Consider the following 243,425-nt stretch of genomic DNA (forward strand, 5'->3'; position numbering starts at 1 on the left):
TTGATTCTTCACACAATAAATACAGTTTTATATCTTTATGTTTGCAGCCTGAAATTTGGCAAAAGGTTGCAAAGTTCAAGGGGGCCGAATACTTTCGCAAGGCACTGTATGTGAGAATGCTGTTCATCGATAACAGCTCAGCATTTAACACCATAGTACCCTCCAAACAGATCTCTAAGACACAGTCAAGATCTCCAGCGTACAATCTTAATCTCTAGGATAAAATCTTGATCACTAGGATACAATCTTGATATCTAGGATATAGCTGAGATCTCTGGGATTCAGATTAGATCTCTAGGATACAGTATAGATCTCTAGGACACAATCTAGATCTCCAGGATGCAGTCTAGATCTCTAGGATACAGCCTTGATCTCTATGATAAATCCTTGATCTCTCATACACAGTCTTGATCTCTATGATACAGCCTATATTTCTTGGATACCGTCTTGATCTCAAGGACACAGTCTTGATCTCTAGGGTAGAATAAATTGTCAAGATATCTAGGTTACAGCCTAGATTTCTTAGATACAGTCTACACTGCTCAAAAAAATTAAGGGAACACTAAAATAACACATCCTAGATCTGAATGAATGTAATATTCTTATTAAATACTTTTTTCTTTACATAGTTGAATGTGCTGACAACAAAATCACACAAAAATGATCAATGGAAATCAAATGTATCAACCCATGGAGTTCTAGATTTGGAATCACACTCAAAATGAAAGTGGAAAACCACACTACAGGCTGATCCAACTTTGATGTAATGTCCTTAAAACAAGTCAAAATGAGGCTCAGTAGTGTGTGTGGCCTCCATGTGCCTGTATGACCTCCCTACAACACCTGGGCATGCTCCTGATGAGGTGGCGGATGGTCTCCTGAGGGATCTCCTCCCAGACCTGGACTAAAGCATCCTCCAACTCCTGGGCAGTCTGTGGTGCAACGTGGCATTGGTGGATGGAGCGAGACATGATGTCCCAGATGTGCTCAATTGGATTCAGGTCTGGGGAACGGGCCATAGGATCAATGCCTTCCTCTTGCAGGAACTGCTGACACACTCTAACCACATGAGGTCTAGCATTGTCTTGCATTAGGAGAAACCCAGGGCCAACCGCACCAGCATATGGTCTCACAAGGGGTCTGAGGATCTCATCTCGGTACCTAATGGCAGTCAGGCTACCTCTGGCGAGCACATGGAGGGCTTTGCGGCCCCCCAAAGAAATGCCACCCCACACCATGACTGACCCACCGCCAAACCGGTCATGCTGGAGGATGTTGCAGGCAGCAAAACATTCTCCGCGGCATCTCCAGACTCTGTCACGTCTGTCACATGTGCTCAGTGTGAACCTGCTTTCATCTGTGAAAAGCACAGGGCGCAAGTGGCGAATTTGCCAATCTTGGTGTTCTCTGGCAAATGCCAAACGTCCTGCACGGTGTTGGGCTGTAAGCACAACCCCCACCTGTGGACGTCGGGCCCTCATACCACCCTCATGGAATCTGTTTCTGACCGTTTGAGCAGACACATGCACATTTGTGGCCTGCTGGAGGTCATTTTGCAGGGCTCTGGCAGTGCTCCTCCTGCTCCTCCTTGCACAAAGGCGGAGGTGACGGTCCTGCTGCTGGGTTGTTGCCCTCCTACGGCCTCCTCCACGTCTCCTAATGTACTGGCCTGTCTCCTGGTAGCGCCTCCATGCTCTGGACACTACGCTGACAGACATAGCAAACCTTCTTGCCACAGCTCGCATTGATGTGCCATCCTGGATGAGCTGCACTACCTGAGCCACTTGTGTGGGTTGTAGACTCCGTCTCATGCTACCACTAGAGTGAAAGCACCACCAGCATTCGGCGGTGCTGTATCTCTTGGATACAGTTTAGTTCTCTTGGATACAGTTTTTATCTCTTGGATATAGTCTAGATCTCTAGGCTCCAGCCTAGATCTCTTGGATACAGCCTAAATCTATTGGATACAGCCTAAATCTCTAGGATACGGTCTACATCTCTACGATACAGCCTTGATATCTAGGATACAGTCTAGATCTCTAGGGTACAGGCTGGATCTCTATGATACAGAATATGTATTGTTGATACTGTCTTAATCTCTAGGAATACAGCCTTGATCTCTAGGATACAGTCTAGGGTTCTTGGATTCAGTCTTTATCTCTAGGATACAGTGTAGATCTCTGCGATACAGTCTATATCTCTAGAATACAGACTAGATTTCGTTGATGCAGTCTAGATCTCTTGGCTAAAGTATTTCTCTCTAGGATACAGCCTAGATCTCTAGGGTTAAGCCTAGATCTCTAGCATACAGCCACCGTCTCTAGAATACAGTCTAGATCGCTACGAAACAGTCTAGATCTCTAGAATACAGCCTATATTTTGTTAATGCAGTCTAGATCTCTTGGCTACCATATTTATCTCTAGGATACAGTCTAGATCTTTAGGATACAGTCTAGATCTCTACAATACAGACTACATCTCTGCGATGCAGCCTTGATCTCTAGGATACAATCTAGATCACTAGGATACAGTCTCAATCTATACGATAGAGTCTAGATCTCTAGAATACAGACTAGCTTTGTTGATGCATTCTAGATCTCTTGGATACAGTATTTATCTGTAGGATACATTCTAGATATCTGGAATCTACAGGCCAGATCTCTGAGATACAGCCTAGATATCCAGGATTCAGTTTAGATCTCTAGGATACAATATAGATCTCTATGATGCAGCCTAGATCTCTAGGATACAGTCTACATCTCAAGGACACAGCCTTGATCTCTATGATGGAGACTAGATCTATTGGATACAGTCTAGATCTCTAATAAACAGTCTAGATATCTAGGTTACAATCTAGATCTCTAAGATACAGGCTAAATGTCTTGGATTCAGCCTAAATATTGTTGAGAGATTTATAGGCTACAGCCTAGAGCTCTAGGATACAGTCTAGGTCTCTTGGATACAACTTTTATGTCTAGGATACAGTCTAGATCTCTAGGATACAGCCTAGATCTCTCTGATACAGCCTAGATCTCTAGGATAGAGACTAGATCTCTAGGATACAGTCTAGGTCTCTAGGCTGAAGAACCGATATCTTGGATTCAGCCTACATCTCTATGATACAATCTAGATCTCCGGGAGACAGGCTAGATCTCTAGGATACAGCCTATATATTGTTGATACTGTCTTGATCTCTTGGCTACCGCCTTGATTTATTGGATAGAGTCTAGGTCTCTTGGATACAGTCTTTATTTCTGTGATACAGTCTAGATCTCTAGACGTCTAGCATACAACTTTTAGGTCTAGGATACAGTGGAGATATCTACGATACAGCCAAGATCTCTAGGATATGGCCTAGATCTCTAGGTACAGTCTAGAACTCTACAATACAGACTAGATCTCTTGGCTACAGTTTTTATCTCTTGGATACAGCCTATATCTCTTGGATACAGTCTTTATCACTAGGTTACAGCCTAGATATCTAGGACACAGTAAAGGTCTCTAAGATACAACCTATATACCTACTATACATGCTAGATCTGTAGGATAAATCCTAGACCTCTAGGATTCAGTATAGATCTCCAGGGTACAGTAAAGATCTCTAGGATACAATCTAGATCTCTAGGATGCAGTATAGATCTCTTGGATACAGCCTCTATGATAATTCCTTGATCTCTCAAACACAGTCTTGATCTCTATGATAGAGCCTATATCTCTTGGATACAGTCTACATCTCAAGGACACAGCCTTGATCTCAAGCATAGAGACTAGATCTCTAGGATAAAGTCTAGATCTCTAATAAACAGTCTAGATACCTAGGTTAAAGCCTAAATTTCCTTGATGTCTATGCTTCTTCCTAGAAGATCTCTAGGATACAGTCTAGATCTCTAGGATACAGTCTAGATATCTTTGATACAGTCTAGATTCCTAGGATACAATTTGCATTTCTAGGATCAAGTTTATATTTCTAGTATACAGCCTAGATCTTTAGTATACAGCCTGGATCTCTAGAATACAGTCTAGATCTCTGGGCTACAGCCTACATCTTTAGTGTACAGTCTTGGTTTCTAGGATACAGCCTAGATCTGTAGGATACAGTCTAGAATGTATGTTTCTAATTGTTTCTGAAGCACGTTCCCTGCTGGGGGAGAATGGATTTCCCCCATTGGCTGATCTAGCTATAAGCAGTCACATGGTCATTTGATAAACCAAAAGCCTTGCAAAGGGCAGTCTGAGTTGGCTGCATGTTTCTTTCTGCCTTCACACCATAAGCCTTCTCTGCAATAGTGGCAGTGATCGACCTCCAGCTACTAGACCCTTTGGAAAATAGTTCCAACTTCAGAGCTCACCACAATGTCAGCTTTGGTTTCTGTACGAAGGTTCTGGAAAACCAAACCAATCAGAGGGAAGAACAAAGAAAGTGTCCATCACCTGCAGAAAGGGTTTTCGTGACAGAGGTGATCAATACAACACAAACTGCGGCTGGGCAGGGTTTCAGATCATGTCTCTTGTTGACAAATGGGCCTGGCTTTGTGAAACTGATGGTGCTAAAAACAAATACTCTATCTTCCTGCCTCCAGCCAGCAATTGTAGAAGAAAGAGACATTGTTGAAAACGAGACAAAACAAAAGAAGAAAAGATAAATGTGTTATTTTATTGTTGGAGAAAGCTAATGTGTTGTATGTGCGCTCGCATGTGACCTCAGAGCTAAAAATAGCACACACAAAAGATGTGCTGAAAAGCATTGCAAACACTTCCAAGCTTAAAATGTACACCATGGTCATTACAGATTATAATAGTTTGTGAGGGCTACTGTATGCTGTTGAAACTGAAGCTCACGGTGCATTCCCTAGAGACATAAAGGTCCATTTATAAAATTGATACACAAAAATAAAGAACATAATTTTGCTATCTGAGGGATTATAGCTCTGCTTCATGTTGATGCATGTTTTGTTTGAAGATTGAAATCCAGTGTGTGTGTGTATACACACTGATGGAAGTGCTCCAGCTTGTTCATCCCCCTGAAAGCAGTGAGATGATCCCAAAAGACCTGTCAGTGTGACTACATCCCTATGGGCCGCCTAATTTCCTTTCCCCACTCCAATTTGCCTGGGTGCCTTGTGGCGGTGACACGCGGATCCGTCACATGAAGAAAAGCATTATCCCTGCTGTCACTCAGGTGACTTGACACACACAGGGACACCAGAGCCGAGTGATTGAATCAAGGCAAAATATGTTACCTGAGACTAACCCACATGTTGACAGAGAAACATATGGTCTCAGGTAGCAGAAACATGGGAAAACAAACTAATCAGTCCCGCTGGTCTTCTCTATGATACAATTAGCACTGTGAAATCTAATGTGTGTGATGCCCTGTTTATTCATCACCGTCATCAGACTGAATCTATCTACCATGAATGATCTACCCTGAACAATCTACCCTGAACTCTCCTTTTGACTCTCACGACCCCTGTTTACATATTATCCACTTCAAATTAAATTGTTAACTAGTGTGATAAGTGTCAACCTATTATTAAAGTGTTGTATAACCATTCATGTAAATGATCACAATAGCAAGGATACATTGCACCAATATAACACCAATATAGCATCATTCAACCTGCAAAGCGTTTCAATGACAGCTCTGAAGTTATCAGTGACCAACTTTTTTATCATCATAAATGCATCAACAGATAAGCTAGAGGGACATAACATAACAACCCCATAACAACCCCTCTCTTTCAATCCCTGTAATTATTGAACTAGCCAGGGGTGGCAGAAAACAGTCATACACCTGACTATGGTATGCTGACCACAGTCACATTTTCACATTGAATCACTATGGGAATTGTAAACCTTTCCTTGAAAGTTACTGTATAGATAGAGCCAATTAGATCCAGATATAACAGTACATTGACTGTTAATATCAGTCATACTATAAAAACCTATTGTTAAATTAATTAAGGGAAATAGGGAAAATTCGACCCAACACAAGTGTAAAGGTGTGTGTGTGTGTGTGTGTGTGTGTGTGTGTGTGTGTGTGTGTGTGTGTGTGTGTGTGTGTAATCTGTGGTGAGAAGGTGATCCTGTGAAAACGGATTATCTTGACCACAATGACTGTCAGCCTTTCAGAATCGAAATGGTCTTACACTCGTGTTTGAATAGCAGGATTTAGCAACAGGCATTTCAACAGAGATTAAAGACATATTTGGATTAGCCTTGTATAATGGACTGATACAGTATTTTTATCAATTGTTTTTTTATCTGGTGTTATCTGGTTTTATTTGTTCTAAGGAATGTCAATATGTTTTACAACAAATTAAAATAAAGTGTGTATTAAAAAAGGAATATTTTATGCTGTAACCCTCATATTAAACACCAATGGTATTTGCTAAGGCACATTGTTCGATGTTTTTGTATATATACACACTACCGTTCAAAAGTTTTTGTTAATTTAGCAATGTCCTTGTTTTTGAAAGAAAATAAAACATTTTGTGCATTAAAATAACATCAAATTGATCAGAAATTCAGTGTAGACATTGCTAATGTTGTAAATGACTATTGTAGCTGGAAACGGCAGATTTTATTATGGAATATCTACATAGGCGTACAGAGGCCCATTATCAGCAACCGTCACTCCTGTGTTCCAATGGCACGTTGTGTTAGCTAATCCATGTTTATCTTTTTTAAAAGCTAATTGATCATTAGAAAACTGTTTTGCAATTATGTTAGCAAAGCTGAAAACTGTTGTTCTGATTAAAGAAGCAATAAAACTGGCCTTTAGTGCAGTAGTATCTAACAATTCACAACAATACACACAAATCTAAAAGTAAAAAAATGGAATTAATAAATATATAAATATTAGATTGAGCAATAGAGTGGCATTGACTAAAATACAGTAGAATAGAATGGAGTATATACATATGAGATGAGTAATCCACTATGTAAAAATTATTAAAGTAGCCAGCGATTCAAAGTCTATGTACAGTATGTACGTAGGGCAGCAGCCTCTAAGGTACAGGGTTGCGTAACCGGGTGGAAGCCGGCTAATGATGGCTATTTAACAGTCTGATGGTGTTGAGATAGAAGCTGGTTGATGTCCTTGATGATATTTTTGGCCTTCCTGTGACATCGGGTGCTATAGGTGTCCTGGAGGGCAGGTAGTTTGCCACGGGTGACGCGTTGGACAGACCACACCTGGAGAGTCCTGTGATTGCAGGCGATGCAGTTGCTGTACCAGGTGGTGATACAGCCCAACACGATGCTCTCAATTGTGCATCTGTAAAGATTTGTGAGGGTTTTAGGGGCCAAGTCAAATTTCTTCAACCTCCTGCCTCTTGAAGAGGCGCTGTTGTGCCTTCTTCACAAAAACTGTTTGTGTGGGTGGACCGTTTCAGATTGTCAGTGATGTGTACGCCGAGGAACTTTAAGCTTTCAACGTTCTCCACTGTGGTCCCGTTGATGTGGATAGGGCTGTGCTCTCTCTGCTGTTTCCTGAAGTCCATGATCAGCTCCTTTGTTTTGTTGACGTTGAGTGAAAGATTATTTTCCTGGCACCACTCTCCCAGGGCCCTCTCACCACCTTCCTGTAGGCTGTCTCATCATTGTTGGTAATCAGGCATCCTACTGTTGTGTCGTCTGCAAACTTGATGATTGAGTTGGAGGCGTGTGTGGCTACGCAGCCATGGGTAAACAGGGAGTACAGGAGGGGGCTGAGCATGCACCCTTGTGAGACCCCTGTTTTGAGGATCAGCAAATGGGAGGTGTTGTTTCCTACCTTCACCACCTGGGGGGCGGCCCGTCAGGAATTCCAGGACACAGTTGCACAGGGCGGGGTTCAGACCCAAGGCTCGAGCTTAATGACAAGCTTGGAGGGTACTATGGTGTTGAATACTGAGCTATAGTCAATGAGCAGCATTCTTACATAAGTATTCCTCTTGTCCAAATGGGATAGGGCAGTGTGCAGTGCGATGGCGATTGCATAGTCTGTGGATCTATTGGGGCGGTAAGCAAATTGAAGTGGGTCTTAGGTGTCAGAAAGGTAGAGTTGATATGATCCTTAACTAGCCTCTCAAAGCACTTCATGATGACAGAAGTGAGTAGTACGAGGCTATAGTCATTTAGCTCAGTTAAATTTGCTTTTTTAGGTACAGTAACAATGGTGGACATCTTGAAACAAGTTGGGACAGCAGACTGAAATAGGGAGAGATTGAATATGTCAGTAAAACACTGCAGCCAGCAGGTCTGTGCATGCTCTGAGGACGCGGCTAGAGATGCCATCTGGGACGGCAGCCTAGCGAGGGTTAACACGCTAAAATGTCTTACTCACGTCGGCCATGGAGCAGAGCCCACAGTCCTGGGTAGCAGGCTGCGTCGGTGGCACTGTGTTATTCTCAAAGCAGGCAAAGAAGTTGTTTAGCTTGTCCGGAATCAAGACGTCGATGTCCACGACGTGGCTAGCTTTCCCTTTGTAGTCTGTGATTGTTTGTAGACCCTGCCACATATATCTCTTTGTCTGAGCTGTTTAATTGCGACTCCACTTTGTCTCTGTACTGACGTTTTGCCTGTTTGATTGCCATACAGAGGGAATAACTACACTGTTTGTATTCGGCCAGAGTCCCAGTCATCTTGCCATGGTTAAAGGCCGTCGTTTGCACTTTCAGTTTTGCATGAATGCTGCCATCTATTCACGGTTTTCTGGTTTGAGTAGGTTTTAATAGTCACAGTGGGTACAACATCTGGACGGGGACAGTATATCCTGAGAGAGCCATGTTTCCGTGAAACAGAGAATGTTACAATCCCTGATGTCTCTCTGGAAGGATATCCTCGCCCTGAGCTCATCTACTTTAATATCCTGTGAAAGAATATTAATATACTAGGAAGCGGTGGATGGTGTGTAGGCCTCCTGGGTCAGACTAGAAGTCCAGTCCGATTACCTCTTCTCTTCTCTTCTCTGTTTTGGAGCGGCCTCTGGAATAAGTTCAATTTCCCTGGGGGTTACGAACAAAGGATCCAATTCCTAGTAGTATTTGTTTTGTCTACACCCGCTCCCCCTCTCTGGCGCTTGACGTCGATGGGTTACTAATCACTGTCTCTGCCAACCTTTATTACGCACACCTGCGCATCATCATGAGACACACCTGGACTCCATCACTTCACTGATTACCTCCCCTATATCTGTCACTCCCTTAGTTCCATTCCCTAGGCAGTTTTGGATTGTGTGTTTCATGTCCAGACGCTACGCTTGTTTTGTATCATTCCAAGTTTCTTGTATTATTAAACTCACCCCCTGTACCTGCTTCTCGACTCCCTGCACCTCTGTTACACTAATGCTGGTGAGTTACCGCCACTCTGATATCCAAAAGTTATTTCCGACTGTATGTAATAACACAAAAAAATGTCTGGGCTAAAATGTAGGAAATAATACACAAAAAATAAATACTGCAAAGTTGCTTAGGAGCTAGAAGCAGATTTGCCATATATATCGGTGCAAACATCTGCAATCAAGCCATCCTATTATTAGAACATTATCTTGCTGTTGCACAAAACATGGCTCCAGACCACAGGAGGTTGGTGGCGTTATTTGTAGCTTATTTTGTACATAATGTTTCTGCAACCGTATCTTAAAGCAAAAAAAGAGCTTCTGGATATAAGGACAGTGATCACTCACCTCGGATTAGACAAAGATTTTTCTTCAACATGCAAGATGCACAGGACGTTCTCCAAACACCCGACAGGGCCAACATCCCCGTTATTTGCAAGAGGAAGCGACGCAGGTACAGAGGACAAAGAGCCAGATTCCTGGTTAGGAGAGTGGGAAAGCTGTCGTTACCGCCAATACTAATCACCAACGTGCAATCATTGGACAATAAACTAGACGAGGTATGATCCAAGATGGCGTAGCAGTAGTTGTCCTGTCATATCGTCTCTCTGTAAATATCGTCTCTTTTTCGTTTTAGATATTTTTTAGATATTTTTTTCTTCGCATATCCTTAAAAACATTTTGCTAAACCTAAGCTTCCAAATACTCTTCTGCAACCCGCCAATGTAGCTACTTTCCTAAAGTAGTTATATTTACTTCGGAACCGGACCCTCTCAACTGAAGCTAGCCAGCTAACTACCAGCTATGCTAGCAGTCATCAACTAACCAGAGCATAACGGACCTAATTATTATTTTTTTACCCCCGGATTCCCACCACAAACAGAACATTCTTCAGCTGGATCCTCGCAACTAGCTATCGAGCGAAACAGCAACCCTGGTTGATTACTCCTGGCTAGCGTTTCCACCCACGTAGCTTGAAGCTAGCCCGGTCAGAGCTCCTAGCATACTCCTGGGCTACAATACCTTGACTACGACCGGTCTATCGATATCACTGCATGAAGAGGAATAAACAGACTCACCCCATCGCGACGTACTCCAAAGGCTAACTCTCTAGCCCTCGCTATCTCCTTGCTTGCTAGTTCGGCACGCTAACTGCTAGCTTGTTTAGCCCAGGTCCGCTAACTACTACCTTGTTTACCCCGGCCTGCTAATCTGTTAGCTTGTTAGCACAGGCCTGCTAACCGTCCCGCCGCGTCCCAAAAACGCAGTGGCCCATATGTACTCTATCTCTTCCCGATTTAAAAAAAAAAAATTGTTTATACCTTCCGGAAACTTGCCTCACCCAATGTGATACGGAATCGCTATTATCTTTATTTTTAGAACACACTCAAGAACCTCCAGAAGCTAACCAGCTAGCTAGCTACAAGCTATTTAGTCATTGTTAGTTTTCTTAACCTGGATAACACTCGCCAGCCCAGCCCCCTGCCCCATCCACCGCTGCCCCTGGACTCTGATCACTTGGCTACATAGCTGATGCACGCTGGACTGTCCATTAATCACGGTACTCCATTCTGCTTGTTTGTTTTATCTGTCGGCCGAGTTGCCTAGTCAATGCCATCTCACCTGCTGTTGTTATGCTAGCTGATTAGCTGTTGTCTCACCCACTGTTTTAGCTAGCTTTCCCAATTCAACACCTGTGTTCACTGTATGCATCGCTGTATGTCTCTCTCAAATGTCAATATGCCTTGTATACTATTGCTCAGGTTAGTTATCATTGTTTTAGTTCACAATGGAGCCCCTAGTCCTATTCCTCACACCCCTGATACCTCCTTTGTCCCACCTCCCACATATCCGGTGACCTCACCCATTACAACCAGCATGTCCAGAGATAAAACCTCTCTCATCATCACCCAGTGCCTGGGCTTACCTCCGCAGTACCCGCACCCCACCATACCCCTGTCTGTGCATTATGCCCTGAATATATTCTACCATGCCCAGAAACCTGCTCCTCTTATTCTCTGTCCCCAACACTCTAGGCGACCAGTTTTGATAGCCCTTAGCCGCACCCTCATACTACTCCTTCTCTGTTCCGCGGGTGATGTGGAGGCAAACCCGGGCCCTGCATGTCCCCAGGCACCCTCATTTGTTGAATTCTGTGATCGAAAAAGCCTTGGTTTCATGCATGTCAACATTAGAAGCCTCCTCCCTAAGTTTGTTTTACTCACTGCCTTAGCACACTCTGCTAACCCTGATGTCCTTGCCGTGTCTGAATCCTGGCTCAGGAAGGCCACCAAAAATTCTGAGATTTCCATACCCAACTATAACATCTTCCGTCAAGATAGAACTGCCAAAGGGGGAGGAGTCACAGTCTACTGCAGAGATAGCCTGCAAAGTAATGTCATACTTTCCAGGTCCATACCCAAACAGTTCGAACTACTAATTCTGAAAATTACTCTCTCCAGAAATAAGTCTCTCACTGTTGCCGCCTGCTACCGACCCCCCTCAGCTCCCAGCTGTGCCCTGGACAGCTGTGCCCCCCATCTAGCTTCTGAGTTTGTTCTGTTAGGTGACCTAAACTGGGATATGCTTAACACCCCGGCAGTCCTACAATCTAAGCTAGATGCCCTCAATCTCACACAAATCATCAAGGAACCCACCAGGTACAACCCTAACTCTGTAAGCAAGGGCACCCTCATAGACGTCATCCTGACCAACTGGCCCTCCAAATACACCTCCGCTGTCTTCAACCAGGATCTCAGCGACCACTGCCTCATTGCCTGTATCCGCTACGGTGCCGCAGTCAAACGACCACCGCTCATCACTGTCAAACGCTCCCTAAAACACTTCTGTGAGCAGGCCTTTCTAATCGACCTGGCCCGGGTATCCTGGAAGGACATTGACCTCATCCCGTCAGTTGAGGATGCCTGGTCATTCTTTAAGAGTAACTTCCTCACCATATTAGATAAGCATGCTCCGTTCAAAAAATGCAGAACTAAGAACAGATACAGCCCTTGGTTCACTCCAGACCTGACTGCCCTCGACCAGCACAAAAACATCCTGTGGCGGACTGCAATAGCATCGAACAGTCCCCGCGATATGCAACTGTTCAGGGAAGTCAGGAACCAATACACGCAGTCAGTCAGGAAAGCTAAGGCCAGCTTCTTCAGGCAGAAGTTTGCATCTTGTAGCTACAACTCCAAAAAGTTCTGGGACACTGTGAAGTCCATGGAGAACAAGAGCACCTCCTCCCAGCTGCCCACTGCACTGAGGCTAGGGAACACGGTCACCACCGACAAATCCATGATTATCGAAAACTTCAACAAGCATTTCTCAACGGCTGGCCATGCCTTCCGCCTGGCTAATCCTACCTCGGCCAACAGCTCCGGCCCCCCCGCAGCTCCTCGCCCAAGCCTCTCCAGGTTCTCCTTTACCCAAATCCAGATAGCAGATGTTCTGAAAGAGCTGCAAAACCTGGACCCGAATAAATCAGCTGGGCTTGACAATCTGGACCCTCTATTTCTGAAACTATCCGCCGCCATTGTCGCAACCCCTATTACCAGCCTGTTCAACCTTCTTTCATATCGTCTGAGATCCCCAAGGATTGGAAAGCTGCCGCAGTCATCCCCCTCTTCAAAGGGGGAGACACCCTGGACCCAAACTGTTACAGACCTATATCCATTCTGCCCTGCCTATCTAAGGTCTTCGAAAGCCAAGTCAACAAACAGGTCACTGACCATCTCGAATCCCACCGTACCTTCTCCGCTATGCAATCTGGTTTCCGAGCCGGTCACGGGTGCACCTCAGCCACACTCAAGGTACTAAACGACATCATAACCGCCATCGATAAAAGACAGTACTGTGCAGCCGTCTTCATCGACCTTGCCAAGGCTTTCGACTCTGTCAATCACCATATTCTTATCGGCAGACTCAGTAGCCTCGGCTTTTCGGATGACTGCCTTGCCTGGTTCACCAATTACTTTGCAGACAGAGTTCAGTGTGTCAAATCGGAGGGCATGCTGTCCGGTCCTCTGGCAGTCTCTGTGGGGGTGCTACAGGGTTCAATTCTCGGGCCGACTCTTTTCTCTGTATATCTCAAATGTTGCTCTTGCTGCGGGCAATTCCCTGATCCACCTCTACGCAGACGACACCATTCTATATACTTTCGGCCCGTCATTGGACACTGTGCTATCTAACCTCCAAACGAGCTTCAATGCCATACAGCACTCCTTCCGTGGCCTCCAACTGCTCTTAAACGCTAGTAAAACCAAATGCATGCTTTTCAACCGATCGCTGCCTGCACCCGCATGCCCGACTAGCATCACCACCCTGGATGGTTCCGACCTTGAATATGTGGACATCTATAAGTACCTAGGTGTCTGGCTAGACTGCAAACTCTCCTTCCAGACTCATATCAAACATCTCCAATCGAAAATCAAATCAAGAGTCGGCTTTCTATTCCGCAACAAAGCCTCCTTCACTCACGCCGCCAAGCTTACCCTAGTAAAACTGACTATCCTACCGATCCTCGACTTCGGCGATGTCATCTACAAAATGGCTTCCAACACTCTACTCAGCAAACTGGATGCAGTCTATCACAGTGCCATCCGTTTTGTCACTAAAGCACCTTATACCACCCACCACTGCGACTTGTATGCTCTAGTCGGCTGGCCCTCGCTACATATTCGTCGCCAGACCCACTGGCTCCAGGTCATCTACAAGTCCATGCTAGGTAAAGCTCCGCCTTATCTCAGTTCACTGGTCACGATGGCAACACCCATCCGTAGCATGCGCTCCAGCAGGTGTATCTCACTGATCATCCCTAAAGCCAACACCTCATTTGGCCGCCTTTCGTTCCAGTACTCTGCTGCCTGTGACTGGAACGAACTGCAAAAATCGCTGAAGTTGGAGACTTTTATCTCCCTCACCAACTTCAAACATCAGCTATCTGAGCAGCTAACCGATCGCTGCAGCTGTACATAGTCTATTGGTAAATAGCCCACCCATTTTCACCTACCTCATTCCCATACTGTTTTTATACTGTTTTTATTTATTTACTTTTCTGCTCTTTTGCACACCAATATCTCTACCTGTACATGACCATCTGATCATTTATCACTCCAGTGTTAATCTGCAAAATTGTAATTATTCGCCTACCTCCTCATGCCTTTTGCACACATTGTATATAGACTGCCCCTTTTTTTCTACTGTGTTATTGACTTGTTAATTGTTTACTCCATGTGTAACTCTGTGTTGTCTGTTCACACTGCTATGCTTTATCTTGGCCAGGTCGCAGTTGCAAATGATAACTTGTTCTCAACTAGCCTACCTGGTTAAATAAAGGTGAAATAAAAAAAAAAAAATAAAAAATCTGCTTGCTTGCTAACCCGGTCTGCTAACTGCTAGCTTGCCGGGCCCGGTCTGCTAACTGCTAGCTTGCCTGCCCGGTCTGCTAACTACTAGCCCTTGCTAACTGCTTGCTTGCTAACCCGGTCTGCTAACTGCTAGCTCCTGCTAACTGTTTGCTTGCTAACCCGGTCTGCTAACTGCTAGCTCCTGCTAACTGTTTGCTAAACCGGCCTGCTAACTGCTAGCTTTCCCCAGTCTACTAGCTGCTAGCTTGTTTAGCCCCAGCCTGCTAACTGTTAGCTTGTTAGTCTGCTAACTGTCTGAATCTCATTGTCCCCAGCCAGCCCAACCACTCACTGGACCCATATGTTCACATGGCTATGCATGCCCTGGCTCTAATATCAATATGCCTTGTCCATTACTGTCCTGGTAGTGATTACGGTCAAATCAAATTTTATTCGTCACATACACATGGTTAGCAGATGTTAATGCGAGTGTAGCGAAATGTTTGTGCTTCTAGTTCTGACAATGCAGTAATAACCAACGAGTAATCTAACCTAACAATTCCAAAACTACTACCTTATACACACAAGTGTAAAGGGATAAAGAATATGTACATAAAGATATATGAATGAGTAATGGTACAGAATGGCATAGGCAAGATGCAGTAGATGGTATCGAGGACAGTATATACATATGTGATGAGTAATGTAGGGTATGTAAACAAAGTGGCATAGTTTAAAGTGGCTAGTGATACATGTATACATAAAGATGCAGTAGATGATATAGAGTATAGTATATTCATATACATATGAGATGAGTAATGTAGGGTATGTAAACATTATATAAGTAGCATTGTTTAATGTGGCTAGTGATATATTTGACATCAATTTCCATCAATTCCCATTATTAAAGTGGCTGGAGTTGAGTCAGTGTGTTGGCAGCAGCCACTCAATGTTAGTGTCTGATGCCCTTGAGATTGAAGCTGTTTTTCAGTCTCTCGGTCCCTGCTTTGATGCACCTGTACTGACCTCGCCTTCTGGATGATAGCGGGGTGAACAGGCAGTGGCTCGGGTGGTTGTTGTCCTTGATGATCTTTATGGCCTTCCTGTGACATCGGGTGGTGTAGGTGTCCTGGAGGGCAGGTAGTTTGCCCCCGGTGATGCGTTGTGCAGACCTCACTACCCTCTGGAGAGCCTTATGGTTGTGGGCGGAGCAGTTGCCGTACCAGGCGGTGATACAGCCCGACAGGATGCTATCGATTGTGCATCTGTAGAAGTTTGTGAGTGCTTTTGGTGACAAGCTGAATTTCTTCAGCCTCCTGGGGTTGAAGAGGTGCTGCTGCGCCTTCTTCACGATGCTGTCTGTGTGGGTGGACCAATTCAGTTTGTCTGTGATGTGTACGCTGAGGAACTTAAAACTTACTACCCTCTCCACTACTGTCCCATCGATGTGGATAGGGGGGGTGCTCCCTCTGCTGTTTCCTGAAGTCCACAATCATCTCCTTAGTTTTAGTGACGTTGAGTGTGAGGTTATTTTCCTGACACCACACTCCGAGGGCCCTCACCTCCTCCCTGTAGGCCATCTCGTCGTTGTTGGTAATCAACCCTACCACTGTAGTGTCGTCCGCAAACTTGATGATTGAGTTGGAGGCGTGTATGGCCATGCAGTCGTGGGTGAAGAGGGAGTACAGGAGAAGGCTCAGAACGCACCCTTGTGGGGCCCCAGTGTTGAGGATCAGCGGGGTGGAGATGTTGTTACCTACCCTCACCACCTAGGAGCGGCCCATCAGGAAGTCCAGTACCCAGTTGCACAGGGCGGGGTCGAGACCCAGGGTCTCGAGCTTGATGACGAGCTTGGAGGGCACTATGGTGTTAAATGCTGAGCTGTAGTCGATGAACAGCATTCTCACAGAGGTATTCCTCTTGTCCAGATGGGTTAGGGCAGTGTGCAGTGTGGTTGAGATTGCATCGTCTGTGGATCTATTTGGGCTGTAAGCAAATTGGAGTGGGTCTAGGGTGTCAGATAGGGTGGAGGTGATATGGTCCTTGACTAATCTCTCAAAGCACTTCATGATGACGGAAGTGAGTGCTACGGGGGGCGGTAGTCGTTTAGTTCAGTTACCTTAGCTTTCTTGGGAACAGGAACAATGGTTGCCCTCTTGAAGCATGTGGGAACAGCAGACTGGGATAAGGATTGATTGAATATGTCCGTAAACACACCAGCCAGCAGGTCTGCGCATGCCCTGAGGACACGGCTGGGGATGCCGTCTGGGCCTGCAGCCTTGCGAGGGTTAACACGTTACTCACGTCGGCTGCAGTGAAGGATAGTCGGCATGTTTTGTTTGCGGGCTGTGTCAGTGGCACTGTATTGTCCTCAAAGCGGGCAAAAAAGTTATTTAGTCTGCCTGGGAGCAAGACATCCTGGTCCATGACGGGGCTGGTTTTCTTTTTGTAATCCGTGATTGACTGTAGACCCTGCCATATACCTCTTGTGTCTGAGCCGTTGAAATGCGACTCTACTTTGTCTCTATACTGACGCTTAGCTTGTTTGATTGCCTTGCGGAGGGAATAGCTACACTGTTTGTATTCGGTCATGTTTCCGGTCACCTTACCCTGGTTAAAATCAGTGGTTCACGCTTTCAGTTTCACGCGAATGATGCCATCAATCCACGGTTTCTGGTTTGGGAATGTTTTAATCGTTGCTATGGGAACAACATCTTCAATGCACTTTCTAATGAACTTGCTCACCGAATCAGCGTATTCGTCAATGTTGTTGTTGGACGCAGTGCGGAACATATCCCAGTCCACGTGACCGAAGCAGTCTTGAAGCGTGGAATCATATTGGTCAGACCAGCTTTGAACAGACCTGCCTTAACCAACCATGTTGTTCCACCTCCTACATAAGCGATGACATCACCTGGTTTAAACATCTCTAGAGACTATGTATCTCTCTTCATTACTCAATTCCTAGGTTTACCTCCAATGTACTCACATACCTACCTTTGTCTGTACACTATGCCTTGAATCTATGCTATTGTGCCCAGAAACCTGCTCCTTTTACTCTCTGTTCTGAACGTGCTAGACGGCCAGTTCGTATAGTCTTTAGCTGTACCCTCATCCTACTTCTCCTCTGTTCCTCTGGTGATGTGGAGGTTAATCCACATTGCTAACTATAACATTTTCCGCTAAGATAGAACTGCCAAAGGGGGCGGTGTTGCAATATACTGCAAAGATAGCCTGCAGAGCACTGTATTACTATCAAAGTCTATACCCAAACAATTTGAGCTTCTACTTCTAAAAAGTCACCTTTCCAGAAACAAGTCTCTCACTGTTGCCACTTGCTATAGACCTCCCTCTGCCCCCAGCTGTGCCATCGATACCATATGTGAATTAATTGCCCCCCATCTATCTTCTGAGCTCATGCTACTAGGTGACCTAAACTGGGACATGCTTTACACCCCGGCCATCCTACAAACTAAGCTCGATGCCCTCAATCTCACACAAATTATCAAGGAACCTACCAGGTACAACCCCAAATCTGTAAACACGGGCACCCTCATAGATGTCATCCTAACTAATTCGCCCTCCAAATACACCTCTGGTGTTTTCAATCAAGATCTCAGCGATCACTACCTCATTGCCTGCATCCGTAATGGGTCTGCGACCAAACGACCACCCCTCATCACTGTCATATGCTCCCTGAAACACTTCTGCGAGCAGGCCTTTCTAATCGACCCTGCCGGGGTATCCTGGAATGACATTGACCTCATCCCGTCAGTAGATGGCTATTCTTTAAAAGTGCCTTCCTTACCATCTTAAACAAGCATGCCCCTCTCAAAAAATGTAGAACTAGGAATAGATATAGTCCTTGGTTCACTCAAGACCTGTCTGCCCTTGACCAGCACAAAAATATCCTGTGGCGTTCTGCATTAGCATCGAATAGCCCCCGTGATATGCAACTTTTCAGGTAAGTCAGGAACAAATATACACAGGCAGTTAGAAAAGCTAAGGCAAGCTTTTTCAAACAGAAATGTGCGTCCTGTTGTACGAACTCAAAAAAGTTCTGGGACACTGTAAAGTCCATGGAGAATAAGAGCACCTCCTCCCAGCTGCCCACTGCTCTCATGCTAGGAAACACTAAATGATCTGCCGAAATTGTTGCAACCCCTATTAGTAGCCTGTTCAACCTCTCTTTCGTATCGTCTGAGATTCCCAAAGATTGGAAAGCTGCCGCGGTAATCCCCCTCTTCAAAGGCAGAAGACACTCTAGACCCAAACTGCTACAGTCCTATATCTATCCTACCCTGTCTTTCTAAGGTCTGCGAAAGCCAAGTTAACAAACAGATTACTGACCATTTCGAATCCCACCATACCTTCTCCCGCTATGCAATCTGGTTTCAGAGCTGGTCATGGGTGCACCTCAGCCACGCTCAAGGTTCTAAACGACATCCTAACCGCCATCGATAAGAGACATTACTGTGCAGCCCTATTCATCGACCTGGCCAAGGCTTTCGACTCTGTTAATCACAACATTCTCATATTCAAATAATGTTTGACAGAATTATTAAAAAACGTTATTTTGATGAATTTATTCATACTATTTTATCCTTCCACAAAATATAGTCTCAACACAAATCTCGGGTTGCTTACCCAAGCCGACTGATTGCTCTGTCTATCAGATGGTTGCCAGAGACGTGACCCAGTCGTTAATTATTTTTGTTCTGTATCTATGGATGTGACCCAGTCGTTCATTTTAAATGTTCTATTGCCATACTGACTGGCAACGTTCTTATCCCTTGCTTTCTAGCTAGCCAACTATGGCTAACTTAACGTCACGTCAAACAGTGCAGCCAGAATAACAACAAAGTAGCTGCATTTGTTTAAGCTGTTTTCTCGTAACATTTATTTGGATACATCCATAACAATGAGCGAAAGAGGCGTGATTTCAACTGGCATAGAAAACGTGCTCTCTAGTCAGGACACTTGTTCAGAAGAGCTAGCCAACACAATCACTGAAGCTGAAAAGACAGCAAACTAGCTGCACTTCGTTAAGTTTGACCTGTTTTCTATTGATACGTCTTTGTATATATCCATACAAGTGATGCTGATTCATGATTTTGACTGGCTGACAAAAGCTGCCTGCCTGTCTCATCCCAACAAGTTCATTACTATGCTACAGCTGGAGATCGCAAATATTGAAACAATGTTGCAAATATCGGAGAGACAGACAGCAAGGTTAATACACATCTCTGCTGTTGAAACGAAATGTTAGCCTAAAAGAAATGGGAGATAATGTCTAGATGCTTTTTTATAGTGGAGATCAAGTTTATAAATTGCCTGGCTGAGTTGATGAGATGGTGCCTTGCGCAGTCTATTAGAGTAAATAGACATTTTAACGTCGTAGATTTAGCCGGTGGTAACTTGTGGAATAGACCATCTGGAATGTGTTTTTAACCAATCAGCATCCAGGATTAGATCCACCGGTTGTATAAACTATGCATAATAGAAGGCTATGTTAATATATGTAAATGTATTTCAATAGAACAAGACCTAAGTGATATGAGGATTAGTATCACATTGATGTATAATGTGACCAGTCGAATGCATTGATGACATTTCAGTCTTTGCAAATAACGCAATAATACAATAACACTTAATTAATCTGGTTTGTTTTACTGCAAATTACTTTACTTTTCATGCATTCATAGCTGCAACAATGGAACTAAATTAATCCAAATTGTTTCACAGATTTCACTGTCTATTCAAAACAATGTCTGCAGGCTTGAATAATATCAGTGCTCCAATATCTGTTCTCTGAGATATGGCAATTTCACAGCTCCATCTGAAAGCACTCTGGAAGGCCTATAAATTAGTCACTTTCTCTTGCTTATAGCTTCCTTTTAAAAACATTTCATGATGTGGAATTGAAAAAAGGATAAAGACAATGCACTTTCTGCCTATCAGTGCTGATTAAATGGGTTCTGTTAATCCATCCAGTGTTTGTTTTCTCTCTGAAATTATTCCAAACAAGGAATATTGCCAAAAGTCTCATAATACAAAACAAACATTTATTTGATTGAAAACGTTCATAGCCAAACCAAAATTGTAACGCATTAGGGCGAAAACTGTTACACAGTTTATGTCTGAAAGCATCCTCTTAATCCTTAAGCAATGTCTTAATCTTTAAGCAATGCGTTTACCCTCATATATATTGACGAAGATTGGCAAGACCAGCCAGAGAGCATTTAGGAATTGCGGCTTTGGAAAAGGGTGTTGATATTGATGAGATTGGAAATATTGATCTGGCCATTCATTTCCCACGGCCCCTCATATAACAGTTGATTTCTACCCTGGCGATCGAAAGGGTTGGCATCAGGGCCGGATAGCCAGAACTCTCTCTGCTCAGGCGATCGATCCCCTGGCCTCCTCCATTTCCCTAGACCTGCAATGAGCAATGTATTAAGTGCTTGTTTGGATCAATTTAATGTGCCGTGATAGCACATTCCCAACATGCTGACTGGCCAACTAAACTCATTACTTTACAAACACTGTTTTCCAATGCCTGTCGAGCAAGCGAGCGCTGCATTGTGTACGGCGTCGAAAGGCCTGACGTCAGCAAAGGCAACAGGTACACAGGAAGTCAGACACTACAGAGAAGACAGTTCATTGTTTCACAGACACTAGTAAAGTGGTAAGGAGATGATGGGTTTTATACATAATTCATGCTATATTTTTGTTGTTTACATTCTCCATTGACTCTGAGTTATTGGACTTGCATTTTACCCTGCATCACACAGAGAATACTTTTTAAATCAATCCTCTTAAGATATAGAAGTGATTATATTCAACGACATCAATTATAAACAAGTGTAGGTGTAACGGTTTTCTTCTGGTGAAAGAGAGGCGGACCAAAATGCAGCGTGGTGGTTATTCATGTTTAATTTGTAAAGACACTATACATGAATAAACTAACAAAAACAATAAACGTGCGAAAACCTAAACAGCCCTATCTGGTGCAAACACAGAGACAGGAACAATCACCACACAAAACGCAACACAAAACAGGCTACCTAAATATGGTTCCCAATCAGAGACAATGACTAACACCTGCCTCTGATTGAGAACCATATCAGGCCAAACATAGAAATAGACAAACCAGACACACAACATAGAATGCCCACCCAGCTCACGTCCTGACCAACACTAAAAAAAGGAAAACACATACGAACGATGGTCAGAACGTGACAGAACCGGGACTGAGAGGAAGCTCGGGACTGAGAGGAAGCTCAGGCAGGTTGATGGATCTAGCAGATCCTGGCTGGCTGGTGGTTCCGGGCAGATCCTGGGAGGACCTGGCTGATCTGGCGGATCCTGGCTGACTGGCGGATCCTGGCTGAATGGCGGATCCTGGCCGACTGGCGGATCCTGGCCGACTGGCGGACCCTGGCCGACTGGCAGTTCTGGCGGATCCTGGCAGACTGGCGGATCCTGGCAGACTGGCGGATCCTGGCTGATCTAACTGATCCTGGCAGACTGGCGGCTCTGGCGGATCCTGGCTGACTGGCGGCACTGGCGGCTCCTGGCTGACTGGCGGCACTGGGCAGACTGGCGGCACTGGCGGCGCTAGGCAGACTGGCGGCACTTGCGGCGCTGGGCAGACTGGCGGCACTGGCGGCGCTGGGCAGACTGGCGGCACTGGCGGCGCTGGGCAGACGGGTAGCTCAGACGGCGCTGGGCAGACTGGCGGCACTGGCGGCGCTGGGCAGACTGGCGGCACTGGCGGCGCTGGGAAGACTGGCGGCACTGGCGGCGCTGGGCAGACTGGCGGCACTGGCGGCGCTGGGCAGACGGGTGGCTCAAACGGCGCTGGGCAGACGGGTGGCTCAAACGGCGCTGGGCAGACTGGCGGCACTGGCGGCGCTGGGCAGACTGGCGGCACTGGCGGCGCTGGGCAGACTGGCGGCACTGGCGGCGCTGGGCAGACTGGCGGCACTGGCGGCGCTGGGCAGACTGGTAGCTCAGACGGCGCTGGGCAGACGGGTAGCTCAGATGGCGCTGGGCAGACTGGCGGCACTGGCGACGCTGGGCAGACGGGTAGCTCAGACGGCGCTGGGCAGACGGGTAGCTCAGACGGCGCTGGGCAGACGGGAAGCTCAGACGGCGCTGGAGAAGAAGGCTCTGACAGCGCTGGACTGAGGAGCACTGGCGCCTCTGGAATGAGGGGCTCTGGTGCCTCTGGCATGAGGGGCGGGAGCTCTGACAGCACCGGACAGGCGGGAGACTCTGGCTGGGCTGGAGAGGAGGAAGGCTCCGGCACTGGTGGTACTGGACCGAGGACACGCACAGGAAGCCTGGTGCGGGGAGCTGCCACCGGAGAAGTGGTGTGTGGATGTGGCACTGGATGGACCGGACCGTGAAGGCGTACTGAAGATCTTGAGAGCAGGGCTGGCACTAACCGCCCTGGCTGGATCTTGACCCTATGTGGGAAGCTGGGATGTAGCGCACCGGGCTAAGCACGCGTACTGGGGACACCGTGCGAACCACCGCATAACACGGTGCCTGACCAGCACCACGCTTGCCACGGTTAGCACTGCTAAGAGCACTGTAGTGCTGAGATGGCACAGGACGTGCAAGGCTAGGGAGATGCACAGGAGGCCTGGTGCATGAGGCTGGCACAGTCTTCACCAGACAACTAGCACGCACCTCAGGACGAGTATGGAGAGCTGACCCAGGTGTCATCAAATCCTCGACACGCTCCGTCGGGCAAATTCTGTGTCTCATGCACCAACACAACACCTCCCTCATATCTCTCTACTCTAATCTCCCCATTAACTCCTTCACCGTCTCTGCTTCGCTCACCTCCAACACTGGCTCTGGTTCTGGTTTCCTCCTTGGCTCCTTACGATAAACAGGGGGAGTTGGCTCAGGTCTGACTCCTGACTCTGCCACACTCCCTGTGCCCCCCAAGACATTTTTGGGGCTGACTCTCGGGCTTCCGTCCGCGCCGCCGTGCTTGCTTCACCAACCTCATTGTCCTGTAACCTTAGGCTTACTCAATTAACTCTGTTGTTTCATTGAGGAGGTGGTATCATAATGTTCATGCTTCAGCTTTGGTAGTGGGTGGGTGCTGATATTTGTCCTGTTTGACCCAATGCCTCCAACCTGTTTAAATGTATTGAAAGAAAGAATGAGTGAGTGAGTGAGTGAGTGAGTGAGTGAGTGAGTGAGTGAGTGAGTGAGTGAGTGAGTGAGTGAGTGAGTGAGTGAGTGAGTGAGTGAGTGAGAGCTATTTCCATACAAATGTGGAGAAATACTACAGTGCTACTGCCTATTATCTGAAACTTCTGAAATGCATGGAACTCACCAGCAAGCAACTGCTTGAATTAGTTGTCTTTCAAAATCCAGATGTAATTAATTTGATCACAGGAATGAAAATTTTGTAGTGTATTCACAATTTAAAAAGGCTTCTAAAGTTTGTAATTTCCACTTTAAAATGTCAGACTTGTACTAACGTAAAATGTAGCAACCCCTGCAATAAATGTCCAATAATTATATTATAATCCAAATAACAATTTAGATTTTCTGTTGCTGCATGATTATATTCATGCTGTGGCAAACTGGTTCAAATTCATTTCCTACATCTGTAGCCCCCTAAACAAGATGCATTTTGTAACAGCAACAGGGTCATCCCCTTAAGTCTCATACAGACAACACAGGACTGTCACTTCAGCACATACGGTTACCCGTTTCTAAATTCTAAATCAACAGGTCATTGTTGTGTTCCTCATTGCTCCAGGGTGGAAGTGTTGATGGTTTGATAGGAGAAATATGTTTTGCGTCATGTTGCACTTTTCAGTTCCTGCCAGCTGTGCTAACATCTGTCTTGATCAGACATGATGAGTAAAAATATAAGCCTTGTAATAGCCTCTTCCCTTCTTCCAGCTAAGAGTGATGCTTCAGATTATACAGGAGTGAATACAGTGTAGACAGACCCTTTATAACCACTCAGCCAGTGGAATGAAGAAAGGGCTTAGTTAGACCCATCCACTTCTTTATTGACTGGAGGGGAGGTTCAAGGAAATCATTCATTATCTTCGACATGTAAACCAAAGCAACACATATTGTACTGGAAGCCTCCTATTAGAGGCCCAATATGGAGAAGGACTACTTTAAAGACGGAAATTACATGTCACATATAATTTCCCTATTTTCCTTTGTATAATTTCTCCTGAAGGAGAGAGACTCATAAATCTCACTTTGTCTTCACGGTAAGAAGCCCTATATGTGTTGACTGGTTAAGGTAATCAAACTCCAGTCAACCATCACACAATGCTCTAGTCTGATGCACTGCAAGAGTAGAGCAGTTCTTTGTAGTGTACGCACACATTAAATCACTGTTTAAATTCCACCATGTGTCTAAATCCCCTCTGCAATATGAAAAATACTTGAAATATGAATGAAATATGGACAAATTCTCTCTGACACCCAGTCCAACCCTCTATTTCTTGGTCAATATTGTACCATCTGTATCACCACTCCTAGAATCCCTTGCATACTTTGACACAATTACAGTCAGACTGAGTAAGTCCACAGTTTTCAACTTGATGAGCGGAACATAGATTTATTTATAGAAAGAAGCTTTTATCCCCTTCACAGACTTTTACTGTATTAGCCTGCTCCTCCATTGACGATCAGAAATAGCCACACCATATAAAAATACATATTGATTAATTGCATCACAGTCTAGACAGGAAGATACAGAAGTAGACTGTGTTTCTGAGTATTGTATTGATATGCCACAGAAAATAAAACAACTGAAAACAGAGAGCTTTGGAGTGTATTTCTGCCTTACATCGTAAATCCAGGAAGTAAGGCACTGCGTTGTCTCATCGTGGTATAGTGACTGTGATACTAGTTTTCATTTTGAACAGCACCATTTTACAGCACCATACTAATCTTCCTTAGCCTCTGTCCAAATCACCCACTCCTCCATTATTCAGTGACTTTCATAGGTCACTCAGCAGTCCTTGTACTGTATCTCTGGCTAATCATTTGGTTATGCTGATGCTGACCCAATGCTCCTACTACTTTTTGAGTGTTTGTATTGACATGTATGTATAACTGATAGATACGTGCACACACACACACACAACATGTTTAATGTTTTTACATTTATGTAAATTATAAAGTATTTTGTCTGTAATGTATTTTTTGTTATGTGTCAGACTGTCACGACTTCCGCCGAAGTCGGTCCCTCTCCTTGTTCGGGCAACGTTCGGCGGATGATGTCACCGGTCTTCTAGCCATTGCTGCTCCACCTTTCATTTTCCATTTGTTTTGTCTTGTTTTCCCGCACACCTTGTTCACATTCCCTCATCAGACTAAATGTATATTACCCTCTGTTTCCCCCATGTCTGTGTGTGGAATTGTACTTTGTGTAGGGTTTTTGGTACAGGATGGCTTGCGCTAGGTTTGTTTCAGACCTAGGTTTGTTTGTTTTGTTTAATCCAGTTCATGTTACCGTGGTTGTGCTTTGTGCTGCCTCGCCTGTGCCTTTGGGCCAAGGTGTATGTATATTAAAGTACTCCTGTTATCACCCATCTCTGCTCTCCTGCGCCTTACTTCCCGGCAACCAGTCACTCACCCCGTTACACAAACACCACTAATACTAGCTGTCACCATTGAAGTCGGCTAATGGGGATCCTATGAAATAAATAAAAAAATAGCATGGTGCCAGCTCTCTTATGAAGGGAATATAGTCGGCTCCCTCAGCTTTAACCTACTGCTGCCAATCAAGGTAAATTGCCAGCGAGGCTCCCCTGCAAGTGTGGAAATTGAACAGGACTTTGTTGACTGAATATGCCCGTCCCAATTATGCACTACCTCTCAGTCAACTGAGCTCTCATTACTTTCTCTTTGCCTCAGAAAGTGTTTCTTTATCAGGGAAAGCGAGCTATTCATGGTGCCTGGATTAAACCCTTGAATTTCATTTTAGAACTTGTTTGGAACTTGTTTTTCCAACTCAAAACCAAGGCTTTAGGGTTTTAGTTTTCTACTTCCAATTGTGTTGTTTTGTTTTTACAGTATATTGCCATAATGACTGCAGCTAGCTACTGAAAATATTTAGACCGGTAATCTCCATGCAGTGTGACTGTCAGTTGACAGAGTGTTTACGTAACTCTGATTTGTTTTTCTCACGTTGCAGTTGTGAAATAATGTCTTAAATCCATGATGTTTGATTTGGATTGTTAAACCACACGGGGATCATATGCACTGGAGTTAGACCAGTGTTAGATCCTCCGTTCTCAGACAGTTGCTTTCTCTGGTTGACTGCACACAGCTCACATGGTCTCTCTCTACAGATGTCACACAAAGCAAGTCAATAAGGTTGTAGGGACTTTAATTTCTGGAGTAGGTCCTGTTGTCTCTGATTTGACTGAAAACATACACTTCATGGAATACAGTGGCGTCAAGGGGAAAGGAAAACTGAATTTGTTATCAATCCCTCTACAGATGTAGGATCTTAATATGATTACCCTGTTGCAGGATAGCTTTTCTGCAATGCAGGAAATGTAAAACCTGTAGTATATTTGAGGTTTAAAAGGCTTCTCCAGAGCGATAATACAAATAATAATTCAAACCTAATCTGTATCATCTGTACCTGGAACACCCCCCTATCCACATCGATGGAACAGTAGTGGAGAGGGTAGTAAGTTTTAAGTTCCTCCCTTACAAAAATGTATCAACCCCTACAAAAATGTCCATGAATTACACATCACGGACAAACTGAATTGGTCCACCCACACAGACAGCATCACGGACAAACTGAAGGTCCACCCACACAGACAGCGCAGCAGCGCCTCTTCAACCTTAGGAGGCTGAAGAAATTCGGCTTGTCACCAAAAGCACTCACAGACTTCTACAGATGCACAATCGAGAGCATCCTGTCGGGCTGTATCACCGCCTGGTACGGCAACTGCTCCGCCCACAACCGTAAGGCTCTCCAGAGGGTAGTGAGGTCTGCACAACGCATCACCAGAGGCAAACTACCTGCCCTCCAGGACACCTACACCACCCGATGTCACAGGAAGGCCATAAAGATCATCAAGGACAACAACCACCCGAGCCACTGCCTGTTCACCCTGCTATCATCCAGAAGGCGAGGTCAGTACAGGTGCATCAAAGCTGGGACCGAGAGACTGAAAAACAGCTTCTATCTCAAGGCCATCAGACTGTTAAACAGCCACCACTAACATTGAGTGGCTGCTGCCAACACACTGACTCAACTCCAGCCACTTTAATAATGGGAATTGATGGGAAATGATGTAAAATATATCACTAGCCACTTTAAACAATGCTACCTAATATAATGTTTACATACCCTACATTATTCATCTCATATGTATACGTATATACTGTACTCTTTATCATCTACTGCATCTTACCATCTTTATGTAATACATGTAATACACTAGCCACTTTAAACTATGCTACCTAATATAATGTTACATACCCTACATTATTCATCTCATATGTATATGTATATACTGTACTCTATATCATCTACTGCATCTTTATGTAACACATGTATCACTAGCCACTTTAACTATGCCATTTTGTTTACATACTCATCTCATATGTATATACTGCACTCAATACCATCTACTGTATCTTGCCTCTGCCGCTCTGTACCATCACTCATTCATATATCTTTATGTACATATTCTTTATCCCCTTATAAGGTAGTAGTTTTGGAATTGTTAGCTAGATTACTTGTTGGTTATTACTGCATTGTCGGAACTAGAAGCACAAGCATTTCGCTACACTCGCATTAACATCTGCTAACCATGTGTATGTGACAAATAACATTTGATTTGATTTGATTATCAGTATTATCAGTGGAAGCCCCTCAGACCATCCTCCATCCTCCTCAGTGATTTAAAAAATAATAATTATTATTGTGAAACATAAAAAAAGTTATCCTTTTTAGATAAAACTATACTAAATATATTCATTTGTCACCAAATAATTGACTAAAATACACTGTTTAGCAAGGAAGGTGTTACGGTTTTCTTCTGGTGAAAGAGAGGAGGACCAAAATGCAGCGTGGTTATTCATAAACATCTTTAATGAAAGATGAAAATACGAACAGTTTACAAAAACAATAAACGTGAAAAACCGAAACAGCCCTATCTGGTGCAACAAACACAGAGACAGGAACAATCACCCACGAAATACTCAAAGAATATGGCTGCCTAATTCTGGTTCCCAATCAGAGACAACGATAAACACCTGCCTCTGATTGAGAACCACTCTAGGCAACCATAGACTTTCCTAGACTACTTAACTAAACACAATCCTATAAACTACAAAACCCCTAGACAAAACAAACCACATAACTTACCCATGTCACACCCTGGCCTAACCAAAATAATAAAGAGAACACAAAATACTAAGGCCAGGGCGTGACAGAAGGTCTACAGTAACTTCAACAGCACTGTCTGGGGTAGTACCATGGTGTAGCCGGAGGACAGCTATCTTCCATCTGTCACACCCTGATCTGTTTCACCTGTCTTTGTGCTTGTCTCCACCCCCTCCAGGTGTCACCCATCTTCCCCATTATCCCCAGTGTATTTATACCTCTGTTCTCTGTTTGTTTGTTGCCAGTTCGTTTTGTTCGTTTCGTCAAGCCTACCAGCGGTTTTCCCCTTGCGCCTGTTTCTAGTTCCTGTTTTCCAGGAACCATTCTGCCTGCCCTGACTCTGCCTGCCTTTCTGTACTTTGTCACACCACCCTGGATTATTGACCTCTGCCTACCCTGACCCTGCATGTTGTTCTGTACCTTTTGGACTCTGACCTGGATTACTGACCTGTGCCTGCCATTGACCTGTCGTTTTGCCTGCCCCCAATTCTAGTAATAAGCATTTGTTACTTCGACACTGTCTGCATCTGGGTCTTCCCTTAAACGTGATACCGTCCTTCTCTGCCTACATTGACTTCAATACAGAACCTAGGAGTCTTGTAGGCCTCACCACCTTCCATAGACGTACAGTACATCGTAATTATGACCACTTCCAGAGGACATCCCCCAACCAATCAAAGCTTTTGCAGTATGAACTGACATGTCCATCCAATCAGAGAATTAGGACCAGAGAATGAACCCAGTGAGTTATATTGTGATTGTGCCACAGAGCATTATGGGGGTTCTATGTGTTGAGAGGCTTGGTGACATTGTCGGATAGAGGTGAAGTAAAGAGTGATAGTTGAGCATTTTCTGGATATTATTAAATTCAAATTAGTTTTTTTAAATTACAGAAGTCGGAGGAGGTATATTATACATTTTTCTTGTTTTTAGAACTTAATTTTTGTGTCCAGTTAGTGCAATTTATTTAAATTTGCCTTGCTAACCTCAGTAGCTAGCTAGCAACCAACATGAGTGTGCAGTTTTCTCTGCAAGAATGGTAGAATGGCAAATGCTGCTGAAAATGTTTTGGACTTTGTGTTGAAGAACCCATTTCATTCTCTGGGGTACACAGAAAAGGTGCAAATTAAAAGCGACGGTCGACCTCTGCCTGAGATCAGTTTCATGAAGAAGGATGAAAATGTGAGGGCGTTCAATACCAACTGGTATCAAAAGTATAGCTAGTTAACAGGGAGCCTTTCATCAGGCCATCTGTATTGCTTGTCTGATTTTTGGAAAGTCTGAGCCTTTGGTGGAAAGGTGGGTACAGTGACTTGAATAACATCGATCATTCAGCTAAACGGAAAAAAACCAAAGCAGAGCATGCAAGAATTTGCTTTTAGAGGACACGATGAGAGGGAAAGTTTCATTAACAAGGGCAACTACAAGGAGCTTGCAGAGGTAATTACACATTACGATGGTTTATTTGCTGAACATATCAAACTTTCGACTTTCTTTTCTGGGATGTCAAACAATTCCAAATGATTTGATAGCTTTCATCGCATCATCCATTAAAAGTTATATTTAAGAGACAGGTTGACGCAGTGCATTCTTTCACGTGAGCTTAGGTAGGCTTTCCTGTATTGTTTTAGCAAAGATGATAACGTATAATCACACCAGACAAACACAAGCAAAAACTCATGACATAAATGTTGCAGCAGCCTAGACTACACCTAAACATATGAAATCTGACATGCTGTATCGGATGAAAACGAGACGATTTTTCAGTGATCACCTGTTAAAAATTGCCTCACCATTCTTGGACATTCAGTCTGCTTGCAGTTGTCAGTTATCATCAGGTATGTGGATAATCAGGGCTTTAATCGGGAATGGGCAAGATAAGCAGTCTGTGTTCGACTTTTGCATTTTGAGATGTTTAAGTTCATAGAGAAACTCGTTGTCCAAACCTACAATGGCGCAGCAGTAATGGAATGTATCTGCTATTTGTATTTACAGCTAAGTCCCCTCCTTTTCCCTGATTTAAAAGGTGATGACTACTCCACTCCACTACCATTGTCAACTTTCTCCTGACATGAACTGAAGACATGTCTCATGTGCCCCGTCATCCACTGGCACATTCAATGTTTTCCCTCCAAGCACAATTTTCTCTCATTACTGTATGTAGAGTCAATCACATACACAAACACATTATTACACATCAATGTTTATACTCTTTGCTTGGACTAACTCATTCTTAGCTCTTTTGTCGAACTGTGTAGTGTGATTTCTTACAGTTTTGTCTTCCCAGACAAATCCTGTTCTGCACTGGTCAAGACTCTGAACACCTCAACTCATGCCTCATACCCTCATTAGGTCACTGCTGTGATCCCTTTCCAACATGGTGTAATTAACCCTCTCATTCCCAAACCCCATAATACAATGCCTTGAAAAAGAACTTACCTCCTTGGCATTTTTCCTATTTTGTTGCGCTACAACCTGTAATTTAAATGGATTTGGATTTCATGTAATGGAAATACACAAAATAGTGCAAATTGGTGAAGTGAAAAAAAAATAAAAAATAGTTTCAAAAAATTCACCCCCCCCAAAAAACGGAAAAGTGTGCGTGCGTATGTATTCACCCCCTTTGCTATGAAACCCCTAAATAAGATCTGGTGCAACCAATTACCTTCATAAGTCACATAATTAGTTAAATAAAGTCCACCCATGTCCAATCTAAGTGTCATGTGATCTCAGTATATATACACCTGTTCTGAAATGCCCCAGAGTTTGCAACACCTCTAAGCAAGGGGCACCACCAAGCAAGTGGCACCATGAATACCAAGGAGCTCTCCAAACAGGTCAGGGACAAAGTTATGGAGAAGTACAGATCAGGGTGGATTATAAAACAATATCTGAAACTTTGAACATCCCACGGAGCACCATTAAATCCATTATTAAAAAATTGTAGGAATATGGCACCACAACAAACCTGCCAAGAGTGGGCCGCTCACCAAAACTCACAGACCAGGCAAGGAGGAAATTCATCAGAGAGGCAACAAAGAGACCAAAGATAACCCTGAAGGAGCTGCAAAGCTCCACAGCAGAGATTGGAGTATCTGTCCATAGGACCACTTCAAGCCGTACACTCCACAGAGATGGGCTTTACGGAAGAGTGGCCAGAAAAAAGACATTGCTTGAAGAAAAAAATAAGCAAACACATTTGGTGTTCACCAAAAGGCATGTGGGAGACTCCACAAACAGATGGAAGAGGTACTCTGGTCAGACGAGACTAAAATTTAGCTTTTGTCCATCAAGGAAAATGCTATGTCTGGCAGAAACCCAACACCTCTCATCACCCCGAGAACCACATGATTATTTTCATTGGCAAGGTCTGGGAAACTGGTCAGAATTGAAGGAATGATGGATGGTGCTAAATACAGGGAAATACAGGGAACCTGTTTCAGTCTGAAGAATGGGCAAAAATCCCAGTGGCTCCTCAATTTTTCAAGTCACCAGCCTCCACTGATCTGTACATTCCTTTAGGGTGGTGAGTACACAGCATACAGTATATGGACTTAACTCTGCATTAATGCAAATCTGACTGATTGCCTAACGGATATTTCCCATTAACGCACACAAACGGGTGAAAGGACAGCATCACCAGTTTAATTATGCATTGTGTGTAGACGGGAGAGGCCTTCAATATGGATGATAGGCTTAATGGAATGGAACGGTTAAATGGAGAACTCATCTCCATTCCACCGACCAGGGGACCAAATTGCTTCTGTGGAACTTAACTTTTACACATGTACCACAATTAGAGATGACATGGCCAGTCTATAAATTAAACACTCTAACACTATCTATATTGAATGGATCCTCAAACTCTTGGTGTAGGTAACAGGCAATCGTGCCAAAGCCGGAACTGAATCAAATCTACTTTGACAACTGCTGCACACGTTGTTGTTACAATATAAATCCACCAATAGTACATTTTACCATTTATATTCATATTCTACAAATCTAGGTTAATAATGGACGTTTCTAAGAAGGACTATCAAAGCGTTAGACCATGTGAATAAGCCCAGATTCTACCTGTCCGGTGAGAAGACCAAACTAAGCCCAGATGCTACCTGTCCGGTGAGAAGACCAAACTAAGCCCAGATGCTTTCTGTCTGGTGAGAAGACCAAACTAAGCCCAGATGCTTTCTGTCTGGTGAGAAGACCAAACTAAGCCCAGATGCTTTCTGTCTGGTGAGAAGACCAAACTAAGCCCAGATGCTACCTGTCCGGTGAGAAGACCAAACTACGCCCAGATGCTTTCTGTCTGGTGAGAAGTCCCATCTGAGCGTTGCTTCTAGCATCCTTCATGCTAACGATACATAGCTGGTGGCATATCTCCATTTGCCTGTAACCCAGGTGGTAGAGCATGGGGCTTGCAATGACAGGATTTTTGGTTCGAGTCCCAGGGCCACCCATACTTAAAATATATGCACAAATGACTTTAAGTCACTTTAGATAAAAGTGTCAGCTAAATGGCACATGTTATGCTTCCATGTTATCATAAGAGTAATACAGTGCCTTGCAAAAGTATTAATCCCCCTTGGCGTTTTTCCTATTTTGTTATGTTACAACCTGTAATTTAAATGGATTTGTATGTGTATTTCATGTAACGGACATATACAAAATTGTCCAAATTGGTGAGGTGAAATGAAAGAAATAACTTGTTTCAAAATATTCTAAAAAATAAAAAACACAAGTGGTGCATGTATATGTATTCACACCCTTTGCTATGAAGACCCTAAATAAGATCTGGTGCAACTAATTACCTTCAAAAGTCACAAAATTAGTTAAAGTCCACCTGTGTGCAATCTAATAGTCACATGATCTGTCACATGATCTCAGTATATTTACACCTGTTCTGAAAGGCCCCAGAGTCTGCAACACCACTAAGGGGCACCACCAAGCAAGCGGCACCATGAAGACCAAGGAGCTCTCCAAACAGGTCATGGACAAAGTTGTGGAGAAGTACAGATCGGGGTGGGTTCTAAAGAAATATCAAACTTTGAACATCCCACGGAGCACCCTTAAATCCATTAATAAAAAATATGAAGAATATGGGACCACAACAAACCTGCCAAGAGAAGTCTGCCCACCAAAACTCACAGACCAGGCAAGGAGGGAATTCATCAGAGGCAACAATGACCACCCTGAAGGAGCTGCAAAGCCCCACAGCGGAGATTGGAGTATCTGTCCATAGGACCATTTCAAGCCGTACATTCCACAGAGCTGGGCTTTACGGAAGAGTGGCCAGAAAAAATACATTATTTAAAGAAAAAAATAAGCGACACATTTGGTGTTCGTCAAAAGGAATGTGGGAGACTCATATATGTGGAAAAAGGTACTCTGGTCAGATGAGACTAAAATTTAGATTTTTGTCCATCAAGGAAAACGCTATGTCTGGCGTAAACCCAACACCTCTCACCACCCCGAGAATACCATCCCCATAGTGAAGCATGATTGTCACGATCGTTGTAAGAAGTGGACCAAAGCTCAGCGTCCTCCCATGTCCATGAGTCTTGTGTTGCTGGCCACTGCTGCTGCTGCTGCCCGTTACCACGCCGCTTGGTCCGGTTGTGGTGGGTGATTCTGTCACGTTCGTCGTAAGAAGCGGACCAAAGCGCAGCGTGGTGTGAATGCATAATTTTAATGGATGACGAAAACACAAAGTAAACTGAACAAAACAATAAATGAACAATGACCGTGAAGCTGTATACGAAATGTGCTGACACAAGCAACTAACATAGACAATCACCCACAATGACAAAACAGGCTACCTAAATATGGTTCCCAATCGGAGACAATGACTAACACCTGCCTCTGATTGAGAACCATATCAGGCCAATCACAGAAACAGACAAACTAGACATACAACATAGAATGCCCACTCAGATCACACCCTGACCAAACAAAACCTATAAACATACAAAGCAAACTATGGTCAGGGCGTGACAGTACTGGCAACCCTACTCAAGGGCCCCACTGGACTGAGGGGTCTTCCGACTAGCTTGGAAAGACAGTACCGTGCAGTACCGAAGAGCCCTTACTGCTGCTCGATCATCCTATTTTTCTAACTTAATTGAGGAAAATAAGAACAGTCAGAACAGAACTGTCACAAAGCTAACTAAAAAGCAGCATTCCCAAAGAGAGGATGGCTTTCACTTTAGCAGTGATAAATTCATGAACTTCTTTGAGGAAAATATCATGATTATTAGAAAGCAAATTACGTACTCCTCTTTAAATCTGCGTATTCCTTCAAAGCTCAGTTGTCCTGAGTCTGCACAACTCTGCCAGGACCTAGGATCAAGAGAGACGCTCAAGTGTTTTAGTACTATATCTCTTGACAAAATGATGAAAATAATCATGGCCTGCATACTGGACCCTATTCCAACTAAACTACTGAAAGAGCTGCTTCCTGTGCATGGCCCTCCTATGTTGAACATAATAAATGGCTCTCTATCCACCGGATGTGTACCAAACTCACTAAAAGTGGCAGTAATGAAGCCGCTCTTGAAAAAGCCAAACCTTGACCCAGAAAATATAAAAAACTATCGGCCTATATCGAATCTTCCATTCCTCTCAAAAATTTTAGAAAAGGCTGTTGTGCAGCAACTCACTGCCTTCCTGAAGACAAACAATGTATACAAAATGCTTCAGTCTGGTTTTAGACCCCATCATAGCACTGAGACTGCACTTGTGAAGGTGGTAAATGACCTTTTAATGGCATCAGACCAGGCTCTGCATCTGTCCTCGTGCTCCTAGACCTTGTTGCTGCTTTTGATACCATCGATCACCACATTCTTTTGGAGAGATTGGAAACCCAAATTGGTCTACACGGACAAGTTCTGGCCTGGTTTAGATCTTATCTGTCGGAAAGATATCAGTTTGTCTCTGTGAATGGTTTGTCCTCTGACAAATCAACTGTAAATGTCGGTGTTCCTCAAGGTTCCGTTTTAGGACCACTATTGTTTTCACTATATATTTTACCTCTTGGGGATGTCATTCGAAAACATAATGTTAACTTTCACTGCTATGCGGATGACATACAGCTGTACATTTCAATGAAACATGGTGAAGCCCCAAAATTTCCCTCGCTAGAAGCATGTGTTTCAGACATAAGGAAGTGGATGGCTGCAAAGGTTCTACTTTTAAACTCGGACAAAACAGAGATGCTTGTTCTAGGTTCCAAGAAACAAAGAGATCTTCTGTTGAATCTGACAATCTTAATGGTTGTACAGTCGTCTCAAATAAAACTGTGAAGGACCTCGGCGTTACTCTGGACCCTGATCTCTCTTTTGAAGAACATATCAAGACTGTTTCAAGGACTGCTTTTTTCCATCTACGTAACATTGCAAAAATCAGAAACTTTCTGTCCAAAAATGACGCAGAAAAATGTATCCATGCTTTTGTTACTTCTAGGTTAGACTACTGCAATGCTCTACTTTCCGGCTACCCGGCTAAAGCACTAAATAAACTTCAGTTAGTGCTAAATACAGCTGCTAGAATCCTGACTAGAATAAAAAGAATGGATCATATTACTCCAGTGCTAGCCTCCCTACACTGGCTTCCTGTCAAAGCAAGGGCTGATTTCAAGGTTTTACTGCTAACCTACAAAGCATTACATGGGCTTGCTCCTACCTATCCCTCTGATTTGGTCCTGCCGTACATACCTACACGTACGCTACGGTCACAAAACGCAGGCCTCCTAATTGTCCCTAGAATGTCTAAGCAAACAGCTGGAGGCAGGGCTTTCTCCTATAGAGCTCCATTTTTATGGAACGGTCTGCCTACCCATGTCAGAGACGCAAACTCGGTCTCAACCTTTAAGTCCTTACTGAAGACTCATCTCTTCAGTGGGTCATATGATTGAGTGTAGTCTGGCCCAGGAGTGGGAAGGTGAACGGAAAGGCTCTGGAGCAACAAACCGCCCTTGCTGTCTCTGCCTGGCCGGTTCCCCTCTTTCCACTGGGATTCTCTGCCTCTAACCCTATTACAGGGGCTGAGTTACTGGCTTGCTGTGGCTCTCTCATACCGTCCCTGGAGGGGATGCGTCACCTCAGTGGGTTGATTCACTGATGTGGTCATCCTGTCTGGGTTGGCGCCCCCCCCCCTTGGGTTGTGCCGTGGCGGAGATCTTTGTGGGCTATACTCAGCCTTGTCTCAGGATGGTAAGTTGGTGGTTGAAGATATCCCTCTAGTGGTGTGGGGGCTGTGCTTTGGCAAATAAATGAACAATGACTGTGAAGCTATATACGAAATGTGCTGACACAAGCAACTAACATAGACAATCACCCACCACCCACAATGACAAAACAGGCTACCTAAATATGGTTCCCAATCAGAGACAACGACTAACACCTGCCTCTGATTGAGAACCATATCAGGCCAAACACAGAAACAGACAAACTAGACATACAACATAGAATGCCCACTCAGATCACACCCTGACCAAACAAAACCTATAAACATACAAAGCAAACTATGGTCAGGGCGTGACAATGGTGGTGGCATCATCATGCTGTGGGGATGTTTTTCATCAGCCGGGACTGGGACACTGTTCAGAATTGAAGAAATGATGGCGCTAAATACAGGGCATTTCTTGAGGGAAACCTGTTTCAGTCTTCCAGAGATTTGAGACTGGGATAGAGTTTCACCTTCCAGCACGACAAGCATACTGCTAAAGCAATACTTGAGTGGTTTAAGAGGAAACATTTAAATGTCTTGGAATGGCCTAGTCAAAGCCCAGACTTTAATCCAATTGAGAGTCTGTGGAATTACTTAAATATTGCTGTACACCAGCGGAACCCATCCAACTTGAAGGAGCTGGAGCAGTTTTGCCTTGAAGAATGGACAAAAATCCCAGTGGCTAGATGTGCCAAGCTTAGAGAGACGTGCAGCTGTAATTGCTGCCAAATGTGGGTGAATATTTATGCACGCTCAAGTTTTCTGTTTTCTTTGCTCTTATTTCTTGTTTGTTTCACAATAAAAATATTTTGCATCTTCAAAGTGGTAGGCATGTTGTGTAAATCAAACGATACAAACCCTCAAATCAATTTGAGTTCCAGGTTGTAAGGCAACAAAAATAGGAAGGGGGGCCAAGGGGGTGAATACTTTCGCCTGCCACTCTACATGACATTATTGTAATACAACATTTAAAAAACCCTTCTGGGTCAGAACAGCAGGCAGATGACCACTGTCTCTGTGAGATGTATGGATACCTCACCGAGACCCAACAATAAGATACATTTTGAGGTGTCTCCCCTTAAGTGTTCATTAAATGCTGCCTGGAGGCATACATTAGCAATCATGAGTGAGATGATAATAATATACCTTAATTAAGAAGGGTGATTGTTTTGCAGATTTAATGTAGTTCATTAGCAACCTGGGGATATGTATTTCTGCTCTCATGGTAAATAGCTACAGTACACATACAGAGAGGATCACTGTGGGGCTGACTCTTCGTTGGAAGCTTGTTGACCCTGGAAGCAATTGGTTCTGAAAGGACTTCGAAAGGGCACTTTTTAGGGCACTTTTTTGTGTTTTTTGCACCCTGGTGTGGTAGGCGAAAATTCAAAACTTTTTTTCATAACTGCACATTTGTGTTTCAGAGTGCATTTTACATTACACAAATAATGTCACTTTGGATGATGTTCTACATGACAACACATATTGAGTAGAGACAAAAAGTTTAATGACAAAACATCATCAAAACAAAAATGCTGCTAAATGTATGGATTGTTACCTTTGTGTTATTACAGTGTGTCTGCCTGTGCTGTAACACATGAGCTTTAGATAATGTAGATATCAGAGAATGTGTCAATGTGGTAATTAGCTAGCTTCTCTGGGGTTGCCATGTTCATTTCTTTTATCTCACAATTCATTCAAGGGAGTGATTAAACATTACACAGGAACAAAATATGAGAGTTATCTACCTTATCAAAGCTTGTCAGATGACGTCAGTGAACAAAAATACATCTAATTAATAACTTACTAATTAAACACAAGGATTTCAATGCTTTGAAATGAGAAATGCACTTATGTCAGGAAGCTACATTTTAAAAATCAAAAATTTTGAAATGTAGTTAACTGGAACAAAAACTAGAGACAAATGTAGCACCTAAATCACCAACATAGCTAGCAGCTGCTAATTTAAAATTCCTATTGGATGGCGCAATTGTACATTCTATACTGTAGATCTACAGCCTGTATTATTCATAGATAGCTGAACGACCAAGGAAACAGCAGTGGGTCCCATTATTGCAGGAGTATCTACTGTATCTACTCTGCCAGCTGAGGACACTGACAGAGCCTAATCTCAAATAGCTTATTGATTGAAGCAGGGTGCCATGGATTTGATCTATGAAGCATTTCAAGCCACAGTGCCAGAATGTCCGTTGTAGAGGGGGAGTCTGTGATGGCTATGTAAGGTTGAATAACTTCATTCAGGGACAGACTGGCCATCTGGTATTTCGGGAAAATGCCAGATGGGCTGGTCCATTTTTTTTTCACTTCTGGGCCTGTATAACTTTTTTTTGCGCAAAATAATAATTGTCTGGCTAATAATGGGGGCCTCATGGAAAAAATTGTCCGGTTTGTCAGAAATGCCAGAGCTGATTTTTAGTCCCAGTCCGCCCCGGACTTCATTTGAATCAACACAAACATACCTCTCTCCCATAAGTTACATGGTGTAGCCAGGTCATTTCATTAGTATGGGTCAGAAACTCCCTGGGCGATAGAACAAACATCTTTGAGGTAAAGGTCTGATTATATTACTTGTGGTTTGTTACGAACTGGCAGTTTCATGATATCAAATTAATGGACTGAGTAGTCAGCCTGGACTCCCATTGATTTCAATAAGACAAAGCAGTCAAGTGAAAAAGGTAACAGTCGGCTCGATAAACATGCTGCTGTGGGAGGAATTTAAGCCATCTGAGGTGTTGACCTCAAGAAAAAGGAAAGTAAAAAAACTGCTTTGTCAGTTCAGCACTTTTCTTCTAGTGGTTGTAATCACCAGGTGAGGATCAATACCTTAATACCCCCTAAGTTCAATGTCTGCGCTCGCATGGAAATCTAATTAGCATAATACCAACAGCTCCATAAAAATCTTCAGTTTATGTTAGAGCTTTCTGTTTTTTGTTTTTTTTCTCAATTCATTGCATCCGCCTATGTAACACTTCCACATCTGTGGTGAAAGGAGACAGAGCTAGAGTTGTGTTAGTCAGACCATGAGACATCCCGAAAGTCCAAACAGTTTGGCCTACAAACTGTTATGACCCTTCTATGGAAAGATGAGAGTTGGGACTCGTCGGAACCACATACTTGACCGTACGGTACTCTAATTTTATCAGACCAATATCTTCCTACGTACATCTATATATAAACACAGAGTTAGTACACCAGCTACATTCATGATCAAATCTGAGGTCATTAAGTAGATGGAAACAATCAGTAAGAATGTGGGAGTAAATCTTCTATACAAATCACCGGAAGTGACACTGCAATTAAGGAGATTGATGGTTTTAGTCAATGAAGGAGACATTACTTAAATAACGGATGCCATTTGGCATGGGAAGGACAAACATCTTCAATTTGAAAGATAATGCTGAGTGGTACTGCCAGCTTTTATGGACATGGTCCTGACGGAGAGGATGCCAAAAGCTAAAAATGTTTAATTGCAGGTGTTCTGCACTTGAGATACTTGAATTGACAGGTAATCTTTTACACAGTGAAATCTTATGAAGAGACTGTCATAACCACCGGGGATGTGGTCATCATTAGTCTCATTGTCAATTATGATAAATTAGATGAGGCAATTAATGCCGAAATTAAAACGTGCGATGGCCTAGGGAAAAATAACTGAACTTTTCTCCCATTCATGGACCACCTTATCAGCTCTGAAATACTCCACAGCCGACTACACTCTTACATTTAACACATCAATCACTTATTTTAAGTATGTGTTTGTGGTGCACAGTGGGCGGAATGTGAATTTAGCAATCTGCTTTCAAGGCAGCCACAGGTTGGTAAATGCATGTGTAATACAAATACATACACTGCTCAAAAAAATAAAGGGAACACTAAAATAACACATCATAGATCTGAATGAATGAAATATTCTTATTAAATACTTTTTTCTTTACATAGTTGAATGTGCTGACAACAAAATCACACAAAAATTATCAATGGAAATCAAATTTATCAACCCATGGAGTTCTGGATTTGGAGTCACACTAAAAATTAAAGTGGAAAAGCGCACTACAGGCTGATCCAACTTTGATGTAATGTCCTTAAAACAAATCAAAATGATGCTCAGTAGTGTGTGTGGCCTCCACGTGCCTGTATGACCTCCCTACAACGCCTGGGCTCCTGATGAGGTGGCGATGGTCTCCTAAGGGATCTCCTCCCAGACCTGGACTAAAGCATCCGCCAACTCCTGGACAGTCTGTGGTGCAACGTGGCGTTGGTGGATGGAGCGAGACATGATGTCCCAGATGTGCTCAATTGGATTCAGATCTGGGGAACGGGCGGGCCAGTCCATAACATCAATGCCTTCCTCTTGCAGGAACTGCTGACACACTCCAGCCACATGAGGTCTAGCATTGTCTTGCATTAGGAGGAATCCAGGGCCAACCGCACCAGCATATGGTCTCACAAGGGGTCTGAGGATCTCATCTCGGTACCTAATGGCAGTCAGGCTACCTCTGGCGAGCACATGGAGGGCTGTGCGGCCCCCCAAAGAAATGCCACCCCACACCATGACTGACCCACCGCCAAACCGGTCATGCTGGAGGATGTTGCAGGCAAAGGTATTACTCACATCGGCTGCGGAGAGCGTGATCACACAGTAGTCCAGAGCAGCTGATGCTATCATGCATGTTTCAGTGTTACTTAAGTAATTTAGCTTTTCTTGTAGGCTTGTGTTACTGGGCAGCTCTCAGCTGTGCTTCCCTTTGTAGTCTGTAATAGTTTGCAAGTCCTGCCACATCTGACGAGCATCGGAGCCGGTATAGTACGATTCGATCTTAGTCCTGTGTTGACGCTTTTCCTGTTTGATGGTTCATCTGAAGGCATAACGGGATTTCTTATAAGCAGCTGCTCCTTGAAAGCAGCAGCTATACCCTTTAGCTGAGTGAGGATGTTTCCTATAATCCATGGCTTCTGGTTGAGGTATGTACATACGGTCACCGTGGGGACGATGTCATTGATACACTTATTGATGAAGCCAGTGACTGATGTGGTGTACTCAATGCCATCGGAAGAAACCTGGAACATATTCCAGTCTGTGCTAGCAAAACAGTCCTGTAGCTTAGCACCTGCTTCATCTGACCACTTTTGTATTGACCGAGTCACTGGTGCTTCCAGCTTAAATTGTTCTTGTAAGCAGGAATCAGGAGGATAGAATTATGGTCAGATTTGCCAAATGTAGGGTGAGGAAGAGCTTTGTATGCATCTCTGTGTGTGGAGTAAAGGTGGTCTAGAGTTTTTTCCCTCTGGTTGCATATTTAAGATGCTGATAGAAATGATGTAAAAAGGAATTTTAATTTCCCTGCATTAAAGTTCCCGGCCACTAGGAGCGCCACATCTGGATGAGCGTTTTTCTGTTTGATTATGGCGGTTTACAGCTCAGACGAGTGCTGTCTTAGTGCCAGCATCGGTCTGTGGTGGTATGTAGACAGCTACGAAAAGTACAGATGAAAACTCACTAGGTAGATAGTGTGGTCTGAAGCTTATCATGAGATATTCAACCTCGGGCGAGCAAGATCTTGAGACTTCCATAGATATGGTGCACCAGCTGTTGTTTACAAATATACATAGACCATCACCACTTGTCTTATCAGAGGCTGCTGTTCTATCCTCCTATACAGTGTATAACCCGCCAGCTGTATGTTATTCATGTCGTCGTTTACTATTGTAAAGTGGCTGTTCCACTGGATGTCATAAGGTGAACGCACCAATTTGTAAGTCGCTCTGGATAAGAGCGTCTGCTAAATGACTTAAATGTAATGTTAAATGTCGTTCAGCCACGACTCGATGAAACATAACTATTACAGTTTTTAATGTCCTGCTGGTAGGATATACAGTGAGGGAAGAAAGTATTTGATCCCCTGCTGATTTTGTACGTTTGCCCACTGACAAAGAAAGGATCAGTCTATAATTTTAATGGTAGGTTTATTTGTACAGTGAGAGACAGAATAACAACAAAACAATCCATAAAAACGCATGTCAAAAATGTTATAAATTGATTTGCATTTGAAGACAGAAGTTTACACACACCTTAGCCAAATACATTTAAACTCAGTGTTTCACAATTCCTGACATTTAATCCTAGTAAGAATTCCCTGTCTTAGGTCAGATAGGATCACAACTTCATTTTAAGATTGTGACATGTCAGAAATAATAGCAGAGAGAAGGATTTATTTCAGCTTTTATTTATTTCATCACATTCCCAGCAGGTCAGAAGTTTACATACACTCTATTAGTATTTGGTAGCACTGACTTTAAATTGTTTAACTTGGGTCAAATGTTTCGGGTAGCCTTCCACAAGCTTCCCACAATAATTTGGCTGAATTTTGTCCCATTCCTCCCGACAGAGCTGGTGTAACTGAGCCAGGTTTGTAGGCCTCCTTGCTCGCATACACTTTTTCAGTTCTGCCCACAAATTTTCTATAGGATTGAGTTCAGGGCTTGGTGATGGCCACTCCAATACCTTGACTTTGTTGTCCTTAAGCCATTTTGCCACAACTTTAGAAGTATGCTTGTCCGTTTGGATGACCCATTTGCAACCACGCATTAACTTCCTGACTGATGCGTACACATCACAGACAAACTGAATTGGTCCACCCACACAGACAGCATCGTGAAGAAGGCGCAGCAGCTGAAGAAATTCGGCTTGTCACCAAAAGCACTCACACACTTCTACAGATGCACAATCGAGAGCATCCTGTCGGGCTGTATCACCGCCTGGTACGGCAACTGCTCCGCCCACAACCGTAAGGCTCTCCAGAGGGTAGTGAGGTCTGCACAACGCATCACCGGGGGCAAACTACCTGCCCTCCAGGACACCTACACCACCCGATGTCACAGGAAGGCCATAAAGATCATCAAGGACAACAACCACCGGAGCCACTGCCTGTTCACCCCGCTATCATCCAGAAGGCGAGGTCAGTACAGGTGCATCAAAGCTGGGATCGAGAGACTGAAAAACAGCTTCTATCTCAAGGCCATCAGACTGTTAAACAGCCACCACTAACATTGAGTGGTTGCTGCCAACACTCTGACTCAACTCCAGCCACTTTAATAATGGGAATTGATGGGAAATGATGTAAAATATATAAAATCCTCATGATGCCATCTATTTTGTGAAGAGCACCAGTCCCTCCTGCAGCAAAGCACCCCCACAACATCATGCTGCCACTCCCGTGCATCACAGTTGGGATGGTGTTCTTTGGCTTGCAGCAGGCCTCTCCTTTTTCCTCCAAACATAACAATGGTCATTATGGCCAAACAGTTCTATTTCTGTTTCGTCAGACCAGAGGACATTTCTCCAAAAAGTACGATCTTTGTCCCTGCAGTGGCAAACATAGTCTGGCTTTTTCTGGTGGTTTTGGAGCAGTGGCTTCTTCCTTGCTGAGCGGCCTTTCAGGTTATGTCGATATAGGACTCGTTTTACTGTGAATATAGACACTTTTGTACCTGTTTCCTCCAGCATCTTCACAAGGTTATTTGCTGTTGTTCTGTGATTGATTTGCACTTTTTGCACCAACCAAAGTACGTTCATCTCTAGGAGACAGAACGTGTCTCTTTCCTGAGCGGTGTAACGGTCTTCATCCTCCTCTGACGAGGAGTAGTAGTAAGAAGGATCGGAGGACCAAAATGCAGCGTGGCATGTTTCCATAATATAATTTAATGAGACTGAATACAAAATACAAAAGAACAAGAGAATCAAACTGAAAACCGAAACAGTCCCGAATGGTGCAAACACTGAAACGGAAAATAATCACCCACAACTCAAAGGTCAAACCAGGCTACCTAAGTATGGTTCTCAATCAGGGACAACGATTGACAGCTGCCTCTGATTGAGAACCATACCAGGCCATACACAGAAATCCCAAATCATAGAAAAAAGAACATAGACTGCCCACCCCAACTCGCGCCCTGACTATACTAAAACAAAGACAAAACAAAGGAACTAAGGTCAGAACGTGACAAACGGTATGACAGCTGCGTGGTCCCATGTTGTTTATGCTTGTGTACTATTGTTTGTACAGATGAACATGGTACCTTCAGGCGTTTGGAAATTGCTCCCATGGATAAACCAGAGTTGTGGACGTCTACAATTTCTTTTTTGAGGTCAGCTGATATCTTTTTATTTTCCCATGATGTCAAGCAATGAAGAACTGAGTTTGAAGGTAGGCCTTGAAATAAATCCACAAGTATACCTCCAATTGACTCAAATGATGTAAATTAGAATCTTCTAAAGCCATGACATCATTTTCTGTAATTTTCCAAGTTGTTGAAAGGCAGAGACAACTTAGTGTATGTAAACTTCTGACCCACTGGAATTGTGATACAGTGAATTATAAGTGAAACAATCTGTCTATAAACAATTGTTGGAAAAATGACTTGTGTCGTGCACAAAGTAGATGTCCTAACCGACTTGCCAAAACTATAGTTGGTTAACAAGACATTTGTGGAGTGGTTGAAAAACAAGTTTTAATGACTCCGACATAAGTGTATGTAAACTTCTGACTTCAACTGTACATGCGTTTAGTTCGTCCAATTTATTTTCCAGCGATTGTACATTGGACAATAGTACGGATGGCAAAAGCAGATTAGCCACTGGTCGCCTGAACCTCACAAGGCACCCCGATCTCCTTCCGCAAAATCTCAGTCTCTTTCTTCTGTGCATGACGTGGATGAGTGCCTGTTCGGGTGTCTGGAGTAATTCCCTCTCGTCCGACTATTTAAAGAAAAATTATTTGCCAATTCAAGGTGAGTAGTCATGGGTCAGTATTGGCATCTAACTCCATGATTCTCTGAAATTCCAGTAAATACTGTAATTGATGTATAGTAAAGTTCACTGGCAACATCAGTGAGTCTTTAATGTTTCAAGAGTGTAGTACTAGTACATTACTTACTTGAGCATATTCGCACCATTTATCGTTCACTCTTTGGAAATTCCTTTCAAATGGGACTCTGTAGATTTGCTTGATCTGGAGATGTTTGAGGTGTTTCTTAAGGCTGTGGTTGATAAGCTCACTTTGAATCAAACCCTCCAAAAACACATTTAAATTATAGGTTGTAATTCAACAAAATAGGAAAAACACCAAGGGGGATGAATACTTTTGCAAGACACTGTAGCTCCTAATTTCGTACATACAGTAATACTTGAAATATTTACTTTATTTCCCCTTACAGTCTGTATTGGAATCTGCAGTCTTTACTGTGCTTTATGTTGTACTACTGTCAAGTAATAAAAGTAGCAGATAATGTAGGTCCAATGTCTGCAGTACATACCTATGCCCATTTTGGAACGTCCAGATGATGGAAGTGACTCAGATTGGGCTGCACACTCTGCCCAGCCTCTCTCAAGGTCAAACCGTGGTTGACCACATGGTCCACCACAGTCGATCGAGTTTCATCAGAGATTACTCTTCTTGTTCTTGTTTTTGGTCTTCCTCCACCTCTACCTCCCTCTGACAAGTTTGCTTTCATTTTTCTCCAAACACATGAGTACTCACTGGTGGCCTTTTTTAAAATCTATACCAAGGTCTGATTGCAAAGTGAACATTTACCAAATAGTGTTTGCATGTGAAGAATGAAAGTGATACATTTGTAATTGTGCTTTGCTTCTTGAACAGTGTTGCTTATCATTTGCACAAAATACATGTGAAGTTTGTGCCAAAGGTAGAGCATTGTATGTTGCGTTATGCCAAATGTTTATTATAGAATTGCAATCTGAGTGTAAAGCAAAACATGTGCCATTAGTATTGCAGATTTGGTACATGGTTCTGCTGAATGAGTTTGGATCATTGTTCCTCATGGGTCAGTTTTAGTGTGTAAACAATTGGGAAAAACTCTAATGTAGATTTCTGCATAATAGCAGAGATACTCTATATCATGATAAGATGTTCTTGCCTCTGCCCTAATAGGAGTCACAATGTCGGAAAGGCAGGTGGGTGGCGGAGGGATCAGGTGGGAAAATTCCAACCAATGAGTGGGCGGATATGCGTGTGAACAACAGACACAACTCCAATATAAAATACATATATTTTTTGCCTAGATGCCACGTGTGTCCACTTATATCAGTACATTTGTAACAACCTAAACGTTACGAAACTTCTATTCGATCAAATAAGCATCACTTAGCAAATTAGCAATCACTTTTTGTTTACCAAATCCGACACTTTCTCATACACTTCCATACAAAAAAACCCAGCTTGGTCTGCTTATCGCTGTATTCTCGAATGGACAAATTAACAGGAGTGGAGCCTCTCGATTCGCCACTTCCTCTCTGATATCAGTGCCATAATGAACATATAATAATTCCTTCATCCATGCTATGGCATACAAGCTGTTACTGTAAGCTGTTATGTATCTTTTATGATATGATACTGTGTAACATGCAGTTTCTCAAAATCATTGTAAGACTGCATTAACATCTTTTGCCATAAAGAAGAAGTAATTACGGGTGTCAAAGTCTATACAAACATATTTTTTTTCTCTCATTAAATGGTACATGCTCATTAAAGCTACAGCTGAAAGGACACTTTTACCATAAACATGTTCAGATAAGTACACATTACTCACCATGAATAATTGCTTTGGGCTGTTAGGGAGCTAATGAGAAGGACTAGACCAATTAATTCCTGCTTTATGAAAGCTAAATGCTTCAAATCATTACAATTTTTGCCATAACATTTTTTTTACACTCCACATACAAACTTATACATACAAACAACAACTTACAGACACACACAAACAATGTCTACATCTCATCTGCCCAGTCCCACATGATCACACCCCCATCCCTAGCCAGCATTATTGTTTGCTACTTTTTCTCGGTCACACTTGCTATTTCAATAATAAATCACTAGATTTTTCCATTGTGTTAATAATTGAGGATTGATTGACTTCCAAGATTTTAGTCTACGTTTTTTCAAGATGAGTGATGAGAAGAGAATCACCCAGCCCATTGGTATCTCACTACACCCCCCCAAACATCCTGTGGGGCACTGCATTAGCATCAAATAGCCCCCGTGATATGCAACTTTTCAGGGAAGTTAGGAACCAATATACACAAGCAGTTAGGAAAGCTAAGGCTAGCTTTTTCAAACAGAAATGTTCATCCTGTAGCACAAACTCCAAAACGTTCTGGGACACTGTAAAGTCCATGGAGAATAAGAGCACCTCCTCCCAGCTGCCTACTGCACTGAGGCTAGGAAACACTGTCACCACCGATAAATCCACGATAATTGAGAATTTCAATAAGCATTTTTCTACGGCTGGCCATGCTTTCCACCTGGCTACTCTACCCCGGTCAACTGCCCTGCAACCCCACAGCAACTCGCCCAACCCTCCCCCATTTTTCCTTCACCCAAATCCAGATAGCTGATGTTCTGAAAGAACTGCAAAATCTGGACCCCTACAAATCAGCCGGGCTAGACAATCTGGACCCTGTCTTTTTTAAATGATCTGACGAAATTGTTGCAACCCCTATCACTAGCCCGTTCAACCTCTCTTTCGTATCGTCTGAGATCCCCAAAGATTGGAAAGCTGCTGCTGTCATCCCCCTCTTCAAAGGCAGAAGACACTCTGGACCCAAACTGTTACAGACCTATATCTATCCTACCCTGCCTTTCTAAGGTCTTCGAAAGCCAAGATAACAAACAGATCACCAACCATTTCGAATCCCACTGCACCTTCTCAGCTATGCAATCTGGCTTTCGGGCTGGTCATAGGTGCACCTCAGCCACGCTCAAGGTCCTAAACGATGTCCTATATGCCATCGATAAAAGACGATACTGTGCAGCCGTATTCATCGACCTGGCCAAGGCTTTCGAGTTTACAGTCTAACCAGCATCACTACTCTGGACGGTTCTGACCTAGAATATGTGGACAGCTACAAATACCTAGGTGACTATAAACTCTCCTTCCAGACTCACATTAAGCACCTCCAATCCAAAATTAAGTCTAGAAACAGCTTCCCATTTCGCAACAAAGCGTCCTTCACTCATGATGCCAAACATACCCTCGTACAACTATCCTACCGATCCTCGACTTCGGCGATGTCATTTACAAAATAGCCTCCAACACTCTACTCGACAAATTGGGTGCAGTCTATCACAGGGCCATCCATTTTGTCACCAAAGCCCCATATACTACCCACCACTGCGACCTGTACGCTCTTGTTGGCTGGCCCTCGCTTCATATTCGTCGCCAAACCCACTAGCTCCATGTCATCTACAAGTCTTTGCCAGGTAAAGCCCCACCTTACCTTAGTTCACTGGTCACCATAGCCGCACCCACCCGCAGCACGCACTCCAGCAGGTATCTTTCACTGGTCACCCCCAAAGTCAATTTCTCCCTTGGCCGCCTTTCCTTCCAGTTCTCTGCTGCCAATGACTGGAACAAACTGCAAAAATTGCTGAAGCTGGAGACTATCTCCCTCACTAACTTCAAGCATCAGCTGTCAGAGCACCTCACAGATCATTGCACCTGTACATAGCCCATCTGTAAATAGGCCGTCCCAACTACCTCATCCCCATACTGTATTTATTTATTTACTTTGCACCCCAGTATCTCTACTTGCATATTCATCTTCTGCACATCTATCACTCCAGTAATTACCTCGACACTATGGCCTGTTTCATTGCCTTTCCTCCCTTAACGTACCTCATTTGCACACACTATATGTATACCTTTTTTCTACTGTTTTACTTTCTGTATGTTTGTTTATTCCATGTGTAACTCTGTTGTTGAATGTGTCTAACTGCTTTGCTTTATCTTAGCCAGGTCGCAGTTGTAAATGAGAACTTGTTCTCAACTATCCTACCTGGTTAAATAAAGGTGAAATAAAATGTAAATATATATGCAATGTATTGAAATATGCAGAAAGGCGGATTGTAATACTTCCGACAGCCAACTTTCTAGCTCCGCTCACAACTTCCAGACTTTAAAGCATTCCCAGAAAGCATTGATTATTGAGTCATTATTAGATTTATGCATGACTCTGAATTGTGCTGTATAATTTGTGAATTGTGTCTCTTGTATAATCAATTCTATACATTAATTTATACTGAATTAAGCATGCATTTTTGTTAACTGTAATTTATTAGTTGTGCTCCAACTTTCCTTCCATTATTGCGGTTTATGATACACACTATATTCAACCCCTCAATGATGTCTTCTCTATTGTACGTACAGCTAAGAGAGATGCGTTCTCCAATGATAATAATAATTAGGGTTACTATTGAAAGTCTGAGCTATTGTATGCTTGATTGTCCATCCTTTGTCTGATGAAACTACCAAAGGTATAACAAGCTTGTAGTTGAAGGGGAGTGAAGTGTACATGTTAAAGGCAGGTTCCCTTCACTGGTGTTAAGAAAGAGGACATTGGGCAGACCTGACCAGAAGTTACAGTATATTGTGAAGGTGTACTGCCTTCCATAACATTTACAAAAGAAGGGTAAACTTTCCTTTTTGCAATGTTTTTGAGTAGATCATAAATCAAATCAAATTCACATGAAACAAGCAGCAAACCAGCCTGCACCCCACTGCTGGCTTGCTTCTGAAGCTAACAGGGTTGGTCCTGGATGGGAGACTAGATGCTGCTGGAAGTGGTGTTGGAGGGCCAATAGGAGGCACCCTTTCCTCTGGTCTAAACAAATATCCCAATGCCCCAGGAAAGTGATTGGGGACATTGCCCTGAGTAGGGTGCTGTCTTTCGGATGGGACGTTAAACTGGTGTCCTGATTCTCTGTGTTCACTAAAGATCCCATGGCACTTATCGTAAGAGTAGGGGTGTTAACCCCGGTGTCCTGGCTAAATTCCCAATCTGGCCTTCATACCATCATGGTCACCTAATCATCCCCAGCTTACAATTGGCTCATTCATCTCCTCTCCCCTGTAGCTATTCCCCAGGTTATTGCTGTAAATGAGAACATGTTCTCAGTCATTTTACCTGGTAAAATAAGGGTTAATAATAATAAACAATGAGTTGGGTGGAATGACATGAAAGCATATGAAGACAGTACACGAGGGCCACATATTAAAAATGAATCAAGAGGTACTACAGGTGTTCTGTTTTATGGAGAATGTCCACCGTGATAGAGAGAGCCCCTCAGAAATATGTGGGAGTTTGTAAAGGCTTTTAATAACTCTGCTCAGACCATTGTTGAGTCTTAATAAATGAAGGAGATCTTGGAGAAGCAGAATAAGTCTTCAGACAGTGAAGTATGATGCTGAGTATTTCATCAAGGGCTCTCTTTGCAGCCATGCTGTCCTAATGACAATCTAGGTTTTTCATTCAAAAAAGGAATCATGGAGTTTCCGGGCTATTCACCCTTTCAGAAGACCCAGGGAATAATGAAAGAACATTATTATAGAACCGCAGTGTACTCTCCAAGTCCATGTGGACTTGTATCTAGGGCCTATGTAGGTTGCATTAATCCCTATGTTGAATATTGTGTTTGCTGTAGAGAAAAATGACCATAATGTGCTGCTTTGTACCTCAGTCAAGAATGAGAGAGCTTGCAAAAATGTAACCTCTAACTTTCAAATGATGCACAACGTGGTTCATCGTGCCACAATAAGTAGTAGACATGCAAAAGTACAGTATGATCCAAACATACATTATTATGCAAAAGTATTAATAAAGATATACTGAGAGAAATAGTCACCATCTGTTAAGATTCCAAGCCGAGGGCATATTCAATGTGTGGCTTGAGGGAAGTCAGGCTCTTCTTTGTTCCCTGCCACTCTGCCACTTAGGCCTGTTGTACATGACTTTGTCTGCCCCCTGGGCCCCACCATTCCCTTCCTCTTGGCTGTGAGTCCTTTGCCTCTCCAAACCTCTCCCAGCCCCTCTGTGTCCTTCTGTTCCTCCTTCCCCACCAGAGGCCTCTGCTTCAGTAATGAGATGCATGCCTCAACCCAGAGCGCTCGCCTTCTTCTCTAACCCCGGAGTCAGGGTTCTGCTCTGCTCCACCAATCATGTGAGAACAGCACGGGTGCGGTGTCTGAATGTCATGACCCTACTCCTGCGCACCGCGAAGAGGAAAAGTCCAGTAGTCTGGTGACCATGAACAACATTTCAATTTTGTGCTGCAGAGATAAAGATCATTGATGACTCCTGCAAGAAAGAAAAAAATAAGTCACCGCTCACCCAACTTAGCATATATACTGAAAAGAAAAAAACGCAACATGCAACAATTTCAAAGAATTACTGTGTTACAGTTCATATAAGGAAATCAGTCAATTTAAATACAATCATTAGGCCCTAATCTATAGATTTAACATGACTGGGTAGGGGTGCAGCCATGGGTGGGCCTGGGAGGGCATAGGCCCGCGCACTTGGGAGCCAGGCCCAGCCAATCAAAAGGAGTTTTCCCCACAAAACAGCTTTATTTCAGACAGAACTACTCCTCAGTTGTATCAGCTGTCCGGATGGCTGGTCTCAGACTCTCACAGGTAAAGAAGCAGGATGTGAAGAACCTGGGCTGGCGTGGTTAAACGTGGTCTGCGGTTGTGAGGCTGGTTGGACGTACTGCCAAATTCTCCAAAACGACATTGGCGGCGGTAGAGAAATTAACATTAAATTATCTGGCAACAGCTCTGGTGTACATTCCTGCAGTCAGCATGCCAATTGCACACTGTCAAAATGAAACATCTGTGGGATTGTGTTTTGACAAAACTGCACGTTTTACAGTGGCCTTTTATTCTCCCCAGCACAAGGTGCACCTGTGTAATCATGCTGTTTAATCAGCTTCTTGATATGTCACACCTGGGTGGGTGGATTATCTGTGCAAAGGAGATATTCTCACTAACAATGATGTAAACAAAATTTGAGAGAAATATGTTTGTGAGTATGGAATATCTTTCAGCTCATGAAAACACTTTACATGTTGCGTTTATATTTTTGTTCAGTGTACATGAAAATTATATTGACAGACTTCAATGGAAGTCGAACAGCCCCTGCCACCCAACATGGCCAGAAAGAAACAACGGTCTGTTGTGGCAGATCCGAAATTATGAATATTTAGACCCTCAGAATTTTTAGCTTGAGAAATATTTGGCTTACTGATCACCAAAAGCAAAAAATTAACATAGTCTGTCTACTGTAAACAGTGTTAGTGGTGGCTTATTAATAAAAGGGAAACTCCACCCCAAAGATATATTTTTATAATGACACAAGGCGAGACCCAGATGCAGACACAGGAGGCAGATGGTTCGAGTCTGTTATTTATTGAACAACGAGGGGCAGGCAAGAGGCAGGTTGAGGACAGGCACGAGTTCATAACCAGGTCAGCCTCCAAACGGTACAGGGCGGCAGGCAGGCTCGAGGTCAGGGACAGGCAAAAGGTCAGAACCGGGAGGTATAAATACAGGTATAAATACACTGAGGGTAATTGGGAAGATGTGACACCTGGCAGGGGGGCGGAGACAATCACAAGGACATTTGAAACAAATCAGATTGTGACAGTAGCCCCCTCCAGGGGCACCACCTGGTGTCCTACCTGGGTCCATACCTGGTTGACCGGGGTGCTGGCGGTGAAAGTTGGCAGTGAGAGCCGGGTCCAGGATGTCCTTAGCGGGGACCCAACACCTCTCCTCTGGGCCATAACGCTCCCAGTTAACCAGGTACTGGAAACCCCTGCCCCGTGGTTGAACACCCAGGAGGCGTCTCACCCTGTACACCGGATGGCCATCGATGACACGGGAGGGGAGGTGGGCCTGGAAACAGAAGACAAAAGGGCTGGAGACAAGGGCTTAATCCTGGACACATGAAAAGTAGGGTGTATATGGAGGGTACAGGGTAACAGAAGACGAACAGCAGTGGGACTAAGGACTCTACTAATGGGGAAGGGACCAATGAAATGGAGGGAAAGTTTGAGGGACTCCACCCGGAGGGGAAGATCCCATGTTGATAGCCAGGGTTCGACGGGAGCCAGGATGACAGGTAAGCCTGGAAGAATGAGCCCATTTCAGGACCTGGTACTGGGCCGAAAAGGGGACGAACATCCAGTTAGCCGGGCCCCTCCTAGGGTCCAGCTGGGATCGTTGTGCCTTGCAGACCAGCGTCTCAATACCCCAGACAACAGAAGCCGTAAGGCATGAGGTAGGGAGGATTGTATCAGAGTCAGACATGGTGCAGCAGAACTGTACAGGTGAGAGAGAGTCTGACTTCACATTCTTAGACCCTGGGACGGTAGGAGATGGTGAAGTTGAACTTGGTGAATAACAGAGCCCAATTTGCCTGCCTAGAGTTAAGGAGCTTGGCTATGAGGAGATATTCCAAATTCTTATGGTCGGTCCAAACCAAAAATGGATGTTCCGCTCCTTCCAGCCAGTGCCTCCACTCCTCCAGTGCCATCTTGACTGCCAGACATTCCCAGTTACCTACGTCATAATTTCTCTCAGCGGAATCGAGACGATGGGACCGGAAGACACAGGGATGGAGCTTTTCGTCCTGGGCAGATCATTGGGACAGGATGGCCCCCACTCCAATGTCAGAAGCATCAAACTCAAACAAACTGACGGGAGAGGTCCAGATGGACGAGGGCAGTAGTGAACCAATGCTTAAGATCAACAAAAGCCTTGTCAACAGCTGGGGACCATGTGAAAGGTACCTTGGGAGAAGTGAGTGCAGAGGAGAGCCGCCAGGGTGCTGTAACCCTGGATGAAGTGGCAGTAGAAATGAGCAAACCCCAGGAAACATTGCAATTGCACTCTGGGTGTGGGTTGGTGCCAATCCACCACTGCTCTCACTAATTCAAGATCCATCTGGACATTTCCTTCAGCGATGACGTATCCCAAAAAGGAGATAGTAGAGCAGTGAAACTCACATTTCTCAGCTTTCACAAACAACTGGTTCTCCAGGAAGCGCTGAAGGACGTGTTCTTGGGCAGACCAGAAGACAACAAGGATGTCATCGAGGTAGATAAACACAAAATGATTCAGCATGTCACAGAGGACATCGCTCACCAGGGCCTGGAGAACAGAGGGAGCATTGGTGAGCCCAAACGGCATGACCAGATACTCAGTGTCCACTGGACACGTTGAAAGCTGTCTTCCACTCATCCCCCTCGCGTAACAAGATGGTAGGCATTCCGAAGGTCCAACTTGGAAAAGATGGTAGTCCCCTGGAGAGGTTCGACAGCAGAGGAGAAGAGTGGCAGGGGGTAACGATTCTTAATCATGATGTCATTGAGGCCCCGGTAGTCGATGAATGGAAGTAGGGAATTGTTCTTTTCCACAAAGAAAAAGCCCTGCGCCGACAGGGGATGCAGAAGTATGAATGCTCCCAGCAGCCAGAGAGTCCTCAATGTACTCCTCCATGGCCTTGGTCTCGGGGCCGGATAGGGATTATGGCCGACCTCGAGGTGGTGTGGTGCCCAGGAGGAGGTCAATGGCACAATCGTAGGGATGAAGTGGAGGAATAGAGGTAGCACAAGCCTTGTTGAATACCTCCAGGAGATCATAGTACTCTGTGGGAACAGTAGGGAATTCCGAGGCTTTACTAAAACCCCAAGGAGGACATCTCAGGGGTGGCTGCGCTGCTTTACGGCAGTGGGAGTGACAGAATGGGCTCCAACCCAGGATTGAACCCGTGGTCCAGTCAATAACGGGATTGTGCTTTTGGAGCCAAGAAAATCCCAACACAACAGGGACATGAGGGGATTCAATATGGAGACGCTGTAAAGACTGTGATTGCCAGATATCCGCAGATTAATGGGAACCGTGCTGTGCGTGACTCTTCCAATGGATCGGCCATCCAGTGCCCTAGCGTCCTTGGGAACGGAGAGGAGTTGAGTGGGGATACCTCGTTCCAATACCAAGGTAGCGTCCATAAAACTCTCATCTATCCCAGAGTCAATGAGCACCTGGAGGGACTTAACCTGGTCTCCCCACAGAAGGATTACAAAAAGAGTCTGGCTCAGTGTACTCATACCTACTAATGAGTCAGGTCTCTTTACTGGGCAGGTGGCTATGAAATCCCTCGCAACACCACAAAACAGACAACAGTTGGAGCTCAGCCTACGTGAACGTTCCCTAGGCGATAATCTAGCTCTGTCCAGTTGCATAGGCTCCAGTGTGTCTGACTCACCCATCGCCGATGATTCGAGGGAACTCAGGTGGCTTCGGATCTTCTCGGAAATGCAGCCTTCGCAGACCTCCGGATTCCATCGGAGGTGAGTAAGCAGCAGAGGATGAATGAGTGTGACCGAGATCTGACCTCCTCTCACTCCTGTGTTCCCGTAGACACCCATCAATCCTAATGGCAAGGGCGATGAGGGAATCAAGGTCCAAATGTAACTCCCAAGCTGCAAGCTTGTCTTTTATACATTTACATTTACATTTAAGTCATTTAGCAGACGCTCTTATCCAGAGCGACTTACAAATTGGTGCATTCACCTTATGACATCCAGTGGAGCAGCCACTTTACAATAGTGCATCTAAATCTTTTAAGGGGGGTGAGAAGGATTACTTTATCCTATCCTAGGTATTCCTTAAAGAGGTGGGGTTTCAGGTGTCTCCGGAAGGTGGTTTTTATCTCCTCTGATAGTCTGTGAAGGAAGGTATCGAACAGGACCTCCGGATTCCAGGCACTGTCAGCGGCCAATGTGCGAAAATCTACTGCGTAGTCTGCCACACTACTGGAGTTCTGATGTAATTTCAGTAGTTTTCGGGTCGCCTCTCTCCCGAGCACAGGAGAGTTGAACACCTTCCTCACCTCTGCCATGAAATCTTCCAGATTATAGCAAACGGCGGATTGTTGCTCCCAAACAGCTGTAGCCCAGGAGAGCTCCCTTCCAGACATTAGCGTAATAAGATACGCTATTTTTGACATATCCAAAGGGAACGAAGATGGCTGTAGCTCAAAAATAAGGTAGCACTGGAAAGAAAAGCCGGGCAGGTTCCATGAGCCCCAGCATGTCATTCCGGAGAAAGTAAACAGGGTTCTCAGGGAGTCGGTGTAGGCTGAACAAACCAACCACTGGTAGGGGGGGTTACAGAGCGACTGTGAGGTCTCAGATGTAGCATGCTGCCTGTGAGAATTCACGGAAATGCTCCATCAACGTATTGAACCCATGGTCGTGGCGTTCCGCCAGAGATTGGAACCCTTTCATTAGGTTCTGATGTGGCTCCTTATGTTTTCTTAATGGTAGCTACCTGCAGGGAGACAGCGTGACGGAGCTGGTCCGAGTCTGCTGGGTCAGTCATGGCCAGTTCGTACTATAACGACACAAGACAAGACCCAGATGCAGACACAAGAGGCAGATGGTTCGAGTCTCTGATATTTATTGACCAATGAGGGGCAGGCAAGAGGCAGGTTGAGGACAGGCAGGAGTTCATAACCAGGTCAGTCCAAACGGTACAGTGCGGCAGGCATGCTCAAGATCAGGGGCAGGCAGAATGGTCAATCAGGCTCGAGGTCAGGGGCAGGCAGAATGGTCAGGCAGACAGGCTCAGTGTCAGGGCAGGCAAAAGGTCAGAACCGGGAGGACTAAAAAATATGGACTAGGAAAACCGCTGGTTTTTATTTCATTTTATTTATTTAACCTTTATTTAACCAGGTAGGCTAGTTGAGAACAAGTTCTCATTTGCAACTGCGACCTGGCCAAGATAAAGCATAGCAATTTGACGCATACAACAACACAGAGTTACACATGGAATAAACAAAACATACAGTCAATAATACAGTGGAATGTAATTTTTTGAAGTCTATATACAGTGAGGGCAAATGAGGGAGTTAAGGCAATAAATAGGCCATGGTGGAGAAGTAATTACAATAAACACTGGAATGGTAGATGTGCGGAAGATGAATGTGCAAGTAGAGATACTGGGGTGCAAAGGAGCAAGATCAATAAATAAATACAGTATGGGAATGAGGTAGATAGATGGGCTGTTTATAGATGGGCTATGTACAGGTGCAGTGATTTGTGAGCTGCTCTGACAGCTGGTGCTTAAAGCTAGTGAGGGAGATATGAGTCTCCAGCTTCAGTGATTTTTGCAGTTTGTTCCAGTCATTGGACTGCGGCCAAAGGAGGAATTGGCTTTGGGATTGACCAGTGAGATATACTGTACCTGCTGGAGCGCATGCTACAAGTGGGTGCTGCTATAGTGACCAGTGAGCTGAGATAAGGCAGGGCTTTACCTAGCAGAGACTTGTAGATGACCTGTAGCCAGTGGGTTTGGCGACGAGTATGAAGCGAGGGCCAACCAACGGGAGCGTACAGGTCGCAGTGGTGGGTAGTGTATGGGGCTTTGGTGACAAAACGGTTGGCACAGTGATAGATTGCATCCAATTTGTTGAGTAGAGTGTCTGAGGTTATTTTGTAAAAGACATCGCCAAAGTCGAGGATCGGTAGGATGGTCAGTTTTACGACGGTATGTTTGGCAGCATGAGTGAAGGATGCTTTGTTGTAATATAGGAAGCCGATTCTAGATGTAATTTTGGATTGGAGATGCTTAATGTGAGTCTTGAAGGAGAGTTCACAGTCTAACCAGACACCTATGTATTTGTAGTTGTCCACGTATTCCACGTATTCGTAAGTCAGAGCCGTCCAGAGTAGTGATGCTGGACGGGCGGGCAAGTGCGGGCAGTGATCGATTGAACAGCATGCATTTAGTTTTACTTGCATTTAAGAGCAGTTGGAGGCCACGGAAGGAGAGTTGTATGGCATTGAAGCTCGTCTGGAGGTTAGTTAACACAGTGTCCAAAGAGGGGCCAGAAGTATACAGAATGGTGTCGAATGGTTGAATTGGCAAGACAACAGGCAAACAGAGAACACAGGTATAAATACACTGAGGGTAAAAGGGAAGATGGGTGACACCTGGAGAGGGTGGAGACAGGACAGGTGAAACAGATCATGGTGTGACAATGTTTGTATTTTATTAATTAGTCCATTATTGACATACAGTACATACAGTAGTCTCAAAATGTTTTGCATGTCAGTGATCAAGTTTTCAAGATATACAACTTTCAAAATATAGAAATACAGCCGGTATGATGCATTTTGGGACTATATCAACAATGAACTAATGAAACAAATACCAAAAGATTTTATTTTAATGTTCCCTGTGTTCATCTCTATTTGCTACACTGACATTACCATGTATTGCTGATCTCACTTTGGCCTGAGAATAGAAAAGGGGGTGAGCAGTTGCACAGTTACAAAAAGAGAGGGTGTCATTTACAGTATGTGGAGGAACTCATCAAAACCTTTCAGTGATCTGACGGCCTTTGAAAAATTTGCGTGCATCAAAAATGTCAAACGACTCAACAAATTATTGTTCACGTTCCAGTGGAATTGCTAGACCCTGATCCCTCATCTCATGTCAGCCCTAAGAAAGCATTTTAAGTTACTTCATCCACTACCTGTGGGCACGGATCAGTGGGAAATGTATTGGTGCTTGAAATACAGTATTGTGGAGGTCAGCGGGGGGCAGCTCTTTGAGGTGCAGATATTTCACCTGCTCTGGTGTGTTTTGCAGAGGGTCCGTAGCTAGCTGTACAGGGTACAGAGCCATGCAGCTCAGCCCTGCCACTGGAGGATATGACTCAAAAGCCCTGTCTCCATGGTAACACCACCCAGTTCCACAGGCATGAAGGGCATATTAAGAGATTGAGGTTTTGTGTAAGGAGAGAGAGAGCGAGAGTGTGTGTGTGTGTGTGTGTGTGTGTGTGTGTGTGTGTGTGTGTGTGTGTGTGTGTGTGTGTGTGTGTGTGTGTGTGTGTGTGTGTGTGTGTGTGTGTGTGTGTGTGTGTGTGTGTGTGTGTCTGTGTCTGTGTGGGGTGTGTGTATAATAAAGGGCTAGTCATGACAAAGGCATTCTTGTACCAAGGCATAAATAGTGAATGACAGTACAAGATGACCGATCTCTGTAAACCTTTCTTCACACCATTAAAGTGCTATTAACCTAATGATCCCTTCAACTTGAAAGAACTGTGTTTAATGTGTTTCTTTTTCAGAGCAAAGATGTATGAGTCCAGAATCAGATTATCAATGCATCTTTACAAGGGCTGGATAATTATTCACTTTGATTATAGTGTGGAGTCAAATTATAATTTGCATTTCAGAGCGCCTCTCATCAGATTTAGCTGATTACATTATCATAGAGGCTTCATCTGGCTAACAGAGAGGCCTGGTATTGGCATTCGTATTGTGGTCATAATCTGGTTGGAAATATGAAAAGTACTTATTTCCTGCCTGCCAAAGGAAGGTGTCAATAACTTGTCTCATTATTCAAGAGCATCATGACTCTCTTTATTGTTACTTTGTGCCACATGTGCTCCCTCTCAGACCTCTAGGTCACCAGGCTGCTCATTATGGCGCACACCTGTCACCATCGTACGCGCACCTCTGCATCATCAGACTCACCTGGACTCCATCACTTCCCTGATTACCATCCCTATATATGTCACTCCCTTTGGTTCCTTCCCCAGGCGTTATTGTTTCTGTTTCATATCTGTGCGTTGCTCGTGGGTTCTTGTATTAGTTTATGTTTACGCTCACTCCCTGAACTTGTTTCCCGACTCTCAGCGCACTCGTTACACTTTGAAGAAGCAAAAGACACATTTTGACGTTTTTCACTTAGTTATTAGTTGAGCTTTAGATCTGAGACTTTGTAATGTCATTGTAATATTCTCACGTGGATTCTAAGTTTATGATACAAATCTGAAAGCTTAGGGATTTTAGTTGTTTTGGATATGATGAGCATGTTCAAACAGGTGTGAGTTGGATCCACTGAAAATGTGCCATGAAAGCAAAAAGAAAGTCACATATCTTTATGTTTTGGTTGCTGTGTAGGTTTTAGTGTGAAGTTAGGTATGTAAGCCATGTATGAGACCACAGGCTGTTTATCTTCACATTTGTCATGTCATTCCATAGTCATGTCTCTCTCATCAGTGGAGCTTCACGGGGAGCTGCTAAATCATGAACCATAACAAACGTCCTCTCCAGAGGTAACTTTGGGACAAGACACTCCATTCTCTCTCTCTCTCATTCTCTCTCTATGTCATTCTATCTTTGTCATTTTTTCTCCCTGTTATCTCTCTGTCATTCTCTTTCGCTCTCTCTGTCATTCTCTCTATCGCTCGCTCTCTTGTATGCAGGCATGTGCACGGCCGCGCACACACACACTATTACCAGAAGCTGAGATAGGGAATTTCACATTCTGACAAGACCATGAGTAACCAAGATGGGTCAATTCAAAAGAGATTAATTGACAAATGCTGCCCTGGTTAAGGCATAAATCAAACACAATATGTTAAAAGGGGGATCTTTTGGAGACCCATAGCTAGACTGCCAATGTCAAACTTGACTAAAAGGAGGTTGATCTGGAGCTGTAATTACTTCACCCTGCTCAGGAACTTCTGGATACTGGAGACATGAAACACTGAGGGCTTCTTACTCCTCAGGCCTTTACGCACATTAAGGGTTGCAACAAAGTACTTCTTGTTTGAGCAAATTGAAGGGAGAGAAATAACTGCAAATACACAGTTCGCTTGATTTCCTGGGGAACTATTATCATCTATTCACCTAATAGCTGAGATGTATCACTGAAACACTAGGGAGATACCGTAATCCTCTGTATCGTTCATATTGTCCACATGGCTTGTTGTGTCAACCTGATGAACAACCACAGCTGGGCAATGGCAGCCTGTATCAATATCACAATCTCTAAATAATCATTCATACTTTACACTACTGAGATGGGGCTGGTTCATGGAGCTTTACTCCAATAACACAACAGTGATAAATCAAATCAAAATCAAATTGTAATTTGCTTTGTCACATGCTTTGTAAACAAGAGGTGTAGACTTACAGTGAAATGCTTGCTTTCGGGCCCTTCCCAACAATGCAGAGTGAAAAATATAGAAAACAATATGCAACATGAGGAATAAAAACATTGAGTAACGATAACTTGGCTATATACACAGGGTACCAGAACCAAGTGGATGTGTAGGAGTACAACATAATTGAGGTAGATATGTACATATAGGCAGCGGTAAAGTGACTAGGTAACAGAATAGATAATAAACAGTAGCAGCAGCATATGTGATGAGTCAAAAGAGTTAGTGCAAAAAGGGTCAATGCAGATAGTTAGGAAAGCTATTTTGATCATTATTTAGTAGTCTTATGGCTTGGGGGTAGAAGGTGTTCAGTGTCTTGTTGGTTCCAGACTTGGTGTATCGGTTCCACTTGCCATGTGGTAGCAAAGAGAACAGTCTGTGACTTGGTTGGCTGGAGTCTTTAAAAAATGTTAGTGCCTTCCTCTGACACCGCCTTGTATAGAGATCCTGGATGGCAGGGAGCTCTGCTCCAGTGATGTACTGGGCCGTACACACTACCCTCTGTAGCGCCTTGCGGTCGGATGCCAAGCTGATGACATACCAAGCGGGGATGCAGCCAGTCTAGATAATCTCAATGGTGCAGCTGTAGAGCTTTTGAGGATCTGAGGGCCCATGTAAAAAACATTCAGCCTCCTGAGGAGGAAGATGCATTGTCGTGACTTCTTTACGACTGTGTTTGTGAGTGTGGACCATGTTAATTCCTTAGTGATGTGGACCCAAGGAACTTGAAGTTCTCGACCCGCTCCAATTCAGCTCGACGATGTGAATGGGGGCACGCTCGGCCCTTCGTTTCCTGTAGTCCATGATCAGCTCCATTGTCTTGCTGACGTTGAGGGAGAGGTTGTTGTTCTGGTACCATACTGCCAGGTCACTGACCTCCTCACTATAGGCGGTCTCATCGTCATCGGTGATTAAGGCCTACCACCGTTGCGTCATCAGCAAACTTAATGATGGGGTTGGAGTCGTGCACGGTCACCCAGTCGTGGGTGAAGAGGGTGTACAGGAAGGGACTAAGCACGCAACCCTGAGGGGCCCCAGTGTTGAGAGTCAGTGTGGGGGCGGGAAGTCCAGGATCCAGTTACAGAGGGAGGGATTGCAAAAATCAGAAACTTTCTGTCCAAAAATGATGCAGAAAAATTAATCCATGCTTTTGTCACTTCTAGGTTAGACTACTGCAATGCTCTATTTTCCGGCTACCCGGATAAAGCACTAAATAAACTTCAGTTAGTGCTAAATATGGCTGCTAGAATCCTGACTAGAACCAAAAAATTTGATCATATTACTCCAGTGCTAGCCTCTCTACACTGGCTTCCTGTCAAAGCAAGGGCTGATTTCAAGGTTTTACTGCTAACCTACAAAACATTACATGGGCTTGCTCCTACCCATCTCGCTGATTTGGTCCTGCCGTACATACCTACACGTACGCTACGGTCACAAGACGCAGGCCTCCTAATTGTCCCTAGAATTTCTAAGCAAACAGCTGGAGGCAGGGCTTTCTCCTATAGAGCTCCATTTTTATGGAACGGTCTGCCTACCCATGTCAGAGACGCAAACTCGGTCTCAACCTTTAAGTCTTTACTGAAGACTCATCTCTTCAGTGGGTCATATGATTGAGTGTAGTCTGGCCCAGGAGTGGGAAGGTGAACGGAAAGGCTCTGGAGCAACGAACCGCCCTTGCTGTCTCTGCCTGGCCGGTTCCCCTCTTTCCACTGGGATTCTCTGCCTCTAACCCTATTACAGGGGCTGAGTCACTGGCTTATACTGGGGCTCTCTCATGCCGTCCCTGGAGGGGGTGCGTCACCTGAGTGGTTTGATTCACTGTTGTGGTCATCCTGTCTGGGTTGGCGCCCCCTTGGGTTGTGCCGTGGCGGAGATCTTTGTGGGCTATACTCAGCCTTGTCTCAGGATGGTAAGTTGGTGGTTGAAGATATCCCTCTAGTGGTGTGGGGTCTGTGCTTTGGCAAAGTGGGTGGGGTTATATCCTTCCTGTTTGGCCCTGTCCGGGGGTGTCCTCGGATGGGGCCACAGTGTCTCCTGACCCCTCCTGTCTCAGCCTCCAGTATTTATGCTGCAGTAGTTTATGTGTCGGGGGGCTGGGGTCAGTTTGTTATATCTGGAGTACTTCTCCTGTCCTATTCGGTGTCCTGTGTGAATCTAAGTGTGCGTTCTCTAATTATCTCCTTCTCTCTTTCTTTCTCTCTCCCGGAGGACCTGAGCCCTAGGACCATGCCCCAGGACTACCTGACATGATGACTCCTTGCTGTCCCCAGTCCACCTGGCCATGCTGCTGTTCCAGTTTCAACTGACCTGAGCCCTAGGACCATGCCCCAGGACTACCTGACATGATGACTCCTTGCTGTCCCCAGTCCACCTGGCCATGCTGCTGCTCCAGTTTCAACTGTTCTGCCTTACTATTATTCGACCATGCTGGTCATTTATGAACTTTTGAACATCTTGGCCATGTTCTGTTATAATCTCCACCCGGCACAGCCAGAAGAGGACTGGCCACCCCACATATGCTCTCTCTAATTCTCTCTTTCTTTCTCTCTCTCGGAGGACCTGAGCCCTAGGACCGTGCCCCAGGACTACCTGACATGATGACTCCTTGCTGTCCCCAGTCCACCTGACTGTGCTGCTGCTCCAGTTTCAACTGTTCTGCCTATTATTATTGGACCATGCTGGTCATTTATGAACATTTGAACATCTTGGCCATGTTCTGTTATAATCTCCACCCGGCACAGCCAGAAGAGGACTGGCCACCCCACATAGCCTGGTTCCTCTCTAGGTTTCTTCCTAGGTTTTGGCCTTTCTAGGGAGTTTTTCCTAGCCACCGTGCTTCTACACCTGCATTGCTTGCTGTTTGGGGTTTTAGGCTGGGTTTCTGTACAGCACTTTGAGATATCAGCTGATGTATGAAGGGCTATATAAATAAATTTGATTTGATTTGATTTGAGGTGTTCAGTCCAGAGTTCCTAAGCTTAGTGATGAGCTTGGAGGGATTTATGGTATTGAACGCTGAGCTGTAGTCAACGAACAGCATTCTCACATAGGTATTTATTTTGTCCAGGTGGGAGAGCGGAGTGTGGAGTGCAATAGAGATTGCGTCATCTGTGGATCTGTTGAGGAGGTATGCAAATTGGAGTGGGTCCACGGTGTTTGGGATAATGGTTTTGATGTGAGCCATGAGCAGCTATCAAAGTATTTAATGGCTGCAGATCTGAATACTAGGGGGCGATTGTCATTTACATACCTTGGCATTCTTGGGCACAAGGACTATGGTGGACTGCTTGAAACATGTACACACCGTTCAAAAGATTGGGATCACTTAGAAATGTCCTTGTTTATGAAAGAAAAGCACATTTATTTTGTCAATTAAAATAACAGAAATTGATCAGAAACACATTGTTAATATTGTAAATGACTATTGTAGCTGGAAATTGCATATTTTTTATGGAAAATTTACATACTGGTGTACAGAGGCCAATTAGCAGCACCATCACTCCTGTGTTCCAATGGCACGTTGTGTTAGCTAATCCAAGTTTATCATTTTTAAAAGGCTAATTGATCATTAGAAAACCCTTTTGCAATTATGTTAGCACAGCTGAAAACTGTTGTTCTGATTAAAGAAGCAATAAATCAACATTTGTGGTTTCGATTACAGGCTCAAAATGGCCAGAAACAAAGCCCTACAATAGTCGTTTACAACATTAACAATGTCTACACTGTATTTCTGATCAAATTTATGTTATTTTAATGGCCTTCTAGGCAGAGTTCCAGTGTCTGTGTTCTTTTGACCATCTTCATCTTTTTTTTTATTGGCCAGTCTGAGATATGGCTTTTTCTTTGCAACTCTGCCTAGGCCATTATCCCGGAGTCGCCTCTTCATTGTTAATGTTGAGACTGGTGATTTGTGGGTACTATTTAATAAAGCTGCCAGTTGAGGACTTGTGAGGCATCTGTTTCTCAAACTAGACACTCTAATGTACTTGTCCTCTTGCTCAGTTGTGCACCGGGGCCTCCCAATCCTCTTTCTATTCTGGTTAGAGTCAGTTTGCACTGTTCTGTGAAGGGAGTAGTACACAGCGTTGTACGAGATCTTTAGTTTCTTGGTTAATTCTCACATGGAATAGCCTTCATTTCTCAGAACAAGAATAGACTGACGAGTGTCAGAAGAAAGGTATTTGTTTCTGGCCCTTTTGAGCCTTTAATCAAACCTACAAATGCTGATGCTCCAAATACTCAACTAGTCTAAAGAAGGCCCGTTTTATTGCTTCTTTAATCAGAACAACAGTTTTCAGCTGTGCTAACATAATTGCAAACAGGTGTTCTAATGATCAATTGGCCTTTTAAAATGATAAACTTGGATTAGCTAACAACGTGGAATCAGAACACAGGAGTGATGGTTGCTGATAATGGGCCTCAGTATTGTTATGTAGATATTCCATTTAAAAAATCTGCTGTTTCCAGCTACAATAGTCATTTACAACATTAACAATGTCTACACTGTATTTCTGATCAATTTGATGTTATTTTAATGGACAAAAGATGAGCTTTTCTTTAAAAAACAAAGACATTTCTAAGTGACTCCAAACTTTTGAACAGTAGTGTAGTTATTACAGATTTGGACAGGGAGAGGTTCAAAATGTCAATGAAGACAGCCGGCAGCTGGTCAGCACATGATCTGAATACACATCCTGGAAAACCATGTGAATTTCAACCTGTTTAAAGGTCCTTTTCACATCGGCTACAGATAGCGAGATCACACAGTCGTCCGGAACTCCTGATGTTCTCATGCATGGTTCAGTGTTGCTTGCCTCAAAGCGACTATAGAAGGCATTAAGTTCGTCTGGTACCAGTTATCCAGTAATCCAGACACTACGGAGAGTTCCACTGACCCTTTGGGAGCCCATTGATAAGGACATGACAACCTGGAGGATGACATCATCGAGCCCATTGACTCCTTGCCATGAGTCTCAAACCTTGTCGTTGTGCCCAAGAAAAATGCTGATCTTCGGATCTGCATGAACTTCAGGGCCGTAAACAAAGCGATTATTACCGATAAGTACCTTCTATAACCCATTTTTATGGTTCCACGGTATTCAGCAAACTGAATACATCTTTAATCAACTGAATATCTGAAAATAATAACTGAATATCGTGGCACATGAGAGATGAGATCTCACTGTGTTCATAACACACAGGGGACTGTTTTTCATAAAAACGTTTGCCATTCGTACTCAGCTCCGCACCCAACTGTTTCCGGAAAATTATGACTCTTCTCCTGGCAGGCATCCCTAGAGTGTATATATATCAGGATGATATTGTGGTGCATGGTGCATCACAGAGCACGATTCTCGCTTGCAGCAGGTGTTTCGTCAGCTCTTCGAGAATGGGGCCAGACTCACCACTGAAAATTGTGCGTTCGGGGTGTCAAAGTGGAGTTCCTTGGATCTTGTCCCATGTGGATGCCATTCTCACCTTGCCTGAGCCTCAGTCCGCAGCACAGCTGGCGTCATTCCTCAGCATGGCAAAATGCTACTTACGAGACAACCACTCCTCTTCGACGGCTTCTGAAAAATTACGCACCATGGACATGGACTCAGGACTGTCGGGATGCTGTGCAGGAGCTCAAGGTCCAGCTCACATCGACCCCAACAGTGGCCCACTTCAACATATCAGCACAAACGATTGTCACCTGTGATGCCTCGGCACTCACCCTTGGAGCTGTTTGTCTAAACTGTTTGTCTCAACTGCATGGAGCAGCGAGTGGCTTTTGCTTCATGGGTCTTGTCTCCAACTGAACAAAAGTATTCTGTGGGAGAGCGGGAGGACCTGGTTTGCATGTGGGCGTGCGAGCGCTGGCACTTGTACTTGTACAGCAGACCATTCAAACTGCACAGACCATCAAGCCCTCACAGCACTGCTGGCCACAAAGGGCTCCGGACACAAGCCTCTATGGCTTTTCAGATGGGCAGACCATCTGTATAATTTCGATCTTGAGTTCACCCCGGGACACCTCAACGTTGTTGCTGACCTGCTGTCCTGAAGGATCTCACCTGCGTCAATGGTGTGCATGGAAACAGAGGGTGACGCAACAGAGGGGGACGACGACAACTGGGTCCACATGCTTCATGACCCACTGGAAGCTATAGTCACAATGTAGGAACTCAGACAGGCATCACAGGGTGACAAGCTGCTCACAAGGCTTCACACCTGCAACAGGGAAGGATGACATGCTATGGTGGACAGAGACCTACTGCCATTCTACAGGGAGAGAGATGAGCTCTCATGCTGGAAGGAAGTGTGCATCGCCAGAGGACATCACACACTGATTCCAGAGGTCCTGAAATTGTGAGCACTTCCCATGACATATGAGGGGCACCTGGGCATCTTTAAGGTTAAGCAATGATACAGGGACACAGTCTGGTGGCAAAATATTAACAGAGACATTGAGTCCCTTGTGAAGGACTGCACAGTTCTGCCGGTGGGGGTTGCCCAGCACCATTACGACAGACAATGGCCCCAGGTTTGTCTCGAATGATCTGTCTGTGTACCTTGAAAAGCAATCCATCAAGCACATCTGGACTGTTGTGTGCCGCCCTCAAGCAAATGGAGGGGTGGAACGCTTGAACAAGACCCGGAAGGAAGGAATACAGGCCTACGTGGCTGAGAGACAACCTTTTGATGTGACTCTGTGCCTTCCACTACTCCACATCAGGGCTACCAAGCACTCAACAACTGGGGTGTCTCTTGCCTCCCTGATAATTGGCAGGGAACTGAAACTCCTTTTGGACTGCCTCTGCCCAAAACAAAAGAACAAGCATGCTGCAGCAAGGCAAGACTATTTTGGAGCAGCACAGCAATGGGTGAAACAATGTTATGACATCTCACAGAGTGAAACAAACAAGCCTGAAGGCCCAGGACTGGGTGCGGATCAGGACTGACAACCGTCGGAACAAGCTCTCCTCATTTTGGTCCTAGCCCCTGAGAGTGGAACGACAGCTAGAGCCTGCAACATGCCAATTTTAGGATGGATCCCGCTGCCATGCAAATCACCTTAGAAAGGTCCATTCGCCTGTGGGGGATCCTTTCCTGACCCGTCTGTTCACAATTCACAATGGGCAGGAGCAAGGCCAAGGGGCTCATGCACCTCCATTCTACACCAGGCTCAGTTCAGGTCCCTTCAACCAGTCAGGCCTCAAATTCCTGCAGTTCCCCTGCCACCAGCCACACCTTTGAACACTGGGAGACCCCAACGAGTCATAGCTCATCCCTCGTGGCTTAAAGACTATGTGAACTAGAGAGGGGAGGGGGGATGTTGTGTTCAGTCATATAGTGTTGTAGCTCAGTTGAGTATTGAATACTGTTGCATTAAGAATGTATCAGGCGCGTTGTATGTAAACGGAGGTGTGAGGATGAGTGAGTTTTGTATGAGTTGTTAACATGTTGATCTGAAGTAAAAACGTTTAATTGATGGGAATATGGACAAAACGGACCAGAGTTGAACACCACATCCTGTCCTCCATCCACGGGTCTACCAACCAATGTGCTCATGTTCTATTCTCTTTAGAACACCTTACGTTTTACATATGCAATAGACCACAATGATGCTCTATTTCTGAAATACCATACATCATATGCAGCCTGGGCATGAAATTAATGTAAAATACGAGAGCAGAATTAGCTCAAGCAAACCTTTGGTGGCCGAGATAAGATACGCAGGGAAATGGTATTAGCTATGGTAGAGTTGTGGATTTAGCTAGACCCAAGATGCATATTACTGACTTTGCATCGAATGAGTCCAGTAAAATACATTCTTGGAAATGTAAATAGTCTGGTAAAACAACAACATTTTCACTTGGCTCTGAAGCGAGAAGACATTCTGTATAACACTCTAGGAAGATCTCAAGACCCCTACAAAGATACACAGACAGAGCAGGCTGTGAGAGCTAGAGAACTCCAGTGGGATTATGTGGGACATTGCAAAGGGCCAGGCAGGGAGGGTATAGCGAAAGGGTAGGGGATAGATTCAACATTATAGGCTGGTTTACAAAGGAAGTGGCTGTCATGGTGAATGATTTAACTGACCTAAATCTGTGGATTAGTAATTATCAATCACACACCATTGCCTCACAGCTTCAAGTCACGCTTCAAGTCACGCTCAACCACCCAAGATAGCTTGCTGAAAGAATTGGCAACATCTGTCCGTCAGAGGCAGTGATCTACTGTATGTAGCCCCACCTCCTAATAGTTTCCAGGGTTTATAGATTTAGACTGTGCTGTCATCAAATATCTCTGATGTTATATATAGAGTATGAGCTGTGCAGGAGCTGTGTATAGTAAGCTTTTGTTTGCAGCAGTGGTGATACAGTACATAACTCTAAGCATATTATTTATAGGGTGTGGCATCTAATGGACTGTCAGGGTTTTGCTGAGAAAGACTATGGATAATGTGGCAGAATTGGGTTATTCAAGTTCACTCAAGCAGAGTGGAGTGCAGACTTGTTGACGGAGGACGTCTGGACTCTGGGTATTAGCATGCAGTGGGGCAGTGCTGCAGACCAGACACCTGCCTGGAGTCCAGAATAACACAGTGATTTTGGATAGACACTGACTGGCTCAAAAATATTCTAGTTACAACTGTGATTTTGAGTGCTGTGACTTTCATGCTGGACAGCCATGACCTATATATATATATTTGTTTCTGACAAGATGTAATTTACCAGCTTCTATGTGTTTGGTTTGATGTATCATATTTCCCTTCATTAGTAATTAGTGCGTAAACTAAATGTCCTTACTTTCTGTCAACATTTCTCGTTTTTGAAAATAAAAAACGGGAAAAATATGTTGCAATGCAAGTTGAGTTAAGATGTCATATGATTCATAATGTCCTTAAACCTCTTTTAAAGTTAGTTATTACAAATGGTACATGTAAACTGACTGCTCTTTATAATAACTTAACGTGACTCCATTGTTGAAACAGTCACTCCATTTCAATGTACTTTCCCTTGAACAGGTCAGGGTTATTATACAGACTGTGTTCATGATTGATCAAAGCATGTAATGTAATCACAAGAGGCTTCCTCTAGTTGTGTACACTGTATCAGAGCATGCTATTTTAAATGGCTTTGCACTATCCTTTACCAGTATGTAGCAATTAGGAAAATGACACATCTAGTGGTGTGAATACTGTGTATGGATCAGAGTCTCTTTAAATAATATACAATTATTTTGACATCTATGAAAACTAGTCTCCAGTTCAGCTGTTGACATACAAAACAACATGTTCTGAAAGAAGAGAGGAAAGGGCAGGGTGAAACATGATAGTGTGAGAAGCCTCAGAGTTGTCACTGACCCAGCTTTGATTTAACATGCCCTTTCTCCTGTGTCTCAGAAGGTCTTATGTCACAAAGCTAAGAGCTCTTCTCCTTTTCTCCTTCCTCTTTCTCTCTTCTTCATCTTCCCTTTGTAACGTTGTCCTTCAGTCTGCCTGTCAGATCCATCTGGCTCAGCCACACCACACTGCTCCTGGGGTATTACACTCCTGCACTACACAGACCATGTCAGACACTGATGCTATCACCACCAAATCCCACCTTTTTAACACAATAACAAAAATACATAAATAGCCCCTCTTATTATTATCATAATTGCCTGAGTGACCAATTGCCTTTCCCTCTTCAAAGTTTAGTTTTCACTTTCTCTGGTATCAAGAGGCGTTATCTTGGCTTGGAGAAGATATCCTTCTATTAAGTAAATATCTTAATGCCTTACCTTTCAGGGAAAAAATAGAGATGAGACATATAACACACACAGAACAATGATCCAGAATTAAAGGGATGTTGTCAATCACACACACGCAGAACAATGATCCAGAATGAAAGGGATGTTGTCAATCACACACACACGCAGAACAATGATCCAGAATTAAAGGGCTGTCGTCAATTTTAGGGCGGCAGGTAGCCTACTGGTTAGAACGTTGGGCCAGTAACTGAAAGGTTGCTGGATCAAATCTCCGAGCTGACAAGGTAAACATATGTCGTTCTGCCCCTGAACAAGGCAGTTAACCCACTGTTCCCTGGTAGGCCGTCATTGTAAATAAGAATGTGTTCTTAACTGACTTGCCTAGTTAAATAAATGTTAAATAAATCAAATAAAATCAATAATGCTAACAGACCTACACCGTATAGGTTTATGTACAGATTTTAAACATGCAAGCCAAAGTCATACCAAACACGAGGGAACAAAAATTCCCTTATAAACTCTCATATCTGCACAACATGACAGAAATAATATAACCAGCAATTCAGCAGACACGTTGACATTTATTTACAGCTGTCATTGATGTGGAGAAACAGTTTTTGTGGAGATTGTTGAACTTGGAATGGAAGTGCATCAGTGTGAAAAACATCTACATTCTGTACAGTGATATTTAACGGCTATACAGAGGCACTAAGGAGACTCAAGTCCATGATATATGGCATGAATGAGTGTGATATAATGAGGTATATACATACCAGTGGAGGCTGATGGAGACAGGCCAATCCCATAGCCTGAGATGAGTTACAGAGAAGATATGAGCGAAAAGGATATGACATTTATAGCTCTATCATGGAAATGGATTTCGCTAGTCATAACCCCCAAGACTGTCAACATCCCTTTAATTCTGGACGATTGTGTTGCGTATGTATTATTGATGAGATCTCTTCAATTCTGGATCATTGTTCTGCATGTGTTCTTTTTTATTTATTTAACTAGGCAAGTCAGTTAAGAACAAATTATTATTTTATAATGACGGCCTACCCCAGCCAAATCCTAACCCGCCACCCTATGGGACTCCCAATCACGGCCGGTTGTGATACAGCCCAGGATTGAACCAGGGTCTGTAGTGACGCCTCTAGCACTGAGATGCAGTGCCTTAGACCGCTGTGCCACTCAGGAGCATTAGGGTGGTCCTGTGTGGCTCAGTTGGTAAAGCATGGCGCTTGCGAGAAAATGTATGAACCTAGTTTTAATGAGGGGCAGTGACTTTGAACTGTGATATCATCCGAAAACAATCAATGGTAACATAAGTCTGGGGCCTGGGAAGGGATATGTCTATGTTGATCTGAGCACACATACACACAGGGCCAGTGGTGCCAAGGAAACGGACTCAGAAAAAAACTGAAATCTAATCTGTCCCCCTAATGCACTTCAAGCCACAGTATTAAAAGCATTAGATGCAATTCAAACTCCATTACCCCACAACTTGTCCTTCCTCCAACTTCTTCACATGGGGAGATAATAAGCATTCAAAAGCATTGAAATGTTACTAGAACATTTAAAGCAGGCGAATGGTCTTGTTTTTAAGATGTTTATTACTATGTATTATTTTTTTCATTCTGAAATAAAAATGTCTCCTCCCAGCATTTCGTTTTCTTTAACCTTCAAAATGTCATAAGATTGAATCAAGCAAGTACTGCCATGTTCAGGCAAGGGAAGCGTTGTGTAAAATATAAACCTGTGCTGTACTGTATGTTTGGTTTACACAAAGCAAATGTCACATCCAGTGTTACACCCAGTTGAAAACATTGCAGACCAGTTTGCTCACCATACCACCCAGATGCCGAGCCATATGTGCGCTATCACCAGAGCATGGATAAAACCTCAGGATTTTACAGCATTACACATGTTTTATCACAGCTTTGCTGTGTTTTCTCTTGCAATGGGAGATTACCGTTCACATAAGACACCAACCATCTGTCTGCCGGCCAATAGAATGGGGGATGTTTCTCTGTCTTTATGGAAAACACAAACACAGTCTGCTCTGTGGGGGAAACATATACATGCGTCGAAGGACATATAGTCTTGATCGCTATTCTAGGAATTCACATCACCAAGACTAGCTGGCTTTGTGTTTCTCATTGACTATTAAAATAACATGTTCACCTCATATAGCCCATTCCGAAAGTATTCAGACACCTTGACCTTTTCCACATTTTGTTACGTTACAGCCTTATTATAAAATGTATTCAATTATTTTTATCCTCATCGAACGACACACAATACCCCCTAATGACAAAGCGAAAACAGGTTTTTAGAAATTGTAGCAACTGTATTAAATATAAAAAACAGAAATACATTATTTCCATAAGTATTCAGACCCTTCGCTATGATATACTCTTGTTTCTACAAATTGATTGGAGTCCACCTCTGGTCAATTCAATTGATTGGACATGATTTGAAGAAAAAAAACACACCTGTCTATATAGGGTCCCACAGTTGATAGTGCATGTCCGATCAAAAACCAAACCATGAGGTCGAAGGAATTGTCCGTATATCATTTTTAAATGGAAGACATTTGGAACCACCAAGACTTTTCCCAGAGCTGGCCGACCAGCCAAATTAAGCAATCAGGCGAGAAGGGCCTTGGTCAAGGAGGTGACCAAGAACCTTATGGTCACTCTGACAAAGCTCCAGAGTTCCTCTGCGGAGATGGGAGAACCTTCCAGAAGGACGACCATCACTGCAGCACCCCACCAATCAGGCATTTATGGTAGAGTAGCCAGACGGAAGCCACTCCTCAGTTAAAGGCACATGACAGCCCGCTTGGAGTTTGCCAAAGGGCACCTAAAGGACTCTCAGACCATGAGAAACAAGATATTCTGGTCTGATAAAACCGATATTAAACTCTTTGGCCTGAATGCCAAGTGTCACGTCTGGAGGAAACCAGGCAAAACTCATCCTCTGGCCAATACCATTCCCACGGTGAAGCATGGTGGTGGTAGCATCATGCTGTGGGTATGTTTTTCAGCAGCAGGGACTGTGAAACTATTCAGGATCAAGAGAAAGAAGAACGGAATAAGGTACAGAAGCTCCTTGATGAAAATCTGCTTTAGAGAAATCCTAAGACTGGGATGAAGGTTCACCTTCCAACAGGACAACGACCCTAAGCACACAGCCAAGACAACACAGGAGTGGCTTCGGGACAAGTCTCTGAATGTCCTTGAGTGGCCCAGCCAGAGCCCGGACATGAACTCGATCAAACATCTCGAGAGAGATCAGAAAATAGGTGTGCAGTGACGATCCCCATCCAACCTGACAGAACAGAGAAGAATGGGAGAAACTTCCCAAATGCATGTGTGTCAAGCTTGTAGTGTCATACCCAAGAAGACTCAAGGCTGTAATTGCTGCCAAAGGTGCTTCAACAAAGTACTGAGTAAAGGGTCTGAATACTTATGTAAATGTGATATATCAGTTGTTGTTGTTTTTTATACATTTGCAAAATAATCTAAAAACCTGTTTTGGCTCTGTCTTTATGGGGTATTGTGTGTAGATTGATGATGGGATTTAAAAAATATATCTGTTTTAGAATAAGGCTGTAATGTAACAAAATGTGAAAAAAAGTAAATGTGTCTGAATACTTTCCAAATGCACTGTATGTCAGATGTAGGGTAAACATGTTTTATTTATTTATTTATTTTTCACCTTTATTTAACCAGGTAGCAACTGCGACCTGGCCAAGATAAAGCAAAGCAGTGCGACACAAACAACAGAGTTAAACATGGGATAAACAAACGTACAGCCAATAACACAATAGAAATGTCTATATACAGTGTTTGCAAATGTAGTAAGATTAGGGAGATCAGGCAATAAATAGGCCATAGTAGCAAAATAATTACAATTTAGCAATTAAACACTAGCGTGATAGATGTGCAGAAGATGAATGTCCAAGTAGAGATACTGGGGTGCAAAGGAGCAAAAAAGAAATAACAATATGGGGATGAGGAAGTTGGGTGGGCAATTTACAGATGGGCTGTGTACAGCTGCAATGATCGGTAAGCTGCCCTGACAGCTGATGCTTGAAGTTAGTGAGGGAGATATAAGACACCAGCTTCGGTGATTTTTGCAATTCGGTCCATGTCATTTGCAACAGATAACTGGAAGGAAAAGCGGACAAAAGAGGAGTTGGCTTTGGTGATGACCAGTGAAATATACCTGCTGGAGCACGTGCTACGGGTGGGTGCTGCTATGGTGACCAGTGAGCTGAGATAAGGCGGGGCTTTAACTAGCAAAGACTTATAGATGACCTGGAGCCAGTGGGTTTGGCGACGAATATGAAGCGAAGACCAGCCAACGAGAGCATACAGGTCGTAGTGGTGGGTAGTATATGGGGCTTTGGTGACAAAAAGGATGGCACTGTGATAGACTACATCCAGTTTGCTGTGTAGTGTTGGAGGCTATTTTGTAAATGACTTCTCCGAAGTCAAGTATCGGTAGGATGGTAAAACCTCGTAACACTGACTATGTTCGGCAGCGTGAGATAAGGATGCTTTCTTGCGAAATAGGAAGCCGATTCTAGATTTAATTTTGGATTGGAGATGCTTAATGTGAGTCTGGATGGAGTTTACAGTCTAACCAGACACCCAGGTATTTGTAGTCTATATATTCTAAGTCAGAACCTTCCAGAGTAGTGATGCTAGAGGGGCGGGCGGGTAGGGGAACTATCGGTTGAAGAACATGCATTTAGTTTTACTTGCATTTAAGAGCAGTTGGATGCCACGGAAGGAGTGTTGTGTTAACACAGTTTTCAAAGAAGGGCCAGAAGTATACAGAATGGTGTCGTCTGCATAGAGGTGGATCAGAGAATCACCAGCAGCGAGAGCAACATCATTGATGTACACAGAGAAGAGAGTCGACCCGAGAATTTAACCCTGTGGCACCCCCATAGAGACTGCCAGAGGTCCGGACAACAGGCCGGACCTGATTGATTGATTGCTTCTGTAGACAGGTGTCTTTTATACAGGTAACAAACTGAGATTAGGAGCACTCCCTTTAAGAGCGTGCTCCTAATCTCAGCTCGTTACCTGTATAAAAGACACCTGGGAGCCAGAAATCTTTCTGATTGAGAGGGGTGAAATACTTATTTCCCTCATTAAAATGCAAATCAATTTAGAACATATTTGACATGCGTTTTTCTGGATTTTTTTGTTGTTAATCTGTCTCTCACTGTTCAAATAAACATACCATTACAATTATAGATTGATCATTTCTTTGTCAGTGGGCAAACGTACAAAATCAGCAGGGGATCAAATACTTACAGTTACAGTGAGGGAAAAAGTATGATAATCACCTTACATGCCATTTTATGCAGCACAAAGTGTCACATTATTAGACAGACATGCAAAGATTTTCAACATGCTTGTGAATCCTTGGCTCATGTTTTGCATAGTATTTAGTGATTGAGATTCATATGTTCTGCATGTTGACTTCATCCTTTCACAGATTCAGTGCAAGACTGGATGATTTCATAATAAACTGCAATCTTTAGATTTTTGCCCTTTAGAATGTCGCCGTCATTGAATACGCCTTTATCGTTGACCTGTCTCAAATGACAAGAAGGAAAATCCTAAGGACTCAGCAGAGTATTTTTAGACACATGGACCTAACAGTTACAGTACCTTCCTCACCCAGACCCACAAGAGGAACACACCATACTATGCTGTACATGAAAGGTTGACCAACACACTTAATCTCCTTAATGTTAAACTTTCTTTCTGCTGTGTCTGTGAAAGTAAAGTTGCAATCTGCAACTTCTTTCTCAAAGTTGCAAAGTGGATGCCAGTAAGGTAATGTTGTTTAAATATTCATCCATTCTCTTAGATCCACTGTCTGGCTCGCCTCCAAATAAAGCAATGCTTGTTAATAGAAAAAGGCCCTTGAAACGTCCTCCAATACAATACACTCAGGGGCATGACATTTCATTAATATAGTGTACTTATCGGTCCTCTTGGCATGCATTTTATAACTCATGTACTTGTCTCGTTAGAAGCATTATTATTTATGTTCTATCACAGAGGTATTATCATTAATCTCATAAATCTCCTTGGCAGCAGGACAAACTTGAACAGAATGATAAGAAGTGGTGATTGCCAGTATGTCAGTGTGACTCTTTGTCTTGTATCTTCCTTTTTGCTGCTTCGAAATTCTGTAGAAGTATAACATATTATTTAACAGGACATAAATCGACATAAATCGACACATGCAGACAAATGCTTACACATTCGTCTTTTCCACCTACTTGTTGATCTTGTCACGGAAGACCTTGAGATTGTAACATGTCAACATTAATTGGCATTACTGGCCACGTTACTGGTCAAGACTTCTATTAATTCCATTTCCACATTCACTTTGTAGATTAACTGTAAAGTAATGTGTCAGTTCCAGTCCTTTGTCCCACATTTCAAGCAATGGATTGTATGCTGGTATTTATAAGGATTATACAAATCCTTATAATGTAAGGATTATAAAAATCCTGTTTGAAGCACATTGTTTAATGTCATGTAGCAGTGTATTGGGTGGAGCACAGCATATGAATGTCAGCCGCCTGTGGTAAATTGCATCCGGGCCGTTCCATATGATCCATGGAAAGAAAGAGAGACAGTAGTATAATGTATACAATCGACCACTATGATATGCATTTGTGAAATAATATCATATGAATTGTATTCATAAGACTAGGTGACAGTCCAGTCCTTTAAGCGCCACAAAAGTGCCATCTTTGTTTATCAAAAAGGATTGGCAGGGAATAGCCCCATTGTTCTTTTGCTTTTATAGTAAATCCAAATCTAAAACGAGAGCAGGCATAATGAGGACGCATGTATGACCAGTGTAGCATTTAAGGTGATGACAGATATACAGTGTAGAGTGTTTTATTAGATCTAGATTTGTCTGCGTATGAACAATCGCTCTCATCAATTCTGGTAATACAGTGATGCATCTGCTTCTCCGAGTGTAACAGTGCTGGTACTACCTGGCTGTAAGCAGTACATATCTGGACTTGCTGACTCTTTTGATATGATCTCTAAATTTACTGAGCAACTTAACAGATCCAGACTACAAAGTTGGACTTAATAATGAAAGAAGGTTGTGGTCCATAACTGAGTCTCTTTGGACGCTCTGCCTACTTTACTGTGGTGCTAGGTCCAAGATGCCTTGGTACTATAGCTAAACAAACAGATTTGACCATCTGAAAGCCCATTTCCTCAATTAATCTTGAGTGATGGATCACTTTTCTCATTCCTTTCCTCAAACCACTGATGGAAAGGAAAGGATGAGTTCGCTCAGCAATTTAGGTGCTGACACAGGTGCTTCAAAAGCATATTAGCTCTAGAAATGGCTATTCTCCATGTATACAGGATGGGGCAGAGGCAGCTGAGAAGCAAATTAGATGTTTTTGTCCCAGCAGATGAAGGCCCCTTCAGACTCATCGCTTTACCCATTAGCCAGCCAGAGCAGGGATGCCTGGGAAGTCAGTGACAGGGCGAGGTGGGCCAGGGAGAGCTGCGTCATTGTTTTCTGCCAATGTCAATGGTCAACAGGTTTAATGTATAACCCGTTGTACACATAGCTGGATAAATATATACAGTACACTCTTAGAAAAAGGGTTCCAAAAAGGTTATTCGGCTGTCCCTTTTGGGTTCCATGTAGAAGAACCCTTTTGGGTTCCATGTAGAACCCTCTGTGGGAAAAGGTTCTACATGGAACCTTGTCATGTTTATCTGAGACTTTTATACTATAAAAAATCTGGCTTGTAGGCTCCCATGGTCTTGGTCCTGAGAGGACATTCTCAGATGAGGACACTCTCAAATGAGGGCCCGTATCTACCGTACAAAGCATCCCAGAGTAGGAATGCTGATCTAGCATCTATCTCCCTGTCCTGCCCCCACTCCCCTCTCTGATTTTTTGTTTTCTCTCAACAAATCATTTGGCGATAGCAACATCAAACAAAAACACAAACAAGAAATGATCTGGAAAAGAAGACAGTGAAGAACAAAGGAAGGAACAGGGTGTGCTTAGGTGCACAGTTACATCACTTTGTCTTCTATTGATTGCACCCCAGCCAGATGACCGTTGTGGTAATTGGGCTTGTTCTGAAAACTCAATCCTATCCCTGTTCTCTCTCTGCCATCATTAGAGCAATAACGTTTTTGTTGGAGGGATGAATAGGAGAGAGGAAGCAGCTAATTTTGAATAATAATAATAGAGAGAGAACAGTGTCTCATTCTGGATTCTCTTTGAGCCATGCACCCACTAATCTCACTTGCTCTTTATCTTGCTCATCGTGAGTCTGGTGCACACAGTGAGTCTGGTGCACACAGTGAGTCTGGTGCACACAGTGAGTCTGGTGCACACAACTGCAGCAGCAGTTGACTCCTGGATCTCTCACTTTGATTTGCAGTTGAAAAACACTAGAGACTCCTTGTCAATGAAAAAGCCACACGTGTTTGTTTAGACCGATAAGAGCATTGACTTCAGTCGTGAAAGCTTTTCATTAGCATTTAATTATTCGGCGCTGAAGCCTTTGTTTGGTCATCGGTGTTCACGCAGAGGCCTTAATCTTCAGAGGAGTTAGCTTCCAGTGTAGCATTACACAGCATCAGCGAGACATTCCTTAGCTCAATTAGCATTATCTGGATGTGCTTTTGAGATTTCTGAATCTCATTTGCACAACTGGTTAGATTTGGTGGGGTGCAGAGACACAATGGGTGTTTCTCAAAATACATACTACCATGCTCCGAGCACGCAAATTGGAGCAAGGGAGAGTCCAAATCAAAGTATGCGAAACAGAGCACAGAGGGCACTTCTTGAATGCGTACTCTGCTTGTACATATTTTGAAGCATGCATCGATGCAAGCTTCAACGGAAATTATGCAAAGAAATATGACCTTGGCCTTAAAGAGGAGTTTGACTTGGAACCGTACTTATAGATTAAATCATTCTTAATTGTGTGTTTTTTAATCCTAATTGAAAAATGTATGTGTATGTATATTACTAGAAATATTGATCACATTCTCTGTGTATGATCATATATTTTGATACATTGAATGTTAATATTGTGAAAGTATGTTATACATTTTTACCTCCTGTTTCAGGAAGTGATGTCGCTGAGTACTGCCCATATACAGTGGGAAGAACAAGTATTTGATACACTGCCGATTTTGCAGGTTTTCCTACTTACAAAGCATGTAGAGGTCTGTAATTTTTATCATAGGTACCCTTCAACTGTGAGAGACGGAATCTAAAACAAAAATCCAGAAAATCACATTGTATGATTTTTAAGTAATTCATTTGCATTTTAACAGACCTGTTAGTTTTTCTTTAAGAATCCCTCCTGTTCTCCACTCATTACCTGTATTAACTGCACCTGTTTGAACTCGTTACCTGTATAAAAAGACACCTGTCCACACACTCAATCAAACAGAGTCCGAACTCTCCACAATGGCCAAGACCAGACAGCTGTGTAAGGACATCAGGGATAGAATTGTAGACCTGCACAAGGCTGGGATGGGCTACAGGACAATAGGCAAGCAGCTTGGTGAGAAGGCAACAACTGTTGATGCAATTATTAGAAAATGGAAGAAGTTCAAGTTGACGGTCAATCACCCTCGGTCTGGGGCTCCATGCAAGATCTCACCTCGTGGGGCATCAATGATCATGAGGAAGGTGAGGGATCAGCCAAGAACTACACAGCAGGACCTGGTCAATGACCTGAAGAGAGCTGAGACCACAGTCTCAAAGAAAACCATTAGTAACACACTACGCCATCATGGATTAAAATCCTGCAGCGCAAAAAAAGTCCCCCTGCTCAAGCCAGCGCATGTCCAGGCCCGTCTGAAGTTTGCCAATGACCATCTGGATGATCCAGAGGAGGAATGGGAGAAGTTCATGTGGTCTGATGAGACAAAAATAGAGCATTTTGGTCTAAACTCCACTTGCCGTGTTTGGAGGAAGAAGAAGGATGAGTACAACCCCAAGAACACCATCCCAACTGTGAAGCATGGAGGTGGAAACATCATTCTTTGGGGATGCTTTTCTGCAAAGGGGACAGGATCACTGCACCGTATTGAGGGGAGGATGGATGGGGCCATGTATCGCGAGATCTTGGCCAACAACCTCCTTCCCTCAGTAAGAGCATTGAAGATGGGTCATGGCTGGGTCTCCCAGCATGACAACGACCCAAAACACACAGCCAGAGCAACTAAGGAGTGACTCCGTAAGAAGCATCTCAAGGTCTTGGAGTGGCCTAGCCAGTCTCCAGACCTGAACCCAATAGAATACCTTTGGAGGGAGCTGAAAGTCTGTAATGCCCAGCGACAGCCCCGAAACCTGAAGGATCTGGAGAAGGTCTGTATGGAGGCGCCAGAGCCCCTCAGCCCAGAGGCGCCTGAGCCCCCGCCCCTCTGTCCCGAGCTTCCGCCCCTCTGTCCCGAGCTTCCGCCCCTCTGTCCCGAGCTTCCGCCCCTCTGTCCCGAGCTGCCGCCCCTCTGTCCCGAGCTGCCCCTCAGCCCAGTGGGGTCATTAAGTAGGGTCACCGTGGCTAGGAGGCCACGGAAGCGGACAAGGTGGGGGACTAAGACTACGGTGAAGTGGGGGCCACGTCCAGCACCAGAGCCGCCACCGCGGACAGATGCTCACCCAGACCCTCCCCAATAAGTTCAGGTTTTGCGTCCGGAGTCCGCACCGTACTGTCACACCCTGACCATAGTTTGCTTTGTATGTTTCTATGTTTTGGTTGGTCAGGGTGTGATCTGAGTGGGCATTCTATGTTGGATGTCTTGTTTGTCTGTTTCTATGTCTGGCCTGATATGGTTCTCAATCAGAGGCAGGGGTTAGTCATTGTCTCTGATTGGGAACCATATTTAGGTAGCCTGGGTTTCACTGTGTGTTTGTGGGTGATTGTTCCTGTCTCTGTGTTTTGCACCAGATAGGACTGTTTTAGGTTTTCCACGTTTGTTGTTTTGTTAGTTTATTCGTGTACAGTTTCTTTATTAAAGTACAATGAATAACAACCACGCTGCATTTTGGTCCGCCTCTACTTCACCTAAAGAAAACCGTTACAGACGCATTGGAACGCAGAGCTTTCAAAACATGAGGCACTTCCGGATTGGATTTTTCTCAGGCTTTCGCCTGCAATATCAGTTCTGTTATACTCACAGACAATATTTTTACAGTTTTGGAAACTTTAGAGTGTTTTCTATCCTAAGCTGTCAATTATATGCATATTCTAGCATCTTGTCCTGACAAAATATCCCGTTTACTTTGGGAACGTTATTTTTCCAAAAATGAAAATACTGCCCCCTAGTCACAAGAGGTTAAATAAAAATGAGATGTTGACAAGTTAAACGAGAAGTGAGCCTGGCAAGTAGCCTTTATTTCCACACAGCATCCAGCCTAGCTGACGCGAAGCTGTGCAATTTTCCTTATTTTCTGACACTTTTTTTCACTTGCCTTGATTTAGTCACCCTAATTTTGGCCATCCTACAAGGGCATAAACTCAAATAACCCTTGAACGGGTTATGATAGAGACATGAGGTTTGGACCATTGAAAAGCAGACCTATTCTAGGTAGTTATTGCAAAGCAGGCCGATTGAAGATAAATATTTGTAGATGATCAAACAAGTGGATTTTGCTATAGCATGAATAAGAGAGTTCAGGGAACTCACTGCAGTTGGTTTTAGAGCTGTACCTAATGCGGATAGGACGCTACTGAAAATTAGGATTAGTTACACAAACAACATAATAATAGACAATCAGCCTAAAGCTGGATTAAAGGACATGATTGGCAGTGGGTTATTCACCATTGTGAACTATTGATATGAAGACAAGAATACGCGTTCATAATTTCATCATAGCCTGAAGTGAAAAAAAATATGAATGAGAACTACAGTTATCCGGTGCATGAAAATGTAATCAGTTTCTTCAGAACATTTATGCCTACCTAAGCAACATGAAGGGTGCATGACTATGACAAACTCACACGGCCCTCTTTTTGAATGGCTAAGGTAGACTGTGACAGTATATGTCTGCATTGTGGACTGAGTTCTGAGACACACTCACAAACACTCACACATACACACTCATTTGATGCCTTGAACAAAGGTAAAGTCTGAGGCCCTGTGTGGTTTAGCTGCCAGCTCTGGCAAAGGGTTGGGAAATTGCTCATTCAGGGGGAAAATGGCGGTGAGTTTCCTGCTGTCAAGGTGTCCGCTGCTGGGAGAGATTAGGGAGAGGCGAGGGGTAGTGAAAGCACCCCCTGGGCTGAGAGGGAGGGGACGGCTAACGGGAATTGTAATGGGGCACTGTCATCTGAGGTACACCACCGCGGGGTGTAGAGGCCGTACAGACCAGGCATAACTACAGGAGAAAAAGACTGGGCATTGTTTTTTTTATTCCAGAGGACATTCAATGATATTCTCCCTCTATTACCTTGACAAGGCACAGCTATACTGTAGTGGACAGAGGGCATTTCGTCTCATTATTGCACAGAACTTCGTTTTGTGTGGATCCCAGGAAGAGTAGCTGCTGCTTTCGCAACAGCTAAAGGGTATCCTAATAAAATACAAAAAATACCAACATCTATTGTCAGCACGTATTCCTGATGGAATACATACTGACAATAGCTCTTGTCCTATTCTGACTGGTCCCCTTCCCTGCAGCATCACTCAGTCATCTTCCTGTCATTCACTTCATCTGAGGAGGACAGGATGAACTCTGCATAATTCACATTCCACTGAATCTTTCAAAGGGTTCATTTGCTACATACAGTAGATACCATACTACTGTATATGACCTGATTTTACTCCACTCACAGTCATTTCTCATTCTTGTGCCGTATACTGAATGAACATCCAGAACATAACATTCGAACAAAATTGCATTGCATTGTCTTTTTTAATTCATCCGTCTCTCGATTGTTTCTGTCACATCTGGACATGAAAAACCTTTGGCTGGACATGCACACACCCAGCCAGCCATCATAACCCAAGGTGCCCCTGGGTATTGGATGGTAGCTGCCAAACAAGCAGAAAAATAATAAACATAATGATGATTTGTATCCCAGTTGTTGACCTAATGAAGGCTGGTCTCAGTTGGTTCTTCTTGCTGTGATTTATCGAAGTAATTTCCCTCTCAGACCAGTGGGAAGGCAGACAGTGGCCTCAAGCTAATTTCATCACCTGGTGTATAGCAGCAATCTCATTGACTAGAATTGGCAGCCTTGCCTGCCTGTCTACTTTAAGAATTTTCGCATTTTCACCTTGAGTTAAAAATACATCCTTTACCTTTGTCGATATTGTTTATAGACTACATCGACCTCACTCATCAACATTTAAATAATGATGATATTGTCAGTTGATGAGAAAAGTTAAGGGAGACAATATTTTTGATATGCAATATGAAAAATATATACAACAAATCATAGTTTAGTGCTCATATTTATTGATATTATACAAGCTATTATACAAGTGATTGTCAGACATCTGCATAGGATAAATAAATAATGTTGTGGCACAGCTGTATTTTAGTTTGTTTTCTGGAGGGTAGAAAATTGAAAGTGCTACTCAGAAAAAAGCTCTATTGCAATACACAAGGGGGAGTATTATATAAATACTGTGTATTCCACTATTGTAATTCACTCAAAATAAACATGACCCATGATGAACTGTAATTGAACTGTATAATAAGTTCAGTCATATGTAGGTGTTGCCTACTAGACAAATTTGAAAGAGCTACGTATCACAACATTATTCATGTCCTTGGACTGGCCCTAAATAAAGAATTGCACAAAATCAAATATCCACAACTCTATTTTTCCCTACATAAAAACCTGGATTTCTAACATCGGAAGGAAGCACATTGTGGATTGATGAGGAATTCTGCATGGCCAATATCTAATTGGAGTACTCTACCCGACACACATTGCTGTCCAACGTCTTGTCCCTAATCCCTCACAACCACTAATTCTGTTGTATGACCTCAGACATTTCTCAATGTGAAAAGATGACTCCAACACTTATGGTTTTGATTTCTATGAGCTGCAAGGAAAACACTTGAAGAAACATGTCATTTCAGAAAATACTTGACATTCCCTTGGAAAACTCTTCAAAGAGTTCTTCTCAGTTGAGTTCCCTTTCTTTATTTAGACAGATTGTTCCCTTTCAAATCACATTACAGAGGAAAAGTTTTCATTACTTGAATATGCTTTAATGTAGTTAATATAGTCCACCCCATATTCCCACTTTATGCAATACATACAGATGTAGTATCTCATTTGAGCCAGTTTGCTTAAACACAGGAAATAATGCTGCAGCAACAGGAATTGTGAATTATTATGTGGATTATAATTCATCTACATTTTTGTTGCGGTTGATACATTTTAGAAGCCGTTTTCATTTTCTGTTGTGCAGGAAAAATATCAGCAACAAAATAGTGATCAAATTAAGATCCGACATCTGTAGGTGGAGAGAAACAAACATCTCTTGCACTGGATCAGAGAAAGGTTAATCATGATAATATAATCTGCTTGATTGATGAATTGATTTATAGCACATTCACAAACATATACATAGATATCACTTATATATAGATATTATCTCCACTCTAATAAATAGTTCATGTTATTAATAACTGATTCACTGTTATCTGGGTTTTCTGGGATATAGTCACATGCCCTCCCTGGCCAACCATGGCTGTGCCACTGCTCAATCATAGTTGTTGTCGTACTGGCCTGGTATGGTTCCCAATCCGAGGCAGCTGTCTATCGTTGTCTCTGATTGGGGATCATATTTAGGTAGCCTTTTCCCACCTCTTGTTTGTTTGATCTTGTTTTTGTATTGTTGCTTTTGAGCTCAACAAGGCTGTACGTTCGTTTGTTTGTTTCTCTTTATTGTTTTGTTGCTGGTTCACATTTAAAATAAATATGATGAACCCAAATCACGGGTTCATGGTCTACCCATTATGACGATCGTTACAATAACCAACCTTAAAGGCCTATTTTAATGGACCAAGACCTTAACGTATGCATCATGTAGATGCTGACATGTATTAATGCATCCTGGAATAAAGAACATGTATCACATTTCTGCTACATTCCCTTATCGCTAGTATCTGAGCTGATATTTTTACAAAATGCCACCACTCAGATCAAGTACATTTGCTTCCGTTGAAGATATTGACTTTCCAATGGTAAAGTTGCTTTGTTTAACACCTACAGTATGGTACTGTAAAGCGAAGAGATTCTCAAATGTAACAGAAAAAAAGTCCAATGATATTCCCATGATGCAAATGGAAACCTCAAGAACATAACTGCCACTTCAAACCACCCCGAGGCATCGCTACAACCTGACAATCTGAGTTTTTTTTCTCCTCCTGTCAACACAAACAATAATAATAATCTCTAGATATCTTTACAAAGCTAATGCCCTTAAATGGAATTTCCAAAATATAATTAATGCATTCAAACTGAGGGGAAATAACCAGAGTGGTTAAAGAATGATTGTCAAATGCCTAACTTGGATATGTATGACAGCCTTTCTTTTCGAAGGAGACAGTACTGTTCGTGAAACAATCTTTAATCATTTGAGAGGACAGAGGAGACAATAGTTGATTCTACATCATCTGTTTTCTGCATGTCTGAAACACAGCTTGATCACAGCGGAGAGACACAAACATCAGACATAGTATACATCAGGCCCTAGCCTTGCAGACAAACTAGTCCTATGGGAAAACTAAAAGGTAGCCCTTGGGTTGTATATGCACTATCTAATGATGGTACTTGTTATATGGTTCTAAATGAGTGGTAGAGGGATGATTTAGGCTATCTTGCAAATGCACTGGATCTCATAATACCTTGACAAACAGATCTAAATGGCTCACACTAATGTGCAGTCCTTGAATCAACTGTCCTAACCATCTCATAATAATATATATAACTGTTTTTCCCATTACATTTGAGATATAATCTATTCTTTCATTTAGATTCATCAGAATGATTTTATTGATGGAAGTGGAAATATATTTAAGTTCTATTTTAAAGACAGTCAGTCTTTGATCAAACTCTATACATTCATCAGATTGGTACTGTGTGCATCATTATCCTCCATGACACTTCCCCCTAGCAGCTCGTTTTACATTTCCGCGCTGCTACATAAAATCAGCTTTCATTTCCCATGGAAATGAATGTTGCCCTCAATGTCAAATTGTTGTTAGGATGAACAAATAATGTCCGCTTGTTCCAGAAAACAGTGCTTTGTTCCCCATTACAGAATGTCAGAAGGTGCACTGTGAGTAAGAAATCAAGCGGCAGGCTTGCTGCAATCTCGTTCTCTTCAGAGTGGACTGTCGATGATGATGATGATGATGCATAGTGTTACTCCACGGAGAAGAGGAATCAGACAGACAATTAAAGGGAAGCCTCTAATGGAATATTCCAAGTTAACCTAACAGGCTTTTTGGCACTAAAGAGAAACAAAGAGGATACAAAAGGTACCATATCATTCCTGTTTTGGCAAATAAATAAATATAAACACAAAATGGCCATTGTATCTTTAGGACCGAGTGATTAGTGGCAATACTGAGTTTGTTTTGTAGCTATCATCATGGCTCAGAATAATGTAATCATCTGATTGATTAATCAAAATAAATTCATTATATAAGCTCTATATTTGCCTCCCATTTAACATGGGGATGTAGCCCTGAGAGAAATGTAGAACTGGGCCATGCACATGCTTGGTACAGTATCGATCCGCAGTGACCACTCTCTGAAATTCAATGTAGCAGGGAGAAGGAATGGGGAAGGGGGCAGACAGAGGCAGATCCTAATGTGATTTCCCTGGGAAAAATAGTCCTCTTCTCTCCCTGATGCATTTCTTCCCTAGTTCAAACTGCTCTATACTGGTCTTGGGGTCGTTCCATGTCATTTCAGCAAGCCATGACACCAACCATCTCAGATTGTTCTGAAATCGTTTCTGTAGTTAGAAACGGATAAGATTATTATTCCTGCAACATTGTTTGTTGAAATATAATTAGATCTCTGAGAAATTAAGTTAATTGATTGCCCCCAAATATATAGGACTCTTAATATTCAAAGAATTATAGTACCTAACACCCGATTTGGACCAAACGTCTTTCTAACAATGAGTAAGACATGAGAAATCCAAATCAATTGTATTTTATTAGGATCCCCAATGGATGTAGCAGGGAGCAGCTACTCTACCTGGGGTCCAGACAAACCATAAAACATGACATAATACAGAACATTAATAAACAAGGACAGTTCAAGGACAAAACTACATAAATACAAAAATGGAGCACACAGGTAAAATATCAATAATTACACATACAAAATACCTAGTTCAAATAGACGAGAGGCGTTGGGCTGTGATATGTTGGTTTATCTATTTTTTTAAACCAGGTCTGCTGTTAATTTGAGCAAAATGAGATGAAAGGGAGTTCCATGCAATAATGGCTCTATAATACTGTACGCTTTCTTGAATTTGCTCTGGATTTGGGGACCGTGAAAAGACCCCTGGTGACATGTCTAGAGAGGTAAGTGTGTGTCAGAGCTGTGTGTAAGTTGACTATGCAAACACTTTGACATTTTTAACACAATGTTTATTATAAAATGAACAGGTAATGCGGTCAGTCTTTCCTCATAGCATTAATATTAGCCCTCTAATTACAATGAGGAGCAAGACGTGCGACTCTGTTCTGGGCCAGTGCAGCTTAACTAGGTCTTTCTTAGCAGCACTTGACCACATGGCTGGACAATAATCACGAGCATCCAGGACTTGGTTTTTGGAGTGTGGTGTCAAAAAAGCAGAGCATCTCTTTATTATGGACATATCTCTCCCCATCTTTACAACAGTTGAATATACAGTCATGGACAAAAGTTTTGAGAATGACACAAATATACATTTTCACAAAGTCTGCTGCCTCAGTTTGTATGATGGCAATTTGCATATACTCCAGAATGTTATGAAAAGTGATCAGATGAATTGCAATTAATTGCGAAGTCTTTGCCATGAAAATGAACTGAATCCCCCAAAAAATGTTTCCGCTGCCTTTCAGCCCTGCCACAAAAGGACCAGCTGACATCATGTCAGTGATTCTCTCGTTAAGACAGGTGTGACTGTTGACGAGGACAAGGCTGGAGATCACTGTGTCATGCTGATTGAGTTCGAATAACACACTGGAAGCTTCAAAAGGAGGGTGGTGCTTGGAATCATTGTTCTTCCTCTGTCAACCATGGTTACCTGGAAGAAAACATGTGCCTTCATCATTGGCAAGGATATTGCTGCCAGTAAGATTGTACCTAAATCAACCATTTATCAGATCATCAAGAACTTCAAGGAGAGCAGTTCAATTGTTGTGAAGAAGGCTTCAGGGTGCCCAAGAAAATCCAGTAAGCGCCAGGACCATCTCCTAAAGTTGATTCAGCTGCGGGATCGGGGCACTACCAGTACAGGGCTTGCTCAGGAATGGCAGCAGGCAGGTGTGAGTACATCTGCACACACAGTGAGGCGAAGACTTTTGGAGAATGACCTGGTGTCAAGAAGGGCAGCAAAGAAGCCACTTCTCTCCAGGAAAAACATCAGGGACAGACTGATATTCTGCAAAAGGTATAGGGATTGGACTGCTGAGGACTGGGGTAAAGTCATTTTCTCTGATGAATCCCCTTTCCGATTGTTTGGGGCATCCAGAAAAAAGCTTGTCCGGAGAAGACAAGGTGAGCTCTACGACCAGTCCTGTGTCATGCCAACAGTGAAGCATCCTGAGACCATTCATGTGTGGGGTTGCTTCTCAGCCAAGGGAGTGGGCTCACTCACAATTTTGCCTAAGAACACAGCCATGAATAAAGAATGGTACCAACACATCCTCAGAGAGCAACTTCTCCCAACCATCCAGGAACAGTTTGGTGACAGTTTGGAAACTCCCCAGACCTTAATTAATCCCATTGAGAAATTGTGGTCAATCCTCAAGAGGAGGGTGGACAAACTCCAAGCATTTATTATGCAAGAATGGGCTGCCATCAGTCAGGATGTGGCCCAGAAGTTAATTGACAGCATGCCAGGGCGGATTGCAGAGGTCTTGAAAAAGAAGGGTCAACATTGCAAATATTGACACTGCATCAAATTCATGTAATTGTCCATAAAAGCCTTTGACACTTATGAAATGCTTGAAATTATACTTCAGTATTCCATTGTAACATCTGACAAAAATATGAAAATGATAGATCGTTGGTGATGTGGACACCATGGAACTTGAAACTCTCCACTAGAGCCCCATTGATGTTAATGGGGGCCTGTTCGGCCTGCCTTTTCCTGTTGTCCACGATCAGCTCCTTTGTCTTGCTCACATTGAGGGAGAGGTCATTGTCCTGGTATCACACTATCATGTCTCTGACCTCCTTCCTGTAGGCTGTTTCATCATTGTCGGTGATCAGGCCTACCACTGTTGTGTCATCAGCAAACTTAAATGATGGTGTTGGAGTCATGTTTGGCCACACAGTCATGGGTGAACAGGGAGTACAGGAGGGGACTAAGTACACACCCAAGTGGCCTCAGTGTTGAGGATCAGCGTTTGCAGATGTGTTGTTGCCTAGCCTTACCACCTGGGGGCAGCCCGTCAGGAAGTCCAGGATCCAGTTGCAGAGGAAGGTGTTTAGTCCCAGGGTCCTGACCTTAGTTATTAGCTTCGTGGGCACTATGGCATTCTCACATAGGGTGTTCCTTTTTTCCAGGTGGGAAAGGGCAGTGCGATTTGAGGTTGCGTCATCTGCGGATCTGTTGGGGCGGTATGATAATTGGAGTGGGTCTAGGGTATCCGGGAGGATGCCGTTGTGAGCCATGACCAGTCTTTCAAAGCACTTCATGGCTACCAACGTGAGTGCTACGGTGTGGTAATCATTTAGACAGGTTACCTTCGCTTCCTTGGGTACAGGGACTATAGTGGTCTGCTTGAAACATGTCTGTAATACCTACTTGGTCAGGGAAAAGTTGAAAATGTCAGTGATGACACTTGCCAGTTGATCTGCGTATGCTTTGAGTACAAGTCTTGGTAATCCATCTGGCTTTGCGGCTTTGTAAATGTTGACCTGTTTAAAGGTCTTGCTCACATCGGCTACCGAGAGCATGCTTCAGTGTTGCTTACCTCGAAGCGAGCATAAAAGATATTTAGCTCGTCTAGAAGGCTCGCGTCACTGGGCAGATTGCGTCTGGGTTTCCCTTTGTAGTCTGTCATAGTTTTCAAGCCCTGACACATTCGACAAGCGTCAGAGCCAGTGTAGTAGGATTCAATCTTAATCTTATATTGACGCTTTGCTTGTTTGATGGTTTGTTTAAGGGCATAGCGGGATTTCTTTTAGGCATCCGGATTAGTGTCCCGCTCCTTGAAAGAAGCAGATCTAGCCTTTAGCTCGATGCGGATGTTGCCTGTAATCCATGGCTTCTGGTTGGGATATGTACGTACAGTTATGTGGGGACGATGTCATCGATGCACTCAATGATGAGGCCGATGACTGAGGTGGTATACTTCTCAATGCCATTGGATGAATCCCGGAACATATTCCAGTCTGTGCTAGTGTAACCGATGTGAAATGGCTAGCTAGTTAGCAGAGTGCGCGCTAATAGTGTTTCAATCAGTGACGTCACCTGCTCTGAGACCTTGATGTAGTTGTTCCCCTTTGCGCTGCAAGGGCCGAGGCTTTTGTGGAGCGATGCGTGACGATACTTTGCGGGTGGCTGTTGTCGATGTGTGCAGAGGATCCCTGGTTTGAGCCCAGGTAGGGGTGAGGAAAGGGACGGAAGATATACTGTTATACTAGCAAAATTTTCCTGTAGAGGAGCATCCTCGTCATCTGACCACTTCCGTATTGAGCTGGTACTTCCTGCTTTAGTTTTCGCTTATAAGCAGAAATCAGAAGGGTAGAATTATGGTCAGTTTGCCAAATGGAGGGAGGAACTTTATATGCATCTCGGTGTGTGGAGTAAAGGTGGTCTAGAGTTTTTTTCCTATGGTAAAAATTTGGTGAAACTGATTGAAGTTTGCCTGCATTAAAGGCCCCAGCCACTAGGAGCGCTGCTTCTGGGTGAGCATTTTCTTGTTTGCTTATGGCCTTATAGAGCTGGATCGGCGCAGTCTTAGTGCCAGCATCGGTCTGTGGTGGTAAATAGACGGCTACGAATAATATATATGAGAACTCTCTTGGTAGATAGTGTGGTATACAGCTTATCATAAGGTACTCTACTTAAGGTGAGCAATACCTTGAGACTTCTTTAACCTCTCTAGGGTATGTGGGACGCTAGCATCCCATCTGGCCAACATCCAGTGAGGTTGCAGAGCGCCAAATTCAATTACAGAAATGCTCATTATAAAACTTCAGAAAACAAAACGCATTTTACATAGGTTTAAAGATTAACTTCTTGTTAAACCAACCACAGTGTCATATTTATAAAATGCTTTTCAGCGAAAGCATACCTAGCCCAGAACATACCTAGCCCAGAACATAGCCCAGTTGACAAATTATTACAAACAGCAACCAGCCAAGCAGAAGCGTTACACAACTCAGAAATAGAGATACAATTAATCCCTTACCTTTGATGATCTTCATATGGTGGCAATCAGAAGACATTAATTTACTCAATAAATGTTCCTTTTGTTTGATGAAGTCTCTTTATATCCAAAAACCTCCGTTTTGTTAGCGCGTTTTCTTCAGTAATCCACAGGCTCAAACTCAGTCAAAACAATCAGACATAAAAATCCAAGTTGTATCCGTAAAGTTCATAGAAACATGTCAAACAATGTTTATATTCAATCCTAGGGTTATTTTTTAGCCTAGATGATCTATAATATTTAAACCGGACAAAAACAAGAAATGCGCCAGAATTTTTTTTATTTTTAAAGTCACGTTAGGGTCCGCTCGTTCAGACTGGTCTTACTCCCTCATTTATAAGAATACAAGCATGAAACGATTTCTAAATACTTTTGACATCTAGTGGAAGGCATAGGAACTTCAAATGGAGTCCTAAAGTCAATGGATACTGTAATGGCATTGAATAGAAAACTACAAAACCAACAAAAAAAACTACTTCCTGAATGGATTCTTCTAAGGTTTGCGCCTGCTAAATCAGTTATGTTATACTCACAGACACTATTTTAAGTGAGTGTTTTCTATCCGAATCTACCAGTTATATGCATATCATATCTTCTGGGCCCGAGTAGCAGGCTGTTTAATTTGGGCATGCTTTTCCGAATGCTGCATTCCGAATGCTAGGGTAGGGGGCAACATTTAGCTAACCCTACAGGGTTATTGAACTGAAGGGAGGTTTGAAAGATATTTTTTAATTTGGAGTGTGCAGCATGACATGTTTTGGTATGCCGTGCCTTTGATTCGTACAGCACGGCTTGTACTACATGATGTGTGTACCTTACATCTGAATGCCTGACACTGCCAAGGGACAATCCCACACCCAAATGACATCATCTGCATGGGACGTGTGTTTACTGCTGAGGTGAACACAGTTCAGTAAAAACAGCAGAAACAACCAACCACTTGTCAGATCCCACAGTAACCTTCAACAGTACTGGAAAACTGCTCAGGGATATTATTCTCCTTCACTGTGGTTAAACCACACCATCCACTTCCTAATGGTCAAGCTACCACAAGCACAATGTGCCACAAACCATGACTATGAGCTGTATAATACTGTATGACTTAGCTGTGTTCAAGGTGTTACCACCTGGCTCAAGATTGTAACAATGGGATACCACACACTGAATAAAGGAATAACAAAATTAATTTGTCCCATAAATAAAGCAAACACTCACAACAATACCAGTAGACAGAGCAGGGAGGGGCTGTCACAAAGGTGAAGGCCATAGTAACTGTAATTTCCAGACTTCTCATAACATTGTTACTAAATGAGGTGAACTCTCATTCCCCCCTCCACACTCTTCTGTCTAATCTACCCCGCAGAAGGTCACTCATTTATTATATCAAAATGGGCTATTATATCTTGCCCCTTATCAGTCCCTTGTAGTACCTCTGGAGGTCACCTGGAAATACATTCGCTTTTTTATAATGATAATGCCTAAGGCAAGGCAGCCAGGCACACAGGAAGGCCATTATGGAGGTTATATTGGGCCAGTCATCTGCCAATGAATACTTTTTATGTATAATAATCACCATATATAATAATAACAATAGATGTATTTTATATAGCATTACAAGCAAAATCTCAAAGTTGCTTTAAAAAAAATGTATACAAATTTAACAGAACAAATGTAGTGATCTCGCAGTTCTTGGCCGATGGTCTTCCGCAACTTCCGCAATCTTGAGCGGAGGAAGCATTGATGCACCATGCAAGAAAGTAGCCAGGCAGGAAAGCAGAAAACATCTGACAAACAGGCCCCGGAGCTCTTCCTCGGAACCTCGTAGTCTTTGAGTCTTTCACAGCTCCTCCTTCGTAGGTTGGCTGGATTGTCCACTACCAGAAGTGTAGCAATCATACAGTATAGACTCATTCATCCAAATCCATGATGTGATGCTTACAGACATGTTCTCTAGACCAGACCAACAGTTATCGTTTGGACTTCCTCTGGAATACTGTGAATAGTACTGTATGTGAAGTTACACTACCACCACAGCTGTACGTAGCCCTGCTCTTAGCGCTGCAACCTTTATAGGGCTAAGCTCTATGGCTTTTAAATTATGAAATGGCTGGTGTATGACATACTGGACACAACCCTCAACATTTATGTTCTGTAAATCCAGGACAAGCATATTAGTATAATATGTTACGTTTGGTATGATTACACAAGACAAAAGGTTACTTAAGGAAAACAAAAAACAAAAACGGGTGGTTGGTCGGGGTGGAAGAGTAGGCATACAACGCAAATGTCTACAACCCAAAAGTGGAATTGGAATTCGTAACATATTATTCAAACGTCTAGCAACCCAAAGGTGGAATTGGAATTTGTAACAAATTGGAATTCGTAACATATCAAACATTTTGCAAATTCATAACATTGCAATTCATAACATATCATACGAATTGTAATTCAGAACATATCATACAAAATGGATGATGAACATCCACAAACTAATACAAAACATATCATACTAATTGGAGTGTCCCGAATGTATGTTTACTATGGTACATCTACCATAGTCCAGGCTGTGCTCTTACACTACCATAACATTTGAATACAAATTATTGAGTTAAATAGTGGAACATTTCTGGATTGTCTGAACTCTGACACATTGGACAACAGCTCTTTGACTAGTGAACAAAAATTACATTGGCTGTTGTTCTTTCACACAATTAAGAAAAGGATAGTTCCATATTTCATTAGAGTGAATAAAACTGTGTTTCAATCAGGGGTTGGAACCGTTTAAGAAAACAGAACCGAAAACCGGAAAATAACAAAATGTTTAAGGAACAGCAATAGAACCAGGAACGAAAGTGATCCATATTGATCCAGAACAGAACCATTATTTTAAAAGCATGGGAACCGGTTGTAAACGTTATTTTAGGTACCAGGCATTTATGTGTAGAGGTGTTTGGTAGAGTTATTATAATAGGGTAGAGGAAGAATAAAACTGACCAAAATACTACAATGGATGCCTACAAAGCATGCCTTCTATAGTTGTTCATCATTGTTTAAGTGACAGGTCTGCCTGCTTATTCTTTAAAGGAAAAAATGTCAGAGCATTAAACATCAATGGGCCAATGATGCTGGGGTCTCGGGACTACTTTCAGGAAGTATGCGACACCATACCAGTGTCCCCTCCATCTGTTGCCCCTTCCCTGCTCATGTGAACACCACCCCTATAGCATGTGGTGCTCCAATGTCTTCATGTCCCTCTCTCATTAGGCCCAGAAACACACAGATGGCTGGTGGGAACTCACACTCCTCCAGAAATTGGAAAGGCACCACCCACGGCAATGATGGGTGCTGAAAGATATGTGTCCCAATGATAAGCCCCCCCCCCCCCCTATTAGAGTTACCAGCCTCACGAATTGCAGCCCACAGAGTTCAAGTAAGAGAATACATCTCAACTGTTCAGAGGAGACCTGTTCAGAGGAGAATCAGGCCTCATGGTCAAATTGTTGCAAAGAAACTACTACTAAAGGACAGCAATAATAAGAAGAGACTTGCTTGCGCCAAGACACACAAGCAATGAACATTAGACCGGTGGATATATGTCCTTTGGTGTAATGAGTCCAAATTTGCGATTTTTGGTTCCAACTGCCTTTTCTTTGTGAGACGCAGAGTAGGAGAGCAGATGATCTCCACGTGTGATTCCCACTGCGAAGCATGGAGGGGAGGTGTGAAGGTGTGGGGCTGCTTTGCTGGTGACACTATCAGTGATTTATTTAGAATTCAAGGCACACTTAACCAGCATGGCTACCACAACATTCTGCAGCGATACGCCATCCCATCTGGTTTGCGCTTAGTGGGACTATCATTTGTTTTTCAACAGAAAAATGACCCAACACACCTCCAGGCTGTGTAAGGACCATTTGGCCAAGAAGGAGAGTGATGGAGTGCTGCAACAGATGACCTGGCCTCCACAATAGCCCGTTCTCAACCCACTTGAGATTGTTTAGGATGAGTTGAACTGCAGAGTGAAGGAAAAACAGCCAACAAGTGCTCAGCATATGTGGGAAATCCTTCAAGACTTTTGGAAAAGCATTCCTGGTGAAGCTGGTTGAGAGAATGCCAATAGTGTGCAAAGCTGTCATCAAGGCAAAGGGGGGCTACTTTGAAGAATCTAAAATATAAACTACATTTTGATTTGTTTAACACTTATTTGCTTACTACATAATTCCATTATTGTTATGTCATAGTTTTGATGTCTTCACTATTATTCTACAATGTAGAAAATAGGAAAAATAAAGAAAAACATTTGAATGAGTAGGTGTGTCCAACATCTTGACTGGTACTGTTTTTGGCCCCATTATTTCAGTTGGGATAAGAGAGGACATAAACTTCTCCAAAGGATCCCATATTACCGCTCAAACAACAACTGCTTTAAAATGTTGACGGAAAATGATTATCTCGCATAAAACAGCCCTTTATGTGTCATGTATTATTTTCTCATTCCTGTAGCATCAGTAGATCCCTGAAAGATGCATCTCTGTCAGTAAATGGTTCTCTCCCACCATGTGAAGCAGCCTTGTATTTATGATGGAGTGACTCAAGTCCAAAGCTCTGATGAGATCAAGCCCAAAATACTGCATAACGCTCCCCAGTGAAATGTATCACGCAATTGTTAGCTCATCTGAGAGTTTTCTCTGCTGCTCTCCGGAGCTTACAATCTCTCCAATACCATTGCATTAATGGCATTTTTGTGAGATTATGTTTGCTCCATCCAGGTTTAAAATCCTATTGTTCTTTCAACATTGAGCTTTGACCATCTTCTAAGTAGGCCATCATTGACCCTTTCAAAATGAATATTTTGAGTATTTTAACCATATACTAACAATAAATAAATTCAAACCATATTATCCCTATGATGAATACCTCTTCTTTTGACCTCCTTTCAGTAATATTGGGATTGTATGTTTATGTAAAATAGCGTCAGGGACACCTTGATGAGTTACTGTAATCTTAACTTCCACATTCTCTATGATATCCTTCATCCCAGGACATCCCTTTCCCCTTTCACTGTGCCGTCTCTCCAGGCTCTGTAGAGCTGTGTGAACAGAAGGGTACTAAGAGGAGGGTTTTACCTGGGGCCAATGTTACCCCTAGTCGCTGTAGGCTCTGTCTCTCTGGTCTTGCCCCCTCCAAGTTCTGGCATGTTAGTCTGACACCCAGACTAACATTGGGCAGGGGCCACTGTGTGCTGCTCTGGCCTGACAGGAGGATCCTCCCCTGGGCTGGATGACCTAGTTGAGCTCCTCAGAGAGCCAGGATGCTCACACTGCTCTGAGGAGGGAGGCCAAGCCGAGGTGGTGCTGTGTTTTAATCTTCACACCAGACGCTGTCTCATCTCTGAAGCAGACACACACTTCCCTTCTTTCTGGGAGTCTCTGTAAACAAGCTGCTTGACAGGTTCATGGAAAAATTATGTTATTCAAAATGGCGATAAGGATGATCCTTGCCAACTATTGCTATTAGCCTAGCTCTTTAAATCTGATTTTAAAGCATTCTGACAGCTTGTCATCAAGTTTGAGATGAGTGTCTGAGAATACACTGTGCATCCAGAATATTGTATATTATCAACCTTTTTCCCTCTAATGGCGCCCATGCGCATACAGTATTTGTAGTTGTGTTTATTATGGATGCCCATTAGTTCCTGCCAAGACAGCAGCTACTGTTCCCCAGGCACCGCAGATGTGGACGTCGATTAAGGCAGCCCCCCGCACCTCTCTGATTCAGAGGGGTTGGGTTAAATGCGGAAGACACATTTCAGTTGAATGCATTCAGTTGTACAACTGACTAGGTATCCCCTTTTCCCCTTTCTTTACTCTTCGTGGAGTCCAACAACATTAAGGCAGTTATATACAATTTATAAGTTGACATGACATTACATTTCACAACACTTTACACAATTCATTAAGTGTGTTCCCTCAGGCCACTACTCTACTATCACATACAGTGCATTCAGAAAGAATTCAGACCCCTTTGAATTTTTCCACATTTTGTTACGTTACAGCCTTAATCTATAATTGATTAAATCTTTTTTTTCCTCTCAACAATCTACACACAATATCCCATAATGACACAGCAAAAACAGACGCTTTGTCATTGTGGGGTATTGTGTGTAGATTGCTGAGGAAAATAATGTATGTAATCAATTTAAGGCTGTAACGTAACACAGTTTGGAAAAGTCAAGGGGTCTGAATACTTTCCGAATGCACTGTATCTACAATACAAAATCCATGTCTACGTGTGTGTAGAGTGCCTGTCTTATCATGTGTATCTGTGTCTGTGCCTGTGTGTGTGTCTCTTCACACTTCCCGCTCTTCCATAAGGTGTATTTTTATCTGTTTTTTTAAATCTGAGTATACTGCTTGCATCAGTTACCTGATGTGGAATAGAGTTCCATGTAGGCATGACTCTATGTAGTACTGTGCGCCTCCCATAGTCTGTTGTTGACTTGGGATTGTGAATGGAACTTTGGTGACATGTCTTGTGGGGTATGCATGGGTGTCTGAGCTGTTTGCAAGTAGTTTAAACAGACAACTAGGTGCATTCAGCATGTCAACACTTCTTACAAAAACAAGTAGTGATGAAGTCAATCCCTCCTCCACTTTGAACCATGAGAGATTTCTCCTCCATATTGCAAGCACTAGTTACATGTTGAAGCTTTTTCTTGAGTGGACAGTCAATATTGAAACCACCCAGAAAATATACCTCTCTGTTGATATTACACACATTATCAAGCATTTCTCACGTTGGGCTCCTGAGCGGCATAGTGGTCTAAGGCACTGCTTCTCAATGCTAGAGGTGTCACTACAGACACCCTGGTTCAAATCCAGGCTGTTTCACAACTGGAAGTGATTGGGAGTCTCATAGGGCGGTGCACAATTGGCCCAGCTTTGTCCGGGTTTGGCTGGTGTAGGTTTTCATTGTAAATAAGAATTTGTTCTCAACTGACTTGCTTACTTAAATAAAGGTTCAATTTAAAATACATTTTAAAAAATCCAGATACTGACTGTTAGTACTTGGTGGTCTAAAGTAGCTTCCCACCAGAATGTGCTTTAGGTGAGGCAGATGAACCTGGAGCCATATTAGTTCAACAGTATTTAACATGAGATACTCTCTAAGCTTTACAGGAATGTGGTTCTGAATATAAACCTTCATCTTTGGCATTTCTGTCTTTTTTTGTTGATGATTTTACAACCATGTATTTCTACCACTGTAACAACAAAGGTATTACCTAAGTGAGTTTCAGCGATTGTCAGAATATGAATGTCATCTGTTACTAGAAAATTATTGATTTCATTAACCTTATTTCTTAAGCTACATATGTTAACATGGGCTATTTTTAGCCCTTTTCTGGGATGCTTGCTTGTTTTCATTGCTTTACTGGGAAGCTTAACATAAGTACATATGGTCATGTTATATATGTTAGTGCAGGGTGAGCTGCACACAATGGACTTTCTACTAGGGCACACAGCCTCAGTGCTAACAGTACAACTCTGGTTCATAGGCACATGATTAGTACATAGAATAGCTATAGGATCAGCAGAGGCATTAAGGGTGGTTAGAGGGACAAAAATTAGGTTACTTACATTGTGTCCTTCCAACGCCCCTGGGTTAATGTACATTTGCTAAAGCATTATGACAACTCAACGACACAATAGTAGGGATTAACTGAGCTGGGCTTGGGTCATTGATAAGTTATTGTCTCAACGCAGCCTAATAATGCTGTGAAAGGAACCAAAATGATTTGGGTGGATTCCATCCTCCTATAAAACTTTGCTCCAGAAGGTATCAAAATTGTTACACCGACAGAGCTGCAATAGCCAGTTAAGGGGGGCTAAAAGTCTGCTGAAACATTCAATGCCAAGAGTTAGGGAGGGCGCAGGGCCAGATATTATGGGGTGTTGTTGATGTCAAGCAGAAACCCAATAATTTCTTTAAAATCCATCTTCAATTTCCTGATGCAGGTTTAAAATGTTCCGAGCAGCTGTTTGATGTCCTGTACTCATCCTCCTGGATAGCACAACGACTGAGAAACTTCTCAGAAACTTCTCACCACTGATCTGCCCAATACAATGGCCGGAGAAGGGGATGGAGAATTCTGCCCATTCTTACCCCTCACACAATTCATTGAACCTTTCACGGGCCATGACAAGCAGGATAGCATACGCCCGCTGCTCCCGGCGATAGGTCCAGACCTCCAACAGCAGGTAGTGCAGCGTCAGATCCAAAGAGAGGGAAAGGAGCAGAACTTGATGACGGAGCCACTGCTGGAATCAGAGTAGTTGGAGTAAGCACAGCCGTCGCAGACACAGGCAGTCCCAGTGATGAAGGCGCAGGTAGATCAGGCACCAGTGCGGCGAAGCTGTTCCTTATGTCAATCTGCCCTGAACCTATCGCAGATACTCCAGTCCGCTTAGCAGCATGCCACTGCTTTCGATTTTCCACGACTTGTGATGTGATACCAGCACTGATTGGAACAATCCTCTTTTGCTCTTCTATATCTAATCCACTGCAAGATGGAGGAGGAGAAGCAGATGGAGATGACTTCCTTGGCTGGCAAGTTCCAGGTAGCACAGGCCACTCGGATAGGGACAGATTGACAAGGCGGGGATACATCCATCAAGGCCGAGCGGCATCCAACCACAGGAGTTGAGAACGAGAAAGTTCCAATTTGCGTTTCCCCCATAAATTTGCGCTGAATTGAAATTTGGAGGATAGTGTCTCTTCACAGTTCCCGCTCCTCCATAAGGTATACTTAGGATAGCAAGCTCATTCCTGTAATCTACCACATAGAAAACAATTGTGGATTGGAACTCCGGATTGTCAATATTGTCCCGGACAAGAGCGTAATAAACACAGCTTCTACAGCGCTAGAAACATTTGTTAGCCATGCCAAATATATACATTGAAGTTGGAAGTTTACATACACTTAGGTTGGAGTCATTAAAACTCCACAAATTTCTTGTTAACAAACTACAGTTTTGGCAAGTCGGTTAGGACATCTACTTTGTGCATGACACAACTAATTTTTCCAACAATTGTTTACAGACAGATTATTTCACTTATAATTCACTATATCACAATTCCAGTGGGTCACTAAGTTGACTGTGCCTTTAAACAGATGAAAAATTCCAGAAAATTATGTCATGGTTTTAGAAGCTTCTGATAGGCTAATTGACATCATTTGAGTCAATTTGAGGTATACCTGTGGATGTATTTCAAGGCCTACCTTCAAACTCAGTGCCTCTTTGCTTGACATCATGGGGAAATGAAAAGAAATCAGCACAGACCTCAGAAAAAATTATGTAGACCTCCAAAAGTCTGGCTCATCCTTGGAAGCAATTTACAAACGCCTGAAGGTACGATGTTCATCTGTACAAACAATAGTATGCAAGTATAAACACCATGGGACAACGCAGCTGTCATACTGCTCACAAAGGAGATGCGTTTTGTCTACTAGAGATGAACGTACTTTGGTGCGAAAAGTGCAAATCAATCCCAGAACAACAACAAAGGACCTTGTGAAGATGCTGGAGGAACAGGTACAAAAGTATCTAAAAGTCCTATATCGACATAACCTGTCAGGCCACTCAGCAAGGAAGAAGCCACTGCTCCAAAACCACCATAAAAAGCCAGACTACGGGTTGCAACTGCACATGGGGACAAAGATTAGAACTGTTTGGCCATAATGACCATCATTACGTTTGGAGGAAAAAGGGTGTGTGTAACGATTGACGAAGAGTAGTAGTAGGAAGGATCGGCGGACCAATGTGCAGCGTGGTAAATGTCCATATTGTTTAATAAGAATAATGAACACTGATCAAAACAATAAATGACAACGTGAAATAACAAAACCGAAACAGTTCCGTGTGGAACAAACACTGACACGGAAAATAATCACCCACAACTCAAAAGTGAAACCAGGCTACCTAAGTATGGTTCTCAATCAGGGACAACGAATGACAGCTGCCTCTGATTGAGAACCATACCAGGCCAAACACAGAAATCCCAAATCATAGAAAAAGGAACATAGACAACCCGCCCAACTCACGCCCTGACCATACTAAAATGAAAGACATCACAAAAGAACTAAGGTCAGAACGTGACAGGGAGGCTAGCAAGCCGAAGAACACCATCCCAACCGCGAAGCACGGGGGTGGCAGCATCATGTTGTGGGGGTGCTTTGCTGCAGGAGGGACTGGTGAACTTCACAAAATACATGGCATAATGAAGAAGGAAAATTATGTGGATATATTGAAGAAACATCTCAAGACATCAGTCAGGAAGTGAAAGCTTGGTCGAAAATGGGTCTTCCAAATGGACAATGACCCCGAGCATACTTCCGAAGTTGTGGCAAAATGGCTTAACGACAACAAAGTCAAGGTATTGGAGTGGCCATCACAAAGCCCTGACCTCATTCCTATAGAAAATTTGTGGGCAGAACTGAAAAAGCGTGGTCGAGCAAGGAGGCCTACAAACCTGGCTCAGTTACACTAGCTCTGTCAGGAGGAATGGGCCAAAATTCACCCAACTTATTGTGGGATGATACCCGAAACGTTTGACCCAAGTTAATCCATTTTAAGGCAATGCTACCAAATACTAATTGAGTATATGTACACTTCTGACCCACTGGGAATATGATGAAAGAAATAAAGCTGAAATAAATCATTCTCTACTATTATTCTGTATTCTGACATTTCACATTCTTAAAATAAAGTGGTGATCCTAACGGACCTAAGACAGGGATTTTTTAAAATTAAATATCAGGAAATATGAAAAACTGAGTTTAAATGTAGTTGGCTAAGGTGTATGTAAACTTCTGACTTCAATTGTATATATATTCTGAAACTTCTGAGTTCATGACAGAAGTTCGTGACAGGAAATTACGCTGTGACTGGAAATGATGTTGTCACTGTGGTAGAACTTGGTAGGTGTGTGCTGGCGCCCATGTGTGTGCGTGTGTTTGTGTCTTTGTGCACACACGTTTGATTGTGCAGTCAGTCATGCGTGTATGTGTCCTTTATTTGCAACAAGTTTACAGTTCTTCCAGAAATAATACATATGTTCTGCCACACATTTCCAAAAATGTTCCACGGATATATTGGGGATGGGGGATTCTGAAAGTGAGGTCACACTTGTAACATGGTGAAAGGGGGGTTGGGAGCTGTGTGATAAAACAGCCTTCAGTAGTGGTAGGGGGAATTACATACAGTATGGTTAACTGGCTGGATCACTCTCAGAGAAACAGTGTGCATAACAAGGATCCTGGCATGTAAAAAGGTAAAAAGGAAATGAGAGGAAGAGGAGAATGATTCCAGAAAGGAGTGAGGTGGGAATACATGAGGAATACCCTCAGCTCACCATGTTTCCTTTCTTTGATGGCTCCCGAGTGGCGCAGCAGTCTAATGCACTGTATCTCAGTGCTAGAGGCGTTACTACAGACCCTGGTTCAATCCCGGGCTGTGTCACAACCGGCCATGATCAGGAGACTCATAGGGCGGCGCACAATTGGCCCAGCATCGTCCGGGTTATGGGAGGGTTTGACCGGGGTAGGCCGTCATTGTGAAATAATAATTTGTTATTTACTGACTTGCCTAGTTAAATAAAGTTAAAATAAAATATATCTGCCTGCCTCTCTATTCCCTGATCCCTCTCTCTCTCTGCTGCATCCCACCCTGCTCTGAGCCTTAATGGTACATGCCATTAGCGAGACCATTTCTATAAGGGGAAGGGGGTCTCTGCCTTGCCTAAGAGGCTACTTTTGTCCCACATAAAGACATTCACAGATGTCTCTCCACGCGAAGAGCCATCTCCCCCGTTACGACAGCACAGCACAGCCTGTCTCTGTGACAACTGCCGAGTCGCGGTAACAGAGACAGAGATAGACAGAGAGAGGGAGGGAGGGACAGATATAGAGAGGAGGAGAAGGACTACCACGGAGCAAAACACATTGCCTTTTTCTGTCTGACATCCCCCCTCGTTCGCATGTGTTTGTGTGTGAGCCTGCACGGAGGAGAGAAGGAAAGATAATTAAGCCGGAGAAATTCTTCTTCTCTGTCTTTTAGTTTCCCTCTTTTCTCCATCCATCATCCAAGGCTTGAATACCGGTGTCAGCTGCCACAGCGGGATAAAATAAAGGGATGCTTTGAATGCTGCCTCTGTCTATGACAAGGCACACAGAGAAGCAGAAAGAAGCACAACAAGCAGGGACAAAAGCAGGACATTGATAATGAATGGGAGTCCTTCCGTAGCATGTGGTAGGAATAGCAGTCCGTCACTGAAGTCTACGAATAAGGTAAATAATATTTATGTCTCTCACTCTCCATGCCTGATTACACCCTTCAGTAGAAATGCAGAGGTACTTGCAGCAGGAGCACAAACAGAGACATTATAATCATGAAGATTTCATTTTTTTAATGCTGATAAAGATCCTAACATGAGGGAAGATTGCCATCTTTGTCCTGAGTCCCTGTACATGTGTAGCTGTAGCAGCATTGTGGAAGTGTTGGAGATTTAAGCCATGCATATTGTATGCAGTAGACTACAGAGCCATGCAGGCAGTGTGAAAGTGCAGGGAATCTGATGGCCTAACCTATCAGTCAGTCACAGACATGAGGAATCAATGATAATCCCCATAATCATGCTCCTTCCTGCTCAAATAGTGAGTGTACAGACAGTACACAAATACACTAAGAGAAAGAACGCAAGGCTTGTTTTCTGAACCCTGGACCGTCAGGCAGCACTGTTTCCCTGGCGACTCAGGGGAACCCTTCACCACCTCTAAAAAGAAATAACAAGTGTGTCTAGAGAAACAAAAAGGGCACTGGCTTAGAAAAACAGACTTAAGCCAAACTCATAGGCTATTTCTGGAGAGTGGGCTGTATTTTCTCATTTTCGACAGGTACTCTACCCTTGCAACTCCTTGTGCTATGATGCAGTTTCTGTGTTTGCTTATCAGACACAGGTGCCAGTGTATTAACACTGAACTAACAGTCACTTTTGTACTAACACAGTGGACGTGTAGTGGAGACCAGGGCACAAGCACTTTTGCTTATTTTTTGAATATTATTTGAGGTAGACTTTTATCTAAACAACATATATATCTTAGCTACCATTACACACTGCAACAACATTTCTGGGCCATACCAGTCTTTTACAATTCAACCGAAAGTGTCAGAAGTAAAATGCCCACCCCCCCACAAGTTTTGAAATACACAATACAGTAAGTAAGTAAGTAAGCATACTTACTTACCTCCCCTTCATGTACATGGATTGTAACGGATTTAACAAGTAACATCAATAAGGGATCCTAGCTTTCAACTGGATTCACTTGGTCAGTCTATGTCATGGAAAGAGCAGATGTTCCTAACATTTTGTACACACATTGAGGCTGTTCTGAGAGCAAAAGGGGGTGAATCTCAATATTGGGAAGGTGTTCCTAATGTTGTGTACACTCCACAGACATGTGACCAACAGAAATGAAATAATGTCTTCCTGAACAAAGGGGGGTCAAAGTAACAGTCAGTATCTGGTGTGGCCACCAGCTGCATTAAGTACTGCAGTGCATCTCCTCCTCATGGACTGCACCAGATATGCCAGTTCTTGCTGTGAGATGTTACCGCACTCTTCCACCAAGGCACCTGCAAGTTCCCAGACATTTCTGGGGGGAATGGCCCTAGCCCTCAACATCCGATGCAACAGGTCCCAGGCGTGCTTAATGGGATTGAGATCTGTGCACCTCGCTGGTCATGGCAGAACACTAACACTGACATTCCCGTCTTGCAGGAAATCACACACAGAACTAGCAGTATGGCTGGTGTCATTGTCATGCTGGAGGGTCATGTCAGGATGAGCCTGCAGGAAGGGTACCACATGTGGGAGGAGTATGTCTTCCCTGTGAAGCACAGAGTTGAGATTGCCTGCAATGACAACAAGCTCAGTCCGATGAAGCTGTGACACACCGTTCTAGACCATGACGGAACCTACACCTCCAAATCAATCCTGCTCCAGAGTACAGGCCTCGGTGTAACGCTCATTCCATTCGACGATAAACGCAAATCCAACACCCCCAATCCATCACCTCTGGTGAGACAAAACCGTGACTCGTCAGTGAAGAGCACTTTTTGCCAGTCCTGTCTAGTCCAACGACGGTGGGTTTGTGCCCATAGGCGACGTTGTTGCCGGTGACAGAGACAAGCCGTCTCACAGTACGGACATTGCAATTTATTGCCCTGGCCACATCTGCAGTCCTCATGCCTCCTTGCAGCATGCCTAAGGCATGTTCATACAGATGAGCAGGGACCCTGGGCATCCTTCTTTTGGTGTTTTTCAGAGTCAGTAGAAAGGCCTCTGTAGTGTCCTAAGTTTTCATAACTGTGAACTTAATTGCCTACCGTCTGTAAGCTGTTAGTGTCCTAACGACCGTTCCACAGGTGCATGTTCATTAATTGTTTAGGATTCATTGAACAAGCATGGGAAACAGTGTTTAAACCCTTTACAATGAAGATCTGTGAAGTTATTTGTATTTTTACGGATTATCTTTGAAAGACAGGGTCCTGAAAAAGGCATGTTTCTTTTTTTGCTGTTTATATACAGGACATATTTAAAAAGTCAGTTCCAATACCATATTTACAGGGATGCTAGATGTGTATAGGGTAAGGTGACTATAGGCAACGGGATATAAAATAAACAGAGTAGCAGCAGCTTGCATGTGAGTGGGTGTGCGAGTGTGTCGAGTCAGTATAAATGTATATGCATATTATGTATGAGTGAGAAAATTAAGGAGTGAGTGTTTGTGTGTGTGTTGGAGTAACTGTGTGTGTGAGTGTGTAGCACCCTGTGAGTGTGCAAAATGTTTCAATATAATGTCAAAAAGATGCAAGGTAAACTCGGTCCGTGTAGCTATTTTGTGAGCTTTTTATCAGTAGTTTTGCTTAGGGATAGAAGCTGTTCAAGAGTCTGTTGGTGTCAGACTTGATGCACCAGTACCTCTTTCCGTGCAGCAGCAGAGAAAAGAGTCTATGGCCTGGGTGGTTGGGGTCTTTTCACACCACCGTTTATAGGGGTCCTGGATGGCTGGGAGCTCGGCCCCAGTGATATACTGGGCTGTTCGCACAAATCCCTGTAGCGCCATGCGATCGAGGGCGGTGGTATTTCCATACCAAGCAGTGATGCAGCCAGTCAATATGCTCTCAATGGTACAGAAGAATAACCTTTTCAGGATTTGAGGGCCCATGACAAACTATTTCAACCTCCTGAGAGGGAAGAGACACTGTTGCGCTGTCTTCATGACTGGACGTATGTGTTTGGATCATTTTAAGTCTTTAGTGATATGGCACTGAGGAACTTGAACCTGCTCCACTGCCACCCCGTCGATGTGGATGGGGCCGTGCGCACCCCCCGATTCCTGTAGTCCACGATCATCTTCTTTGTCTTGCTGATGTTGAGGGAGAGTTTGCTGCTCTGGCAACCACACTGCCAGGTCACTGACCTCCTCCCTATAGGCTGACTCATCATCGCTGGTGAACAGACCTACCACTGTCGTGTCATCAGCGAACTTGATAATTGTGTTGGAGTCATGCGTGGCCACACAGTCTTGGGTGAACAGGGAGTACAGGAGGGAACTAAGCACAGACCCCTGTGGGGCCCCTGTGTTAAGGGTCAGCGTGGTGAAGGTGATGTTGCCTACCCTCACACCCTGGGGTCAGCCCGTCAGGAAGTCCAGGATCCAGTTGCAGAGGGAGGGTACGAGCTTGGAGGGGATAATGGTGTTGAACACTGAGCTGTAGACAATGAACAGCATTCTCACATAGGTATTCCTCTTATCTAGGTGGATGAGGGCAGTGTTGAGAGCAATTGAGATTGCGTCATCTATGGATCTGTTGGAGCAGTAAGCAAATTGGAGTGGGTCTAGGGTGGCTGAGATGGTGGAGTTAATGTGTGCTATAACCAGCCTCTCGAAGCACTTCATTATTTCAGAAGTGAGTGCTTACATGACAGTAATCATTGTTGCATGAAGCATTGAAATTCTTAGGAAGAGGGATGATTGTGGTCATCTTAAAACATGTGGGGATTACAAACTGGGACAAGAAGAGGTTCGAATAACAGGCCACGGGGTTAATTGTAACACGGTCTTCAATGGTAAAAATGAGGGCTAATAATTGAAAACTGCTCTGATTTAAAACTGATATTTGGATTAAAATACACTATATGGGCAAAATATAATATTTTCATTTTATCTTTTAGGCATGTCATACTGACCTAAAATGTAGTAACCAAAATGTGTATACTTATATAAGATACTTTTACCATTAAAAAGTATGAATATGACTTTTTTCATTTTTTATGGTACTGGCAAACTTCATGTAAAGAACTGATTTTATATCATTATGTGAATGTGTCTAAATACCATATAAATATAGTTTTAGGTCAGAGTTTAGTATGAACAAATGTTACAATGTACCCCCATTTCAAGTCTGAGTCTAATATGAATCTTGCAAGAAAATACCATAATTATTGTAATCAACTATACAAGTCAAAAGACCACTTACTGCTGATAAAAATGACATATGATTAAATACATGGGGAATGTTCCACAGATCAATAATAAAAAAGAGGCAGCAAGAATATTTAGAATTCGGCCTGAAAAAAAAAAGGTTTAGGCAAAACCTCCTAGCAAATCAAGCACTAGCACATTGAATAACAGTTTTCTAAGTGGTTTCTCATTTGAGTTATTTAGTTATGCATTGTGCTCATGTTACCTTGTGCCCAAGTCACCCCTACTTACACATCCAGCACCTCCCCCACTCTGGAAACAGAAAACCATTGTCTGATGTTCTGTCCTACATTCCAGATCTAATCAGGACAACGGGCAGCATGTTTAGCCTATTATGCTAATGAGATGCCCATGCCTCAGTTAACGAGATGGACTATAACCCCTCACCCATTTTATTTTACATTGGCAGCACTAGGATGGTCGGGATGGTCTGGGCAGAAGGCAAGCAGTAATAAGCTTGCTGGCCGCAATAGCTAAATGTAAAAATCATTCAATTAGAGCTCGGATTGTGCCGCAGGGTAGTATTCTAACGTTATTAACAGAGGCTCCCAGTGCTCTCATTGGAAAAGACAGCTCGGTGTGGCTGCAATTACCCCAGTCTGGGACACTGTCCCAAGTCCATACGCATGTAACAAGTTGGATAAACCAAATTTCCTTGAAATTTCAACTCGTCCAGTCCAAATATGCTGACACCCATCATGACATCAGGCATTCTGGACAAGACTGCCCTGGTTTTACTGTTGAACAAACATGTTTTTTAGATGTCATGTCGAACAAGCCACTACAGGCCACTGTTGAAAGGAAAAAAAGAGGGCACTAGAAACATTTTGGATTGGTTAAGTAAAGGATACTCTTCTCTGGAAAATATTGAAGGCGAGGAAGGTGTGACCTTTCACAGAGTTGCATTATTATCCAGAGAATGCATAGAGCCCAGAGTTGATTATGTATTTTATACCATGGCTATGATTGAACAAATTTACGTCTGGCAGCCAATCAGCATTCAGTGCTCGAACCACCCAGTAATAATTTATGTAATAATTTTAAGGATTATGGTCAAATAGAATTTTGACTTATCACTTATTATGCCATATCAGTGTTCTTAACCCATACTCTGACATAGCTTTCAAACTGATGCATTTTAGTCCAAACTAAAGTGAAACTGTACATGGATTTGGTGTCAGCACCTGGCATATCCATGTTGTTTCCTGGCATGAGGCAGCCCAACACCCAGCTGTTCTCTCACCCGGGTCTCTCTCTCTCTCACTCTCTCTCTCTCTCTCTCTCTCTCTCTCACTCACTCACTCACTCACTCACTCACTCACTCACCACACCACTCACCACTCACTCACTCACTCACTCACTCACTCACTCACTCACTCACTACCACTCACTCACTCACTCACTCACTCACTCACTCACTCACTCACTCTGTCAGCAAATAGCATCCAAATCTGCTTTATTGAACAGGGCCTGTCATTGGATTCTGTGACACACAGACCTACAGTACATAGTGTAGAATGCTGATGGTACAAAATATACATTTGGCCACGCTTGCCCAGAACGGTCAGCCATAACTCATGAGTTAACATTTATATCACCGCCATGCATACTTCACAGCACGACGCACTGGGTATGAATGACTGGCCGGGTTAGAGGAGAAAAGACCTGGCCACTGTAGCCAAACTCTGCCAGAAAGTTCTAGAGCTAAGGATTCAGCAGGGTTCTAGAGCTAAGGATTCAGCAGGGTTCTAGAGCTAAGGATTCAGCAGGGTTCTAGAGCTAAGGATTCAGCAGGGTTCTAGAGCTAAGGATTCAGCAGGGTTCTAGAGCTAAGGAAAAGTATGGCCAGCATGTGGCTGCTTGTAAAGACCATCGACTTTCATTCTGACTGCACTGATATATGTCTTCAACCTTGTTCCACTGGGTGAAATACACAACTTTTTTGATGTCGGCTCAAAACAAGTTGTTTTGCTTTTTGAATGCAGTAGGGTTTTCAGCAGATTCAGGGATCATAACAAGCCTGAGGCAATGTGTGGAAGGGTACAGAAGCGAGTAGAGCATAGCGTAGCACTCTTCACACAAACACACCTGCCCTATTTCACAGAGAGAGAAACTCTCCCCTCAGTGTGCATCCATCCTCTCCCAGACTGGGCAACAGTAAAACCAGGGCAGTCTTGCCACCAGTGGCATGGCATCTGCCACCTTTACATTCAGATTACAGAGCTAGAGGAATTTTGCTGTGCGGAAGCAGAGTGTAAAGTGATTCATAGGGGCTCTCCCTTTACCCTGCAAATCTCCATGCAATGAATATTAACCACAGCAATTGTTCCCAGAGTGACGCCAGCGTGGCCAGACCCCTTTGTGCTACATTATTCATTCACTGCCACCACCAGTTACACGCAGACAACAGGGAGGGATGGAGCGAGGGATGGAGAGCGGGAGGGAAGTAGGGATCATTTTGCACCACTCTCCACTACTTCTCTGGCCTGATAGCCTCACCACCACCAGTCTCGACTGGCCTTTTAATAAACAGCTGAAAAGCAAACACATAATAAATTGTACTCAACCTGCCAGGCCTAAACTGTAAGAGGATGTTGTGGTGTCTGCTGTAGGGCTGTCCCAAACTAAAACAAATATTTGTCAATTGAAAGTGGTCTGTTCTTTCAACTGATCGATTAGAGCTATACATAGCCCTCCACATGGTTACAACATTTGAGAGGAGTATGGTGATGCAGTATGGAGCTCGATTTGGCCTCTGCATGCCTCCAGAGGCTCCGCAATTGTGTCACACATATGGAGCCACCGACCACATTTTTGGATCAAGCAAAAATTGACTTTAAGTCTAGGCTTCCGAAATGGATTAGCTCACTGTTACAGCCTTATTCTAAAACTGATTAAAAAAATAATAATCCTCAACAATGTACACACAATACCCCATAATGACAAAGCAAAAACAGGTTTTGAAAATATTGCTAATTTATAAAAAATAAAATAAAAACTGAAACATCACATTTACATAAGTATTCAGACCCTTTCTTCTTAACAGACCCTTTCTTCTTTCGGCGTGATGCGTGAAGCACTTTGAGATATCAGCTGATGTAAGAAGGGCTTTATAAATACATTTGATTTGATTTGATATGTAAACATTATATAAAGTGACATTATTTAAAGTGACTAGTGATACATTTATTACATCTGATTTTTAATTATTAAAGTGGATAGAGATTTGAGTCAGTATGTTGGCAACAGCCACTCAATGTTAGTGATGGCTGTTTAACAGTCTGATGGCCTTGAGATAGAAGCTGTTTTTCAGTCTCTCGGTCCCAGCTTTGATGCACCTGTACTGACATCGCCTTCTGGAAGATACCGGGGGTTGAACAGGCAGTGGCTCAGGTGGTTGTTGTCTTTTTGACCTTCCTGTGACATCAGGTGGTGTAGGTGTCTTGGAGGGCAGGTAGTTTGCCCCCAGTGATGCGTTGTGCAAACATCACTACCCTCTGGAGAGCTTTGCAGTTGTGGGCGGAGCAGTTGCCATACCAGGCCGTGATACACTAACCACATGCTCTCGATTGTGCACCTGTAAAGGTTAGTGAGGGTTTTCGGTGACAAGACACATTTTTCAGCCTCTTCACCACACTGTCTGTGTGGGTGGACCATTTCAGTTTGTCCATGATGTATACGCTGAGGAAGTTAAAACTTTCCACCTTCTTCACTGCTGTCCCATTGATGTGGATAGGGGGGGTGCTCCCTCTGCTGTTTCCTGAAGTCCACGATCATCTCCTTTGTTTTGTTGACGTTGAGTGTGAGGATATTTTCCTGACACCACACTCCGAGGTCCCTCACCTCCTCCCTGTAGGCCGTCTCGTCGTTGTTGGTAATCAAGCCTACCATTGTAGTGTCATCTGCAAGCTTGCTGATTGAGTTGGAGGTGTGCATGGCCACGCAGTCATGGTTGAACAGGGAGTACAGGAGAGGGCTGAGAACACACACTTGTGGAGCCCCAGTGTTGAGGATCAGCGGGTGGAGATGTTGTTTCCTACCCTCACCACTTGGGGGCGGCCCGTCAGAAAGTGCAGGACCCAGTTGCGCAGGGCGGGGTCGAGACCCAGGGTCTCGAGCTTGATGACGAGTTTGGAGGATACTATGGTGTAAAATGCTGAGCTGTAGTCGATGAACAGCATTCTTACATAGGTATTCCTCTTGTCCAGATGGGTTAGGGCAGTGTTCAGTGTGATTGCGATTGCGTCGTCTGTGGACCTATTGGGGCGGTAAGCAAATTGGAGTGGGTCTAGTGTGTCAGGTAGGGTGGAGGTGATATGATCCTTGAGTAGTCTCTCAAAGCGCTTCATGATGACGGAAGTGAGCGCTATGGGGCGATAGTAATTTAGTTAGGAGAAATGGTGGCTCTCTTGAAGCATGTGGAAACATCAGACTGGGATAGGGATTGATTGATTATGTCCGTAAACACACCAGCCAGCTGGCTTGCGCATGCTCTGAGGACGTGGCTAGGGATGCCGTCTGGCCCGGCAGCCTTGCGAGGGTTAACACGTTTAAATGTTTTACTCACGTAGTCCGTGATTGACTGTAGACCCTGCCACATTCCTCTAGAGTCTGAGCCGTTATAAATTGCAACTCTACTTTGTCTCTATACTGACGCTTAGCTTGTTCGATTGCCTTGCGGAGGGAATAGCTACTGTTTGTATTCGGTCATGTTTCCGGTCGCCTTGTCCTGATTAAAAGCAGTGGTTTGCACGTTCAGTTTTGCGCGAATGCGCCATCAATCCACGGTTTCTGGTTGGGGAAGGTTTTAATAGTCACTGTGGGTACGACATCACAGATGCACTTGCTAATAAACTCGCTCACCGAATCAGCATATACATAAATGTTGTTGTTCGAACGCTATCCGGAACATATCCCAGTCCACGTGATTCGAAGCAATCTTGAAGCGTGGAATCAGATTGGTCGGACCAGCGTTGAACAGACCTGAGCACGGGCGTTTTCTTGTTGAAGTTTCTTTCTATAGGCTGGGAGCAACAAAATTGAGTCATGGTCAGATTTGCGGAAAGGAGGGCGAGGGGTGGCTTTGTATGCGTCGTGGAAGTTAGAGTAGCAATGATCCAGAATTTTCCCAGCCCGGGTCGCGCATTCGATATGCTGATCAAATTTAGGGAGCCTTGTTTTCAGATTAGCCTTGTTAAAATCCCCAGCTACAATAAATGCAGCCTCAGGATATGTGGTTTTCAGTTTACATAGAGTCCAATGAAGTTCTTTCAGGGCTGTCGAGGTGTTTGCTTGGGGGGGATGTACACGACTATGATTATAATCGAAGACAATTCTCTTGGTAGATAATGGATTGTAAGGAATTTTTGGTCAGGTGAACAAAAGGACTTGAGTTTCTGTATGTTGTTATGATCACACCACGACTCGTTAATCATAAGGCATACACCCCCGCCCTTCTTCTTACCAGAGAGATGTTTGTTTCTGTCGGCGCGATGTGTGAATAAACCGGGTGGCTGTACAAACTCTGACAACATACACGTATCCCGAGTGAGCCATGTTTCCGTGAAACAGAGAACGTTACAATCTCTGATGTCTCTCTGGAAGGCAACTCGTGCCCTAATTTCATCCATCTTGTTATCTAGAGATTGGATATTGGCAAGTATGATGGTCGGAAGCGGTGGATGGTGGGCTTGCCTTCTGAGTCTGACCAGTAGTCCACTCCATCTGCCTCCCCTCTCCCCCTCTCCCCCTCCAGAAAGCCCTTTGCCTGCTGAGACAGCAGCTGTGTCCCTGCGGAGTGGCTAGGTCCATAGATGTCACTGTTACTGCTGTTGTTACTGCTATTGTTACTGCTGTAGTTATTGCTGTTGTTACTGCTGTTGTTAATGCTGGTGGTACTGCTGTTGTTACTGCTATTGTTACTGCTGCTGTTACTGCTGTTGTTACTGCTGTTGTTACTGCTGGTGTTACTGCTGTTGTTACTGCTGTTACTGCTGTTGTTACTGCTGTTACTGCTGTTGTTACTGCTGTTGTTACTGCTGTTGTTACTGCTGTTACTGCTGTTGTTACTGCTGTTGTTACTGCTGTTGTTACTGCTGTTACTGCTGTTGTTACTGCTGTTACTGCTGTTGTTACTGCTGTAATTACTGCTGCTGGTTCTGCTGTTGTTACTGCTGTTGTTACTGCTGTAATTACTGCTGCTGCTACTGCTGTTGTTACTGCCATTACCTGCTGTTGTTATTGCTGTTGTTACTGCTGTTGTTACTGCTGTTGTTACTGCTGCTGGTACTGCTGTTGTTACTGCTGCTGGTACTGCTGTTGTTACTGCTGTTGTTACTGCTGCTGGTACTGCTGATGTTACTGCTGATGTTACTGCTGTTGTTACTGCTGCTGGTACTGCTGTTGTTACTGCTGATGTTACTGCTGCTCACTGGATATGGTTTACCGCTGCAGCCAATGAGGCTGAACCATTCATACATGTCTCACCTTTTTATTAATGGCTTTCGGCAGCCAGGTATTTTATGCATAATCTCATTATGCTGATTTTGTGTCTGCACTTGGATCTTCCCTTGGGGCTATGGGGTTGTGTTCGGAGAGGAGAGGGACAGGAAAGGACAAGAGAAGACAGGAGAGGACAAGAGAAGACAGGAGAGGACAGGACAGGACAGGAGAGGGCAGGACAGGAGAGGAAAGGATAGGAGAAGACAGGAGATGACAGGAGTGGAAAGGAGAGGAAAGGACGGGAGAGGAGAGGGGGGTATTGGAGACAGCTGGCAATGTAGTATCAGTCATGTTCACATTTATCAGGCCTGTCTGCCTTTCTACAGCAGCATCTCCACATGAGACACACATGCAGGCAGACACAATCACTGATACATTACATGTGACACTCAAGCACACACACACATGCACACACACACACACACACACACACACACACACACACACACACACACACACACACACACACACACAAACAAACAGAAACAGAAACAAAGACAGAACATGGATTCAAAGGCATCACCTTCATAAACACATCCGTAATAGCAGAGTAGCTATGGGCAGAGTAATTAGTGCAGCCCCTGACCCCAGCACCTCCCCCACTCCACCCCTGTATGTTGCTGTCACACTGTATTCTGCCTACCTGGGAGTGGAGAGGATGGCACGGTATAGCATGGCTGTGTTTTCTCCTCTATACACAGCAGTCTACTGCCTGAGTGTTACTCCAACACTGACGTAACAGAACAATGTATATGTTGCACCCATCTTTCCTTCTTACAGAATGATCTCAACCTATAATTTAGGTGGTAGTCTCACAGCTTCTGTCGCAGGCTGTGGAGTGCTCCTCCCAATGGGGAGCTCAGAGAAGAATATAGGCTGCAACATGCAGGACTACACTCCACTGGCTGACAGTATAATACAGTAGGTTAGTGTGGAGGCTAGCTGAGAGGATCCCTTAACGTATCGACAAAGACAGCCTGTTCGGTTCTATGGTCTTGATGAGGTTATCTAACATGGGTAGCTTTCATTTTCTCTGTCCCATACCTACCAATCTGTCCATATTTACTGATCCTTGACTTCGGCGATGTCATTTACAAAATAGCCTCCAACATTCTACTCATACTGTTATTTATTTTATTTATTCAGCTCCTTTGCACCCCAGTATCTCTACTTACACACATACATCTATCACTCCAGTGTTTAATTGCTATATTGTAATTATTTCGCCATTATGGCCTATTTCTTGCCTTTACCTCCCTTATCTTACCTCATTTGCACACACTGTATATATTTTGATTTTCTGCGTTGAGTTTTAACATGCTTTGCAGACATCCAGTATATTGTGTAAAGAGGGAGCACTATGAGCACCTGGAAGGCTTGCAGATCACACATCATGTTCTTTAAAAAGATCCTTTCTGTGGTTACTCAGATTAAATATTAATAATGGCAACAGCAGACAACAATAAGCCCTGGAATACACACATCCCTCAATAACACTGTGGACAAAAGCCAAGGGCCATGTCATAAATCCTTCAGATTTAATAAAGATTTAGGCATTTTCTGACAGAATAGATGGAGGGAAACAAGCCGATGACCTTTAAAGACAATAAAGAGGAAAAACAAATCACGCTTTCTACAATGACCTCGTACAGAAACCTCCTCCCCTATAGAGAGACCCTGGCGAACCAGATCCAGAGAGACGCAGAAATGCCCCAGTGACAGAATACAAACAGACAGTTGCGAACCGTGGCTATTGGACCTAGGCCTTCAGTGGGGGGAAAAAAATCTTTCAACATGTTGTGCCAAACTCAAAAATCAAGAAACAAAAACAGAAACTTAGCATCACTTAGCGTCCTCAACTGAATCAAACAGGCATGAGACTGAGCCATGGTTTGGGCTGCCACTCATACAGAGACAGCACCTGCATGGATAATGCAACCAGCAACAACAACAACCATACTGCTTACACAACCCATGGAAGCCTAACGCCATCACTATCACACTATCACTTAAAGCGACAACAGTGACACAAAGGATGTGAGTGTGACAAGCTTGTGATTCTGAAAGGAGAGCAAATGTAGAATGCAACGCACTCCATGTGCGAGAGGTTAATTTTTGTTAAACACATAGGGCCGATAGAAAGACAGCAGTCACACACAGCATGATGTTAAAGAATAAGCAGCCATTTCACAAGGACATAATAAGCCAGTAGGTCCCAATCATAAGAATAGAAAAGCACAACCATTAAGCTAAGCATTTCCCAATTGAAACATACAACTATTACTTCCCATTGCAAACATATTTTTCACATTCAGCAATCAGCACACAAAGTAACCTGTGATCTAAAGTTTAAATGCAACAATCCCAGCTAGCACAGTGGATCTGGGGCGATTCCAGCTGAGAGTCAGACTCGAGCCGACGTCATGTGGCCACCTTCAGCAGTATTACTTATAGCTAGGATTGGGTGATTGAGCTTGAGCCGATTCCAGTGAGAGTTATCTGGCCCAAATGTATTACTTGGAGCTCGGGCAAATTGAGGATACTCTTTGGCAGATGATTACTTGGGCTGCTTTATATAATTAACATTTCATTTTTTCCCCCATTGTTTCTGTGTTCAAAAAATACAATTAACATTTAAATGAAATTCTTTCTGAGTCCTGTGTAGTATTTTAGTATTTTGATACATTGTGCAAGGCAATTGATAAGCATTAAAACTTCCCGAGTGGCGCAGCGGTCTAAGACACTGCATCACAATGTAAACTGCGTTGCTACATATGCTGATTCGAGACCCGTGACCCATGAGGCTACGTGCAATTGGCCCAGAGCTGTCCGAGTTAGGGGAGGGTTTGGCCATCGTGCCGTAGCGACACAGTCACCAGGTGTATGGCGTTTCCTTCCTCCTTGTATGTATGAAATGTATAATAGTAATATTAAAAATTACAAATTGGGGAATTTTGTATACATTTATTTAAATTTGCATTGGGCCACTTCTGGGGGAATTCTGGTAAGATGCCGGCAAAGTCGGCTGAATTCCGGTAGATGGAAACGGCCTTCTGTACTTGGGCCGATTCTGGGAAATCATTCATTTTGATTCCGGGCAGAGTCCGACACCCGATTCCGGGCTGATTCAATCAGTTCCGGCCCCCCAGAAGAAGGTCGCTTCTGGGCCGATTCCTCATTGCTAGCTGGGATGTTTCACACACATAAGTTATTTTCAAAGAGATAGCTAACAACAGCAAGGGTGCTGCAATAGAAAACACAGTTCCACTCACCAGATGATGACCATTTGAAACGTAACTTTTTGTTGAAAGTTCACCTTGAAACGGGCGAAGCTAACTAATTAGTAACAACATCCTCTTCAATAACACCTGCTGCAGCGGCTAAAACAAATGCTAACCTACAACAAAAGCTAGCTAGCTAGACTGTGGGGAAAAATACTTCTCGCATAAGTTTTTGTAAAAACGTTCACAGCCATTACAAGTCAAAATATGATCGGTTGATTCCACTGTCACCCCAAAATTCTGCCCTAATAGATGGGTTAGCTGACAACATAACGAAAACAATGCACGCGTGTTGATGGGGCAGGAGGCCATGTGCCGTTATGATTCTGGATGGTCAGATAGCTAGCAACAATGAAGCTGTCGTGTGGGGAATCGTTGGTGGCTTGTTTCAGCTCGTTGTATCTTGTTGTTGAGGTGTCTTGACTCTTGTCACGTCTATGCTAATATGGCTAGAATTCGCTAGCTAGCGAACCAACAACAGTAATTATGTATTGTAAGAAAACAAGTGCTCATTGTGTATATGTATTTATGTTTCTCAGTAAAGATTTGTAGAGGAAATATAGTTTATATGTTGTTAACAATCCTGTGATTCTGAGCCAACCCCTGCCTGTTTTGCTCCATGGTTGTGCACACATCGGTTTTTGTTGCTAAACAACCCACCAGTCTTTTCAGTTGAATGGCAGATGCCTTCTGTCTGTCTACAGTGCCTTCAGAAAGTATTCACAACTCTTGACTATTTCCTCATTTTGATGTGTTACAGTCTAAATGTAAAATTACCAAAGTATCACTTTTAAATCAGAATATAATTGAAAATAATAATATCATTAGAATATTATGAAATTTTATTGAAAATATGAAATATGAATTAAAAAGTACATTTACATTTGAAAACTAATCCTCTTTGAAGGTGTTGAAGGCCCTCACAGTTCCCCACTGCATACGGATGCCATTGCACTCTCACTTCCACCTGTGTTGCTCAATCCACCGGGTACATTGTAGCTCCCTGTAAAAAGCTGACAAGGCAACAGCAGTAATGCAGAGGGTTAGCCCATTACAAAATCCATTGACTGAATGTTTTTAGATCTGAGACCAATCAGATTTACTAATCCCCCACAAACACATTATTAAGACCATGACCATTTTCTCCACGGGCCCTGAATGCTAACTCATTTTCTGCTTCAGCGGCTCAATCATCCCCGTTACAAAGTATGAAACAGGATTGGCACAGGACGCCGTCTGACTTACGCATTTTGCTGGAGTTACTTGAGGTTAATGTAGACAGCATATTTTGCTGTGTTGACTAGCAGTTATAAACATATTTACAGCAGAGATACAGCTGTATACAGTCTACTTTAATTATTGATAAGTTAGTGATTTCTCTCAGTGTAGTGCTGGCATGGCTGGACTCCCAAAGCCAGTATTCGACATGGCATCTGCAAAAACCAAACCCACGCACTGATACATTGCATAACGTCAATACATGCTCTCCCTCGCCCCATAACAGGAGCTCTGTTTAATCAATCCCAAACTTCCACCTCTCGCCACGCTTGATTATTGATTCAATTATAGTTTGACGTTTAGTCGCTTTGAAGAGAAAATAATGCTTTTGCATAATAGCTCCAATTAGTCACATAAAATGTGATTTGGTGTGGAAGAGCAGAGCGGCTTGTGCATCAGTGTCTAACCCGGTTCAACGCTGTCAAACAGTGTCAGGAGCAACAGCAGAAAGAGTGAGAGATGACAGGTCGGAGAACAGCTCTGTTGATGTTGTTGTTCAGAAGCATTTCAAGTGGGGCTGTGCTGTGGTGTGTCGGATGGCTCACACTGGCTCGGCTCACACCACCACAGATACTGAGGACGCAGACCGGTGGGACTAATGCACCATTAAATCTTCAAACCCAACCGGCCCTGTCACTCCAGCTTTGCCAAGACTATTTAGCCAGACAGGCATTGCTAAAACACCCGCTTGACCTCTCCCAAGCCCAGATCAGAGAGAATCTGTGCGTATGCGTGATCAAGTCTGTCTGGCTGCTGAAGACAATCCAACAAATTTTCAACAGTGATTTAATGTCAAAGTTGTATGTTTTATTGTCACATGCAGTGAAATACCTTTCTTGCAAGCTCTTTCCCAATGATGCAGTAATATAATACTATAAAATAAAATAAAGTAGAACAAAAGCACACTAGAAATAGAAATAAGAAGAACACGAGAAATTAAGTAAGCTATATACAGGGTCAGTTCCAGGGTCAGTGCCAGTACCATATCTACAATGTGCAGGGATACTGGAGTGGTAGGGTTAGATAAAGTAATAAAACATAGAGTCAGACCTGTTGGCGTCCGCTGTGCCTTTAGCATCTCGAGCCTTTAATTAACAGCTCTATAGGAGAAGTGTGAACCTGAAGCCACTGGCCCAAGAAATAAATCACTAAGCTCTTCCACTTTAAGGATGTGTGAGAGAATTACCAGTGTTAAAAAGTAAAATGTTCTCAGTAAAATCCAGTCAGAATTAAATGCAGGCAGAGCCCCACCTGTTTTGAGACCCACATTTTTTGCAAAAATAAATACAATTTTATTTTGGCATTAATACTGTACGTGTCACATATAAGTTTTCAAACAATGTAAAAAAATATATATATATTATTTAGTCAAACATGGTCTCTTTTTTGCTTTCTTGAGTAAGGCAGCTCCAAAATGCAGGTGTCCAGCCTAGTTTAATGCTTTCTGTGGTGACGGGGCAGCCAGCGGAAAGCACAGAGCGTTGGGGTTGGTAATATTTTCTAGTTGTGCCGTGATTGGCTCAGTGTTCTGTCACTCATGCGGACACTACGTCACTGCCAAATCTAAGGGTAGACCTAGAAAATTTAAGCCCCTTCGGTGCTGCCATAGAGTTACATTAGAAGTGTCCATCCAAGAAGGCTCAAGGTCATTGGCCACAGATAAAATGACATCAAATCACATTATATCTACAGTAGCTTTGATTGGTTTGATGTCAACATAATACTTTCAAAATCTTAGCTAGCAGTCATCATCATTAATCAAGTCAAAAATCTAGTGGCAAATCTTGTCATATGAAGAGAAATATAGAAGAGAAATTATAGATACTATGTAACAAAAAATATCTAGTTAACAGAAGAAAGGAAGACAAAATAAGGACAGAAGAAAAAGGAAAAGAAAAAGGACAACAAAGTGAAACCTCTAAAGAAACAAGAGACCATAATACAAGAAACAGCACTATAGAGAGATAGAACAACAACAACGCAGCCACTGCCAGCTAGCCTACTTCAGCAGTACTGTATCATTTGAATTATTTTAGTCAATAAGATTCCTGCTACGTAAGGTTAACTTTCTGAACATTCGAGACGTGTAGTCCATTTGTCATTCCAATCTCCTTTGCATTAGCGTAGCCTCTTCTGTAGCCTGTCAACTATGTGTCTGTCTATCCCTGTTCTCTCCTCTCTGCACAGACCATACAAACGCTCCACACCGCGTGGCCGCGGCCACTCTAATCTGGTGGTCCCAGCGCGCACGACCCACGTGGAGTTCCAGGTCTCCGGTAGCCTCTGGAACTGCCGATCTGCGGCCAACAAGGCAGAGTTCATCTCAGCCTATGCCTCCCTCCAGTCCCTCGACTTCTTGGCACTGACGGAAACATGGATCACCACAGATAACACTGCTACTCCTACTGCTCTCTCTTCGTCCGCCCACGTGTTCTCGCACACCCCGAGAGCTTCTGGTCAGCGGGGTGGTGGCACCGGGATCCTCATCTCTCCCAAGTGGTCATTCTCTCTTTCTCCCCTTACCCATCTGTCTATCGCCTCCTTTGAATTCCATGCTGTCACAGTTACCAGCCCTTTCAAGCTTAACATCCTTATCATTTATCGCCCTCCAGGTTCCCTCGGAGAGTTCATCAATGAGCTTGATGCCTTGATAAGCTCCTTTCCTGAGGATGGCTCACCTCTCACAGTTCTGGGCGACTTTAACCTCCCCACGTCTACCTTTGACTCATTCCTCTCTGCCTCCTTCTTTCCACTCCTCTCCTCTTTTGACCTCACCCTCTCACCTTCCCCCTCTACTCACAAGGCAGGCAATACGCTCGACCTCATCTTTACTAGATGCTGTTCTTCCACTAACCTCACTGCAACTCCCCTCCAAGTCTCCGACCACTACCGTGTATCCTTTTCCCTCTTGCTCTCATCCAACACTTCCCACACTGCCCCTACTCGGATGGTATCGCGCCGTCCCAATCTTCGCTCTCTCTCCCCGCTACTCTCTCCTCTTCCATCCTATCATCTCTTCCCTCTGCTCAAACCTTCTCCAACCTATCTCCTGATTCTGCCTCCTCAACCCTCCTCTCCTCCCTTTCTGCATCCCTTGATTCTCTATGTCCCCTATCCTCCAGGCCGGCTCGGTCCTCCCCTCCTGCTCCGTGGCTCGACGACTCATTGCGAGCTCACAGAACAGGGCTCCGGGCAGCCGAGCGGAAATGGAGGAAAACTCGCCTCCCTGCGGACCTGGCATCCTTTCACTCCCTCCTCTCTACATTTTCCTCTTCTGTCTCTGCTGCTAAAGCCACTTTCTACCACTCTAAAGTCCAAGCATCTGCCTCTAACCCTAGGAAGCTCTTTGCCACCTTCTCCTCCCTCCTGAATCCTCCTCCCCTCCCCCTCCTCCCTCTCTGCAGATGACTTCGTCAACCATTTTGAAAAGAAGGTCGACGACATCCGATCCTCGTTTGCTAAGTCAAACGACACCGCTGGTTCTGCTCACACTGCCCTACCCTGTGCTCTGACCTCTTTCTCCCCTCTCTCCAGATGAAATCTCGCGTCTTGTGACGGCCGGCCGCCCAACAACCTGCCCGCTTGACCCTATTCCCTCCTCTCTTCTCCAGACCATTTCCGGAGACCTTCTCCCTTACCTCACCTCGCTCATCAACTCATCCCTGACCGCTGGCTACGTCCCTTCTGTCTTCAAGAGAGCGAGAGTTGCACCCCTTCTGAAAAAACCTACACTCGATCCCTCCGATGTCAACAACTACAGACCAGTATCCCTTCTTTCTTTTCTCTCCAAAACTCTTGAACGTGCCGTCCTTGGCCAGCTCTCCCGCTATCTCTCTCAGAATGACCTTCTTGATCCAAATCAGTCAGGTTTCAAGACTAGTCATTTAACTGAGACTGCTCTTCTCTGTATCACGGAGGCCCTCCGCACTGCTAAAGCTAACTCTCTCTCCTCTGCTCTCATCCTTCTAGACCTATCGGCTGCCTTCGATACTGTGAACCATCAGATCCTCCTCTCCACCCTCTCAGAGTTGGGCATCTCCGGCGCGGCCCACGCTTGGATTGCGTCCTACCTGACAGGTCGCTCCTACCAGGTGGCGTGGCGAGAATCTGTCTCCTCACCACGCGCTCTCACCACTGGCGTCCCCAGGGCTCTGTTCTAGGCCCTCTCCTATTCTCGCTATACACCAAGTCACTTGGCTCTGTCATAACCTCACATGGTCTCTCCTATCATTGCTATGCAGACGACACACAATTAATCTTCTCCTTTCCCCTTCTGATGACCAGGTGGCGAATCGCATCTTTGCATGTCTGGCAGACATATCAGTGTGGATGACGGATCACCACCTCAAGCTGAACCTCGGCAAGACGGAGCTGCTCTTCCTCCCGGGGAAGGACTGCCCGTTCCATGATCTCGCCATCACGGTTGACAACTCCATTGTGTCCTCCTCCCAGAGCGCTAAGAACCTTGGCGTGATCCTGGACAACACCCTGTCGTTCTCAACTAACATCAAGGCGGTGGCCCGTTCTTGTAGGTTCATGCTCTACAACATCCGCAGAGTACGACCCTGCCTCACACAGGAAGCAGCGCAGGTCCTAATCCAGGCACTTGTCATCTCCCGTCTGGATTACTGCAACTCGCTGTTGGCTGGGCTCCCTGCCTGTGCCATTAAACCCCTACAACTCATCCAGAACGCCGCAGCCCGTCTGGTGTTCAACCTTCCCAAGTTCTCTCACGTCACCCCGCCTTCCGCTCTCTCCACTGGCTTCCAGTTGAAGCTCGCATCCGCTACAAGACCATGGTGCTTGCCTACGGAGCTGTGAGGGGAACGGCACCTCAGTACCTCCAGGCTCTGATCAGGCCCTACACCCAAACAAGGGCACTGCGTTCATCCACCTCTGGCCTGCTCGCCTCCCTACCACTGAGGAAGTACAGTTCCCGCGCAGCCCAGTCAAAACTGTTCGCTACTCTGGCCCCCCAATGGTGGAACAAACTCCCTCACGACGCCAGGACAGCGGACTCAATCACCACCTTCCGGAGACACCTGAAACCCCACCTCTTTCAGGAATACCTAGGATAGGATAAAGTAATCCTTCTCACCCCCCCCCCCCTTAACCTCTTGCCTCTACTTGGGACGCTTGCGTCCCAACTAGAGCTCTGGAAATGCAAATGCGCTACGCTAAATGCTAATAGTATTAGTTAAAACTCAAAAGTTCATTAAAATACACATGCAGGGTATCAAATTAAAGCTACACTCGTTGTGAATCCAGGCAACAAGTCAGATTTTTAAAATGCTTTTCGGCGACAGCATGAGAAGCTATTATCTGATAGCATGCACCAATACACTACAACAGAAAAGCACAGCAGGGGACGTAAACAAAATAATTTGCATTTCGGCGTTACACAAACCGGACAATAAAATAGAAAACAGTCATTACCTTTCACCATCTTCTTTGTTGGCACTCCTAGATGTCCCATAAACACTATTGGGTCTTTATTTCGATTAAATCGGGCCATATAAAGCCAAGATATCGTTATATGTAGACTGTGTGATAAACGAAAAAACAGCGATTTCACAACGTAACGTAATTTTTTAAAATTCAAAAAGTAGACGATAAACTTTCACAAAACACTTCGAAATACGTTTGTAATGCTACTTTAGGTATTAGTAAACGTTAATAAGCGATAAAAATCATCCGTAGGCGATGTAAATATCATTAGCTGTCGTCTTGGAAAAAATTTCAGGAGAGAGCTCTTCCGGAATGATCTGGGCGGAGACCGGAGGTAAGTCGTGCCCCTCTTTCGGTTCAACCAAGAATCAAAGATGATTCAATTCACAAGACTCTAGACAACATGGGGATGCTGTGGGAGTTGAATGCTCGGTCTTATCTAATTCGGCTCACTGTTAACAACTGCTGGAAGTGGCGCAAGGATATTTATTTCCATTTTCTGTGATCAGGTTTTCCTGCGCTTTCCGATGTAACGCACGTTATGTAATAGCCACAGTCGTGATTTAACCAGTTTTAAAAACGTCCGAGGGTTTCCTATCCACACATTCTAACCATATGAACGTACTATATTCCTGGCATGAGTAGCAGGGCGCTGAAATGTTGCGCGATTTTTAACAAAATTTTCAAAAAAGTAGAGGGTCGACTGAAGAGGTTAAAAGATTTAGATGCACTATTGTAAAGTGGCTGTTCCACTGGATGTCTTAAGGTGAACGCACCAATTTGTAAGTCGCTCTGGATAAGAGCGTCTGCTAAATGACTTAAATGTTAAATGTAAATGTTTCGGTGCTCATCGGCCATTGGACATAAACATTACACAACAACTTGGAAATCGCAAATTCAATAATGAGTGGTTTGGAAGGAATCCGTGGCTAACTGCAAGCATTGCAAAGCAATCACTAGCCTGCTATTTAGTGGAGTGGGTATGTGGTCCCAATTCTGGGTTTCAGGGTCTCTTTTTCAAGCTTAAAATGATAAACATTGGCCATGCTGTCAATCCAGCATGATTTCTGCCACGCTCAAAACAACTGTTAACATGGAATGTGGAAATCTGACTTCAATGAGTTCAAGACAACTGGGAACTCGGGAAAAAATAAGTTTTGTACGGTCATCCAACTCGGAATTGTAAGTCGGGAACTCGTGCCTCTTTCCAGAGCTACGACCTGAAGATCACTGACGTCATCATGATTTGTTTCTGAGTACCCAGTTGTCTTGAAAGCACCATAAATCCAAAGATTTCAAGACTTTGATGACAAAGTTTAATGACAAAATTTGCCCACGAAGGACTGCCATGCCACCTTCGCGTTCAAGTGGGCACAGCACAACAAGGAATGTATTGTACGCTGTTGCATAAATTATGTAATATACCAGGAGGATATGTATACTGTAGCTAAGAAAGTAATAGTAAGTGTATGTTGTGTAGTAAGCTGTTAGTAGCCCATGTGCCTCACCCTAATAATGTGGTCTATTTTCCCCTTAATTTCGACTACTGTTCTGACTTGGTGGTGCACATGTAGCCTATAACCTGTTTTAGGGAAATGTAATCGTTGAATATTGTAAGAGCATTCATTGTCTGCTATTGCCCCCTTTATTTATCCTAAAGTTATGACTTGGTGTACAGGAAGAACACTGTAAGAACGGCCCATCTTCTGAATTCTGAACAAATTGTTATATTGATTACGTCCGTCCTAGCTCGCTCATTAATGTGTTAATCGAAATTACGGATAGTTTGTACATCTCAATTGTCACTAGAAACCACATTTGTTTAAGCAAGTCAGCCATATTAGCTATGTTTTTTTAAAGGCAGTAAATGAGGCTGAATTAACTGTTTGGTAAGGTGTTGGGACTGCTGTTGGGACTCTGCCGTAGGGACAGCTTTATGTAGGTCCTAACAGTCTGTGAGCACAGTTTGTCACCGTTATAGTGCAATGAATGTATTGTTTTGTAGTTTGTTGTGTAATGGCTTTGCTGGCATTCATCCCAAACCTTTTTTGTTTGCCCCACAATGATGTACATGCTAAAATCGCCACTGGGTATTGTACCATGTCATAATCCTCTGGTGGACTCTAACAGTTCCAAATCATAATGTGCTCATGTATGAAACAAAATGACAAAAGCATACATCTAAGGATAGCATGAATAGACTCATTAGCTTGAAGTTTTCACTTGGGAGACTATCACTTTGATTACATTGTATACAGTGCCTTCAGAATGTATTCAGACTCCTTAACATTTTCCTCATTTTGTTACATTACAGCCTTATTCTAAAAAATATTAAATATTTGTTTCTCTTTCATCAATCTACACACAATACCCCATAATGACAAAGTGAAAACAGGCTTTTAGAATGTTTTGCTAATTTATGGAAAATAAAAAATAGAAAATCCTTATTTACATTCAGACACTTGGCTATGAGACTCGAAATTGAGCTCAGGTGCATCCTGTTTCCATTGATCATCCCTGAGATGTTTCTACAACTTGATTGGAGTCTAACTGTGGTAAATTCAATTCATTTGACATGAATTGGAAAGGCACACTCCTTTCTATATAAGGTCACAAAGCTGACAGTGCATGTCAGAGCAAAAACCAAGCCATGCGATTGAAGGAATTGTCAGTAGAGCTCCAAGACAGGATTGTGTCAAAGGCACAGATCTGGGGAAGGGTACAAAACATTTCTGCAGCGTTAAAGGTCCCCAAGAACACAGCCTCCATCATTCTTAAATGGAAGAAGTTTGAAACCACCAAGACTCTTCCTAGAGCTGGCCGACCAGCCAAATTGGGCAAATCAGGGGAGAAGGGCCTTGGTCAGGGAGGTGACCAAGAACCCCGACGGTCACTCTGAAAGAGTTCAAGAGTTCCTCTGTGGAGATGGGAGAACCTTCCAGATGGACAACCATCTCTGCAGCACTCCACCAATCAGGCCTTTATGGTAGAGTGGCCAGACGGGAGCCACTCCTCAGTAAAAGGCACATGACAGCCCTCTTGGAGTTTGCCAAAAGGCACCTAAAGTCTCTCAGATAATGAGAAATAAGATTAAATTATTTGGCCTGAATGCAAAGCATCACGTCTGGAGGAAACCTGGCACCATCCCTGTGGTGAAGCATGGTGGAGGCAGCATCATGCTGTGGGATGTTTTCAGTGGCAGGGTATGGGAGACTAGTCAGGATCTGGAGAGAAGAAGGGGAGAAACTCCCCAAATACAGGTGTGCCAAACTTGTAGGGTCATGCCCAAGAAGACTCAAGGCTGTAATCACTGGCAAAAGTGCTTCAACAAAGTTCTGAGTAAAGGGTCTGAATACTTATGTAAATGTCATATTTAAGTTTTACATTTTTTATAAATTTGCAAAAAAATGTGAAAAACCTGTTTTTGCATCATCATTATGTGGTATTGTGTGTAGATTGAGGGAGGGAAAAAAGGGAGGAAAACATTTCATCTATTTCAGAATAAGGCTGTAACGTAATAAAATGTGGATAAAGTCAAGGGGTCTGATATTTTCTGAATGCAATGTAAATAAAGCACAGCTCAAGAATTTGCATGCATTTGACATATGTAGAGTATTTGACCCAGGTCTGAAAAGCACCCCTTCTCCCCCTCCCCCTTACAGCTAATCACGACCTTAAGTTTCCTGCTTATATGGCTGCAGTCTAGATGGATACACTGCTACACAGAATGTCCTGTAGGCTCTCTCTCTCTCTCTCAATGCCCTCAGCCCGCAGATGTGATGGCAGCTCATTATTATAAACTCTGTGTGAATATATCGGAATAATTGGGCCAGAAGGTTAGCAGTGACTTGTGCATTCATTGGTGGGGCCCTGGACAGATGTCTGCAGTCCATACTCATCAATTGGGCATCAGGTCCTCCTCCGCCTAGCTAAATCCATTAGGCTGATCTGGAGAAATGGCCTTGAGGACAATTTCACACTGTCCACTGGGGGGTTTCATTATGCTAAACTAGTAGCTGCTTTTGCATTGGTAACACAAATACTCTCTTCTTCTTTTTGGTGCTTTTTGTCAGAAGAAAATACAGGTTGGTTCTGTTGTCTCATTACAAAGTATTGTCAAGCATAATGTGAACAGTTCAGAGATGCTTAGAGATGTTTACAAGACAGTGATTTACGAAATTTCGCTTGGTCTCATCTCAAGCGTATTTCTCCATGTTTCGTCATCATTCTCTTGTCGTGTCCCGTGTATATATATTTACATATTTTCCTCGCTTATGTTTTTATATATATTTTTTCTACAAATCTCAACTTCAAAACACTCTCCTGCAAGTATTATTCACCTCAAATCTGAAATCCACAATAGAAGCTAGTCAGAAGCTAGCCAGACGCTAGCCAGTTTACTGGCTATCGTTAGTATTCAGCTAACCACGGTTGGTGGTCATCAGCTATCCTTTAGCTCGAAAAGCTATCACCAGTTTTGTACAACACAACTCAGACCAGAGCATACCGAACCTATTTTCTCTCCATATCCCTGGATTTCTACCGCAAGCTCTGGACATTTACACCTGGCTCTTGAGGCTAGCTAGCTGCTATCTGAGTGACTATTGCTTAATTCGGTCCCAGAGAAAACATCAATTATTCCGGAGCTAGCCAGCTGAAGAGTTCCATCAGCTACACCTGGGCTACAATCACCTATCCGGACCCGTTTTACTGCCGACGCGGAGCCCCACCGGGCCTTCATGACTGGACTACCGACGTTATCTGCCCGAGGGAGTTATCCAACTGGCCACTCCGTCGCGACGTTACCTGAACGCCTATCTGCAGCCCGCTAATCGTTAGCTGTCTTATCGGCTGCTATCTGAATAGGTCTATCGGACCATTTCTTGGGTCACTATAACTAAATCTACCAATTGGATTGGTCCCCTCTACCACACGGAACCCCTCTACAGACGGAAAAGCACGAGGTGGCTAAAAACAGACCTCCATCCTCTGTTAGCTCGCTGCCCATGGCCTGGCTAGCTGTCTGAATCGCCGTGACCCTAACCAACCTCACTACTCACTGGACCCTTATGATCACTCGGCTAAGCATGCCTCTCCTTAATGTCAATATGCCTTGTCCATTGCTGTTTTGGTTAGTGTTTATTGACTTATTTCACTGTAGATTCTCTAGCCCTGCTCATGTTACCTTACCCAACCTTTCAGTTCCACCACCCACACATGCGATGACATCACCTGGTTTCAATTATGTTTCTAGAGACAATATCTCTCTCATCATCACTCAATACCTAGGTTTACCTCCACTGTATTCACATCCTACCATACCTTTGTCTGAAATTTATCCCTTCAAGCTATTTTATCGTCCCCAGAAACCTCCTTTTACTCTCTGTTCTGGAGGTTCTAGACGACCAATTCTAATTGCTTTTAGCCGTACCCTTATCCTACTCCTCCTCTGTTCCTTTGGTGATGTAGAGGTGAATCCAGGCCCTGCAGTGCCTAGCTCCACTCCTATTCCCCAGGCTCTCTCTTTTGATGACTTCTGTAACCGTAAAAGCCTTGGTTTCATGCATGCTAACATTAGAAGCCTCCTCCCTAAGTTTGTTTTATTCACTGCTTTAGCACACTCTGCCAACCCGGATGTTCTAGCCATGTCTGAATCCTGGCTTAGGAAGACCACCAAAAACTCTGAAATCTCCATCCCTAACTACAACATTTTCAGACAAGATAGAACGGACAAAGGGGGCGGTGTTGCAATCTACTGCAGAGATAGCCCGCAGAGTTCTGTCCTACTTTCCAGGTCGGTACCCAAACAATTTGAGCTTCTACTTTTAAAAATCCAACTCTCTAAAAACAAGTCTCTCACCGTTGCCGCCTGCTATAGACCACCCTCTGCCCCCAGCTGTGCTCTGGACACCATATGTGAACTGATTGCCCCCCATCTATCTTCAGAGCTTGTGCTGCTAGGTAAACTAAACTGTGGAACATGCTTAACACCCCAGCCATCCTGCAATCTAAGCTTGATGCCCTCAATCTCACTCAAATTATCAATGACCCTACCAGGTACCACCACAAAGCTGTTAACACGGGCACCCTTATAGATATCATCCTAACCAACTTGCCCTCTAAATACACCTCTGCTGTCTCTAAATACACCTCTGCTCTTTTCAACCAAGATCTCAGCGATCACTACCTCATTGCCTGCATCCGTAATGGGTCAGCGGTCAAGCAATCTCCACTCATCACTGTCAAACGCTCAGTGAAACACTTCAGTGAGCAGGCCTTTCTAATCGACCTGGATATTGACCTCATATTGACCTCATATTGACCTCATCCCGTCAGTACAGGATTCCTGTTTTTTTATTTTTATGCCTTCCTTACCATCTTAAATAAGCATGCCACATTCAAGAAATGTAGAACCAGGAACAGATATAGCCCTTGGTTCTCTCCAGACCTGACTGTCCTTAACCAACACAAAAACATCCTATGGCGTTCTGCATTAGCATCAAATAGCCCCCGTGATATGCAACTTTTCAGGGAAGTTAGAAACCAATATACACAGGCAGTTAGAAAAGCCAAGGCTAGCTTTTCAAGCAGAAATTTGCATCCTGCAACACAAACTCAAAAAAATTTTGGGACACTGTAAAGTCCATGGAGAATAACAACATCTCCCAGCTTCCCACTGCACTGAGGATAGGAAACTCTGTCACCACCGATAAATCCACTATAATTGAAAATTGCAGTAAGCATTTTTCTACGGCTGGCCATGCTTTCCACCTGGCTACTCCTACCCCGGTCAACTGCACTGTACCCCCCACAGCAGCTTGCCCAAGCCTTCCCCATTTCTCCTTCTCCCAAATCCAGTCAGCTGATGTTCTGAAAGAGCTGCAAAATCTGGACCACTACAAATCAGCCAGGCTAGACAATCTGGACCCTTCCTTTTTTTAATTATCGAAATTGTTGCAACCCCTGTTACAAGCCTGTTCAACCTCTCTTTCGTGTCGATTCCCAAAGATTGGAAAGCAGCTGCGGTCATCCCCCTCTTCAAAGGGGGGACACTCTAGACCCAAACTGCTACAGACCTATATCTATCCTACCCTGCCTTTCTAAGGTCTTCGAAAGCCAAGTCAACAAACAGATTACCGACCATTTCGAATCCCACCACACCTTCTCCGCTATGCAATCTGGTTTCAGAGCTGTTCATGGGTGCACCTCAGCCACGCTCAAGGTCCTAAACGATATCTTAACTGCCATCGATAAGAAACAATACTGTGTAGCCGAACTCATTTACCTGGCAAAGGCTTTCGACTCTGTCAATCACCACATCCTCATCGGCAGACTCGATAGCCTTGGTTTCTCAAATGATTGCCTCACCTGGTTCACCAACTACTTCTCTGATAGAGTTCAGTGTGTCAAATCGGAGGGCCTGTTGTCCGGGCCTCTGGCAGTCTCTATGGGGGTGCCACAGGGTTCAATTATTGGGCCGACTCTCTTCTCTGTATACATCAATGATGTCGCTCTTACTGCTGGTGAGTCTCTGATCCACCTCTACACAGACGACACCATTCTGTATACTTCTGGCTCTTCTTTGGACATTGTGTTAACAACCCTCCAGCCGAGCTTCAATGCCAGACAACTCTCCTTCCGTGGCCTCCAACTGCTCTTAAATACAAGTAAAACTAAATGCATGCTCTTCAACCGATCGCTGCCTGCACCTGCCCGCCCGTCCAGCGTCACTACTCTGGACGGTTCTGACTTAGAATATGTGGACAACTACAAATACCTAGGTCATTTACAAAATAGCCTCCAATACCCTACTCAATAAATTGAATGCAGTCTATCACAGTGCCATCCGTTTTGTCATCAAAGCCCCATATACTACCCACCACTGCGACCTGTACGCTCTCGTTGGCTGGCCCTCGCTTCATACTCGTCGCCAAACCCACTGGCTCCAGGTAATCTATAAGACCCTGCTAGGTAAAGTCCCCCCTTATCTCAGCTCGCTGGTCACCATAGCAGCACCCACCTGTAGCACGCGCTCCAGCAGGTATATCTCTCTGGTCACCCCCAAAACCAATTCTTCCTTTGGCCGACTCTCCTTCCAGTTCTCTGCTGCCATTGACTGGAACTAACTTTAAAAATCTTAAAGCACCAGCTGTCAGAGCAGCTCACAGATTACTGCACCTCTACATAGCCCATCTATAATTTAGCCCAAACAACTACCTCTTCCCCTACTGTATTTATTTATTTGTTTATTTTGCTCCTTTGCACCCCATTATTTTTATTTCTACTCTGCACATTCTTCCACTGCAAATCTACCATTCCAGTGTTTTACTTGCTATATTGTATTTACTTCACCACCATGGCCTTTTTTTGCCTTTACCTCCCTTATCCCACCTCATTTGCTCACATCGTATATAGACTTATTTTTCAACTGTATTATTGACTGTATGCTTGTTTTACTCCATGTGTAACTATGTGTTGTTGTATGTGTCAAACTGCTTTGTTTTATCTGGGCCAGGTCGCAATTGTAATTGAGAACGTGTTCTCAAATAGAATTAGGGAACCATTGTTCTTCCTCCCAAAGGTGCATAAGGAAGAGAGGGATGATTGAAAAACATTGTACTCGGTAGAAGAGGCAGAAAATAAGAAAATAACTTCCACTGTTCGGTGTGGTACCTTTTAATTCGGAATGACAGAAACAAACCTAGGTTTCAGAAATGCTCATTGCAAAGAGAGCAGGCATCCAATAGCAGCATAGAAACAGTCCGTTACCAGCTGAGAGCAGGCATCCAATAGCAGCATAGAAACAGTCCGTTACCAGCTGAGAGCAGGCATCCAATAGCAGCATAGAAACAGTCCGTTACCAGCTGAGAGCAGGCATCCAACAGCAGCATAGAAACGCATAAATATAAAAGTTGAGTCACTCACATCATGTAAGTGTTTGCTTCAAATCAAGTCATATCAAATGTGACAGTGCTGTATGCATGGCTGCACTGGCAAGTGGATTATTAGACCTTGTTTCTCAAACAGCCTATCCTGCTGACAACTGATGGAAGTATTTGTGAGAATCTATTGAACACAAGCGGAGTTCAGTCATGAGTAAAATATTCTTACTGTGGTAATGATGAAGGAATAGAGGGCACTAACTATTATTCTAAGGATGAGGTTCACAGTGAAGAATATTAACAAAATAACTGTTGAACATTAACAGAAGGAATAAATAAAACATCAATATTGCTATGTATGTATGTATGTGAGTGAGTGAGTGAGTGAGTGAGTGAGTGAGTGAGTAATGCAAATTTCAAAGTTGGCAGCACCTTTCTAAGTACATGTGTACAGTATGTGTGTTTTAATCTATTGTGAGTGGTCTTGAAATTAACATTACTGTAACGGTTCTCTTCTTCCTCTTCCTCTGAAGAAGAGGTGTAGCAGGGATCAGACCAAGACGCAGCGTAGTTATAATTCATGGTTCTTTTAATAACGAAACTATACATGAAATAGACTACAAAACAAGAAACATGAAAATCCGAAACAGTCCCGTGTGGTACAAACACTGACACAGGAGACAACCACCCACAAAACCCAACACAAAACAGGCAACCTAAAAATGGTTCCCAATCAGAGACAATGACTAACACCTGCCTCTGATTGAGAACCATATCAGGCCAAACATAGAAATAGACAAACCAGACACACAACATAGAATGCCCACCCAGCTCACGTCCTGACCAACACTAAAACAAGGAAAACACACAAGAACGATGGTCAGAACGTGATAATTACACTCACTCACTCTCAGTCTATGTAAATAATGTCACAGATGAAACTGTCACATTTCAGTCCCAAATCTGTGTCAGATCTGTTTCCTGTGTCTTTGAGAAAGACACATTTTACAATGTTGTTTCTAAAACTTGTAAGACTTCAAATTGTGTTATGATGTTTCTGTCTATTTAAATAATAAAGCATTTGATTCTTCCACTCTCTTAATGTTGGAGCATCATTTGACTTCCAGTATTTAAGTAATAGCTTCTTCAATATACAGTGCCTTCAGAAAGTATTCATACCCATAGACATTGTCCACATTTTGCTGTGTTACAGCCTAAATTTAAAATGGATTCAAATGTAGATGTTGTGTCACTGGCCTACACACAATATCCCATAATGTCAAGGTGGAATTATGTTTAAAAAAATAAAAATCTATGCTGAAATGTCTTGAGTCAATAAGTATTCAACCCCTTTGGTATGGCAAGCCTAAATAAGTTCAGGTGTAAAAATGTACTAAACAAGTCACATAATAAGTTGCATGGACTCACTCTGTGTGCGATACTACCTCAACTCTGTACCCCACACATACAATAATCTGTAAGGTCCCTCAGTCGAGCAGTGAATTCCAAACAAAAATGTGGAATCAAGTCAAGAGATACCACCACACCCCCATATACCATGTCTTAAAATACGTAGATCGATTCAAAGTGAACTTACATTATAAAACTTATGACAGCTAGCTTTCTAACTCTGCCCATAACTGTTGGACTTTATAGCACTTCCAGAAGGCATAAATAATTGAGTCATTGTTAGTTTTACACTTAAGACATTACTCTGCCGTTGTGCTGTAGAATTAGTGAATTATTATATAATAGATTCTACTGTATACATTAGTTTATACTGGATTATGCATACATAACTGTAATTCCATTCATTATGAACCAACACTCCCTCCATCTTGTGCCAATATCAGTTATTTTTAAGTCTTGGTTCCAATAGTTTATATTTTTATATAAGAGACTGTCAGCTGGATAGGCTTTCTGCAAGGTTTTGTATATTTTACCTGTCATATGAGTATTTTTCTCACTCAAATAGGATTCCCTCAACATTCTTCCATCCAAAAGTTGCAAGTTGAAGTCTTATTATAAACAACTTTGAAAATGTCTACATTGGTCAATCCAAAATTGCTTTTTAATCCTGTTATGGAAATCATTTTATTTCTTATTACCACGTCATTTATGGTTTTGTTGCCTTTAGCTTTCCATGTGAATCAATTTATTGGTGAACTGTCAACTATGTGTCTGTCTATCCCTGTTCTCTCCTCTCTGCACAGACCATACAAACGCTCCACACCGCGTGGCCGCGGCCACCCTAATCTGGTGGTCCCAGCGCGCACTACCCACGTGGAGTTCCAGGTCTCCGGTAGCCTCTGGAACTGCCGATCTGCGGCCAACAAGGCAGAGTTCATCTCAGCCTATGCCTCCCTCCAGTCCCTCGACTTCTTGGCACTGACGGAAACATGGATCACCACAGACAACACTGCTACTCCTACTGCTCTCTCTTCGTCTGCCCACGTGTTCTCGCACACCCCGAGAGCTTCTGGTCAGCGGGGTGGTGGCACCGGGATCCTCATCTCTCCCAAGTGGTCATTCTCTCTTTCTCCCCTTACCCATCTGTCTATCGCCTCCTTTGAATTCCATGCTGTCACAGTTACCAGCCCTTTCAAGCTTAACATCCTTATCATTTATCGCCCTCCAGGTTCCCTCGGAGAGTTCATCAATGAGCTTGATGCCTTGATAAGCTCCTTTCCTGAGGACGGCTCACCTCTCACAGTTCTGGGCGACTTTAACCTCCCCACGTCTACCTTTGACTCATTCCTCTCTGCCTCCTTCTTTCCACTCCTCTCCTCTTTTGACCTCACCCTCTCACCTTCCCCCTACTCACAAGGCAGGAAATACGCTCGACCTCATCTTTACTAGATGCTGTTCTTCCACTAACCTCATTGCAACTCCCCTCCAAGTCCCCGACCACTACCTTGTATCCTTCTCCGTCTCGCTCTCATCCAACACTTCCCACACTGCCCCTACTGGATGGTATCGCGCCGTCCCAACCTTCGCTCTCTCTCCCCGCTACTCTCTCCTCTTCCATCCTATCATCTCTTCCCTCTGCTCAAACCTTCTCCAACCTATCTCCTGATTCTGCCTCCTCAACCCTCCTCTCCTCCCTTTCTGCATCCTTTGACTCTCTATGTCCCCTATCCTCCAGGCCGGCTCGGTCCTCCCCCCCGCTCCGTGGCTCAACGACTCATTGCGAGCTCACAGAACAGGGCTCCGGGCAGCCGAGCGGAAATGGAGGAAAACTCGCCTCCCTGCGGACCTGACATCACTCCCTCCTCTCTACATTTTCCTCTTCTCTCTCTGCTGCTAAAGCCACTTTCTACCACTCTAAATTCCAAGCATCTGCCTCTAACCCTAGGAAGCTCTTTGCAACCTTCTCCTCCCTCCTGAATCCTCCTCCCCCCCTCCTCTCTCTCTGCAGATGACTTCGTCAACCATTTTGAAAAGAAGGTCGACGACATCCGATCCTCGTTTGCTAAGTCAAACGACACCGCTGGTTCTGCTCACACTGCCCTACCCTGTGCTCTGACCTCTTTCTCCCCCTCTCTCCAGATGAAATCTCGCGTCTTGTGACGGCCGGCCGCCCAACAACCTGCCCGCATGACCCTATCCCCTCCTCTCTTCTCCAGACCATTTCCGGAGACCTTCTCCCTTACCTCACCTCGCTCATCAACTCATCCCTGACCGCTGGCTACGTCCCTTCCGTCTTCAAGAGAGCGAGAGTTGCACCCCTTCTGAAAAAACCTACACTCGATCCCTCCGATGTCAACAACTACAGACCAGTATCCCTTCTTTCTTTTCTCTCCAAAACTCTTGAACGTGCCGTCCTTGGCCAGCTCTCCCGCTATCTCTCTCAGAATGACCTTCTTGATCCAAATCAGTCAGGTTTCAAGACTAGTCATTCAACTGAGACTGCTCTTCTCTGTATCACGGAGGCGCTCCGCACTGCTAAAGCTAACTCTCTCTCCTCTGCTCTCATCCTTCTAGACCTATCGGCTGCCTTCGATACTGTGAACCATCAGATCCTCCTCTCCACCCTCTCCGAGTTGGGCATCTCCGGCGCGGCCCACGCTTGGATTGCGTCCCTACCTGACAGGTCGCTCCTACCAGGTGGCGTGGCGAGAATCCGTCTCCACACCACGTGCTCTCACCACTGGTGTCCCCCAGGGCTCTGTTCTAGGCCCTCTCCTATTCTCGCTATACACCAAGTCACTTGGCTCTGTCATAACCTCACATGGTCTCTCCTATCATTGCTATGCAGACGACACACAATTAATCTTCTCCTTTCCCCCTTCTGATGATCAGGTGGCAAATCGCATCTCTGCATGTCTGGCAGACATATCAGTGTGGATGACGGATCACCACCTCAAGCTGAACCTCGGCAAGACGGAGCTGCTCTTCCTCCCGGGAAGGACTGCCCGTTCCATGATCTCGCCATCACGGTTGACAACTCCATTGTGTCCTCCTCCCAGAGCGCTAAGAACCTTGGCGTGATCCTGGACAACACCCTGTCGTTCTCAACTAACATCAAGGCGGTGGCCCGTTCCTGTAGGTTCATGCTCTACAACATCCGCAGAGTACGACCCTGCCTCACACAGGAAGCGGCGCAGGTCCTAATCCAGGCACTTGTCATCTCCCGTCTGGATTACTGCAACTCGCTGTTGGCTGGGCTCCCTGCCTGTGCCATTAAACCCCTACAACTCATCCAGAACGCCGCAGCCCGTCTGGTGTTCAACCTTCCCAAGTTCTCTCACGTCACCCCGCTCCTCCGCTCTCTCCACTGGCTTCCAGTTGAAGCTCGCATCCGCTACAAGACCATGGTGCTTGCCTACGGAGCTGTGAGGGGAACGGCACCTCAGTACCTCCAGGCTCTGATCAGGCCCTACACCCAAACAAGGGCACTGCGTTCATCCACCTCTGGCCTGCTCGCCTCCCTACCACTGAGGAAGTACAGTTCCCGCTCAGCCCAGTCAAAACTGTTCGCTGCTCTGGCCCCCCAATGGTGGAAATAACTCCCTCACGACGCCAGGACAGCGGAGTCAATCACCACCTTCCGGAGACACCTGAAACCCCACCTCTTTAAGGAATACCTAGGATAGGATAAAGTAATCCCTCTCACCCCCCTTAAAAGATTTAGATGCACTACTGTTCCACTGGATGTCATAAGGTGAATGCACCAATTTGTAAGTCGCTCTGGATAAGAGCGTCTGCTAAATGACTTAAATGTAATGTAAATGTGAATTCTGAAATGCTATCCAAGGATTGTTCCATAGGGGTGTGTTTTTAGGAAGTGATATTTGTTCTGGTATAATCCGTTTAATTTTCTATTGTTTTGAAATATGATGATATTAATGTTCTTAGTTCCATCCATTGAAAACAAACATGTGAAAAAAGATTATGAGGATGAACATACCTATCTTCAATATGTACCCCTTGTTCCTCTTTAGTGCATTTAAAAATATGTCGTAAGTAAGAGCCTTGGGTGGCGAGTTGATACAATTACACATCTGGAAGGTCAAAACCACCCTCAGATTTTGGGCCATGTAAAACCTTCCTATTTATTCAGTGACTTTTTTTGCCAATATGAAGTCTGTTATGGCCGAGTATACTGTATGTTTTAAAGAATGTCTTCGGTGGGTTAATTGGTATTACCTGTATTTCTGCAAGTGGTTCAATTGCCAGTGCAAACAGGAGGGGGAGAGAGGACATCCCTGTCTTGTACCCCTAAACAAAGCAATTTCATCAGATAATGTAATGTTGTGTGTGTTTTTGCTTTAGGATATTTATATCATATTTTTATGAAATGTATTATTTCAGCTGGAAAGTTGAATGCTTCCAAAGTTTTGTTGTATTGTATTATACTAAAACATGTTCTTGTATTTGTTTGTAAGTGTCTATTTTTAACAAACCATGTTTGATAAATATGTATCAAGTCTGGTAATACTTTTGCCATTCCGTTGCTAATGAGTTTTGTTCATATTTTAATGTCGCAATTTATTACATTTATGGGTCTGTAATCTGCAGGGGATTCTCCAGATTTGCCTGGTTATAATATAATGGATATAACTGTTTGATACATTGAACTCGGAAGCACTGAATTGAGTGACGTATTTTGTCATTTGAGTAAAGAGGGGTGCTACTTAGTCCCAGAATTTAAAAAAATGTATTCTGCGGGAAACCGTCCATCCCTGGTGCTTCTCTTCTCGCTATTGTTTTAACAGTGTCTAATATTTATTTTGGGGTGATATTCATTTCTTGTGATTATTTTTTTATCTGCTGATAGTTGCTTCAGAAGAAGGCTGTTGGATCATTCCAATTGTTATTTAATTATGGTTTATATAGATTTTCATAGAAGCTTTTAGAATTGTTCTTAATAGCGTTGTTATTTCTAATTAAAGCACAAGTATCCTTATCTTTTAAAAGGATAACTGGTTTGGCGTGTATTCATTTGATTAGGGCTGCGAGGTGTTTACCAGGTTTATTTGCCATTAAGTAGTATGCTTTAATTGAGTTTAACCTGTAGTTGTTAGCTCTCTTCAAAAGTAAAAGATCATATTCCTGTACAATCTAGTATTTATAACCATCAAACCAAACACTGAAAGGTCTGTCAGATAGAGCTGGTAATTGCTGAACAGCGGACCGATTACACTTCCGATTACACTTCCGACAATGGTCCAGTATATTTGAAGAGGCAGAATATGCACGGCGCTTAAGGGGGGAGTAGCTCTCATGCCATCCTCAATTTTGCTCTTGCCTTGCGCACACAGACACACACACACACACGATAGTCCACCTCCCAAATACACATTCATCCACATTCATGATTAAACTGCAACTCCGAAAAACACATTCATACACATTCATGATAGAACAGCACCTCCCAAATACACATTCAGCCACATTCATGATTGAACTGCAACTCCGAAAAACACATTCATACACATTCATGATAGAACTACACCTCCCAAATACACATTCATCCACATTCATGATAGAACTACACCTCCCAAATACACATTCATCCACATTCATGATAGAACTACACCTCCCAAATACACATTCATCCACATTCATGATAGAACTACACCTCCCAAATACACATTCATCCACATGCATGACAGAACAGCACCTCCCAAATACACATTCAGCCACATTCATGATAGAATTGCACCCCCCAAATACACATTCATCCACATTCATGATAGAACTACACCTCCCAAATACACATTCATCCACATTCATGACAGAACAGCACCTCCCAAATACACATTCAGCCACATTCCTGGGCAGTAGTGGTTAGGCTTACTGTGACCGTTCTTGACGTCCAACACAAACCCACATACTCTAACCACTCACCTAACCTCTGAACAACCCAAATGTACTGTAGTTACCCTCATCTCCTCTGGGCTCCAGCTCACATGAGAAACACATGGCATTTACACTCAGGCAAGACTCTACACTTAGCCATTGATTTCTTACCAGTCGTGGGACACAATATCACCACCTCAGTAATACCTTTTCACTTTTGATTTGTCCACTGGAGATTTAGTATGACTTTGCAGCTAGCTGACTGCAGATAGCTGACTGTGGGTTGCCAGAAAGAGGGAAACTGGTCCTGCTAAGGCTATTCCACTGGTAATTAATAGGGGGAAAGAACACATTAAGAGCCATCAGTAATGCAAATTATGTTTACACAAGAGCCATGAACAACTGGCTTTCATTTCTCTCCAGAGAGGTGATTTCTAGACCCTTCGTTATAAAGATGGCCTGTATTAGTCAGCCATGACTATGTTTGTGTGTGTGTGTGTTCCCTCCATGCCAGTACACAACATCACTTACCATTATTGAAACAGGGTCATTAAAATGGAAGCCAAGTCACAGTTAGCAGTTACATGCTAGCAAATAGCTTATTGTACCGACGCAAGTTGGCTGAGGCTAACCGCAGTGTAAGTTGGACGAAAGGGGTGGTTTGTGGGGTTATGTTGCATTTGGTAGGAGAGCTGTGTCAGATGCCATTGTGTGATTGATTACCCGCTACCAACTAATGAGATAAAAAAGATAGCCAATCGATTCTGTCAGCAAGAAAAGATGCCAGAGGGGAAGCAGTGGTGTGCTTTAGGTGTATTGACATGCTCATATTCCAAGGCCAATAAACAAGCTGTGCTTTGTTGGCTAAGTGCAGTGTCCTGCTCTATCACATTGTTGCTACACACACCACTGCAGTCAGGGTCAATAGTGACTCAAATATAACACAAGCGATGGGAACTGACATATTGGGCACTGACTGTTGATTAGTTGACTAACTGCAACTAATAGAACACTGCTGATTTGACAGCGGCAGTGTGAATACTTCGCTGCTAAAGGCTCACTGTGTAGATGCTGTAGAATGAGGAGGGCCTTGCCTCTGCTGATGGGTTCAGAAAAGAGACATAGATGTCATTTCTGCACCTTCCACTGTGGTGCGTTGAGTGACAAACCAAATTAGAGCCGCCGTGGTTATCCCCGGCCCAGTGGTTAATGAGAGTCAGACTGATGCGCCTGTGCTCTGCTTAACCAATTAGTGCTTCCATGGTTCAGCGGGATGGCTTCAAGAGGATAAGCAGGCCTGGACGCCAGCCTGTCTAAGCTTCTGACTCACTCCAGTGTTATCGTATGCATAGAGAACAAGAGCTGAACAGGGGAGACTGAGGTCTCTCCCACATTTTCTGACTTACTTACCCCAAAGCAGAGGATTTGATAAAGACAATTCACTAGTGCTGGTTGAGAACTGAACTTCAGCCTTCTTCTCCTGCTAGATATATTTTAAAAGCTCAGTGATAAAAACACCCAGCTCCTCAGATTTAAGCAACCAAACCTAAAATTCTTGTATGGCTTATTTGACATTTGCCAAAATTGGGGCCACCATAATCAATGATAAGGATTTTTGGACATTTTAGATAAAACAGATGGAAGCAAATATCACAGAGACTGGGAGACATTTGGAAGGACATTCAAAGAGCCATCGTTTAATTGATTGCTTCATGATTGTGTCACTCCGACCTTTTATGTGCACCTAAGGACACAGAGGGTGAGTCATCAGTCATATGAAGAACAGACAGAGAGAGAGAGATGGCGAGAGAGATAGAGAGAGAGAGAGAGAGAGAGAGAGAGAGAAATTGGGGAAATAGCTTGGCTGTAAATGACACACTAGCTCCTGGATTAATATGGTATGTGCAGATATTTTTCTTCAAAGTCCAATAACATATTTTACTTGTCTCCAATCGCTTCAAATGTATGTGTTCCAACGTTAGATCATCAAATTGAGGATGTTGTCATTTATCCACATAATGAACACTTCACAGGAAGAGGCCTGTTTCTGTTTCCAGCCTACTTCCTGCATCATCCTGTGAGGCTCAACTTTTTACACTGACTATTTCAGCCTGTGTGTTTCGACTGTCACAACTAGGTCTGTTGCGGTGACCATATTACCGCCACACCGGTGGTCACGAGTCATGAAGGCAGTAAAATGACGGTTTAGTCACGGTAATTAGGCTTCTCCAAGCTCTGATGCTGCTGCTGGTCATTAGTAATCTACCAAACTTGCTAACTGCCTGGTACTTTGCACTCTATTGTCCCTCATCACTCTGACATCAAATGCAAATGTTTTTGAAAATAAACCACGGGGAAAAGCGTCCTCCATTTGCTATTTAAGTGCATAGATGACATGTATTGTTTCCTGCTCCCCTGTTTTTATGCAGGTGCATGATAATGGTCCATTGGAAATCAAAACAGTTTCACACATATATTATTTAATATATGTAAAGACAACATTAAATCAACAATAGTCTGATGGGTGACAATATTAGCCTATCTCTTGTGAATTATATATTATTGTCACATCCTGACCTTAGTTCCTTTTTTATGTCTCTGTTTTAGTTTGGTCAGGGCGTGAGTTGGGGTGGGCATTCTATGTTGTGTAGTCTAGGTTTTGTATTTCTGTGTTTGGCCTGGTATGGTTCCCAATCAGAGGCAGCTGTCGATTGTTGTCTCTGATTGAGAACCATACTTAGTCAGCCTGTTTTCCCACTATGGGTTGTGGGTAGTTGTTTTCTGTCTCTGTGTCTGCACCAGACAGAACTGTTTCGTTTTCGTTCGTGCGCTTGTTATTTAGTTTTTGTGTTCAGTTTAAGTAAATATTAACATGGACAAGTACCACGCTGCATATTGGTCCGATCCTTCCTACTCCTCCTCAGAAGAGGAGGAAAACCGTTACAATTATCACTTGTGAATGATGCCCAGCATAAGAAACAATGCCTTTTTTTACAACTTTTTTAATCATAGTCGCACACCTCATGTAGCCTAGCCCATAGGCCTATATATTTTAATAAGGTTTGTATCACAACTTAAGTGGCCAAGTCATTTCTTAAAATGAAGCACATTAATCCTCTTTACAAGGGGTGTAGAGCCTAACTGGCATCCATTAGCAGCGTGTGAGTTTCATGTTTGGGGAAGATAATTGTCACCATAAAAATGCACCTTTATAATAAAAGCATTACATGCATAATTGCATTTGCGGTCACTTTTGATAATGGTGTTTTCCGTTAATGGAACATTTGGGCTTATAGCTTTGCTGCGCTTATAATGTGAAGAAATAGCCTCATAGTTTATCAACATTTTAAGCTAAACGTTCTGATCTGTTGCATCAGCCACATTGCATAAAAACGTTTTTTGATGCTAGTGGTTGTATTAATTTGGGCTCTATCACATCCCACAAATGTCCCAGACTATGTTTGGAATATTTATTTCTCGCACAGAATAGAATAGGTTGACTTTTTTACTATGGGTGATAGTAGATTGACATAGGCTTTTGCTTTTTCACGGCCGCCGTGAAATTATAGGCATTATCAAGTGCTTGTCAAATTGTGAGATAATAATGAGATAATAATACTTGACAAAGGCAAACCTTTTATGCATGAATTAATTCCATGTAAATGAGCCGCTTTATGACCTGGTGTTTACAGCTACACCTGACAGTATTACAGCCAATCATTTCATTTCCTTACACTTTGGCCCAATCAAATTCAAATTGGCAACTGCTAATCACTCGTAAATATGCAACGCACAGAACCCCCACCAATTGATTCCCATTGGAGTCTGGTTTTATGCACTGCGGCTGAAACTTGAGTCTCTAACTGGACTCAGAAGGATATCATACTGGAAAATCCCTAGCTCATGGAACAACCATGCTCATGGAGCATTCACATGCTCTTAGTACTCATCATTACTGTGGAGATTGGCGAGGTTAAAAAAACAAAGGTGGTGATAGAAAGGTTTTTGGTTGAAAATGGAAAATAAATTGCTAGTGGATGAACATAGCCTGTTGCCCATCCACCAACCACAAGGATGTGTTCCAAAGGCTGTCTAATGTATTCATATTAAACACTAGCATGCTAGCAACCAGGGCTTGTCAGATGGAACGGATGCTGTGCGTTATCTTGCTGATTACAGATGTGGAGGAAAACAAGTGTTTCACTCCACACATAAAAGGGAGAGAAAGGGGAAGAAATCAATACAGTTCCAGCCAAGCCAATATGGCAAATGAAGACCATACAGGCTACAAAAATGGGTATGAATTTCTGAATGTGCAGCTCATGTTTTATTCCTAGGGTTTGAATATACTGTACTGCAGGGGGTGATTGATGAGCTAAGGGGAGTAAGTGCATTTTCTGCACAGTATGGCTGCCATGCCAGTGTGTTTATTCAACAGTGGAGGGGGTGAGAAAAACTGCCCTTCATTGGGTTTACATTTGGTTGTGATGTAGCACCACTGGGTTGTTTGACTTAATACAGAAATTATGTCATTTTTGGTCAAAGCATGTACTTTTAGTACGCACTAAGTCCATCCATCATCTGTCAGTTACAGTATACTGAGAGTATATAGTGCTTTCTTGGACAAATCATGTTGTATCAAATCTTCCTTGGCTCGCTAGTGGATGTCTTGGATGTTTTCATTGTTGATCCAAAACACAAGAATTCAAAGAAAGCACTATCTATTTAACTCACAGCCTCCTTCAATTATACTTGTCTGCAAGCCTGGTGGTACCTCAAGTTGTTTGAGGCTGGCCAATACTGCTACTGCTGCTGCATGGCTAGCAGCTATCTGGGGCCTTCTTAGGTGGAGACATAATAGAGAGAGAATGTAGACTGCTGTTTAAACTGTGACACTCGCTCTGAATGACAAACGGACTGCGTTGAACAAAGAGAAAAGGAACAACATTACAATATTTACAGCACTGAGGGAGAGGGAGATGGAGCTTTTGTGAGTAGAACAAACTATGATACATTTCACATCATTCCTAATCTGTAAGGCATCCTGGCTGCATCTGGCTGGCTGCCTGGGAGGAGCGATGGTACGGGGGCAGTATGTGTATGTGGGGGCATACTACTGCTGCTTCACATGGAAGTGAGTCAGTCATGAGTGGCATTGCCTGTGAATGCGACTGTGTGCAGATGAAGCATGACTAAGTCTGGGCAGAGAGGAATGGAGCGGTCTGTGTTTTTGGGGCCGAGTAGAGTCTTGGCCGTGGCATTGCTGTCTGGCCGTAGATCTCTTCATCCCGTTTCCAGGGTGACCGTCTCTGGGTTGTTGTGTTGTTGTGAGGGAGTAGCAGCACAGGGAGATAGGGTTGGGAAACAATATTTAAGAGACAAGCTGTGGCTACTGGGATGTAAAATGTCTCTAAAACATGAGGTTGATTTGAAACATTGTTCTACCATCCAAGTATGACTATACAGTACATGACTACAGAAATGTGTATCTACGTACAGTATGTCAGGAGATGAGACAGTGTGAAATTGAAGGTCCATCAGTCTACACTATCACAAGATTGCTTGCATTGTTTCAGCATGGGATGGGAAATATGCATCTCAATATGCAAATCTGTGGAGGACAATTGGTTAAGCAGCCAGATGTCATTCGTTCTGCATCTCCTAGACCACCACAATACTTTACAAGGCAGCAGGTGGTTGTGTCAGCTGGACAGCCGGTGATTCAGAAACAGCTATAGCTAAATCAGGAAAAGGGATGCAAACCAGGGCTTGGCTCAATTCGAATAGAATACAGTCAATTCAGGAAGTGATTTGAATAAAAAATTCAGAAATGTTAAGACTTTTGAAATAAATAGCTTCTACTTATTAATTTATGGAGAAGTCATTGAAAATAAATGCCAATATTTCTATTATTGAATTGTAATTTTAGTTTACTTCCTGAATTGACTGTTGAAAACTGTATTATTTTTACCAATCTGACCTTACAGGATAGCGTACATTTGTCATTGTTAACATGTGATTTTTATTGTTAATCTTATAAATGCACAAAGTGCTCTAGATAAAACAGAACAGTGTGAGGCTTAGTCTCTCCGGCTTAACAGCGTCTATAAGTAATAGAACGTCAGTTTGGCACAGAAGAACTACGTCACTGCCTTCGTCACTACCTTATCCGATGGAATAAAATATCAAATATTAGCTAGCAAAATGGAGATCACAGAGGTTATTTTTACAGAGGTTATGTTTTACAAGTGGCTAGTTTGTATTAACTACCTTCACTAAAACAACTGCAAAGGTTTTTACTGCAAAGGTTTTTTTACCTATCGGATTCCTTCCTTCTGGATGTTGTGGGTGTTGCTTATAGCCCAGGATAAAACACTTCTGTAGATCAGTTCAATCTCCAACACGGCAGTCTGATTTAAGAGTTCAATTCCAGCCACTCTACTGTCTTGAGTGAAGTCTGAAACTTTAATAATGTAGAGAATGAAATGACAAAAGAAGGGGCTTCATATTTTTTTTCCAAGATGAATTTCATGCACAATTCTTTTGAAATGTATACCTTTCAGAGAGTGGTTCCACTTTCATAGCTATAAAACTCAACCACTTCATGTGTGTATGTATGAGTGTGTCACTCCCTCTCTTTGTAGTGCCATATTGAAAGTGCTATAGCCATCTGCTTGCTGTGAGGTAGTATTTGTAGACATGTCATCTCTATGCACTTCCATCCTCCCTTTGTGATTGGTCACAGGTGTAAGGGAGGCGTTGCTGGGAGGTTGGGGGAAAGGTGTTAAAAGAAGTCAGGATAACCTTTTCTCCCACACAAAGGTTCATGTCACCTTTACACAATTACCACTAACAGTCAAGCTTTCATGGCCTGCCTGCACACTGGCTCTCCTGTGGTCCATAAAACATGAGTTGAATCCCAAAACGTGGGAATGAGCAGAGTAATAGCATCCCCATCCCACCACATGCTGTCTGGCTTCTGATGGTTTTATCACTCTCATGTTGTGACAAATCAAATCAAATCATTAAATCAAATTTTATTCATCACATACACATGGTTAGAAGATGTTAATGTGAGTGTAGCGAAATGCTTGTGCTTCTAGTTCCGACAACGCAGTAATAACCAACGAGAAAATCTAACCAAACAATTTCAAGCAAACATTATCCGCAGATTTGAGACCTATCAGGATGGACATGAGTGTGTACTGTAACGCTGTGAATATCACCACCCACACAGGGCCTTTAGGTGACTTTACTGCGTTCTGCCTCTTTGTTCGGGTTTAAAATGTGGTGTAATGAGAAATATTAGAGGTACTGCATCCTGCCTGAGTGAATGAGCTCAGGATAAGCATTTAAAGCCATTTTAATAAAGAGGAAATAGTTGTCTACCTTTAAAGTGGGACTTGCACAAAGCTTGTGTTCTGAGCTGAAATAGTGTTATCCAACCCCAGCATTTGACAATTAGCATGCAATAAGCTTGGCATGAGAAGTACTCTCATTTGAAATATTCTCATGCGAGAAGGGAGACAACGTTACATTAGCTGTTTTTTAAATTAAGTTGCTCTTGTACCTGTGTAAGTGAGTGGCACAAGGATGGTGTTATTAGCAAAGGCTATGAAACGGATATTCAAATTTCCAAGAAATAATACATTGTAAAAAAAAAAGAGAAATAAACACTCGCAGTCAGTAAATATAGCCAACATTCATAATGCCAGTTTGTTTGGTACATTCATCCTCAAAAGGAGTCCAATGTTTAATTGCATCATTGATCTTGTTAGGGACGGGTGGTTTTTCAATTCAGAACAGATTACTCTTTAGAGTCTGCATACAGATGCATCGGGGTATTTCTTAGCCTTTACAACGGCAACCAGCTTTCATCATTCATCAGGTGTGGCTTAAATGGACGATGAGTCACACTGATGTCACTGATGACTCATTGCTTTAATTTGCCCATCCCAAGCTGATTGTTTCTGTCATTCAGACTTTACAGGGTACTAACCTGTCAAAATGTGTGTAGCCTCCTTATTTGAGGACCATGTATGTCATTCAACCCTACAAGCGTGTTGTAGATTAGTTGTTAATTATAAACTACAAGAAACATACAGTGACATGGCTGTGTGAGACATAAACAACAAAACCAAGAACAATGGAATTTACCCAGCCAACAGAAACTAAGACCAGACTGTTACTAGCCGGCTACCACTGTTACCACCTGGTGCTCTACCGTGCACCTTAGAGAGTGCTGACCTATGTACATAGAGTCACTTTAATAATGTTTACATACTGTTTCAACCACTTTTAATATACAGTTGAAGTTGGAAGTTTACATCCACTTAGGTTGGAGTCATTAAAACTCGTTTTTCAACCACTCCACAAATTTCTTGTTAACAAACTATAGTTTTGTCAAGTCGGTTAGGACATCTACTTTGTGCATGACACAAGTAATTTTTAAAACAATTGTTTATAGACAGATTATTTCACTTATAATTCACTGTATCACAATTCCAGTGGGTCAGAAGTTTACATACACTGAGTTGACTGTGCCTTTAAACAGATTGGAAAATTCCAGAAAATTATGTCATGGCTTTAGAAACTTCTGATGGGCTAATTGACATAATTTTAGTCAATTGGAGGTCTACCTGTGGATTTATTTTAAGGCCTACCTTCAAGCTCAGTGCCTCTTTGCTTGACATCATGGGAAAATCTAAAGAAATCAGCCCAGAAAAATTGTAGACTTCCACAAGTCTGGTTCATCCTTGGGAGCAATTTCCAAATGCCTGAAGGTACCACGTTCACCTGTACAAACAATAGTACGCAAGTATAAACACACTGGGACCACACAGCCGTCATACCGCTCAGGAAGGAGACGCATTCTGTCTCTTAGAGATGAACGTACTTTGGTGCGAAAAGTGCAAATCAATCCCAGAACGACAGCAGAGGACCTTGTGAAGACGCTGGAGGAAACAGGTACAAAAGTATCTATATCCATAGTAAAACGAGTCCTATATCGACATAACCTGAAAGGCCGCTCAGCAAGGAAGAAGCCAATGCTCCAAAACCACCATTAAAAAGCCAGACTACGGTTTGCAACTGCACATGGGGACAAAGATCGTACTTTTTGGAGAAATGTCTTCTGGTCTGATGAAACAAAAATAGAACTGTTTGGCCATAATGAACATCGTTATGATTGGAGGAAAAAGGGGGAGGCTTGCAAGCCGAAGAACACCATCCCAACCGCGAAGCACGGTGGTGGCATCATCATGTTGTGGGAGTGCTTTGCTGCAGGAGGGACTGGTGAACTTCACAACATAGATGGCTTCATTGGGAGGGAAAATTATGTGTATATATTGAAGCAACATCTCAAGACATCAGTCAGGAAGTGAAAGCTTGATCTCAAATGGGTCTTCCAATTGGACAATGACCCTAAGCATACTTCCAAAGTTGTGGCAAAATGGCTCATGGACAACAAAGTCAAGGTATTGGAGTGGCCATCACAAAGCCGTGACCTCAATCCCTATAGAAATATTGTGGGCAGAACTGAAAAAGCGTGTGTGAGCAAGGAGACCTACAGACCGGACTCAGTTACACCAGCTCTGTCAGGAGGAATGGGCCAAAATTCACCTGACTTATTGTGGAAAGCTTGTGGAAGGCTACCCAAAACATTTCACCCAAGTTAAACAATTTAAAGGAAATGCAACCAAATACTAATTGAGTGTATGTAAACTTCTGACCCACTGGGAATATGATGAAAGAAAAAAAGCTGTAATAAATCATTCTCTCTACTATTATTCTGATATTTCATATTCTTAAAATAAAGTGGTGATTCTAACTGATGTAAGAAATTGAATTTTTACTAGGATTAAATGTCAGGAATTGTATTAAACTTCCTTCTTCAATTGTAAACTCATCAACAACAAAAAAAACGTCCCTTTTCCAGGACCCTGTCTTTCAAAGATAATTAGTAAAAATCAAAATAACTTTACAGATCTTCATTGTAAAGCGTTTAAACACTGTTTTCCATGATTGTTCAATGAACCATAAACAATTAATGAACATGCACCTGTGGAACGGTAGTTAAGACACTAACAGCTTACAGACGGTTGACAATTAAGGTCACAGTTTTGAAAACTTAGGACACTAAAGAGGCCTTTCTACTGTCTCTGTAAAACACCAAAAGAAGGATGCCCAAGGACCCTGCTCATCTGTATGAACGTGCCTTAGGCATACTGCAAGAAGGCATGAGGACTGCAGATGTGGCCAGGGCAATAAATTGCAATGTCCGTACTGTGAGATGCCTAAGACAGAGCTACAGGGAGACAGTAAAGACAACTGATCGTCCTCGCAGTGGCAGACCACGTGACCACGTGTAACAACACCTGCACAGGATCGGTACATCCGAACATCACACCTGCGGGACAGTTACAGGTAACAACAACTGCCCGAGTTACACCAGGAATGGACAATCCCTCCATCAGTGCTCAGACTGTCTGCAATAGGCTGAGAGAGGCTGGACTGAGGGCTTGTAAGGCAGGTCCTCACCAGACATCACCGGCAACAACAACAATACAAACCCACAGTCGCTACACCAGACATGACTGGCAAAAAGTGCTTTTCACTGACGAGTCGCGGGTTTGTCTCACCAGGGGTGATGTTTGGATTCGCGTTTATCGTTGAATGAAATGAGCGTTACACCGAGGCCTGTACTCTGGAGCGGGATCGATTTGGAGGTGGAGGGTCCGTCATGGTCTGGGGTGGTGTGTCACAGCATCATCGGACTGAGCTTGTTGTCATTACAGGCAATCTCAACGCTGTGCGTTACAGGGAAGGCATCCTCCTCCCTCATGTGGAACCCTTCCTGCAGTCTCATCCTGACATGTTCTGCCATGACCAGCGAAGAGCCCGGATCTCAATCCCATTGAGAACGTCTGGGACCTGTTGGATTGGAGGGTGAGGGCTAGGGCCATTCCCCCCAGAAATGTCCAGGAACTTGCAGGTGCCTTGGTGGAAGAGTGAAGTAACATCTCACAGCAAGAACTGGAGTCCATGAGGAGGAGATGCACTGCAGGACTTAATGCAGCTGGTGGCCACACCATACTGAATGTTACTTTTGATTTTGAACCTCCCCTTTATTCAGGAACACATTATTCCATTTCTGTTAGTCACATGTCTGTGGAACTTGTTCAGTTTATGTCTCAGTTGTTGAATCTTGTTATGTTCATACAAATATTTACACATGTTAAGTTTGCTGAAAATAAACGCAGTTGACAGTGAGAGGACATTTCTTTATATACTGAATTCTAGTCATGACACATCCTTTTATAACTGCTGCTATACACACATTTAAATATACTGTCATTACTGTCTGTACACACCATTATAGAGTATATACACTGAGTGTACAAAACATTAGGAACACCTTCCAATATTGAAATTCACCCCCTTTTGCCCACAGAACAGCCTCAAGTTGTGTACAAAATGTTAGGAACACTTGTTCTTTCCATGACATAGACTGACCAGGTGAATGCAGTTGAAAGCTAGGATCTCTTATTGATGTTACTTGTTAAATCCATTACAATCCGTCAATGAAGGGGAGGAAACAGGTTAAATAATGATTTTTAATACTTGAGACAATTGAGACATGGATTGTGTATGTGTGCCATTCAGAGGATGAATGGGAGAGACAAAACATTTAAGTACCTTTGAAAGGGTTATGGTTGTAAGTGCCAGGCGCACCAGTTTGAGTGTGTCATGCTCAACAGTTTCCTGTGTGTACAGTATCAAGAATGGTCCACCACCCAAAGGTATTGGATGCTTCTCAATCCACCACACCTGCCAATGTCACACTTCCTTATCCGTGGTAAAAGGTGACAGTGCTAGAGCGGTGTTTGTCAGGTCATGAGAAGTCTCGAAAATCGGTATTCTCAAATCGTCTGTAGCGCCTACAAGCTATGGAAAGATGAGACTCCAACGAGCACAATGGCGTTCTCAGTTTTGCTCTACGACCCCCACTTATCATATCGGGACTTGTCTGAAGTCTGTACAGCCATCGGTACAGTCTGCCTGTAGCGTCCGAAGAGTTTGGGCTGCTATCACGTTGGTATAAAGGGATCGGGAGACAGGCACAGAAATGTGTAATATAGGTTTTTATTTACCCAAATTACAGCGTGCCATGTACAGGCACGGGGACAAAGACCAAACAAACTCTATACAAAACACAGGGTTGAGACCCAAACAAAAGAGCGAGGAGTACCTCGAATAACTACACAATCGCAAAATGATTATCACACGGGACGAGACCCGTAATCATCTGCACAATACACATGGCACGAAAGCCAAAACAACATAGCACGAAAGCCAAAACAAAATAGCACAGGTACTCACACGACCAATGGACATTGGAACAATAATTAACAGGACAATGGTGAACAAAGGACGCACTTATACACTTATACAACTGGGAAAAGTGACCAGGTTTGCGTAATGACAGTTCCGGAGGGATCCGTGACAGCTACACACTAATATGAACACTCTGTGGAAAGGTGAGACTCTCACGAACACGTACATGTTGGGAGTTTTCCACAGATCTCACAAGACTCGTCTGAAGGTCCCCCGGTACCAGTTGAATATGGAGACTGTTTACTGCCAAAAGATAAGGGGTTAAATATGTATGTAAAATGTTTCCTGATTCCTTTCTTAAATCATATAAAAAATCTAATCAAATGTTATTTGTCACATGCGCCGAATACAACAGGTGTCGACCTTACCATGAAATGCATACTTAGCACTTCTAGATCCGACAGTGCAGCAGTATCTAACAGGTAATATCTAACAATGCCACAACAATACATATGAGTTGAGTAATGTGAGATATGTAAACATTCTTAAAGTGGCATTATTAAAGTGGCCAGTGTTCCATTTATTAAAGTGGCCAATGATATCAAGTCTGTAGGTAGGCAGCCACCTCTCTGTGCTAGTGGTGGCTGTCTAACAATCTGACGCCTTGAGAAAGAAGCTGTTTTTCAATCTCTCTGTCCCAGCTTTGATGCACCTGTGCTGACCTCACCTCCCAGATGGAAGTAGGGTGAACAGGCAGTGGCCCGGGTGGTTATTGTCCTTGATGATCTTTTTTGCCTTCCTGTGACATCGGGTGTTGTAGGTGTCCTGGAGGGCAGGTAGTTTGCCCCCAGTGATGCATTGTGCAGACCGCACCACCCTCTGGAGAGCCCTGCGGTTGTGGGCGGTGCCCTTGCCGTACCAGCCGGTGCTATGGTGATAAGTTAGTGAGGGTTTTTGGTGACAAGACACATTTTTCAGCCTCCTGAGGTTGAAGAGGAGTGGTGTCTGTGTGCATGGACTATTTCAGTTTGTCGGTGATATGTACTGTACACAGAGGAACTTAAAACTTTCCATCTTCTCCACTACTGTCCCATTGATGTGGATAGGGGGATGCTCCCTTTGCTGTTTCCTGAAGTCCACAATCATCTCTTTGTTTTGCTGACATTGAGTAAGAGGTTATTTTCCTGACACCACACTCCTAGGGCCCTCACCTCCTCCCTGTAGGCTGTCTCGTCGTTGTTGGTAATCAAGCCTACCACTGTAGTGTCGTCCGCAAGCTTGATGATTGAGTTGGAGGCGTGCATGGCCACGCAGACTTGGGTGAACAGGGAGTACAGGAGGGGGATGAGAACGCACCCTTGTGGGGCCCCAGTGTTGAGGGTCAGAGGAGTGGAAATGTTGTTTCCTATCTTCACTACCTGGGGGCGGCCCATCAGGAAGTCCAGGAGCCAGTTGCACAGGGCGGTGTGAAGACCCAGTGTCTCAAGCTTAATGACGAGTTTGGAGGGTACTATGGTGTTGCATGCTGAACTGTAGTCAATGAACAGCATTCTGACATAGGTATTCCTCTTGTCCAGATGGGATAGGGCAGTGTGTAGTGTGATGGCGATTGCATCGTCTGTGGACCTATTGGGGCGGTAAGCAAATTGGAGTGGGTGTAGTGTGACTGGTAGGGTGGAGGTAATATGATCATTGACTAGTCTCTCAAAGCACTTCATGATGACAGAAGTGAGTGCTATGGGGCGATAGTCATTTAATTCAGTTACCTTTAGCTTTCTTGGGTATGGTGACTATGCGTAGAAAAAAGGGGTCAATGCAAATAGTCTGGGTAGCCATTTGATTAACTGTTTAGCAGTCTAATGGTTTGGGGGTAGAAGCTGTTAAGGAGCATAATGGACTAAGACTTGGCGCTCCGGTACTGCTTGCCATGCAGTAGCTGAGAGAACAGACTATAACTAGGGTGGCTGGAGAATTTAACCATTTGTAGGTCCTTCCTCTGACACCGCCTGGTATTGAGATCCTGGCTGGCAGGAAGCTTGGCCCCAGTGATGTACTGGGCCATATGCACTACCCTCTGTAGAGCCTTGGGGTAGGATGCCGAGCAGTAGCCATACCAAGTGGTGATGCAACCAGTCACGGTGCTCTCGATGGTGCAACTTTAGAACTTTTTTAGGATCAGAGGACCCATGCCAAATCTTTTCAGTCTCCTGAGATGGAAAAAGGCGTTGTCGTGCCCAATTCACTACTGTCTTGGTGTGTTTGGACCATGATAGTATGGTAATGATGCATATGCCAAGGAACTTGAAGTTCTCAACCCGCTCCACTACAGCGCCGTCAGTGTGAATGGTGGAGTGCTCGGCACTCCTTTTCCTGTAGTCTATGATCAACTATTTTTTCTTTCTCACGTTGAGGGAGAGGTGGTAGTCCTGGTACCATACTGCCAGGTCTCTGACCTGTAGACTGTCTCTTGTTGTCGGTGAGACAGCCTAAACTTAATGATGGCATTGGAGATGGGCGTGGCCATGCATTCGTGGGTGAACTCTGAGAACTGGAGGGGACTAAGCAAACACCCCTGAGGGACCCCTGTGTTGAGGATCACCGTGGCAGATGTGTTGTTGCCTACCCTTACCACCTGGGGGTGGTCCTTCAGGAAGTGCAGGATCCATTTGCAGAAGGAGGTATTTCGTCCCAGGGTCCTTAGCTTAGTGATGACCTTTGAGGGCACTATGGTGTTGAATGCTGAGCTGTAGTCAACGAATAGCATTCTCACATAGGTGTTCCTTTTTGTCCAGGTGGGAAATGGAAATGTGGAGTATAATGGTGATTTCGTCATCTGTGGATCTGTTGGGGAGGTATGTGAGTTATAGTGGGTCAAGGTTTCCTGCGATAATGGTGTTGTGAGCCTTGACCAGCCTTTCAAAGTACTTCATTTTTTATATATTTTTGATACTTCAAGGGGTCATAATATTCAAACTCAAATAGCAAAATTATCTTTGGTATGACCTTAAAATAATTCCATGTAGCTTAGTATAAATTGGTTGTTGATCATTGCTAGATAGCCATTTTCAAGTCTTGCCATAGATTTCCAAGACGATTTACGTCAACTGTAACTAGAATACTAAGAAACATTCAATGTCGTCTTGGTAAACAACTCCAGTCTATATTTGGCTATGTGTTTTAGGTTATTGTCCTGCTGAAAGGTGATTTTTTTCTCCCAGTGTCTGTTGGAAAGAAGACTGAACCAGATTTTCCTCTAGGATTTTGCCTGTGCTTAACTCTATTCCGTTTATTTTTATCATAAAAAACTCCCTAGTCCTTGCCGATGACAAGCATATCCATAACATGATGCAGCCACCACCATTCTTGAAAATATGGTACTCAGAGTGGTATGTGTTGTGTTGGTTTTGCCCCAAACATAACATGTTTTATTCAGGACAAAAAGTTAATTTCTTTGCCACGTTTTTTTGTTGTTGCAGTTTTACTTTAGTGCCTCGTTGCAAACAGGATACATGTTTGGAATATTTGTATTCTGTAAAGGCTTCCTTCTTTTCACTCTGTCATGTATGTTAGTATTGTGGAGTAACTAGCGTTTAGTTGATCCACCTTAGTTTTCTCCTATCACAGCCATTCATAAACTCTGTAACTGTTTTAAAGTCACCATTGGCCTGATGGTGAAATCCCTGAGCGTTTTCCTTCCTCTAACGGCAACTGATTTAGGAAGGGCGCCTGTATCTTTGAAGTGACTGGGTGTATTGATACACCATCCAAAAGTGTAAAATAAATAACTGCACCATGCTCAAAGGGATATTCAATATCTACCAATAGGTGCCTTCCTTTGCAAACCATAGGAAAGCCTCTCTCGTCTTTGTGCTTGAATCTGTGCTTGAAATTCACTGCTCGACTTAGGGGCCTTACAATTGTATGTGTGTGGTACAGAGATGGGATAGTCATTTAAAAAGCATGTTAAACAGTATTATTGCACACAGAGTGAGTCCATGCAACTTATTATGTGACTTGTTAAGCACAACGTTTTTATGGTTGCCATAACTAAAGGATTGAATACTTATTGTCTCAAGAGATTTTAGCTTTAAATGTGTAATTCATGTGTAAACATTTCTAAAAACACAATTCCACTTTGACATTATGGGTGTATTGTGTGTAGATCAGTGACACAAAATCTCAATTCATTTAAATTCAGGCTGTAATACAACAAAATGTGGAAAAAGTCAAGAGGTGTGAATATTTTCTGGACTCTGACATTGCTCGTTCTAGTCTCTTTTGTTTAACTTTTTGGGATTATGTGCGTATTGGTAGGTATTATTACTGCACTTTGGAGCTAAAAACACAAGCATTTCGCTGCACCTGTGATAACATCTGCAAATCTGTGTACGTGACCAATAAACTTTGATTTTATTTGACAAACGTGTCAACTGATCCAGGATAATCCATAAATAAACCCTGACAATACAAAAGAACAGGGTGTAGAAACAAAGATTAAAGTTTTTTTCTCATCAGATTAACATACACACACATGGAGGGTTCATAGAGGTTTGTGTGTGTGTGTGTGTGTTTTAAATAGCAGAAATTATTCCAAAAATAACCATCACCATGCAGTTGAACCTAAACCCAAAGCTAACTTAAGCAACCTCTCAAGGATGAGAAAAGCAGCACATGATATCTGTGTCCTATAAAACATGAGGTCTTCCTGTCAAGCTAGCCCACCACTACAGCTCTTCATCCCCAGGGTACAAGCCTACATCTTCACCCAGCCTTGCCTGACCGTAGGTAGCCATAACCATGATCCTGAACTACAACTCTGCCCAAGGTGAATCCACAGATACAATCTGTCAGCTGTAAAGCTTCAGCTTGGCTACTGGTTCACAGAGGATCATACACATCATACACAGCATTATGTCATTGAAATGACCTTGTGTTTAGGGTGGACTCTGACCAGCGTTCAGCTGTCAGGATAAGTAGAGAGGAGAGAGAGGATACATGTACTTTCTATCACATCTAACGGAACTGCTAGAAAGGCCTGAAGAAATAGGAGAGAGAGGAGGGTTTATGGTACTAATGGCCAGCTGTGATGAGGATGGAGAGGCTGTCTAATGCACCTCATGTGTCTTGGCTCCTCTACGAGATAGACCTTCCTGGAGATGGAGATGGTATCTTGGTCTCGATTGAGGGGAAAAGAAAGAGATTGATCGGTTTAAAGTGTAGCTAAAGTGAGGATGCATTGACTCCCTGGGAGTTCGGTATTTAGAATGTAAAAAACAAACAAGAGCCCTCAATTTTAATCCTTTATTTCACAAGTTTGCAGGATTCTGGGGAAGAATAACAAGCTGGAGCAAATTAATGACACTTTTCATTTACTTTTTTTCTATGGGATTTCCATGCTTTGTGTAGATTATTAAGGATTAATCCAAATCATATTTACAGCTTGTGCAGTAATTCCCTGAAGGTGAGACACATGCACAATTTGAGCTGAGACTGCTTTGTGTAGCTCTAGTACAAAGCAGAGTTTACACATTTGCCTCCCATGAGGACACAGTATTCTGCTGCTGCTGCATTAGGCTTGCTCAAATGGTTCTACAGTACAGACAGTGTTCTCCATCTTTCAAAATGCCTGTGTCTACCACCATCCAGGGAGGGCTTACATGAGAGAGCAGGTGGTCTGTCCTCATGGTATCTCCTGAGACTCAGAGACAGAGTCTGCTGTCCCTGATTCCATTGTGGGGTTCAGTACTGTACACCTATCAGCCCTGATGGATCACAGAGTAGGGAGGCCCCTGTTACATTAATCAAAGCCAGATATCCTTTTCAGGCCTGGTGGCCTCAGTGAAAAATGATGACCAAGTCCAGCTGGAGGATGGAGGGTAGCGAAGGGGAAAATCCTAGTTTGGCTGAAATGGGCAAACCTTAACACTTGAACCCCACACGCTGCCCCCGGTCCCATATTGCTCACAGTTCATAAAACGTCCGATATTACCTCTGAACTTTTGTCTCGGGCAATGAAATGCATGACAAATTTCTCTCTGTGCTTTTAGCAGAGTTCAATAAGGCCCAAATTGCCACTTAAATGCATCGTGGTGAGAGTGAGGCAGATGCGGCTGAAGTAGGCTGTGGAGACTCGAGTCGACGCAAATCATGTTCCACATTGCAAACAGCAAGGAGGAAGGGAGCAGAGAGAACTGATTTCATTCTAAGCTCCATATAAAGTGGAGGTTTCAATAGATTTAATAAATTATATTGTTGGAAGTGTGCTGAAATGTGAATAGATGGTCCCAGAGGGGATAAAAAGACACAGACCAGAAGCATCTACATCATTTATATTGGTAAGAAATGATAGAAATAATCTGAGCCTGCTCTTAGAACCAAAGTTTGACCTTCATTTTCACCTTCAAGCGTTCGTAAAGAGTTCATAATGTATTGACTCAAAAAGGTATACAGGTGATTACCTGTGTATATACTTCGTCAGAAAAATCTACAGTATTGAACCACCAAGGGCCTTTTTCAAAAACTTTGTACAAACCTCTATTCTTATCTCTAGCAGACAGAATGAAAATCATTAAGCCTAGTAAACAGGATTGAGTCCATTCTCAATGCTTATGTAACTACCTTAGGACGGAGCCAGGAAATAAGAAAGAACCTGCTATCATGCATGGCCTCCCTCTCTCCCTTCAGCCACATACAAAGGCCCAGGGCCTGGAGACTGAAGTGTAGCACCATCACCAACACAGTGTAACCAGGACACAGCCTGAATGCACCACATCCCTGGAGCTCTTTCCATCACATTACAAGTGAACAGTGTGAGTGCACGCAGGCTCTTTGTATCGCCAGCTGAAAGAGAGAGGCTCTTTCCCACTCAAAGCTCAGCCTGCCTGCCCATGTCTCTCCTGAAACTCCCTAAAACACTTTGCAGCTAAATCTGTTGCCCTGTTAAAACATACATTTGTCCCATCTCTTTGGGTTTCCAGCTGGATTTACCCCTGTTATTTTTCATCTTACACTAAAGACAAGAAATTAAACCTTTTATGTGCAACTGTTGATGAAGAGGGCTTAGAATAACCTTATTTAAGCCTCAACAAAAATGTGACTGGGCAGATGGCTAAATTCAAACATGACAGGGCCCTTTGCCTCTTTCTTTGTAGTATGGTGAAAGTGAGGCCCTCAGTTGTACTGTGGTTGTGTACTGTATTTTCCTTCTCACTCCTGGTGTTAGGTATTCCTCCCCATCCCTTCCCTTGGTGACAGTACTGGACTCCCTGGTGCTATTTGACAGCTTATTTGCTCCCCTTCTAAACAACTAAATCCAATATACTTCTCCTTCTAATAAATCCCCCCAGTTTATCTGTTAACTCATGGTAGGAAGGAAGGAGTTATATGGATGACTGGGGTAAGTGCTCCCAGTAAAAGATTCTCTCGATTTTATTCTCAGTTTTAAAAGGACAAGGAAGTGTGAAACGTCAATATTTCTGACTGCAACAGCAATCCTGGGCCGGGCCAAATGAGTACTTCACACATGAAGAGAACCCGCCACCACACACACACACACACACACCATGTTAGCTTAGTTATTCATCTCTGACTTTCATTCGGTAGCTTAAACCGCCCATGCCAAAATTAAACGGAATCTGTCAAATTGTTTAACTTCCCAGACTAATACTTATCGCACGAGTGACTTCCTCTGTTTGGTTTAGCTCTGTGTTTTTTTTTTGTCTGATTTGCAAATCTTGTTTGGTTGGATGTTTGCATATGTTATAGATTTTTCCTGATTGCTCGGGGTAGTGAGGAGAAAATAAATAATCACAGTGGATTTATTGCCTATAATGCAAGTTCAGCTTCGTTTAGAGAGAAAACTCACTCATACTTTTAATTCCATTTTGTGGCACACACTCATGGCAAAGCAATCAGATCATGGCTAATAAAGGATTTGACAACTTCAGGTCAGTATTATGCTTAAATTGCTTTGATGACATGTCAGACTTTGACATATCAATGCAAATAATGCATGTATCACAGTATCGTTTACGAAGAGCATCTTTTTCCCAAGTGATTTACTGTCTGACAAAGAAACTTTCCCAACAGCAAATGTCTTCATGTCCTCTCACAGCCTCTCAGCAAACAAACAACAGTACTAAATAAATAATAAATAAATAAATAAACACATTGAAATCAAGTGACGAAACACATTCTAAATCAAGTAGACAAACACATTGAAATCAAGCAGACAAAAACATTCAAATCAAGCAGACAAACACATTGAAATCAAGCAAACAAACAGATTCTAAATCAAGCAGACAAACACATTCTAAATCAAGCAGGCAAACACATTGAAATCAAGCAGACAAACAGATTCTAATTCAAGCAGACAAACACATTCTAAATCAAGCAGACAAACACATTGAAATCAAGCAGACAAACAGATTCTAAATCAAGCAAAGAAACACATTCTAAATCAAGCAAAGAAACACATTCTAAATCAAGCAAAGAAACACATTCTAAATCAAGCAGAAAACACATTTGAAAACAGCAGAGAGATACAGCACACATTTCTAAGGAACTCTGCCTTTCATGGCAATGCTCCCGCACCTCTCTCTACCCTTGAAGCAGGGAGCTTGGCGGGAATAAGTGTGCCTTGCAGTGAGGTGTTTTGCGGTATCACATTAGGAGGTGTGCACTGCTTACCTGCAGATAAATACCTCGGCCGAGGTGAGGGGAACCTTGCACACAACAGCCACTGTTATGAGCACAGGGAGGTTAATGGGGCACACAATGGTGTGCAGTGTGTGTGTCTGTGTTGCAATCCCTAGGTGAGCTGATAAAGAACCGTGCTGGAGGCAGCCGTGTCCTCATGTCAGTGTGCGCCAGTGGCAGGAAGGGCATCCATTATCTACCAGCGTGTGGAGAGTGCTAGCCCACATATCTACCGACATCCCATCACTCATTCCAGGAAGTCACTTTTTTTTTGCCTTGAGCGAATGTAACACATGGTTGAGTGTCAACAGGGAGCTCCAGTGAACATGTCGTCTTCCTGTGACCGGGGCCACCCCCAATACATACAAACAGCGTGAATCACCTGCAATCTCTATATCCTATTAGATACACACACAGGTGAACATGTACAGTATATTTCACACACTTATTCCTGTGAAATGGTGTGCAGTTTAGCTAGGTCAATGGGTTCGGTCAGAAAATCATCTTGTTGTCCTACACAAAGATTAGTAGGCTAGGCAGTGGGTGGCAGGTAGCCAAGCGGTTAGAGCGTTGGGTCAGTAACCTAAAGGTTGCTAGTTTGAATCCCCGAGCCAAGAAGATCAAATAATCTGTTGATGTGCCCTTGGGCAAGGCACTTAAAGCTAATTGGCCTACAGTATCTCAGGGGGAGTTGGAATATGTGAAAAACACATTTCCATGAAAAACGACAAATATAAGCACCCACCAAATGATTATAACATCATAGTCTTTGTAACATCTGCAGCCCATTGCTTTATTAAAACAATTGAAACTTTCTCAGCATTAGCATTTTTCCTCCATTCAGCAATTAGTCACCATTCTCCCTTAGTGTGTCAGTAATGTGATCTGCTACGTGAGCACTTCTCTCCTTCATTAGGGTGTCTCTCTTTCTCTCTCTCTGTCTCTCTCTCTCGCTCCCTTTTCTCTTTCGCTCTCTCTCTCATACACACACAAACTGATGGCAATTAGACTGTGGTTCTGCTCAAAGGCAGAAAAGCTCAACCTGCTAGTCTTCTCAGAGGGAGGCTTCTCTTGAACAGCTAAACTAAAACATCAGTGCTCTGCTGTAAAGAGGAGAGAGAGAGACTCATTTCCCAAGGCTCTCCAGGGAGCTGGCACAGGGATGATCATTTAGAGCCCAAAACGGGAGCTTTTCTACTGGGCCTGATCACTTTGAGGCTGGGTGTCCATGGCACGAGTGCAGAGTCCCAGGCCCCGACAATAACACCCATGTTAATGCTATAGGAGGGGCCTGGAAGCTTGGACTAGAGACGAGGCAGGAGACTGATTAGGATAAATGGACTGTTGAGAGGCTCCAAGAGATAAACAGAAGAGACAGACCAGGAGACAGACATGGAAGAAATAGACCCTGATGGACAGATGGAGGAAAAGGTCCTAAAGGAATCAGGGTGAAATAAATGATCAGTTATCATCTACAAGTTCAGTTAATAGACTGTCGATTCAGCTATTGGTTGAATACTTATCCTCACACCGAGTTCTCTAATCCAGGTATTTTGTTTTTCTTCACATTTATATTTTGCAACAGGGCTATACATTTCGGTTCGTTTTTTTCTCTCGCATGAGTAGCCTTGTTTCACTGCCAAAAATAAAATTAAACCATCTAGTATTCAGCGAAATAACAACACAATGTCAAATACAGGTAGCCTAGTCAAATAATTAACATCCAATCACATGAACTGTTACTCTCTCACAGGAGGCTCTTGCTACCAAGGGAATGCCTGACAGCTTGAAAGACGTTTTGGACACTACAGTGAAAATGATTAACTTTGTTAAAGAAAGGCCCCTGAACTCTCGTGTATTTTCTACACTATGCAATGATATGGGCAGCGACCATGTAACGCTTTTACAACATACAAAAGTGTACTGGTTATCAAGGGGCAAAGTATTGACACGTTTTAAAAAATTAAGAGACGAGCTTAAAGTTTTCTTTACTGACCATAATTTTCACTTGTCTGACTGCTTGCAAGATGACGAGTTTCTCACACGACTGGCCTATCTGGGTAATGTTTGTTCTCGCCTGAATGATCTGAATCTTGGATTACAGGGCTCTCTACAACTATATTCAATGTGCGGGACACAATTGAAGCTATGATTAAGAAGTTGGAACTCTTCTCTGTCTGCATTAAAAAGGACAACACACAGGTCTTTCCATCATTGTATGATTTTTTGTGAGCAAATGAACTCAAGCTTAAGGACAATGTCAAATGTGATATAGCAAAGCACCTGAGTGAGTTGGGTGTGCAATTACGCAGGTACTTTCCCCAAATGGATGACACAAACAAATGGATTTGTTATCTCTTTCATGCCCTGCCTCCAGTCCACTTACCGATATCTGAACAAGAGAGCCTCATCGAAGTTGCAACAAGAGGTTCTGTGAACATTTAATCAGAAGCCACTGCCAGATTTCTGGATTGGACTGCGCTCAGAGTATCCTGCCTTGGCAAATCGCACTGTTAAGACACTGAGGCCCTTTGCAACCACGTTCCTATGTGAGAGTGGATTCTTGGCCCTCAATAGCATGAAAACTAAATACAGGCACAGACTGTGTGTAAAAATGACTTAAGACTGAGACTCTCTCCAATACAACCCAACATTGCAGAGTTATGTGCATCCTTTCAAGCAAACCCTTCTCATTAACCTGTGTTGAGTTATTCACAATTTTTGATGTATATGTAAGATGGTTAAATAAAGAGCAAAAGTATTGATTATTATTATATTATTATTTGTTCCTTGGTCCTATAAGAGCTCTTTGTCACTTCCCACGAGCCAGGTTGTGACAAAAACTCACACTCATTCTTATGTTTAATAAATGTATCGTACAATGATGGCAAAAACAAAATAAAACACATTTGAGAGTGTGCTGACCCTGGTGCTAGAGGGGGCACGCAGCTGGAGGTTGAATGTTTGAAGGAGTACAGGACAATAAAACGTTTGGGAACCACTGCTCTAATCTATCAAACCCAATGGTTTCCCCCCTCTCTTTTCTGCCGACAGTGAATTTCCTCAGTCAATGATTTTGTTTTTTTCCTTCCTGTGTATCCGCAGTATCAAATCAAGATTAAATGTGTGGGCAACTCCCACTTCGCTGTGACTTTAGTTTCTACGCCCACTGCAGTCATGCCAAGCCAGTACTGTTCCGGGCTGGCACACTAGCAGTCTGTGGGGGGATGACGGGGAAGTAGTGATCAGATCCCCAGGAGAACGTGAAGTACTTTGCCTACCAGAACAGCACTGACTGAACTATTCATAGAAGGCTCTCAGTCAGCACTGCTGATGGCAGACAGACAAACAGGCAAACAGACAGACAAGGGAGAATGCCTTGTCATTCATCTCCGATCTGATTGGACGTGTCAGGAGAGAGCTGAGCAGTGAGAACAATGCAGTATGTCCACTCGTACAGTACACTCGTTTCCCCATCCCAACTTCAAAAGAGGACGCTGTGTCTGTTTCATTGTAAATCAAATGGACGTTGTTTTTAACATGAGTCTGAAAGAAGAGTATTACTATATCCTAAAATACCCTGATGTTAGTAGCTGTCACATTACTCATTCTTACATAAAGCCTCTCTGTTATATTTAAAACTGGTGTAGGAGTCTTTTTAGTAATATTTTTAAAGCAGCACAGCTTGTTAACTACTGCCGAGAGAGAACCGCTAACCACGTCTTCATCCCAACACTGGCAGGATGTTCACGGTATGCTAGACCACTGATCCAACAAGGACGCACTGACAGTGTTCTTTATAAGGTCTCTCATCTCAGGGAGATTACATAAGCCTCTGTTTTACGGCAAGTGCAGCTCCTCTCGTTTCCTCAAGCCCTTCTAATTATCCAGAGTCAAGGTGTGAACCGTGTGATTGCACTCTGTAGCAGAAGGTATATTACCTTTTAAGGCGTCCAGTGGGGTACCTCCGGGAGAGACAGCATATAATTTCAACTCACATTGAATTCAATTGTTAGAGCGTGTAAAGGGATTTTCTCAGTGTTGTGGTTGACTGCGCCTGGAGCCGCAGACGTGCCCAGATTGCCGTTGGTTCACAGCTGTGGAATGAAACGTGTAATATGATACGTGATTAGAGGTCACGTTGCTGTGGGATGTGTTCACTGGCATAATGTAATGTGCTAGCTATAGTAGACTGTACTCACTAACCACGTTATGCATGTTAGAGAAATCATCAGGGAATCATTTACAAGCCTGCACATAGTTAATCCACACAATCTCAGAAATACTTTCCCCAATGCGATTCTATAAATATCATAAAACATTCAAAAGGAGCTCCTAGAAGACAGTCAAACATCCAATTGAATAAAGGCTGTGGTGATTCTAATGAGAGAAGAACCGAAGTAAAACAGCTCTTTCCTGGACATATTTGTCAGATTGTCAGGGAGGGATGTGGAGATTCTGAGCGTTGCGGGTGGGAAGCTTCCATTAAGTTTTGAATAGTAAGACTAAACTCAGCAAAAAAATAAACGTCCCTTTTTCAGGACCCTGTCGTTTAGACACTGTTTCCCATGATTGTTCAATGAACCATAAACAATTCATGTACATGCACCTGTGGAACGGTCGTTAAGACACTAACAGCTTAAAGATGGATGGCAATTAAGGTCACAGTTATTAAAACTTAGGACACTAAAGAGGCCTTTCTACTGACTCTGAAAAACACCAAAAGAAGGATGCCCAGGGTCCATTCTCATCTGTGTGGACATGCCTTAGGCATGCTGCAAGGAGGCATGAGGACTGCAGATGTGGCCAGGGCAATAAATTGCAATGTCCATACTGTGAGACGCCTAAGACAGCGCTACAGGGAGACAGGACGGACAGCTGATCGTTCTCGCTGTGGCAGACCATGTGTAACAACATCTGCACAGGATCGGTACATCCGAACATCACACCTACGGGACAGGTACAGGATGGCAACAACAACTGCCAGAGTTACACCAGGAACGCACAATCCCTCCATCAGTGCTCAGACTGTCCTCAATAGGCTGAGAGAGGTTGGACTGAGGGCTTGTAGGCCTGTTGTAGGCAGATCCTCACCAGACATCATCGGCAACAACGTTGCCTATGGGCACAAACCCACAGTCGCTGGACCAGACAGGACTGGCAAAAAGTGGACTTCACTGACGAGTCGAGGTTTTGTCTCACCAGGGGTGATGGTCGGATTCGCGTTTATCATCGAAAGGAATGAGCGTTACTCTGTACTCTGGAGCGGGATCGATTTGGAGATGGAGGATCCGTCATGGTCTGGGGTGGTGTGTCACAGTATCATCGGACTGAACTTGCTGTCATTGCAGGCAATCTCAACGCTGTGCGTTACAGAGAAGAAATCCCCCTCCCTCATGTGGTACCCTTCCTGCAGGCTCATCCTGACATGACCCTCCAGCATGACAATGCCACCAGCCATACTGCTCGTTCTGTGCGTGATTTCCTGCAAGACAGGAATGTCAGTGTTCTGCCATGGCAAGCGAAGAGCCCGGATCTCAATCCCATTGAGCATGTCTGGGACCTGTTGGGTCGGAGGGTGAGGGCTAGGGCCATTCCCCCTAGAAATGTCTGTGAACTTGCAGGTGCCTTGGTGGAAGAGTTTGGTAACATTTCACAGCAAGAACTGGCAAATCTGGTGCAGTCCATGAGGAGGAGATGCACTTCAGTACTTAATGCAGCTGGTGGCCACACCAGATACTGACGGTTACTTTTGATTTTGACCCCCCCTTTGTTCAGGGACACATTATTCCAATTCTGTTAGTCACATGTCTGTGGAACTTGTTCAGTTTATGTCTCAGTTGTTGAATCTTGTTATGTTCATACAAATATTTACACATGTTAAGTTTGCTGAAAATTAACTCAGTTGACAGTGAGAGGAAATTTCCTTTTGCTGAGTTTATAAAGGAAGTGTACTTTAAGACAAAGAAGTCAACCCAAATCATAATCCATGTCAAACATAGACATAACTGGTCTTCTGTTGCTTCAATCTGAGTGTGGTTTTGGCCAATGGCCATGTATTTTGCATGACAGTCCAGTAGACCACAAAGTCTCTCAACAAATAATAAAACAAAATTGTTCTGGAGTGGCCTTCTACCTCTAATGATAATCATGTAGTGCTGTGAAGGACTAATTAGGGACGATAAAATGATAAATATGTCAAGGTGAGCTCTCAATTTCACAACACCATTTCCCCTTGTTCCCAAAGGTCTATTATTGAAGCCAATAATGGTACCCTCGTAAACATTACGGACAGGCAGGGGACTAAAATCGAATCCCAGAGCATGTCATCACCTTCTGAGTCCCTCTGAAAGTGGCTGGTGACGATGCTGCTGAAGGCTCTTGCTATTCTGGCTGCATAGCGCCTAGGGACAAACATGCAGAGGGAAAACAGCCAAGTAACCAGAAGAGCTGTAACCTACTCACCAAGGGTGAAAATGAGCCGTCCTCCCATTTTGCCAAGATTAATTGAACCCCTTGCAGCTACAGAATGAACCTGAAAGGTTGAGTGACAGCTGTAGCAGATGAATGGGATAGACTGAAAGGTCGGGCTCTGGCTCTGCAGTGCACTGCCAGTCTGCTACTGTAAAGGAAATGACCATACAGTCCTTCCCTCCTTGGAGTTCGCCATCCTCAGGAAGTGCTCTTAGGAACCCCTTTATTTGACTTCACATTGGGATTGAGAGAGCTGTTACATTAATGGCACTGAAAACATTCACAACAGTCTTTGGTTTTATAGAGAAATTAAATCTGCCGCACCAATGGATTAAGTAATTAAGGGTCATTGTGCCGTTGTGCAAAATTAACGCACATACTTGAGGCTGTTGCTATTTATGTATTTAGCAGATATTGTGTTGGGTATTTTGTATAATATTCAAGAGTAGCTGACCTTCCTAAAGCAAGCACTGCATACAGTACATCCAGGGGCTATTATTTATTTACACCCTAAGGAGGATCTGCAGCAGGATCCTGTCTACCGCTAGACTGAACCACTCTACTGTTCTGCCTTGGGCTTGGATTTCTATGCGCAGATCAGCATATCTTTTTACAGAAGAGGAGACGAGGAAGGGAATAGGTGTGTGTGTGTGTGTGTGCTTGTGTGCGTGTGTGGGGTGAGGGGTTGCTGTAATGCCACAACCTTCTCCTGTCCTCTGTCTTTGGCAGAACCTGAGCCCTCTCTGAGGAGGACTGGGTGAGAGAGGAGAGCAGGGGATGGGAGTTGGTTAGAGCCATGGCCTGACTACTTGCCAACCTCCTGAAGGGAGCGTGTTTGGTGTTGCTAATACCAGGCCCTGCCTGCCTGCCTGCCTGCCTCCCTAACTGCCTCTCTCCCTCCCTGCTTGCCTACCTCTCTCCCTGCCTGTCATTGCTGTGCCCACAGCCGGGGAGGTTTAATAGCAGCCTCTCTCTAATCTGGTATTAAAGAGGAGATTTTGGCATGGTCAGCGGCAGATAAATTTATTCATTTTCACACATTAGTGGTCATAGGGCTGGACCCAACAACATTGACAAGTGCTGATAGAGTGGAGGAAATATCATCAGACAAACCAAGTCCACTGTCTACTGTCCTTTAAGTATGAGTGCGGGCATCGACATGAATGTGCATGAGGGGCATGCATAGCACTTTTAACATCCACCTCATTGTTCCTCCAATTCATAATTCTCCATGAAATTATTTTGTATTCTATACAGATGCTGTATTGCGCTGTATAGAAGTAACATAGCCCAAGGCATGATAGGGAAACTGGACGTACATGTTCAGTACATGGTGTTTTTCATTTACATAGTGGCCATAAATGACGAATATGCTCGTCCTCTGAATGGGTCTGCCCTCAATCAGATCCTCACTGTTCCAATTCTCCATGGTGCATAAGGTGAGATCATCTGTACCTGTAAGCAATTACCGGCCATCTCAAAACCAAATGGCATTTCATGAGGTGCCAGGGAATAAGACTCCACAGAGATTAGAGGCATTGTCCTTTTGGATTTTCACACATGAAAACAGTGCTGTTGCCCTCTGCTTTTCCTATCCGCCACAAACTAACATGGGGGGTCCGGTGATGATGAAGACAATCAGTTAGATGGTAAATGGTTGTTGTGGTTAAACCTCTGAGTGAGAAGCATTCCCAATGACAGCGTAAAGATGACAGTGAGAGTTAACATGTCACCATGGCAACCATGGCTGGTCTGGTCTGGTCGGGGAGCTCACTACAGATTTCTTATTTTCTTCAGTAAATCATAAACAAGGCAAAGAATGCACAGGAGGCCGTTCACCACAGCCTTAATGAAGAAAGGAAACACAGCATGATCACTCTTTCAAATGTCATGTAGAGCAGAAAACATATATCTTCATTGGGAGATGGTGTACAAACAATCTTGCTTCATACACTTAATATTCTTAAAATGTAATCACGATTAAGACATTACGCTATAAACCATAGACATTTCAAGTGAGGTGCTAATGTGATTTAAGTCATATAATTTACAAGTAATAATTAAAAGCATCTTTAAATGACAGTAGTGGAGATAATTAGAACCAGCTTCCATCCAACTCAATTATTACTGTAATTATGATTTCATTTAATTGGATGGGTCCGTGTGTAGCTCAGGCACTGAGCAGAGGCGACCCTCAACTTGGATGATTTTCCAGTGTGTTAACCTTAACCTCCACAGAGAGCTTTTAGATAGAGGACGAACTGCCTGGTGCCTACCTTCAGCTATCCTATGGATCGATCAAGCCACTACCTCCCTCCCTACCACAGAAACCCAAGCCCACAGCACCTCCAATTACAGATGTAGGATCTTAATTTGAGCCAGTTTGATATAGCAGGAAAGGTTATCCTGCAACAGGATGATTAGATTAAGATCCTACATCTGTATGTCCCTCCCAACCACAGAATCCCAAGCCCACAGCACCTCCAATTACCATTGATGAGACCATGAAACCTTTTCGTTTTGCGAACGCAAGAACTTTGCAAAGACTGATGCTGAACTTGGCCCTCTGTGCATTATTAATATTGACCACTTATGAGAGAATAAAGAAACATTTACTCAGCATGGGCACGCCTGAATTAATAATAGAGTCGGTGCTCAAAGGCGTGATTAATTATCTTTCATTACAAACCCACCCAAATTCACTTGAATGACAGATGTCTTCAGCATGGGCCACCCCTATCATTATCTCAGGCATCACTTTACCCCTGCATCAGAGATTCAATAGACGTCAGCCTTTGTTATTCATCACCGTTGCATTTTCCACTCACTGAATAAACTCCTACAATATACATTCTGGTCCACAGGGTCTCTCCTATGAAAGCCGATGACATTAAGTGTGTCCGTATGCCTTAGAAGGCTTGTGTGACTGTTCCATACAGAGCGAGGTTCGATCCGCATGAACAGCTTTGAGAAGGGCAGGATTATCTGTGTGCCATTCTGAAGACTGTGACTTAGGAAATCCTCCAAAAACCTCCAGAGACCATGCCCATCAAAGGTTGAAAGTGGTTACCATGGTGATGGTGAGAGGAAGTAACTGTTTGAGACAGACCTGTGTACAAGATCACACAGTGTTCCGTACCAGAGTTCTGTGCAGTTGGTGTTAATTTTACCCAGGGCCAGAAAGCTCTGGTGTGCTTTGTCCTCTAGACCACTCCCTGCAGCAACATCAGGTAGAGTCTGAATTAAAATGGAGTGGACCCCATGGGCTAATACCAGCTACACTTCCAGACTGTTTGAAGTCATGGATTGTTTTCTACATAATTACAGCTTTTGTCGCAAAGCAAAAACAAGCCCACAGATCCCTGTGGATCACAATGGTCTTGCAGAAGAAACATATTTAGAATGTTCTATCATATAGGGCTACGCCTATTGAGTCTCATTCTTTTTCTGTCATCTTAGTTGGCCACTGATATCATCAATGTTTGGAATTAGGTCTGTAAAAAAAAGTCAGGGGTCATCATGGGTGTCGGGGTTGACTGGGAGAGAGCTGGGGGGACAGGGGTTATAGAGCGAGATGGTGTTGATTCATCCATACCATAGTGGGTCTGCGCAGTTCATTTGTCTCTGTCAGCAGGGAGACTGGAGGGACAGAGAGAGTGGTCAGAGTGGTCAGCTGAGGTGAACAGGACCATAGTGGGAATACCACCACCTGGTTGTCACTGTTCACCAAGTTTTGAATAAGCTTAGGAAAGCCACAAAGATGACCATCTTGACTTCATTCAGCGTCTTTGTTCATTCACTGAGTGCTGTGTTATCAATGTTGTATTTATGAGTATCAGAATTTGAATGGGAAATAGTATACATCAGTGAGTAGTAACAGTGTATGTTGTTCTCCTGCCTTTGGAGGACCTTGAGACAAACTACGTGTTTGGGAATTAGCTAGCTGGATAAAAACAAATCATATTTTGGTCATGGTTGAGATCAATTGGGTTAGTATAAGTAATCTTATCTTATTGGATTTAGATCAGGGTTATAGCAGCTGCATGTCATTGCACGGCATCTGTTGTTTGTCTTGTCAATAAGCTGTAATTGTGTTGGTTTTCAGCCACCCTTATTTTTCACGTGCGGCATCATTCAGCCGTCCTCTGTGGCAGTGACTGCCTCCGGACAAACACAGCCAAAATAATACTGTGGTTGGCGCAAAATACAGAGCAGCTCTCATTAATAATGAAAAGGGTTGGGTAGCATCCCTTGCGTGTGAAGAAATTGCTGAGAATCGGGCAGAAGTGCAGCTGGCGTGTTAGTCTTGTTTTTCAGAAATGGACATCTTCAATGTTGCTCCCCAGGGGCGACACTCAGAGGAAGAGCTATTTATAGATAATAGTCTGAATAACTTGTCAGATTTCTATTTGGATGGCTTGGCTTTTTCTGTGGGTTTGTCCTTTAAACGTCCCATCGGGATTCTGTTTTCCTGTCCTTGGTGAAACAAACCAATAAATGATTTATCCAAAAATAAATTCATGGGAGTTGGTTGACAATCAGCACTTCCACTTCAAAATGTCAAAGCCAATATCCACTTGGGTCCTGAATAACTGTACATGGGCATTGTTCTCTAGCCACACCCACATGACAAACTATGTAAATAGTCCTCATTGCATGCATGTCTGTGAACTAAAATGTATCTCTACATCATTTGAGTAAAACATCCACCCAATGGCAGCTATGTCGTTCCCAACCTCTGCCCACTGAAGCGCCATCATACCACCCCTTCAATAAGACCCATTGTTTTATAATGAGAAGGGCCATTCTAATACTCCCTGCTCTCCCTTCATGTTTCTGTAGGAGCCTGCCCTTACGACGTGACAGTGCACATGGTCTGGATACCACCAGCCGTCCTGCAAGCCCTGCTACACTCCAGAGCCAAAGATCCACTCCTCTTCATCACCAGCCACAGCGCTCATAACCACCGCCCTCCAAGTTTGTCCAATTATGGGATGTATGAGGACTTAAGAGGCCAGGGTTACTAGCAGACCACACTACAAAAATACTGACGAGATCCTTGCTGGCTGCAGACGGGCAGAACACTGTTGATTGTGAGTATCTTCATTGCTCTATGTTGACATGAATCTTCATTTCTCACCAGAGGTAAAGCTGCCATTCTGGCCACAGGCATTGGTCATTTTCCAAATGAGCAAAAGTACTGTACGTAGGGAATGCACTGTCTCCTATAAAAAAGGCAATGAATTGTATATCAGGCGGCATCCATTACGGGGCCAGAGGCCTGCCAACAGGTGTGCCGTTTCTTATCCCAACATAAACTACTGTATGTGTATCACACACTGAGCAGAATCTGTCAGGCTCGTGCTGCCCTGTGTCGTGTTGCCCTCTGTTTTGTTTCATAGCAGATGAACAAACGCACTGCTGAATTATTTATTAGCATTTCCAGCTACATTTAAAAGTGATGACACAATCATGTCTATATCAGGGGACATGATAAGTGGGATGATGTAGGTTAAAACAGGGCTACCTCTGGCCCCTCCTACTCTCTGTGCACTATTCCTTTTTTACAGGGGATGGAGGGATTAGGAAAACGACAGGGGCGAAATGATCTGACAGACCCACTTATTTCAACCATCTGTGAGCCCCCGACCCTGATACCGTATTATTAGAGCCAGATACCTCCGAGTTGAATAGGTAGATGTCGGCTTGAGAGGGGAGAGGAGAAGGAGGTCTGGGAGGAAATGGAAGGTGAGGGTGATGGAAAAGCAGAAAATATAAACGTCAGAGGTGGAAGGAGGGAGGAGTGAGCAAGCTGCTGCTGGAGGAGGGAAACACCTGTGGGTGCTGCCTGTCGTCTTTTGTGCTTTTCCACTTAAAAGCCTTGGGCCAGATGAATGCATTCCTCATTCTCCCTCTGCCTTGCCTGATACAAACAAACAATGCTGAAATAAGTCTCGTCAGCACGCTGTCTACAAAATGTACATAAAATCATTTTACCGCAGTACCCTGGGAGACAACTACTATCCCTGTTAGGTGAGATCTTCATTGTTAGAAACAAAGGGTACAACGGGATATCGGATGTATTGTTCCTCATGGTGCAATCAATGTTTTTGAGTTTTTTCATTGTTGTCTTGTCTCCTGTATTATTACACACACAAAACCTATGTGACTTCCTGTTGAGTGTTGTTTGGCTCTGGATTAGATCATTGTGATTTCTAAAGTAATTACACTGTAATGAAAAAGCGCAGTAGTGTTTTAATATCTTTACAACAGTAGGTACATTCTGTTCTAGGCAAAGAACATATTGTCTGTGTTGTGAAATAATGTGCTATAAATGACATTCTCATTCCCCAAATAGGTGGGAGTTCAATTAGTTCAGACCAACCAATCAGGTAGTCTCCCGTCATAGATTTACAGACCGTGATTGGCTGCTGTGAGGGCTAGTTTAGCTCTGCCAATCTGTGGGCCCAGTGAAATGAGATGCTGAAATAATCATTACTGCTACCTACTGACAGATTCAAATGAAATGAAGAGAGAGGAGAGAGAGGAGAGAGAGGAGAGAGAGAGAGAGAGAGAGAGAGAGAGAGAGAGAGAGAGAGAGAGCTGTCACACACACACACTGAGTCCTAGAGCACCGGGAGACCGGAGTTGGGCTGAATTAAACTGAGAGGATGTCCTTTCCAGCTCTGAAGAGGACCACAGAGACACATCCGCCCCCACTGTGTCAGAGCAGATAGAGAGAGATGGTAGGAGAGTGAGGGGTGCAGCTTCCTGGCAGCACAGCCTGCAACCCTTCAGCAACCCTGCTTATTAATTAACAGCAGAAATACGACAGCTGCCCTGCAGACCCCCGCGAACCCTACTCTCTCTGCTTCTGTCCCGCTCTGACCAAAGCATGTGGGAGTAAATCCTGTTAAATAAATAATCATGGTTTATAGAAGGACAACAAAATAATTGAGTATCGTGACATTACTCGAAGGGTTTTTACCTCTACGATGACAAGAATACAGATGGCTAGCATAGTCATTCCTCACCACTCATATGTTGGTAGCTGGTTTTGGGGAATCTTGAGGGCTACCCCTTTATAATGCTGCTTCTAAAGTCTCAAATATTACAGCATGATATCCCCTCAACACAAATACTGTCATACTTAGATTTTTCCTTAGGTTAGTTAAATGTAAATGTAAATGTAACAGCATTTCTCATTCTGCTGGAGTGTACAGAGTTTCTCCCTAGACCTGGATGATAAACACCCCAGAGACAGAGGTTTTTGTAGAATAAGAAATTGGAACGTAAATTATTGAGTGAGAACTCAGCCCCCAAAAGCTTTCGTTGTATTTCTCTCTGTGATCGGGAAAAATACACGTCCATAAACTTTTACACAACCGCATCTTTAATGTTAACAAACACTTTATAGCCTCAAAACATGGTAAAAACAATGATTTTGATCTCATGGATGGTCAGTCCTTGCATCCATAGCCAAGTCTTTGAATTTGAGAGTTAGGGTTAGCGTTAGGGTTAACCCTTCTCCAGGCTGATCCCTCAGCATTTTACAGAGGCGGGGTGACCGATTAAGGACTCTGGCTTTAATAGCAGGAAAACATGCAAAAATACATATCAAAGATATGAGAAGTAATGTACTTTAATATTAATTAAGAGGGATTTTGCACCTACACTATAGTCAACACACTATGGTTATTTTCTCGAGCATTAATTCAAGTTCAGGAGATGGAGTGTAAAGCTCCAAACAAACAACTGAACTAGTCATTTTTAAGCCTTGAAAACATTTTATATTGCTATTTCTTATGGCAAGAGTGGCACATGGTCTGTCACACATTGCAAATTGTTTCGGACGAGAAATGGAAACGCATGGATTGGTTGACACTCTCTTTGGCATTTCCATCAAAAGTGATGTACTGTGCGTTTATAATGACCCACGCACTCTCTGACCGCACATAACATCCAGCAAACTTTGTTTCTGTAAGGGAGTGCGTAACTGGTGGCAGGGAAGTCAGGCGCAGGAGAGCAAAACTGGGTAATCAACGGAGCAGTTTTATTCATAAAACCACCGGAAACCAGAACAACAAACAAATGGGTACAAAACCCGTCACACACCAGAGAAAACGTGCACATGCACTTACAATAAACAATTCCTCACAAAGACATGGGGGGGAACAGAGGGTAAAATTTCACAACATGTAATGAGGGAATTGAGACCAGGTGTGTGGGAAGACAAGACAAAACAAAAGGAAAATGAAAAATGGATCGATGACTTCGGGGGAAGTCGTGACAGTTTCCAGTAGTTTGAAGGCTGAATTGTGCACTCATGCCATTTTGTAATATACAGGAAATTCCCTTAAAATACATAAGCAGATTTATGCATTTCAACATATGCACTTTTTATTATCAATGGTCAAACAACAATTATTAGCGTATTATTTAGAACCTGGAGAATTCTTTAGAGTGCTTCTACTCAGGTCTTGGGAAAGATCCTTTTATGTGGGGATAGTATTCATACCCCTTGATTTATTCCATATTTTTTTGTGTTACAGCCTGAATTCATTATTTCTTTCGCACCCATCTATACCCAATACCCTAAAAAACATGTTTTAAGAAATGTTAGAACATTTATTGAAAATGTAATGCAGAAATATCTCATTTACATAACTATTCACAACCCTGAGTCAGTACATGTTAGACTCACCTTTGACAGCGAATACAGCTGGGAGTCTTACTGGGTAGGTCTCTAATAGCTTTGCACACCTGGATTCTACAATATTTGCACATTGTTATTTTTTAAACGTATTGAAGCTCTGTCAAGTTGTTTGTTGATCATTGCTAAGCAGCCATTTTCAAGTCTTGCCATAGATTTTCAAGTCGATTTAGTCAAAACTGTAACTAGGCCACTAAGGAACATTCAATGTCGTCTTGGTACGCAACTCCAGTGTACTGTATATTTGGCCTTGTGTTTTAGGTTATTGTCCTGCTGAAATGTGAATTTGTCTCCCGGTGTCTGATGGATAGCAGACTGAATCAGATTTTCTTCTAAGATTTTGCCTGTGCTTAGCCTGATTCTGATTATTTTGATTCTAAAAAAACTCCTTATTCCTTGACGATGACAAGCATACCCATAACATGATGCAGCCAACAACATGGTTTAAAATATGTAAAGTGGTACTCAGTGATGTGTTGGATTTGCTCCAAACATGACACTTTGTATTCAGGTCATAAGGTTAATTTCGTTGCCACATTTCTTGCTGTTTTACTTTAGTGCCTTAATTCAAACAGGATGCATATTCTGTGCAGGCTTCCTTCTTTTCACTCTGTCATTTAGGTTATTGTGGACTAACATCTTCAGTTTTCTCTTATCACAGCCATTAAACTCTGTAACTGTTTTAAAGTCACCATTGGCCTCATGGTGAAATCCCTGAGCGGTTTCTTTCCTCTCCGGCAACTGAGTTAGGATAGACGCCTGTATCTTTGTAGGGACTAGGTGTATTAATACATTATCCACAGTATAATTAATAACTTCTTATTTTTTACCCATCTACCAATAGGTGCCCTTCTTTGAGAGGTATCTGAGCAGCTAACCGATCGCTGCAGCTGTACATAGTCTATCGGTAAATAGCCCACCCAATTTTACCTACCTCATCCCCATACTGTTTATATTTATTTACTTTTCTGCTCTTTTGCACACCAATATCTCTACCTGTACATGACCATCTGATCATTTATCACTCCAGTGTTAATCTGCAAAATTGTAATTATTTGCCTACCTCCTCATGCCTTTTGCACACAATGTATATAGACTCTCTTTTTTTTCTACTGTGTTATTGACTTGTTAATTGTTTACTCCATGTGTAACTCTGTGTTGTCTGTTCACACTGCTATGCATTATCTTGGCCAGGTCGCAGTTGCAAATGAGAACTTGTTCTCAACTAGCCTACCTGGTTAAATAAAGGTGAAATTAAATTAAATTAAAATAAAAAGGTAATGAAAATCTAAATTTAATACATTTCAAATTCAGGCTGTAATACAACAAAATGTGAAAAAAGTCAAGGGGTGTGAATACTTTCTGAAGGCACTGTACCATAACGTCACATACGGTATGTACATGGTCATGGCATGTTATGGATTTAGCTATGCAAATAACATGTATGCAAAGTAATAATGCTCAATAATAATGTATCTGAATATGCATACTCCTCCATAAACAACAGTATAAATCAAGATGAACCAAATAAGGTGTGAGCATGTTCAGTCTACTTTATGTGAGGCGGTGCTGCATGGATTTACCCCAGAACTAGTTGGCTGGCAGTATGCTACACTACCTGCACACTGTGAGCCCTGGAAGATGAGATAACTAGCCCTCTGCTGAGGCACTGTGCTGTGAGGCGTTGCCTGTGAGATCTCATGTACCTGCTGCAAGAAGCGACTTAATCACACTGTAGCAGATCACAGCCTCACAGCCCACCATCACACCAGTCAGAAGGGGGAGGGATGGAGACAGTCAGCCACATCTGAAACACAAACTCCCAGATTTTCTGCATCTCCGTAGGGGCCAACCGGGGGAGATGGATGCCCAACTTTTCGGCAGCAGTGCAGTGCACCCTGCGGCAATACAGCAGTAACAATCCCCGCTAAGGCAATCTCATTTCAGCTGCTACATTTTCTGGCTCAACATATGGCCACTATGTTACAGTTTATGCTGTTTGAAAACAAGGGATTGGCTCTCGGGCCCCAAGTGATTACTAAACTTATATAACACAGTAGGGTTGGAAACCAATTACCACATTGGTTTTTATTCCAACAGATACAATACATTACAGTCACAGTACACCTGTAACAGTTCATTTGAATTGGGGAAAAAAGCAACGCATGATATGCACATGATATGCGTTGCTTTTTTTCCAATTCAAATGAACTGTTACAGGTGTACTGTGACTGTAATGTAGTGTATCTGTTGGAATAAAAAACTAACTGTGACATTATTAATGAGTCAGAGTTAGGATGAAGAATATGGAATCTAAAGTTAGACTAAGGTACACTACATACACATTGGCCTATACACTTACACGGAACGGAAACCGATTGTTCTGGTTATGAGGCAGAGAGGAACAGCATGCGATCAATTCGAGCCGTGGAGATTTTCCTCATAACTCAGGGATCTGTGTATTGTTGAGCCTGGAGAAGCCTTGAATCTCTTCTCGCCCCGAGATGTGTCAAATCAATATGTGCCCTTCAGTTTGAGCCCTGTGAATTGAAGAAGGAGTTACAATCTATGCTTGAGCAGCAGCAGACCCTTTTCATTCCCAGAGTAAAGGTCTTTACCACAATAAGGCAGAGTGTGATAGAATAGAAGCCATTCCCCTGCCTAATGTGTGCATTCTACTATTGCATTCCCCACCAGACAAGGTTGAGCTGGGCAATAGAACATATCCACAGCTGTCATCTTTAAACAGTGCATACTGTCAGTGGCCACATAATACCCTTAAACATACAGCATTATTACATTATTGTAACTGTATGAACGATTTGCACTGACTTGTCTGCAATGAGTTCAATCAATACCACAGCACGAATCATTACTCTAGTCTAACAGGTTAGGGCTATGGGGTCAACCATATACTCAGAATAGATGCATTAATTCATCAAGCTAAAAGAGGCAACTTTATTCCGAAGGGTCACGTAGTAAACTTGCCAGTATCATTTGTGTCAATCCAGGAACAGATTATGACCAGGATTAACAGGAAATTGACAGTGGAACATTTTCAGGGAATATAATTATACTCACCACCCACCCACTCAGACACATATGTACAGTATGTGCATAGACATAACATATACAGTTGAAGACGGAAGTTTACATCCACTTAGGTTGGAATCATTAAAACTCGTTTTTCAACCACTCCACAAATTTCTTGTTAACAAACTATAGTTTTGGCAAGTCGGTTAGGACATCTACTTTGTGCATGACACAAGTAATTTTTCCAAAAATTGTTTACAGAGAGATTATTTCAATTATAATTCACTGTATCACAATTCCAGTGGGTCAGAAGTTTACATACACAAAGTTGACTGTGCCATTAAACAGCTTGGAAAATTCCAGAAAATCAAATGACATCATTTGAGTCAATTGGAAGTGTACCTGTGGATGTATTTCAAGACCTACCTACCTAAATCAGCCAAGACCTCAGAAAAAAAATTGTAGACCTCCACAAGTCAATTTCCAAACGCCTGAAGGTATCATGTTCATCTGTATAAACAATAGTATGCAAGTATAAACACCATGGAACCACGCAGCCGCCATATCGCTCAGGAAGGAGATGCGTTCTGTCTCCTAGAGATTAATGTACTTTGGTGCGAAAAGTGCTAATGAATCCCAGAACAACAGCAAAGGACCTTGTGAAGATGCTGGAGGAAACAAGTACAAAAGTATCTATATCCACAGTAAAACGAGTCCTATATCGACATAACCTGAAAGGCCGCTCAGCAAGGAAGAAGCCACTGCTCCAAAACCGCCATAAAAAAGTCAGACTACTGTTTGCAACTGCACATGGTGACAAAGATCATACTTTTTGGAGAAATGTCCTCTGTTCTGATGAAACAAAAATAGAACTGTTTGGCCAAAATGAACATCGTTATGTTTGGAGGAAAAAGGGGGCGGCTTGCAAGCCGAAGAACACCATCCCAACCGTGAAGCATGGGGGTGGCAGTATTATGTTGTGGGGGTGCTTTGCTGTAGGAGGGATTGGTGCTCTTCACAAAATAGATGGCCTCATGAGGAAGGAAAATTATGTGGATATATGGAAGCAACATCTCAAGACATCAGTCAGGAAGTTAAAGCTTGGTCGCAATTTTTTTTTATTTTAATTTTATTTTACTAGGCAAGTCAGTTAAGAACAAATTCTTATTTTCAATGACAGCCTAGGAACAGTGGGTTAACTGCCTGTTCAGGGGCAGAATGACAGATTTGTACCTTGTCAGCTCGGGGGTTACTAGTCCAATGCTCTAACCACTAGGCTACCCTGCCGCCCCAAATGGGTCTTCCAAATGGACAATGACCCCAAGCATACTTCCAAAGTTGGGGCAAAATGGCTTAGGGACATCAAAGTCAAGGTATTGGAGTGGCCATCGCAAAGCCCTGACCTCAATCCTATAGAAAATCTGTGGGCAGAACTGAAAAAGCGTGTGTGAGCAAGGAGGCCTACAAACCTTATTCAGTTACACCAGCTCTGTCAGGAGGAATGGGCCAAAATTCACCCAAATTATTGTGGGAAGCTTGTGGAAACGTTTGACCCAAGCTACCTGAAACGTTTGACCCAAGTTAAACAATTTAAAGGCAATACTACCAAATACTAATTGAGTACATGTAAACTTCTGACCTACTGGGAATGCGATGAAACAAATAAAAGCTGAAATAAATCATTCTCTCTACTATTACGCCGACATTTCACATTCTTAAAATAAAGTGGTGATCCTAACTGACCTAACACAGGGAATTTTTACTGGGATTAAATGTCAGGAATTGTGAAAAACTGAGTTTAAATGTATCTGGCTAAGGTGTATGTAAACTTCTGACTTCAACTGTAGATGGCATCTGATGAAGAAAACAGGTGACTGCATAATAACCACAATGATCACACATTGTCACTGTGGCATTGGTCATATTTCAATGTGACATAGGATTAATATCTCAAACACGGCATACATCACGTCAGATTCCAAATCAGTGGATTTGTGTGACTTTTGTGTGACAAACCATGCAGGGTAGGGGGGAAAAAAACCTTTGAATTGCCCAATCAGGAGGCCTAATCGGAGGAGAAAGTCCCAGGTCTGCGGATAAAGGATTGTGTGATTGAATGCAGTGCTGACGGCACCTGATTACAGTCGCCGTGCTAGCATCCATAACCCCCAATAACTTAATTAAAGGGAAATATTCCATCTCATTCCCCTGAAATTTACAGCTGGGCGTTTTAATTGGATCCATTTCCTCTGGTAATTCTGCATCCCCTGGGGTCCTCATTAGTGCTACTGGGTCCCTTGGGTGCACCATGGTTTAGACTCCCGGCTAAACAGACTACAGCCTCCCAGCTCCCACAGGACAGATATAAGTTCTGTTAATGGACAGCGTGAAGGAAGGAACAATTGTCCCGCTGTCTTGATTGTGTGATCCTATCACTATGCTCTAGCTGGCAAGGGTCATGGAGGGATAGGGCTTGGAGACAGAGGGTTCATGGAAACAAAGGTTTTTATTATGGAATCATCATCTGAGATTTCTGAGCCACCTGGTCCAGAAGGGTATTGTTGGCATGGTTGCACTGTCTGGCAGTGCCACTGGAGAGGTACAGTATATAATGGAATGGTGTATTCTTCTTTGTTATCAATAGCCTACCAGTTAGTTTAGCTCTATTCCTTCTACTGTATGTATCTGACGATCCTAGTCTCATTTACAGACATTCAAATTAGATAGCTATCTCTCGATGTGATGATGGCTGGCGAGAATAGATTATCCTGACTAGATTATTAGCCTCTGAGTGTTGGAATAGCCAGAATAGGGCATGTGATCAAAGTCAACGATGAGTCTCTCTGCAAAGTCATCTTCCAGCCGAGACAGTGACAGTATACTGTTCTGTAGCATCAGCAGATGCAGAAATGCTGTGTCAACAATGATCTGCGAGTGTCATTTTTCTGTTCCCTCCAGCGCTTTGGAATGTGACTCTGTATATTGGATAGCACCACTGATGTACAAGGACAGCAGAGGTAAAAGGGCTGACAAAAATATGCCAACCAGTCGGTTATTTGAGATGGCAAAAACAGTGGAGTATGGAGAGATGAGCATTGAAATGTCAGAGGCCCCTCGTTAAGAAGTGAACTTAAACTTAAGACGAGTCATTTTCAGTTAGGCCTCTGGATGAACTAAACAAATAGGACTACTTAATTAATAGTTATGTCTAGGGTGACACTTATTTGGTATTTCACCAAGGGGTTTTAAATGTCATGTCTTCTCAAAATGTTTTAATCCCAGTCTGTGCAGAGTACACTTTGAAGTTTTTGAGCAAATGCTTCAACTCTACATTCTCTATCTTTAGACAGGTTAGCTGACAACGTCACTACAACGATGCGCACGCTTCAATGGGCCAGAAGGCCATGTGTTGTTATGATTCTGGATGGCCAGATAGCTAGCAACAATAACAAGAGGCTGCCATGTGGGGAATCGTATGAGACTTGTTTCAACTATTTTTTATCTTGTTCTTGATACCGTGCCTTGTTTTGAGGTGTTTTGACTCAATAGCCTACCAGTTAGTTTAGCTCTATTCCTTCTACTGTATTATCGCTAAAACATTATAAAATATTGCTAAAATTCGCTAGCTAGCTAACTAACAACTGCAACAATGTATTTGAGAGACAACAAGTGCTCATTGTGTAAATGTATTTATGTTTTCAATGAATATTGGAGACAAAATATAGCTTATAAAACCCTGTCAGTTTTGTCCCATAGTTGGCATGTGTCAAATTTCTTGCTAAACAACCAACCCATTTATTAATTGCTGAAACTGTGTCAGTTACATATGATGAATTGGCTGCAGTAGCTTTACCTGAAATACATCCTTCAAGACTTTAAAGGTTAAATAAATAAGATGGTTTATTTTTTGTATAATAACATGTCATGTTTCTTTACTAAACAAACTACAGGGTGGCCTTGTTGCGCATATAGAAAGCCTTAGCTGTAATGCTCAGTATTAAGTAGCTTGATAGGCCATGCCCATGCCTCACATCATTCTGCTTTTAGTTGAATGAGTTAAATGAGATTAATCTATCTATACTAGCTTTTCATTTAGACTCAAATCAGCAGCTAGACGGGCAAACATAACACACAACTCTAAATTCAGAGTAGCCAATCCAGTGCCTGTATGAAGGTCAACATGTGTTCCTGCGGGCTGCATTACCAAACTGAATCACTCTCATATAGTAAGCAAAAGTGTGCAGGAACCAACTAAAAGCTAGCTCTGTGTCTAATTACCAAAGCTATTAAATAAAACTCCATAACAAAATTGTTTATTTCAGGGGTCTGCCTTTTAGTGACAGGTTAAAAGCGAATGAAAGCATGTCATGCCAACAGTCTCATGATTTATGCAACTAAGAAAACAACAGGGACGTACAGAAATGGTGCCCATGTAGACTGGTAAATGATGTGTATGGTGACACACTAATGCAAGTCTACATTGAAATCAATGTCCAGTTAAAACTTATCCCCCTTATAATGGTCATCATCCATATCGTTGATATTCAGATTCATAATGTTGTCAAGGCATTTAAAATAGCTGCTTAGTGCTATTTTATGTTCATGTTCAACTACCTTATACGTATTGTGTTACAGTAATTCAATAAATACCATCAATGTGAGTTTTCCTAAAGGTTGCTATTAACAATACAGCCACAGCCACAGCTCATGGTTTCAGTCTGTTCTGGTATTATTCTCTCTCCTTATCATTCCTTTACCAATTATTTTCCAAGCCCAACACAAATCATGTGCTGGCTGCCTCAGCCTTGGATTAATTCCCTCTGGTTTAATTAGTGATGATCAGATTCATAATGCTATATTTTTCCACTCCACACAGGCATATACAGTAATTGGGGACTTTGGCTCTTGAGAAGGCTTTATGTGAAGAATCCATCATCTCTCCCCCATCAGGGGAACAGGCTACCACCAGGGCATGCTATGGCATCTGAGAGGAGAGGACGGTGGGGAATGTTGGCCTAAACTCCCACTCAATATACTAACTTTAATTAACTCATGAATCTATCTAGGAGGCTCCTGGTGCTAACTCTTGGTCTATGTTTATGAGTGGGCCTGATCTATGGCTAGATTAATCATACTTCTCTGTTCCACACTGAACACTGGGACCTTAGGGACCTTACTATATTTACTTCTAAATGGTGCATGATTATGGCAATGAACTGAACAATTGTACAATCTACCGTTTTTCACCAAAAGGTCAGATTCTGACACCCATTACATTTCTAAATGTGCTGTGATAGCATTCAGTACAATGCTGATGGCTCATGAACCGTTTACATGAGATTCATCTCACGTTTTGTAGATGTCATGGAACAAATTATTGCTAAACAAACCATTCAGTGTGTCCAGTGCCTGTGGTGTAGAATAGCCATGCATCAGCAGCATACAGCTCCACACAGTGAAATACGCGCTTTAAAATACAATACTATTTCTTTAGGACTGAGAATCAGCATTTAAAAATTGAGCGTAACTGATGGTGTATCACTGTATCACACAAGTCAAATAAAATAATTGCACAATGACAAAAAAAATAAGAATGGATGAAGTGAATACAGTGTTGGGTGAATAAACCCTATGAATATGTTTGTGAAAAGATTCTGCTAGGTTGTACGTCACGTCACGCTGAATTGTGGTGCTCTGTGGTACAATGACGGAAAGCAGTCTCCCTCATAAAGCTTTGCTTTATCTTGGCCAGGTCGCAGTTGTAAATGAGAACTTGTTCTCAACTGGCCTACCTGGTTAAATAAAGGTGAAATAAAAATTGTGTGTCCTAGATCTCCTACAAGAGGCATACGTCTTGACCTTTTACTTGTTTTCCTAATCATATTAGTTTACCGCCACACATTGGTCACTATGAGACATGTCATGACATGACCTGATCTTTACCCTTTGCCCGAGGTTTCAGTTTCAGTCCCCATGGTCATAGGGAATGTCTGTGTGCTTTCTACCCAAGGTGTGAGTGCCTCATCTCAGGTTGCCTTGCCTGGCTGAGCTGTTGCACATCAATTCAAGGGGAAAGTGGTAGACAGGCTGAGGTTATCAACAGAGAATAACCTGCCTTGGAATGGGCGCCTAAATCTTTCATCAATGCTGAGGCAGCCGACTCTGGACAGGACCCCAGCCATCAATCAAGGGCAACCCACAGCTGAAAATGGCTTACTTAACTTTTCCAGAAAATTAAACAGCCATTCTCATCTACATCAAATGGGAAAGTGTACTCCCCGCCGCTCTTTTGGACTGATTAAGTTATTAAGCAGCATTAAAGTGGACAGAGTGCCAGCCTTGTGTTAAGCAAAGCAAGGAGTGTAAATCTACACAGGCTGCCTTAACAGTACGTGGAAAGGAGACGGTCTTGAGTGCCCACACCCATTAGGCACAGAGATGGATTATCTTTGATTACACGCCAACTTGCTCACTTCCGTGCAGCATAAGCCTACAATAGGGAAAGTCTCATTCTTATAATAAACCATGAGAGAACATTGCAAAATAGAGAATTCTTTCTGTAAAATGTATATTTTGATGGTGAGAAGAATGTAGTCACTTTGCTCTGAATTTCACATTACCAAGACATCAGTGCAACATCTGCCCAGACTTGGTTGGCACTTGGTTGACTATACACAAAGCCCTGTTTGACTCTGTCACTCTCTGTGAATCATAGCCATTGGACCAGTATGTGGTGGCATTATACTCTGCTCCAAGGATACTCTATAGGCCCAAGTTGTTTTCTCCTATTCTCCTGTATGGTCTCTCTCCCCCTGGAGATGGAGAAGGCTATAATTATAATGGACACATCTGAGCTGTATGTACAGTAAACAAAATGTAAATAGAATTCGGTGTGCTTCAGTTTCTTATATTTACTGTAGCTCATTATGTTACAGTATTTCAATTTCTTTGTATGGAGTACCTAGAAGTTATAACACAAACCTTCAGGCTAGCACTGTATGTGCACCCACATGAATGAATGGACACACACACACACACACACACACACACACACACACACACACAGTACAAAAACAATGCTCGTTCTTGCATTATTGAACCTCTTATTTACAAAAATGTAATCAATTCTTTCATACAGTATCTGGCCCATCTTGGTTTTCGATACCTGTATTAATTCTGTCTGCTTCTCTGAATCCAATACAAGCACAATAGAGAACACAATGAAAAGTAGAGATTGTAGAAACCACTCAGCCAGGCTGTCTATTCTCAGTCATTTCTAAAGCAATTAAGGCAGTGTGAATCAATACCTCACAAATCCAGAATGAAAATTTAATGACACCTCCAGGCAAAGGTATTTTTTGTTCTGTGACAGGGACATCGATAATGACCGATCGCAGCCCCTCTCTTAGAAAGTCCCCAAGACGTCACTGAAAACTGTTCCAAGGCCTGGCTAGTTGGTAGGACACCAATAAATTAATAAGTAAGAGTGAATGATTTGCCAGACAAGTACAAAATATCTCCTCTGTGGCTCTCCAACTGAATAGAGAGTACATCAAAATGATGCCCTGGTGAAATGGCTAGGAAAAGATGGTGTTATTGTTGGTATCCCAGACATATGAGCAGATGGGAGCCAACGGTATCTCAAACGTCAGAGGCAGGCTCGATTACGAACATGGAATGTTGCCCCTTTAGTAAGCCTCCAATAGGCAACAGTAATCAACAGTAACCCTCCAATAGGCAACAGGAATCTACATTAACCCTCCAATATGCAACAGGAATCAACAGTAACCCTCCAATAGGCAACAGGAATCTACAGTAACCCTCCAATATGCAACAGGAATCAACAGTAACCCTCCAATAGGCAACAGAAATCAACAGTAACCCTCCAATAGGCAATAGGAATCTACAGTAACCCTCCAATAGGCTACAGGAGTCTACAGTATCCCCGCCAATATGCAACAGGAGTCTACAGTAACCCTCCAATATGCAACAGGAGTCTACATTAACCCTCCAATTGGCTACAGGAATCAACAGTAACCCTCCAATAGGCAACAGAAATCAACAGTAACCCTCCAATATGCAACAGGAATCAACAGTAACCCTCCAATAGGCAACAGGAGTCTACATTAACCCTCCAATAGGCAACAGGAATCTACAGTAACCCTCCAATAGGCTACAGGAGTCTACAGTAACCCCGCCAATATGCAACAGGAGTCTACAGTAACCCTCCAATATGCAACAGGAATCAACAGTAACCCTCCAATAGGCTACAGGAGTCTACAGTTACCCCACCAATATGCAACAGGAGTCTACAGTAACCCCGCCAATATGCAACAGGAGTCTACAGTAACCCCGCCAATATGCAACAGGAGTCAACAGTAACCCTCCAATATGCAACAGGAGTCTACAGTAACCCTGCCAATATGCAAGAGGAGTCAACAGTAACCCTGCCAATATGCAACAGGAGTCAACAGTAACCCTCCAATATGCAACAGGAGTCTCTTCCATAAAGCTTTCATCTACCCTCCTTGCAGATTCGTAAGAAGGAGTCATTGAGGGAGGGGAGGGAAGGGTGCTGATTCCATTTTTGGATATAAATCAAATACAAGTTTATTGGTCTCACACACAGTTTAGCAGATGTTATAGTGGGTGCAGTGAAATGCTTATGTTACTAGGTCCTACCAATGCAGTAAAATGTCAAACAGGTACACAATAATCAATAAAAAAACTGAAAGAACAACAAGAAATCAAGAAATGTCAGAACGAATCTAATTAACAACCCAAATAGCACTGTAACAGGGGAGGCAGGTAGCCTAGTGGTTAGAGAGTTGGGACAGTAACCGAAAGCTTGCTGGATCGAATCCCAGAGCTGACAAGGTAAAAATGTGTAGTTCTGCTCCTGAATAAGGCAGTTAACCCACTGTTTCCCAGTAGGCTGTGATTGTAAATAATAATATGTTCTTAACTGTCTTGAAGAGTTAAATACAGATCAAATAAAAACATGAATCCAAATGTAATCTATATGTATCGGATGAATTTACAGAAGAAATACTAGGAATGATATGTAAAGAAGTATATTTGCATTGCTTTAGAGTGAGCCTTGACAAAAATTCAGTATATAAATAAATATATCTAAACAGTGTAACTAAAATGCAATGAACAGTAGTAGAAATATTAGAATGAGCTACACTACTGGTCAAAAGTTTTAGAACACCTACCCGTTCAAGAGTTTTTCTTTATTTTTTACTATTTTCTACATTGTAGATTAATAGTGAAGACATCAAAACTATGAAATAACATGTGGAATCTTGTAGTAACCAAAAAAGTGTTAAACAGATCAAAAATATATTTTATATTATTCAAATAGCCACCCTTTGCGTTGATGACAGCTTTGCACACTCTTGGAATTCTCTCAACCAGCTTCATGAGGTAATCACCTGGAATGCATTTCAATGAACAGGTGTGCCTTGTTGAAAGTTCATTTGTGGAATTTCTTTCCTTCTTAATGCATTGTGTTGTGACAAGGTGTGTGTGGGGGGGGGGATACAGAAGATATCCCTATTTAGTAAAACACCAAGTCCATATTATGGCAAGAACAGCTCATATAAACAAATAGAAACGACAGTCCATCATTACTTTAAGACATGAAGGTCAGTCAATACGGAACATTTCAAGAACTTTGAAAATTTCTTCAAGTGCAGTTGCAAAAACCATCAAACGCTACGATGAAAATGTCTCTCATGAGGACCGCCACAGGAATGGAAGACCTAGAGTTACCTCTGCAGCAGAGGATAAGTTCATTAGAGTTACCAGCCTCAGAAATTGCAGCCCAAATAAGTGTTTCACAGAGTTCAAGTAAGAGAATACATCTCAACATCAACTGTTCAGAGGAGACTGTGTGAATCATGGTCATGGTCGAATTGCTGCTAAGAAACCACGACTAAAGAACACTAATAATAAGAAGAGACTTGCTTCGGCCAAGAAACACGAGGGATGGACATTAGACTTTTGGAAATTTGTCTTTTGGTCTGGAGTCCAAATTGACGATTTTTGGTTCCATCCGCTGTGTCTTTGTGAGACACGATGTCGGTGAATGGATGATCTCCAAAGGTGTATTTCCCACCGTAAAGCATGGACGAGGAGGTGTTATGGTGTTATGGTGCTTTGCCAGTGACACTGTCTGTGATTTATTTAGAATTCAAGGCACAGTTAACCAGCATGGCTACCACAGCATTCTGCAGCGATATGCCATCCCATCTGGTTTGGGCTTAGTGGGGCTATCATTGTTTTTCAACAGGACAATGACCCAATACACACCCAGGCTGTGTAAGGGCTATTTTACCAAGAAGGAGAGCGATAGAGTTCTGCTTCAGATGACCTAGCCTCCACAATCCCCCGACCTCAACCAAACTGAGATGGTTTGGGATGAGTCGGACCGCAGCGTGAAGGAAAAGCAGCCAACAAGTGCTCAGCATATGTGGGAACTCATTCAAGACTGTTGTAAAAGCATTCCAGGTGAAGCAGGTTGAGAGAATGCCAAGACTGTGCAAAGCTGTCATCAAGGCAAAGGGTGACTATTTGAATAATCTCAAATATAAAATGTATTTTAATTTGTTTAACAATTTTTTGGTTACTACATGATTCCATATGTGTTATTTCATAGTTTTGATGTCTTCACTATTATTCTACAACGTAGAAAATATTCAAAATAAAGAAAAACCCTTGAATGAATAGGTGTTCTAAAACTTTTGACCAGTAGTGTATGTTGAGAATACAGTATAAAAATACACAGTACAAAACCCCAGAGCAAAATTGATAGAATTGCAGGAAATTTGCTTCCGGACCTAAATTTGGAATATAAATAATATACATGTACGTGAATGATATGTAGAGACAGTATGTGAATAGAAAAGGAGTACAGCAGTAGTTGTATAGGATGAGCATTGACTAGAATACAGCATATACATATAAAGTGGGTAAAACAGTATGTAAACATGATTAAATTGACTCGTGTTCAATGACTTTATGTAGGGCAGCAGTCTCTAAGGTGCAGGGTAGAGTACTGGGTGGTAGTCGGCTAGGGACCATGTCTGAGTTTCAGGGCAGGGTAATGGGTGGAGGCCGGCTTGTGGTGACTGTTTAACAGCCTGATGTATAATAATAACAGTCTTGTGGTATATTGTAACATACTATACATTCTCATATAGACCGGAGACGTGGAAAAAGGAGAGAAGATAACGATGTGTCAGACTTGTGTAGAGTTTAAATGATGTAACTTCAATGTGAATAGCTGTATCCTATCATAAATTTGAATTTGACTACCCTCAATGGTACATTTGCACCTCACATCCCTTATTCTCACCCCCTGTAGGTACAAAATATGGAAATATGTGTTTTGTAGTGTGCTCCTCTCCCATTTCCTGTTGTTGCAGTCATCAGGGGTGGGGTCAAAGGCTATGTAGTTCAGTACCTCCCAATCAGTGCAGCTGCCCTCTATAGCACTGTGCATTACTAACATGTAGCTACTTAACCAGCAGCAGGTACTCCCTCCATTCCTCCCTTCACGCCTGGTTAGAAGTTGTTGATGTGAAACGCTGTCGAGCGCACTGTCAGACATTGATTTTAGCAGTCTCCAGATCAAACACACATTTGTATTCCTTAATTTTCACATTTGTTAAGCAGTGCCATTTCTACTGTTCACCATAGTGGGGGGAGAGAAAAACACCAGCACATTCTACCCAGTTCTACAATCTAATCTGCCTGGTATTAAACTGAGACTACTAACTAGTCTACCTGGTATTGAGCTGGGACTACTACCGTAGTCTACCTGGTATTGAGCTGGGACTACTAACTAGTCTACCTGGTATTGAGCTGGGACTACTACCGTAGTCTACCTGGTATTGATCTGGGACTACTACCTAGTCTACCTGGTATTGAGCTGGGACTACTACATAGTCTACCTGGTATTGAGCTCAGACATTGGGCATTGAGAGACATGCAGAGATTAGACTTCAGCATCTTCAGCTTTCTCATGTCAGCAGATGTGAATTTGGGAATATTTTGACTTTGTTTTTCTAATGATTTCTTGATGATTAAGACCATAGCATGTTCATCCTTTTCAATCAAGATGTATAACATAACACTGTAGAGAGAAGCTGAAGGCTGTCAGGATGCATCTGTTATCTAGTTCTCTTTGATAAAGGAAAGGCAGGCTGAAATGTTGACAGTTTGTTGTGCTGTACAATGTCCAGGTTGTTTGTCTTATTCTGATCCATCACAATGTGTTGAGCTGAGGAAAGGGAACGTTCTCTTGCAGCACTCCCATTGAGAAACATGTAACCTGTGCATCACTGTGTCAGCATGGATGCAGCGATGATAGAAGAAAGCACGGATATTTTTGTCAATACAGTGAAGTATTCTCCATCTGTTCCACTTACAGTGAGTCCGTTCAAAATAGTGTTCCTGATTGCCATGCTTTCATCTGCTTGGTCGGAATTCTCAGAAAACATTCTGTAAATTGGACGAGCTTGGTCGTTGTGAGGAGAGATTGTTTAGAAATCTTGTATATTTCAAGCAAATACAGTCCCTACCGAATTACCAGGTCAGAGTCCATTTGCATTTATACTATGCCTCTATAAAAAAATGGGCCCCTGTTGTTTGCTCTGACGGATATAAAAGAAACATCTTTGCAGTTCATTTGATCTTCCATCACAAAGTGTCTAAAATTATACACCCAGTCGATCTGCAGCCGACCAATATCTGAGCTGCAGCATACACAGACATTCTGGCTCTATCGTGGCATTCATTCATTCCCATGCTTTTGGACGAGATAGGATGCTAATTGTTTCATAACATCACCATTCTCCATCCACAGCACCAGAATCTTGGCAAGAGAAGTGGCTGTATGCTCTTCTCCCAGTATCCATATCTTAGGGAGAAATGAAAACAACCTGTCACTGTCACAGATTCCTTCTGTAAACAGGACCCACTGGGCACAGACGTCAGTTCAACATCTAGTTTCGATTCACATTTGGTTGAGTTGTCAACTAACCTGAATTCACTTCGAAATCAACAGAAATTGTTACCTGCCATTGGATTTAGGTTCAAAGTTAGGTGAAAAAAATAGAACTGCCTTGACGTTGATAGCTTTTTGCAAATCCCATAAGTTTTCCACATTGATTCAACATCATCACATAGATCAGGGATCCTCAACTAGATTCAGCCACTGGCCGATTATTTACTTGAGTGGATGGTTGGGGGTCAGTGACATGATCACACAAATAATGTGCAGACTGCAAATTGACCGCAAGAAGCCCAAGCAGATATAATATTTTACTAAAACATAATTCTTTCAAACCTTGCTTATATTTGTATACGATCACATATCTCTCTATTATGCTTGGGAATACTTGGAAACATTTTCCAAAATGTAAATCACATGGAGTTGATTTCCTGGTGTTTTGACAGGTGTTTATGTCAAACAATTAAAATGAGTTGCTTTTTTCTCTGGAAACTTGGAGGGGGAGTGGGGGGTTAAAACCTGGGCCCTGGCCCGCTAGTTGGGAAGCCCTGACGTGGAAACGATGATGATTCAACCAGTTTTTGCCCAGTGATGAATGACATTAGCCCTAATTGGAGTTCTGTACTGTAGTCCTCTGACGCTCCTGCTCTTGAATGGTAGTTCTGTGATGGTTGAGACAGGGACATTACATTGTGGATGCACATGCAGTTGAGGTAGATTGCTAGGCAACCTTTTCCGATACTCGAGTACAGTTATTGACTCCTAGAGTTGACACAAGAATGAAGCTCACTGAGTTGATGTTGTCATCTTTGGAGTGCTGGTAAACATGGGGCTGTGTTTCTGGAAGGGTTTGGTCTGAATGGCATCCTAATGTGACTGATGTCATGTCTTCCTATAATGTGACTGACTGATGACATAATGCGGTGACTAAGCCCTGACCGGTTGTTTTCCATCCAGCTCTCCGGGTGGTGTTTCCTGGGTGTGTCAGGAGGAGGCATGGCTGGTTGAGATGTCGTGGACGATCACACCACTCAGCTAGACGTGCTGCTGCTGCGCTGTGTGGGCCTGGCTCCTGCAGCTGCACCATTGATGGTGCCGTGATCCAGTTCTAACCGTGGGTGAGGAATCATAGTCATTTACCATACTCATCAACATGTTTAGCACACTACATTCAGCCATTGTAATATGGCCATAGGTCCGCTTATGATAGGCTTTAATGAGTGCATGATACCATAGTAGTCTCACAGCACGTATGCCTTCCACAGCACAAACACATTGATCCATAAGTCTAATCACTGATATTCCTAAGCAATGAAATGTGCATATTGAAAAGGGGCAACATGATTTGTTCCACATAGTGTCTGTCTGTATACAGTTCTAGATACTCAGGCAGCACAACAATGGCAATTTCCTCTGAGGACTTCCCATTGCCTGCTCTCCACTTGACGCAGTAAAAAACTGCTTAAAACTCTTCTTGACCCATTTCTTTATCAGTGGAAGGCTTTTATGGGGCTTATGTTTATGTGTCAGATGCATTCACACTTTGGAAATGAAGTCTTCTGCCTGACAGCATGTGTATAAATGGAGTATTTATACGCCGGGAAGATAAACAGAATTGACAAGGTATTATATCGCTGTGCTAAAAGACTGTCAGCTTCCTCAGGGTAGAAAAAGTCAGTGGCTCTCTCAGCCAACCCACCACATCTTGTCATTTTGAAATAAAATTCAGAGTGGATAATTTAACTAGAGGCCTTTGTTGCTGACATGTTTGTCGCTCCTCCTCTCTCCTGGCAGGTAATGACGAGACATAAAACCAATCCTGGAGATGTCGAAGAGAAGAGACATTCTTGCCATCGTGTTGATAGTGTTACCGTGGACTCTGCTCATCACCGTTTGGCACCAAAGCGCAATCGCTCCGCTGCTCGCCATCCACAAGGGTACATCCTCCACTTTCTCATAGGTCCTCTGTTGAATGGTGTAGAAATATTCAATACTCATCCAATCCAATCAGGTCACATGCCCAGTCACAGAACATAATGGTACAGTACATACAGTACAACACATGCCTTCCACAGGGTCTGTTACAGATCCCTATGTGGTGGTGTGCATTATCAGACTGTAACATAGGTCATTTGTCAGTTGAGGCTATCAAAATTGCACTTCTTGGTAAGTGTCCTTTGATTCACACAGCCCCATCTGCAGCTTGTGCTTGGTGCTATGGTCTTCAGCAGTCATTCAGCTAATCTATTTAGCAGTTAAACTGTAGCAGACTTTTCAAATCAAAAGGAGACTAAATTAATTTCTAATGCCCTTTAATCAGCATCTGAAATAATAATCACTGTTCCCTAATAGCTCCCAGGCAGGCTTTATTGAATCTCCTGAGTCAATGTGTTTGTGCGGCTTCCACATACTGTACACAAGCCTGAGATGTTACCACACTCTCACATTATGAACCCCCCCCCCCCCCATAAATGTGACCCTAAGTTACATAATAAACCAACAGTGTGAGTACAGTACTCTGTCTGGTGAACAGAACCATAGTTAAAAGGTCAAATGCAGCTGTTTTTATCTCAATATCAAATCCTTTCTGCGTAACAATGAGGTACCTTACTATTTTTTTATTTTATTAAAATTGTCAAAAAGAAACAAAAATAGCAATATCTCAAGCAAGGATTTCGCTAGAACTGTCTGGGAGTGTTCTGAGTGAGGAGCCTAATTGGATGAACCTAATGGGAGGGATATGTAACCTGAAGCTAGCCATTTTGGCAGAGAGGTTTGAAACTCTTTGTTATTGGTCTATTAACGTATACCGCCGGGTGATGTAGCCAGGTAGGCCAAAATTTCTGGTATTTTCAAACAGCTCTTACACTAAAACAGCATTAGCATCATTTTCACAATGTCACAGTATTATACCAACCTCAGTGTGGCAATATATATATATATAAAACGCAGAATCATTTTATTTTTGACAGCACTGGGCTTTTAAGGTGACAGTAAATCAATAGCGTTCTTTGTCTCTTTCCATTTGCCATCAAGGTAATATAGGCAGGTTTCCACAAATCATCATCTTCTCCTTGTTTGGTCTTAAAAGGAGCAGGGGGTTGCCAGATTGCTTTCTGTCAGCCACCGCAGAACATCTGGCCATCAGAAGATTGTGTTAATCTGCTGTGTGACGCAGAAATACCATTTTTATGTCTGAAAGAGGATCCTCCGCTCTAACTGAGCACCGATAAAGATTGCCATTAGCTATGGAACAATGTGGGGAGAAATTAACTATGTTAATGATACAATAATTATATTCTATCCATCATAGAGGGCTATGGGGGCCACATAATCATAGCTCCACTACTGGAATAGACCCTGTCCCTGCCACGGCTGTTCCAGCTGAATGAGTAGGGGCAGCCAGGGGAGCCGCTGCCCTAACCAAACTGTAGCCATGATGTCCCCTCACCTCACGCTGCCTGCTTTCGCTTTTTGCAGCCTGTCACCACCTAGTAAAAGAGATCTTTATCATACCAGAGAGGCTTGCAGTCCATCGACACCGACTCGCAGGTACTTGCCTCTTGCATTGTGTCGCCTGAGATTATACAGCGGGCGACCCCGCTTCCGGGGCGTGCTAATGCCTTACATGTCTTCCTGTTCCCCTGCAGATGACGGAGCCGACAGAGGGCGGAGGGAGGCGGGCCAGTCCAGCGACTCTAAGGAGTACTGCTCCTCTGATAAGGACATAGTGGAGGTGGTGAGGACGGAGTATGTGTACACGCGGCCACCGCCATGGTCCGATGGGTTGCCCACCATCCACATAATCACCCCCACCTACAGCCGCCCAGTCCAGAAGGCAGAGCTGACGCGGCTGGCCAACACCTTCCTCCACGTGGCCAACCTGCACTGGATCCTGGTGGAAGACTCTCAGAGGAGGACCCCGCTCGTTACACGCATGCTCCGGGAAACGGGTCTCAACTACACCCACCTGAACGTGGAGACTCCCAGGAACTATAAGCTGCGTGGGGACACGCGGGATCCCAGGATACCCCGGGGCACCATGCAGAGGAACCTGGCACTGCGCTGGCTCAGAGAGACCTTCAACTCCAACAGCAGCCAGGCAGGCATTGTCTACTTCGCTGATGACGACAACACCTATAGCCTGGAGCTGTTTGAGGAGGTCAGTACAGGCCTGGGGCTCGCTGGGATCTCATGGCCACATACGGTCCACTAGATTCACTTTTGTGTCACTGAATATAATGGTAGTGGGGAGTTTACGGCACATAATGTAAATATTTTTGTTATTTTATTTATTTCAACATGAATGGTGGCTACTCCTACTCCTAGTACAGTAGTAATATATTGTGGTTATTACCTGAAATATTTTGATTCCCATTGCCAACAACAGTGGTTCGAGGATAAGTTTGAACTTAGTAGTCAGTGCCTCAGGCCATCCATTTTGACTCAAGACAGATTGGCTTGAATGGATGCTGTTAGGCCCTGAGGCATTAGCCTCAGATCTTGTTAGTGTGAAGGGGGCAAGTTATAAATGGTGCGATCCATATCGATGGGTCGGTTATTACCTTTCCCTGGAAAGGTGCTCTCCCTCTCTCTATAATCCTTCCATCACTTACACCCAGCACCAGCACTCTTTATAGGGGGGAGTAACAACCCATAGGGCTGAGCTTGAGCTAGCTGCCTCTGGGCTGACCGATAGAGAGTCAGTGAGAAACCACTCCGACCCAACTGACAGAGCAGTAAATATCAGACCATTCTCATCGACCTGCTAACAGGTGTAAGTCATGGAGGGGATGGCTATAACAGCTACATGTGAAGAGGTTGAAAGTAGACATCGATCTAAGAGATTGCAGTTGGATATGCCATGTTGTTGTGATCTGGACTTGAATTAACCTGAATGGAAAGATGCCAGCTTGTTCAGCTTGACCTGACATTTGAAATATGAAAACTGGTACAAATTAAATCATTCATACACTCATGTAAAATAGATGCTATCCAGAACCTAAAAGGGTTCTTCTTCCATAGGAGAACCCTTTGAAGAACCCTTTTTGGTTCCAGAAAGAACCCTTTTGAGTCCAGATTGTAACCCAACAGGGTTCTGAGGGTTTTCCATGGAACCCAAAAGAGTTCTGCCTGGAACCAAAAAGTGTTCTACGTTGAACCAAAAAGGGTTATCTTATGCTGACAGCTGAAGAACCCTTTTGGAACCCTTTTTTCTAAGAGTGTAATATCATGAACTCTTGCCCAGAGTTGTCAGTAATGTGATAATACGACAGGTTACAAAAACAACGGCTGAATCAAATACATACAGCAAGGAACTGTAATGGCCAACCTAACCTTCTGTTGTTGCTCCATTACATCATATTAAGCAGATTCTCTCACCCAGAGCAGAAGCAAAATTGTGCTTCTCTACCCTCCGTTATAAGTCCAGACCAAACCATAGGAAACATTCCATGTCGAGAGACATAGGTAGAGACTAGAGGTCGACCGATTATGATTTTTCAACTCCGATACCGATAATTGGAGGACCAAAAAAGCCGATAGCGATTAATCGGCCGATTTAAAAAATAAATAAAAAAGTATTTGTAATAATGACAATTACAACAATACTGAATTAACACTTATTTTAACTTAATATAATACATCAATAAAATCAATTTAGCCTCAAATAAATAATGAAACATGTTCAATTTGGTTTAAATAATGCAAAAACAAAGTGTTGGAGAAGAACGTAAAAATGCAATATGTGCTATGTAAGAAAGCTAACGTTTAAGTTCCTTGCTCAGAACATGAGAACATATGAAAGCTGGTGGTTCCTTTTAACATGAGTCTTCAATATTCCCAGGTAAGAAGTTTTAGGTTGTAGTTATTATAGGACTATTTCCCTCTATACCATTTGTATTTCATTAACCTTTGACTATTGGATGTTCTTATAGGCACTTTAGTATTGCCAGTGTGACAGTAAAGCTTCAGTCCCTCTCCTCACTCCTCCCTGGGCTCGAACCAGCAACACAACGACAACAGCCACCACATCGAAGCAGCCTTACCCATGCAGAGCAAGGGAAACAACCACCCCAAAGCTCAGAGCGATTAGCGCGCGCTAACTAGCCAGCCATTTAGCGCAATGCTTGACGCACAACTAAGAGCTGCTGGCAAAATGTACGAAAGTGCTGTTTGAATGAATGTTTACGCGCCTACCACCGCTCAGTCAGATACTTAGATACTTGTATGCTCAGTCAGATTATATGCAACACAGGACACGCTAATATCTAGTAATATCATCAACCATGTGTAGTTAACTAGTGATTATGATTGATTGTTTTTTATAATATAAGTTTAATGCTAGCTAGCAACTTACCTTGGCGTACTGCATTTGCGTAACAGGCAGTCTCCTTGTGGAATGCAACGAGAGGCAGGTCGTTATTGCGTTGGACTAGTTAACTGTAAGGTTGCAAGATTGAATCCCCCGAGCTGACAAGGTGAAAATCTGTCTTTCTGCCCCTGAACGAGGCAGTTAACCCACCGTTCCTAGGCCGTCATTGAAAATAAGAATGTGTTCTTAACTGACTTGCCTAATTAAATAAAGATTAAATAAAGGTGTAAAAAAAAAAAAAAAAAAAAAAAAAAAATCGGCAAATCGGCGCCCAAAAATACCGATTTCCAATTGTTATGAAAACTTGAAATCGGCCCTAATTAATCGGCCATTACGATTAATCGGTCGACCTCTAGTAGACTCTGCTGTGAATTGTTAAAAGTAAAATAAGTTATAGATACACAAAAGTATGTGGACACCCCTTCAAATTAGTGGATTAGGCTATTTCATCCACACCCGTTGCTGACAGGTGAGCACACCGTCATGCAATCTCCATAGACAAACATTGGGAGTGGAATGCCCTTACTGAAGAGCTCAGTGGCATTCAACGTGGCACCGTCATGGGATGCCACCTTTCCATCAAGTCAGCTCGTCAAATTTCTGCCCTGCTAGAGCTGCCCAATCAACTGTAATTGCTGTTATTGTGAAGTGGAAACGTCTAGCAACAACAACTGCTCAGCCACGAAGTGGTAGGCCACACAAGCTCACAGAATGGGACCACCAAGTGCTGAAACATGTAGAGCGTAAAAATCGTCTGTCCTCGGTTGCAACACTCACTACCAAGTTCCAAACTGCCTCTGGAAGCAACTTCAGCACAATAACTGTTCGTCTGGAGCTTCATGGAATTAGTTTCCATGGCCGAGCAGCCGCGCACAAGCCTAAGATTACCATGTGCGATGTCAAGTACACCGGAAGGAGCGGTGTAATGCTCGCCACCATTGGACTCTGGAGCAGTGGAAACGCGTTCTCTGGAGTGATGAATCATGATCCACCATCTGGCAGTTCGACAGACAAATCTGGGTTTAGTGGGTGCCAGAAGTACGCTACCTCCCCCAATGCATAGTGCCAACGGTAAAGTTTAAAGAGGAGGAATAATGGTCTGGGGCTGTTTTTCACAGAGCCCTGACCTCAACCCCATCGAACACCTTTGGGATGAATTGGAACGCAGACTGCGAGCCAGGCCTAATCCCCAACATCAGTGCCCAACCTCACTAATGCTCTTGTGGCTGAATGGAAGTCCCCACAGCAATGTTCCAACATCTATTGGAAAGCCTTCCTAGAAGAGTAGAGGCTGTAATATCAGTAAAGGGGGACCAACTCCATAATAATGCCCATGTTTTTGGAATGAGATGTTTGATGAGCAGGTGTCCACATACTTTTGGTCATGTAGTGTAGCTCATGAAATATGCATCTGCCATAGTTAACCTTCATCACTGTAAAGGGGTGCATTAATTATTAAGCTTTCATAAAAAATGCTTTTGTTGCCTTTCCAAAGCCACAAGGAGTATTTACAGGCAGTGTCTGCTTCTCTATTTTTATCATATCTATCCTTCTCTATTCTCCTTCAGCATCCACATTCAACATTGTGAACCAGATCACTGAGAATACAATATCACCTAAATTGAATACTTTTTTAAATGATAAAATAAGTATTGGATATAAGTATGGTATATATAATGATATTGCTTCTGGTTTAGGAATCATGTGGTGTACTGATGAAAATGGGCCACAGTTTAGGAGTTGAACTAACCATTTTCTACTGTGTTCTCTATGGACTAAGCCACCAATTCCATCTATTAAAGATAGATAATCAACCTATAGCAGTATAATCACCCGATAGCAGTATCAGCCTGTTCTGATGACAACTCACTTTAGAGCCTCTGTGAACCAGTACAGATCCCCATCTCCTCCGCTTCAGATGGATTAATACACCTGGAGAGTTTGGGATTAGTTCCCTTTGTTGTGCTCCGACTTCAAGAACATAGGCAGGCTGTCTCTGTGGGCCTCCCCAAGTAAAGGAAACATAGCTTACACACAGAGAGAGAGAGAGAGAGAGAGAGAGAGAGAGAGAGAGAGAGAGTTAAAGAACACTTAGCACAAACACTTCAAGTCCATGAAAATTGGGCAGCACTTTATGGCATTTTCACTTGCTCAGCTCTAAACAGAGGAGAGACGGGGTACTGTTTTTGCAATGATTCCTGTCAGTGGCAGCATTGGAAACATTCATTTTCACATTGTAGCATGGAGGGAGAGGGGCAACCCTCTTCACGATGCTTGAGCCAGTTCCATCCCAGAACCTACCCATTGAGGAAAACAGCTATTTCACTCGTAGGAAAGATGCATGATCTAAACTTGTGATAAAGGTCAGTTTTATTATGTACAAAAATCACATGACCCTCGGGAGAGGGTGATGTCATCCCTAACACCCTATCATACTGTTAAGGGAATTTTTATCAATAATGACTAATTATGTATACATTTCAATCAGGACTGACTAATCAGAATACGATTATATTACTGTATATGTATGAATTTTCTTTATAATCCTAGTACTGAATATAATGTGTGTAAATATAATCAAGAATTAGAACAATGACTGTCTGTTCCTTGGAAGAAATGAATGAACTTATAGCCAGACTGGCTAGAAGGCTTATCTACACAGGCTGGCCTTGGCTCGGTCATAAATTATCTAAATTAGGATAGACGATGTGGGAAGGCTTGAGAACTATACAGCCTTTGTATCAGTGTCAAGAAGAGACGGAACAGTTAGAAAACGCTGACGTCATTTTCAGTTTATAACCTGTGGTAAAATGTATCATGGGCAGTACTCTCGAGAATAAACGCAGCTGGTTGATTTTAAAGACTGATCTCTGTCCATTTTATACAAATAAGAGTCTTACAAATTCTTATGAATTGACAGAGTGTTTAATTTTAATTGGGTATTAAAACATAGAGGAATTGAATTCCTGTAACACATACAAAGTGTTATTTGGGTGACTAGCCTGGCCAAGTCCTGGTCTCGGTGGCCCAGATGTGTTTCCAAACTGCACTCATAAACCCGGGCCTCCTCCATCCTGTTCTCACGCACACATCTCCTCTCTGATCCCCTGGGCTGGTGGGTTATCATCAGATACGGCTAGAATACTGGGACACACACAGAGCGAGCCCCGTTTCCAGAGTGTTGTCCCAACCAGCACACACACACATCCCCTCTCCCTGCTAAACACCTAATTTAAAAAGCACTTCCACAACACCAGCACCTTTATTATTGCTACTGCATTGAGTGTGGATAAATTACTCAACAGTTCAGCCCTCCTCATTAGAACACTTCCTTTCATGATTTGGGCGGCTCTCTTTCGCTGCTAGTCGTGCAGAAATACAGTCGACAAAGAGCGGGCAGCCAGGAGATTGTTTGATACTGGAAGATTAAAGGACAAACCTGAGCCTCTGAGGAATGGAAGAGGCTCGGCACCTTTCAAGCATCTCCTCAACCAACCTGCTCTTCTTCTCCCAATCCACTCTCTATAATGGCCCTGGTCCTCAAACCCACTTAGCTCTGTCCACGTTTACTCTTCTTAGGCTGGGTCCATCACAGTGGCCCTGCAAGGCTTCTGTGATACATGTAACATACACACCATAGCTTTCAGATTATCTGGCTCGATTTGTATCATTGTTTGGAATTAAAACTATTGTCTCCTGTAATTAATGTATATTGCCTTGTTGGCACATCTCATATAGACACTGATACACTGATCCTGTTCATTAAAAATACAAACAGTGCAAAGATGCTTAACTCTCTCTGTCCTCTCTTCTTCTCTATCCAGATGAGGTCAACAAGGAAGGTGTCTGTATGGCCTGTGGCCTTTGTTGGTGGTCTGCGCTACGAGTCTCCCAAGGTCAACGCAGCAGGCAAGGTGTACGGCTGGAAGACTGTATTTGACCCTCACCGGCCCTTTGCCATCGACATGGCGGGCTTCGCCATCAACCTGCGGCTCATCCTCTTCAAGCCCCAGGCCTACTTCAAGCTGCGAGGAGTGAAGGGAGGCTACCAGGAGAGCAGCCTTCTCCGGGAGCTGGTCACACTCAACGACCTGGAGCCCAAAGCATCTAATTGCACTAAGGTAGATAGAGCAAAATAAATGCTTTATTTTTGCATGTTATACTCTGTCATTTTACACCAGAATATAATAATTTTACCTGGTGGTATTTTATATAATGTCAGGCAAATGTGAAATCCATACTCTGATGATCCTCTGGTGGATCCAACCTTAGTGCAGAGGCAGTGGCAAGTTCACTCTCTCCAAAACAACTTCATATATAACCAGGTGCTAAAAATGTCAGTGGATCCATTAGGTAACTGGCAGGCTCCCCTCACATAGTGGGTGTGATTGTAAACGGCTTCAGGCCACTGTGTGGTGTTTCATGCCCATTTCATCTCCGGCCTCGCTGTTCCCTGCCTGGCCCTAGCCCCAGCTGCTAAGCCTCTCCCTGGGCAGGGGAGTCACCCAGGGGCCTTAGCCCACCACCACTCACACTCACATAATGGGATATTCAGCCTGATTATATTCAGGACTCCTGGAGGGGAGTAGATGAAAAGAGCTGGGGGGGGGCATCCTAGCATGCATTCAGCCCAGATGAGCACAGGGCGAGGGATGAGTCGTGCTCCGGCAACTCTCCTCCTTATAATCTACCTCTTCAGACGCAAGTGTGACTATTAACCTCATCTACACCTGGGTAAAGTGGGAGTTGGCTCCTGGTGGAGGCAGCTCAAACACACCCCATGCATAATTCATTACTGAGGTGGAGGAGATGAAAGGTAGGGCTGCTCAGAGACTGAGGGGAAGAAAATGAGCTCTATACGTCGATTCATTTCCACCATCACTCTCCTGGATGTGAGTCCGGTCTCCAGAGCCAAATCATCCCACTCCAAGGGCTTGATTGGGGCTATAGTTACCGGTACGTGACGCACCCAAAATAACCGAGTTGCATCACTTACAAAGAGCAAAAAATAGCAAGTTTTTATTTTTCCACTACAGGAGCACTCTCTATTCACTATCATAAAATGTTGAGCAAGGTCGAGCTGACACACAGGAGTACATTCTTATAGATAGGTTTCCTATTGTACCATCTGTACTGTTCTTGTTGCTATATCTAGGAGTAGATGCTCAGAAGAACATCACCACCGCCCATGCAGAGAGGAAAGGAGAGAGGAGGAGTGGATGGGTGTGTGTTCGATCCTGAGAGTGCTGCCTGATGCTGATTCTTCTCTCTGATATTTCTCTACAGATTCTCGTTTGGCACACTAGGACAGAAAAACCTGTCCTTGTAAATGAGGGAAAGAAAGGATTTACAGACCCCAATGTGGAGATTTGACGTTGTCTCCTCGGGCGATGGTAAAGAGATAAATTATTCAAATCTCAGACTTATTTTACTAATTTATATACAAATATTTGTATGACCTTTGGTGAACAGGGAAATGGTATACCAATGATAAGCACATTTCGGGATATTGTTTAAATTATCCATTGCTTTTACAGACACCCACATTTTTGGGCTAAAGTAGTTATTACAGCTATATTGATCTGTAACTGCAAATTGACTTCATTATGAATGTGTGTAATTTCTCAGTGAGTCCTTGCTCTCTGTTCCAGGTGGTTGTCTAATATGGACCCTGAGAAGAAAAAGAGGCCATCTCCCAGTGCAAACAGTGTTCATGTCTTAATCATTTCAGAAAAGACTGCCTCGGGGGCCAAATCCTAATCCCCTTGACTGAAACTAAACACTTTTAATATTGGGATTACAAATGCATCATATTAAAGCACAGATTAGTACAAGATGGCAATATTTATCAGGTTAAATGTTGCCAGCAGCACCAACATGAAGCAGACGGTGAGAGCTGAGCGATTAAGGATCAACGGGAGATCGATGCTCTCTGAACCTGCATGACACCATACTGCGTCTGTAGTGTCCTAACACGGGACAGCACAAGACAAACATTGCAGGAGGGAGGGAGTTAGGCAGCCAATGAGATGAAGCGTTTACTGGCCTGAACAGGTCTTTCCCTCTATAGACATGGATCTTCAGGGCAGGGGATGAGATCCTGAGATCTTAGTAGGGTCTGTAAGAGACCTTTAATAGACATGTACTGCAATGGCCTCCACGTCTTTAGACAGAACAATCATGGAGAATCCCAATCTCTCAGAAGATCAATTCTACTTTCAGCAAACACTAAAAGTTCAAAAAGGGAAGGAATGTCCTTTTTGTATAACTAAAACTATGTCTGCTTTTATTTAATTTGCTATTTTTTTGTGTTTACATGCGTTTTCTTGCTAGTTCAAAACTACTGACTTGCCTCCATTTTGAAAGCTAAATCTGGGGAACCATCCATTTTCAGTGTCATTCTCAGACATGTAATTCAGTGTGTACTGAAGCTATTCACTTGAAATAACTGACATCAAGATGGGCTCCTAACTCTTGGGAGGCACAAAATATTACAGGTCAAATTCCTAAAAACATAACTTAGCACTTAAAAGCACTAGTGACTGTGTTCCTAAGTGGAAACACGTGTGCATACTAATTTAACACAGGAACAATTAGAGGACTCATAGTAAGGTCCTCTCAGATAAAATGTAACAACTGAATTTATATAGATGTAAAATAAAAACTAAGAATTGACTTAGGCATTGCCAAGAACACCTCAATGTATGACAACTGGCATAGCACATGTTCACTCCTGTTTTTCAATCACATGCCATGAACAGTATAACAGCACATCACCACGTTAGGTTTATCCCAACTTTGTGCATATGTTACAGTATTATCATTACCCAATGATGAGCAGTTTGGCAGACGGCCATATAGTATGCTGATTTATATAACCACAGTAGCTAACTAGTAGAGTAGGACAACAGAAAGCAATCGAAGTTATCTAAGCTAAAGGCACTGACAGTCGAGATATACAGTAAAATGTGCAAAAGCACCTACGTTCACAGTGTGTATTGCCTACATAAGTTAGATATTTGCGCTCGTATCACAGCGAATACTCTATAAGCCCACTGCAGTGTAGAAATGTTACTGTATACTTAACCTCAGTTTCATCAGCGGTAGACAGACAATCATGCTAAAATGTTTCCAAGAAACAACCATCATTCATTAATGGGTCTATGAACTGTAAGCGAGTAAGAAGGCAAATCAAATATACCATGAAAACTAGAAGAAGATCCTCTACTAGTAAGATACCCCATGCTAGAACCCCAGTCTACAACACCATCCTATGCATGCATGCTCAGTCCTAGTTTCTTGCCCTGACAAAACTGTACCATGTACGGGTTGAAGTTAGTTTTGCGACACGCTTTGTGACAATTCTTGGATATAACAGGCAAAACGTAATGACAAGCACAAGTGAATTGGTGTCATGCTCAGCTATACCTTTGCAGTATTAAGGTTTCATGTCCGCTTCAATTTCTTAATGTATCCTTCAGTAATACCTCAAATGTAGGTGAAGACACTAATGGCAAACTATGAAAAAGGGAGATTAATGACCAGGATAGTTATGGCCTATTCAATTATACAAAGCAGTATTAGATCAGATACGGTTTTCCTATCAGGTACTGTTCCCCCATCGGATACGGCTCCCCCCAAAATATGCTCTCTCATCAGGTACTGGTATTCAAATGGATACACCAGCATGTCATTTCTGACCATTTCTATTTAATAGTATTATTTAATTGAGGAATTCAAACCAAATGTTTTGCGATCAAACAACATCTGTTAATGTTCATGTTGACCTCATCTTTAGGCTTTGGATTGCACAGCAGTACCATTAACTTCATTAGGCAAGAATCGATGTCTTCTGATCTGTTTCCATTCTCCAAAATGTAAAGTAAAGTCTGTATATTTATGCGAAAATCAATAGAAATATATTTATTTATGTATTTATTTGAAGTATGAATGTCCTCTTGTCAAATTGAATTATAATTGAACATTTCTTGGTCCATATTTGCCCCCACCCTCTTCTTTTCTCATCTGTGCCTCTCAGCCACTGAGGTTCAGAAACCACACAGAAAAGCTCTTCTGAGGTCACATTTAGGTTTGCAGGCAACACCAACAAACTGAGACACAACATTTCATTGTTTTCCATCAATTCTGTATTGCTCTGACTTCAATCGCTATCAATAGCCTTCATTTTTAATGACCTTTCTTAGAATTGATTGTGTTCATTCATGTGAATTTAGGAAAAATGTTAGGGCCTGTCTGCAGAGATGAACCCAGACAACACTAAGAGTTATACATAATGGAAGTGCAATTTCATCTCTTGGACATTTAATGGAGCTTGTTCCTACACTGTTGTAATCACTTATAGAATCATAAGTTAAGTGTAGTACTCTGACGGTATAAAACTCAAACTTCTCCTTTACATCCCTGGCTTTCTCACACTCTCACAGTTGGATCAACGAGCGATACTGTTCTGACAGTCAGAAACGGCTTTAATGTAATGGAACAGCCTCATCCAGTGTTTAGCTTCGTAGTGGTACATACATAATGTAACAAAGGTGATGGCTCATACTGTACTAGGCTCTAAATGCTTTCTTAGGGCAAATCACACTCCCCTTTCCTTTACCTACTTTGATCCACAGTCATCTTCCATCCTTGTGTGAATCACTTCTTCTGCATGTAACTCTAAAGGTTGTTCATTTCTCCTCATGACTCCTTCTCAGAGATACCATATGACATTTATCAAGACAAATAAACAACTGAAAAGTTAAGTACTTGGCGAATGTCTTTGTATTTGAGAGTCTCCACTGCACTGATCGTTCAGTTTAATTCACCATCACATGTCACTGGTTCATCTCAAAAGCACAATATATGTATTTGCTGTCCAATCAAATAAAATACAATGACATAGTGAAAGTACGTGTCCTTGAATCAGGACAAACACCTATACATTAAAATACCTGAAATCTCCAAATTAGTATCCTCTGACAAAATTCTCACAATAGACATACAGTATGAAAAGGTAATACACAAACAACAAGTACAATCCAGATATTGCAGTACATTGCAATCCAGATATTGCCGTGGCCCATCGAATATAATGAAGGCACAGTTACGTTTGCAAGATCTAGTAGGATGCTTAATTAGTCTGGATCATTCAGAGGCTGGGGCTTCCCAACAGGAAATAAATGCCATGTGCAGTGATGTGCATCGATTCTGAGTAGCTATCCAGCTAGGTCCCTGATGGCAGGCAGAGTGTGGAAATGTGAGAGGATGGAACTCCTAACCATACCTCCATTCTACCAGGCCATCCTCACTGTACGTCAACAGTCATTCCAAGGTCAGGCTCGCTGGCAAATTGGATTTTACCATCAGTTTCCTGCTCCTCAAAGACAACAACCTGAGATCAACAAAAACAAAAGGCTCTGAAACACAGCAGAGGTCAACACAGCAGCAGGGTGCCGAGGTGTGGAGACATGTTCAGAGGAAAGGTTCAATATCATCAAACCCACTGGGTGACCCAGCTGCTATAGCTGTATATCAAAATTGTTGACCTGTGATGTTCCTAACAGAGGCATCTGAGTGAACTCCTGTGGAGGGTGAGGGAGATTTTTCAGTAACAGTTATGGCATCAGTACCTGGTTGTTTCCTCGGTTAAGCCAGGGGGCGGGGAGGTAGAGGGTTTGCTGGGGCCCCATGGACCAGTGGCGTCCAAGATTTTGCCCGTTGATAAAGACCACTCCTTTACTCCAACCCTGTGAATAAAAAAACACTGTAATCAGTGACTTGAAAATCAGAGTTTAGAGTTTCTCTGGGATCTTCTTGCACCACTTTGTTGATCTGATGTGTGAGGCCTAATACACTAGCTATGAATAAACCAGAGACAGGCCTACTACCCTATGCATCAATAAACAGTATGGACAGGTGGTGCTGTCTTCCATAACCATAGAGCCTTTTGGGCTGCTTTACTCACAGGCAGTCTGATGAAGGTGTCTCTGGGATGGTCACCCACATATAGCTTGCCGTGGAAAAACCCTGGGAAGGAAGGCTTCTGGAAAACAGAGTTCCACTGGCCTGATGCACTCAGTCTGAAACATGGGACAAGATCACCCTACTATAACACAGGAAATTACTGACTAATACAATTTCTCGTCATATTTATTCATGTAACAAAATCATTTGTGAGAGTGTACAATGGCATGGCTTCAGTCATGGATATGTAAATGGTTTTATTCCACTTCTGATCTTTTGATGTAGTGTTGTTCTCAGTGGGCAAGCATTTTCAAGACGGCGCTAATTTCCCAGTTGATTATAATGTGGTTTTAACATGGTATTGGGAAACCACATGAAAAAGCTGTTATTTCTGCAATCTGGCATTGTAATTCTATGCTCAGTGAGAACTAAGAAGATAATCAACTCAACAGAATCAGAGGTAGGCACGAGCAATGACAGAGACTCAGAACAGAACAAATAAACATGAAGACGGAAATTGAAAGATGTACATGATCAGTACAAACCTATTTACAAAGCCAGGCTTCATATCTAGACTATGAATGATAAAGTCTCGTAGCGGGGTATTGTTCAACTCAATGTCTCCGACAAGACCTGAAAAATAAGCCAAGGCTGAAATAAGGCAGTCTTTCATTTTCTACATTCAGTGGTTAATTAGCTGCTTTTGAGCACCTATTCTGAAAGGATTTACTAATAGATGTGTCTAGTTATACAACCACAAGGCTATCACTGACCCAGATACAGTAGGTTAAACTATTTTATTACCTTTACGCTGTTCATCTAGGAGTTTACCATAGTTCAGTCTCCCAGAGTTCTCCACGAGTAAACTCAATGTTCTCTCCCCCTTCAATGAAAAGTACATAAAAGATGTGGAAACAATTGGAGGTGTTATCTACAGTTTACAATGCAAAGCAGACTAAATAAAGACAATAGAGGAAACATGTTGCTTTCAGTTGGACTGCAGATAAGTCCGATCTGCTGCTGTGTGATAGAAAAGCAGCATGGACTTGTTTTCCAATAACAGGCAGGTGTAAAGTTAGTGATTGTGATTCCTCTTTGTTAGAACAACATTTGTCTGAAAACTTTCTGTTGGAATAATCCTAGCACCTTAGTGACAAACGCATTTATCAGCATCACCAGAAGCTTTCACCTCTAACATGGTGTTGAATATTAACTAGCCAGTTTTGAAAGCAGCTCAGCAGCACACCTATAGCCTGAATACAACTTTTTTTTAAAAATATGTGTTATTGTCACATACACCGGATAGCTGCAGCGAAATGTGTTGTTTTACAGTCAGCCATAGTAGTACCACGCCCCTTGAGCAAATTAGGGTTAAGTGCCTTGCTCAAGGGCACATCGAGAGATTTTTCACCTTGTCAACTCGGATATCCAAACCAGTGACATTTTGGTTACTGGCACAACACTCTCTCCACTAGGCTACCTGTTTCCCAAAACACACACTATCACTATACCTTTCCATCAGGCAGAGCACACTCCAGCATCTTATAGTCCAGTACTCCAACAAAGAGTTTGTCCACAAACACCTAGAAGACAAGAGAAGTTTATTAGTACAAATAATCTACTGACATAGGGTACTTGACGTTTGCTAATATCATGAAATAATGATGATATAATGCCATGTAGCTGTGTCTGTCTGTACTTACCAGGGCTCTATCTCTAACATTGTTCATGGAGTTCAGAAGGCCTCCGCTGTGGATTATGGTCTCATACAGAGTGTAGCCGTTGGACTGACCATTGTTATTGTTGACAGGAAGGTTCTCCATGTTGACTGGTTTCTCTGACTTCAAGGGCTACACCAGGACAAAACAAGAACAACATCCTATCTAATCTGACATGATTATATATTATATGATACAGTTGTTATTAGAAAGTATTCATACCCCTTGATTTATTACACATTTTGTTGTTTTACATCCTGTATTCAAAATGGATTAAATAGATTTTTTCTCACCCTTCTACACACAATAGCTCATAACGACAAAGTGAAAACATGTTTTTTGAAATGTCTGAAAATGTATTGAAAATGAAATACAGAAATATCTAATTTACATACACTACCATTCAAAAGTTTGGTGTCACTTAGAAATGTCCTTGTTTTTGAAAGAAAAGCATATTTTGGGCCAATAAAATAACATTTACATTTACATTTAAGTCATTTAGCAGACGCTCTTATCCAGAGCGACTTACAAATTACATCAAATTGATCAGAAATAGAGTGTAGACATTGTTAATGTTATAAATGACTATTGTAGCTGGAAACGGCAGATTGTTTATGGAATATCTACATAGGTGTACAGAGGCCCATTATCAGCAACCATCACTTCTGTGATCCAATGGCACATTGTGTTAGCTAATCCAAGTTTATAATTTTAAAAGGCTAATTGATCATTAGAAAACCCTTTTCCAATTATGTTAGCACAGCTGAAAACTGTTGTTCTGATTATAGAAGCAATAAAACTGGCCTTCTTTAGACTAGTTGAGTATACCTAGTTTGAGAAACAGACGCCTGAAAAGTCCTCAACTGGCAGCTTCATTAAATAGCACCTGCAAAACACCAGTTTCAACGTCAACAGTGAAGAGGCGACTCCGGGATGCTGGCCTTCTAGGCAGAGTTCCTCTGTCCAATGTCAGTGTTCTTTTTCCCATCTTAATCTTTTCTTTTTATTGGCCAGTCTGAGATATTGATTTTTCTTTGCAACTCTGCCTAGAAGGCCAGCATCCCGAGTCGCCTCTTCACTGTTGACGTTGAGACTGGTGTTTTGCAGGTGCTATTTAATGAAGCTGCCAGTTGAGGACTTTTCAGGCGTCTGTTTCTCAAACTAGACACTCTAATGTACTTGTCCTCTTGCTCAGTTGTGCACCGGGGCCTCCCAGTCCTCTTTCTATTCTGGTTAGGGCCAGTTTGTGCTGTTCTGTGAAAGGAGTAGTACACAGCGTTGTACGAGAGCTTCAGTTTCTTGGCAATATCTCACATGGAATAGCCTTCATTTCTCAGAACAAGAATAGACTGATGTGTTTCAGAAGAAAGTTATTTGTTTCTGGCCATTTTGAGCCTGTAATCGAACCCACAAATACTGATGCTCCAGATACTTAACTTCTCTAATGAAGGGCCAGTTGTGTTGCTTCTTTAAATCAGCACAACAGTCTTCAGCTGGGCTAACATAATTGCAAAAGGGTTTTATAATGATAAATTAGCCTTTTAAAGTGATAAACTTGGATTAGCTAACACAACGTGCCATTGGAACACAGGAGTGATGGTTGCTGATAATGGGCCTCTGTACACCTAAATAGATATTTAATTAAAAATCAGCCGTTTCCAGCCACAATAGTCATTTACAACATTAACAATGTCTACACTGTATTTCTGATCAATTCTAGGTTATTTTAATGGACAAGAAATGAGCATTTCTTTCAAAAACAAGGACATTTCTATGTGACCCAAGTCTTTTGAACGGTAGTGTAAATATTCACGCCCCTTTGCTATGACACTCTAAATTGAGCTCAGGTGCATCGAATTTCCTTTGATCATCCTTGAGATGTCACTACAACTTGATTGGTGTCCACCTGCGGCCCATTCAATTGTTTGGACATGATTGAGAAAGAAACACACCTGTCTATATAAGGTCCAACAGTTGACAGTGCATGTCATAGCAGGAACTATATCGTAAAGTCAAAGGAACTGTCTGTAGATCTCCGAGATAGAATTGTTATGAGGCATACAGTATTATGGGGAAGGGTATAAAACAATTTCTAGAGTGTTGAAGAGCACAGTTTAGAAGAGCACAGTGGTCTCCATCATTGGGAAATTGAAAAAATATGGAACTACCCAAAAACCAAACTGAGCAACAAGGACCTTTGGTCAGGGAGTTGACCAAGAACCCAATGACAACTCTGACAGAACTACAGAGTTCCTTGGCTGAAATGGGAGAACTTGCCAGAAGGAAACAGTCTCTACAGCACATCACCAATATTGGCTTTATGGTAGAGTGGCCAGACGGAAGCTACAAATGAGAAAAAGGCACATGAGGGCACACCTGAAGTTTGCAAAAAGGCATGTGAAAGAGCATAAGGCAAAAGAGTCTGTGGTCTGATGAGACAAACATTTTACTCTTTGGCCTGAATGCAAACACTATGTCTGGAGAAAACCAGGCATTGCTCATCACCTGTCTAACACCATCCCTACTGTGAAGCATGGTGGTGACAGCATCATTCTATGGGGATGTTTTTCAGCAGCAGTTACTGGGAGACTGGTAAGGATAGAGGGAACAATGAATGGAGCCAAACACAGGCACATCCTTGATGAGAACCTGCTTCAGACTGTAAACAACCTTAGACTGGGGGGCGAAGATTTACATTCCAACAGGACAATGACCCCAAGCACATAGCCAAAGCAATGCTGGAATGGCTTCAGAACAAGAATGTGAAAGTTCTTGAGTGGCCCAGCCAACGCCCAGACTTGAATCTGTGGAAAGACTTGTAGATTGTTATTCATCACGCTCTCCATCTAATTTAACAGAGCTTGAAAAAATCTGGAAGGAAGAATGGGAGAAAATCCCCAAATCCAGATGTGCAAAGCTGATAAAGACATACGTAAGACAACTCAAGCTGTTAACACCGCCAAGGGGCTTCCACAAAGTATTGACTCAGGGGTGTGAATAGTTATGAAAATGTGATATTTCTGTATAGAATTGTCATTAGATGTGGAAAAATGTATTAAAAAAGAAGTCTATTTAATCCATGTGAATTCAGGCTAACACAACAATAAGTCAAGGGGTATGAATACAGTGGCAGTGTATATACAGTGTTTTCGGAAACTATTCAGACCTCTTGACTTTTCCACATTTTGTAACGTTACAGCCTTATTCTAAAATGGATTCAATATGTTTTTTTGTCCTCAACAATCTAAACATAATACCCAATAACGACAAAGCAAACAGTTTTTTTTTTACATTTTTGCAAATGTATTACAAATAAAAAACTTAAATACCTTATTTACATAAGTATTCAGACCCTTTGCTATGAGACTCGAAATTGAGCTCAGGTGCATCCTGTTTCCATTGATCATCCTTGAGCTGTTTCTACAACTTGATTGGAGTCCACCTGTGGTAAATTCAATTGATTGGACATGACTTGGAAAGGCACGCACCTGTCTATATAAGGTTCTGCAGTTAACAGTGCATGTCAGTGCAAAAACAAAGCCAGGGGGTTGAAGGAATTGTCCGTAGAGCTCGGAGACAGGATTGTGTCGAGGCACAGATCTGGGGAAGGGTACCAAAACAATTCTGCAGCATTGAAGGTCCCCAAAAACACAGTGGCCTCCATCATTCTTAATGGGATAAGTTTGGAACCACCAAGACTCTTCCTAGAGCTGGCCGCCCAGCCAAACCCAGCAATCGGGGGAGAAGGGCCTTGGTCAGGGAGGTGACCAAGACCCGATGGTCACTCTGACAGAGCTCTAGAGTTCCTCTGTGGAGATGGGAAAGCCTTCCAGAAGGAAAACCATCTCTGCAGCACTTCACCAATCAGACCTTTATGGTAGAGTGGCTAGACGGAAGCCACTGCTCAGTAAAAGGCACATGACAGCCCGCTTGGAGTTTGCCAAAAGGAAGCTAAACACTCTCAGACCAGAGAAACAAGATTCTCTGGTCTGATTTAACCAAGATTGAACTCTTTGGCCTGAACTCCAAGCGTCACGTCTGCAGAAAACCTGGCACCAATCCTTACGGTGAAGCATGGTGGTGGCAACATCATGCTGTGGGGATGTTTTTTAGTGTCAGGAACTGGGAGACTAGTCAGGATTGAGGGAAAGATGAACATAGCAAATTACAGAGAGATGCTTGATGAAAACCTGTTCCAGAGCACTCAGGAACTCAGACTGGGGGAGACCTAAAAATAGCTGTACAGCATTTCTCCCGATCCAACCTGACAGAGCTTGAGAGGATCTGCAGAGAAGAATTAGAGAAACTCCCCAAATACAGGTGTGCCAAGCTTGCAGAGACATACCCAATAAGACTCAATACTGTAACAGCTACCAAAGGTGCTTCAACAATGTACTGAGTAAAGGGTATGAATACTTATATAAATGTGATATTTCATTTTTTTCCCCATTTTTTATAAATTAGCAAACATTTCAAAAAAACTATTTTTGCTTTGTCATTATGGGGTATTGTGTGTAGATTTATGAGGGGGGGAAAACAATTTAATACCTTTTAGAATACGGCTGTAACATACATTTTGGGGGGAAAAAGTCAAGGGGTCTGAATACTTTCCAAAGCACTGTATAATATAAAGGTCAAGGTCCATTTTTAGAAAGCCAATTACCATAATTATGAAATACATTATTTCTACAAGTGTCTGGATTTAGACGGTGGGAAAGTAATTGTCGTCTCATAAGGGAGCAAATTACAGCAATGGCTTGTGAATAATTAATGGTTTACGCAAGTACCAGACACGCTGCTACATTTGCCCAGAAAATATACAATGAAGAGAGCATGTAAGGAGGTCTCATACAGTGTACATCTAATTATAGTGATACTGTATACAATCATTTCTAGTGATAGATATACAACCAATTATTGTGATATTGTATTCAACCAAGTCCTGTGCATCACAACCAAGCAGTCCAGGCCAGGTTACAGCAGACAGCGTGCTACTTGGGCCCTAGCTGCTCACCTTCTCAGTAAACTGCAGGCTCTCCCACAGTGACAGATGCTTCTGAATGATGACAGGCTCATACACTCTCCTGGCCTGGAGGGAGGGAACCTCAGGAAGCTTCTCACCTGAGTAACACAGATATAGTCAGATATAGAACATGCGGGGGAGTGGGAGTCTCTTGGTGGATAGAAACTGTACTTTTGAGTTTACCAACACGAACAGAGGGTTTTGTAGGAACATCAATACACTCTAAGGGCTCTATTTTTGTCGCTAGTGTCAAACGCATGTTAGTTTGCAATTTTGTCATGTAGAAATTGGCTTACGAGCATTATCAAGCTCGAACGCCATGTTCGGCAATTTACCAGTCTTATATCAGAACATGATCCTAAGTGCTAATTTCAGGCAGGGCTGGTAGGGATATTTAAGATCAACCAAAAGCTGGTTTTAGTGGTAACGCAGTTGGTTACGGCATGAATTTTGGCAGTGGAAACGCAGCCTATCCAGCACACTGCCCATATGCGCATGGACCAAGAGTAGTCTAATGTGCTTTTGGTGCCTGCGTACTTCATATTTAGAAACATAAAAAACAAAACGTTTTCTCCCATTTCGTTTTATTTGGTTAAAATCTAGCATAGCCTCCCCTCCTCTCAATTAAGGCCTTTCCCCCCTTGCCAAATGCAAGTCAAGACTGTCCATAACATTTTTGGCTCCTGAGACCGTTTGGAAAGAAATCTTAATCGCCAAAACCTTTATTAAAATATAACGTTTGAGATGAGTAAAACAGGGAGCTGACATTCCCTTTGTATCTATGCATTGTAGGCAGGCCCACATTGTTTTAGCCATGCAGATCCCATTTTGGATGTGCATAAAACCCCTTGCATGATGTAGGCTACTTTTCATGCCCATCATGCAACGAGAGATGAGAACCTCAGGTGAATACCGGTGAACATCATATACAGAAGTTATCTGTAACCTTTAACAATTGCTTTTTCCCCATTTCATATGTTGAAAACTCAAGCCCTCCATTAGGCCTACTATAACGAAGGCTGTTTCAACAGCCATGCTAGTCTTTTTATGACATCCTTACATTTTACATTTATTTCATGTCGTTTAATTTGTAATTTTTTTAAACGTGCTTGTTTTTCATTGAATTTTTTTCCAACAAATTGTATTAGAATGGTTCACCTCACCGTGCATGCAATGTAACTGTCACACCCTGATCTGTTTCACCTGTCCTTGTGATTGTCTCCACCCCCCCAGGTGTCGCTTATTTCCCCAGTGTATTTATCCCTGTTTCCTGTCTCTCTGTGCCAGTTTGTCTTGTCAACCAGCGGTTTTCCCGTTCTCCTGCTTTTTGAATTCTCCCTTTTCTAGTCCTCCCGGTTTTGACCCTTGCCTGTTTCTGGACTTTGTAGCCGTCTGCCTGACCATTCTGCCTGCCTTGACCACGAGTCTGTCTGCCACTCTGTACCTCCTGGACTCTGATCTGGTTTTGACCTTTTAGCCTGTCCACGAGAATTCTCTTGCCTACCCCTTTGGAATAATAAACATTGTAAGACTCTAACCATCTGCCTCCTGTGTCTGCATTTGGGTCTCGCCTTGATAGTAACATCTGGAGATGTGTAAATGTGATCTGTAAAATGGTTCCAATTTATGTAAATAAAACACAGGCCTATTTGGGAGCAGTATAACGGTGAGTGGACAATCTCCCTTTTTATATTGGATCTTTGTCCAGCTACTGTGAAAAGTTTGGGTGTGCGTAAAACCCTAGAAATTATGGTGCCTGTAAGTGTGAGACAACCTATTTGAAACAAGTTTAGTTTAGAATTTGAATTGAATTATTCGTTCTCTTTTGAGGCCTTGTCAATAATGAAGTATAGGCTGAGCCTATATCAGTGTGAATGCTATTGAAGCCACGCAATTACTTAGAACAACGTGGACTGCAAATGGGTTCAAGTTAATGTATTTGGTTCTACATTTTGTTTCTGTAAGCCATTTAACAAACTATAACAGACTAACATTGGAATTGGAGATGATTCCAAGGCAATACATAAAAGACCGTAAATACACAACTTGATATTTCGCCAAGGAGCACGTTCAGATTGGCCAGTGAGGGGCCGTGTTTATTCATCAACTACATAAAAAAACGTAAATACACAACTTGATATTTCGCCAAGGAGCACATTCTGATTGGCCAGTGAGGGGCCGTGTTAATTCATCAACCCAGCGAACGCCAGCAAGTGCGGCAATAATTGTAATAGTGAAAATAGCACAAATATTTCTGACAAACCCCTGAACCTATGTGTGTATATATATATATATACTGCTCAAAAAAATTAAGGGAACACTAAAATAACACATCCTAGATCTGAATGAATGAAATATTCTTATTAAATACTTTTTTTTTTACATAGTTGAATGTGCTGACAACAAAATCACACAAAAAATATCAATGGAAATCAAATGTATCAACCCATGGAGGTCTGGATTTGGAGTGACACTCAAAATTAAAGTGGAAAACCACACTACAGGCTGATCCAACTTTGATGTAATGTCCTTAAAACAAGTCAAAATGAGGCTCAGTAGTGTGTGTGGCCTCCACGTGCCTGTATGACCTCCCTACAACGCCTGGGCATGCTCCTGATGAGGTGGCGGATGGTCTCCTGAGGGATCTCCTCCCAGACCTGGACTAAAGCATCTGCCAACTCCTGGACAGTCTGTGGTGCAACGTGGCGTTGGTGGATGGAGCGAGACATGATGTCCCAGATGTGCTCAATTGGATTCAGGTCTGGGGAACGGGCGGGCCAGTCCATAGCATCAATGCCTTCCTCTTGCAGGAACTGCTGACACACTCCAGCCACATGAGGTCTAGCATTGTCTTGCATTAGGAGGAACCCAGGGCCAACCGCACCAGCATATGGTCTCACAAGGGGTCTGATGATCTCATCTCGGTACCTAATGGCAGTCAGGCTACCTCTGGCGAGCACATGGAGGGCTGTGCGGCCCCCCCAAAGAAATGCCACCCCACACCATGACTGACCCACCGCCAAACCGGTCATGCTGGAGGATGTTGCAGCCAGCAGAACGTTCTCCACGGAGTCCCCACACTGTCACGTCTGTCACATGTGCTCAGTGTGAACCTGCTTTCATCTGTGAAGAGCACAGGGCGCCAGTGGCGAAATTGCCAATCTTGGTGTTCTCTGGCAAATGCCAAACGCCCTGCACGGTATTGGGCTGTAAGCACAACCCCCACCTGTGGACGTCGGGCCCTCATACCACCCTCATGGAGTCTGTTTCTGACCGTTTGAGCAGACACATGCACATTTGTGGCCTGCTGGAGGTCATTTTGCAGGGCTCTGGCAGTGCTCCTCCTGATCCTCCTTGCACAAAGGCGGAGGTAGCGGTCCTGCTGCTGGGTTGTTGCCCTCCTACGGCCTACTCCACATCTCCTGATGTACTGGCCTGTCTCCTGGTAGCGCCTCCATGCTCTGGACACTACGCTGACAGACACAGCAAACCTTCTTGCCACAGCTCGCATTGATGTGCCATCCTGGATGAGCTGCACTACCTGAGCCACTTGTGTGGGTTGTAGACTCCGTCTCATGCTACCACTAGAGTGAAAGCACCACCAGCATTCAAAAGTGACCAAAACATCAGCCAGGAAGCATAGGAACTGAGAAGTGGTCTGTGGTTATCACCTGCAGAACCACTCCTTTATTGGGGGTGTCTTGCTAATTGCCTATAATTTCCACCTGTTGTCTATTCCATTTACACAACAGCATGAGACATTTGTCAATCAGTGTTGCTTCCTAAGTGGACAGTTTGATTTCACAGAAGTGTGATTGACTTGGAGTTACATTGTGTTGTTTAAGTGTTCCCTTTGTTTTTTTGAGCAGTGTATATATATATATATATATATATATATATTGTATATATAGCGCTATATTGTGTTAGGGCTCTATTTTAACAAACCTAACTACTAGCTGGAGTTATATTGTCACAGACGTCATCAGGGAAATGACCGGACCAAGGTGTAGCGTTGTGAGCGTACATTTCACTTTATTATAAATGTCGCCAACAAAAACAAACATGACGCTTACTAGGGCTATACAGGCCACTAACAAAGACAACTAAGGTGGCAAAACAGGCTGCCTAAGTATGAGTCCCAATCAGAGACAACGATAGACAGCTGTCCCTGATTGAGAACCATACCAGGCCAAAACATAGAAACAGAAAACATAGAAATAAAGAAACCAGAATGCCCACCCTAGTCACACCCTGGTCTAACCAAAATATAGAATAAAAGCCTCTATGGCCAGGGTGTGATATTATATATATATATATATATATATATATATTGAAAATGACCTGTTTATTCAGACTGTCATTGATAGATAATATAAATGATCGATTACAATAATTAAATCTATTTATTTTTGTCACAACAATCATTTCATATGATCATTTTGACCTCTGCATACAGTGGTATGTGACAAATGACAAGTCCAGATAAATGCAGAAGTGGAAAACATCTGTGACTCAGGAAATAATCCAGGTTTTTAAGATAATTACTGGGAAAACATCTGAGCTTGACAGCAGTAGCAGCATCCAGCTGGTAGTACAGGTCACACAATCATACCCATTCTCCCTTTTACAACTGTTGGAGCTGAATGTTGGTGCTCTGTAAGAGATGTCCTCCAGCCCTCTTTAAGGTGTTGAAGCACTCTGAGAAACCTGCAGCCACTTAGGGTTATTGGTGGAAAGTGCTCCCCTACCACTATGTTCAACATCTGGGCCACTAAAAGGGGCTAATGGGTGGCAAAAATCACCTAGTCCTGAAATGGCATTCAGAGTTTAAAAGCCAAGAATTTCTTTGGAGCAAATTGCTGTTTCACACTTTTGCTGTATGATATTGTGTGAGCTGCCTGACAGTTATCAGCTGCAGTTTATAAACTTGAAACTTTAATGTCATTGGATTCTACAGTGGATTGATATTTGAACTCAATTTAAAGAATGTTGTGCAAGTTGGACTGCCTGCCACATGCATAATCAAATCATATTACCTTGGCTTTTAACCACTACAGTCCATTTTGAAGAACAATACTATTTATTTAATGTTATTAAACCAAGTGTTAGATATTCAATTGACAGTATTTTCGTTCTATTTATGGTCAATTATTAGAGATAATGTTTTAGTCTGTGACTATGGGTACGCATTACTCGCATTACTCAAAAGCCCTGTGATAGACTAGCGCCCTGTCCAGGGGGTGTACTTGTCCTGTACATTAAGGTGCCTCATTCTATAGAAACAGGAGAAAGGCTCCTGCTCCTATAAACCATTCCGGCTTGCAAAAGCCAAGGCTTGTGCAAGGCTACTTACTTACACAGGGTATGTATGACTCATGAAACTCATGAGCTGAGAGCCAAACAATAGCATATATCAAGTTGGATCTAAACACAGAATTAGGTCATGTGGTGCTGAATAGAACATAGATGCACGTTTTAGTGATCACTCTCATCCAGGTCAATGCTCATTGTTCAACATACTGCACAACGTAAGGATGAAACATGTTAAGATAGCCCTGAAGATCTTAGTTTACCGGGAGGCTAGATAAATGCAAGATTGCTCTGACTGTATATTTGAGGGGTGGGAGGTGGGGCGTGTCCCTAATCTGGTGTCCCCTCCTATCCCTGCTGTACTGTAGTCCAGGGTATCTCAAACTCGTTCCTGGGTGTGTGTGTGTGTCCCCCCTCCTCCCCGCTTGATGATGAGTTGGTTATTTGAATCAGCTTTGTAGTGCTAGGGCAAAAAAACAAAAACATGCACCCAGGAGGGGAGGGGAGTTTTAGAAACGCTCCTGTAGTTCACCATACCCAGCATCAATCTCACACACTCATCTCTGATTGGGCAAGACAGACTCAATGTTCCCCATAGGGTCTTATTAAGTGACTTTGGAGAATGATACAAAGAGCCCCTCACGGCGACACTCACTGTGATAGCGGCTCAATACATTCCTCAGAAGAGTGTACTTGGTGGTGTAATCCCCTGCCTCAGATAACGGAGCATCGTAATCTGAAAAGATAATGCTACTATCAGAACAGCAAGAGGCACGAGGAGCGAGAGGCGGGGATACCTCCTCCCGTGTCCGATGAGTTTCACTCTGCTCCTTTCAAACATCTTAGCCAGCAGGAGACATATTTTGTGGTTATCTTGACAGATACGGCTGCAGGAGTTTGGATGGAGGCAAGAGGCAGTGGAGAAAATAAAATGCAAATACAGACTACTGATAAACTTGAAGGTCAAAGAGCCGGTGCCAATGTGCCACTGTTACTGTGTTTGACATCAATGTCATTCTCCTGAGTAGCGAGGTTGTTACAATTTCAACAGTCCCAAACAGGATATAAAACCCATCATGCAGTCTTTCTTTTACATTTCCCATGCATTTTATTAGCTGATGAATTAATTATGCAGTGAGTGCTAAAATGCAGCCTGAGGTCAAGCACTGTTGAGGAGTGACAGCCCCATCTACTGGCCTTTACAAACAGTACATTGACGGTGCATTACTGTAACATCGCCTGCACAACTGGCTGGTGTACAATCCTTATCAGAGATATGTTTCAATAAAGAGAAATAACAAGGTAAACTATGAGAACATATTGATTTTAAAACAAAGATCTAAATAGAACTTACCATAGCTTGTTACCATTGGCTTAGGCATGGGCGTGGCAATTGCAAAAGCCCCGTTCATGAAGCCAAAATTAGTTCCTCCGTGGAACATGTAAAGATTGATTGATGCATCCTGTTTCAGGATTTCCGTCACAATAGCAACCATGTCTGCCAGAGAAGGGTGACAAATGAGAACTTACTACCGATGGGTACAGAGACATAGTAGAACTACAAGACCTGGTGCACGTAATAGCTGTATCATATCCATTGCTATAAACTCTAGCTCTATATTCAAGAGCTGTAGCAGGGAGCCCAATAGTAAAAGAAAAGGTATGATAACATTTGACAAGCAATTGACCTCGTTCCAAGTGTCCTATTGCCCTTAAAATCAGTTAAATTGCAATATGGATTGAACCCGCCACACCTTATTACACTTAACTATAAGTCATTATAGGAACAACCCGATCCCCATTCAAAATCTCCTGCCTCAACATACTGATTAGCTACACATATTGCATAGAACAGTGGTTCCCAACCTTTTTTTTCAATTAAGGAACTCAGTCTGGCATTAAACTTACTCTTGAATGTTGTAATAGTAGAATGCACAAGGTGCAATTTCGAAATTGGGTAGTGGATCATCAGTTCCTCTTGTCATGTTAGTCATTGCATACCTTAGAGAGCTATTTATAACTTGTCAGAAATGTCCAGATCAACTAGCCCATGTCCGCTAACATTTTCTTTATTTTGTTTTTTTAAGACCACAGACATTGTTGGGGGGATAGGGATATTCCCCAATGTTCTCCAATTCTGCAAGGGGGGCACCGTGCGAAAAAGTTTGTGAACTACTGATATAAACCCCCTTTTTCAGGACCCTGTCTTTCAAAGATAATTCGTAAAAATCCAAATAACGTCACAGATCTTCATTGTAAAGGGTTTAAACACTGTTTCCCATGCTTGTTCAATGAACCATAAACAAGCAATTAAAGTCACCATTATGAAAACTTGGAACACTAAAGAGGCCTTTCTACTGACTCTGAAAAACACCAAAAAAACACCCTGCTCATCTGCGTGAACGTGTCATAGGCATGCTGCAAGGAGGCATGAGGACTGCAGATGTGGCCAGGGCAATAAATTGCAATGTCCGCACTGTGAGATGCATAAGACAGCGCTACAGGACGGACAGCTGATCATCTTTGCAGTGACAGACCACGTGTAACAACACCTGCACAGGATCGGTACATCCGAACATCACAGCTGCAGGACAGGTACAGGATGGCAACATCAACATCCCGAGTTACACCAGGAACACACAATCCCTCCATCAGTGCTCAGTCTGTCTGCAATAGGCTGAGAGAGGTTGGACTGAGGGCTTGTAGGCCTGTTGTAAGGCAGGTCCTCACCAGACATCACCGGCAACAACGTTGCCCATGGGCACAAACCCACCGTCGCTGGGCCAGACAGGACTGGCAAAAAGTGACTGAGAGGACTGGCATCATCTGACTGAGCTTGTTGTCATTGCAGGCAATCTCAACGATGTGCGTTACAGGGAAGACATCCTCCTCCCTCATGTGGTACCCTTCCTGCAGGCTCATCCTGACATGACCCTCCAGCATGACAATTCCACCAGCCATACTGCTCATTCTGTGTGTGATTTCCTGCAAGACAGGAATGTCAGTGTTCTGCCATGGCCAGCGAAGAGCCTGTATCTCAATCCCATTGAGCACGTCTGGGACCTGTTGGATCGGAGGGTGAGGGCTAGAGCCATTCCCCACAGAAATGTCTGGGAACTTGCAGGTGCCTTGGTGGAAGAGTGGGGTAACATCTCACAGCAATTACTGGCAAATCTGGTGCAGTCGATGAGGAGATGCACTTCAGAACTTAATGCAGCTGGTGGCCACACCAGATACTGACTGTTACTTTGATTTTGACCCCCACCCCTCTTTGTTCAGGGACACATTATTCAATTTATGTTAGTCACATGTCTGTGGAACTTGTTCAGTTTATGTCTCTGTTGTTGAATCTTATGTTCATAAAAATATTTACACATGTTAAGTTTTCTGAAAATAAACGCAGTTGACAGTGAGAGGACGTTTCTTTTTTGCTGAGTTTAGAACATAGACAAATGTTTAATTAGACATTCAAATTGAGCTGACTTTACTGATTTAAATGAAGGGCAGCCAGATAATGAATAACAAGCATGGAGTGATAGAGCATGCCTTGTTTAGCAAGTCACCCACGTCATAAACTGTTCTCTCTGCTGCTGCACGGCAAGTGGTACCGCAGTGCCAAGTCTAGGTCCAAAAGGCTCCTTAATAGCTTCTACCCCCAAGGCATAAGACTGCTGAACAATTAATCAAATGGCTACCTGGACTATTCACATTGACACTGCTGCTACTTGCTGTTTATTATCTATGCATAGTCACTTTACCTCTACCTACATGTACAAATTACCTCAATTAACCTGTGCCCTCACACATTGACTCGGTACCGGCACCCCGTCTATAGCCTCATTATTGTTATTTTATTGTGTTACTTTTTATTTTTTACTTTAGTTTATTTAGTAAATATTTTCTTAACTCTATTTCTTGAACTGCATTGTTGGTTAAGGGCTTGTAAGTAACCATTTCACGGTAAGGTCTACACCTGTTGTATTCGGCGCATGTGACAAATACAATTTGATTTGATTTTGATCCTGTGTGTGCGAGATAGACGTGGATGCTGCTGACAATGACAGGTAGACAAAACCAGGCCTGGGGACCCGAGTCATCAGTGGCTGTTGTTCAACATAAGAAGGACAGTCTGGGAAATCTACATGACATTAGTACACATCCACAACTGAGTGCCAAGCTGTATGACAACTGACAAGTATTTACTGCAGTGATGCACTGAAATTATGAAAATGTTTTTTTTTTTTTTAGCACCATCATGACCAAAATATCCCAAAGCAAGCAGTTGCTACAGTTTTATGCGGAAGGTGTGTGTGTGTATTAAATGGTTAGTCAGTAGCCCTTTCACATACTGTACTGTTCCCTGCTGAGAGAGAATGATTCACATGTAGGTACTGCATGGAATGTACTGCATGGAATACTCTTCTATTGAGTGTATATACACATGTAGGGTGACCATAGGGACTTTGCTGTTTCCATTTATTTTGAAGGTTCTAGACACTGAAGGCCTGTATAAAAGCATAACACAGTATAAAACAGTATACAAATTACAGCTTGGTTCAGTTGAAATTGACTACATGGATCAAAATACCATTTTGGGGGGAATAAAAGTTTATGATGCTTGGCTTGGAAATAAGCACACACGCATATTAATTTCTGACAGAAACATATCACAAAGGAGAACTGACCATATGCTAAGCACCATGTGACCAATCTATTAAGTGGGACTCATGCGGTGTGGCAAAGGTCCTGCTGCTTGAGGAAATATGACTTACCCTCAGCAGCAAAAACATGGTGAAGGTCACCCCAGAGGTCAAACCACCCAGACCAATACTCCATCACCATCTTGGGCTTCTGGGGCTAGAGGAATTAGGAAAGGGAATGTTCAAAAGAGAGGTACAAATAAACTAAATATATGTTACTCCTTGTAGACACAGTATTTACTCCATGAACATCAGGGACCAGTTTTAAAAAAGTTACAGTGCATTCGAAAAGTATTCAGACCTCTTCACTTTTTCCACATTTTGTTACGTTACACGCTTATTCTAAAATGGAGAAAATTATTTGTTTTCCCCATCAATCTACACACAATAACCCACGATGACGAAGTGAAAACAGGTTTTCGCCATTTTTGCACATTTGTTAAAAATAAAAAACAGGAAAACCTTATTTATATTCAGACCCTTTGCTATTAGACTCGAAATTGAGCTCAAGTGCATCATGTTTCCATTGGTCATTCTTGAGAGGTTTCTACAATTTGATTGGAGTACACTTGTAGGAAATTCAATTGACTGGACATGATTTGGAAAAGCACATACCTGTCTATATAAGGTCCCACAGTTGATAGTGCATGTCAGAGACAAAACCAAGCCATGATGTCGAAGGAGCTGTCCGTAGAACTCCGAGACAGGATTGTGTCGAGGCACAGATCTGGGGAAGGGTACCCCATTCTTAAATAGAAGAAGTTTGGAACCACCAAGACTCTTCATAGAGCTGGCCGCCCGGCCAAACTGAGTAATCGGGGAGAAGGACTTTGGTCAAGGAGGTGACCAAGAACCCAATGGTCACTCTGACAGAGCTCCAGAGTTCCTCTGTGGAGATGGGAGAACTTTCCAGAAGGACAACCATCTCTGCAGCACTCCACCAATCAGGCCTTTATGGTAGAGTGGCCAGGTGGAAGCCACTGCTCAGTAAAAGGCACATTACAGCCCGCTTGGAGTTTGCCAAAAGGCACTTAAAAGACTCGAGATTCTCTGGTCTGATGAAACCCAGATTGGACCCTTTGGCCTGAATGCCAAGCGGTACTTCTAGAGGAAAAATCCCTGTGGTGGCAGCATCATGCTGTGGGGATATTTTTCAGAGACAGGGACTGGGAGACTAGTCAGGATCGAGGTAAAGATGAATGGAGAAAAGTACAAAGATTCTTGATGAAAACTTGCTCCAGAGCACTCAGGACCTCAGACTGGGGCGAAGGTTCACCATCCAGCAGGACAACAACCCAAAGCACACAGCCAAGACAATGTAGGAGTGGCTTTGGGACAAGTCTCTGAATGTTCTTGAGTGGCCCAGCCACAGCCCAGACATGAACCCGATCTAACATATCTGGAGAGGCCTAAAAATAGCTGAGCAGAGATGCTCCCCATCCATCCTGACAGAGCTTGAGAGGATCTGCAGAGAATAATGGGATAAACTCCCCAAATAGAGGTGTGCCAAGCTTGTAGCATTATACCCAAGAGTAATCACTGCCAAAGGTGCTTCAACAAAGTACTGAGTAAAGGGTCTGAATACTTATGTAAATGTGGTATTTCAGTTTTTTTCCCATAAATTAGCAAACATTTCTCAAAAAGCTTTTTTGCATTTAATCCTATCTGATTGCCGAAATCCAATCAGATAACTTCTGAAAAACTCGGCCAAGTCTATAGGCATCCAAAGACTGTGGTTCAAAGCAATTTATTTCACAGATTAAGACTAAAGAGCTAATATCCTCTGTTTTATCAACAGGTGTCAGATGAAACTGAGTAACTGATCAATTACAATACAGGAGCTGGATAAATCTAATGATAAATATTAGTAGACGATCATCTGAACACACCTCAATACTTTCACTCACTTGAATTGCATCCAGATACTTAAATCCCTCTGGGCTCAGTTTCTGAAAATTGATGGTTTCTAGAACTATTGATGGAAAACAAAAACTCAACAGTACATACAGTAAATACACAACAAACACAAATAAAATACAGCATGACAGTATCCCACTGGGAATATTTAATTGAAATGATGTGGAAACAACGTTGATTCAACCAGTGTGTGCCCAGTGGGATGCTACAGTGACCTCATGCTTAGGAAACTGCTTTGCATTTTAACAGATCATATTTTTGTCATGTTTTCTCCCTAGCTTAATCTGTATCCATCTAAACAGCACAGGCTCGTCTGTGTCCTTTGTGTTTAGGCTTCAAGTGGAAAGGGAATTAGTCAAGGAGCAGTTCTAATGAAGCCTAACAGCAGCTGCCTAACACACACACACCGGTCCTTGGCACAGACAGAGCTCTTGTGTTATGGGAGAATACCAACTACAGTTCAGGCAGAGACTGCAGTCAGATGGGCCAGAGGCTCTACTACTGTGCAGCTGTCTGTATGTCCAGTCAGTACAATACCTCCATTCACACCCCCGAGGTTCCGCCCATCCTGGTTGTCTGAGGTCAGGAGCAGCTCCTCGATCCCCCTGGATAATAATGCCTAGAACAAGGATCTCATCTCAATCATGCTCATATGTCCAAGTTGATATTCTACTATTGAAAATGCAAGTAGTTGTAGTGAAGTCAAGATAAAGTGATGCACGGTGTGTATTTATGTGTGTGTAATAAAATAGATGCACTGCATTGTCTTACCTCCTTTATGTATGGCATATATTCTACGTCTTTTGCATAAGAGCCATACTTGTTCTCCACTTGAACTGCTATAATTGGGCCCCCCTTGGAGTACTGAGTTTGAAATAATAAATCAAATAAGAGCGAGCTTTCATTTGATTCCAGAATAAGTCACAATAATATATTTTCAAAGCCTTTTGGATTGATAAAACATCAAGCTTCACATTTGAAGAATATTTTAGTTTTGTGATAGCCCTTATCAACGACCATATCTATGCGGTGACATCGTTGTTACACACAATTGAAACGGAAAACTGGAAACCCAAGTGCACTTAATAGAAGAGTAGTGAGAAAGTGAGAAAAGATTAACCTGATACGGTGCAACTCTTGGAATGAGTTGATCAAAGAAAGAGTCAACAGCTTCTGTGAAACCTGGGTAGGTTGTTCTCAACTTCATGTCTGGATCACGCAGCAACCAACTAGGAAGAAAGCAATACATAAAAACTCTCTAATGTTATCAACAATGTATGCAGTTACATTTCAATACTGGTTGCACTGATGGCAGTAATGCATAATGAGTGCATTGATTGCTTCATAACGCAGTGTGAGTTTAATAGATTTCCAAATATCTATAACCTGGTTAACCTAGTAGTACATAATGAGATATTTCTGGACCAATTACCCTTCCTCGATCCATTTAGATGATGATCAGAGTCAGTCAAATGACTCATTCAGGGGGAAAAGCTCAGCAAATAACTGTTTTCATTCTGTGTGTGTGTGTGTGTGTGTGTGAGCAATATCTGGTTTTACTCTTAGATCTATGATTCTATTTAGCCACATTACTAACAGGGAATGTGCGATTATCTGTCCAGAGACCTGAGGGAAATAACACCACACTGGAAATGAGCATCACAATAATTAATGAGGAAAAATGGATGAGACGTCGTATAGGGGGACCTATACATTCAGGGAGCTTAAACCAACCAACCTAAAATGTTAAAACGTGGGAAAATCTAACCTAGGCAGCCCTCCTAAGTCCCACTCAGCACAGATGTAGGGACCTGGCCGCAGAATCACCCAGAGCCCCAACTCTGCTGCTAGGCTGATGTACGCCCTGAGAGACACAAGAGAGAAGCACAGAGAAAAATCTCAACAGCTCTATCAAACAATTTCATCACAAAATCATATAAAAAAAGTGGAAGTCTTGCTTACTTTAAATCCAATTGGTCCTGGAAGTTGAAAACCCCTCTCTCTGGCTCATGCAGGTTCCATGGCACATATCTGAAAGGTAAAGCTGTCATTCTCAGTATCTCTCCATAGAGAAGCAGTGAGTGGTGGTATAAGAGGACATAAGGTGTTCTACGTGTGTCCCTACGTGGTGAGAGTGTTGACCCCACACGCCCTCATCTTCAGCAGGCGGTCCTCCCAGTAGGCTCTGGGGACGCGGAAATAGTGGATAGAGCCCCCCAAGATGCGAAAGGGCTCTCCCTCCAGAGTGAACTGAGAGGAGTTGGCCCTCAGTCCCTCTTTCTGGCTCATTCTCCCCACATCTGGGTGTTGGCTGGAAGAGAAAGACAAACTGCTGGTCAATCCAGAAAGTTAGACTAGATAGGAATCATAGGAACTTGACAATGGCATCTAAGGTGAGTAGCTAAGTATTTATAACACTTGTCACAAGCATACAAGACAAACCCAACAGTTTTAGTTAAATCAACAAAGCTTTCAGCACAGTGAAGAATAATGAAATACGCTACAAACATGCTACTCTTCTTGTTTGGCCAGAATGCAAATCTATATTTGAATATGCAGGAGATTTACATAGTCAATTGCTCACACTGTCGATGCTGTGGAATGAGTACTGCACTGTGCCATAAGAACCGATAAAATAAAAGCGAAGTGTCTACACAAGGTTAAGGTCCGGGGCAGGTGGGTCAGGTGAAAGTTCATGATAGGTTAAATGAAGGATATGGAATGGCTTTGAATTAATTAGACTATTGATAGCATTTTTTTTCACCTTTGGTATAGGCCTACTTCTTCTGTGTAATAATAATAACAATCTGATCAAATGTTCTCATTATGAATTGTCTTTAATAGCATTGCCTATAATATATTTTACTTAAATAACCAGTTTGGGATACTGGTTGCATATTGATTCATTTGCAGGTACATGACAACATTAGAAAAAACAACAACAAACAGGACAAAACTTTGCAAACACTCGAGACCCGCCCATAAAGTCTTACCGTGTGAATTGAAAGATAATATATCCGACGATAATAAAACCGAGAATGGCATACCGTCGTATGAGAGACAGCCTGGCGACCATGGATGTATTTTTACAACAAAAAAAATACGAATAACGATCCAACGTCGTAACAACGGCTTTGACAGCCCACACCTTCAAAGACCCGGCGTCAGACAACACATCACCGGAAGAACAGACTTCTGAATAGGCTAATAATACTGTAGTACAGGCAATTCACTCTAGGGGAAAATACAGGTGAGCGCTATAGACCACATTGAATTCAAATATCAATATTCACCGGAATTACACAAATCTCCAATCCTAATGCAAGTGGAAAGTCTGATTGTTAGTTCTGACAAAGCTCACACTGTTTCCCATTAGGCTATCATAATTCGATGTTCATTATGCTATAGCCTTTACTTTGTACGCTGAAGGTGCGTTTTGATAGACGTAGGATATTGCTCGCTTTCAATATGCATTATGAAACGGATAGTTGTATATTGTAGGCAACCGACTGGGAGGCAACACTAATGTTTTGTCCTTACAACCAAAATCAGTAAAAAGACAGATCAGGCGGACTTGCGAAAAAAGGAATTACCACATGGCGCTCCAACCTACTGTTTACAGATTGTAATGTAATTATCTGACTCTCCCTCACACACACGCATAACACACGCTGGACCGTGGCCACCACGGTCTTGCCCAGCCCAACTATTCGATAAATGACGCTATTATTTCTGCCGTCGATTGTCAGCTTCAACCTTTATATTGTACTATGTTATACGGTCTATAATTTAAAACTTGTTTTATTGTGTGCCCCTTTCGGGAAATGTGTCATGCATCTCAACAAACAACCGCAGGGGAACACCAATAGGAGCATAAATACATCAATCCCAGCAATAACTACAACAGACAACACATGTGGATACAGTCCGTAATTCAGTTCGGATATTTTAGGACGGGTGGAGATGGAGGGGTTGAGCAATTATTTATTCAATTGATTTATGCTGGTGGGAATTAATGGTTTCTGGGCTCTGGCGGTTTTGTAAAGATGGACTCAGTATCGGCGGCCTGATAGTAGGAGCTGGTTCTCTTGTTTGAGTGGGTGTCAGGTCGGTGGCAATTCTCGTTCCTGCCCTTACTACTCTCCAAGAACAGCGCTTCCATGTCCTTGAGATTAACTCCACTGATGTTGCTTGACAGCAGTTGGTTTTTATTTGCATGGATAGCTGATTGTACCAGGCTTGGAAACAGAAAGTGAGAACACTCAGATCAAAGGATGTATAGAATATGGTTGTTATTCTTTTATTGACCAGATATGTATTTAATCTCCTCAGGAAATACAGTCCTTGTTGCCGTGTTTGTATATCTGTTGTATGTTTGCAGTCCAGAAGAGGTTTGAGTAAATTATAGTTCGAAGATATTTATATTGCTCAAATATAGTCCATGAGCCCGCGTTTTGGTCGGGATCACTTGGGGTGATGATGTCTCAAAGTGATTTTCTTGGTCTATGTCCCTAGAGTTGGAACATTTGTGATAGCAGTGCAGCAATGGCAGCTTTCACTCTTTTATCACTCTTTCTTTCGTCCCTCCAAAGAGGGTTTCCCATTATTTTCTGCAGATCCTCTCAAGCTCTGTCAGGTTGGATAGGGAGCGTCACTGCACAGCTATTTTCAGGTCTCTCCAGAGATGTTCGATCGGGTTCAAGTCCGGGCTCTGGCTGGGCCAATCAAGGACATTCAGAGGCTTGTCCCGAAGCCACTCCTGCGTTGTCTTGGCTGTATGCTTAGGGTTGTTGTCCTGTTGTAAGGTGAACCTTCGCCTGGGCGCTCTGGAGCAGGTTTTCATCAAAGATATCTCTGTACTTTGGTCTGTTCATCTTTCCCACATGCTGCCACCACCATGCTTCACATCATGCTTCACTGTAGTGATGGTGCCAGGTTTCCTTCAGATGTGACGCTTGGCATTCAGGCCAAAGAGTTAAATTTTGGTTTCATCAGACCAGAGAATCTTGTTTCTCATGGTTTGAGAGTCCTTTAGGCGCCTTTTGGCAAACTCCAACCTGGCCATCATGTGCCTTTTACTGAGGAGTGGCTTCCGTCTGGCCACTCCATTATAAAGGCCTGATTGGTGGAAAACTGCAGAGATGGTTGTCCTTCTGGAAGGTTCTCCCATCTCCGCAGAGGAACTCTGGAGCTCTGTCAGAGTGACCATCGGGTTCTTGGTCACCTCCCTGACCAAGGCCCTTCTCTCCCGATTGCTAAGTTTGGATGAGCTCTAGGATGAGCCTTGGTGGTTCTAAACTTCTTCCATTTAAAAATGGATGGGGGCCCATGTGTTCTTGGGGACCTTCAATGCTGCAGAAATGTTTTGGTACCCTTCCCTAGATCTGTGCCTCAACACAATCCTGTCTCTGAGTTCTATGGACAATTCCTTCGACTTCATGACTTGGTTTTTGCGCTGACATGCACTGTGGTGTGTGCCTTTCCAAATCATGTCCAATCAAGTTGTAGAAACATCTCAAGGATGATCAATGGAAACAGGATGCACCTGAGCTCAAAGTCTCATAGCAAAGGGTCTGAATACTTCTGTAAATAAGGTATTTCAGTTTTTATTTTTAATACATTTGCTAACATTTCTAAAAACCTGTTTTTGCTTCGTCATTATTGGGTATTGTGTGTAGATTGATGAGGAAAACATTTAATTTAATCAATTTTAGAATAAGTTAGGGGGTCTGAATACTTTCCAAATGCACCATACATCAGCCTAGCAGCAGAGTTGGGGCTCTTGGTGATTTTGCATCCAGGACCCTACATCTGTGCTGAGTAGGACTTAGGAGTGCTGCCCAGGTTGTTTCCATTACTTTAAGCCTTTAACTTTGCAGCAGGGGTTAGTCCAATTTTACCCAAGCCAACATGTGGAATGTTCAATGAGGCCTCCTTATAACATTTTTTTCCTTTCGGTCGGCTGTTCCATGATAAAAACATGAAGTTGAGAACAACCTACTCTGTCTTCATAGAATCAGAGAACCCTTTCCTTGACAAACTCATTCCAATAGTTAAGCCTCTACAAGTCCGTAAATAAGTTACCTTATTATCCAAGCTATCAAGTCCTGGTATCTGTTCGCAGAGAGGTTCGTAGTTTGAGGGGGGAGGCCCCATCATTGCAGTTCAAGTGGAGAATGAGTACGGCTCATATGCAAAGGATGAACGATACATGCCTTTTATGAAGGAGGTAATGTGACACTGTACTGTTTCTCACTATCTGCATTATATTATATGCCCAGTATAGACTTTTGCAGTGACCTCTAAATGTGCAGTGAAACGGTATCTCCTTTGGCCAGCTCTATCATCCAGAGGGATCAATGAACTCCTACTGATATCAGACACCCGGGAGGGGCTACGTTTCTTTTCTTGACCCTTCCTCTCTTAAGTTCACAAGACGGTAAACCTTCAAAGACTGGCCAACGGAACCATACAATATTTAGCGTACATGCAGGTATAGTGCCAATGAGTCTGTGTTTTCTTCTATTTTGTCTTGCATCTGTGAAAACATAGTGGTCCAAAGACTAAGTGTGACTTTGCCCTTACTGTAGCCCCAGAAACCTCTGCATGTAATGGAGTGCTGGTTTGGGTGGTTCGATGTCTGGAGTGAATCTCACCATGCGTTTCCAGCAGAGGGTATGTTTTCCTCCAAATCAATACATTACAAACGAGATGAAAATCATGTCATATAACCCCTAGTTATATCAACGCTTAAAGTTAATCTATTATTTACATTTTAGACATTTAGCAGACACTCACCCAGAGTTACTGGGGTGGCAGGTAGGCTAGTGGTTAGAGCATTGGGCCAGTAACTGAAAGGTTGCTAGATCAAATCCTTGAGCTGACAAGGTAAAAATCTGTCGCTCCTCCCCTGAACAAGGCAGTTAACTCACTGTTCCTGGGCTGTTGTTGTAAATAAGAATTTGTTATTAACTGACTTGCCTAGTTAAATAAAATAGTAGTGAGTGCACACATTTTCATTTGTACTGTTGCCCCGTCGGAATTGAACCCACAATCCTGGCAATGCAAGTGCCATGCTCCACCAACTGAGACACAGTGGACCATCCATCCATCACGCTAAGTACTGTATGTGGTGACCGTCTAGCATTGATTCTCCTCTGGTAGACATTTGAATATGCGGGAGATGTCTCCTCTGGTAGACATGTTGGCTGTGGTGTCACAGATACTGGAGCCAGGTGTATCCATCAACCTCTATATGTTCCATGGTGGAACCAGCTTTGGCTTCATGAATGGAGCTGTGGGGAACCTTGGCACCTACAAACCTCAAGTTGGAAGCTATTCAACCAGTTTCATGTATCCCTTGAACTGACATTTCCCAAATGTACAGTTCCTTGCCAAGAAAAATGTTGTCATCTGAATCTGAATCTTTTATTTTTTTTAGATTATGATGCTCCGTTATCACCACCAAGTATCAGCTCTCGAGGAATTTATTCAGCCAGTTTCACAGTAAGTTTTCTCTTTCAAACATTCTCATACAATACTATTTGCGTTTTGGAAAATAACAGGCACCATAATTTAATTTGTGAAATTGTCTAGCTTGGAGTGTATCTGTGTGTCTCAGATGAGAAGCTTCCTGAGGCTCCCTCTTTCCAGGCCAGGAGAGTGTATGAGCCTGTCATCATTCAGAAGCATCTGTCACTGTGGGAGAGCCTGCATTTTACTGACAAGGTGAACTAGGGGTCAAGTAGCATACTGTCTGTTGTGACCTGGCCTGCTTGGCAAGTTGGCAATACTCAAGGGTTGATGTTGATATTTAATTGAATGCACCACATTGACATTGTTTCATCATCAAGCCCTTGAAGTCAGAGGGGCCTGTCAACATGGAGAACAATAACAATGGTCAGTCCTATGGCTACACTCAATATGAGACCACCATCAGCAGCAGAGGCCTTCTGAACTCCAAGACACATTTTAGAGACTGAGCCCTGGTGACTACAGACAGACACAGCGACATGGCATGAATTTACTACAGTAAAAGGTCCACACTGTATGACAATACATCATTTGTACTAATAAAGTTGTCTTCTAGGTGTTTGTAGACAGACACTTTGTTGGAGTTTTGGACTATAAGATTGTGGCGATTACACTTCCTGATGGGAAAGGTATAGTGATACTTTGTGTTTAGATTCAGGCTATAGGTGTGCTGCTGAGCTGCTTTCAAAACTGGATTGTTAATCCAACTGTTAATATTCAACACCATGTTAGAGGTGAAAGCTTCTGGTGATGCTGATAAATGCGTTTGTCACTAAGGTGCTAGGATTATTCCAACAGAAAGTTTTCAGACAAATTTTGTTCTGACAAAGAGGAATCACAATCACTAACTTTTCTCCCGCCTGTTAATGGAGCTGGGCGGCAGGGTAGCCTAGTGGTTAGAGCGTTGGGCTAGTAACCGAAAGGTTGCAAGTTCGAATCCCCGAGCTGACAAGGTACAAATCTGTCGTTCTGCCCCTGAACAGGCAGTTAACCCACTGTTCCTAGGCCGTCATTGAAAATAAGAATTTGTTCTTAACTGACTTGCCTAGTAAAATAAAGGTAAAAATAATAAAATGGAAAATAAGTCCATGCTGCTTAACCTATAGCACAGCGGAAGATTGGACATGATTGTCACATTCTGACCATAGTTCTGTTATTTTATTCTTTGTTTTAGTATGGTCAGAGTTGGAGTGGGCAGTCTATGTTTGTCTTTCTATGTTGGTTTTTGTGTTCAGCCTAGTATGGTTCTCAATCAGAGGCAGGTGTCGTTAGTTGTCTCTGATTGAGAATCATACTTAGGTAGCCTGGGTTTAACTGTTGGTTTGTGAGTGTTTGTTGCCACACGGTACTGTTTCGGTCATGTTCACATTTATTGTTTTGTATTTTATAGTGTTCAGTTTATGTATTAAAGTAATCATCATGAACACTTACCACGTCGCATCTTGGTCCGATCCTTACTCCTCTTCAGACAAAGAGGAAATCTGCCGTTACAATGATCAATTACAGCATTGAGTTTACTTATGGAGAACTTTGGAAGAGTGAATTATGGGAAAGCCCTGGATGATCAGTGAAAAGTTATTCTATTCTTAGTTGCTACCACTAACAATCAGAATTCCATGGCAGAAAGCATACATTGAAGGTACTGTATGTATGTTTGTGTGTAATCCTTTATTGCTGTGACATCAATTTATAGTCGTTAAAGTGGATAGACCTGAATGCTCAACAAATAGCTACAGTATCCATGAGGTCTTGGAATAATTGTATTGTATTGATACTCGCCCATTCAGCTCTTAATCTTTAGTCACATATCACCCTGTTCTTGGTCTGGTGGGAGACATTGTATTGAACCACGTACCTCTAAAGGGCTTTACAATCTACTGTTTGGATCTGAAGCCAAACTTCCTAAAGAGGTTTGTCCTGATCATTTCATTTATACAACAACTTCCATTCTGGCTCTTACAGTTTGTCATCTGTTATCAATGCAAGTGTAACTGGCATATCAGGTTGTCTTAAAGGCGCAGTGCATTCATAAACGTGATATTCCTATGGTTATATATATATTTACACACTGAGGTTGGAATAATACTGCGAAATTGTGAAAATTAACATAATGCCCTTTTAGTGTACGAGCTGTCTGAAAATACCTCCTGAAATTTCTGCCTGTTTTGGTGGAATGGAGTTTTGGCCTTATATGGTGATATCACCATATGATAAATGAGTTAACAGACCAATAAGAAAGAGTTCCAAACCTCTGCCAATAACAGCTAATTTTCAGTTTTCCCCTCCTCACTCAGACCACTCCCAGACAGTCCTAACAAAATTGTTGTTTGAGAAATAGCCCTTTGCTAAGAAACCATTTTTGTTACTGTGATTATTTTCAATAAAAAAGTAAGGTACTTAATTGTTACCCAGAAATGATTTCATATTGAGATGAAAATGGCTGCATTGGACCTTTAAAGTTGAAATGACTCATATTGTAGCTCTGCCCCACCTTATTTAAATGGCGAATCTCCTCCCATGTTTCAGATTGAGTGCAACAAGCCAGTGGAACTCTGTCCCCCAGAAGCCTTCCTTCCCAGGGTTCTTCCAGGGCAGGCTGTATGTGGACGGCCATCCCAGAAACACAAGCATTTTTCTACACTCGCATTAACATCTACTAACCATGTGTACGTGACCAATAAAATTAGATTTAATTTAATTTGATCAGACTGCCTGTGTGTAAAGTAGCCCAACAGGCTTTGTGGTTATGAGAGAGAGCACCACCTGTCCATATTGTATCCCTGCTGGCTTATTCGTATAGTATAGTAGACCTATCTCTGGTTTATTGGTGTACTGTATACTGTAGTAGGCCCATCTCTCATCAGACACACATACAGTAGTGATAAAATGCGTTCTTAGAGAAACTCTTAACTCTCAGTGTCAAGTCACTGATTACAGTGTTTCCAGCAACATGGGTGGAGTAAAGGAGTGGTCTTTATCAACGGGCAGAATCTTGGACGCCACAGATCTGTCGTTCCCCAGCAAACCCTTTACCTCCCTGGACCTTGGCTTAAAAGTGGAAATAATCAGGTACAACTGAGAAAATCTCCTATAAATTCCAAGAGATGTAGCATTCTAGTCTTCTGAGTTGTTTTCAGAAGTTGTTCTCATGTTTACAGTGTCATATATTCTTATAAATTGCTTATCAGCCTTTATTTGTACAGTTTATCCCCAAATCAAGACACTGATACAGGCTAGAATAGTTTGTTAAATGGATCTGTGTTTTCTTTGTTTTCATTCTTTTAGATCATCGTGTTCGAGAAACATAAAGATGATGATAAATTTGTTTTTGTTGAAAATCCTGATCATGGAAAACAATTGATGTATACAAAAATCCATTTTGTGTTCTGCTTTGAAATGATCAATATTTTAAATAAAACAATGACACAGCAAGTTATTATAATATAGTAATAACATGGTAAAATACAAAGCTATGATTACCGTAACACGCTGTATGTATGTAATGTTGTTTCTGTGTTATGGGATGGGTCTACCACTGAATGTAATAATAGACATGTATTTATATGTAGCCTAGAACACAGTCATAAGGCAAGTTACATACATTGAAAAACAAGACATTTAGTGGCAGAATGCAGACTTACAACGAAGAAAGGTGAGATGGAAGAGATAAAGGACAACAAAGTTCAAAGGTCCTCAAGGTCAAATGCAGGTGTGTGAAACATTCCAGTTTCAGTGCCTCACTAGCTGTCATGGTATAGGCAGTGTTATTTTCCATCTAAATTGAAATATAGATAAATTAACAAACCACTTGAATTCACAAATATGTGTGTCTTGGGTACGTTTACACATCATTTAGCTGTTAGGTTGACTAAAAAGGTATTTATTATATTTACATCAACACAATATAGTTTGTAGCGCATCTTATGCTCATCTTGAATGGTAAAGCTCTAGTTATTAATGCATGTTATTAATCATGATATTTATTATAAGATTATTACAGATAAGAATGTAGTTTACAGAAGGAGAATAACAATCTGGCACGGGGGGCTTTTTTTTGTGGATATCATTGAATTAAATATTTCTTATCACAGATTATCCATTATATTGACCTCTGTTTATTATCTATCCTGATTGCCTAGTCACTTTTACCCCAACCTAAACTCAACAAAAAAAGAAACGTCCCTTTTTCAGGACCCTGTGTTTCAAAGATAATTCGTAAAAATCCAAATAATTTCACAGATTGTAAAGAGTTTAAACACTGTTTCCCATGCTTGTTCATTGAACCCTAAACAATTAATGAACATGCACCTGTGGAACGGTCATTAAGACACTAACAGCTTACAGATGGTAGGCAATTAAGGTCATAATTATAAAAACATAGGACACTAAAGAGGCCTTTCTACTGACTCTCCAAAAGAAGAATGCCCAGGGTCCCTGCTCATCTGCGTGAACGTGCCTTAGGCATGCTGCAAGGAGGCATGAGGACTGCAGATGTGGCCAGGGAAATAAATTGCAATGTCCGTACTGTGAGATGCCTAACACAGCACTACAGGGAGACAGGACGGACAGCTGATCGTCCTCACAGTGCCAGACCATGTGTAACAACATCTGCACAGGATCAGTACATCCGAACATCACACCTGCGGGACAGGTACAGGATGGTAACAACACCTGCCCGAGTTACACCAGGAACACACAATCCCTCCATCAGTGCTGACTGTCCACAATAGGCTGAGAGAGGCTGGACTGAGGGCTTGTAGGACTGTTGTAAGGCAGGTCCTCACCAGACATCACCGGCAACAACGTCGCCCATGGGCACAAACCCACCATCGCTGTACCAGACAGGACTGGCAAAAAGTGCTCTTCACCGACGAGTCGCGGTTTTGTCTCACCAGGGGTGATGGTGGGATTCGCGTTTATCGTCGAAAGGAATGAGCGTTACACCGAGGCCTGTACTCTGGAGCGCGATCGATTTGGAGGTGGAGGGTCCGTCATGGTCTGGGGTGGTGTGTTACAGCATCATCTGACTGAGCTTGTTGTCGTTGCAGGCAATCTCAACTATGTGCGTTACAGGGAAGACATCCTCCTCCCTCATGTGGTACCCTTCCTGCAGGCTCATCCTGACATGACCCTACAGCATGACAATGCCACCAGCCATACTGCTCGTTCTGTGCGTGATTTCCTGCAAGACAGGAATGTCAGTGTTCTGCCATGGCCAGCGAAGAGCCCGGATCTGAATCCCATTGAGCACGTCTGGGACCTGTTGGATCGGAGGGTGAGGGCTAGGGCCATTCCCCCTAGAAATGTCTGGGAACTTGCAGGTGCCTTGGTGGAAGAGTGGGGTAACATCTCACAGCAAGAACTGGCAAATCTGGTGCAGTCCACGACGAGGAGATGCACTTCAGTGCTTAATGCAGCTGGTGGCCACACCAGATACTGACTGTTACCTTTGTTCAGGGACACATTATTCCATTTATGTTCGTCACATGTCTGTGGAACTTGTTCAGTTTATGTCTCTTGTTGAATCTTGTTATGTTCATACAAAAATGTACACATGTTAAGTTTAATGAAAATAAACGCAGTTGACAATGAGAGGACGTTTCTTTTTTTGCTGCGTTTACATGCACATATTATCTCAATTACCTCAACTACCTCATGCCCCTGCA

The 243,425-nt window shown here is 43.0% G+C and overlaps 2 protein-coding genes across 4 annotated transcripts; one reads left to right on the forward strand and one right to left on the reverse strand.

Annotated features, from left to right (window-relative positions):
- Positions 1-105,488: 105,488 nt before the first annotated feature.
- On the forward strand, positions 105,489-208,559 carry b3gat1a (beta-1,3-glucuronyltransferase 1 (glucuronosyltransferase P) a). 2 transcript variants are annotated; one of them, XM_029672261.2, is made up of 9 exons: positions 105,489-105,990; positions 175,295-175,545; positions 196,177-196,337; positions 197,014-197,156; positions 198,700-198,771; positions 198,870-199,381; positions 205,417-205,713; positions 206,879-206,985; positions 207,244-208,559. In XM_029672261.2, exons 4-8 carry the CDS (start codon positions 197,045-197,047, stop codon positions 206,963-206,965), a joined length of 1,080 nt encoding a protein of 359 aa, XP_029528121.2. In that variant the 5' UTR covers positions 105,489-105,990; positions 175,295-175,545; positions 196,177-196,337; positions 197,014-197,044; the 3' UTR covers positions 206,966-206,985; positions 207,244-208,559. The 2 variants fall into 2 exon arrangements, with proteins under 2 accessions (XP_029528121.2, XP_029528122.2); XM_029672262.2 differs by lacking the exon at positions 198,700-198,771.
- A 1,799-nt stretch (positions 208,560-210,358) lies between these two features.
- LOC115136658 (beta-galactosidase-1-like protein 2) lies at positions 210,359-233,424 on the reverse strand. 2 transcript variants are annotated; one of them, XM_029672260.2, is made up of 19 exons: positions 233,220-233,424; positions 232,352-232,537; positions 232,189-232,257; positions 231,995-232,090; positions 231,347-231,455; positions 230,998-231,090; positions 230,764-230,845; positions 230,217-230,281; positions 228,382-228,466; positions 224,964-225,107; positions 224,265-224,345; positions 218,291-218,397; positions 213,262-213,408; positions 213,070-213,141; positions 212,363-212,441; positions 212,104-212,191; positions 211,560-211,637; positions 211,225-211,341; positions 210,359-210,986 (listed from the first exon to the last, which is right to left on the reverse strand). In XM_029672260.2, exons 1-19 carry the CDS (start codon positions 233,300-233,302, stop codon positions 210,917-210,919), a joined length of 1,851 nt encoding a protein of 616 aa, XP_029528120.1. In that variant the 5' UTR covers positions 233,303-233,424; the 3' UTR covers positions 210,359-210,916. The 2 variants fall into 2 exon arrangements, with proteins under 2 accessions (XP_029528120.1, XP_029528118.1); XM_029672258.1 differs by having other exon boundaries at positions 211,560-211,674; positions 233,220-233,423.
- Positions 233,425-243,425: the final 10,001 nt, after the last annotated feature.

Source organism: Oncorhynchus nerka, linkage group LG11 (assembly GCF_034236695.1).
Source record: "Oncorhynchus nerka isolate Pitt River linkage group LG11, Oner_Uvic_2.0, whole genome shotgun sequence".
NCBI classification, from domain to species: domain Eukaryota; kingdom Metazoa; phylum Chordata; class Actinopteri; order Salmoniformes; family Salmonidae; genus Oncorhynchus; species Oncorhynchus nerka.

Bases quoted from the DNA above. Each gene is read 5' to 3' on its own strand.
- b3gat1a (XM_029672261.2), top strand. From the start codon at position 197,045: ATGTCGAAGAGAAGAGACATTCTTGCCATCGTGTTGATAGTGTTACCG. The intron at 198,772-198,869 runs GTACTTGCCTCT...GTTCCCCTGCAG, and splicing joins CCATCGACACCGACTCGCAG to ATGACGGAGCCGACAGAGGG. The intron at 199,382-205,416 runs GTCAGTACAGGC...TTCTCTATCCAG, and splicing joins GCCTGGAGCTGTTTGAGGAG to ATGAGGTCAACAAGGAAGGT.
- LOC115136658 (XM_029672258.1), bottom strand. From the start codon at position 233,302: ATGGTCGCCAGGCTGTCTCTCATACGACGGTATGCCATTCTCGGTTTT. The intron at 228,467-230,216 runs GTGAGTGAAAGT...TAATTCCTCTAG, and splicing joins AGTATCTGGATGCAATTCAA to CCCCAGAAGCCCAAGATGGT. The intron at 224,346-224,963 runs GTAAGTTCTATT...TTATCTTTTCAG, and splicing joins GCCAATGGTAACAAGCTATG to ATTACGATGCTCCGTTATCT.